Source organism: Manis javanica, chromosome 1, assembly GCF_040802235.1.
Source record: "Manis javanica isolate MJ-LG chromosome 1, MJ_LKY, whole genome shotgun sequence".
Lineage (NCBI taxonomy): Eukaryota > Metazoa > Chordata > Mammalia > Pholidota > Manidae > Manis > Manis javanica.
Window position 1 is genome coordinate 27505458 of NC_133156.1, and position 237397 is coordinate 27742854.

Here is a 237397-nt window from a genome sequence, read left to right on the forward strand (position 1 = left end):
GTATTCATTCTATGATGGTAAAAAGACCCAGGCCTTTTTAATACATCTGTCAAAGGTTAGTTGTGTGGTTGAAATAATGTAACACAGAGAAGGCACACAGCACAGAGTCTGCCTTGTGGTGGTTGATGAACGGTAGCTTTAAAAAGTGATCCTCATATACAAGTCATTCAAAAGGAAACAGGCAAAATATATCTACAAATTCATTTTTCCTGTAGCCAATTCAATGTCATGTTTATCTAAAATACTTAGGGAGGAACATACCACATAGAAACACCATTTTTTAGCTCTTTCTGGAGAATGTTTTCCTCTACAAGCTTACTTCTTTTTTTCTTGAAAGATTTACAAATTAAAATAGAAGCTCTTATAAAATTAGATTTAATTTCTAGGACTATCAAATGTGAAACAGTGTAAGATACTTCCAAGTATTTTGACACCATTTTTGGTGGAGTGTTTTTTACTTCTTTGGCCTACTTGTGAATAACATGTAAATCATGCAGTGTATTATTAATTGCCAAACTCAATTACTGAAATATATACATATATAATATGTAAATAATTTGACTTGTATATTTCCTTTCTGAAAGAAGGAGATTCTAAATTTTGTATACTGTCTGGCTATGGATATATTTTTATAAAAGCCCCATAAATCAGCATAAATTGAAGTATAGATGCTCAATTAGTCTTTATTTATTTATTTATTTTGTTATCATTAATCTGCAATTACCTGAAGAACATGTTTACTAGGGTTCACCCTTCACCAAGTCCCCCCCCCCACAAACCCCATTACAGTCACCGTCCATCAGCATAGTAAAATGTTGTAGAATCACTACTTGTCTTCTCTGTGTTACACAGCCCTCCCCATTCTGCCCCCCGACATTCTACATGCTAATCGTAATACCCCCTTTCTTCTTCCCCACCCTTATCCCTCCCTTCCCTCCCATTCTCCCCGGTCCCTTTCCCTTTGGTAACTGTTGGTAACTGTTGGTCCATTCTTGGGTTCTGTGATTCTGCTGCTGTTTTGTTCCTTCAGCTTTTCTTTGTTCTTATACTCCACATATGAGTGAAATCATTTGGTATTTGTTTTTCTCTGCCTGGCCTATTTCACTGAGCATAATACCCTCTAGCTCCATCCATGTTGTTGTAAATGGTAGGATTTGTTTTCTTCTTATGGCTGAATAATATTCCATTGTGTATATGTACCACATCTTTATCCATTCATCTACTGATGGACACTTAGGTTGCTTCCATTTCTTGGCTATTGTAAGTAGTGCTGCTATAAACGGGTGCATCTGTCTTTTTCAGACTGGGCTGCTGCATTCTTAGGGTAAATTCCTAGAAGTGGAATTCCTGGGTCAAATGGTAAGTCTATTTTGAGCATTTTGAGGAACCTCCATACTGCTTTCCACAATGGTTGAACTAATTTACATTCCCACCAGCAGTGTAGGAAGGTTCCCCTTTCTCCACAACCTCGCCAACTCAATTAGTCTTTCTTAAGTAAATTGATTAAGAGCAATTAGATTTTGGCAAAAACACGTAGGTGCTTACCAAACTCCATTTCCTTTTCCTCTAGGCACACATCTGGAAGTATGCTCGATGAAAAGTAACCTTTGCCATTCCCAGACGATGTCTGAAAAACATCTTACCCAATCCTGTTAGCTCTTTGCCCATCTGCCAGCTGGAAGCACAGGAGGAGGGTCCCTGGAAGATGGCAGCCACACAATGGAAGGAGCCTGGGGTCCTCTATCACTGCTTTCAGGAGAGCATTGTGACATGAGTTTTTGTTATAGTAAGCCACTGAGACCTAAGAATTTACAGCAGCTGATGTTGCTCTAATAACCAGATGGGGGAAAAAACAGTTTTGTTTATACTGAGTAATGCTGGTTTAAACAGGCTCTGGAGCCAGATTACCTGAATTGAAATAGTACCTCCCAGCTATGTTACTTAGCCTCTAATTGTCATAATGCCTCACCAACTAACCCTTCTCACTGCCTGTGGTATTTTGAATTCCCCCAGAAGGCTCAGAAGGTATAGCATCATGACAAATGAACTAAGGCAGTAACTGCCTGTGGGGCAGAGAGTGAGATGTGACAGATATTTTGGAAGCCAAGTCAGTGAGTAAGCCATTGTCACCTGGAATAAATGGAAATGAAAGAGGAGTTCAAGATAACCTCTCATCCCCGAAGTCTCTGGCCTCGTCAACTGGGTGGAAGGATGCTTTTTTCTGAAATAGAGAATTCTGGGGCAGGAGAATTAAACTGGAAAGTAGGGCAGGGAAATAGGATTCCAATATAGGATCTGATGAGTTTAAGTTAACTGTGAGACAGACCGGTGGAAATTCACAGCCCAAAAGGAATTGGCGCTTAGGAGAGATCAAGATTTGGGAGTTGGCAGGGAAGAGGTATTTGAAGCCCTGGATGTGGAGTGAAATCCTCCAGGATAGGGATAAAGAACTTTAGTTCTTAAAGTGGGTCAGAATAAGTTCCTAAAGTGGTCTAAGAAGTTGGTGAGGGAAAGACCACCCTTTGAAGAAAAGTAATAGGATGAGATCCCCCCTAAGATTAGAATATGTTACCCTTCCCAGAGAGCCTATAGTCTTTGTATTTCTCCTTAACATTTTATTATAAACATTTTCTAACATGCATAAAAGTTGAAAGAATTTTACTGTGACCAATTGTATATCCACTAACTGGATCTACAATGAACACTTTGCCATATTTACTTCATCACACATTTATCCATTCCTGTATATATCCACCAATCTATTATGCATTTCAGAGTAAACTGATGACATCAGTACATGTTACCTTTAAAACCCTTAAACATTTGTATACTTAGCTAAAGTTCAATATTATGAATTATCTAGGTAAAACTTACATAGATTGAAATGTACATATCTTGAGTATGTCATTCAAGAGTTTTCACAATATGTACATCTATGTGACCCAAACCACTGCCAACATATAGAACATCACCATCCCTCCAGAAAAATTTCCCCTGCTCTTCCCGGTCATACCCACCCCCAAACAATCTGAGGCAACTACGGTTCTGATTTTTTTCACCATAGATTAATTTTACTTATTCTAGAACTACATTATTATAAATGGAATTATGCAGTATGAACACTATGGTTGGCTTTTTTCCAATAGCATGATGTTTTGGAGAATCATCCACAATACTGTGTATAATTCCTTTTTTACTGTTGAATATGACCATTTAGGACTATACCATCACTTCTCTGTCAGCTTTTTACCATTATGAATTAAAGCTGCTAGGAATATCCTTGCACATTTTTTTGTAAATACACATTATTTCTCTTGAATAAATACTTTGTAGTGGAATTTCTGGATCATAGGGCAGGTGCATGTTTAGTGTTAAACTGTCAGGCCTTTTGCCTAAGTGGCTTTACCATTTTACATTCCCACTAAGAATGTGTGAGAGTTCCAGTTGCTCTACATCACCAAAATTTGGTGTAAATCTTTTGAATTTTAGCCATTCTAGTGGGTCTATCATAGCATTTCACTGTGGTTTTAATTTTCATTTCTGTTATGAACACGTTGAGCACCTTTTCAAGTACTTATTGATCATTTATGTATTTGTATTTGTTCAAATCTTTTGGCCATTGTTACTCAGTGTCTTTTTACTTACTAGCTATAGGAGTTTTAAAAAACTGTATCCTTAGATTTAGTCCCTTATCAGATATATTTTGCAAATATTTTCTCTGAGTCTGTGGCTTGCCTATTACCTTTTCTACTAATGTCTTTTGATGAACAGGTTTTTTTCTTTGGTTTTAAAACTCTTTATTTTGGAATAACTTTGGATGTACAGAAAAGTTGCAAGAATAGTATATAGAGTTTTATATCCTCTTCACCTAGCTTCCCCTAATATGAACATCTTACATAGCTATGGTATAGTTGTCAAAACTAAGAAATTAACATTGGTACAACACCATTAACTAAACTAAGTCTTTATTTCACCATTCCTTTCCTCTAATGTACTTTTCCAGAATCCAACCCAGGCTCCCATATGACATTTAGTTGTCATGTCTCCTTAGTGCCCTGCTCTGTAGCAATTTCTCAGCCTTTCCTTGTTTGTCATGACCTCGATAGGTTTAAAGAGGATTGGTCAGGTATTTTGTAGAATGTCTCTCTGTTTGTCTGATGTTTTTGTATGATTATACGGGGTTATGGATGTGGGGAAAATATCATAAGGGAAAGTTCCCTTCTTTACATCTTATTACATTTCATGTGAGTATCACTGATGATTTGAACCTTGATCTTTTGATTGAGGGTGGTGTCTTCCAGGTCTCTCCTTTGTAAAGTTACTATTTTTCCCTTTCCTATGCTGTTTGGAAGCAAGTGAGTAAGTCCAGTCTCTCATTAGTAGGAGGGCAATTATGCTCCACCTCCTGAAGGGGGAAGTTTCTACATACGTTAATTGGAAATCATCTATACGGAAGAAAGATTTGTATCTTTCCCACTACTTATTTATTCAATCATTTATTTACACCACTGTGGAGTCATGAATATTTATTGTGTCCTTTGAGTCATAATCTCCAATTCTCTGGACTTTTTTTACTGTCTTGATACACAAAAGTTTTCAATTTTGTGTTTTATATAGTGTTTCATAGCAGTTGAAAATAATGAATATTCTCTAATTTGTGGTACAAGATTCAACATTTTAATTTTATTCAAGCTTTCTATATCCTTATTCTATTTGCCTCAAGTCAGTAATCGAAAGAACTGTGTTAAATCATACACTGTAATTTTGGGTTTATCATTTTGTAAGGATTCTCATTGTCACAATAATTTTTTTGCCAGAAAGTCTACTTTATCTGATGTTAATATGGCTAGAACACATTTCATTGGGATCATATTTAATTGGTTTATTCTTTTCTGTTTATTTTATTTCTGTGTCATATTTTAAGGACTGCTGCTTGTGAACAGCATGGAGTTGGAATTACTTTTTACTCCATTTGTAAGTATCTTTAAACTGGTGAGACTTAACCATTTACATTTATTGTGGTAAGTGATATATTTAAATGTGTACCACTTTGTTTCATGTGCTTTAATTTGCTGCTTTTTCATTCTTCTTGCCTTCTTTTGAATTGATTTCTCTGCTCACCATTGCTTCTTAGATATTATATTTTTTCTCTGGATCCTCCTTAAAACATGTTCTTTTATTCTTTCAGGGGTTAGTAGGAAACTCTCTTAATATTTGCCTGAAAATTAATTTATTTTGCTTTCACTTCTTGAAGATATTTTTTCTGTTATCGCTCTTATTCTAAGTGTTCTTCTTTTATAGGTAATTTAACTTTTTTGTCTGGATGCTTTTGAAATTTCTTTGTGGCTTTAGAGTTCTACAGTTTCACTATGGTGGTTCTTAAGTGTGGATTTAATATTCTTTCTCATGGCAGGGTAAGGATTGTATGAATTTATATCTTTTATCATGTCTGGATAATCCCCAGTCATTTTCAAATTCCTTCTGAAACTCCCACTAGTACTATTGAACATTTCCATGTTATCCTCTGTGTCTTTTAATTTCTCTCTCATGTTTTCTGTCTCTTTACCTCTGATACATTATGGGCACTTTCAGTCAACTATTTCTTCCTTCAGGTACATCTGGTCTACTATTAATCTGACTTTTAGCTTTTTTAAAAGGAAGGTTGTTTTGCTATAATATAACATATATACAGAAAAAGTACACAAACAAATGTACAACTAAAATGAAATATTTAAAAGTAAATAAGTATATAATAATCACACATATCTAGACATAGAAACTGTCCAGCTTTCCCCAGAAGCATTTTATGTATCCTTTCACAATCACAAACCTTTGTTTCCTCTCAAAGTTTCTACCATCCTGGCATTTATATTAAACACTTCCTTGAGTCAATAAACATATTTTATATGTGCCTTCTTTTGCTTATCATTTTGTTTCTGAGATGCATTTGTACTGTTGCATGTAACTCCTTTCTTCATTGCTGCTATGTCTAATGTTGGGTTTCCCAATGTTTTAGCTATTCTTGGTCCTTTCCTTTCCACATCACTATATGATTTCATTTTTATAAAGAGCAAACCTAGGCAAAAGCACAGAATTCTATATGAATGTCTTGCTAGGCCTCCAAATTACATAAAAAATTAATGACCTGCTTTTGCAGGATCCAAATTTTACTTATTGTTGAATAAAGAAGCAAAACACATTTTAATTTGCTCGTTGATCCATTGATTATTTAGGAGCATGTTGTTAAGCCTCCATGTGTTTGTGGGCCTTTTTGCTTTCTTTGTACAATTTATTTCTAGTTTTATACCTTTGTGGTCTGAAAAGTTGGTTGGTAGGATTGCAATCTTTTGGAATTTACTGAGGCTCTTTTTGGGGCCTAGTATCTGGTCTATTCTGGAGAATGTTCCATGTGCACTTGAGAAGAATGTGCATCCTGTTGCTTTGGGATGTAGAGTTCTATAGATGTCTATTAGATCCATCTGTTCTAGTGTGTTGTTCAGTGCCTCTGTGTCCGTCCTTATTTTCTGTCTGATTGATCGGTACTTTGTAGTGAGTGGTGTGTTAAAGTCTCCCAAAATGAATGCATTGCATTCTATTTCCTCCTTTAATTCTGTTAGTATTTGTTTCACATATATTGATGCTCCTGTATTGGGTGCATATATGTTTATAATGGTTATATCTTCTTGTTGGACTGAACCTTTTATCATTATGTAGTGTCCTTCTTTATCTCTTGTTACTTTCTTTGTTTTGAAGTCTATTTTGTCTGATACTAGTATTGCAACACCTGCTTTTTTTTCCCTATTGTTTGCATGAAATATTTTTTTCCATCCCTTGACTTTTAATCTGTGCATGTCTTTGGGTTTGAGGTGAGTCTCTTGTAAGCAGCATATAGATGGGTCTTGCTTTTTTATCCATTCTATTACTCTGTGTCTTTTGATTGGTGCATTCAGTCCATTTACATTTAGGGTGACTATTGAAAGATATGTACTTATTGCCATTGCAGGCTTTAGATTTGTGGTTACCAAAGGTTCAAGGTTAGCTTCTTTACTACCTTACTGTCTAACATAACTCACTTACTGAGCTATTATAAATGCAGCCTGATGATTATTTCTCTCCCTTTTTATTCCTCCTCCTCCATTCTTCATATGTTGGGTGTTTTGTTCTGTGTTCTTTTTTAGGAGTGCTCCCATCTTAAGCAGTCACTCTAAAATACCGTGTAGAGGTGGTTTGTGGGAGGCAAATTCCCTCAACTTTTGCTTGTCTGGGAATTGTTTAATCCCTCCTTCATATTTAAATGATAGTTGTGCTGGATACAGTATTCTTGGTTCAAGGCCCTTCTGTTTCATTGCAGTAAATATATCATGCCATTCTCTTCTGGCCTGTAAGGTTTCTGTTGAGAAGTCTGATCATAGCTTGATGGGTTTTCCTTTGTAGGTGACCTTTTTTCTCTCTCTGGCTGCCTTTAATACTCTGTCCTGGTCCTTGATCTTTGCCATTTTAATTATTATGTGTCTTGGTGTTGTCCTCTTTGGGTCCTTTCTGTTGGGATTTCTGTGTGCTTCCGTAGTCTGCACAACTATTTCCTCCCCCAGTTTGGAGATGTTCTCAGCAATTATTTCTTCAAAGACACTTTCTATCCCTTTTTCTCTCTCTTCTTCTTCTGGTACCCCTTTAATGCAGATATTGTTCCTTTTGGATTGGTCACACAGTTCCCTTAATATTGTTTCATTCCTGAAGATCCTTTTATCTCTCTCTGCATCAGCTTTTATGCGTTCCTGTTCTCTGGTTTCTATTCCATCAATGGTCTCTTGCATCTTATCCATTCTGCTTATAAATGCTTCCAGAGATTGTTTCACTTCTGTAATCTCCCTCCGGACTCCATCCCTTAGCTCTTGTATATTTCTCTGCATCTCCATCAGCATGTTTATGATTTTTATTTTGAATTCTTTTTCAAGAAGACTGGTTAGGTCTGTCTCCTCTGGTGTTGACTCTGAGATTTTTGTCTCAGATTCTGCCTTTTCATGGCGATAGAGATAGTTTGCGGAGCTGGGGTGAGTGACGGCTGGGAGAACGTCCCTTCTTGTTGGTTTGTGGCCTTCCTCTCCTGGGAGAACAGCGACCTCTAGTGTCTTGTGCTGGGCAGCTGTGCACAGACGGGGCGTCTGATTCTTGCCCGGCCACTATGGAGTTTAGCTCTGCAGTTGCTGTGTGCGTGGCCTGCCTCGGGCTGCTTCTCCGATATGGTGGAGCCACGTCAGAGAGGAAACGGCCGGGAGGCTGTTTATCTCCGTGAGGGGCCTCCGAGATGCCCTGCTGCACAGGGGGTTAGGGTGCCCAGAGTTCCCCGGGATTCCCAGCTGCTAGGTTAAGTGTCCCAGGACACTTCCGTCCAGCTGTGGGGTCCCTGTCCCTTTAAGACTTTCAAAAAGAACTCGCTTTTCTTTGTCCCCAGGGCGCTGGCTGTCCTATTTCCCTAGTTTCCAGCTCCCAGTCTCCTCTGGCACCGCTGCCCCCTGCATGTGCTGCCACTCTCCCACTACTGAGCTGGTGTGTTGGGTTCCGGGCCAGTTGGGGGAACAACTGGCAGGCTGCTTAGTGCCATGAGGGGCTTCAGAGCTGCACTGCCACCCTGGGGGTTAGGGCACCTAAAGTTCCCCGGGATTCCCAGCTGCTGGCTAAGTGTGCTGGGACAACTTCGTCCAGCTGTGCGGTACCTGTCTCTTTAAGATTTGCAAAAAGCACTCGCTTTTCTTTTGTCTCAGGGGCACTGGTTGCAGGGACCTGCCCACAGGTTTTGCTTTTCCATTTCTCTAATATCCCACATCCTGTGCACCTTGTGTCTGCCCTCTGGGGCGGATTTCTAGAGCTGGTTGTTTAGCAGTCCTGGGTTTTCACTCCCTCCCTGTTCCAACTCCTTTCTTCCCACTGGGTTCTGGGGTGGGGGGCATTCACATCCCACCTGGATGTGGCTTGTATCTTACCCCCTTCATGTGATGTGGAGTTCTTGCAGATCTAGATGTATCCTAGCTGTTGTACTGTATCCACTGGTGTCTCTTTTAGGAATAGTTGTATTTATTGTATTTTCATAAATATATATGTTTTTGGGAGGAGATTTCCACTGACCTACTCATGCTGCCATCTTCCACTTCCCCTTTTTGAGCCTGGGTAGCCACATCTATAAAATGGGACAACAGTACTTTTCTCTGAGGGCTATATTGAAAGTTAGAAAGAGGATATGTGAAGAACCTACTACCAGCCCAAGCACTGAGCATCCAATAAAAGTAGCTGCTGTCATCATATCTTCATCATCACCTTCATCTTCATCACTTGAACTGAAAGGCATTCCTTTCTCTCTTTTCTCTAATGAGCCAGAGTAAAGCCCCAAACTAGTCCTGATAGGAATGAGGACACAATCTACCCCAGGTCCTGCTGTGAGTGGTGAGCAGAAGGAGATGGAAAGCAGTCCTTAACAGTGCCTCACATGGCACCTGCCCTGTAAGGACACCCCCATGCCTCCCTCCCTAGTTTGGGCCTTGTTTCCTGCAGGCTTCCTGACTTCCAGCCTTAGTCTGCTCCAATCTATGTTCCACATAACAACCAGTGAGACTCCTCACTCCCCAGCTCACAAGCCTCCCCTGTCTCCTAGTAAAGCCCACCCCCCTTGCTCAGTGACCCCTGTGACACAGTTCCCTCCCTGCTCCAGAGCCCTCTCCTTCCACCCATGCACAAGCCCATACCTTTGCATGTGCTGGGCCGCTGGCCAGGAATGTCCTCATCACACACCCTGTTCTCTCCATGGACTCTCCCTCCTCTTCTGAGGTCTCAAATTATCTGGGAAACTTCCTGGAAACCCACCCTATACCCAGGGGTAGAGAGTCCTTCCTCTGCCTCCTGGCACCTTGTTCCTCAGGTGCCAATTAGTATGTTTTAGGGAAAACCAAAATGGTATAGTGCTTTTCAAATCTGTCCTCCCTACTGCCTTCCTCCTCATGGCCAGGTCCTAGGGCTACTTACCACTTTCCCTGGGGCTGGCACAGTATCTAGCACACAGTCAGTGCTTAGTCAATGTTTAGGGTATGAATAGGTAAAGACCAACTTAATCTCAGTAAAAGAAAAACTTTCTAGTTAGCCAAATGATTCACAGGTAAATGTGAAGGTGGCTGCCAGTGAGCCCCTGTCATTGGGGGAGAGTGTAAGGTGGAGTAGGGAAGCACGGAGTAGGGGAAGCATAGATGTGAATTCATTGGGGTTTTGGATTCCTAGAGACATAAACCATGGACAAGTACAGGAATCATTTGGGAGTACTGGTTACTAAAAGATTCCCCAACTCAAGAGATTCTGATGCTGCAGTCTGGGGCAGGCCAGAAATCTGTATTAGAAACAACATCCTCAGGTAATTTTGAAACACACCACATGTGGGGTCTACCGAATTTTGTGACCTATGGTGTTATTTGGAATATGGTTTTGTGTGTGAAGACCCTTAAAAACTGTGAAGTTCTGTCCACAGTGTTTGTTCCAGATGGTACCCAAACTCTGAGACTGGGGAATTGAAGATTCAGGCTGGGCTACAGCTCCTCAGACTCCGGGAGGTTGCGGACCCAGCCCTGGGCCACTCTGTTGAAGCTGGGTCTCAGGCGAAGAAGTTCCAAAACACTGGTGAGCTCTGGGATGATGGGGGTGTCTGCCTTGGGAATGGTCTCCCCCACCACGGGTCCTCCAAAGGGCACTGGGGTCCTAGGGAAAGAAGAGGAGCAGGAGAGGTGGGCTGTTGGGGGAAAGATGGGAGAACACTGACATGCAGGGCAAATCCTTATGTGGTATACCTAAAATGAATATAGTGTTACACATCAATTATATTTCAATAAAACTGGAAAAAATGAAAGTTAAAAATGACTAAAAATATGACTAAATTAGGTGAGTCATCCCACAAATGCAAGCTTGTGTTAACATTTAAAAATCAATCAGTATAGAAGGATTAAAGATGGTGGCATGAGAGCTGAGACAAACAACTCCCAAAACCACATGTAATATGAAAATATAGTTAATACAACTAATCCTAAAAGAGCAACAGAAAGAAGGTTGCACCAGACTGCATACACCTGGAGAAAACGGAAGACTTCACAAAACATGGTAATGTGCAAAAGCCTTGATCCAGTGGGGACCCAAGCCCCCACTCAACTGGTGGGAGGAAGAGAAATGGAGCAGGGGTTGGGGGGTTGGACACCCAGCTCTGAACATCTGCTTTGAGACCACAAACCTACATTGCATGGTGCTCTGGAGATTAGTGGGGTTGGAAAGCTAAGACAGGTGGAATACTTGGAGAGACTGAGATTCCAGCCATTTGCGGAAAACAGGGATCCACATCCAGCTGCTCTGGGAGAAAAGAAAGGAGGGCAGTCTGAGAGACTTCCTAACAGCAAGAGGGCTGCTAAAGGGGCAAGGATTGCACAGAGTTTGCTGCTCAGGAGAAAGGATAAGTGGACAAAATTGGACACACTCTGCCTAGCAAGTTGGGAACTTTCAGGAGCTTCAAGTGCTCCATCCCCGTGGTTGCCTACTCAGCTCTGAGGCCCCGCAAAGGGATACACAGCCTGATGCACTTTCTTCCTGGCCTGCCAGCACTCGACTCACAAACCACTAGTCCCTGCCCTAGTGTCAGACCAGCCAGAGGGAGGCCCCACCTATAACAGCTACAAACACAAAGCACAGAGGCTTCCACCTGTGCACTTGGCCCACTGGTTCTGACAGTGGAGACAGGCACAGCAGCCTGGAAACAGAAAACAGCTTTTTCCTACCACCAGGCACCAGCGCCACTCCCCTGTGACCCCCATCATCACTCCAGGGGCTGAGCAACTCCAGAGAGTAGAGCTCCTGGACACTAGAGGGGACCACATACAAAAATGAAACATCAAATGAACCTGGTTCAGACCAAAAACTGACAAACACCAGAAAAAGTGCCAAATGTAACTGAACTCATCAATCTTCCTGAGAGTTTGAAATAAAAATCATAAACATGCTCATGGAGGTACAGAAAAATATTCAAGAACTCAGGGATGACTTTAGGATGTAGATTCAATTATTGAGAAATTCCCTATCTGAAATGAAACATACAATGGAGGGATTTTAAAATGGATTAGATGTAGTAGAAGAGATGGTAAATGGTATAGAAATTAGAGGAGAGGAATACAAAGAAGCTGAGGCACAGAGAGTAAAAAGAATCTCTAAGACTGAAAGAATATTGAGAGAATTGTGTGACTAATCCAAATGGAACAATATTTGCATTGTACAGATACCAGAAGAAAAAGAAGAGAGAAAAAGGGATAGAAAGTGTCATTGAGGAGGTAATTGCTGAAAACTTTCCCAATCTGGGAAAGGAGATAGTCTCTCAGCCCATGGAGGTGCACAGGTCTCCCAACACAAGGGACACAAGGAAGACAACATCAAGATATATAATAATTAAAATGGCAAAGATCAAGGATAAAGATGGACTTTCAAAAGCAGCTAGAGAGAGCAAAAAAATCACATGCATGGAAAACCCATCAGGCTATCATAAGACTTCTCAACAGAAACCTTAGGGGCCAGAAGGGAGTGCCATATATATTTAATGCAATGAAACAGAAGGGTTTCGAACCAAGAATACCCAACCTGGCAAGATTAATATTTAAATCTGAAGGAGGGGTTAAACAATTTCCAGATAAGCAAAAGCTGAGAGAATATACCTCTCACAAACCGTCTCTACAGTGTATTTTGGATGGATTGCTATAGATGGAAGTGTTCCTACGGCTAAATAGCTGTCACCAGAGGAAATAAAACCACAGTAAAGAAAGTAGAACAGTCTATTACTAAGCAGTTGCAAAATCAAATCAACTACTCCCAAAGTCAATCCAGGGATAGAAAAACAGTACAGTATATGATATGTAATATGTAAAGAATGGACCAGGAAGAAAAAGGAAAAAAAAAGAACCTTTAGATTATGTATGTAATAGCATACTAAGTGAGTTAAATTACAATGTTGGAAAGTAAGGTAATTACCCTTCAACCTTTGGTAACCATAAATCTAAAGCCTGCAATGGCAATAAACACATACCCATCAATAATCACCCTAAATGCAAAAGGTCTGAATGCACTAATCAAAAGACATAGAGTCACTGAATAGATAAAAAAACAAGACCCATCTATATGCTGCCTACAAGAGACTCACTTCAACCCAAAAGACATACACAGACTGAAAGTAAAGGGATGGAAAAAGATATTTCATTCAACTAATAGGGAGAAAAAAGCAGGAGCTGCAGTACTTGTATCAGACAAAATAGACTTCAAATCAAAGAAAGTCACAAGAGACAAAGAAGGACATTACATAATGATAAAGGGGTCAGTCCAACAAGAGAATATAACTATGTAAATATCTATTCACGCAACACAGGATCACCTACATATATGAAACAAATACTAACAGAATTAAAGGGGGAAATAGAATGCAATGCATTCATTTTAGGAGACTTCAACACACCATGCACTCCAAAGGACAGATCAACCAGACAGAAAATAAGTAAGGAGACAGAGGCACTAAATAACACATTAGAACAGATGGACCTAACAGATATCTACAGAACACTCCATCCAAAAACAACAAGATACACATTCTTCTCAAGTGCACATGGAACATTTTCAAGAATAGGTCATATACTAGGCCACAAAAAGAACCTCATTAAATTTAAAAAGATTGATATTGTACCAACCAGCTTCTCAGATCACAAAGGTATGAAACTAGAAAAAAATTACACAAACAAAACAAAAAAGCCCACAAACACATGGAGTCTTAATAACATGCTCCTAAATAATCAATGGATCAATGACCAAATAAAAACAGAGATCAAGCAATATATGGAGACAAATGACAACAATAATTCAACACTGCAAAATCTGTGGGATGCAGCAAAGGCTGTGCAAAGAGGGAAATATATTGCAATACAGTCCTACATCAGGAAAGAACAATTCCATATGAACAGTCTAAATGCACAATTAATGAAACTAGAAAAGGAAGAACAAAGGAGGCCCAAAGTCAGCAGAAGGAGGGACATAATAAAGATTAGAGCAGAAATAAATAAAATTGAGAAGAATAAAACAATAGAAAGAATCAATGAAAGGAAGAGCTGGTTCTTTGAGAAAATAAACAAAATAGATAAACCCCTAGCCACACTTACCAAGAAAAAAAGTGAGCCTACACACATAAACAGAATCAGAAATGAGAAAGGAAAATCACTATGGACAACACAGAAATACAAAGAATTATGAGAGAATGCTGTGAAAAATTATATGCTAACAAAATGGATAACCTATAAGAAATGGACAACTTTCTAGAAAAATACAACCTTCTGAGGCTGACCCAGGAAGAAACAGAAAATATGAATAGACCAATTGCCAGCAAGGAAATTGAACTGGTAATCAAATAACCCCATAAGAACAAAACCCCTGGACCAGAGCATTTCACTGCTGAAATTTTTCAAACATTTAGTGAAGGCCTAATACCCTTCCTCCTTAAAGTTTTCCAAAAAGTAGAAGAGGGAATACTCCCAAATTCATTCTATGAGGCCAGCATCACTAATACCAAACCACGCAAAGACACCACAAAAAAAAAGAAAATTACAGACCAATATCCCTGAAGAACATAGATGCAAAAAAACTCAACAAAGTATTAGCAAACCGAATTCAAAAATACATCAAAAAGATCATCCATCATGATCAAGTGGGATTCATCCCAGGGATGCAAGGATGGTACAACACTCAAAAATCTATCAACATCATCCACTACATCAACAAAAAGGACCAAAACCACATGATCATCTCCATAGATGCTGAAAAAGCATTCAACAAAATTCAACATCCATTCATGATAAAAACTCTCAACAAAATGGGTATAGAGGGCAAGTACCTCAAACATAATAAAGGCCATATATGATAAACCCACAGCCAACATCATACTGAATAGCGAGAAGCTGAAAGCTTTTCCTCTAAGATTGGAAACAAGACAGGGATGCCCCCTCTCCCCTCTGTTATTCAACATAGTACTGGAGGTCCTAACCACTGCAATTAGACAAAACAAAGAAATAAAAGGAATCCAGATTGGTAAAAAAGAAGTCAAACTGTCACTATTTGCAGATGACATGATATTGTACATATAAAACCCTAAAGACTCCACTCCAAAACTACTAGAACTGATATTGGAATTCAGCAAAGTTCCAGGATACAAAATTAACACACAGAAATCTGTGGCTTTCCTATACACTGACACTGAACTAATAGGAAGAGAAATCAGGAAAACAATTCCATTCACAACTGCATCAAAAAGAATAAAATACCCAGGAATAAACTTAACGAAAGAAGTGAAAGACCTATACCCTGAAAACTACAAGACACTCTTAAGAGAAATTAAAGAGGACACTAACAAATGGAAACTCATCCCATGCTACTGGCTAGGAAGAATTAATATAGTCAAAATGGCCATCCTGCCCAAAGCAATATACAGATTTGATGCAGTCCCTATCAAATTACCAGCAACATTCTTCAACGAACTGGAACAAATAGTTCAAAAATTCATATGGAAATACCAAAGACCCCGAATAGCCAAAGCAATCCTGAGAAAGAAGAATAAAGTAGGGGGGATCTCACTTCCCAACTTCAAGCTCTACTACAAAGCCATAGTAATCAAAACAATTTGTTACTGGCACAAGAACAGAGCCACAGATGAGTGGAACAGAATAGAGACTCCAAACATTAACCCAAACATATATGATCAATTAATATATGATAAAGGAGCCATGGACATACAATGGGGAGATGACAGTCTCTTCAACAGATGGTGCTGACAAAACTGGACAGCTACATATAAGAGAATGAAACTGGACCATTGTCTAACTCCATACACAAAAGTAAATTCAAAATGGATCAAATACCTGAATGTAAGTCATGAAACCATAAAACTCTTAGAAAAAAACAGTCTAAAATCTCTTGGACATAAACATGAGCAACTTCTTCATGAACATATCTCCCTGGGCAAGGGAAACAAAAGCAAAAATGAACAAGTGAGACTGTATCAAGCTGAAAAGCTTCTGTACAGCAAAAGACACCATCAATAGAACAAAAGGGTACCCTACAGTATTGGAGAATATATTTGTAAATGACAGATCCGATAAAGGCTTGACATCCAAAATATATAAAGAACTCACACAGCTCAACAAACAAAAAAAAGTAGAGCTGCTACTTTGAGAAAATAAACAAAAAAATTTTTTTATCTCTGGACAAACTTATTAAGAGAAAAAGAGAATCAACACTCATCAACAGAATCAGAAGTGAGAAAGGAAAAATCATGACGGACCCTAGAGAAATACAAAGAATTATTAGAGAATACTATGAAAACCTATACGCTAACAAGCTGGAAAACCTAGAAGAACTGGACAACTTCCTAGAAAAATACAACCTTCCAACACTGACCAAGGAAGAAACAGAAAATATAAACAGACCGATTACCAGCAATGAAATTGAAGCAGTAATCAAAAAATTAACCAAGAGCAAAACCCCTGGGCCAGATGGATTTACCTCAGAATTTTATCAGAGATACAGAGAAGACATATACCATTCTCCTTAAAGTTTTCCAAAAAATAGAAGAGGAGGGAATACTCCCAACCTCATTCTATGAAACCAGCATCACCCTAATAGCAAAACCAGGTAAAGGCCCTACCAAAAAAGAAAATTACAGACTAATATCCCTAATGAACATACATGCAAAAATACTAAACAAAATATTAGCAAACCGAATTCAAAAATACATCGAGAGGATCATCCATCATGAACAAGTAGGATTCATCTCAGGGATGCAAGGATGGTACAACACTCAAAAATCCATCAACATCATCCACCACATAAACAAAAAGGACAAAAACCACACGATCATTTCCATAGATGCTGAAAAAGCATTCAACAAAATTCAACATCCATTCATGATAAAAACTCTCAACAAAATGGGTATACAGGGCAAGTACCTCAATATAATATAGGTCATATATGATAAACCCACAGCCAACATCATACTGAATAGTGAGAAGCTGAAAGCTTTTCCTGTAAGATCAGGAACAAGACAGGGATGCCCACTCTCCCCACTGTTATTCAACATAGTACTGGAGGTCCAAGCAACTACAATTAGACAAAACAAAGAAATACAAGGAATCCAGATTGGTAAAGAAGAAGTCAAACTGTCACTATTTGCAGATGACATGATATTGTACATAAAAAACCCTAAAGACTCCACTCCGAAACTACTAGAACTGATATCGGAATTCAGCAAAGTTCCAGGATACAAAATTAACACACAGAAATCTGTGGCTTTCCTATACACTGACAATGAACTAATAGGAAGAGAAATCAGGAAAACAGTTCCATTCACAACTGCATCAAAAAGAATAAAATACCTAGGAATAAACCTAACAAAGGAAGTGAAAGACCTATACCCTGAAAACTACAAGACACTCTTAAGAGAAATTAAAGAGAACACTAACAAATGGAAACTCATCCCATGCTACTGGCTAGGAAGAATTAATATAGTCAAAATGGCCATCCTGCCCAAAGCAATCTACACATTCAATGCAATCCCTAACAAATTGCCAACAGCATTCTTCAATGAACTGGAACAAATACTTCAAAAATTCATATCGAAACACCAAAGACCCCACATAGCCAAAGCAATCCTGCGAAGGAAGAATAAAGTGGGGGGTATCTGGCTTCCCAACTTAAAGCTCTACTACAAAGCCACAGTAATCAAGACAATTTGGTACTGGCACAGGAACAGAGCCACAGACAAGTGGAACAGAATAGAGACTCCAGACATTAACCCAAACATATATGATCAATTAATATATGATAAAGGAGCCATGGACTTACAATGGGGAAATGACAGCCTCTTCAACAGTTGGTGTTGGCAAAACTAGACAGCTACATGTAAGAGAATAAAACTGGATCATTGTCTAACCCCATACACAAAAGTAAATTCGAAATGGATCAAAGACCTGAATGTAAGTCATGAAACCATAAAACTCTTAGAAAAAAACATAGGCAAAAATCTCTTGGACATAAACATGAGTGACTCCTTCATGAATGTATCTCCCTGGGCAAGGGAAACAAAGGCAAAAATGAACAAGTGAGACTGTATCAAGCTGAAAAGCTTCTGTACAGCAAAGGACACCATCAACAGAACAAAAAGGTACCCTACAATATAGGAGAATATATTCATAAATGACAGATCCAATAAAGGGTTGACATCCAAAATATATAAAGAGCTCATGCACCTCAACAAACAAAAGGCAAATAATCCAATTAAAATATGGGCAGAAGAGCTAAACAGACAGTTCTCCAAAGAAGAAATTCAGATGGCCAACAGACACATGAAAAGATGCTCCACATCGCTATTTATCAGAGAAATGCAAATTAAAACCACAATGAGATATCACCTCACACCAGTAAGGATTGCCACCATCCAAAAGACAAACAACAACAAATGTTGGCAAGGTTGTGGAGAAATGGGAACCATCCTACACTGCTGGTGGGAATGTAAATTAGTTCAACCATTGTGGAAAGCAATATGGAGGTTCCTCAAAAAGATCAAAATGGAAATCCCATTTGACCCAGGAATTCCACTTGTAGGAATTTACCCTAAGAATGCAGCAGCCTAGTTTGAAAAAGACAGATGCACCCCTATGTTTATCACAGCACTATTTGCAATAGCCAAGAAATGGAAGCAACCTAAGTGTCCATCAGTAGATGAATGGATAAAGAAGATGTTGTACATATACACAATGGAGGGGTCAGAGCCAAGATGGCAGCATGAGTAGAGCAGCAGAACTCTCCTCCCAAAACCACATATATTTTTGAAAATACAACAAAGACAACTCTTCCTAAAAGAGAGACCAGAAGACACAAGACAACATCCATACCACATCCACACCTGCGAGAACCCAGTGCCTTGTGAAGGGGTAAGATACAAGCCCCAGCCCGGTGGGACCCGAGCACCCCACACTCCAGCACCAGGCAGGAGGAGAGGAGTCTGAGAGGGAGAGGGAGCCCAAGACTGCTAAATAGCCAGCCCTAGCCATCCACACCAGAGTGCAGACACAGAGCATGCGTGGGGTCCTGGATACTAGGGAAATAGGACAGTAAAACCTGTGAGTGGGTCCCCACAGCCGGCGCCCTGGGGACAAAGAAAAGCGAGTGCTTTTTGAAAATCTTAAAGGGACAGGGACCCCAAAGCCGGATGGAAGCGTCCTGGGACACTTAGTCCAGCAGCAGGGAATCTGGGGAACTCTGGGCACTCAAACACCCTGGACAGCAGAGAGCACGGAGGCCCCTTATGGAGATAAATAGCCTCCCGGCCATTCCCCCTCCAACGCGGCTCCACCATATCGGAGCAGCAGCCCAAGGCAGGCCACACCCACAGAAACAGTGGAGATAAACTCCATAGTGGCTGGGCAAGAATCAGAAGCCCTCTCTGTGCCCAGCTGCCCAGCACAAGCCACTAGAGGTTGCTGTTCTCTCAGGAGAGGAAGGCCACAAACCAACAAGAAGGGATGTTCTCCCAGCCATCACTCGTGCCAGCTCTGCAAACTATCTCTATCGCCATGAAAAGGCAAAATTTCAGGCAGACCAAGATAACAGAGACAACACCTGAGAAGGATACAGACCTAACCAATGTTCCTGAAAAAAAATTCAAAATAAAAATCATAAACATGCTGATGGAGATGCAAAGAAATATACAAGAGCTAAGGGATGAAGTCTGGAGGGAGATTACAGGTGCCCAGAGGGAGATTACAGACGTCCAGAAGGAGATTACAGAAGTGATGCAAACTCTGGAAGGATTTATAAGCAGAATGGATAAGATGCAAGAGGCCATTGATGGAATAGAAACCAGAGAACAGGAATGCATAGAAGCTGACGCAGAGAGAGATAAAAGGATCTCCAGGAATGAAACAATATTAAGAGAACTCTGTGACCAATCCAAAAGGAACAATATCCGCATTATAGGGGTACCAGAAGAAGAAGAAGAAGAAGAAGAAGAGAGAAAAAGGGATAGAAAGTGTCTTTGAAGAAATAATTGCTGAGAACTTCCCCAAACTGGGGGAGGAAATAATCGAACAGACCACGGAAATACACAGAACTCCCAACAGAAAGACAGAACTCCCAAAGAGGACAACACCAAGACACATAATAATTAAAATGGCAAACATCAAGGACAAGGAAAGAGTTTTAAAGGCAGTTAGAGAGAAAAAGGTCACGTATAAAGGAAAACCCATCAGGCTATCATCAGACTTCTCAACAGAAATCTTACAGGCCAGAAGAGAATGACATGATATATTTAATGCAATGAAACAGAAGGGCCTTGAACCAAGGATACTGTATCCAGCAGATTATCATTTAAATATGAAGGAGGGATTAAACAATTCCCAGACAAGCAAAAGTTGAGGGAATTTGCCTCCCACAAACCACCTCTACAGGGTATTTTAGAGGGACTGTTCTAGACAGGAGCACTCCTAAGACTAAACAGATGTCACCAGAGAAAATAAAATCACAGCAAAGAAAGCAGACCAACCAAATACTAACTAAAGGCAAAAAATAAAATCAACTACCCACAAAAGCAGTTAAAGGAAGCACAAAAGAGCACAGACTAAAACAACCAACATATAAAGAATGGAGGAGGAGGAATAAAAAGGGAGAGAAATAATCATCAGGCTGTGTTTATAATAGCTCAATAAGTGAGTTAAGTTAGACAGTAAGATAGTAAAGAAGCTAACCTTGAACCTTTGGTAACCACGAATCTAAAGCCTGCAATGGCAATAAGTACATATCTTTCAATAGTCACCCTAAATGTAAATGGACTGAATGCACCAATCAAAAGACACAGAGTAATAGAATGGATAAAAAAGCAAGACCCATCTATATGCTGCTTACAAGAAACTCACCTCAAATGCAAAGACATGCACAGAGTAAAAGTCAAGGGATGGAAAAACTTATTTCAGGCAAACAACAGAGAGAAGAAAGCAGGGGTTGCAGTACTACTATCAGACAAAATAGACTTCAAAACGAAGAAAGTAGCAAGAGATAAAGAAGGACATTACATAATGATAAAGGGCTCAGTCCAACAAGAGGATATAACCATTCTAAATATATATGCACCCAACACAGGAGCACCAGCATATGTGAAACAAATACTAACAGAACTAAAGGGAGAAATAGAATGCAATGCATTCATTTTAGGAGACTTCTACACAATGGAATATTACTCAGCCATAAGAAGAAAACAAACCTACCATTTGCAACAATATGGATTGAGCTAGAGGTATTATGCTCAGTGAAATAAGCCAGGCAGAGAAAGACAAGTACCAAATTATTTCACTCATATGTGGATTATAAGAACAAAGAAAAAACTGAAGGAACAAAACAGTAGCAGAATCACAGAACCGAAGAATGGACTAACAGTTACCAAAGGGAAAGGGACTGGGGAGGATGGGTGGGAAGGGAGAGATAAGGGCGTGAAAAAGAAAGGGGGCATTATGATTAGCATATGTAATGTGGGGGAGGCACAGAGAAGACAAGTAGTGACTCTACAGCATCTTACTGTGCTCATGGATAGTGACTGTAATGGGGTTTGTGGGGGGCACTTGGTGAAGGGGACCCTAGTAAACATAATGTTCCTCATGTAATTGTAGATTAGTGATACCAAAAACAAAAAAAAGATGTATGCACCCCTATGTTTACTGCAGCACTATTTACAATAGCCAAGAAATGGAAGCAACCTAAGTGTCCATCAGTAGATGAATGGATAAAGAAGATGTGGTACATATACACAATGGAATACTATTCAGCCATAAGAAAGAAACAAATCCTACCATTTGCAACAACGTGGATGAAGCTGGAGGGTATTATGCTCAGTGAAATAAGCCTGGCGGAGAAAGACAAGTACCAAATGATTTCCCTCATTTGTGGAGTATAACGATGAAGCAAAACTGAAGGAACTAAGCAGCAGCAGACTTACAGACTCCAAGAAGGGCCTACTGGTTACCAAAGGGGAGGGGGGAGGGAGGATGGGTGGGGAGGGTGGGAGGAGGAGACTGAGGGGTATCATGATTCATGTACATGGTGTTAGGGGGATCATGGAGAAGACAGTGTAGCACAGAGAAGGCAAATAGTGACTCTTTGGCATCTTACTACACTGATGGACAGTGACTGCAATGAGGTATTAGGGGGGACTTGCTAATATGGGTAAATGTAGTAGCCACATTGTTTTTCATGAGAAATGTTCATAAGAGTGTATCAAATAATACCTTAATAAAAATAAATAAATAGAAATTTTAAAAAATCAATCAGTATAATTCACCACATTGACATAGTGAAAAGAGAAAACCATGTGATGCAGAAAAGGCACTGACAATTAAATACCAGTTTCTGTTGAAAGTCCTCAGAAAACTTGGAAAGTAACTTCTTCAGCATGATAAAAGGCAGCTACAAAAAAATCTATAGTTAATATCATGCATACTTAAAGGTAAAATACTGAATGCTAAGACTTGGTAACAAGACAAAGATGTCCACTCTCACCAGTTCCAATTAATATACTACTCAAGTCCTAGCCATTTCAGCAAGTTGAGGCATAAATATTGGAAATAAATAAATACAATAGTCTACTTGCAGATATTATTTACATAGGTCACCACAGGAAACTACAAAACAACTTACTAGAAGTAGTGGGCGAAGTTAGCAAGGTCACAGGGCACAAGTTTAATATACAAAAATCAATTGTATTTTTCATACATTAGCAACAATTACAAAATAAAATTCTTAAAAATTCCATTTACAAAGTGGAGAAAGACAAATACCAAATGATTTCACTTATTTGTAGAATTTAACAACAAAGCAAAACTGAAGGAACAAAACAGCAGCACTCACAGACTCCAAGAAGGGACTAGCAGTTACCAAGGGGAAAGGGTTGGGAGGGGGGGTGGAGGGAGAAGGGGATTAAAGGGCACTATAATTAGCCCTCACAATATAGGTAGGTCAGAGAGAAGGCAGTACAGCACAGAGAAGAGAAGGAGTGACTATAGCATCTTACTACGCTAATGGAAAGTGACTGCAATGCAGTGGTGGGGGGACTTTATAGTATGGGTGAATGTTCAAACCACAATGTTGTTCAAGTGAAACCTTCATTAAGACTGTATATCAATGATACCTTAATTAAAAAAGCAAATTAAAACAATGATGAGCAATAAAAAATTACATTTACAATAGCTACAAATTATGAAATTTTTAGTAATAAAGGCCTCATAAGACCTATACAATGAAAGTATAAAATACTGTCCCTGTGCCCATGGAGGCAGATAGAAGTGGTGATTGATAACAAAACAGGAACAACCCATATGTCCATTGGCAGAGAAATTGACAAGATGAATGTATATTTATAGGACCGAATACTGCACAGCAGCTTAAAAGGAATGTAAAGACCTATATGTATTAAGTAGGGTAGATTTCAAAAACATAATGCTGAGTGAAAAAAACAAGCAAGTTACAGCATGAAATACAAAGTACTAAAACCCAGTGTACACACAAAGCAATGCCTTATCTGCACAGCTATTTGCGTAGCTGCCAGTAGTAGAGGATGTTCTGCAAACATACTCACCAATGGGAGGATTCAAGATGGCGCCATGAAAGGTGACCCTTCCCCTACCCCAGCTCACCGACAGGAGGAAGAGAAGCAGGGCGGGGGAGGGGGTGAAGGCCTAAGACTGCTGAACACCCAGCCCAGGAGACCTGCTTTGTGAGAGAAACCTACATTGTGGGGTGCTCTGGAGGTTGAGGAGCTGAGACAGGTGGAGTGCTTGAGAGACTGAGATTCTGGCCATTTGTGGAGGACAGAGATCCACATCTGGCTGCTCTGGGACAAGGGAAAGGCAGGTGGTCTAAGAGGCTTCCTGGCAGCAAGAAGGCTGCTGAAGGGGTGGGGGTTGCATGGAGCTTGCTGGGTGGGAGAAGGGAGAGCTGGACAAGGATGTCTGGGCACACTCTGCCCAGCAGGTTGGGAACTTTGAGGTGCTTCAGGCACTCCATCCACCTGGTGGACTGCTCAGCTCCAAGGCCCCCTACTGTGACATGCAGCCTGCGCCTTCCTCCTAGCTGGCCGGCACCGGCTCGCAAACTGGCTGTCACTGCACTGGTGTCAGGTCAGCCAGAGGGAGGCCCTGCCCACAAAGGCAGGAAACACCAAGCACAGAGGCTTACACCTGTGTGCTTGGCCCACTGTCTGACACTAGAGACAGTCACTGCAGCCAGAAAGCAGGAAACAGCTCTTTCCTCTCCCTCTCCCCACCAGGCAAGAGTGACGCTCCCCTATGACCCCCAACCTCACTCTAAGAGCTGAGCAGCTCCAGAGACTGGAGTTTCGGGGCACCAGAGTGCACCACATAGAAATATGAAACATCAAAAGAACCTGGTTCAGACCAAAATCTCACAAACCCCAGAAAAAAGGCCAAATGAAAGTGAACTCACCAATCTTCCTGAAAGAGAGTTAAAATAAAAATCATAAACATGCTTATGGAGGTACAGAAAAATATTCAAGAACTCAGGAATAAATTTAAGATGGAGATTCAATCACTAAGAAATCCCATATCTGAAATGAAACATACAATGGAGGGATCGAAAAGCAGATTAGATGTAGTAGAAGAGATGGTAAATGGAATAGAAATTAGAGAAGAGAAATAGAAAGAAGCTGAAGCACAGAGAGAAAAAAGAATCTCTAAGAATGAAAGAATATTGAGAGAACTGTGTGACCAACCCAAATGGAACAATATTTGCATTATAGGGATACCAGAAGAAGAAGAGAGAGAAAAAGGGATAGAAAGTGTCATTGAGGAGGTAATTGCTGAAAACTTCCCCAGTCTGGGGAAGGAGATCGTCTCTCTAGCACATGGAGGTGCAAAGATCTCCCAACACAAGGGACCCAAAGAAAACAACATCAAGACATATAATAATTAAAATGGCAAAGATCAAGGATAATGACAGAATTTTAAAAGCAGCTACAGAGAAAAAAGATCACATACAAAGGAAAACCCATCAGGCTATCATCAGATTGCTCAACAGAAACCTTACAGGCCAGAAGGGAATGGCATGATATATTTAATGCAATGAAGCAGAAGGGCCTAGAAACAAGAATACTCTGCTAAGCAAGGTTATCATTTAAACTTGAAGGAAGGATTAAACAATTTTCAGATAAATAAAAGCAGAGAGACTTTACCTCCATAAACCACCTCAGCAGTGCATTTTGGAGGGACTGCTATAGATGGAAGTATTCCTAAGGCTAAATAGATGTCACCCAAGGGATAGACAAAGAGTACAGAATATGATTCATAACATACAAAGAATGGAGGAGGAAGAAAAAGGAGGGGAAAAAAAGAAGCTTTAGGTTGTGTTTGTAATAGCATACAAAGTGAGTTAAATTAGAGTATTAGATAGTAGGAATTACCCTTGAACCTTTGGTAACCACAAATCTAAAGCCTGCAATGGCAATAAGTACATACCTATCGATAATCACCCTAAATGTAAATGGTCTGAATGTACCAACCAAAAGGCATAGAGTCATTGAATAGATAAAAAAAACAAGACCCATCTATATGCTGCCTACAAGAGACTCACTTCAACCCAAAAGACATACACAGACTGAAAGTAAAGGGATGGAAAAAGATATTTCATTCAACTAATAGGGAGAAAAAAGCAGGAGCTGCAGTACTTGTATCAGACAAAATAGACTTCAAATCAAAGAAAGTCACAAGAGACAAAGAAGGACATTACATAATGATAAAGGGGTCAGTCCAACAAGAGAATATAACTATGTAAATATCTATTCACGCAACACAGGATCACCTACATATATGAAACAAATACTAACAGAATTAAAGGGGGAAATAGAATGCAATGCATTCATTTTAGGAGACTTCAACACACCATGCACTCCAAAGGACAGATCAACCAGACAGAAAATAAGTAAGGAGACAGAGGCACTAAATAACACATTAGAACAGATGGACCTAACAGATATCTACAGAACACTCCATCCAAAAACAACAAGATACACATTCTTCTCAAGTGCACATGGAACATTTTCAAGAATAGGTCATATACTAGGCCACAAAAAGAACCTCATTAAATTTAAAAAGATTGATATTGTACCAACCAGCTTCTCAGATCACAAAGGTATGAGACTAGAAATAAACTACACAAACAAAACAAAAAAGCCCACAAACACATGGAGTCTTAATAACATGCTCCTAAATAATCAATGGATCAATGACCAAATAAAAACAGAGATCAAGCAATATATGGAGACAAATGACAACAATAATTCAACACTGCAAAATCTGTGGGATGCAGCAAAGGCTGTGCAAAGAGGGAAATATATTGCAATACAGTCCTACATCAGGAAAGAACAATTCCATATGAACAGTCTAAATGCACAATTAATGAAACTAGAAAAGGAAGAACAAAGGAGGCCCAAAGTCAGCAGAAGGAGGGACATAATAAAGATTAGAGCAGAAATAAATAAAATTGAGAAGAATAAAACAATAGAAAGAATCAATGAAAGGAAGAGCTGGTTCTTTGAGAAAATAAACAAAATAGATAAACCCCTAGCCACACTTACCAAGAAAAAAAGTGAGCCTACACACATAAACAGAATCAGAAATGAGAAAGGAAAATCACTATGGACAACACAGAAATACAAAGAATTATGAGAGAATGCTGTGAAAAATTATATGCTAACAAAATGGATAACCTATAAGAAATGGACAACTTTCTAGAAAAATACAACCTTCTGAGGCTGACCCAGGAAGAAACAGAAAATATGAATAGACCAATTGCCAGCAAGGAAATTGAACTGGTAATCAAATAACCCCATAAGAACAAAACCCCTGGACCAGAGCATTTCACTGCTGAAATTTTTCAAACATTTAGTGAAGGCCTAATACCCTTCCTCCTTAAAGTTTTCCAAAAAGTAGAAGAGGGAATACTCCCAAATTCATTCTATGAGGCCAGCATCACTAATACCAAACCACGCAAAGACAACACAAAAAAAAAAGAAAATTACAGACCAATATCCCTGAAGAACATAGATGCAAAAAAACTCAACAAAGTATTAGCAAACCGAATTCAAAAATACATCAAAAAGATCATCCATCATGATCAAGTGGGATTCATCCCAGGGATGCAAGGATGGTACAACACTCAAAAATCTATCAACATCATCCACTACATCAACAAAAAGGACCAAAACCACATGATCATCTCCATAGATGCTGAAAAAGCATTCAACAAAATTCAACATCCATTCATGATAAAAACTCTCAACAAAATGGGTATAGAGGGCAAGTACCTCAAACATAATAAAGGCCATATATGATAAACCCACAGCCAACATCATACTGAATAGCGAGAAGCTGAAAGCTTTTCCTCTAAGATTGGAAACAAGACAGGGATGCCCCCTCTCCCCTCTGTTATTCAACATAGTACTGGAGGTCCTAACCACTGCAATTAGACAAAACAAAGAAATAAAAGGAATCCAGATTGGTAAAAAAGAAGTCAAACTGTCACTATTTGCAGATGACATGATATTGTACATATAAAACCCTAAAGACTCCACTCCGAAACTACTAGAACTGATATTGGAATTCAGCAAAGTTCCAGGATACAAAATTAACACACAGAAATCTGTGGCTTTCCTATACACTGACACTGAACTAATAGGAAGAGAAATCAGGAAAACAATTCCATTCACAACTGCATCAAAAAGAATAAAATACCCAGGAATAAACTTAACGAAAGAAGTGAAAGACCTATACCCTGAAAACTACAAGACACTCTTAAGAGAAATTAAAGAGGACACTAACAAATGGAAACTCATCCCATGCTACTGGCTAGGAAGAATTAATATAGTCAAAATGGCCATCCTGCCCAAAGCAATATACAGATTTGATGCAGTCCCTATCAAATTACCAGCAACATTCTTCAACGAACTGGAACAAATAGTTCAAAAATTCATATGGAAATACCAAAGACCCTGAATAGCCAAAGCAATCCTGAGAAAGAAGAATAAAGTAGGGGGGATCTCACTTCCCAACTTCAAGCTCTACTACAAAGCCATAGTAATCAAAACAATTTGTTACTGGCACAAGAACAGAGCCACAGATGAGTGGAACAGAATAGAGACTCCAAACATTAACCCAAACATATATGATCAATTAATATATGATAAAGGAGCCATGGACATACAATGGGGAGATGACAGTCTCTTCAACAGATGGTGCTGACAAAACTGGACAGCTACATATAAGAGAATGAAACTGGACCATTGTCTAACTCCATACACAAAAGTAAATTCAAAATGGATCAAATACCTGAATGTAAGTCATGAAACCATAAAACTCTTAGAAAAAAACAGTCTAAAATCTCTTGGACATAAACATGAGCAACTTCTTCATGAACATATCTCCCTGGGCAAGGGAAACAAAAGCAAAAATGAACAAGTGAGACTGTATCAAGCTGAAAAGCTTCTGTACAGCAAAAGACACCATCAATAGAACAAAAGGGTACCCTACAGTATTGGAGAATATATTTGTAAATGACAGATCCGATAAAGGCTTGACATCCAAAATATATAAAGAACTCACACAGCTCAACAAACAAAAAGCAAATAATCCTATTAAAAAATGGGCAGGAGAACTGAACAGACTGTTCTCCAAAAAAGAAATTCAGATGGCCAACAGACACATGAAAAGATGCTCCACATTGCTATTTATCAGAGAAATGCAAATTAAAACCACAATGAGATATCACCTCACACCAGTAAGGATGGCTGCCATCCAAAAGACAAACAACAACAAATGTTGTTGAGGTTGTGGAGAAAGGGGAACCCTCCTACACTGCTGGTAGGAATGTAAATTAGCTCAACCATTGTGGAAAGCAGTATGGAAGTTCCTCAAAATGCTCAAAATAGACTTACTATTTGACCCAGGAATTCCACTTCTAGAAATTTACCCTAAGAATGCAGCACTCCAGTTTGAAAAAGACAGATGCACCCGTTTATGGCAGCACTATTTACAATAGCCAAGAAATGGAAGCAACCTAAGTGGATAAAGAAGATGTGGTACATATACACAATAGACTATTATTCAGCCATAAGAAGAAAACAAATCCTACCATTTGCAACAACATGGATGGAGCTAGAGGGTATTATGCTTAGTGAAATAAGCCAAGTGGAGAAAGACAAGTACCAAATGATTTCACTCATCTGTAGAGTATAAGAACAAAGGAAGAACTGAAGGAACAAAACAGCAGTAGAATCACAGAACCCAAGAAGGGACTAACAGTTACCAAAGGGAAAGAGACTGGGGAGAATGGGAGGGTAGGCAGGGATAAGGGCAGGGAAGAAGAAAGGGGGTATTATGAGTAGCATATATAATGTGGGGGGTAGGGGAAAGGGGAGGGCTTTGCAACACAGAGAAGACAAGCAGTGATTCTACAACATTTTGCTATGCTGGACAGTGACTGTAATGGGGTTTGTCTGGGGGACTTGGTGTAGGGGAGAGCCTAGTAAACATAATATTCTTCATGTAATTGTAGATTAATGATAACAAAAAAAGGGGGGCGGATTACTCCCTGATAGGATAAAATTAACTGCAAATCAATGATTAATGCATGCTTTACATATCCTTAATTTTGATCCTTTAAAGGTTGTCAGATGATCAGCTATGGGAGTACATTTCTCTGATAATATTTCTTTCTCTTAAAAAAAATGCAGTTCCTGTGTGGTGGTCTCCAATAGGTTCTTCACAATGGTATAAAGGTCATATCAAAGTGTGGGCAAAGCGTTTGTTTGTGTTTATACAGAGAATCAAAGACTAATTTGGCTACCCAGAAAACGAATTAAGATATGACATGAAGAAGAACTTCCAACATTAACGTCCTCTGGAAGAGTGACTTCAGAAGATGATCATCAAAAAACTTCAACAAAGATCCTGACGCTGTTGCAGTTGTAGCTGTATTCATCCCACCAGTTCCTGGAGTTGCCATTGGAATGAAGGAGATATCTAAGCTGGCCTGTGCATACAGTAAAACAACAAATTTGACTGGATCTATATTGTCAGAACTCAACCAAGAATTAGGAGAAGTGCAAGTTTCAGTGCTCCAAAATCGGGCAACTATAGACTATCTACTGTTAAAAGAACATATGGGATGTGAACAGTTCCCAGGAATGTGTTGTTTTAATTTGTCTGATTTTTCTCAAACTATTCAAATTCAGTTAGACAATATCCATCATATTATTGATAAGTTTTCACAAATGCCTAGGGTACCTAACTGGTTTTCTTGGTTTCACTGGATATGGCTGGTAATTGTAAGTCTACTTTTGTTATGTATCTGTATTCCTATTCTGTTAATGTGTGTACACAATTTAATTAGTAGTTTGTTAAAACCTATACATGCTTATGTTACTCTACAAGAAGATATGTCAAAGAAATAATCAATCTTCCCATGTTTTCTTCCGTCTGCTACTTCTATAGCTTTTCTTCTTCCTTCCTAATTACAACCCTTAAATAGAATTCGTGCCTCATATCGAATTTACCGAGTATCATAATTCCTCCAGGTGGTAAAGATACCTCGAGACAAGTGCTGGGCATAGAAGCCACAGGGCATAAATCTGCAAAGAAGTAAAAAGCTAACCTTTGCAAACAATATGGCTTCTCTCTCACTTACCAACTTTACATTTCCCTGTATGGCCCCGGAAGATGACTGGTTAGCCAGAGACGGGTAAGATTCCTCAAGGGAGGAACAACCTAAGACAGGCACAGTCACAGGGGGGCCATCAGGTAAGAAATTGGGGATCAACAGATTTGAGGCTCAGAACCTCATCCCCCCTGCTTTGAGAGAAATCTTCTGCATCCATGGATGTTTTGTTACCCTTGTCTAGCTTGGATTAATACTTAGTCTATAGGCACACACCTGATCATCCTCATTTGCCCTCTTACAGCACTAAATTATGTTTTCTACCTTTATCTTGTATCTACCTACCACTTCAGCATTTTATTTAAAAAAATAAGGGAGAAATGTGGGATTCACATATAACTCAAGTATAAAAATCAAATGAATAATCATATCTGGCTTGATTGTTTATAGTTCATGATGAGTGATCAAAACCAAAAGTTTCTGTGATATGACTGCCCTTGCACTGTTCACCATGTAAGAACTTATTCACTATGTAAGAACTTGTTCATCATGTAAGAACTTGTTCATTATGCTTCAGAAGATTAGAAACTGTTGAGAATTAGGCTTGGTGTTGATTAATGATTGTGCATTATGTCCCCTATACAGAATTTTATTGTTGTTAACAACTATTTGATCAATAAATATGAGAGATGCCCTCTCAAAAAAAAAATTCATATGATACCACCAAAGACCCCAAATAGCCAAAGCAATCCTGAGAAGGAAGAATAAAGTGGGGGGTATCCAGCTTCCCAACTTCAAACTCTACTACAAAGCCACAGTAATCAAGACAATTTGGTACTGGCACAAGAACAGACCCACAGACCAGTGGAACAGACTAGAGCACCCAGATATAAACCCAAATATATATGGTCAATTAATATATGATAAAGGAACCATGGATATACAATGGGGAAATGACAGTCTCTGCAACAACTGGTGTTGGCAAAACTGCACAGCTTCATGTAAGAGAATGAAACTGGATTATTGTCTAACCCCATACACAAAAGTAAACTCGAAATGGATCAAAAACCTGAATGTAAGTCATGAAACTATAAAAGTCTTTGAAAAAAACATAGGCAAAAATCTCTTGACATAAATATGAGTAACTTCTTCATGAACATATCTCCCTGGGCAAGGGAAAGAAAAGCAAAAATGAACAAGTGGGACTATATCAAACTAAAAAGCTTCTGTACAGCAAAGGACACTCAGTAGAACAAAAAGACATCCTACAGAATGGGAGAATATATTCATAAATGACAGATCCAATAAAGGGTTGACATCCAAATTATATAAAGAGCTCTCACACCTCAACAAACAAAAAGCAAATAATCCAATTAAAAAATGGGCAGAAGAGCTGAACAGACACTCTCCAAATAAGATATTCAGATGACCAACAGGCACATGAAAAGTTGCTCCACATACCTCATCATAAGAGAAATGCAAATTAAAACCACAATGAGATATCACCTCACACCAGTTAGGATGGCCACCATCCAAAAGACAAATAACAGCAATTGTTGGTGAGGATGTGGAGAAAGGGGAACCCTCCTACACTGCTGGTGGGAATGTAAATTAGTTCAACCATTGTGGAAAGCAATATGGAGGTTCCTCAAAAAACTAAAAATAGAAATACCATTGGACCCAGGAATACCACTCCTAGGAATTTACCCTAGGAATGCAGCACTCCAGTTTGAAAAAGACAGATGCACCCCTATGTTTATCGCAGCACTATTTACAATAGCCAAGAAATGTAAGCAACCTAAGTGTCCATCAGTAGATAAAGATGTGGTACATATACACAATGGAATATTATTTAGCCATAAGAAGAAAACAAATCCTACCATTTGCAACAACGTGGATGGAGCTGGAGGGTATTATGCTCAATGAAATAAACCTGGCAGAGAAAGACAAGTACCAAATAATTTCACTCATATATGGAGTGTAAGAACAAAGGAAAAACTGAAGGAACAAAACAGCAGCAGACTCACAGAACCCAAGAATGGACTAACAGTTACCAAAGGAAAAGGGTCGGGGGAGGGTGAGTGGGAAGGGAGGGATAAGGGGGAAAAAGGGGCATTAAGATTAGCAGACATAATATAGGAGGCGGGGTCACGGGGAGGGCAGTATAGCACAAAGAAGACAAGTAATAATTCTATAGCATCTTAGTATGCTGATGGACAGTGACTGTGATGGGGTATGTGGGGGGGACTTGATAAAGGGGGGAGTCTAGTAACCATAATATTGTTCATGTAATTGTACATTAATGACAGCAAAAACAAACAAACAAACAAAAAAAACATGCCTACCAACCTGACAAGTGTTACCTTTGGGAAGGGAGCTGGGTTTGGAGGACGGTGAAGAAGGAAGGGCATCCTACTTTTATTTGTAGTTGCCTAGTTTTTTTTTTTTAATGTAAGTATATAAGTATGTGAATGTTAAACTATTTTTTAATTTTAAGAAAAATAAAAAGCATTGCTCATGTAGTGTTTTTCCTGCAGCCTCAGACCAGCAGGAAGAGGGGAATGCCTGCCTGGGGTGGAAAGGCAAACCTTGGGCTGGGGCCTGGGTTCCAGCCTGGACAGTGTTTCTGCCTGGACCACCCCAGCGGTGGTGGCAGCAGCCAGGCCGCACGGGAACAGGCTGGGCAGCTTCCAGTCTGAGCAGGCCTCGCAGCTGGGCCCTTGACTGGGAGCCCAGAGCCCTGCATCCTGAGCACAGCGTGGCCTCCAAGCACTGCTGTCCTTCCTCTTCCGACCTCGGTTGGTCTTTCTGTCCCAGAAGAGATCTGGGCTCAGGGCTCCTTGAGACCTTCCTTCAGCTGGTGGGAAGGTGCCTCAGCCTGGCATGCCTGAGGTGTGAGATGGATAGGGCTGTGACCTGAGCTGGCCAGCCTAGAAGCTGGCTGCCAGGCTGAGGGTTTTAAATAGCTGGGCATGCAGGGGCTGAGGGCGCCAGGAAGAGAGAGAGCACAGTCCGGTCTGGCAGGAAACCCCAGAATGTCTGCCAATGGCATGTGGCTCACACAGTGCCTGTTGGGCACAATTTTTCCCCTCAGGGCCTTCCTGCCTATCAGCTCTATGAGAGCAGTCCAGTCACATCCCTCCCAAGTGGTCTCTTCTCAAGGCCGACCACCCCCAGCTGTCAGACACTCTCCACGTGTGGTCTGAGCAGGTGCCAAAAGAGCTGGACTGTGGCCTCCTCTCTGTGGGTCCTCCTTTCTCACTTAATGCATCCCAAGCCAGAGGAGCATTTTTCAGAAAGAGCATCAGACTGAGGAAGCTCAAGGCCTTCCTCCAGTGCCAAGCCCCTGTCTTGACTCCTATGATTTCTTTTGGGACCCCCAAGGCAGAATGTTAAATTTATCCCTTTTCAGTTCTCCCCTATGAGCTTTTCCAGCCATCATTTCAGCCTGCAAATAACAAACACAACAACAATAATAATAGCTACTATTTACTGAGAGCTTTTTACTTGCCAGAAACTGCCTGTGGCATCTCATGCCATCCTCACAACAATCTTATGAAGTAAGTACTATTATAGTCTCACTTCACAGATGGGGAAATGGAGGCTCAGAGAGGTTAAGTTATTTGCCCAAGGTCACACAGCAAGGCGAAGAGTCTGCATTTAGGCCCATGTTGAGGCCCCATGCTCTAAACAACATGAGCCATACTCTTCTGTGGCTCTCACCTCGGATGTCCACTTTTGTACAGCTTCAAAGCCATTTTCTATGCCTCTTCCAGGCCACTGATAAAAGTGAAGAAAAGGTTGAACTGGTCTAGGACTGGGTCTCCCACCCAGGAAAGGACATACACCTCAACGTACATCAAAGAAGTGGCACACAACAGTGATGGAGAGCAAGAAATTAGGCCTGGAGTCAGACGCACCAGGTTTGGGTCCCAGACCTCCTGCTTTCCTTGCTTTGTGATGTTGGGCAGGTTGTCGATACTTCTGAGCAGGTCTCTGCACCGACAGAATAGGAAGAACTGGAGCTCCTGCCCCATCCTTTCTGGAGAGAATCCAACGAGATGTGTGGCACGTTTACCCAGTCAGTCCCTGTACGTTTATTGAGCACCTACTATATTTGCTGAGGCAAGAGTTCTAGCAAGAGCTCCATCACTGTGTATAAAGAGTTCAGGTAGAGCCTGGTGTGTAGAAAGTGCCGAGGCAGGGCAGCTTCTGCTGCGGTTATGACTCCCAACCCCCACCCCAAAGGGCACGTCCCGCCTTACTTGTTGAAATTCCGGTACTCCACCAGGCTCCTGATGTGACTTCGGCCATCGCCCTTGTAGTCCCTGCAGCTGATGAACTCCTGCCAAGGGCAGCGGTAGCCCTTGGGGATGGCCGTGTGGTTGAACTTCTCGCGCGGGACTTCCTTCAGTGGCTCAGCATAGCCTGGAGGTGGAGCAGGTCGCGTGGGAGGCGGGCAGGAACAGGGCCTGGGTTCCCCCTCCCTGGGCGCCCATTCTCCTGCCCACCCCAACATGGCTGAGGGAGGGAAGATCGGAGCTGAGGGAAGATTGTGGAGGGATTTGTCGCCAAATTCCAGCATAGGAGACCCTTCCTTATCCCTGGAAACAGGACTGGAGCAGGTTCCACTCTTGGCTGGGACTCTGGCTCGCTGTGTGACCTTTGGCGCGTTGCTGCCCCTCTCTGGGTATGTGTTAGGGTTTGGGGTGGGCGTCTCCCAGCCCCACCGTGGAGCGCCCCACCACGTCCCCGAGCCCTGCTCCCGCTACTGGCGGAGGCCACTCACCTGGTGCCAGGGCCCTGGGGCTCCGGGCGCACTCCGCCGGGGGAGCTGCCGCCCGGGCGTCCGCTGGACCCCCAGGCGAGGCAGAGAAGATGTGGAGCTCCGGGCGGTAGTTCTCCCCGTCAGGGCCTTTTGCAACCTGGGCACGGGGCCGGCGCTCAGAGGCGGCGACTGCTGCCCACGAGCTGCCCGGCCGCTTCCCCCAGCTTCCCTCCTGTGGGGGCTCCCTCCATACTCACCGTCCCGGGCTCCGCTGTTCCGGTCACCTTCCCCTTGTCGCCTCCGCCCGGGACCTGTGGGGTAAACAGACCGCAGGGAGGCTCAGCACAGCAAGGAGCCAGGGTTCTCCCCGCACCCAAAAAGGGGATGTTGGGGGGATGAGTTAATAGTTGTGCGCTAAACCCAGTGCCTGCGGCAGAGAAATGCTCTATATATGCTGGTTGCTATTATAATACTGACCCCTGGCAGATTCTTCACCTCCCTGAGCCTCAGTTTCCTTCTCTATGAAATGGGAGTGATGACCTCAAAGGGTTCTGTGAGTATTAAATGAGATGATGTATGTGAAGCATCAGCTAGCACTGCTAGGTACATTGCAAAGAGAGGTATATTGCCATCTATTATTCTGTCACATCGCTCCTTCTCAGTCACCTCCTGTCCAGTCCAGAAATTGAGAGGAATACGACTGAGTTCATTAGAAGTGCCTGAAACTGCCCACTGCCTTCGGAAGCCTCAGGATAAATGATTTTTGCCTCCCTTCTCTGTCATCAGACTGTCCCTGTGGCCTTTCCTTCTTCGGTGGGAAGAGAAAAAGACATTCTGTTTTCCATCTTAGACCAAGCTCAAGTCTAATGTAAATCCTGCTTGCTGCAAATTCAGCCCAAAGCACATGCCTACTTTTCATAAGTTTTTGTAGGAGCCGGAGCCCCTTTGTTCCACAGCTCATCTGGCTCAATCACTTTGTGGTTTGTATCTGGGAACAGAGAGCTTAAAAGAAGCACTTCTAGGATCACACAGCAAGGCAGGGGCTTGATCTGATGGGACGATGGGATGCCATAGCTCCCCGGCTGGAGCTTGAGGGACTCCCCAGGGAACAGAGGTCCTTATCTGGCTCACTGTTAGGCTTTAGACTAACCACTGGCCCTCTCTAGGCCTCAGTTTCCCTGTAAGCACAATGGGGGTTTACTTACCGCCTGCTGGCTGGCTGCAAACTCAAAGATGAATTTCTGCACCCGGCGCTGCCGCTTCTGGAAGAGGAGGGATCCCCGGTTGTTGCGTAATGATAGCTCCTCCATCATCAAGTCCTGGGGCACGCTCAGCTTCTTGCCCAGGTCCAGCAAAGGGACTGCAGGAGAGGCCAGATGAGCTCCTACTTCCATACCCTCAGGCACTCTGGGCTGCCGCTTCCCAGAGGACCTCCTCACAACACCACCTGTCATGTTTGGGAATGCTGGTTTCTCCCCACAGCTGCCAGCACTGGGAGTTGTCATCCTGTGGACTCTTTGCCCACCTGATGGGCAAAAATGACTCTTCAGAGTTTAATCTGAATATGTTTGACCCTCAGTGAATGGAGCAGCATTTCAGATGTTCTTTGGCCATTTGTATTTGTTCATGAGTTCCCTGCGCAGCTCCAAGCCCAGAGCTCTGGAAGCGGTGAGAAGTGATCAGATTCCGGATCTCCTTTAACGATAAGCCGCGGATGGGTAAGGGCCATGAGGGAGAGAGCGGTGGGGGCTGACGGTGGGGGCTAGCTGCGTATTTCTGACCGGAGCCCAGGAAGGGCTGGGCAGCCGCGGTGGGGAGGTGGCAGCAGGAGGAGAAGGAGTGCTTTAGATGTGTTCTTTCAATTTAAAAAGTCTTTTATTACTATACAAAACAGCATATAAGAAAGAAAATACCATTATAAGGGAAAAAGAAAAGAAAAATACCACTTCTATCACCTGGAGATAAGCACCTGGATAGTGTATATCCTTTCATACCTCCTCCAGTGACTACATATTCATGTCTGAGTTTTTAACCAAAATGAAATCATGGTATATGTGCTTTCTAACTTGCTTTTATCAATTAAAGATATCTACCTTTCCAAGTGAATACATTTTTGTCTTTTATGATGCCCATTCATATTCAAATTCTCCTCATTGCCTCCAAAATTGGGCATGTAAGGTTTGAAGAGCCTTGTAGCCATTCAAGTGAGATGCCAAGGACAGAGCTGGACAAGTGAGCCTAGTGTTCTCAGGAGAAAAGTGACGCAGAGATGAGAACTGGGGTATGATGAGCTTACAAATGGTATCTGTTGCTGTTCTCCAATGAAGGCAATTGCATTTATTTCTTTTCTCATAGTTGGGACTAGTTGTGATGTCCCTGCAGAGGGTTTGCTGGGCTGATGGCTATCCTTAGTAGTTTTGGGGCCTATCTGTGTTCTTTGTGCTTTCCTCACAGGCAAAATATAACGCTTACATTTGCCCAACAAGGGAAGCCTTTTGGAGGAATGAGTACCAGAATGTGAGGACATTGGTAGGAAAGGGCTGTGTGTGATCAGCACAGCCAGAGTTCTTCATCCCTAAAACCAGATACATTTAGGTTTATATTCCCATTCTGTAACTTGTGTTTTGAGCCAGGAGGCTGGATGAGGTCACCAAGGATATGAGAATGGATAAAGAGATCCAAAGACTGAGCCCAGGTCCTCCAACATTTAAACTGAGGAGATGAGGGGCCAGCTCTGGGGCCAGGGTCGGAGCACCGGGTTGTGCAGGAGGAAATCTAAAGAGTGTGGTGTCCGAAACCAAAGGATAAAGTGCTTTGGGGACGATGGCATGAGCGGCGGGGTGGAAGGCTGCTGACAGGCCAAGTAAGAGGAGGACTGAAAGTGGCCATTATATTTAGTGACATGAGGTCATTTTTGGTAAACTTCACAAAAGTAGTTTCTGTGGAGTATTTGGGTGCAAAAGTGTTCCTGGAAAGGGTTCAAGGGAAAATGGACGAAGGAACATTTTAACCACACCACGAAGAAGCAATGAGCCAGATCTAGAATGTGGGACATTGAGCAGGGCAACTGGCCTGGTTTCTTCAAAAGAATGAATGACATGGGGGGAAAGAAGGGGGTGGGGATGGGTGCTTTAGCTTAAAGGAGAGTTAAGAGGCATAGCTGCCAAATAAAACCAATGGCCCTTATTTGGACCTTCATTAAAATGAACTAGAAAATTGGAAAAAGTTGACTATGAGGCTAGTTATTAGATCGTATTAAATCAATATTACTAATTTTGCTCAGCATACTAAAATCTTCATGGCATGTAAGAAAATGTGCTTTTTAAATTTTTGATGCATGTTGAAACATTTGGGGGATGAAATTACATGCTCTTTGGAACTTGCTTTGGACTCTAGGAATAAACGTGGGGGTGAGAGTGGGGGTGGCCATGGGATTTTCTCTCTCTACTTTTGCGCATGTTTGGAAATTGACTTAACAGACTGTCAAAAAGAGATGAAGAGCTGTTCTGAGGGGTTGTGCTCTAAAGGACCAGGCTGGAGGCTCCTGAGGAACCAGGAGTTTATTTTTGAAGAGGGAGGACTAACAGCATGTTTGTGTGATGGGGAAATGTGGCAATGCATCAGAGAGAGGGGAGCATTACTAAAGGAATGTCCCTAGCAGGAGGGAGGGAAGGGGATCCAGTGTCCAACTAGAAGGGTAGGCTTCAGACAGGTAGGAGGATTGCCCATCTAGCACATCAGGAAGGGAAACTGAGAATCTGGGCACAGAGGCAAGCAAGCAGACAGATGTGGGGAGGGAGCTTGCAGAAGTGTTGTTTGGTTTCTTCACCTTACTTGGTGAAGAAAGAAACAAGGTCAGTAGCGGAGAATGAAAGTGAGGAAGAAGGTGTGGGGAGGGGGAAGGTTGGCGTTGTCTAAGAGAGTACTATGGGACAGAGCTGGACAGGGTTACCAGCAGCTCGGAGGGCTGTTCGGGTGCTGTGAGTCATTCCATTCAACAGAATCCTAAACAGCTCTTAAAAAGAGGTGGTCGATGTTGTTTTTCATTCTTTCAGCAAATACAGAGAGAGCATCTTTTGCATGTTAGGAACAGAAAGAAATCCCTTGTAGGTTAAAAGGGAAAAAAATTAAATTTCAGAAGAATCTATATTCCAAGACCCACTCATATATTAAAAAAATATGTGTTTATGCACACATTAAAAATCTGCTAGGAAAGAGGCCAAATAGTAGCAGGGCATAGAAAGGAGGAGGGCTAGAAATTGTTTGGAATGTTTTTTTTTTAACAAGAAAATAAAATGTACTGCATAATATAAAAATATGAAAGACTATTTATTTATACCTAATACATAATACAAAGTTCCCTGGCATTATATTCTCAAATACTATCCAGATGAACTGAGCTCACTACTAAGGGGAAAAAAAAACTATAGATAAAACCTATTTAACTAAGCAATGCTATTTCTAGTCATTCATTTTGGGGAAGAAAAGTTGAATAAACATGCCCGAAGATACACATACAAGGATGGCCACTACAGTGGGGTTTCAAATTGTGAAAACTGGGGACCGGTCTTGTAGTGGATGCTGCCCCCATGCCCTTTACCACTGGCTAACAGTTCACAACTGCCACCTTCTGCAGAGAGCTACCCAGGGGAACAGCCCCCTGGCTGGAGGTGGGATGGATACTGAGGAGCAGTTCAGGCTCTGGAGGCCCCCACGTGGTTCAGACCGAACTTGGGCTACAGCAGAGCCCACATCCTTGCTTAGCAGTTTCCCCTGCCCTGTCCTGCTCTGTCACTCCTCTTCTCCTGAGAGTGTGACCTCAGTAAGTCGCTTGCAGCAGAATCCTCAGGCTCTATTCCCACCCTGAGATGAGCTTTCATGGCCGCCATTAGAAGGTGTGTATGTCTCTATAAATAGATATACTGTATTATGTTTTGGGGGAGCAAGAGGAGAGGAGGTGGTGAGATAAATAATACCGGGATAGACAGAAGTCTGTGGTACGCTGCTAAGTGAAAAAAAAATTAAGCTAAAGAACCCAGTGTATAGAATTAAGCCCACGTATATATATGTTTATATAAATATGTTTGTACATGAACAGAAGGATTTACACAAACATGTTAACAATGGATATCTCCATTTGAAACTTTCACTTTCAAAGCCATTTATTGTTTTGTCTGAATATTTTATAAAATGGATGTATTATTTGTATAACCAGGTAGTAGCAGATCTGGAGTCAAATTGCAGCTCTACCACTGACTAGATATGTGCCCACCTCGCTCCTCTAAGCCTGTTTTCTCTTCTGCAAAATTGGGGATAATAATAATTTACTGAGTTGTTGTGTTATATAACATAAAGCATAAAAGCTCTTATCACCATAGCTGATACGGTAAGCACATAATGGTGTTTTTATTATTATTACTTTAGAATGGCTGCATTTTGGTGGTGAGACCATGAGATTTTTTTTTCTACTTTTCTTTAGTTTCAACTGCCTTTAATTAATACCCTGGCAGTAGTCAACAATTTATGTATTTCCACTCTGGCATAAATGATGTGTGTCAATATTTGGGGGTCTATAATTAATAACTTAGACAAGACAAAGGAGAAGGCATTGGCTGATTCTTCTAGTTAGAGCATCCGTAACTCATGAAGTTTGCATCTTTAAGCACACAAAATCATGGAATAAAAAAAAAAAATGAGACTTGAAACCAAAAAAGGATGCAAGAACACAACCCAATAGGCTAGAAGATGACTCACATATCAAGTCATACAACGTGATTAAAGGCCCGTTGGAGCTCTGAAGGGGGCACAGCTGCAGCAGTGCCCAGCAAGGGTTTATCAGGGCTTGGCTCACTGTCTGCACTGGAATCACCTGGGCACTTGCCTGCAGGGTGAAGGTATGGCCCTTCCCCAGGTCCACTGAGTCAGAATCCCTGAGGACAGATACTGGGAATCTGTATTTTGAACCAACAAAATTATGTCACTATGATTCACATTAAAGTTTGAGAGCCTTGACTTAGTTGAATTTGTTTTTTGAATATTTCATATGCTGTAAACCAGGACAAATTAACAGACTGCACAATTATACCAAGAGTTCCAAAAAGGCCTTATTATGTTGATAATTAACTAACCCTCCCTGCACCTGCTGTCTCTTGCCATGGGGGCCCAGTGAGGCCCACAGTTACAGTGAGCAGTAAGCAGGGTCCAGCGCTAGGGGAGACTGGGGCCCCAGTCAGGGCTGAACCTGGGAGCGGAACCCTGACAGCTCAGTTTGGGGCTGAGGTAAGACTTGGCTGGCCCAGGGTCCAATCTAGGACACTCAACCTCAACTCTTGGGTATGTGGACTCCAGGGCAAGGCCCCCCTCAAGATTTCAGGAAGCTTCCCAGTCCAGGTGGCAGATTTCACAGGCTGGCCTGGAACTCACACCTGTTTGCCCAGGCCTGGGTCCAGCAGGCTGGAGTGGCCACAGTCTGGGACCAAGAAAGGATGGGATCTGAGGAAGGCATAAGGGCTGGGTCTACCTTACCTGGTCCAGCAAGGTCCCCCATGGCAGCCATCACTGGCCCCTTCTGCTCCTTGGGGATCATCCTGTGGAAGAGAGACTCCCCAAAATGGATGAGGCTGCCTCCATTCCTCCCCAGACCTTCTCCCAGTCCCTGGTTCACCTAGCCCCAGCCATGGACAGCCTTGGCCCACTCCACGGTCTCCAGCAAGGGCTCTCTAAGCTGGAAAGGCCTTCAGGGTCTCTTTCAGAGGAGACCAAGGTCCAGGGAGGGCAAGGGAGATGCTAGAGGTCAAACAGATCTGCTTCCAAGTGGCTGGGGAAGCCCCCCCTTCAGGGGATGGTCCTGGGACATCGGGGCTCGGGGAGGTGGGAGTCTCAGACGACATCGTCTGGTGACTCAGGTGAGCTCTAATCAGAGACATTAAAGTTGGAGGTTTAAGTTGGGGGAAAAGTGGGGTGGATGGTCAGGTGGGGCTCCTGGGGTCAGCAAGGCTGGTCCCCCTCTCAGGCCTCTAGTACTTGATTCTGCGAGGCATGAGGGCACAGATGGGTCCAAGGAAGCTGAGACCCGGCACCCCTTCCCCATCCCCCAGCCCTCAGCTAACTAATATGGTGCTCTCGCCTCCTTCACCCCTGCTCTGCTGCCTCCTCCCAGTTTGCATCTCACAGCTCTTTCTGGGAATCTTGGAAGAGGTTTGCCAGTAAAACGAGGTTCAGAGCCCCAGAGAACCCTGCAGGCCCCAAGTCCATGCTCCCTGACTTGTCCCCAGGAGAGAAAGCAGAGCTCCCTGAGCCCCTGACAGACTGCCCACCCCCGTGCCCCTCTGCTCCACTTCCGGGCTTTCCTCCGCTCCTTTCTTTAGAAAACTGACCTGCCTCCCTCTGCACCCCCCACTTCCACCCAGCCCCAGGTCAGTGGGTTCTGAGCTGGGCAGCATGGAGTCTGATAAGTGACCCTGGCTTCCTCTGTAACTGTGAGTGAGTATCTCTCCAGCTCTGTGCCTCAATTCCCCCAAACCGAGGAGGTTAGGTTAGATCTTGGGACCCATGGATGGTCCTCACAGCAGCCACAACCCCCTAGAACTGTGTGCAAACGTAAGCATGTCTGTGGGCACTTTGAGTAAGGGTCATGAGATGGTTAAGAATGCTCCCACTGTGACCACTCAAGGCCCCACAGCCCATGGATCTGTTACTTGAAAAATACTCCCCTTATAGAAATTCACAGACATTGGGACAGGTCCCTCATTTTATAGACAGGGACCCTGCTTCCCTCTACTGCCTGAAAAGCTAGAGTCCTGAGCAGAGCCATTATCTATTGCCCACCTTGAATCCTAGTCACCCCTTCCCATTTAACCCACAAGAACACAGAGCTGAGCAACCCTCCCTTCCCCACCAGGATCCAGGCTTCTGTAAGGCCCCACACCCCTCAGACCCTCTGCAGGCCCTTCACCTGCTTGGTCTGGGGACTGGTTCATCTCCTTTGCCCACTCCCCACAGCAACTCGAGCTCCCCTAGGATCCTGATACCTGAGCAGGACCGGATGTCAGACCCTCAAGATTAACACCCCTGTTGGAAAGCAGAGTGGTCGGTGCCTGGGCAGACGGTCAGCAGTCAGCAAGCAAGGAGTGCCCTACAGCCAGCTCTGGCCTCAGCTGACAAGAATCGTTTCTGCCGTCTTGTGGCTCAGCCTTATTTCGGTCTGCAACAGGATCCAGGGACAGATGCTAAAAACACCGGGCCCCAGGGAAGACAGGTGCCCCGGCAGCAGGCCCTTGCAGACAGAGTGCTTGCACACACACGCACGCACGCACCCACACACATACATATGCACACACCAAAGTCACCTGGAAGTGCTGGGAGTCAGTTGCCAGTGACTTGAACTTGTTAATTGTATCCGTGGTGCCTAGAATGGAGCCCGATAGGAACTCAACAGATCTTTGTTGAATGAATGGATGATGGATTATCCTTCAATATCTCTGTTTGACTTATTTATCCCTTCTTTCCTCTTTTCTTCTGCCTCCCTCCTTCTTTCCTTCTTCTCTCCCTCCTTCCACCTTCTCACATTCTCTGAGCATCTCTCTATGGACTGAGAATAAATAAGGCGGGGCTCTGTCCTCAAGGAGCTCAGCCAGGCCCTCATCAGACCCATAAACAGACTCTGTGAAGCATCATGGGAAATGCTCAGGAGCACCCCGGGGAGAGTGCCACTCACTCGGCCTGGGGGTGGGGTGGGGAAGGCTTCTCTTAGGAGGAGACATTTGAGCTGGGCCTTGAAGGCTGAGTGGGAGTTCACTGGGCAGAGAGAAGGCCAGAGCATTGCAGGCAGAGGCCGCGTTTTGTGTAAGGATGTTAGGGGCTTGGCAAGTAGAGCGAGAATGGGGGATGGGGTGGAGCTGAGAGATGAGGCCAGACCGGTGGGCAAGGGCCAGTTAACAGCAGGCTCTTCAAAAGGAAAGTGTGCTTTATAAAGGGCTGTTGAAGAGTTTCAAGTGGTATAATTGTGTGGTCAGATTGGCATTTTCCAAAGATATCTCTGGCTACCATGTAGAAAATGTGTTGGAGGGGGCCAGACTCGACGTAGGAGGCTTTCTCTGTGATCAGGTGAGAGCTGGGGTTGGACTAAGGCAGTGACAGGGGCACGGAGAGAAGGAGAGGGGCTTGAGGGGTTTTGAGAGAATCACCAGACCCTGTTGAGAGACTGGATGAAGGAGGTGAGCTCTTGTGTCCAGCTTGAGTGACTGAGGAAGGTAACAGGGTGGGGTAGGGTGGGGCAGGGGCAGATGCGGAGTTCACTTTGGGATGAACTTGGTTTGAGGGGTCCAGGACTGGGCTCACAGGTAGGCAGGGGGATATTGCACTCAGGAGAAGTTCTGGCTGAAGATAAAGATTGGATCAGAGGCACACCAACCATTCCCAGGGACAGACAGGTGGGACCAGCAGGGATGCACTGGGTTCAGGATAGGGACCCCATGTATCTGTGTGCAGGGACAGACTGCCCAAGGGCATATTTCTGATCCTCTTAGAAGAAGAAGCTCTGCTTCCTGCCCCCCGGGCCCCTCTGCCCAGCCTCTGCTGGGCCTGAGTTTCTAGAGAGGAAGGTAAGGCATGTTCCTAGGGCAGGCTAGCCTCATCTGGTAGTAGAGCCACAATCCCCCTCTCTGGGCAAAGAATGCCCCTTCAGGACAGAAGCACTCCTGATGGTTTGAGTCTTGAGCTCACTAGGGTGGCCTAGACTCAGATGGAGCCCTGCCCTGCCATGAGGAAGCAGCCCGAGCTCTGGGCTCCGACCCAGCCTCGTCCTGCCCTTTCCAGTGACAGTGCCCTGTGGCTAGGGCTGAGCAATGCTACCCTAAGACCTCACCTAGCCTAGCTCACTCATTATACAGATAGGGAAGCTGAGGCCTGGGGAAGGAGTAGGCTTCCCCAGGGTCACCCAGTGAGCAGAAGATAGGACTAGGACTCCAACCCAGGGACATGGGCTGTGGCCCAGAGTTTTCCTATTGTTGGCCATCTCACCTCACAGTTACCACTTCCCCAGTTCCCATCTCAAGTGTATCAAACAATCTCATTCACCTAGAGTCCTGTGGATTGTTCCATGGCTGGGGACAGAGGAAGGGCTTTAGATGAGTTGAAAATGACACAGGAGGCAAAAGGGTGCAGGAAGCATTTATTGACGACAAAAGCTGAATTCTACAGGAGCAAGAGGCAGGAGTAAAGCAATCTCTAGTGGGTTAGAGGAAAGGATTGGGGAAGAAGGCAGTGAGAGGGAGACAACAGTCAGACAGAACTGCAGCTTTGAAAAGCTACCTCCTGCTGGCTCTTTGAGGAAATGCAGGGAGAAGTGGATTTTCTATGCCATTGCATGAGCCAGTGGCCTGAGGGTATCTCTTCTCTGAAAGAAGCCCTTAACCCCAGTCTCCCATGCTACAAGGGACCCTGAAGCAGATAGGGCCTTCAGTCAATTGGTCACTTATCACTGACTAGGCAAGAGCATCCTCTCATCTTCCTGCCAACGGGGCCTGTGTTCCCAGTCCTTAGGCCCTAGGGACCCTCTGGTATCACTTCTTTATTCCAAAGTGCCCACCCCCACCCTCTCTCCCATCCTGACCCCAGCTTTCCCTGGCATCACTTAGGGCTTCCAGGTGTAACACCACCCTGATGTTAGGCCGGTAAGTCTACCCCTAATCCAAAATTATACTTTGTTCCCTCACTGCTAACAACATCCTGATATCCTTTCACCCACATACCTTTGATCCTCAGCCAATTCCAACCCCCTAAACTCCACTCCGCTTAGCATACTGAAGCTGATACTCTGAACCTCTAGAGGGCACCAGCAGCCAACGCTGGAAGCTATATAGAACTCAGCCACGTTTGTCACCATGTCTCTCCTGGGGACTGGAATCAGAGCCACCAAGGTTTAAGGGACAGGCTAAGGACTGCAGCAAGGCTCCCCAAGGGCACTAGGGACTAGGCACTGGCTAGACCTGAGTGCAATGGGGAAGACAGGGGCAGAACTGTGCCCACTCACTTGGGCCTGATAGGGATGTTGCCCTGCAGCAACTGAAACTAAGGAGGGGGTACTTCGCAAGGAACTAGAAACACAGGCAGACTCTGGTCTAACCCCTCACTCACCCACCCAAACTCATCTGCCCTTGCGTTCTGCCCAGCCAATCCACTACTACTTTTCCTCCCTTCTTAATCCATAGGATGCATTTCAGGACCAAAAGAGCCCTCAGAAGTCATCTGACCCTCAGAAGTCATCTGAGCCAATCCATTCCCTACTAGAATCTCCTCTATGCATCCTGGCCACTGCTTGCATACCTCCCATAATGAGGCCTCCCTCTTTCCAAATGGGCAACCTCAACCTCAGGGCAATCAGGTAAAACCATAGACAACACATAGCTCCATATCAGCTCTTCTTTCCCCAGTTCAGCTTTGAGACTGGAACCTGCCATGAAAGGGCTCAGAAGAGAAGAAGGGTTGGAGGCAGTGATAACATTCCTGAAGGCCCAAGTACTGGGCCTGGGGTGGGAAACCACTGCCTTACAGCTCTCTTCTTTGGCTACAGATAGGACACCTTGGACACTCTGAGCTGGGGTGGAGAAGAGCATGAGAGGGATCTGGGAGGAGGAATCTTCCCACTTCTTTTCTCCACAGGGGCCAGCGGGCACCTTGAGGTGGCCTGGGAGACCTCTCTAAAGGTCACTGTGGTAAAAATAGAGCTTGTCTGGGAAGGGATGGAAAACAGCTGTTCCTGCCTGGGACTTGGTGCCAAGGAGGCGGATGGTCAAGCCAGCCTGGACGGGGAACTTAGGATCTTCTAAACACACCCCTGTTTGTCAGACTCCAGAGAGCTGAGCCAGGAAGGGAGGGAGGAGAAGTAGAGGAGTATGGAACTCTGGACTGCAGCAAATCTCAGGGTCCATATAGGCGACACCCTGCCTCTGCCACGGTGTGTGTGTGTGTGTGTGTGTGTGTGTGTGTGTGTGTGTGTTGATGGGAGCAGGAATTAAATAATTAAATGTCTGGAGATCTCCTTGGCCAAAGCCACGGTGTGTGTGTGTGTGTGTGTGTGTGTGTGTGTGTGTGTGTGTGTGTGTGTGTGTGTTGTGTGTGTGTGTGTGTGTGTGTGTGTGTGTGTGTGTGTGTGTGTGTGTTGATGGGAGCAGGAATTAAATAATTAAATGTCTGGAGATCTCCTTGGCCAAAGCCACGGTGTGTGTGTGTGTGTGTGTGTGTGTGTGTGTTGATGGGAGCAGGAATTAAATGTCTGGAGATCTCCTTGGGAGGAGGGGTCTTGGTCAGAGTCACACAGCACGGGGTGTGTGTGTGTGTGTGTGTGTGTGTGTGTGTGTGTGTGTGTGTCTGGAGATCTCCTTGGGAGGAGGGGTCTTGGTCAGAGTCACACAGCACGGGGTGTGTGTGTGTGTCAGCTGAATGATAAGAGTAAGAGCTAGAACCCACCGCAAGCCCAGACGCCCCTCCTCTGACCCTTTATCCCTGGGGCTGGTCACACAGCACGGGATGTGTGTGGTGCTGGGGTCTCCCGAACCCGCTGACTCCTCTTCCGGCTCTGCCCTCCGGGGGTGGGGATGGAATACGGGCGGGAGAGGCTTTAGGTGCAGGAGGCCTCGGCGGGGAGGCTGCCACGCTTGAGCCTCAGGCTGCCGTTCCACCCGCGGGGGCAGATGTTGTACCCAAGGATGCCGGGCGATTTAGCCCCGGAGTCCTCGGAGTCAAGGGACACGTCGGAGTCTGTAGGCGAGCGGCGGGAGGGGAAGGGCCGGGGCGGCGCAGGCAGCGGGCTCCGTGGGCTGGCGCAAGGCGAGGGCCCAGCCGGCAGCGGGCTCCGCGAGATCGGGGCAAACGAGGCCCCGGGAACCGCGGCCGGGCCGGGGCGGGCGGGCAGCGGCGAGCGCATGCGCGGTGGCGGCGGCGGCGGAGGGGCCGCGGTGGGCGGGGAGAAGGGCCGCCGGCTCTCGGCACCAGCCGGCCGCGGGGAGACGCCTTTGCGCCGGGCCGCGTTGATGATGTTTCGCGCCAGGAGCGCCTGCAGCTGGCGGCTGGGGGGCCGTGCCTCGGTCTCAGGCCTCAGCGGGGATACCGAACGTTCGCTCCACGAAGGGGACATGGGCGGCGGCGGCGGCGGCGGCGGCAGCGGCGGGGGGCTGCTCATGCTGCTCCCGCGGCCCGGCTCCCACGGCCCCAGGCTCACCCAGCCGTCCAGGCTGCTGGGGGGCCGGGACGCACCCGGCGTCCAGGGCGGGGAGGTGGGCAGGCTCTCCCGGCGGTCCTGGGGAGAGAGCAGAAAGGGTGGGAGCACGCATTAGTGTTACGGTCCTCGGTACCAGCTTCGGAAGGAGCCGAGTCTGACTTGTCCATCGTACAGAATCGGGCGGCCAGCGACAAAGTCGGGTAATGCCTGAGTAAGACGCAGGTGCCCTGACTCTCAGCCTGGATTCTTTGAAAAAGCCTAGGCCGCCAGCCCCATGCGCTTACCGGAAAGGCAGATGACTAGTGGTTAAGAATACTCGCTTTGGACCCCTTTACTAACTAAATGAACTTGAGCAACAGAAGCCTCTGGGCTACAGTTTCCTCCTCTGTAAAACGGTACTCCTATCAGCGTATGTATAAGGGTTTTTGTGAGGATCAAATGAGATAACTCATGTAAAAGAATATTGCAATGTACTGGAAAAGAGTAAGTGCTAATAGATCTAAGTTACACGCAGATGGAACTAACCAAAGTGGTTCCCTGTTAGGAAGTGGGGTGAACAGTTTAGGGCACACAGCCATTAGGGTAGGAATTAGCCTTTTAATGTTTACTTTCTATATAGTTTAGGTTTTGGAGCCATATGGATGTATTATGTATTGAAAAATTAAAAACACAAATGCTGATAATTATTATTAAGGTTGGACTTAGGGAGAGGCCCTTTACCATGTTGCCATGCTCATGTCCTAATATTTCCTTGGATTTCTTGGGCAGAGAGGAAGTGCCCACTCAGGTGGAAACACGAAAGGAAGTTGGATCATTCCTCCCCAGGCAGCATACTCCCTTCACTGGACTTCTTGACATCGTGGGATGGGGAGTGTGGATTCAATGAGGCCAAGTTGGTAAACGTCTTGGAAGTTATGAAGCACTGCTCTGCTATAAGCTACCATAGCTGTTCCCTAACTCTTCAGGGACTTCACAAGTTTCAGTCTCATCCTTTATTTCTCATTAGATCCTCACAACAGACTGGTGAGGTAGCTGGCATTATCACACCCATTTTACAATGATGAAAATTAAGTTCAGAGGTAACTGTCTGTGTTCTGCCCCACCAGGAAATGCGTGTGTGTGTGTGTGTGTGTGTGTGTGTGTCTATCTGCTGCTCAAAGGCCACAACATGCTTAAGCAGTTTAAACTAGTTTGAAAGTACAGGGCTTGGGAATCCATGCCCAGCATGTTATCTGCTAAACCATCCTGTTCGTCTGATCGGAGTCCAGCAAGAAACCAGGCCACCCAGTCTTCCATCCAATCCAAGTTCACCAGCAGCCATCCCTCAGAGTCCAGAATTGGTCAGTCTACTCAGTGTCTCCTACCCAGTCAAAATCTAGAACCACTCATCAGATCCATTTTCTCATCCAATCACCAATCAGTCATAGGCAAGCCTCTCATCCCACCAGAATCTAATTTCTCCCAATCAAAAGGAAGCAATAGACACAAAGTATATGCTTCTTTCAAACAATGCAGCAGCTGCTAAATGAGCCCTGCCACAGAAGTGGAACCCTTTAACCTAAAAAGTAGGGTTGTATAGCAGTCTGAACAGATTTTCCATGGGATGATGGAGTGACCCTTCAGGACCTTCTGGAGACATCCACAGCCCCAATCTTCAAGTAGGAAAGTTAAAGCCCAGTGTGGTGGGAGCCACCCCTTTGACTCCCAGGGTCAGAGTTGTGTGTATGTGAGCCAGAGGCACTGGACACTGCTCTGGGAGACATCTCAGGAAGCTTTCAGTCAGCCTGTCTGCAGAAAATGAGGCCAAGACTTCATGATCCAAGCCTGTCAACAGCACTCAGCCAGGAGGGGCTGTGCTAACTGAAATTGCTAAGGGTGTCTCTGCCTTTGGTGCCGCAAGAGGAAGGCAGGCTAGGGCCAGCAGGTGGAAGGAGTAGCACAATTTACTTCTGAAGCCTGGGTTGGATTGTTGTGGGCAGCTCCTCATCATTTGGAGGTGAGCCAAGAGCCTGACCTCATTGGAACTGCCATGTCTGGGTACTGAATCAGTGTGTGCAGGGAGGGGAGGTGGAGTGCACAATACTAAAAGGCTGCTGTCACTTTCTGACAAAGATCTCCTTGGAAATGCACATGGGTATAAATCCAGAAAGCAGCATCCCCTTAAGCCCCAGCACCTCTCAAAACAGGGCATGTGTGTGGGGTGAAGGCATGAGCACAGCAGAGTCAGACAAGAACTACCAGAGACCACTCTTAGACTGCCTTCTGCAAAAAGGGAAACTAAGGCCCAGAGGTGGGAAGGGGTTGTATGAGGTTACACACACAGTCAGGTGCAGATCTGGGACTAGAACCCAGTTCAGACTTTTGATAGCAAGTTGTTCCTCCCCACCAGTGGCAGAAACTCCGCGTTTTCAGGAGCCAGGCAGTAACGAATGTGGGAAACAGCCAGATTTAGATAATAAGCAGAGGGGAAGCAGGGAGCTCGGCTTGCCATTTCAGTTCCACTTTGAAGATCTCAAACAAGCATAGACCACAGGGGGCTATGGATCTCCACATGCTCTACAGCCTTTTTGGCCAAACTCGGAAGGAAGGAGAAAACAGAACTTGATTTCCACAGGATTCTGGCTCCCTACATGCTAACCAGGGAAGAGAGAAGGCAGCCCTCACTTCCACACGAGCACACGTCTGAACCCATGGCAGATTCAGAGACACAGCTGATCCAGGCAGCATGTGGAGACACAACAGCACATTCGCACCAGGAGCTGAGCAGTCTGGTCCCCTTCTCAGGCCAGAATCAGGGAGGGAGAGGGCCCTGACCAGCAGCCGGGGAGCGCGGAAGAAAGAAAGAAGCAAGACAGATTTGAGGCAGAGTGTATTGAGAACAGGAGAGAAAACAAAGTTGGGGGAAGAGCTCAGCCAGCCTGGCTGCAGGAGCCGCAGGATGGAGGGTAGGCTCTTCTGCTGCTGGCCCTCAGGGGTGGAAGGGAGCAGAGGTCTGGGCAGGGGCTTCACTCTGTCCTGGAGGCCCTGGCGTGAGGGAGCTGAGCTCACTCACTACTCCCCTGTGCATGCCTCTACATCCTGGGCATAATGAACTTACTAGGAAGGCACCCCCTGTTCCCATGGAGACGAGCCCAGAGCTCATGAAAACATCAGCCTCAGCCTAGCATGGGTACCGCCTCCACCACCCCTCGCCCACTGGGGAGCCCAGAAATAGGGCTGGGAAAGAGAAAGTGGGTGGTGTTTGGCCCTCAGCCCTTGGGAAGCTTCCATCCGAATTTTGCCTTTCGTGGCTGTGTTCTTTCACCCCCCACAAAGCCTGACTTGGGGAGACTACGTCACATCAAAGGTGTCAGATGTGGTGAGGATCTCAGACTTCCTTCAACAAATGGGAAAACAGACCCAAAAATATACATGGAATCAGTCTGTTAGAATCCAGATCTCTTAAGTCCCAGCCTTTTCCTCAGAACACTAAGGCCTGCTCTTTCCCACCCCACTGAGCCGCTGTGCACCTGCACCTGCCATGCTCCTACTTCTCATGGCAGTGCTTGTGAGGGCTCGGGCAATCCTGAGCCTGAGGCTGAGCCATCCCAGACTAGGCGTCTGATTCCCTGGCCCCCCACAGCAGCTCCTTCCAGTCACACCCTCCCCTGCACACATCTAATCTCCATCTCTTCTATGGAAACAGCACATTTCCTTCCCATCTCCTCCCAAGGGACTGGACTGTCTTATCACTTACAAGGCCTTTCTCTCAAAGCTCCAGCCTGTCCTTTCAGTCCTCACATCTAGATTGTCACAGCTGGAAGGGCCCTTATCATATAAATGAGAAGAGTGAGGCCCAGAAAGGGAAAGTGACTTGGCCAAAGTCACACAGCAAATGGGAGGCTGATATGGGACCAGAAGCCCCTTCTCATGCCTCTCTCCTTGTGGCCTGTCACCCAGGGATGACTGCTTTTAGGAGGGCAGATCTTGGCTGAGGTTGAAGCCTAATAGCCAATGGATACATTGCTAGGGGCATCTCTCCTGACTACATGCCCACATCTGCACATGCTTCTCCAGGGCTTTCCTCTCAGGGATCCCCTGGAATCAGCCCTTATCCCAGAACAGTGAGGGCGAGCCAGTGGAACCAGGACTGAGTTCTGGGGTGAACCACTTTAGATGTCCATAAGGTCCGAGCCAGATGTTTGGAGTGGACATGGAAGGGGCTGGGCAGAGGGGTAGGAAGAAAAGCGTCAGACAGCAGTGGTGGGCTAAGTTCTCGTCCAGCAGAAGAACTGAGAAGAGGAGAAAATGTGGAAGCCGAGGCAAAGCTCTCTGAAGCAGCGGAAGAGAACAGTGTCCAGAAGGCAGAGGTGGAAGAGAAACCTGTAGAGGTGAGAATCCGGCAATAGGCAGAGAAATGCCAGCGGTTGGGGCCACAGTAAGTGAGGCCCCCCTGGGGCAACTGAGGAGGCAGGGCCTTGGCTGGCAGGTTCCACAGGCAGTGGCAGGCTTTGTCGCTCCAGAAGCCCATCTGGCTTCACTTCTGAGCCATTCCCCAGCAAGACGCTCACAAAGGCCAGAGGAAGCCCCCAGCCTCATTGAGACCTGCCAAAGTTCTGTCTCCACGACCCTCCTCCCACCCGGCAGCAGATTTCAGATCCCTCAGACATGGAGTCCAATGCCCTCCTGGCAGAGAGGGGGCAGCTGCAGCTCAGAGAGGGAAGGTGACTTGCCCAGCATCACAAAGCTAGCTGGCGGCAGTGTTAGCCCTCGAGCCCCGAGTTCCCATACTCCTGACTCTCAGCCTTCCTGCCACATCTGCTCTCCAGCTGGCCCTTGGAGAGGGGGCCCTGACAGGCAGTGGGATCCCTGTAACAGCGTCTGTTACTTGAAGCAGAAGGAAGGCTTCCACACCTGGGCCTCGATCCCAGCATTACGGGTAGAGAAGGAGGGCCTGGGAGCCTGCTTGGCTCTGGGAGACCATGCCCTGGAGGGAGATACGGGGGAGACATCGCTGCGGTAGGGAGGGCTCACGGCACTGGGCTGTAGGCCATCCTGGCCAGGGCATGTGTAGAGGCCCCGAGAGGAGCGGGAGGGCCGAGGCAGGGCCGGAGATGGTGGGAGGGCCGTCTTGGGCAGGCTGGGGGCCAGGTCCAGGGAGCTCGGCTTGGCAGGTGAGGCGGCTCTTGGAGAGGCCTTGGCAGGTTCCTTTACAGGTGAGAGGACAAAGAGTGAGGGTCGCAGCTGGTATGGCTGCTGCTTGGTGGGCTCTGGGCGCAGGACCCCATTCTCAGGCAGGTAGCCATGGTAGAGGGAGGCAGGTGGGGTCCGAGCTGGGCTTCGGGATGCCACTCGGAAGCCTCCAGGGACATTTGTGGAGTATTTCCAAGATGAAGGCAGGGACATAGTGGGTGAAGGGCAGCGGGCCAGTTCGGTGTGGCCTGAAGACTCAATGACGTACTTCTCCATCCGGGACTGGCGGCGGGCATAGAGCTCAGCCCCCTTTCCAGAGGCTTCGGAGAGGTTCTGATTAGGCTTGGGCTTTGGCTTGGCCTGGATACGTGGTGACTTGAGGCATGAGGCCCACTCAGGGAGAATCTCTTCGGCCACCACAGGGCTGGCCCTGCCCCTGGGTGCTGGCTCCTGCTGGAAGTTGGAGGCCTCAGCCCCCAGAGCGAAGGGCTCCTCATCCACACCTGCCTCCCCATGGTCCCTCTGTCTCCGCTTCTCATCAGCCGTCTGCACTAGATCTAGCAGGTCTGGATTTGGGGTCACCTTGGGCTTCTCCACAAAGGTGAACATAGATTTCCTGCTGCCCCTGCGGGCCATCGACTCCTCTAAAATGCCCGTCTTGCTGGCAGAAACTGCCTGGCCCTTCAGATGAGATGGCTTGGGGTCACAGCTGGGGTACAGGGCAGAGTAAGATGGGGGAGACCTAACCCGGGAAGCTAGAGGTCCTGTGGACAAGGTCTCAGCATAGGTGGGGGGCGGGGTGAAGTTCCCCAAGGGGTGTCTTTCCGAGGCAGGGCTTCGCTGTGCCACAGGCCTCCTCTCCACCATGGGGCTGTGGGACATTGTGTGTCGCTGTGGCTGAGGACTCCTGTCTGCCATGCTGGGGGACTGGGAAGCTCGAGCCTTCTCCCCAAGATGCCGTCTTTCTACCATAGGGCTCCGTTCCATCTGGCTGGTGCTCCCTGGTGCCTGGGTCCCAAAGGGCCTGGCCGTCCTATTGACCACTGGTGGGGGCTTGGCCAGTGTGAGATGGACCTCGCTGTACAGCTTGGTAGGTGCGGTGGTGGCTGCCCACCCAGATGTCTCTTGTTCTTCTGACACCATGGGGGCTCCAGGCTGGACATCGATGAGCAGGGAGCTGGACATGAGTTCTGGGGCAGGGGGCCTGGAACTGGAGATGGGAGTAGCTTCTCTGGAGAAGGTGCTGGTGGTGGTAGGTGGAGCTGATACCTTATCAATCAGGAGTGTGCTGGATCTCGCCTCTGCAGCCAGCTCCTGGGGTTGCCCGCCAGCACACAGGGTGCTGGGTTTGGAATCTGGCACTGTGCCATTTGGCGGGTGCTGTGCCTCTGAAGAATTCTGTTGGATGCTGGAAAGCGGCAGGCTCTGGGGGGTGAGAGCTGCCGGTGGGTTCTGATTGACATCTGTGGCTGGCAGGTTGTGGCTACTGTTAGAAGCTGGTGTGATGCATGTGGCACTGGGTGATGAAAGGTTTTGGTTGACATCTGCAGCTGAGCTGTGGACCTCAGCCGCTGGTGACGGTGGTGTCTGCTGGGCTTCTCGGTTCTGGGACAGGTGCAGACCATTGGCTGTGAGCAGTGCTGCATTCTCCTTTAAGTACACCACCAGTGGTACCTCTTCTTCCTCGCTAGCCTCCTCCAGGTGCCGCAGCAAGCCAGCTTTCTCCGAGTGCCCCTCCATGCTGTGACCAGGGGCCACGATGTCAGGGCTCTGGCAGTTCAGGTTCCTTGAAAGTCCTGGCTCAGGAAGTGAGGGGATACTCAGGCTGAGTCCTGGAGTGTGGCCTGTGGGGCTGGCAGGGGGCACTCTAAGGGACTCCTGATGTGGCTTCTGTCCCCTCCGGTCGTGGCTTTTCAAGGTAAACTCGTTCACTCTCTGCCGGCGCCTGTTGAAGAGCTGGACGCCACGGGAGTTGGGGCTGGGAGGGGTGGTCAGCTGGGCTGCGATCTGCCGGCTCCGTGCCTTGACCTCTTTCAGATCCTTCTCAGTGAGGCTAGTGCTCCAGCCCAGTGCTGCACGGAGGAACAGAGCACCAGTTAGCAAATGGAATGCAGATCCACAGGGTATATACAGACAGACAGACGATCGCCCGTGCCCATCATACAGATGATCTTTTCCTCTGGAATTTGGTCTTTACTCACTGTTTCTTAGAATCCCCTCTCCTCAGAAAGATCCCTGGCCAAACGATCATGACCCAGCTCAAACGCCACCACCTGTGTAGAACCTTCCCTGATCACCCTTTCAGGAGCAAGTGTGACTCCTCATTTGTATTGCCCCAGTAGGTTTTTGATACACACTTCACCAAACTCAGCAAGACCACCTCAGCCTGGCTGGCAAGGCCCCACTACATACCTGACTCATTTCCTACCACTCTTCTCATCTCTCACCAGGCTTTGTCCTGCAGGCTTTCTTTCTGTTCCTTAAAAATGACAATTGTTTCTGCCCCAGGGCTTTTGCATGTCCTGTTCCCTCTGCTTAGAATGCTCTTTCCCTGGGGGTGTTCCACGTTGGCTCCTCCTTGCCATCAGGACTCACCTGAACGTCCCCTCACTGGAGGGGCCTTCCTCTTATACAGGCCTCCCCCCTCCTATCCCACCTCTTCATTTTATTTTCTTCATGGTACTCACCACACTTCAGAATTATCTTCTTTACACAATTCTTTATTATCTGTCTTCCCACTTAGAAAATAAGCTCTAAGGGGGCAATGACCTTGCTTGACTTATGACTCTAGCCATGGTCACTATATGGCATAAAATGGGCACTCAGTAGACATTACTGAATGCATAAGTGAACCCCCAGGACATTTTCTATGGGCCTTTCTTAGTGCTCTCTACACTCTTCCCTATTTTACATAAGTGAAAAATGAGGTCCAGAGACATGTAACTAACTCCCCAAAAATCACAGAGCAGAGTGGCAAAGCTGGAGTCAGAACCAGTTATCTTCAGGTCCACAGCCCATGCTCAAACTGCCTGCTTGTCCCAAAAGATCCCTTTGGGATGTCTGGAGTCAGAGTCAGTGGGAGTTGGGGTTCAGTTTGGGGCAGGAGTCTGAGGCCTGAGGTCAGGGGTCAGGCTGCGGTCAGGCTCCTACTCATCTAGTTCACAGTAGGCAACCATTTCTCTTTACATCCCCAGTACTCAGATGGCACACAGTCAGCGCTCAATTTATGCTTATCAAAAAATGAATGAACAAATGGACGGATGAATAGGACAGCCTGTGGCCAAGGGTTAGCAACTCAGTCAATAGCTGGGAAAATCCTCCCTTCATGCCCCACCCCTTCCCCACCACCAAACTGGCCTGACTTGCCCCTGTGGGAAGCTAATTAGTTCTTGAGGAATCTGACCTGCCCTCCCTCTTACCTTGCCCTCATTAGCACTGGCCATGACATGCTGAGTGGGTCTCCAGGGTTAGTCTTTCTGGGCATCCTGCCAGCTTTCATGGACTCCCAGAGCTGAAAGGGCTCTTACAGAGGAGCTATTTGACCACTACCCCCATTTCATAGATGAGGAAGCAGCCCAGAGAGTGGCATGGGGCAGGGCTCACACTACAGTCAGCAGAGAGGCCCACCCAAAGCAGAGTAGCTGCAGACAGCTTCACAGGACCAGGACCAGCAGCCTCAGGCTCCCTGGCCCTAACCTCCTTCCAGCAGGACCTGGCTCCCTGCCAGCACACACCTGTGCCCACCTGGCCAGAGCAGTGAGAACACACAGCCTGCCCCAAGTGCCCCAACACCTGCTCCTTCCTGGGCTCCTCTCCTGCCTGGATCACCCCACCTGTAAAAGACAAAGGTTTGGGCGTTTGGCCAGGCTGCCCTCCTTGGGGGAGCTTATCAGGGAGGGAAAGTTAGCCTCATAGGTGGGCCCTGAGAGGTTGCTCAGTGTGTGCAACATATATCACCTCTGCTCTGCTGAGAAGCCAGACCTCCTGGCCCAGGGCTGGGCTCTGCCATCCGCTGGCTGTGAGACCCTGGCAAGCTACTGCACATCTGGGAGCCAGTCTCCTCACCTGAGGAAAAGGGGATGAACACAGTAAGGATGCGAGAGCCCGGGGCCTTACTGTCATCAAGCCCAGGGGACAGCATGGTGGGCTTACGCTGCCCTGGAATGAGCAGGCAGCTGGTGACCCCATTCTGCTCCCTGGAAGGGGTCAGAGCTGCTTCTAGCAAAGAAGAGTTACTCCACAGACTGAAATCCTAGAAGGGGATGTGACCCTCTTCAGGACAGACAGCTGGGGATTCCAGAGTTATGGGGTAGCAGGGACTATGGCCCCAAGTTGCAGAATCTCAGAGATGGTTGTCACAGGGTCCAAGTCCCCACATAATTCCTGCATCCTTAAAAACCACATTCCTGAGTGTACACACTCAGCTGACAGGGAGCTCACTACCCTGAAGAGATGCCTTCCACCAATTAACATTCCTCAGCTATGAAGTTGCTCCTTACGTCAACTTCCACCCTTGACATGGTTGTATCCCCTTCAGCCACACAGATAAAAAGCTTTCTCTTTCCAGCCTGACAGCCCTGCAGAGAGTCACATACACAAAGCACAGACTTGTGTGGCACAGTCAGGATAAACACCCCTAGTCCCACCAGTGGGTCTTGTGACATAATCATGGCGATTGTTGTTAACATCAGCTGAGTTCTCACTATGTACCTAGCTATGTACTTCAAACACATTATCTTATTTAATTTCCACAACAACCCTATGAAGCACAAACTATTCTTATCCATTTTTTAGTGATGAGAAACACCAAGGTTCGGAGAGGTAAATACTACCCAAGGGTACCGAACCGAGAAGTAGTGGGCTTGCTCACCCGTGGCTCTGTGTGACTCCAGAGAGCACCTAGCGTCTGGACAGCAGCTTCCCCCAGCGCACAGCTCATAGAAAGTGTTTCTGTGTTTGTAAATACCCAAGCCTTCCAATGTCCCTGCCCTTTTGTTTTTCTCCTCACTTCTCTGCTTCAGTCCTATCCCCAGGCTGGTTCTAAAGGCCATGGGTTTAGAAAATGCTCAAATGTCAGAGTGTGAAGGGCTCTCAGGGTTAAGCTGGCCTGGGGGTGCTTAGAGGGACAGGGTCACAGAGGAGGCCGAAGGCCAGGATCTGGTCTGCTGACCCCAGACAGGCCTGGAATTTCCCCCACGCTGCTGTTCTGGGACAAGAGGAGCACAGCTGACAAGGCCAGGGGGTGAGACAGCCCTGGCTCTGAGGAAGCTCCCTTGCCCCCCCACCCCGGGCCACAGTGACTTCACAGAAAAGGAATTCGGCAGGAGGCTTGGACAAGACCCAACCGGCAATTCAGATGATTTTTGACACCCTGCACAAACAAAGTTGAGAGAAGGGGGGGTTGGGCCAACTACGGGCACCCTAGAGTCCTCCACCTCAGGACACCCAGGGAGGCAGTTCCATCCCAAATTCCCCAGACTAGGGATCTGCCACCCTGGCAATGCCCCAGCCAATCAAGTCCAAGCTTGTGCTCCCTGGTGTCAGAGAGACAGGAGGTGGCTAAGGGCCACGAGGGACAGGCATCTCACTGAGCCCCAAGTCTGCCTGGCTACAGTTCGCACCTGCACAAGTCATAACTCTCCCTCTTCAGACTTCTGCAGGGCCAGGGTGGGGTGCTGGCCCTTCCAAGACCTGTGCTGCTCAGTGGGTCAAGAGCTCTGAAGACAGGCCTTCTGGAAAAGAAGTGCTGAAGGCAGACCCAAGGAAGAGCTGCCGGGTCCGGGGACCTGCGGTCCAACAGAGTTAAATCCCTCCCCGGGGGCAGGGGACAGAAGCCTGGAATACAGCCTTCAAAGGAGGATTGCAATGGCTGCTGTGACCATTGGGCCGTCATTACAGACCAGGTGCTGAGCTATGCGCTTTATACTCATCATCTTGTTCAATCCTGCCAACAATCGCAAGAGATGAATACTGTTATTCTTCACAGTTTGCAGATGAGACCAGAGATAAGAGATATCTGCCCAGGGTCATACAACTTATAAGCAACAGAGCTGGGATTCAAAATTCAAAGTCTGGCTGCTGAGTCTCATTTCTTAACCACTCTGTCTTCTAGACCTTGACTCTGGAGGAAGGGGCAGCAATAGAGACTCAGTGCTCCTGATCAGTGGCCAGACCTCTTTCTCCTCATCTGGTGATCAGTGCCCCCAGCAGTGCCCTCACCCCTGCATATTCAGCTGCCTGGGACAACTCATGCTTTCCTTCCCTTCCTTGTCTCAGAAGAAGAGCTGATAAACTCATTCTCAGTAGGTAGAAAGGACTGCTAGGACATGAAAGACTAGCGGGGTGGAAAGAGCCTGGTGTTAGGAGTCAAAGACCTGAGTTCTGCTTGTGCTCAGGTAGGGATATGCCCTTTCTCTCACCCCTGTTACCTCTACAGGCAGCTGCTGGTTCTGCCCACCATCAGGCCTATCTGGACTGAGGATCTGAAGTCGGGAGGCGGACCAGGGGAAGGGAAGCCAGAGCAGAAGGTCAGGACAGGGAGAGAATTCAAGGAAATGCTTCTTCACACAACTGCCGTCAATGGGAGTGTCCAGGCCCTGGGTAGGGTGGGGCAGGACAGGGAGCCAGAGACAGGAGGAGAGACTGGCTGGAGGCAGCCTACTGTAGCTGCCTGGGAGTCTTGGCAATGGGACAGGTAGACAAGCTGGGTAAACTGCCCCCCTGATGGGGTCAGGAAGGAACCAATGGCTGGCTACCGCACGTCTGGCTCAGCTGGAGGCAGCAAGATGAACTGGGCCTGAGTAATAGCCTGGCTACCTTGCTTGCCCCAGCCCCATATCCTCCCCACTGAAAGGAGGAAATGACATAGGCTCCATTCCCTGGGGAATTCTCCATTCCCGCCAAAGTCCTATTGAGTGCAACCCGACTGAGGCCTGGCAAACTGCCAGCCCTCCTCTCAGGAAAAGAAGAATTCATACTAAGGTGGGAAGGACTGTCAGGACATGGGAGATGCATAGGAATGGGAGTGGGGAGCCCCAGACCTACCTCTAGCCTGGCCGCAAACATGCTAGCAGAAGTTACCATATGCTTCTTGATACCCAGAGGGGAACTGAGACCAAAGAGGGACGCTATATGCCCTAAATTACACACCCCAAACCACAAAGGCACCTCCAAGTGCTCATCTTACTCACTCCGGCTGCGTCCTCTCTGCCAGGGCCTAGGCTATGCCTGGATGCTGAGCCGGCCTGGGTTGTCAAAGCCTCCGGATAAGGCAGCCAATCGCCTCGCTGACAAAGAGGAAAATCCCACATCGACGGCAACAGAGAGGAGCTGGATGTGACTTCTCTCCTCCACAGATGACTCAGCCAAGCTCTTTATCAGGAAAACCAATTTTGCAACAGCCTTTTAAACGGCCTCTCCGCCCCCAGTCTCTCCCCCACCAATCTTCCCACCCCGCACTGCCGGATTCATCTTCCTCCGCCTGGCTCCACTTGTGCCTCTCTCCTGCCTCCCCAGGATGGTCCTCATCCTGGCATTCAGGGCCCCTGCCCAAGAGCTTGCTAACGTGCTGTCTGTACCCTCAGCGATAGCCAGAGAGTGTCCAATGGCTGGCGCTTCCCACACCAGCCCTGTGTGTTCCTGACTCTGCTATGGAGTATGCACAGACCCCCCCACCCCAAACCGTTCTCAGTCTGACAGCCCCTCTGTGTACCCAACTCCCCGGCCCTCTCACCTGACTCAAATGCCACCACCCACTCCAAGAAGCCTCCCCTGACCCACCAGTATCTCATGTGCACCACTTAATAACCTTATCACTTTGCATATTATTCATTTTAGTAAGCGTTACCCTTCAGGGCACACTTGCTATGTGCTAGGCAGTTATTTCATTCCCAGCAACCCAGCTGTAAGTTACTAAAACCAGCAGTACCCTCATCTCCATGTTAGAAAAGAAATGGGCTCAGAGAGGTAAGGTGATTTGCTTACGGTGGCACAGATGGTCAGGGCAGAGTTGGGATTCAAACCCAGGGTGGCCCAGCACCCAGTTTCAGCCAATCGTGTGGGCCATGCTGCTTCTTTCCAATGTCTTGCTTTGCAGTAATCAGGGTATGGAGGCAGGGTTCTACAGACTACAAGAGCCTCGAGGGCAGGGGACCCCACTGCCTCACTTCTGTATCCCACCCCTTGTCCCCCAGACCTTCCACAGGTGCTTGTAGAATAATGGTGAAGTCCATGAGGATGACAACAGCCAGCATGTAAGGAGCACCAGATACTGCCACGCTCAGGGTTTAGCATGTGTTCTCTCATTGAATTCTCACAGCAACTCATAAGGGAGGCTGCTTGACCTCCACTTAACAGATGAGGAAAACGAGAATTAGCAAACTCACTCCAGGTCTTAAAGCCAGCAAGGGGCAGGCAGAGTGGAGCTGGAACCAGGAGTCTGACTGATTCCAAACCTGGGCCCCTCCTTTTGTAGAACTCTCTTCACAAAGCACACTTTCCCACCCACTGCCACAGGCACAGCCTAACAGCCACTTCCTCCAGGGAGCCCTCACCAATTCATCCAAATTCCTAGATCAGTGCTCCTCCCCTGCTCAACCTGGCCCAGGGGCCTCAGAGCAGAAGGGAGACTTGGAGGAAAGAACAGGTTAAGATAGCTCAGGCATCAAGGTCTGAGGGGGAGGAAGCCAGGCTGGGCCCAGTTCCTGGTATCTCCCTGCTGGAAGTGGGTGGGAGTCAGGCAAGGTAAGAGGGTGGTTTGGGGGGAAACTGAGAAGAGGGCTCCGAAGTCGGTACAGGTCTTAGCTAGCACTATCCCTGCAGGCCACAGGCACTGCCCGCTGATGGCCAACCAGGGCCTTGCAATGGGGCCCTCCTCTGCCAAGGGCCAGGTGACACCACCGCCTCCTGCCCACTCTGCTGGCCTAAACACTGATCTACAATTCAACATTCAGGGACTTGGAGATGGTGACCCAGACTGAGGCAGGCTCAGCCCAGGTGCACAGCAAACTGGAAAGGACTGGTTCTCAGAGAGCCAGCTGCAGACCCAGGCTCCTGCTTCCCGGGGCTGCCCTGCCAAGCCCTCTCCTGATGCATCAGGCTGCAGCACCCCAGCTCTGGAAGCCTCAGGAACACAGAAAGGATAGCCTGTCCTCCCAGGGAAAACCCTTAATTCAGGAGACAAAAAGATGGCAAGCCAAGGTGGGGGCGAGGTGATTTCCCCTAAATGTTGTCTCTGCCAGGGCCTGGGCTGTGCAGGCTGGGCTGACTAGGTGAGGCCTGGGCCACCTCTGGGACCTTAGCACACCCAGACCAAGGTCTGGTACTCTCGGGGCCTTCCATAAAAGTGCAGCCCTCTCCTCTTTGCCCTGTGGCAGCCTGGGGCCAAAGCTGGTTTCTGTCCGGTCTAAAAACCCCCAGAGTCAGCAGAAGTCGTCACCCAGGAGGGGTGCAAAAAAAACTGAAGGGTGAGCCCTCCCATAATCCAAATACACCTTTACATTTTGTTCCAGCAGTCCCAGGAGACAAATTCTAGATTCATATAGACTCTAGATCAAATATCTAGAGGGTGGTTCCTAGAAGAAGGGGGTGGGGGGGAGGGAAGGAGCAAGTCTATGGGTGAAGAGGGAGGTAAACTTCAAATCACCATGTCAGACCAAAGAGGCAGAATATTCCATTAAATACCAGGAGAATATAGAGCTTGAGAGTGATGAATTAGGATGAAGCTGAGAAGGCTTCCTGAAGGAGGTGGCATACGCCTTAGGAATTGAAAGATAGAGATGTGGAGGCATTCCATGCAATGGGACAGCTCAGAAAAGGCTGGAAGGCTCAAGGCAATCCCCACCAGCACCCATGCCCCCAAATCAACACCGGCCGTGGAGGAGGGTCCCTTTGACAAGAGGACCACCTGCTGGGCTTGCCCAGAGGTTGAGGGTGAACCGGAGGGTCCAGGGAGAGTTCACAGGGGCTGCAGACATCACAAGGCTCATGCCCAGAGACCAGGAGGCCTGTGCGTTCCGCCCTGGGTGGGTTACGTAACCGCCCCGCTGCCCGGGCCGCAGACCCAGCCCGACCCGCCTCTGCCTCCGCCCCCTCGGCCATCCGTCTCGGCGGCTGAAAGGCCGCTGAGCAGCCGAAAGCGAAGGCCAGCGCCCTGTGGTAAATTCCCCACATTCCTTCCTCACAGAAAAATAAATAACTGCGGGGGGGAAATCGCAGGAGCGATGATGATGACGGCCGGCCGCAGCCCGCTGGGCCCTGCGCTCGGGAGCTCGGCGTCGGTACCCGGACCGCAGGCCCGACGGGCTGGGGCTGCGACGCCGCGGCTACTCGCCAGGCGGGGTCGTCACCGGCCGCGCGGCCGACCGGCCAGCCCCTCGCGGGCCCCCACCCCACCCCACCCCGGCGGAGCCGCTTCCAAGTCTCAGGCTCGCCTGCCTCTGCCAGCAAATGCTCTGGGAATCCCTCGGCCATGACAGGTGACCACGGAGGGCGAACTTGTCAGCGGTGGGGCGCACTTCATTGTATTACTCAGGTTGCTGTTTACTGAGCACTTCTTATGCTCAATGGTTAAGTATTGTCATTATTTTATTAGGTTCTTTTACTTTATCTTTGCCAGCTGTGAACTGGGAATACCATTGTACCCATCTTACAGGTGAGGAAACTGAGGCTTAAAAAGATTTTTGTGATTTGCCAAGGTTATTTGGTCAGTGAGTGTTAGACCTAAGAGGCGCCATATTCCCATTCCCACCTCTCACTCCCACATCCATTTAGTCGGCCTGGCTTCCCCAGGACAGACAGCCTTTCTTTGCCAAATCCAACTAGAGACTGGATTGGTTTGGAGCAGGCTGTTCCTCTCCCACATCCTGCTCAACAAGGAGTCCTGTGCAACGTGTGGGGCTGCCTTTGGTAAGTCACTTCAGGTCTCAAGTTCCTCTCATCAGTAAAACAGGGATGACAAAACCCACTTTGCACAGTCGCTGCTGAGCAAATGAGATGAATAAATGATTTCTATAGTATAAAGCACTGTGCACACCTGAGGGGGATTTAACTTTTGCACAAACCCACCTCTGCATAACTTTACCATGCTAGGGCTCCATCTGTCTCTCTCCTTCCTTCTCCAGCCCTCTCTGAGCCTGGTCTCATTCTTCTGCTCACAGCCCAACTTCCCCCTCACCCCCCCAGCATCCTTTCTGCAATTGGACCCCAGCACCACCTCAAGCTATGAGAACCAGGTTTGAATCCCAAGTCTGCTTCTTGCCAGATGAGAGCACCTAAGCCCCAGACTCCTGGGAGAGAAGGTGCCGCTGAGGCTGGCTCCTCCCACTCAGGATGCAGTCCTGCAGCCAGGAGGGCCCAGGGCCTGTGCTGAAGGCATCTGACCCTGCCATGCCCCCCATGCCGTGTTCACCACTAGCAGGCACTTCTGGCTCCCCTCTGGCAGGAGGAGTCTCCTGCCAGAGGAGAGGCTGAATCCCTCAATCATCCAGCCCCACCCTCCCGTTGTCCACCAAACTGCAGAAAGAAAGACTGGTGGCCAGGAGACTTGGCTCCAGAGTCTGTTCTGTCACAGTTTGGGTGAGACACTGGACTAGTTCTTGGCCCTATTTGGCTTCAGTGTGTCCATTTGTTTAAAGGGGAATTGGTCTGGACCAATGATTCCTAGAGTGTGGGGCCTTGACATCTATCGCAGGAGCAAAAGGGTTTAATGGTATCTTGATATTTTACATCTTAATAGTTATGTAAATTTCACCTTGGAAAAGGAGTATAATAAACACACCAGACCTTTGAAGGGCATATTACTGCTTAGGGAGAGGTAAAAAAGTTAGACAATTTAAAGGAAATAAGTAAGTATAGGTGGTACTTGCTTCCTTCATTCAACTGATATTTACTGCACACCAACTGAGGGCCAGGCATTGTTCACAGTCATGAAGAGAAAGAGACAAAAATCTCTGCTTGCAACCTACTAGGGGAGCAAGATAATAAATATATGGGTAACTATACAATTAAGTAAGATGGTAAATGTTATAGAGAAAAATAAAGCAGAGACAAGAGATATCCAGACTGCTCAGGGTAGGGAGTAGTTTACAAAGGTTAATATGGTCATCAAAGTTATTGAGAACTTGCATCTGTAAAAAAAGTGAAGCGAGGAAGGAGGGGTGTACATGTCCAGGAAAAGAGACGGGGCAGAAGGAACAGTTAGTACTAAGGTCCTGAGGCAGCTCGCACCTGGCTGGTTTGAGGATGGTGTACATAATGAGGAGATAGGACACAAATGAGGAAAGCAGGTTCTCTAATGGCCCTTCTATCTCTGTGCCCTGCGGTATTAGGGATCCTCTGGCACTGTAACCATTTGTGCACATAACCACACACACATACCCTGTATCACGCACATATTCACCATAGCTTCTTAATGCTGGCAAGAGCCTACCCAGCAGCAGGGTGCCCTCCTCTGCACACACACCTACACACAAAGGTGTTGTGTACTTCACACTTGCACCACATGAAGCCGAGTGTGCAGAGGCCTGCTTGTACGCCCACAGGGGCAGGGCTTTTGTGTGCACATGGAGACCTACAGGTATGCACACGGGGACACACAGATCCCTGGGTGGCCCAAGCGTCCCTCTCCCACCAGCCCACCTTGTCTCCAGGTGACTGAGTCACCACACAGCCCTTGCCCAGAGGGCATGTGCTACTGAAGATTGGTAAGTACACCAGTGGTGGTTTCAAATTCACTTCAGCATCTCTGCACCTCACATAGTTTCACTTGCAGGGGCACATTAAAATCTGCCACCTAATGCTCATGTGTCCCAGAGGATTGTTTTGCTGTGGAGAAGGTCCCCTTTGCTATACCTACTGTAATTAAACAGATAGGCCATGTAAACTGCCTGGCAGGGCACAGTAGATGTTACCAGCCACTACTAGCATTACCGCATAGCACAGTTACCCTCATCCTTGGCTTCGTCCCCGAGGTTGCTCAGGTGAGGGGTAAGGGAGCTGGAGGCCTGGGTTCAGTCTCAATCTGGCCTCCAGCTCCCTGTGAGGCCTCAAGCAAATCCTGTCCCCTCTCTGGCCCAGATCAGAAACCCACAGGTACTACAGAATCCCTCAGGGAGTATCCAAAATGAAGATTCCTGCGCTCCATCCCAGACCCGGGACACAGAATATGCACATTTACAGTATCCCTGAGGAATTCTGAACACAGCCAGGTTGGGGACCCACTGGGCTTTAGAGCCCATGACTTTATAAATGTATTCATAAGTGAATTAACAAAAAGGAACATGACTACTCCATAATGTTAAAAAAAGACAAATGTAACAAAATATATTTATACACATAATTTTACATTGTAATTCCATACTATCCCTTTCTAGTTTTCCAGAACTTTTCTAGAGACACTTTTCTAGTTTCTCCATCTTCAGATCCATCAGTGGCAGAGGCAGAGCAGGGACTGTCACACTATTTTGCAGACTAGGAAACATGCAGAGAAAGGCCAAGGGGCCTGGCCAGGATCTGCCGAGCACAGGTCTTTGGCTGGGCCGCCTTGAGACCTTACTGCCTCATCCCACACGGTTTTGACTTCCAACCCACAGGGTACCTGTCCTACTCCAGGTTTACAAAAATGCTGGACACACAAGATTTCTCCAATGACTCAGGTTTCACCAAGAATGGGACAACTTCAACCAGTTAATTTCCTTCCAGCCATAACATCCCTCTCACTGAGTCAGGCAGAGGGTTCCCAGAGCCCTAATGCCATGTGTTAGCAGTTGATCTGAAATGGCTTTTCTATACTAGCCAACCTGAGCTCAAACACCAGCTGAGCAGATCACTACCTTTCACAAGCCTTGTAGATGCTAAGCCTCAGTTTCCTCCTCTGTAAAAAGCTCTCCTAATGTCTCTCCAAGCAGGGTGTTTGTTGGGATTAGGTCTCGTGTGTTTGAAGTTACCCAGTATCTGGCCTGGTACAGAGGCTCCTGTGATGACAGAGCACCAGGTTAAAGCATGAGGCCCTAGAAGGATGAGGCCCTAGAAAGCAGGAAGCCCCTCACCCATCAGGGTACCCATACCTACTACATGTAATTTTTGCTTTACAAATATGTGCTGAGTGAATGCAGAAATGAAACTGTATCGCTAAAGCAAGTCTCTCCTAGTCCTAGCTCATTGTTGCATTTCATGACACATTTCCCAGCTCCAGGACTGGAGGCACTGAGCAGGGACAGTCAAGGCCAGAAGGGATGGGTTAAGGGTCCTGAGAAACACCCTCTCCTCAACCGTGGGAGTGACTGACGGGAGCCATCCAGGAGGGCAGAGTTCCCGGAGCCCTGGATGTAATCCTGTTGACTCAGAGGCATAAATAACGCACTAGCATGTTCTCACCTCACTACCCTGTCATGCTAAGAATAGCATCAGCTACCGTTTCACAGGAAAGAGAGCCTAACACCAAGTCAGGACAAGAAGAGATGTCACTAGGCTGTGGGCCGTCAAACACCCTCCTTCCAAGCCCACCTTTCCAAGCCCGGAAGACAGGGGGCCCTGGAGGTCAGCGCTGAAAGGGCCTTGGAGGCAGCTGGTTAGGAGTCCTCAAGGGATAAGGCAGAGGCCTGGGCAGACAGGCAGTAAGTAAAGTTGGTGCCTCGGCCCTCCCCACCCCCCATTCATGTGATGGATGAATACAGAGTGGGTGGTTCCCTTCTTACGTATTTCATATGTAAAACTCTGGAGAGAGAGGAAGATTCTATAGCTTTTAATTTAAAATGTTTTAAGTTTAAAAATGACCTAGAATAGTGCTTCTTATACTTAAATTAATTACACTTAACTAATTACTCAGGGATGTTGTTAAAATGCAGATTCTGGTTCAAGAGGTCTGGAGTGGGGCCCGACGGTATGCATTTCTAAGAAGCTCCCAGTGATGTGGGTATCACATCCATGGAAATATACTGAGTATAAAAACACTACAGTATTTTCCTATAAAACAGATGAAGAAACTTAGGCCCAGAGAGGTGAAGGGATGTGCTCAAGAGCTGGACCCAGAACACAGGCCTGACTCCTCCTAGGGCTTGGTCCTTAAGGACTCTGGGGTGGAGTGGAGGTACCTGGAGTGGGACAGGGAATAGGCAGTGGGAGTCAGTCCAGGGCAGGCCTTTCAAAAGCTGAACCTCCTGGAGTCCGCAGGCTCCCATAAAGAATAAAAGGAAATAAATCACCCAGAGGCACTTGGTGGGAGGGACTGCAGCCTGCTGCCTACCAACATGCCCTCGCCAGCCTGCATTTGAGGCCTGTTGGATGCCAGAACCCTCCTGGAAGGCAGATGCATCAGGTAGCCATTAAACTGCAAAGGAGACCCAGGGAGAGGAAGAGATGGCCTGAGGACTCTGCAGTCAGCCGCCAGATGAAGTGGCTTGGGGGAATGCGGAGGACCCTCTGGCAGGATGAGCATGGAGGGGGAAAAGAAAGACAGGAGGCAAGACCAGCCTCCCAGGTCAGCACTGGGAACTGTCCCTCCTTCTTACACTGGGCCTCAAACCCCACAGCAGACTCTAGCTCACATAACTAGTCCCCCTTCCCCTCTACCCCACGCTGCAACTCCCCTCCCACTGCTTCGCCCTCCCTGTACCCCAGCCACACCAGCCCTGCTTCAAGTGCTCAGACAGGGCCTGACCACCCTCACCTCAGGCCCTTTGCATTGACTGCTGCTGTTACCTTTTCTCCCCTCACCCCTCAGTGATCCCTTTCTGACTACACTTCTTATCCTCCAGGTCTGCTAACAGGTCTCAGGGAGGGCTTCGCTGTCCTGGGAGGTCACATTCCTCTGCCTCTTCTCCAAACTCTCAACAGATTTGTAATTCCATCATATTTGTTTTAGCATCAGTCTTCCCTGCCCAGTGGTAAGCAGCCCCCGTAGGGCAGGGACCTTGGCTGTCACATCTGTGCTGTGTCCCTGTCCCTGTACCTAGGCATGGCTGGGGCTCAATAAACACTCGTTGACTGGATGAGGGAACACATGAATAAAAACCCTGTTCATGTCACCGTTGCAAAGCTTTCCACCTCAGTGGTCCCAAGCGGTCTCCCTCACCCAAAGAAGTTTGACCAGGCCTGGGATACACAAGATTATGTGAGCATAGTCCTCTGCTCTGCTATGCCCCAGCTGACTGGCCTCCATACACCTCTCCCCATACTATGGGGTGGGGTCTCTATCACTATTTATTGGGCCTGAATGAGAGATGGAATCTGGAAAAGTCTTTGAAAGCTGTGAAGAGCTTTAATTGGTAGCATCACTCTGTACATGTCTGAGGCCCATAGAGGAAGGGGCCTCATGTAAGGCCACACAGCCAATGTATGGTGACACCAGACCTCCCCTGGCTGAGCTTCAAGTCTACCCAGGCTCAGTGAGGGCACCATCTGCCTGGAGGCTGGGCAGGGGTGGAGGAGGAGAGGAGCTGGGTGCTGGGAGCATGTAGCTTCAGGCCCAGAGCCAGGGTGGGGTGGGCGGGGCCCCCAGCAGGAGCCCTGAGTGGGTCCTGGCAGCTGGGCATGGGGGAGCCAACTGGCACAGCCTGGGTGGTGGCATGCTTGTTCTCCATGCGCGTGACAGTCTATTTTTTAATCAGCACCCTCCCCATCCCCCAACTCCACGTGCCGTCCCAATGGGCCCCATAGCAGGAATCATGTCCCAACTGATTCCAATCATCTCCCACCGTGGGGCTCAGTGGGAGGGTCCCCAAGTGCCATCTTCCCATGAAGCTTATAAGTACTAAGCAGCCCAGAAGGCAGGACAGGAGCCAGGGAGGAAGGCACCTGTGTGAACTTGGGCCAGCCCCTGGACACTCTGAACTCAGTTTCCCACCCCCCTACAGTGACGGGAGGCATGCCAGACTCCATGAGAGTTCATTACAGCTCTGGCCTTAGGATCCACTCAAACTGCGTGACACTAATGATGCCCACTTGTCAGGCCCTGGCAAAGCCTCCACGCCCACAGTGCTCCCAGGGCACACTTGATCCTCCTTGATCTACTCTCAGGGGAGGCGGGGGAAAGGAAAAAGCAGAGGTGGCTCAAGGGCTAAATTTAGAACCCCAGACCCCAGACCCAGTGAGGATTCTCCTTTCAGGACCTGAGGGACAGGAATGATGAGGCTCAAAGAGGAATGCTGTGTGCTCTTATGCAGGTGGCTTGGCCCCTCTGAGCCTCTGGCACTCCATCTGAAACAATAGAAATTATATTGTGCAGTAGATAAGCATTCAGACTTTGGGGCCAGACTGTCTGGGTTTCGATCTGGCCACTTTCCAGCTGTGTGACCTTGGAAAGCCCACTTAACCTCTCTGTGCCTCAGTTTCCCATCTGTTGATTAAACAGTATTTCCTTCATGAAGTTGTTGGCATGTAAAACATGTAGAACACGCCCTAGCATACAGTAAGTAACCATAAACATTAACTATTTTTTAAGAACTTTGGTTTTTATCCTTTGCACATTCTTAGTCCCCAGGAGATCTTATTCCAGAGGATTGGATGTTGAAGCCTCAGGTCAGCCCACTCTCCTGTCTGTGGGGCTCATCCAGCCAGACCCTGCCTGGCCCATTACCGTAATGGCCCCTCCCGCTGATCCCACATTTTCAGTGCCCTCTAAGCTCCTCCACACCTTGATACCTTACCCTTCCTGGCCTGTTTCATAACAGCTCAGAACTGATGCCTGAGCCCCAGAGGAAAGAAATGATTTGTCCAAGACCACCAGCCAGTCAGCTAAGACTGGAGGCTCAAGTACCCGCTCCTGAAGTGCAGGCCAGGCCCTTTCCACTGTGCTGTGCCCATCAAAACCTGCTCCTGGCCAAATGTCAAGAAGTAATTTATACTGAGATATGAGTCTTGAGTGAGAGTTCATCTCCTCAAAGGCTTGCTGTTGTAATGGAGACCAAAACATGATAATACTACTTAATAAGTAACAGGGTTTTTTTTTTAGCATTTATCATCATGTCATTTCATTTCTGAACAACAACACAAGGTAAAGTTTATTATTGTTTCTACTTTATAGATAAGGAAACAAAAGTCCAGAGAAGTTATATAATATGCTCAAGATCCCCCAGCTAGCCAGGATGAGAACCCAGGGATCCAACCACAGAATCTGTTTATCTTCCTCCCACACAGAATTTCGGTTCACTTGCAGCAGCCCTGGGAGGCTGGGCAGAGTACGGTAGGCACAGCATAGTACTCTGCCTCACCAAGTGGAAAAGATGGAGGCTAGGATGGTGGAATTTCAGGCAGTGGCCAGTTGGTAAAGATTTCATTCTGGAGAGAGGCTTTTGTAAGCCTCTGGAATTACAGGTCCCCAAACTGACTCCTCCTCTGGCCACACTGGGTAGCAACTGGGCCAGTTCACAAAGGACTCTGAGAACACACACACACACACACACACACACACACACACACACACACACACACACACACACACACACCACACAGGGACAGTTCACAAAGGACTCTGAGCACACACACATACACACACACACACACACACACACACTCACTCATTCACTCACTCACTCACTCACTCACTCACTCACTCAGCAGAGCCCAGCCATCCCTCTGACCAGATCACAGGCCCAGGCTCTTTGGGTCTGCAGCCTAAAACCCTGAGGGATAAATGCATTTTCATAACCTAAAGCCAATGGGTTATTTTCATCCCCACCCTTAGGTCTTAGTTTAGACCATTTGCTATCCTCTGAAACACTCTTCCTCCCAACTAAATGCCTCCCATTCTTCTAGACCCAAGTTCTGGACATGCCACCTCCATGTCAACCATGACTATGACTTCCAATAACATTCAGGTCTTCACTCTAGCGTCATCTCTGGAGAGAGGCCTTCCCTTCCCACAGCACAAAGTAGCCTGTCCAGTTGCTCTCCATCTTAGCAGCATGGCTTTTCAAAAAATATCCTTTTATTTATCTGTAAATATCTTGTTGATTTCTTTACTTGCCTCTTTCTTGTCTATTTCCTCAATTAAATGCAAGCTCCTTGAGGGAAGGAGCTTACTATCTGTCTTGTTCACTACTGTAACCCCAGTGCCTAAGAACCTACCTGTCCTACTGATGACCAGGGACACAGAGGTCCATAAAGAGCAAGGGATTTACCCAAGGTTACACAGCAAGTAAGTGTCAGAGGTTGGCCTAGCACCCAGGTCCCTGCACTGCAGCCCAGGGCACTTGGCCTGTCCCTACCCCTGCCCTGGTTAACCCTCTGTTGGCCTATCTCATCATTGCCTCCACGTCACAGTGGGGGCCAGAGCCCACAAAATCCTTGACTACAGCGCTCTTCTTCTTCCCCAGGGGCCCATGGTGCCCTGACCTGGGCAGCCCTGCCAGCTTCCCCCTCAGTCCCTCCCATCCTGGCATCAGCAGCTCTGATGAGCTCATGTCTGAAAGACTGGAAGCAGCCCTGCAGGAAAAGGTGCCTCCCAGGCCAGACCCCTAGGCCTAGAGGTGTGTTCGGCCTTCTAAGAGGGCAGCCCTGGCAGGTGGAAGAGTGTGCTGACCCCTGCCCAGCCTGCCTCCTGGAGCTGTGAAGTGGGCTCACAGGGAGACATGAGTCGGCCTCCACAGGGTGGGGAGGAGGTAGAAAAAAGGCTCCTGTGCTTTTCCCAGCTCTCCAGAGACCCCTCTGCCACTTGGCACCCCCCTGCCCCACTAATCAAGGACTGCTGTGTCCCAAGGAAAGGGGGATCTGCTGCCTTCTATCACAGAATCACCCTCCGCAAATATCTTCCCCTCCCCAGCCTCAGTCTCCTCAACTCTAAAACGGGGAGATCAGAGATAATGCTAACTGAAGAGGCTAGGAGATTAGCTGGGAACCAGGCACCTAAATGCCACAAGGGTGCCTGGTTTTTTTCACCTTAGGGGAAGAGCAACAGCTAGCAAGGGAGGAACAGAGTTAAAGGCCTTTAACCATGTAAATGCTGATTCCAACCACAGCATGGTTTAGGTGCTAGTTTGGAAGGTGAGGGGGAGCTAGGCCGTGGCCAGAGAAGTGGGGGCCAGTGTGAAAGGCAGCAACTGGGAGCCAGGGTGGCACAGCAGCTAACAGTTTACCTTTGGGAAGTTGTCTGAATATCAAACTAGAGTGATCCTAGTCCATCCTCCTTGTTGTGTGACTGGGGAAACTGGCGAGGAGAGAGGAGGGCCCGCTTGGAACCAAACACCTGGACACAGCAGCAGGGCGTTTCCAGCTGCAACTGGGGGGCCCAGTCCCCTGCATGAGCTGACACAGCAAGTCGTGGGTGGAGGTCATCAGTTTGTTTGTGACTCTGCCCCAAACACAGGATGTGGGCCAGGCCTGGGGCTGGTGATGGGCAGGCACCAGCAAGGCCTCCGGGCCCTCAGGCCATGTCTCCTAGTCCTCTCATCAGCATCCCATCTTACTGTGTGTCTTCCCACACATGTCACAGGGGTGGGGCACCCTCCAACAGCCCCCACAGCCACCACCAGAGGGGCTGTCTCCAATGCACTGTCCACTCAGGGGTCACCCTCCCTACCCTCTCACTGGGGGCCAGAGAGAGCAAGGGGCATGTCCCAAGATCTCACAGCAAGTTGGTTTATACCAGGGCCACCTGACACTTAGGAAAGGGTGGGGAGTGGGACTCGTACTTCCCTACTCACTCTTGTCCCCTGTGGACTACCCAGACATGCAACACAGAGGGTCCCTGTCCTGATCCAGAATGAGCCCGTGATTTGCAGAGGGAAGTGGGGTGGAAAGATCTTTTTCCCAGAGTTCTCAAAGAGGTGTTGTCAGGGCCCTGGGTGGAGCCCCTGATTCCAGTGTAGTGATTAGCAGGGAGCGGCACCCTCCACTCCCTTCACTTCCAGGGCCCCGTTCTCACCCTGACAAATGGGGCAATAGTAGGGATGTTGTGAGAATTTGATGCGGAGCCCTCAGGACAGCTTCCGCGCTCCCTCGTAGGCGCTCAGGAAAGGCCTCGATTTCCCCAGGTGGGGCTTGGACTTCGGCGTCCCGTCTGCCTCGACTAGCAGACCAGGCGCCGCCCGCCCCGCCCGCAGGAAAGGGGTGCGCGGGGCCAGCACACGCCGTTCCCGCTGCCCCACCGGCGCCCATATTGGTGAGCCCGTTAGAGCCCAGCCCGCAGGTTTCTGGAGCCGAGCGTTCCCACCTTCCCCGGAGCTGAGCTGCGGGGCTCGGATGTCCGGCCATTGCGCACCCGTGAGCCCAGGCCGCCCCGGCCCCTTGGTTTGCTTGCGGGCTGGGGCTCTAGCCCTGGAGCCCCCACGCAGCCCCGGAGAGTGCCTTCCCAGCGTCGGGGCATCCTCCAGCTCCTAGGCTGCTGGAGAGCTTCGGAATTCCTGGCACACACACACCGAGACTTCCCCCACCCCCTCCCACGGTACAGATGGGGAAACTAAGGCCCAGAACGTAGCAGCGACTTGGCCAAGGTCACCCTGCGTGGGAGGACCAGAGCCCAGATGTGCCATCACCGCCTGGGCGGCGCCGGGAACAGCACAGGTGGGACGGGGCGAGGATCGCTTGGCCCCGGTACCCCTTCCCGGCCGGCCCCTCACTCACCTCGAGCCCGACGGGGTCCGCGAGCTCACCCGCGCCGCCGCCGCGGCGGCGTACCTGGGCACGTCCGCCAGTGCGTCCCGCCCCGAGACCACCGCCGCCCCCTCCCCGCGCCCAGCGCCCGCTCCGCGCCGCTGCCAGGGCCACCGCCACGGCCACCTCCAGGGCCACCGCCTAGCGGGCTGCTCGGGGACCCGGAGCCGCGAGCCCGCGGGGCAGGCCGGCGAGCCAACCGCGCTCCTGCCGCGCGCTCCCCCGGGCCCTAGCGCCGCCGTGCCCGCCCGCCCCTCCCTCGGAGGTGCAACTCCCTCCCCACCGGCGCGGCTTCCAGTCTCCGGTGGGTCCTCTTTTCTCTCCCTCTTTTCTCCTTGTGCCTCACTGCTGCCTGGTTGTCTGGCTCTCCGTTTCCTCCTTATTGTTTGAGTCTCCAAGTTGGTACTCAGCTTCTTCATGCCTCCCCGTCTATCTCATACCCCCTATTTTAACATCCCTCCAACTAAATTTTCTCTATCCACCCTTTAAATGTCTTGTGGTTCTGTCCCCATAACCGACAACACCTCCCACCTCCCCATCCCGTTTCAGATCAGACCCAGATGCCTACCCTCTCAGGCTCATCTCCCCCTCTTCTCAGCCCCAGAGACTGTAATAACTGCCTACCTGGGTAGGACTTAGGCAAATGGGAACTGAGGTAAGCTGCCACCTCCCCACCAGCCTGGTGCCATCCCCTGACTTCGCTGGTGGGCCAGCAACAAGGCAGGGTGCTGTGTCTCAGTTCCCCATCTCCTTGGTGAAATAAATGCCATTCAGGTTGAGCTCAGCAGAGCCTCATGGCAGCAGTGTGCATCAGAATCACAGGAGAATGCTGGAAAGAGTCGAGATTCCCACTTTCTAGCACCTCTCCCAGTGGGGCAGGCGGTGAGCTTGGAAACAGGACTGATAACAAGCACCCTTCAAATTCCCAACGATTTTGAAACAAAACCGCACTCGGAAAAATGTTGGCCTGGGTTTTCACCAGTTTCCCTGGGTTCCAAGTACCCCACCCTTTCATCAAGAGTGGTTCCACTTTCATCTGTTTTTTATGTCAATGTTCTGTGTTTAGATTTCTGCTAAAGGAAGTCAGAAATGAGCTGATGTAAGCCCACCCCAGTCGAGGCTCTGTGAAACACAGAACTGCCGGTGGCCTGGGTTTGGAACATCCCCTGTCCCCAGGGGACACGCTCAGAGTGCAGGAGGTCAGGTGACAGAGGAGACAAACCCTCCCTGACTGCTCCTGTCCCTCTGGTTGGCCTCATGGGCTGTAGAGAATTCCTTTGCCCCTGAGGCTCTCTTGTGTTGGGCTATCACAGACAGGGACAGAGAGGGGCACGGGGGTTCTGGTGATTGGCACCAGGCGACTTTTTGCCTGCCCCATGAGTGCATGTGCTAGGAAAGTGGCCGCCTGCAGACAAACTGTGTGGGTGAGAGAGAAAGGGAAAGAGAGAGGCTAGGATTACTGTGTGGGTGGGTATGAAAAAGAAAGACATGAGGAAAAGCAAGGAGGACAGCAAGTGGTTCAGTCTGTACGTAGGTGTGTGAAGTGGGTGTGCAAGAGTGGATATGCCTGTAGGAGAGAATGTGTGCATGCAAAAGAAATTTTAAAGTGTAGGTATGTAAGTAAAAAAATATGTTTTTAACCTGTATCTAAGGGAAGGAATATATGTGCTTGTATGTTGCAGATGGGACTGTACTTGTGTATGCAAATCTGACATGTGTCCACATGTGAAAATTAGGTATGCATGGGTAAGCGGGGTCTGTGGGAGGGTGTGTGCCAGCATATACCCCATGCATGGATGTGTGGGTGTCTGAGGGCATGCATGTGTGTGCATGTGTGTGCAGATGTATGAGTATATGCATGTGAATATTTGGATAAGAACATCTATATACACCATGTGTGTGTACATGTGTGTTTGGGGGTGTGAATATGTGTAAACCCACATGTGTATATATGAGCCATACATGAACCTGTGACCCCTGCTCTCACACTGTCATCGTCCTCTGTACAGTCACTGTGGAGGGGGCGTGGGAGGGCATGAACAGCATTCTTCCCAGCCTCCTGCTCTGTCTGTCCTCTTCCCACAGGCCTGAAGACCAGAAGCCTTTTCCTTGGCCCGGTGACCACTGTCAGCTCCTACCATGGGCAGGGATTCCTCTGCCTCAGTAAGACAGACGTAGCCAGGGCAGTGCATCTGATACCTCAAATCCCCACCCACATCCCCACCCTTCAGGCTCAGAACAGTGTCCACTAGAGTGGGCCTCCAAGACCTCTAGATACCCCAGACCCCCAATAACCAATGATTCAGAGAGCGGGATGGTAGCTGTCTTAAAACCATGGGCAAAGGAGAAGCTAGATCAGCAGTGGGTCTCAGGTCTCCCTGAGTGTATTCAAGGGGAAGGGATTATGGCTTGGCAGAATCTACACCCCCCACACACACACCTGTGCCCTGCCATCCATAACCTTAAAAACCTTTTTCCAGCCTCAGGTGGGTGGAAGAACACAGACTTGTCCCTATGGAGACAAGGCAGCACAGAGGGTGGTTGAAAGCATGGGCCCAGACCTCCTGGGGTGCAAATCTCAGCTACTCCACTGGCAGGTCTGAGACTTTGACAAGTCAGTTAAACTCCTTATGCCTTAGTTTCCTCATTTATGAAACAGAAATAAGAAAAGTACGGACTTCATAGGGTTACTTAGAAGATGAAATGAAGTCCACCATACAAAGGGTTTAACACAGTGCCTGGCAGCTAAACTGGGAGACAGAAGCTCCAGGTTCTTATTCGAGCTTTGCCAGCAACTTACTGTGTGACCCTGGACAAGTCACTTGCCATCTCTGGGCTTCAGAGTCTCCACAAGGTTATCTATATCTTATCTACATCAGTTGGGTCCTGCCAGTTGTGAGAAGCTGAGACTTTGTGGAGAGCCCCACAGGACACTTTCTTTACCACATATATTCATCCAGGTTGGTAGCAGCTAATGGCAGGAAACTTGAGCTGCAGGCTTCTGCCCACCTCATCTCCCTGCACTCCTTGTTTCCCTAGCCTGCCAGCAACCCCATTCTGCCCTGCTTAGCTGGTACTCGGGCCTTAGAGAAATGGTACCTGTACCCATCCATCCCAAGTGGTGGGTGCCCAAGTCAGAAGATGTCACAAGCCATATATAGAACTGTCAGAGAGCACCCAAGAGAAGCAGTTATTATTGCGGAAGGACAGATTTAATTGTCTGAAGATGCTTATAATCCTCTGGTGGTAATGGGAGGAAGTTTTAAAAGGAAGCTCTAATCCACTAATAACCTGGCAGCTTCACAGGCCTCTTCCCTCCAGATCTCCAGGCAGAGAGGAGAGACTCCGACCACTCCCTTTCCCAAGGGAACAGAAAGGCCAGTGTGGGCTCTGACCCAAGACCTCCTAGACTTCTACTCTGCAAGACCCAGCTTCCTTCCTGCCTCCGCCTCCGAGAAGTCTTCCCTGCCTATTCCTTAAGCCTGAGGTCTCCTCTGCCCTAAAAGTGTCAGGACAGAACTGGATGACCATCTGGCTGGATGTTAATTAAAAAGAGGAATGAGCCAGACTGTGAGGCAAGAAGAGCATGATCACAGTCTCAGCTCTAATACTGACTGTGTGGCCTTGGGCAAGGTGCTTAGGTCTCTGTGCCTCAGTTACATCACCTGTAAAGTGGGGAGAACAAAACCTGCCTTGAAAGGTTCCAGTAAGATCCACGAGGATGAGATGCCATGAAATACCTGGCTCCGTGTGAAAAGACACTAGGACTCATTAGAGGTGGTCCCTTCTTCTCCCCTCTCCACACGTGGTATCTCCTACTCCAGAATGTCAGCATGTGACATTTTGCCTTTTATAAAGTATACAGAATACACTGGTGGCTAAGAGCAAAACTCCATGTTAAAAAAACTGATTGAATCATGGTGTAACAGCTTGCTAATCATGATTCTTGGACCAGTCACTTAATGTTCCTTGGGCCTCAATCTGTATAATGGAGGTAAGAGCAATATATCCCTCAGGGGGATTTTTATGAGATTAAATAAAATGATATGTGTAAAGATCTTAGCTTGTGGGCTTGGCCCATGAGGGCTTAACAAGTAATAGCTGTTGTATTATTAAATTGATGATCATCATTTTAATTATGACCACCATCCTTCAAGTGCTTATCTAGATTACTCTAAAATTTCCAAAAGACTGTTCCATCTAAGATCATTGCAACCACACAAGAGCTCTATGAGGTACTCAGGGCTCATATTTTTATTTGACTTTCAGGTCCTGGGCTCAGGTTCTTGGGGACCTGGATTTGGGCTGACTGGCGCGAGGGCCCACCTCTAAGCTCAAAGTTACTGAGCCTTCCTGGGGTACTCCTTCTTCTTGCCCCAGATGAGCCCCTCCTTGGTCCTGCCCAGCTTCCAGTGTGACCCAAGCATCAGGGGGATTGGTATTATGGGGGGTGGTCAGATCCTCGAATTATTTTAGAAAAGAGAGTGGATGGGATGGCTGGTGAGATGTCAGCCAGGACATCGGAGATGGCTGCAGAGAAATGAAGAGTCCCTTCAGTTTCCTGATGCACGAGTCTTCCCAGGCCTGTGTCCCCCGCGTGCCCTGAGCCCCCATGATCTGCTGGCAGCAGCTCCTGCATGAGTGAGCATGGCCTGGCTCACGTCCGTCCCATCTGGACCCACTTGAGCGTTTCCAGGGGCCTGGCGTTGGAGGTGATTCACCACCCTGCTCTGCCGACTCCTGCCGCCTGTGGGAAAATTACCATCCTTCCTTCCTTCCTTCTGTGCAGTGCACACCAAGCCCTCCCCTACACGCTATCATTGGGTCCCCACTGCAGCCCAGGTGACGTGGGCCCTTCCTCCATCATATTTAACAGATGGGAACCCAAGGCTCTGGTGGGAACTGTGGGCTCAGCTCAGCCCCTGACAGGCCAAGTGACCCAGAGCAGTCTGCTCCTCACTCTGGCCCTCAGTTTCCCCACAGGTAAAATAGGGAGCTCAGCCTAGCTCGAAGGCTTCAGTCTCTAACTCATAAGCTCTGCAAGGGCAGCAACCCATCCGATTTGCCCTGTGCCACATCCCCAGTGCCCTCAAGTAGCCAGCTCTCAGTATGTGCAATGAGGCCATCCTGTCCCATCAGCTGCTCTGGAGTCCATGGTCATTTGTTGCCAGAATGATTAAAGGGCAGATGAGAGAGAGAGAGATGAACTTCTTTTTAACCAAGCATGATAATATGACTTTCTCTCGTTGCCTTCCCATGTGCTCTTTGGCAGAGAAAAGAGTGGGCTTAGATGTGGTACAGCTGGAACTGCATGTAACTCACAGCCTCCCTGTCTCTCCACAGCTGTTAATCTGGGCATGCCTGTGGGACTCTGATGTACTCTTATGTGTCATGGAAAAACAGTCATGAGACCCTGTGTCAATAAGGTTGTGGGTCCCCCATGACTCTGGCAATCCAGGGGAAAAGGGGCATGAGCTTACCTGGTTTCTGGGCACCTCTGGGTCCAGCAGCGGGGCTGCAAATGGCCATCGTCACTTGCCGGGCCTTCACCACGTCCCAGTCCTGGCTGGCCCCGTTGTCATGCTGGGGCCCCACTCGGGCCTCCTTGGAGTGGCTGAGTGGCTGAATGCCCAGGGCTCTGGGCAGCTCTGGTGCCTCTTGGGTGGCTCCACAGGTGGAGTTGTGCCCCTGCCTGCTGGCCACTCCTTCTTCCTCCAAGTCTGCGAGGCTCTCCTCTCCTCCACTCTCCTCCGCCTCCAAGGCCAGACACCGGTAGCTCCCATCAGGGATCTGGAAGGTGCAGGGAGTAGGCCTGTCTTCGCAGCACCCAAGGGGTGGGGGTGGGAGGTGGGGGCCCAGCATGGTGCTGCCTCTCCTTAGCGGTGCAGGGAAGCTGGTGCCAGGGTGGCACAGGACTGGCCACCTGTGCGAATGCTGATCTCTGCTCCCCTCCGGGCCTCCTCTGGCTGTCTGCAGCCCTGCCTGCCTCAGTAGACTCAGAGCTGGGGCAAGGTCCAACTGGGGGCCTTCCTGGGCTGGGGAAGTGGTGGACCCCCAAGACCTCCCTATTAACCCGCCTCTGGTTTGTGAGACCTCCTCCTTCAAGATGATCTATCTGCACAGAGAAAAAAAAATAACACATGAGACAGTTTGCTGGGTGTTCCAGGATGAATTTCTGAGATCTGTCCACCTTAAGGTGGCCCTGAAAACTGGCTGGGGTTTGGGGAACAGATCCCACACATCCATGGGAAAGTTCAAGCATCAGTCATTTGACATCCCAAATTTTTGCCATACCCTTATGCCACCTGACACTATTTGCTTAATATTTTCCTATAAGTCAATTTTAAAAAACTTATTTTGATTACTTTAGATTTAAGTAATAGTTGCAGGAAAACCACAAGTATGTTTGCTAAGTGGTTTTGCTCCCTAAAACACATTAAATAAATACCCAGTTATTTAAAAATAGTTATCTGGGCACTGCTTAGAAAGAATTTTCTCACATGCCACCAAAAGTACATACACTGTAGGACCCATAGGAACAGTGGGGCAGAGTGTGCAAGACTGGTGCCAGGGGTACTGGTGGAGGCTGTGCACCAAGGGAGATGGTGCAGCAATATGCTTTCATGCCCAGGCGTTGAGCTAGAATCCCAGCTCTGCCACCTGTGTGACTGACAGCAAGTCACGTGACCTCTCTGAGCCACCTCAGCTTTCCTGTCTGTAAAATGGGAACATAATGTCTCCAATGCAGTGCTGCATGGAGGATTAAGCAAGAAAATGCATGCATAAGAGCGCAGTTTCTGAGACCTAACTTACTACATGTTGGCTATTCTTTCATTCCACAAAAATTTCTTGAGCTCCTCATTACACTACAGACACCATAAAAGGTACTTGGGATACGTTGGGGGTGCTGAAGATATGGTACTCTGGCTCCTAAAGCCTTAAAATCTGATGGGGGGAGCTGTGAATGATAACAAGAGCAATGATAATAACAGTATGATGATGTATAAAAGTTAACAGTGATGACAGTCTTGGAGAGAGGGGATGGAGGTTTCCTATTAGGGATGCAAAGAAGGGTTGGATGGGAGAGAAACTTGGGCGGAAAAATTGGCTTGGCTGGGAAGCAGATGGAGAGTGGGTGTGGAGGAATAGGGAGGGGTCTAGCATGCAGCCCAGTTTGTCACTCCAGTGACAGCATGATTTCGTTAATAGAGATGAGGATTGCATGGGAAGGAACAGGTGTCCGGGGAGCAGGGAGGTGAGTTTGATTTGGGACTTCCGGGGGACATGAGCATAGTCAGCAACCATGGGTCTGGAAAGCAGAGGAGAGAGAATTCCAGGCTGGAAACAAACATTTGAAAATCATCTAGGGAGGCACCGGGGGTGGAGGCGGACAAGACGCCCCAGGATGGGCAGATAGAGCTGTTATCTTTATACTTGGGAGGAAACCTTGGAATTTACAGATCTTGGTTTACAGATTTTGAAGTCCACTATTACTTAGCTGCATAAACTCTGGGTGAGTGTGAACTCTCTGAATCTCACTTATCCTTTTGCAAAATGGGGAGAGAAGTCCTCCCTGCCCATTCGTGTGCTGGCTGTCCCGTGGGCAGTGAGAAGCCTGAGAACTGTAGATGTCTGTGGACACTGGTGACCTCAAGACCTGCAGTGGCCTCAGCTGCAGTGGCACTTGACCTGGAGGCCACACCTCTGCCCCCAGGCAGGGTGAGGTATCCCCAACCCTAGCAGGCTGGGTCGAGGCCTTCGTTTCTAGTTGGAGCTCTGCCAGGAGGGTTGGTAGGCAAAAGGAAAGATAAGCACATTACCAGGCTGCAGGGTAAGCCAGCATCAACCAGGGAAATGCAAACAACCCAGGATCAGAAAGATCACAGCACCTGTTACAGCAGCCTCAGTGGCAGGGAAATCAGCACAAGGAAGCCAACTTCCTGCCTGAAGAAGACTGAGTACTCACAACAATGATTCTGTGCTGGGTTATTTACTTAGGTTATCAAAATAAATCCTCACAACAACCCTGTGAGAGGTACTGTTGTTACTGTCCCATTTCAGTGGTGAGGAAAGTGAGGCCACATATCTACTAGTGGAGATTCAGGGAATCTTAGAATCTCATGAAGGGAGGGCCACTAGAATTCTCAAGAGACCTAAGCAGCTATGTGACCTTGGTCAGGTGTCGTCTGCACTCCACAGTCACTTTGCTCAAAGGCCCAATAGTGGCTTGAGCCAGATGACACTGGAGGGTCCATCCAGCCCTGGCATTGCCAGATGCCAGGATTCTAAGCCCCGCCCCCACCCTCTGCACCACCTTGGAGGCAGATGGCAGCAGGCAGGAGACATGAGCATGGGGGCAGGGCTCCCTCTGACGCTCTGCAGGGGCCTTGCCTCACTCTATTCCTGCTTCTGTTTTGCTGTATTTGACAGTGGCCACAGTTTCCAGGAAAGAAGACAGAGGCGGAAAAGTTAACTTTCCGCCACCCACACAAATATTTTTGGCCAGAGTTGTCTTCACACTGCCAAGCCAGGAGGGAGGGGTTGGCAGGAGCACCCTGCGTCAAGTCTCCTTCCCCAGGAGGGAGGACTCCCCATGTGGGCCCAGCCCTGGAACACACCCTGCTCAGGAGAGGGGCAGCGGTGCAGGCGGAGGTGAGGATCCATAGCATAATGGCAGCTGCCACTTCCTGGGCGCCTGCCAATGCTGTGCCAAGCCTCTTACCAAACACTCCTGGGGGCAGGCCTGTGAGTGCTGTTTAAGGGAAACTGAGGCATGGAGAAGTGAATTCCACATCCCGGGTCACAAGGCAGTGAGCGGTCAAGCAGGAAGGAAATCAAGCTGCTGGGCCCTGTGCTATTATTACCCACTGCCCTCAGTGGCCGCAGACCCTGACTCCAGAGATCCCCCCAACAGCCCTTGAGGTTGAGCTCAGACACAGCACCCCCATCTGTGTGGGCAAGCTCCATGGTAGGTAGCAGGGAGCCCATTCCCCAGCCTCAGCAGAAATGGGAGGGTGGTCCTCTAATGCCCATTTCTCCCCATCTGGCCATAGACTCTAGGGCATTAAGCCTCTGCAGGGCTGATAGAGTCTCGCAAACTCACTGTCCTCGTCTCAAAAAGGGCACACTGAGCCCAAAGCAGGGAAGTGCTTGCTCAGGTTGTACAGCAAGTCAGACATGGCCCTGGCACGAGAACCCAGGTGCCCAGACACCCACCTCCAGCTCCTCCAATAAACCCAGCTCCTCCCCACCCACTGAGGGATCAGCCTCTCCTCCTTCCTTCCCGGACCTCCCATGAGTTTAAGGAGGCCTCCAGGACCAAGGGACTTGCTGAGCATCAGATGCTCTACGGTCCCTGTCAGGGCTGTTCTGGAGGCCTGCTGAGATCTCCTGGGGGCCTCTGTTGATGGTGAGCCCACAGAATGTGGCCTCAGGAGCCTCACGTCCTGCCTGTGCTCCCTATCTGGTGGGGGAAGGGCACTGGCCCTGGAATCAGCTCTGACTCCACCACCCAGTGGTTGTCGCACCTCTGGCATGTCTCCTCATCTTTCTGAGCTTTGGTTTCCCTATCTGTAAAATGGGTTATAACAGGACCTACTTCATGGGTTTGTTGTAGGGGATAAATTGAAAGATATAGGCTCATTTCATCTCTCGACTGGAAATGAGGGAACACTGCTGCGTGCTCCTCACCTGCTGGGCTCAGGGACGCTTGGCATGCAGGGTGGGTGAGTGTGAAGCACAGTCCTGCCTCCCCTTGATTCCCTGTTATCTGTGGTGCCCACAGCCTGACCCGTGGCTGCAGAGGAGGGTAAAAGGATGATGGGTGCTGAGGATCAGGGCTTAAGTAAGTCATTGCAGGGGTCAGGGAAGGGGGTCCTAGTTTCTACTCTTCCTCCAGACTTCCTGAGTCATTCTGGGGAAATCACAGAATCTGATTCTATCTATAGTGGGGTGACATAAATAGGCAGAGCAGAGAAGCAGCCCAGAAGACTGGCCCTTGTTCCTCCCAAGACTTTTTTGCCCCAGAAATCTTACTTATAGTCTCTCCCATCACCATCCTCTACAGGGTCTAGTCCATTCTTCTAAAGTGCAGCTCTGAATGTGTTGCTCACTTGCTCAAGAACCTTCAATGGCTCCCTATTCCCCATGGAATAAAGAAACCTCACAAACAAAGGAACTGCAGATTCAAAGACAGAGCTCATGATTCTTGGCTGAGGGGAAGGAAGGAGGGCTTCCTGGGGCTGATGCGCTTCAGTTGGATTTGAAGGAATTTGACAGGAAGTGCTCGGCATTCTGATAGATGGAAGGTACTCCATCTATCAAGGCCTAGTGAAGGCAAAAAGGCAGGAGCACATAAGCCTGGGAACGCTGAGGCAAGGGCATGTGTGGCAGGGCGAAGGGAAGCGAGGCTGGGAGAGAAAGAGGCTGAATTATGATAGGCTTTAGTTGCCTGGACTCTCTCTTGCTGCAGGGAGCCACTGCAAGGCCTGGCTCTGGGGAGCAGCTGGAGGTGAGAATCTGAAACAAGGGCTGGCATACAGGGATCCCTGTGAAAGGAGAATTTTGGAGCAACTTCCTCAGTACCTGGCACAGTGCCAGACACATAATAATAGTAACAATGATGATGTTTATGAAGTGTTTATTTACTGTGTCAGGTGCTATTCCAGATGCTTTGTGACATTAATTCATTGGCTCCTCATTACAGCCCTATAAGGAAGGTGCTATTATTATCCCCATTTTACAGATAAAGAACTTACATGACTTGCCAAGCCCACATAGCTAGTAAGTGGCAGAGGAAGGGTTCATCTCCTGATAGTCCAACTCCACATATCACTCTTATCCATAAAGCTGTACTGCCTCAGTAGTTTAAGTAGTGAATGAATGAATGAGAAGGAAAAAATGGGTGGATGGGAGAATGAAAGGATGGCAGGGAGAGAGGGAGGAGATTATCTTCAAGCCTGGGGTGTAGTGGTAACTCAATAAATATTTATCAAGTGGGATAATGAATGTGGGTGACTGGGGCATTAACTCTATGGAGTTACCCTAGGGAGAAGGGGTAACTCAGGATGGGTCCAGATGGCTCAGGGTACACCCACCCACCCACCCTGTCTGGCAGCCCCTGGGCATCAGAAGACGGTGGGGGTAGGTCTGGCCTGTCCAGAGCTGAGGTCTCCCTGCCACTAGGAGAAAGCTGCTGTTGTCCTCAAGAATCCGAGCTGAGAGGATGTCCCCTCCTTGGCTCATCTCTCCCAAGGAGGGGCTGAGAGCCAAGGTGGGGTGTTTCTTCCCCATGGCTCCAAAGAATCCCAAGCCCCTCCAGCTTCTGGCACTGGTGAGCCTGAGGAAGCCTGGCATCTGCCATTGCCATGCTAAGTGCCACTTCCTTGCAACGGGCCTCAGTTTCCCTGGCTGAATAAGGCCCTGGGCAGAGCAGTTGGTGGGAGCAGCAGCAGCTATCCCTGAGTCCTCCTTGGACTCACCCTGTTCTAGCATTTTCCGCAGGCAGAGTCGGTCCCACAGGGATGCGGCCCCAAGTTACTGACCCCCCCTCCAGTCCTGCAGTTCAGGCCAGCCACCCAGCCTGCTCTGGCCTCTCCTTTCTTCCTACTTCTCTCTTCTCCTCTGTTTCTGTCCACCTCATGGAGCAGGAGTCAGTGTTGGATGGGCATCACATGAAGCTGTGGGAAGCTTGGGAAATGTTGGGAAACTATCTCTTGGCAAGAAATAGCTGTGAGGCTCTAGGAAGAATTACCCGAGTTGGGTACACTGAGTGGTGTCCACAGAGAAGAGAGTCATCCAGGCCTCAGTTCAACCCTGTGGTAGTTGGGCAACTTTGGACCAGTCACATTATCTCACTGAATTTCAGTTGCCTTCCTGTTAGAATGGCAACGCAGCCGTCCATTCATTCACTCACTCACCCCACCCGCATTCACTGAAGGCTTGCTCTGTCCTATCTGCTAGTTTAAACGCTGGCAGGACACAGAGACAAAAGAGAAAGAAGCCCTACCCACAGGACCCACACATGTTAGTTGAGGTGGTGGAATAATAAACAAATAAGAAAGCATGTCAGATGGTGGTAAGTGTGGAAGAATAATTAAGCAGTAAAGGGGACTGAGGCGTGCTGTGTATCATGAGGACAGAGAAATCAGTGCGTTGGTATGAAAAACCTTGACAGATGCCATCCTGTGTTCTGTATGACATATGTACTTCAAGTTCACTTTTATGTTAAATTCTCATATGTAATTATAAATACATAAAATCAATATTAGGTGGCAAACTCAGGAACATAAGGCCTGCAAATCCCTAGGAGATATATTTCTTATGCTAATATTCTGATTATTCAATTGTCCACCATTTTAGAACCTTCATGTTCCACTATGAACATGTTTACCATTTAGGATTATTTTTTAGAATCATCTCTATAAAAATATGATTTCACATATCAGCATTACTTCTTTGAGAACGTTCTTTCCCAGGGTGTCTTCTCAGTGTAAAACACATGCTATATAACTTGGATAATAATAATGACAACATATAGTAGTTGTGAGGATTAAGGTAACATGTATAAGTGCTCAGTAAGATGCAGCTATCGTCATTATAACTATTTTTGTTAAAAGGTGATTGGGGATATAATCAGAACAAGAGCTACCGTTTATTGAACAATTACTGTGTGCTGGGCACTGTACTGGTACATTCTATCAATTATGATCTTGTTTATTTCCTACAATAATCTTAAAAAATAGGCACCTACTGCTATCCCCATTTAGTAGATGGAGGAATGGAGACTTAGGGAGGAATGGATGAGTCTGTCCATTGTCCCAGAGCGGGAAAATGACCAAGCTGGGACTTGATGGGTGCCTGGGACCTGGCGTGGTCACACAGGGGTTCTTGGAGGTTCCAGACGAGGCCGTTTGGCACAGTGCAAAGACCCCTTCAGTCTGGCTCTGGCTCTGCCATGCCCTCTGTACCTTTGCCACGTCCCCCACCCCTGGGTCTTGGTGACCCCCAACCACACAATTACAGGGCTGGGCCTGCGGTCTCCAAATACCTTGCCAGCTCTGGATTGCCCATGAATCCTGGCATCCAGGATGCTGGAGATTTGAGCCTATTCCAAATGAACTTGATGAATCCAGCCTGCTCACAAAATCAGCCAAATCCCCTTCACATCACATCTATTTCTGCCTTGCTGGGTTTATAAATATGTGGGCCAGGGAACCAGCTTTAGCAGAACTGGAGAGAGGAGAGTCTGAAGTCATAACTATAAATACAGGGCCAAGGCTGGCTGGGGTTGTGAGGGCGCACGGCAGGGCCCAGGCCAGCCTGGAAAACCACATCTCAGGAGTCCTGCATGTAATCCAGTCTCCTCCTGAGAATGCAAGAAAACGGAGGTCTGGAGGGGCAGGGACTTATGTAAGGCCACACAGGCAGTAAGGGTCAGAGCAGGCGTGGGGCACAGGCTCCTGGCTCTGTGTAGGCTGCTCCCGTGCCACCTACCACGCACTCACTAGTCCCCCTTCATCCCATGCTGAAGGATCAGACTGGGAGAGCCCAGTTTGAACAACAGCATGATGCTATGATAAAAGTTTATAAAAATAAGCTTCTACTATAACATACTGTGTTTTGTCTATTGACTATATTGGGGCTCTCAAAAATGTCATTTGAGAATGAGTTTTATGACGAAAATTTCAGGAAATTGCTAACTACATCTACCTCCCACTCAGCAGGAGCCCCTGTTTGCCATGCAGAGTGGTCCAGCTGTGTACTGGAGCCCCCCCCAACCCCACTGACCCAACAATCAATTATGGAAATCTCTTCCCAGCTCTACATTCAGTAACATTACTTTGATAGCTTGAAAATGGCCTTGCTGGGAAGCATTATACCATGGAAATGGGCAGATGCTACAAACCAGGTTTTTTAAAATCTCTCCAGAGAGCCAGGTGTTAAACATTTATCAGCACAACACTGATTAAGACCATGCCTAGTGAATCCCTGTTTCCTGGCTTTCTGAACTTGGGCCAGTTATTTTACATCTCTGAGCCTCCATTTTTCCATCTGTAAAGTGGGAACCATAACCACACCTACACCATAGCTACTATAAGGGCTAAATGAGCTTGCACCCCCAAGGGTTAGCCCAGCAATTGCCAAACCTGTCTCCATTTTACCGAGGATCTTTTACATGTTTCAAAGCCCTGGCCACACCCCAGACCCATTCAATCACACTGTCTGGAGGTAAGACCTGGACACCAGTATATTTTGAAATTTTCCAGCAGTTCCAATGTGCAGAACAGGTTTTGGTTCTTTGCTAGCACTCAGCAGCTGTCCAGGAACCATGGAGGGAGAGGAGGCAGTACAGACCCCTCCATTTAACTCATGGGGTTTCATGAAAACAATTCATGTTAAAAGAGTGGTAGGATTTATTTGTTTGTTCTGTTGGAAGCTCTGAGCTGCCTGAAGTGTGCAGGAGTGCTGCTTCCAAGGACCACAGAAGGGACCATTGCCTTCTCCCTTCCAGATGTGCTCCTGGAAACCCCTACACTCTCCAGAGCAGGTGGGCCACAGGCATATATACCCCAAGGAGGCCTCACTGCATGGTATTCAGCTGGCTGGCTGGGGAGGTGGAGAGGCCTCTGCCAGGCCCCTAAAGAGAGTCAGGTTGACTCTCCCTTACCCATAGGCCAAGGATCCATGGAGCTCAGTTTAGCCAGAGAGACCAAACTGCTGGCTTAGAGGACTCAGATTAAGAATAGAGACATCAGTGCTTATGCCAAGAGCTTCAAGCCTCAGCCCATTCTCTCCCTGCACCATTACCAACAATAATCAGTGATAAAAACAATTACAGTAGTGGTTGATATTTATTGGATTCTTCCTATGTAATCAGATATACCACCTAAGTACCTTCACAGGTAGTCTAGTATAGAATTGCTCTATTCAATATAGTAGCCACTAGCCACATGCACTACTGAGCACTTGAAAAGTGGCAAGTTCAAATTGAGGTGTGCTGTAAATAAAGAATACACACCAGATTTCAAAGACTTAGTGCCCAAAGAAGAATGTAAAACTTCTCAACTTTCTTTAAATTATTACATGTTAAAATGATGCTATTGGGGGCATAGAGGGCAAGTACCTCAACATAATAAAGGCCATTTTTGATAAACCCACAGCTAATATCATACTGAACAGCGAGAGGCATAAAGCTTTTCCTCTGAGATCGGGAACAAGACAGGGATGCCCACTCTCCCCACTGTTATTCAACATAGTACTGGAGGTCCTAGCCACGGCAATCAGACAAAACAAAGAAATACAAGGAATCCAGATTGGTAAAGAAGAAGTTAAACTGTCACTATTTGCAGATGACATGATATTGTACATAAAAAACCCTAAAGACTCCACTCCAAAACTACTAGAACTAATATCAGAATTCAGCAAAGTTGCAGGATACAAAATTAACACACAGAAATCTGTAGCTTTCCTATACACTAACAATGAATTAATAGAAAGAGAAATCAGAAAGACAATTCGGTTCATAATAGCATCAAAAAGAATAAAATACCTAGGAATAAACCTAACCAAGGAAGTGAAAGACCTATACCCTGAAAACTATAAGACATTCTTAAGAGAAATTAAAGAGGACACTAACAAATGGAAACTCATCCCATGCTACTGGCTAGGAAGAATTAATATAGTCAAAATGGCCATCCTGCCCAAAGCAATATACAGATTAGATGCAATCCCTATCAAATTACCAACAGCATTCTTCAATGAACTGGAACAAATAGTTCAAAAACTCATATGGAAACACCAAAGACCCCGAATAGCTAAAGCAATCCTGAGAAGGAAGAATAAACTTGGGGGGGATCTCACTCCCCAACTTCAAGCTCTACTACAAAGACACAGTAATCAAGACAATTTGGTACTGGCACAAGAACAGAGCCACAGACCAGTGGAACAGAATAGAGACTTCAAACATTAACCCAAACGTATATGGTCAACTAATATTCAATAAAGGGGCCATGGACATACAATGGGGAAATGACAGTCTCTTCAACAGTTGGTGCTGGCAAAACTGGACAGCTACATGTAAGAGAATGAAACTGGATCACTGTCTAACCCCATACACAAAAGTAAATTCAAAATGGATCAAAGACTTGAACATAAGTCATGAAACCATAAACCTCTTAGAAAAAAACATAGGCAAAAATCTCTTAGACATAAACATGAGTGACCTCTTCTTGAACATATCTCCCCGGGCAAGGGAAACAAAAGCAAAAATGAACAAGTGGGACTATATCAAGCTGAAAAGCTTCTGTACAGCAAAGGACACCATGAATAGAACAAAAGGGTATCCTACAGTATGGGAGAATATATTCATAAATGACAGATCCAATAAAGGGTTGACATCCAAAATACCTCACAAACAAACACCTCAATAAACAAAAAGCAGATAATCCAATTAAAAAATGGGCAGAGGAGCTGAATAGACAGTTCTCTAAAGAAGAAATTCAGATGGCCAACAGGCACATGAAAAGATGCTCTACATCGCTTGTCATCAGAGAAATGCAAATTAAAACCACAATGAGATATCACCTCACACCAGTAAGGATGGCTACCATCCAAAAGACAAACAACAACAAATGTTGGCAAGGTTGTGGAGAAAGGGGAACCCTCCTACACTGCTGGTGGGAATATAAATTAGTTCAACCACTGTGGAAAGCAGTATGGAGGTTCCTCAGAATGCTCAAAATAGAAATACCATTTGGCCCAGGAATTCCACTTCTAGGAATTTACCCCAAGAATGCAGCACTCCAGTTTGAAAAAGACAGATGCACCCCTATGTTTATTGCTGCACTATTTACAATAGCCAAGATATGGAAGCAACTTAAATGTCCATCAGTAGATCAATGGATAAAGAAGATGTGGCACATATAAGCAATGGAATATTACTCAGCTATAAGGAAAAAACAGATCCTACCATTTGCAACAACATGGATGGAGCTAGAGGGTATTTTGCTCAGCGAAATAAGCCAGGCAGAGAAAGACAAGTACCAAATGATTTCACTCATATGTGGAGTATAAGAACAAAGGAAAACTGAAGGAACAAAACAGCAGCAGAATCACAGAACCCAAGAATGGACTCACAGTTACCAAAGGGAAAGGGACTGGGGACGATGGGTGGGAAGGGAGGGATAAGGGCAGGAAAAAAGAAAGGGGGCATTACGATCAGGATGTATAGTTGGGGGGAGGGCACGGGGAGGGCTGTGCAACACAGAGAAGACAAGTAGTGATTTTACAGCATCTTACTACGTTGATGGACAGTGACTGTGAAGGGGTATGTGGGGGGGACTTGGTGAAGGGGGGAGCCTAGTAAACATAATGACCTTCATGTAATTGTAGATTAATGATACCAAAATTTAAAAAAATTTTTTTAAATGATGCTATTGGGACTTAAATAAATATATTATTAAAATAAATATCACAAGTTTCTTTTTTCCACCTTTTAAAAAACATTTTTGTGTGGCTACTAGAAAATTTAAATTACATATGTGCTCACATTGATTTTCATGGCCAGCACTGGCATAGAGGTCAGAGGGTATGCTCCTTGGTGCCACACTCAGGGCACCAAATTGCATTCTGTGTTTGTCATTTGCCAGCTACCAACCTTGGGCAAGTTATACAACTCTGGGCCTCAGTTTCCTGATCTGTCAAACTAGGATAATTATAGTCCCTCCCTCTCATGGCTTTGGTGTGGATTTAGCGTGCTCAGCACAGAGAAAGCATTCCGTAAAGATCAGCTATCGGGGCGCTTAGCAGCAGGCTCAGTGATTTCCTTGGATTATCTCATGCCTCAGTAGGTGCTCAGCTCCCTGTTGCTGGTGGTGAACAAGCACAGCCTCAGAAACTCATTGGCAGGCTGCTTTAGAGGGAGTCCAAAAATTGAATGGGTGGGGGAGGCATTGGATGAAATGGTTTTTGAAGATGGCTTGGCTCCTGGCATTGACACAATGTTATGCTGCTGTCTGTCCCTTCTTGGTGTTCTCCACTAATCCTCTCTTCCCCACCATATCCTTCTTTCCTTCCCCAAATTTTCATTCAACCCAACTAAATATGATAAACACTTAAAGGTGCCACAGGGGGCCAGTGTCATACAGGAGAGATGAAGGGGAGAGAACAAAGTGCAAGCAGGCGTGCCTCCTGCCTTCAAGGAGTCTAGGGTGGGCAGAAGGGCATGAGATGGTGTTAAGTATCTATAATACAAGGTGGGAGGTGACAAGGGCCAGGAGGAGCTGCTTGACCTGTCTGGGCCTCAAGTTGTCCACCTGCAAAACTGGGCCATTGATAGCACTGACTCCTAGGCATTGGTGTGAGGATGAGATGGGATGATTGGGAGACACAGTCAGCACCAAGCACACAGACAAGCTCAGGAAGTGTTGCTCATTAGTCCATTTCCATCGTGTCAGTTCTGTTCACCTTTCATTCACTCAGCAAGCAGCTTTTGAACACACACTGTGAGCCAGGACGGCTCTGGGAAGTGGGAGCACAGAGAAAACAAGCCACTCTCCTGGAAAATGCTGTAAATAGGGCATGGTGAGACAGGGAAGACAGAGAATGGGATAGTAGACAAATAAATAAACTAGGTGATTTCAGAACCCTGTAGGTGACAGTGGAAGGAGGTTCACCCCCTTCTCCAGAGCAACAGCTACTGCATCCCCAGGACCTAGTGCAAAGCCTGGCACCTCGTAGGTGCTCAGTAAATACATGTCGACCACATCTCAAGCGAGAGACATGATGAGGTGTAGAAGAGTAGGACTAATTCTGTCTGGAGACTTTCTCTGATTGGGGGAATCAGACTATAGTCCATTAATGACCTGGCAGGCAGGGAAGGCAGAAGCCTAAGCTAGAATTATGACCTGCTACCTTCTATGATCTATTGACTTCAGGAAAGCCCTTTCTCCAAAATTGCCTCTGTTTATCCCTTCATGAAGTGAAGGAGGTAGGCAAGGTCCTCACCAAGGGCTCCTCTGACTCTGATCAGTCTGCAGATCTCCCCTGTCTGAGACTGTGTCCTGGTCCTAATGGGCAGTGGGGTGGGGGTGGGAATTGAGGCCATACAGAGACCCAGGCCAGAGAAACATGCCCAGGCCTCTCTGGGGACCCATCATCTTCAGCACCACTGTGGGGGGAGCCAAGTCAGGAGATGCTGGCTCAGGGTGGCCAAATGCTGGGACTGGGAGGAAACTAAAGCCCCATCCAATTCTGAGATTCCCTTTCACTCAGGGCTCCCAACCTTGGCTTGTACGTCTTAGTTGCGCTTTCCCCAGCCGTAGCTCCTTCATTCCATCTTCAGTATCCCTTGTCTACAGAGGTGAAATCTCCCTCCTGGTAGCTCCCCCTACCAACCACACGGGTCTTAATCCCCTCATCTGAATATGTTCAGAGTAAGTTCAGCCTTCTTTCTACTCCCTCCCTCAAGGTAACCCTCAGTCCCTTCTACTATTCAATGCAGGAGTTTCCTGACCCCTTCCTGTCCTCTTTGCCCTCCTACACTGTCAGCCCAGTTTGTCAGATTCTCAGAAGTGACCTGTCCACAACATTCCAGGAAAACCACACCAGCACAGACTATGGCAAGATGATCACCTCCCTCGGTAGGCATTCAATCTTTATTAATGCAGCCCACCATCAGATTAGTTTTTCCCCCCTTTCTTTCAACAGCTATATTTCTGCTGGATTGTATTGCCCTTATGGCTCACAAAGACTTCACTATCCAATTGCTACTTTTGTGCCACATCTCCCACATCCTGTACTGGTGCAGTTGGCATTCTGAGCCCAGTGGAGGATTCGGATACATATTTTAGTTAGTTTGGCCCTTTACTGGAAAGGACTCTGAGTGAGTGGTAGAGACAAGATAAAAGAAAATAATAACACCATCACCTCCCCCACCCACATACACAGGGTGGAAAAAATATCTGAAGGGAAACATGTTTTGTCAACAGTTATCCAAAGCTATTATTAAGGAAACTCAGGACACACTTGTTGAGTCAATGGCTGATTGGATGAACAAGGTGGGGGTGTGAGATACTCAACACACGGGGTCTAGGGATAGAGGTGCAGTCTCAGAGCTATGGCAGAAGCTGCTGCAGGCGGAGCTTGGAGGCCACTGAGCCTAACTGCACAGAGGCTGTGGGTTGCCCTCCCCGACCCCTGGCCCCTCCTCCCCACTGAAGCCTGGGTTCAGCAACCACTGAGACCTCCTGCCCTGCTCCTCCCATTCTCTGGGACGCAGGCAGTTCACTTCCCTTCCCTGGACCTGAGAAAAGGGCAAGATCACGTTGCTGCATCTCACTGCATGGACAGTGGGGGTGAACGCGTGGGGTCCCTCAGAGACAGTGTGGGGCAGTGGTCAGCCAGCAGACTCCGTGCACGGGAGCCTGCTTTGCAGCGGCTTTGGACCAACTGAATACCCCTGGGTGAGTTATTTCATCTCCCTGAGCCTCTTCCCATCTGCAAATCAGGGCTAGTTATGGGCGCCCGCCCCTTAAGGTTGTGGTGAGGATTAAACAAGTTCATGTAAGTAAAGGGCTTAGAGCTCAACTGTAAGGGCCTGGGAGGTGTGACTGCGATTGCAGCAAGAGGTGAGCTGGTGTGTGCCCGGAGCCAGAACAGAGCGCTGAGCTGTTACAAGGAGCTCCGGACACCCTCCATCTCAGCACCTGCCCTCCAGCTTGGAGCTTCTGTGCTGTGTGCCTGTGAGTGTCTTGTATGTATACATATGTGTGTGTGTGTGTGTGTGTGCAGGTGGTCTGTGTGTGACTATGTGAATGTGTGTATCTATGTGTGTATGTGAGCAGGTTTGTGCCTGTGCCTGTGTGTGTGTGTGCATATGTGTGCATGTGTGCACACATGCTTGGGGCAAGGGCTGCTAGAGTCTGAATTCAGAGCTGCTGGGAGTGGCCCAGCCCAGGAGGTGGCTCAGCCAAACCAAACAATCCCTGCATTTCGAGCTCCAGGCTTTTCTCTGACTGTTTGCTTTCTTTCTCTCCTTTCCGGTTCCCCTTTAACTGGTTCCTGCTTCCAGTGAGCACAGCTGGGAGGGAGGCCCTGGCAGGGTAGGTACAGGGCCCTTCCCTTCCCTCTCTCCACAGGGTTTCGCACCCTCTGGCCTCCACCCCTTTGGTCCCAGCCTCACTGCCAGGGCCACAGAGGCCCCTTCCCTCTCTGAGCCTGTTTCCTGGTTCCCGCTCCCTCGGGTAGGAGACCATCCCACTATGCCCACCCACCTGACCCAGGGACTGGGGCACAGCATTACTCCAGGTGTTTTTGCTAGTGCTTATGGCACGATCTGAAGGCAGTTTATGGGGAGAAGCTCCCCTGGGGGCCTCTCTGGCTGCCTGGCCTTACTACCTACAAAGGCTTGGACTCGACTGGGGAGTAGAGGGACTATGTTAGGGGAGCATTTTGAGGGGCAAGCGTCCCTGGGGTCAGCCTCAGGCCTACAGGTCCCCATTCAGCTAGTGTAATGTTTGTTGAGCTCCTAGCACGTGCCAGGAGCTTTAGCCTGGCTCATGTGTCTTCCACAAATGCTCTATGAGGTAGGTCTTCTCCCAGTCCCAGTTTTACAGGGGAAGAAACTGAGGCTTAGAGCAGGTAAGCAACCTGCTCTTCAAGTTACAGAGCCAGTGGGGCCAGGGCTGGTCCTGGAACTCAGGCCTGGGGAGGAGCTGGGGTTCTTCCCTAGGGCACGTCACTCAGTGTCCTGTCCCCCCAGGGTAAAGTGGCGGTGACACTCTCTCCTTAAGTCAGCAAGTGATTGACAGGCCTGGCACCTTTGAGCTACTATTTACCAGGTGCCAGATGCAACGTGTGCCGGGACTTCTGTACCAATCTCTCATGAATCTTCACAACAACCCCTTTTACAGATTAGGAAAGTAGAGTTGAGGGAGCTGCTGCAGCCTGGCAAGGTCCCAAAGCCAGAGCAGGAGCAGAGTGAAGGTCCACCTGACCTCTTTTCTTCCTTTTCTTTTCCTCTAACCCAATAGCAAACTTCAGTTTGCCTTTGCCTGAAGTCAATAATGTCACAAACTGACCTGGGTGTGGCTCTATAGGTAAACTGCTTTGTCCCCGCCCCACACTCTGCCTCCAGCAAACCCAGGGAAAAGAAACCAAGGTAAAATCTAAGCCCAAGGTGTCACTGTGGGTCGGTGAGCTCAGTTTAACTGGAATCCTCTCCCTCCATCTGAACCCACTGCTTAGCCCAGCAGGAGTGACGTATTTAATTGGGCCATGGTCATATGAGCAGTCTCATTTTCCAAATGAGAATGATCATTTAGGAAGAGGCAGCTCTCCACTAAGAGGGGCCACCCCCCACTCCCTGCTCAGGCAGGTCTCTCTACAGTGACGCCCAGAGGGCTGTGCAGTGCACCCTAAAGCACGGCTCTTCCTGCCCTTGGCCGTGGGGGTGGCTGCCAGTAGTTCTGCAGGACCCACAAGGCCACTGAAGAGCAGTTAGAATACGGAAAGTTCTGCCAGCAGGGGCTGTGCCCTTGATCCTGGCCAGCTGCTTCCCCAGGAGTTGATGCAGCTGGTTCAGGCACCAAGGGAACCTGGACTCAGGAGTGTGGATGATCCGTGTAGGATATCCCTGCTCTCCGGAGCCCCACAGCAAACCCACGCGGTTCTGCCCCCACTGAGAAGGTACCCTTCAAGAGGAACAAGAAACCCCTAGAAGCAGGTGGGTGTTGCTCCATTCCTAGGACAGAGCTGGAGAATTACTTTGGCCTCACTAAGCACAATGCCTCCTGGGGTTGGTGGGTCACTGAGGCCCCAAGAGGGCAAGAAGCTTGCCCTGAGCTCCCTCCTTGGCACCTGCTGCCTCCCCAGTAAGGGGTCATGAATTCACCCCCACCCATGGCTACAGTCCTCATACGTGAGCCGAAGTGTGGTGCCCTCTGCTTGTAGCAGGACAAGAAAGAAAGGACAGTCGGGGAAGCTGCACCTTCTGCAGCAGGACAGGACAGGGTCGCACTGGCCTGGATAGTCAGGGATGAAACAAGTCACCAGTGACAATCATGGATAAACCATCATCGCCACGAGTAACAATAACAGCAACAGCAAGCCATTCAGTAAGGAGGGGGCAGGAGGGGACACCTCAGTGACACCAGCTCTACCCAGTCCAGCCTGGAGAAGTGACAGAGGGTTCTGCCGAGGGACTCCCCTCACCCCCACTCACCTCATTGACACTGAAAACAGCCAGTGGCTGGGGAGCCAGGGCTGAATGGCAGGAAAGGCTGAAGCCAGGGTGGACCCTGCCTGCTCACCCAATGTGGTGATTCAAAGCAAGGCTGAAGCTTAACAAAGTGCTTGAAAATGTCAGTCAAAGAACAATCTCTTTCCCAAGTCCCTGCCTTTGACCTTGGGCACCAGCCCCAACCTTGGAATGGGCTGTGATCTTTTTTCCAGCTCTGCCCATTCCATGCCCAGCCCCTTCCCACACAGCACACGCATGCTCACACACACACACAGTGTGAAAACTGGGCTTTTAATTCTTATCATGGAATTTTAGGATTGCTAATTGCTAATTTGTGGGTACCAAAAGATGGTCTACACAGCAGGACACATCTCTGGGTGCTAGACAGCCAGAACTAACACTCTTATGAGCATTTAAAATGGGACAAGCATGAAGAAAGCCTGTTGCCAAAATGCACAGGACCCTAGAGATCTAGCGGTCCTCAGTCTTCATTCATTTGGGTACTTCACTAAATACACTCGCTGGTTTGATTTGCTTTTATGTATTTTCCCCTAATGTAGATGAAAATAACATGCAATCCTTGTTAAAATGAAAACTGGCCGTTCATGTGGCACCATCTCTGGCTATGTGGCCAGAGCAGCATACACCAAACTGGGAAATCCTGTATTTGCCCAGCCTTGTCAATGTAGGGTTGGGAAACTGAGGCCTGGAGAAGAGAAGAGACCTGTCCAACATTCATAGCAAGGCGGTGGCGGGCACCCCCGGAACCCAGAGTCTGGCTCCCTGCAAGTCTTTCTCCTTAGGAAGAGAAGACCCAAGACTCAGGTTGCCCGGGCCCCCAAGAGCCCCCATTTGCCACAGCATCTTGTACAGGCCCAGCCTATGTCCTCGGACCCCTCCAGTATCTGGGTAGTCCCTACCACTGTCTCCCTGATACTGTGGAAAAGCTGCCCCCAGTCTTGGGCTTGGTTTTCTCACCTTCCAGGGCTACAGTGAAGACGCCATGCTTCTGGAGGTGAGCACCCTGAAAAAGATGCAAACAAACGTGGGGGAAGAGACTGTTAGGGCCCCTCGCTCTGTGCCTCAGCCTTTCTCTCTGGGAAACAGGGAGAGGCTGTGCAGGTTGGACGGAGAGGAAAGAAGGAGGGTGGGGCCCGCTGGGAGTCCCAGCACAGAAGGACTGCCATCAGCTCAGCTGGGGGGTCTCCTCGCCCCAGAGGGCCCTTCCAGGAGGCGGCCAGCAGGCCCCCCGGCTGTGGGTGGTGGACTGCAGCTGGTCCGGGGCTTAGGCCCTGGAGGCCAAGAGGGTGGACACTCCACTGACCTGCCGGCACACTTATCCCCCACCACACACACACTCATCCATGCAGCATGCACACACACACAGCTCAGACCTGCACTCACTCCTTGGCACACTCCCACTTGTACAGATGCGAGTGACCCCGATCCTTCCCACCACAGGGCACACAGTGGGGGTGACACCAATCCTCCCCACCGCAGGGCACACAGTGGGGCCAGCCTGTACCTTTCCTCCCCCAAGTCCCAAGCCCCAGGCTTGGCGGCATCTCTGTCCCGCTGCCTAAGAGACACATGTGCTTTCAGTTAGCAGTAGAGCGGGCATTTCCTTCCCAGACAGCCAGGCCCTGCCAGGGCCCCGGTTCCGCAGGCGTCCTTAGGAAGGGGCACCTCACCCCCCACTCCCCCGCTGGCATCCTGGGGACCCCAAAAGCCCCTCTCTCCTTTGGAAGACCCTGGTCCTCTCCTCTACCGAGGTCCCCCTCTCACCTGGAGCCAGAATCCGCACCCACTCATGCAGGGACTGGCTGTGCCCTCGCCTCCGGACCCTGACGGCTGCCCGCCTGCCTCCCCACTCTCCTTCTGACTGGAGCAGGCTGGGCGGGATGGGAGGAGGGCAGGGTGTCAGGGGGGCGGGAGGGAGGGGAAGGGGCGTGTGGAAATGAAACTTTAATAACAGAGCCCCTTTTGTTTCCGAGCATATGGGATATTTCATACATGCTGAAGACATTAGCCATCTATATTTTTAAGGGCTCCAGCTAAAGGATGAATAAATACAGCCCATATTCTACTCAGCAAACATGCATACAGAGAGCTGACTTCTGGAGCATTTCAAAACCCAAGGAGAAAGCTCCCAGTGACACCAGACACTTAAAAATAAATATATTTCTAAAACCTGAGGCTTGCCTTGCGCTCTCTTGGAACCGCCTGGAGGCCTTGAGCTCCTTTTCTGCCCCCACCCCCGCTTCATCCCCCCCATCTCCCACTCTACAGCAGTAAAAGCAACCTCCTGGGCTCCAGCTCCTGTCCTGATTCTCTTTCCCAGGACTCCCAACTCCCAGCAGGATCCCAGTGCCTCCAAGTTCCAAAAAAGCTTGGCAATCTTTGCCTTCCTTATTTCAGAGATACCATCAAGGCCCAGAAAGGGGCAGAGACTTGCCTGAGGTCACACAGCAAATCAGGATCCTGAGCCAAGGGGCAGTGCCTTCCTCTTTCAACAGGAGTTATCTCCCCCACTTCCCCACCTCGGGTTGGGGGTGGGGAGACCCCAGGTTCCCAGAGGGAGGGCCAAGTCGTGGGCTGGGAGAGTGCCTGCCTGCCTTTCCCACCAGAGTGCTGCTCTGGGCACCCTGCCCCGCCCCCTCTTCCCACCGCCCCCCCCCACTGCGCTGCAATCCTGGGCACCCATCCAGGGACGATGTCAGCAGGGCTGGGAACTGGGCCGGCCCCAGGAAGTCCCCTTCAGGCTGGCAGATCCCAACAGGCCTGGAGGCTCAGGTGAGAGAAACTCCCTCCCAGACAGCTCAGCTCCTAGTCCCTTGTGCTCTCAATCTGTCCTCTGGAGGAAAACAGTCTTAGAGAGGGTGGGCCTCACCCAAAGTTGCAGCAACAGGATCGTAGAGTGGAACAGAACGGTGACCCCAGTGCCTGCAGGCACGCTTTGCTGGCAAGTTATTCCCCAGCTCCCCCCAGCAGGGGACCCTTCTTCTGGGTGTGCTGGTATGCCATCCTCTCCACTGATGTGTGCTCACCCCCAAGCAGTGGCCTCAGCTTCCCACTCCTGTTTGAGTTCAGTCCCTTCTCACCAATTGTCTAACCATCCATTAGGTTGAGTAATTAACACAATGCTTGACACATAGTAAGTGCCCATAATAAATGTGAACAATTTATTATGATGATATTCACTGAGCTTCTACCATACATCAAGCCCTGTGCCAGGCACAGGGGCAGTCATAGTTACCATGAGATAAGTTCCACACTCCCAGGATCATGGAAGAGAAAGAGCCTCCCTCTGGGGAGACATCTCCCCATTTGGGAGAAACTGAGGCTCAGAGACATTCAGATGCTTCCCCAGGCCACACTGATGGAAAATGATGGGTCAGGGCCTCCAGCCAGGACTTCCTGACTCCAGAGTCCGTGCTGGTAACCCTCTAGGGCTCACTCATCACCGTGTCCTCAGGACAGCCCAGTGCTATGTTATTATTGAATGTCTTTACATTTAATAAGAGTAAGCATGCAGAATATCCCAACCCTCCATGAAAAAGGGGAATTGATGCAAGAGCTGGAGACCTGGGTTCTTGATCTTGCCCTGCCACTAATAGCTGTGTGAGGTCCCTTCTCTAAGGACACAATTTTTCTCCTCTGTGAAGTGGAGATTAGTGTTTCACTGAGTTATGAAGACATAAATGATGTGAGGGGGCTTCGCCAAGTACATTGTGATTTCTGCATCTGGAATTTCACCTTGTGGATGGATTCTGGCATTAAATCCTGTCTGGGTTCCAACAGGCCCTGACTAGCCTCCTTGCCAGTGGATGCCCCTTGCTGTAACGTGCATCTGTGCCCAGAGTCAGCTTCCTGAAGAAGCCTGGGCATCTCATCACCCCCACAGGGACCCCACAGCAGCTCCCCTTGGTCCCAGAGCAGCCAGTGAGTTAGAAGGACATTCAAGACCCCTAGGACCCTGGTCCCACCTAAGCCTTCCCCAGCATTCCCAACCCAGACCCACAATGCATGTCAGCCTGACGTCATCAGGCCTCCAGGAAGCCTTCCTGCTCCCAAGTGATCTGAGCTGTCCCCACCCTCACCTGCCCATCTTTATCATCAGTTTACTGATGAAGAAGGTCCCTAGACTTCAGTGCACACACTTGACAGTCTTTTTTGGTGACAGCTCAGAGGCATTTCCAGAAAGGGGCTTCATATGAGTTCTTGTCTGTGCTCTGGAAAGTAGGAAGATTTCCAGGTAAATGAGAGGTTGCTGTCTTGTTGCGAATTCTTTCATAAGATAATAAGAAAACAGCCATTGGTGAAGCACTTACTCTGTGTCAGGCACTTTCACATGCATTGCCTGATCTGTTCTTGACGACCTGACAACTGAATGAGGCTGGTAGGGAGGCTGAATCATTTTCCTGAAGCCCAGCCCGTATCAGCAGAGCCAGTATTCAAGCACGGCCTGCCTGGCTCTGCCCGCACTCTTGACGGGCTTTTTGGTTTTCTATCTGCACTGACAGTGTGAGCTCCTGGAGGAGTGAAATCTGACCTCAGAATTTTCATTCTCTCCCCAGCATTGCTTTGTTCCTAATGACCTTAGTGACTATTTGCTGGACTGAACACTAGAGTGGTCCTGCTAAGATTCTCCGATGCAGGGAGGCGGTGTGAGTGTGTGTGTGTGTGTGCACCACAGCACCCAGCACTGCCTTCCCAGGCTGGCAAGCTCTGCCTAGTCTTCACGGAGCCCATGACCCACAGCACATCAGTTCGAGGCAAGCGGGCACTCCCGGGCATCGTCCTGCTGCTGGCGAACGTGACGGTTTTGACTCACTCTGTTTCCAGCCTGGGCTGCTCCACCTCTCCTCTGACAACTCCACTCCAGGAGGTCACTATACTAATGGGAACAACACACTGTAGCCCAGAACTCCTGGGCCCAGGGGCCCTGCATGAGGCTTAGGGAGGCTTCGTATCTAGGGCAAAAGTTCTGGAGCAAAGAGCTCAGAATAAGGGGTAGCAAATGCAGATATGAAGAAACAGGAAAGCCCAAAGCCCACTGCCCCCCACTTGCAACTTAGTGGAAGCCACGGGAAGACAGCAGGGATGGTATCTTGATTTCCTGAGGAGGGCATACCATTACAGCCCTCAGCTCCCAAACCTTCGCTTCGCTGCCTCACAAGTAAGCAGCATCATTTACCATTCAGGCTCCCCTCAAGGGGTCAGATTGTGAAGAGAAGCCATGAGGGTTTGCTACCCTAACAGGCTCCTTGGCTGGGCATGTGGCCATGCCAATTGGTGTAAAATTCATACACCATCTTCCTTCACCCTCCAGGCTCTATGTGCTGATTCGGGGCTTGAGTGAATGGGGGCCCTGAGACAGAGTTGGACGTGGCAGCCCCTTCACAGTCCCCTCCGGCCTGCTCAGCAGGTCGCTGATCACTAAGCTGCTTCCTGGGGCTCAGGAAGGCCTCCTGGCCTGCGAGAGGGGAGGACTACGGGCCCAGAAACTCTCATCTCTGCCAGAGCGACCCTCACCGGGGCCCCCTCTGACACATGAGCCGCCCTGATCAGATCACTGGTAATTGAGTTGCTTTGGGGGGTAAATTCCATCCAGATGTGGGGGGCGGGGTAGACTTCCCGAGCAGAGCAGGGGTGGGGGGCTGATACATGGGGGCCATTCGGCCAACTTGCCAAGCACCCAGGAGGCCTAGGATAGAACATCATCTTCAGAAAAAGCCAGAAATAGAATTTCAGGGCCAGGACATCTGAACCCAACCTTCCTTAGTGGGTAGATGGGGAAACTGAGGCCTGGAGAGCCTAGAGAGCAAAGGGATTGCCCCAACAGAGATCAGTGGGTCCCGGATCTCCCGTCTGGCCCGACCTCTTAGGTCTGGGGGTTTTTAGGTTGAACTAGGCAGAGTAGTCTCTTCCCCAGAGATTCCCATCAGGCTTCGGACTAGGACGTCAGGAGTGGGGGTCAAGGAGTAGGGAATCTGTGGATGGGGAAGCTCTAATCCCCTCCAGTTTAAACCCCCAAAACCAGAGAGAGTTCTGCATTCCATTTCCAGGCATGGGGATGGGGGAGAAGGCTCTAGGCAGAAGCCCACAGACAACATGTGCCCCACTCTGTCCCATGCCTGAGCCCTGGGGGGAAAGCCCGTGGCCCAGGCCCCTAGTCCCAGGGGAGGCCCCTCCACATTTCTCCCTTTTGACCTCCTGGGGCCACATACCTCCCTGGCTCCTCCAGGCTGACTTACTGGAAGGCAGGAAGAGGCCAGCCAGCCTTAGGCTGGGGAAGGAAGGGGCATGAGAACTCGGAGAGAATGAGAGGAAACGAGGGGGGAGTGGGCCGGGGTGGGGGGAGATTAAGAAGGGAATTTTTTTCCTTCTGCCTCATGTTTTGGCTGCCTTAGTGTGAGCATGTCTAGGCGCCTTATCGCAAAGTCCAGCCTAGTCTGCAGCAGGAAGAAAACAGTGTCTGTAGCGGGAGAAATCACATTGGATGGAACATCCCTTCGGAAGGCACTGTGGGGCTCTCACCAGCAGGCAGCCGGACGCCGCACACCTCCCGTCTGACCGTCCCCAGATCCCTAGTCTTTCTCTCTTCACCCTCCCCTGGTCCCCTGCCTTGCTGCCTCTCCAGAGAGTGTCCTGTGCCAAACCCGTTGGAGAAGGTTGGACCATCTATCCAAGCCCAAGTTCTAGTCCTGTCTCTGACTCTGTGTGACCTGGGCCAAATTCCTTCCTCTCTCGGAGCCTCCGTTTCCCTTAAGTAAAGGGCAGGGAGGGAGATTTGACCCAAAGGGTTCTACAGATGGACCAGAGGCTTCTAAAGATCCTTCCATCATTTACACCTTGTGACACTGCCATTATACTTAGGGGTTCTGTGGACTGTGAAAATGTTCAACTTCTACCCAAACGCTACCCCATGTTAAATGTCTGATAAAAACATGCACACCTCCTTCATTCCCATTAAACACATGAAACTCTTGCCAAAACCTCAGGTAAAGCCTCCCAATCTGCAGCTTGTGCAGCTGAGAAGGGGGGCCCCAGCTCCCACCTGCCAAGTCCTGGAAGAGCACAAGGCTTTCAGGGGTTTTTTGGCACAAATATTTTTTCCTCAAAATACTTCCTATATAGAAAGCTATATGGAAAACAGGCAAGTGAAGCAACTGTGCCCACTCTGAGCCATCCCCCTCACCCCCCATGCTCTGGGGGCGTTCAAACCACTATGTAGTGGACAGCAGTCTGGACATGGCCTTGGGAGCCTGGGTTCAGCCACCACCTCACTGTGTGAACTTGGAAGGCCCTTCCCCTCCCTGAGCCTCAGTTTTGACATCTGAAAAACATTGGAGGGCTAGTGCTCATCATGGCATCTCTAGGCTGACCCTCTTCAGATTATTGAAAGATAAGTCAGGTGGGAAATAGGAAGGGACTCTATAAACTGTAAGAGCTTTATTATTACTCTTTCATAATGTGTTATCATAAGAATTATATAATGATTATGTGATTGTATGTCATACAATGTCATATAACTATATAAATGTATATTGTTCTTTTTGTGTGTTATATGTTGTCATTATTATGGAAAACTTGGAGTCTGGAAATGTGAGACCTGGAAGGGCTTTTAAAGACCATCTATCCAAGCCCTTCTTCAAAGAGCTGGGGAACCTGAGGCCGGAGAGATGGGAAGGAACTTGACTCTCAGTGAGATAACAGCAGAAACAGGGACAAAAAGATAGAGCTGGGGAGGTGATAGGACACCCTTCTGTGACTGTCTTCAAAAGTAAGATGCCATGTGTGAGGAGGCCTGTCTGAGGCTTACTGATCTTTAGAGATTCTGCCCCACTTGGAGAGTCAGTCTGAACCCCCTGAGATATTCTGAGTCTGGCTTTCCCCCCTGCCAGCCTCCCAGCCCTGAAGGGCAGGAAGAGGGAGAAAGCACCCTTTGTGTATCAGCCAAGTTCAGCTCTGACCCACGTTTCTGTTTCCTAAAGACCTTCCCCCGGTGAAGGAGCCCCATCTGCATTGCCCCCGGCCAGCCTCCCCTTCCACACCACCCTCAAGCCATCATCTCGGCCTGTTCCCAGGATCCCATAGAGCACGTCTGTGCCCCAGCTGTCTGGGTGGCACGGCATGAGCTAACACACGTGTGAGTGTCTGCAGGCTAGAGAAACAGGGCCGACACGGCCACACAGAGTACCTGCCTCCTCCCAGTGGGGACGGCTTCACCTCTTTTCTGACTTCTCTGACCACCTCATTCTACTCTGCTTTGTCAGTCCAGGGCCATGCCCTGCTGGAGCTGGCAGCCCCCTCAGAGCCATGACCAGCACATAGGCAGCCCCTGGGCCATACGCTGCCTGTTTCCCCAGTGAGCCTGACACTGCCTCAGACCCCTTCTCATCACAGAACTCTAGACAGCCCAGCACAGTCAATCAGAACAGGCCCAGATGGTTTCACCTAGATGAATAGGCAAAGTGGCTCAAAGAGCATAAAGCAGAGTAAGGCCCAGAGAGGAGAGGGGACTTGCCTGAAGCCACACAGCACATTAGGGACTGAGCTGGGACCAGAGCCCAGGTCTCCAGGGCTCTTCCTGCAATTCCTGCAAGCTGAGCATCTGCAAGAAAGGAACTTCCCTCCCTGTCCTGGTTCTGTCCTCACCGTGGCTGCCAGGGCTCCCCACAGGCAACCTCTGCTCTGCTCCCTGTGTGAAGCTGGCACGGTGTCCCCTGTCCCAGGTCTGACGCCTGTTTCCCTGCAAACGAGGAAGCCAGAAACCAAGATGTAAGAGGTACAGTTCAAAGAACTGGGTCTTTTCAGCCTGTACGGGACTATCATCATGACTGACAAGTGTTTGAAGGACTGTCCCAGGGGGGAAAGGGCCAATGTGAATCTACAGAGACTCTATAAGGAGGCAGATTTCTGTTCATTCTAAGGAAGGGCTTTTTCACAGTCAACACTGCCCAGTGATGGGAAGAGATGCCTTGGAAGGTAGTGAGAATCCTATCAATGGAGAAATGCAAGCAAGTTTCAGATTCCTTTACGGGGTGGGCAGGGGCTAGGGGAGGTGTTAGAAGAGATGCCCTCAAAAGCCCTTCTGTTTCTGAGAGGGTGTGATTTGAGCAAACACACACAGTCACTCATGCTCATAAGCCACAGTTACCCAAACACAAGCCCCTCTGTCCGTTGAGAGCAGGGTCAAGGCTTTAGCCCTGAGGAGTGTGTCTGTGCCTCAGGCCCTGGGGCTGAAGCAGGAAGGGGTGCTCAGAACTCCAAGATTGCTGTGCTCTTGGCCTGTACTCTCCGGTCCACAGGGTTCAGTCCCCAGCCTCCCTCTGCTCTGCAGAGCCTTCCAGAACTTTCCCTAACTGCAGTGCTCTTCCCTACCTCCAAATTCCCATACCAGAGTGTTTCGTTGCTCTACTTCTACCTTGAATCAGAGCAGTCTTTCTCAAGACTAGTTTTGGTAGCACAAGGGCATTGCATGGAAACACCTAATCTCCAAGCAGTGAGAAAGTTATTCCTTTAGAAACTGTCATTTCCCAAGGAGAGGTCTGCCAGATTTAGCACATAAAAACACAGGATGCCCACTTAAATTCACATTTCAGATGAACAACAAATAAATATTTTTCAGTATAAGTTAAGTGTGGCCTACACAATAGTTTGGACATACTTATACTAAAAATATTGTTCATTGTTTATCTGAAATTTAAATTTGAATCTTGTGTTTTATCTAGCAGCTCTAATTAAAGAGAAAATCTTAGTTGGGTGCTAGCCTGTCTCACACTTGCTAATCTTTTTTTTAATCAAAGAGAGAGCAAGTCTCAGGCTCTAGGTAGAATTTAACAACATAGTTTTGTTTTTATAGTATTTATGTATCTTTGTATCATGAGTGATAGAAGTCCTCCATCTACAGTAGCAATATAAAGTTCTTTTTTAAAGAAATGTATTCAAGTTTTTAAAAGTGAGTCAATTTAAATAAAAATGTTACATACGTAAAGTCACAGGTTAAACACAGATGAGAGAAAGCCAGGGAGAGCCCAAGGGACAAGTCTTGGGGCTACCTGGGAAGGCACCTCCCACCCCAACAGGTGAGCTCCTTGGGCCAGGGTCCGTCCTTCCTGGGTCTAGGGCCCTTCTGTCTCTGCAGAGGCAAGACGACAGGAATTCCCCAGCCCCCAGGCCAGGCCCTCTGGAAATGCAGAGGCTTACTGCTGCATATGTTGCAATTCCGGGGGCGCAATTTCAGCCTGTCCTCCATCACTAGGTCCCCTGAGCTCCTTTATACAAAATAGCCTCCCCTTCTCTGGGATCAACTTCAGAGAGGCTGTTTCTGAGGAGGCAGCCACCAGGGACTTCTCAACGTGTTTCCAAGTCAAATCCAAACCTTTTCAGCTTTGCCAGGAAACCAATCCCCTTTCGCACTCGGGCTGCCTCCTGGAGTCAGGACTGCAGGGCCACATCCTCCCAGATGCCCCTCCACTGCCCCCCAGGCCTCCTGGCCCAGACCCACTCAGTGCCCCCACCCCATGCCTGGCACCCTCTTTTTATTTGTTCCCCACACCCTCTGGCTAAGCATCAGAAGAGAGCCTTGGAATTAGGTGGGAGTTGGGAGAGGAGCAGAGAAGGATCTAATTCCGTGGATTGTGGTGCTGGCCTCAGCCTGCCTGCAGAGCACGAATGGATGGGGAAGGGAGCTGCACTACCAAGGCTGCTTGTACCGGTCCCCCTCCTAAGAAACCCCTTGGCCCCTGCACTTCTATCAGCTTCACCAACAACAGCAATAATATGAGCTTTTCTTTTTGAGTCTCTGTTTCAGGCACTGTGCTAAGTACTTTCAGGAATCCTCCCATTTCCTCCCACAAGGCCCCTCTGAGGTGGGAATTATCATCACCCTATTTTACAGAGGAGAAAGTTGAGCTTCAAACATGTTAAGTAACTTGAGCAAGGTCACACACTAGAAGGAACAGAGCCCAGGTTTTGAACCTAGATAGGGTGACTATAGACACCCACACTGAACCTCCTACCTCAGCTGCAGGGTGTCAGGACCAGAAGGGCTCTAGGAAGCGAGGTGGGAAACTGAGAGACCAGAACCAAAGGCTGCCAGGCTCCCTTTGACCCCAGCAGAAATCCCCTCCACTGCCCCCTCCAGCGTGTGCTCACTGCCTGAGAAAAGCGTGTCACCAGTGTGCTGAGGCCTGGGGCAGCCCCTTGCCCTCTCTGGCCCTCTGCGTCCCCTTCTGAGCTCCATCCCAGGGACCCTGAACAGGCTGCGTGTATCCCGCCACCCCTTCCAGGGGCCTGCGTTCCCAGAGGAGCGGAGCCAGGGGAGCACATGGGGCGGGGAGGCCTGGGGGCCATCTCGGCTTGACTTCCCTCTTGAGCCTCAGCAAAGATGCTTCCCTCCAAGGCAGAGGCAGACTTCCCCCGGACATCAAAGGGCCTGCGGCTGGCGCTTTGATGGGAGCCTCATAAAGTAACAGGAAGCATGAGGATGACACTGCCCCGGCCCCACAGCTCTGAGAAATGAAAAGAAGAAACCCTTGGCAGCCCTCTGAACGGGTTTTGGCTGAGCTCGAGCCCCTCACAGCTGCTGGCAGCCTGTCCTCCCCTCACTAAGCTGTTTGCAGTCACCCCCACTCCCACGCCCCCCGGGGGTCCTGCGCATGGCTTCAGGGCTGGCAGTCTCTCCCCACAGCAAAGGAATGTGTCCCCTGGGGCCCCATTCTCCCAGCCTCTAGAAAGCACACAGGGAGCACTGGGGCTGGTCCTCCCAGGGGCTCGGAGGAAACCCCCACCTGGAGATCCTTTAGCCCACCTCAGACCTCAGGACCTGTGGCTCATGATCAAATGCCCTGCTCTTCCTACCCCGGCCAAATGCAGCAGGAGCAACCGACCAGATCTTGGAGGCCTGTCTATTCTGCTGCTTAGACTCTTCAAGGGGGCAGTCTGGTGGTGTCTGAATGTGCCTGTGCCCTTTGGCCCAGTAATACCACTGCCTGAAGTTTACCCGTGTACCAGCCCAAGTGCTCAAAGGTGGGTGCATTACAGGATTGTTTGTGGAAGCAAAAGAATGGAAAAAATGTCACTGTAGGAATTGGGTAATAAAGTGCAGAGTGTCCACACTGCAGGACGGCATGTGGCAGTGAAATCCATGCTAAGAAATGATCTGCAAAACACACATCACAACAGAATGGCAGGTCAGATAGGCTTCCATTGTGTAAAATGGAGGAATGGCTACACTGAGTAAATACAGCTAAATATAGACTCTCTCTTCAAGGATATAAGGACTTGGCAGTGGGGATTACTTTTAGGGAGGGAACTTGGGGGAGGGGGAGGGGAAATTTATTTTTCACCAAGCATTCAGTTGTACTCTTTTTCTTTTTTTACAATGAGCTTGCAACATGAATTATTTTAGTGTCAAAATAAAAAAATGTGAAAACCATTTTAAAAAAGGGTTCCCCACTCTAGAGGATAAAGTCCAAAGGCCTCAGCCTGATTTTATAGCCCAGGAGAGCTGGTGTAACTGCTGCCCCAGCCTCCTCTTCTCTCCTTTGCCCCCTTCCTGCACCACACCCCGCACCTGTGCCATGGGTGTGGGCTGTCCCCTCTTCATGTCTCTCTGTCTTGTACACACATACAGAAAGAAAGAATTCCCCTCCTCGTCTGACTCCTACAGTCCTGTGTCTGGAGCCTCTGAGTACACTTAAGAACTGCTTTCTTCCAGGGACCCCATGAAGGCTCCTTCCTCTCCTACATGTAGAGCCCTTCCACCAGGGGTCTTGGACAGGCAGCCCAGGGCCAATGCTAGGAATTCTTCCTACTAAACACACAGTCTTCCAGCTTTGAGGGCTGGGTTTTTGCAGGAGTCCAGGTGGGTGAGGAAGTTCCAGAAACTCTCTGAGGGGCCCTTCCACAACCTGCAGCCCCCGCGAGGCCCACCTAAGAGTGGAAAATCACGCACTGAGATACAGCTGATGGCCAGGCTGGCTCAAGAGGGAGACGGAGGCTGGTCCTCCCACTCCAGACCTGGGGCCTCACCCGGCCCCCACCCCAGATGCCTGGCACCCAGCCTGACAGCTCTTCTGGGCTTTGGTAAAGGTGTGGGGAGAGTATCCGTACCCAGGCCTGACAGAGCCCAGTGAGGCTGGCCTTCCCAAGAAAGCAAGGAAAACCCTAGATTTTCCAAATTTTTATTTTAAGGAGAAAACAGAGATCCAGTGACTTTCCCAGGTCACACAGAAAACACAGAAGGGACAGGACTGGAACAAGGGATTTTGAAACCTCTCCCAGAGGCTGTTTTGCTCAATGGCTAGAAAATGGCTTTGGGGAATGGCTTTGGGGTCACCTAATTTGCCATGTGATCTTGGACAAATCTACTTCAACTTTTGGAGTCTGTCTGTTCATCTCTTATAAGAGGGAGATGATTGTAGTTGTCCCTTCTAATTATGATGCTAAGCTGTTTTATTCTAACAATATAGTAACATTTTTTTAAGTATTTAACTTTAGCAATCTGGTTTCATGATTATCACTATCCTTACAGTCTAACATTCCAAAAATTCCACCCATCCATCCTTTCACATCTGTCCCTCTCTGGCCCTCTACCCGCATCACATCTGTCCATCTACCCACCCATTCATCTACCTACCCATCCATCCAGCACCCATTCATCCACATATCCTTTCACTCCATCATCTGCCAATCCTCCCACATATTCATCCTTTTGCTCATGTATCCACCATCCATCCCTACATGCATTCATACATATATGTACATCTATCCATCTACCTGCCCATTTGTTCAACAAATATCAGTTCTGCTTTACTCTATGCCAGGGCCTGAGGGACACATCTCCTGCCCTCTCAGAGCTGGTAGCTAGAAGGGGTGCAATAGCAATCAGATAATCCCACAAATAAGAGTGCAGGCCGACCTCCGAGATACTGCAGGTTCTGTTCCCGACTGCTGCAATAGAGTGAGTACCACAATAAAGTGAGTCAAGTGAGTTTTTTGGTTCCCCAGCACATATAAAACTTATATTTGTACCACACTGTAGTCTAGTAAGTGTGCAATAGCATTATGTCAGAAAAATTGTCCATACTTTAACCAATACTTGATTGCTAAACAATGTGAAGAATCATCTGAGCTCTCAGCAAGTCATAATCACTGATCATAGATCCCCCCAACAAATACAATGATATTAACAAAGCTGAAAATATCATGAGGATTACCAGAATGTGACAGAGACACAAAGTGAGCAAATGCTTTTGGAAAAACGGTGCTGATAGACTTGCCCAATGCAGGGTTGCCACAAACCTTCAATTTGTAAAAAATGCCTTATCTGTGAAGCTCAATAAAGGGAAGCACAACAAAATGAGATATGCCTATATAATTACAAACTATGCTAGGAGATGCCCCAGTTCTGTAAGCGCTATTCCAGAGGAGTTGGGTTGCACCTCCAGTGGGCTTCCTGGAGGAGGGCTCAGGGCTCAGTTGGACTGGAGAGGAGGGGTTAACTAGGAGGTAGGAAATCAAGGTGGAATGCAAACCTGCAGGCTGTGGTTTAGGAGGTTCTTGACCTAATCATTCACAGTATGATTGATTCTAACCTCTGTAATTTGGGGATTTGACTGAGTACATGACAGCTGCCCCACCCTCGACAGGGACAACTGGCAGAGGCGAGCCTCCCCTTCCCCCTTGTCCATCTTCTAGCTTCTGCCTGGCACTCACCTCTGCCAGCCTGGCTTACCAGCCTGCAGTTGCCCCATATGCCAGGGAGCTTGATGCCGATGTGTCCGGAGGCCCTTCAGAGCTGGCACCTGTGCTTGTCCTGTCAGTGTCCCTCTCTGGGGGTGGCACAGTCACTAGGGCCTCTTGACTGCTCCTTCTGTGGGGCCTGGTTAGTACCGCCTGGGAGAACTTTGCCCTGCTCAGGGCGTCCTATGGCTCCTCTGGGGCCAATGCTGGCAGAGTCCCCAGGTGCACCCCAGACCAAGGTACCAGGTCAAGGCACACCTGCTGGCTCCTCCTTCCAGAAGGACTCTGAGGGATGCCAAGAGCTCACATGGCTCCATAGCCACGAGCCTCCCCTCAGACCGGCCTGTCCCCTTGCCGGTACTGGGGCTCACAGGCACATTCCAGCCTCCATAACTGGCTCAAGTGGTGCCGACTTCCTACAATGCTTCCTTCTCCCCTTCCATCCTTTTTGCCCACCCTTTTAAAAGCCTGCTTAAATCCAGCTTTGCAAAGCCTCCCCTTTTGGGTGTCCCAGTCTCTCAACCAAGGCAGTGCATCTGGAGAAACAGAGCCAGGGTGGGTCCTGACTAGCCATGAGCCTTGGTTTCCTTATCTGTAAAATGGGGTAATAACAGTCTCTACCTTACTGGGTTACTGGGAGGAGTGAATAAGAGAAGGCTTCTTGTCGCCCTTCAGAGCTCCAGTCAGTGCTAGAGCCGCTCTGAGCCCCTGCAGAGTCCCCTGTCTGAGCCACGACTACTGGACACAGCGCAAGCCTGAGCTCTCCCCGGACCCGTGCTCGTGCTCCCAGAGAAAAGCCCCAGCCTGGGCGTGAGGAATCTAGCTATCAGGCCTGGCTCTGCCACTCCCTCCTTGGGTGACCTGGAGCAAGTCTGTCCTCTGGGCCTCTAATGACTCCCTGAGCTGAGGTTCCTCTAGGGTGGGAACCGGGGCTATCCTCCCACTATAGCCCAGTGTTGACCTCAGTGCCAGGCCCACAGTAAGTAGATACTCGCGGTTGGCTTCACAGGACACAGGAGGAATGAAGAGGGGAGAGGACAGAAGGAGGAGGCAGGGGAAAGAGGGGAGGGCCAAGGATTGAGGGACACGGGGGTAGGGATGGTGCTGCTCCCTTCTAATTCAGAAGTGCAGGTCTGGAAAAAACTCTGGGTCTCCAAGAGCCAAGAAGGTGGTTTACAGCCTGGATTTACTGTGTCTCCAGCTGCCTGAGTCTGGACAAGCCTGGTCTGTTCAACTGTGTACCCAGGGCTGGGTGAGGCACGGCGGGGTTTATGTGGTGAGCGTTCAGCCACGCAGGCTGGGCCAGAGTGGGCCTGGTCAGGGAGAGGGGCCCTGCGTGCTGAGAGCAGGACTCCTCTACTTCCTGCCTCTGTGACCTGAGGCCAGTGACTTTACCTCACCCATGCCATGGAGCTAACGGTAGTGCAGACTACTGGGAGGATTAAACAATGTGGTGGAGTGCCTGGTACATAGTAAATGCTCAGTAAACATGTTACTACATTTATCATTATTCTATGCTTATTATTGTGTATCTGAGTGTGATAAAGTCTGCATGAGGCAGTGTAGCTTCAGTGTGTGTGTGAAGGGAGGAGAAGAGGATGCTGGTGGCCGGGACGCAGCCGGGAGTAGTTGACGTGAAGGTGTGTGTGTGTGAAGTTGAATGAGAGTGTGCACATGAATGTCATGAAAGGTGCCATTCCAGGTGGTGCCTTGGCTTCCAGGAACCCTTGAGAAGTGAACTCCGAGGCCATGCCCCTCTTCCAAGGTTTCTCTGAGTGGTCACAGATTCTCATGCCGCATTCACACATTGTCTCATTGTCACATTCACACACCCTTCTCCCAAGGACCCAGGGGGCAGGCCCCCTAAGGCTCTTGGGCTGCGGTCTTTGAGCATCTGCCTGCAGCCAGCAGGCCCGTCCCTGCATAGACCTGTGCCTGTGTAAGTGCTCGGCAAATGGCGTCTGCACTCATTGCACTCATGCCCGCCACATCCCCATGTGAGTTGCAGAAGCCCCTGCTTGGGGGGTGGTGAGCCCCATATGACATACTCTTGGGCTCACTGATTTTACTTCTTGGGATTTATCCTAAGGAAAGAATGCACATGTGTGAAAGGTGTAAGTACAGAGAGTCAGGGCCATGTTATCCATTTCAGGGAAATTCTGAAAGTCACTAAGAGCCAGCAGCCTGCCGCTGGCAGATGTTCACACGTGCTGTGGTGAAGAGGAAGGCAGGTTACAAAGTCTAACATATATGATGAGCCCACCTTTTGGAATAACATGCATACATAAACATACACAAAGAGTATAAATAACACAAGACTTATGCCAACATGTTAGCAGTCAATCACTCTACATGGTGAATCTCAGGGCAATGTTCAGTTCTCTTTTTTTCTGTTGCTCCTTATATGTATACAGAGCTTTTTTTCTGTTTTCTTCTATTATGTGTTTAATACTAAAATCATTAGAAGGCCGAAATACAACTCCTGGCTACCATATCCTGGTGTTTGAGAGGAGCATCTGAGGCAATAAGCCTTGGGTGGATCCTAGCGCCTGCTGGTGGGGCATCACCTTCTTGCCTAGACCCACTCCCCAAATCACAAATCCGGGGTTTCACCTGGATCTCCCCACCCCATGGAGGGCTCAGGTCCCAGTCACACTTCTCTCTGTGGCTCTGGCCACATTAACACTAGAGCCTTGGACAAGTGGGACGTGTTCCTCTTTGCAGTTTAAAGCCCTCTTCTGGGCACCTAGGTGCCCCTCTAGCAGGACAGCGTGGGTAAGAGCCACCATTCCCAATTCTGAAAAGATTCAAGGCTCAGGAAGACAGCCACCAGCCAAAGGTCAACAGCAGAACCAAAGTCACCTGAGGCCAGCTGATGAGGAGGAGAAAGAGGCTCAGCATCTGGGTGACTGCCCTCTGGCCCACTGCCGGCCTTCCCTGCCCCCATCCTGGCCCCCCAGAGACTGGGAACATCTGGCTGCCGGCCTCACTCCAGGAGGGGTGAGCAGCAGAGGGGCCTCCTTCCGCCAGGCCCCCGAGGGAGGCCGCTGCTGTGGGGCAGGCACATCCATCAGTCTGCAGGACTGGCTGTGCGGGAGAAGGGGCGGCTCTTTCCCCACCCCTTCTCCAGACATTCCTGCGTAATGGAGTCTCCTTTCCTGTCCATTTATTACCAACCCACAGAGCTCTGCCAAGCCCAGGCTGCAGGTTCAAACCCCACCAGCCCTACCTTTTCCTGGGGAAAGAGGTTCCCCATGGGAGGCACCTGGGAGGGGCACCAGACCCTCACCTTTACTATCATGTCCCACTCTGCTCCCCCACTCTGTCTGTGGGTCTGCTCAGGGCCAGACCTGAGCTAAGCACTTCATATAATGGATTTTGTATGTCCATACCTGTGAAATGGTCACTCTCTCATTATCCTCATATTAACAGATGAAGAAACTCAGACTCAGAGAAGTTACACACTTGCTCAAAGTCACACAGCAATCAATGACAGTCTGCCTGATTCCAAAACCCAAGCTTTCTCCTTGCTCTTCTCTTTTTGCCGAAAATACCATTGTTTCCCCATTGAATGGTCTTGGCACCCATGTTGAAAATCAGTTGGCCCCAGAAGTATAGATTTACTTCTCGACTCTCAGTTCCATTCCATTGCTCTAAACGTCTACCTTTGTGATGGTACCACACTGTCTTGATTACTGTTGCTCTGTAGTAAGTTTTGAAATTGAAAAGTGTGAGTCCTCCTATATTATTCTTATTTTTCAGGGTTGTTTGGCTATTCTGGATCCTTGAAATTCCATATGAACTTTAGAATCAGCTTGTCAGTTGTACAAAGCCATCTAGGCTTTTGATAGGGATTGCATCGAATCTATAGATCAGTCTGAGAAGTACTGCAATCTTAATAATGTCGGTGGGGTCTTCCAGTCCATGCACATATGATCTTTTCCATTTATTTAGATCTTCTTTATTTCAACAATGTTTGTAGTTCTCAGAGAAGAGTTTTGCACTTTGTTAAGTTTATTCCTATGTATTTAATTCTTTCTGATGCTTTTGTGGATGGAATTGTGTTCTTAATTTCATTTTTGGATTGCTCATTGAAAATATATAGAAACAGTTGATTTTTGTATATTGATATTGTATCTGGCAGCCTTACTGAACTAATTTATTAGGTCTCATAGTTTTTAGTGGATTCCTTGGGATTTTCTACATATAAGATCATGTAATCTGCAAATAAAGATTAGTTTTACTTCTTCTTTCCAATATGGATGCCTTTTATTTCTCTTTCAAGTAACTTGTTCCTAGGAGATATTAGGAGAGAGCTATTCGGTACAATGTCACTTCACTGAGTTAGAGCGCATGCACAGAGAACCGCCTTCTGGGCCAGGTTTGAAGGTCAGTTCTAATATCCCTTAGGAACAAGTTACTTGAAAGAGGCATCCTGCACTACCTCCTTTTACTCAGTTGAAGTGAATACCCATCTGTCCTGCTTCCATTGTTGTGCTGAAAGCAACTTGCTCTGCATCTTCCCCTGAAGCTGGTCAAAAGGCCTTTCCGCAGCACACTCATCTCATGGAGCTGAAATGCATACATGTAGAACAGCCTTCTAGAGCAATGTTTAGGAACTGTTCTCCATGTCTCTTGGAAGCAAGTTCTCAGTCCACACTAGCTAAGGCTCCACTCTTGACAATAGCCATCTGCCTGCCCCCTTTGCCTCAGCCGCCCACCCCTAAGGAAAAGGCTGAGCTTCTGCAACTGCCTATTCTGTGTGACTCAGACACCCACGGCGCCTGGCCACAGCACTGCCCTGTAAGGAGTGGCAGGCCTCTTCTGGGTTTGGGGTTGGAAAGCCTGGGCAGGGAACAGGGGGTAGAGCCCAGGGACCCCTGGCTCCAGGGAGCTCCTCTTCTTACTGTAAGAGACACCCAGCCAGCACCAGGCACCCCCAAAATGTCTCTCCAGCCTCAGGCTGGGCAAGGCCTGAGATGCCCAATAGAATGTGCATTCCTTGGGAAACCAGGGTACCTTCTGAGACACCAGGCCCCTGAAGGGCCCCAGGTCAGCCAAGCCTGTGGTCAGTGCTGGCTGTAGCCTGACCCACCCACTCCTTCCTGTGGGGGCCTCAGTGCAGGAGAGATGGCCCTGTGAACAATGCCCCACTCTGTTCTTGGCCTGGGAGGGGGTGGCTAATTCAACTGTACTCCACATGGGCTCCCCTGCTCACCCCCACTAATTGGCACCTTCAGGCCTCAGAGGAAACCCAGATACCCCATGCTTAGCACCCCACCAACTCCCAGACAGGCTGTAGCTTGGAGGTCAGGAGTGAGGACCAAAAGGACTTTGGGGGCACTGGGATGGCACCTCAGCAGGGCCATCCATGAGCCCCCAAGTCCCAGCCCAGCCGGGGTGGCCCCATCTTTGCTCAGGACTTCTAACGAGGCCTCAGCCTCATCTGATGAATGAGAATGGCTCGGAAAGCTGGGTGGCCCGTCTCTGGTCACAATGCCAGGAAACAGCAGACGTAGAACTCAGACCCAGGTCTGTGAGCTCCAGAGCCCACAGTCTTAACCACTGCACAAAACTAGCTTTTGAAAACCCTTAGGTGACCACCCCAGGGCACAGAGTATGCCCACACAGATGTCAGCACACCTGCACATGTACACACACACTATCACACACAGGCACACCTTCCTTAGTAGCCAAACCCTGCCAAGGACGGCCTTGGAAAGAGTCCCGAGGTGCCCCAGGCCCAGTTTCCCCCGTCACCCAAAGGGGCCTCTCTGCCTCCCAGGTTCCCAGCTGGGCCCAGAAGTCAGGGTCCCAGCTCAGGATTCTCCTGGTATGTGTGCGAGCTGGGGAGGTCGGTCCTGCCCTGGAGCTCCCTCCGGTCCAGCAGGCCTGTGGGTCAGCTGGAAGCCCCCCCTCCCAGGGCCTTCCAGGGCCCACAGGCCGCAGGCCAGGCCTGGCTTCCGGAGCCGCCGCCACCTTGGCCGACTGCACCGCACGTGGTTTCCATCAGCAGCCTGCTTGGACGCACAGTGCCTTGTGAAAGCGTGAAAGCGCCACAGGGCTCACCTCCACACAGGATGGGCCAGGTGGGCAGCCTCGGGGCTGGAGGAGGGGGCATCTGGTGGGGGCTGGGCTGCGGGGCGGGACGGCACAGCAGTTAGGGTACAGGGCCTGCTACCTCTAGTACAGCAGGAGAGCTGCAGCCAGAACAGTAATAACTGATGTTTATTGAGCACTTTGGGGGCCGCTCTCTGTGCATTACTTGCTTGACCTCATTTAATCTTCTGCCTCCTTGTATTGATGTTTCCATTTTACACATAACACAACTATGACTCAGAAAGGGCAAGCAACCAGGCTGCAGCCACACAGGTGGGGAGAGGCACAGCTGGGGTGCCCAGGCTCTTGCCTCTGCAGCACCTGCTGAATGGGTGGCCAGCCCAGGGCAGCCAGTCTGAGGGACCCAAGAGCTCTTTCTCTGCGGGTCTCCAGGGGACGAGGCTTCTGGGGCCAGCCCTGCCTGGCGTTCTGGCTCAGCCACCTTTCCCACCCACAGAGCTTCCCAAAAACCAGTCCAGAAGGCCCAAGCACCCATGTCCTCTGCCCCACCTCGCTCCCAGCACTAAGCCCAGGCAGGCAGAGAAAGGGCTTCTGAGCGGCTGTGGACAGCAGGGAGGGAGAGGGAGTGCCATGCTCTGTATTGGATCAGAGGGGTGGTCCCGTCCCCATCCCCACCCCTTGGATGATGCCCCAAGGACCCTGCCAGTCTCCGACTTCCTTACCCCTCCTCACTTACCCCTGGCCCAACCTCCTCTCCAGGCTGAGGCCTTCTGGTTCACGGCAGCCCCTGCCTCTTGTGCCGCATCTCTAGGCTTTGCTCATGACTTCACTTACCTGGGACCCTGCCCTTCACCCTGGCTAACTGGTGCTCCAAAACTCAGCCACACACCCCATGCAGCAGGACAGCCATGTGCCCCATTGGGCTCCAGAACGTCTTTCTGAGTGTGGCTCAGAGCAGATTCTTAAGGCGCCCCGGATCTTTCTTTGGGACTTGCCCCAAATCCAGAATCTTTCTCTGGTGGAAAGGGATGCTTCCTCTCCCCTGTTGGAGACAGCACCCCAACTGTTCAGACTGGTTTCCTCTTGCTCGTCTTCCCACTCGACCATCCATGGACGGAAGGAGGCTGTACTCAGTCGCCAAGTAGGTCCTTTCTAGCTCCTGGACCCCTGGTGGGCCTCTGAGCCCCTGAGAGACCACCTCTGGAGGATGGTTCCAACAAGCTGTCCCTGCCACCTTCTACATAGATTAGGTTGTCTCCCTCAAGGTGAGCTTGCTCAGCCAAGAGCTGGCTGCACACATCTCACTGGGTGGCCCCCAGTCACCCTTTGCCCTTTGGTGCGGTGGGTCAATAAGGGCCACTAGAAAAGAAGCCCTGTGGAAATTACTATGGACATTCTCAAGGGTTAAGCCAAAAAACTGCTCATTCAGCGTGGCTTTGTTTACAATATTGAAAACCTAAAATAACCCACATATTCAATTATTAAAGTGTGGTACATTATAAACTGAACTCATAAAGAATATGTAATGAGAGAAGATGGCCACAATTTATCTCTAAGAGAAAAATAAGCACATTATAAAATGTTATGTAGGAAGAGGAAAACCTCCAGGCAGACATGTTAACAGAAACAGGGACAAAGCGTAGAAGTGCAGACTCAGAAGCTGGAGCACCTGGGCCCGCGGGGTGACTCTGCCCCCCTGGAGCCAGGATGCAACGCTTGACAAGCCACCAAACCTAAAAGCTAGAGTCGCATCACCTGTGGAATGGAGGGCAGTGGGGAAGACGCTGCCCCACTGATGCATGCCAGGCCCTCGGCACAGTGTGACATGGACAGACCAAGCACCCAGCAAAAATTAGCCTTTACGATGACACACACCAGAGTGTGGATAGTGCCTATCACTGGATTATCAGTGATTTCAATTTTCTTACGTTTGCTTATGTGTATTTTTTAACATTTCTGCTATGAATATGAATTACTTGTATTACTTTTAAAAATTAAAACATAAGCAGCCCAGTGGAACTCATTCCTAAGTTTCCTGCCAGCAAGCTGCTGAGGATGTGGCTCATCACAATGCGCTGAGATTTTCTGGAAGAAACCGATCTGCTCTTGGTAACAGGAGGTTTCCCTGATCACACTGGCTGCCTGTGGGCCGTAAGCCACAGCAGGGTACTTAACCTTAATGTCCACAGCAAGGGGACATTGTAAATGTACTATGACCCAGTTTATACAATGTGCGTAAGAGAGCACGTGAAGGAGTCCCACCAAAGAATTAGAGGTGTTACCCCAAGAAATGGGGCAAAAGGGACTCGTATGCTTTAGATTTTGTACTCTTCACTGCCGATTGCAATACTTTCACAATCTTGTATCACAATAAAGTTGGAAATTACTAATTTGATGTAGTAGAAAATATTTAATAATACATGAAGGTGCTGACAATTTATTATGATTCAAAAGAGGTTTGCAAACTAGAATGCTGGTATATCATCATTTCTACAAAAACAACTTAATACACCAGACAGAAAGGAGAAGTCCTAAAATATGAACAGTGGTTATGCCAGAATTGTGGGATACAGACATTTTTATTTTCTTCACTTTTGTCTGTATGTTGTCAACTTTCCACAATGGACATCTGTAACTTTTGTGATAAGAAAATATACTTTCTTAAGAGGAAATATCTGACCTGCAGTAAGTGTCTAAGACACAGCAGCCTGCATTTTTAGCCTTTTTCTTGCCTCCACTTTCTCCCCACCCCGATGGGCCTGTTTTCTCACCTGCTTTTAATTGGCGCCATCTTGCTGTCCTTCCTGTGTCCTTCAAAAAGCCTTGAAATTCTTGTTGGAATGAGGCAAAGCAGAAGCCAGGGCGCAGGCCCAGCCCTCTGCTCCCCGCCCAGTGGCCCCTACCATCCCACACTGCCTCCTGGAGTACTGTTCTCATTAGTGGGGACACAAAGCAGACCCAAAGGCGGAACTATAAACACCAGAGGCAAAGACCCACAAACAGCTGGGTAACTGACTCCAGCTGTGCAAATGGCCCCAGCCTCGTTCATGCAAGGGCAGGGGCTGGATGGGGGCGTTGGTGGGCCGCTGAGGACTTGCCTCTGCCTCCCCTCCTGAGACCACAAGCTGCTCTGTGCCAGGTAGTTAGAGAACTGGTGGGCCAATCCTGGGTGGGCCTACATCCAAGGGGGCAGGGAGTATGGAGACAAAGTCACCTGAGCCCCATTGCCTATGCCTCTGGGCCTTAACTTACCTATCTGTAAAATGCGGGGAAGAGGAACTTAAAGACTAGATGGGCTTCTCGGCCCTATCACATCATGCTTAATTCATACATATAAACACTGGAACTAAATGCCTATAATATACTCTGTAATATAATAAAAATATATACTATGTAATAATGTAAACATATGCTATCAAGTTTTCTGTAATATAACCCATACATTGTATTATATATTACTGTATCATACTCTTTAATAGTATATTTTTTACTATCTGCAGATATCTCTGATTACAGAGTATGTAGAGGCAAGCCAGGAAGACTTCCTATAGGAAGAGAGATTTAAGGGCTATGAATTTGACAGGCAGAGAAAATTAGCCTCCAAAAATGTCATAATGGAGGGGAAGGAAGAGAGCTGAAGGACCAGGGCATTTACAGGGGCTGCTTGATGGGTCATTCAGGGTAGGGACCCAGGTCTGTCTTCCACTCTCGAGACACACAGCCCGCCATTGCAGAGGACAAGCAGAAAGCACACTGGGTTGAAATGACCAAGACGTGCAAGCCCCAGAGGATCCCAAACCTGGCTATACAGCACAAGCTCTAAGGAACCTGGTAAAACAGATTCCTGGGCTCTTCCCAGAGTTCTCGAATCAGAACCCAGAGCAGCAGGACTAGGTATGGAATTTTGGAAATTGCCTAGTTGATTCTGAGGCCAGAAGCGTCCATGTCTGGCCCAGGTGGGTGTCTGGGAACCTTTGGCCCAGAGTTCCCAGGGGGTGTGGATAGAATGTGAGGTCGGGGAGTCACTCATGATTCTCACATTCTGCCCTGCGCCCAAACACCCACACAGTAGAGCCCAGGGAGCTTCAGGCTGTGGAGTCCCACACACCAAGGACTCCCAGCTATGTGATCCTGGCGGAGTTACTTAACCTCTCTGAACCTCAGATTCCTCATCTAGATACTGGGGATGACGACAATACCTCCTTCAGAAAGTTGTTACAAGGATTAAGAGAGAGAGCACTTGACAAGCAGAGGGCCTGTCCCTGACACAGAGCAAGAAATACTACTTCTTAGTCATAGTATTTAATTTATTGATATTTTATTTGAAATGTTACCCCACCACCATTAACCACCAGCCCAGTCGTTTGTGGAGAGGCTCCCCCTGACTCTAACCATGAGAAGCTGGTATGATAGTGCCCCCTGGTGGACATGGTCTAGACTGCACCAGGTAAGTCTGACCCACTGGTGTCAAAATCAGTTCCATTTCTTCCCTTTTACCCATAAATAGTTCTGCGTGAGCTTAAGAACAATGATATATCCTTACACAATAGTACAGTAATTAAAATTAGAAAATTTGACATTGACATAATGCTATTATCCAATCCCCACAATCCATATTCACATATTGCCAGTGTGGTGTCCTCTACAGCTGTCTCCTGGTCCTGGACTCCTCCAGGCGTCACACGAGACATCCAATTGCCAGATGTCTTTTTTATCCTTTCATTCTGAACCATTTCTCAACCCTTCTTTATCTTTCATGACTGTGACATTTTTAGAGTTCAGTCTAGTTATTTTGCAATACATCCTTCAATATGTACGTGTCCGCTGCTTCCTCTTGGCTAGATTCATGTTACACGTTTTTGTCAGGAATTTCACAAGCTGTGTCCTGGCACCATGTCAGTTTGTCCCAATACCAGTGATGTGAACTCCAACTCCCCCATCTATGATCATGTGGGAGCTGAGCTCTGAGGGCCAGAGAGGAGCTGAGACACAGCAAGTCAGGATACTCAGCTCAGGGTCTTAACAAGTGCTCAGGATAGCTCTGGCTAGGCAAGAACTTCCCTCCATTGCCTGGGGCCTCTTCAGGCCCTGAACTCTGATGGGAGCCTATGGGCTGGCAGAAGGACTAAGGATACCAGTGTTTCTGTCATGGTCTGCAGGGAAGACCATCACACCAGTCAAAGTGCCTGGAGCTCCCCTTTCTGCTTCCCCTATTTCTAGTTAAATCTTATTAAGACTTTTTCATTCCACAAATGATACATGCATTTTTTTAAATGTTTTAGCCAAACTGAAGTCCCCTTTGAAAATGCCCCCTTCCAAGGTTACTCTCCTCTTCTAGAAGTAACCACCTCCAGTATGGTGTAAGATATCTATACTCCCAGGGAAAATACACACTATGTGACATTCTCTCCACAAATGGCCACACTACAGGTCATTCTTACTGAAATTTCCCTGGCAGGACTTGGGAGACTGAGCTGATTGTTTTCAACTGCATCATCATGTTCTAGCATGTGGCTGCACTAGAGGCTATTTAGTGGATCCCCTATGGATGGCCATCTAGGTTGTTTCCAGCATTTTGCTATTATGAAACATACTGCCCTACTACACAATCCAGGGCTTCTCAGAGGAAAATGCCCCCTCTGGGAACCTGGACTGTTCCTGGGGTACCAGATTCCCTGAGTGGCTCCTCACTTAGGGGATAAGGAGAATCTAATTGCCTTTATTTACTTAACCAATTAGAACTGTCAGGACTCTTGAGACCTGAGAGCAACTGGGCTGGGTTTTCATGATGTGTTCTCTCAAGGTTCTAAGGTATTATGGGGGACAGGGAGCAGGAGTTGGCTGGTCAGAGTCCAAGCCCTCACCCCACCTCCAACCAGAGCACCCTGCCTGTAGGAGTACCTGGTTGTCAGTGAAGTCTCTTTTAAAAAAGATTGTTGATGGGTGGGAAGGGAGGGAGGGGAAAGAAAGGGGGCATTATGATTAGAATGTATAATGTGGGGGAGTGCATGGGGAGGGCTGTACAACACAGAGAAGACAAGTAGTGACTCTATAGCACCTTACTATGCTGAATGACAGTGACTGTAATGGGCTTTGTGGGGGGGACTTGGTGAAGGGGGAAGCCTAGTAAACATAATGTTCTTCATGTAATTGTAGATTAATGATACAAAAAAAAATACATACAAATGCAATTTAAAAATTAAAGGAGTTGCTATGAACAAGAGCTTCAATCATCCACAAGTTTTGTGACCTCATAGTTCCTTGAATAATTAGACACATGTTGGAATGTTTGTTTTAAGGAGAATGAGAACTGAGTATGATGTGAATCTATTTTTCTAGTTTCTTCACCTTTAGACACTATCAGCCATTTTATTCTTCCTTTATTTCTTAAAACGTTTTTGTTGAAATATGGATGATTAAAAACATGATGATATTGGTTTCAGATGAACAACAAAATGATCCATCAATTGTTTATGGTACCAAAGCCTCACCATCGTAAGTGTAGTTATCATGTCACCGTAAATATATTGCAATATTGTTGGCTCTATTGCCTGTGCTGTACTTACATCCCTGTGACTAAATTATTTAATAAATTGAAGTTTGCAACTCTTAAAAAAAAAAAAGATTGTTGGCTGTTCTAAAAGTTAAAACTGATGCAGCCCAGCTCCTCATGTGACACAGGCATCCCCTCGGCATCATGCTTCCTGAACTGCTCCCATTAATACAGCCTCCGGCCATGTGCTGGTGATCATGACTTGTACGAAGCTCCCCAGCTGATAAACCCCAAAGATGTTTCCGCAGTGCTGACCTTGTGCTGGCACACTTCGTGGCCTGAGTCCGTGTTCCCAAACCTTCCTGCGTATCAGAAACTCGTTCAAATGCACATCCCACTTCTGACTGTGTGGATTTGGGAAAGCCCAAAATGTACGGTTTTTTCGGAGGGAGCAGGTCCAGATACCTGCAGCGAGTTGGCCAGGGCCTCCTGACTCCCAGGCTCTGCTCATCTCCTGCAAGTCTCAAGCCTGGCCCTCAGTCAGGCTGGGAGGATGAGAAGTCAGTTGTTTTACCCAGTTTTAGTCCCTTGGACAGTGGGATTCTGAATTAGTAAGAACTGGCCAGGCCCATGGGTGCGAGCCAGGCTTTCCTCAAGTGGGGTGCCTCTGCACACTAGACAGGTGCTAAAGTGCGGACGCCTGGGCCCCGTCCCCGACCTGCTGCAGATGAATCTCTGGAAGTGCGGCCTGGTAACGTGCATTTTAACAAGTTCTCCAGAACAGCCACTGAGTCCAACTCCCTCCAGACCCCTAAAAGATGAGATAAACTGAGGATCAAAAAGTAAAAGTGACTTATCCCCAGTCACAGCACTCATCTGTAGCAGAACTAGTTTTAGATGCTGCGTCTCCTCTCCCTGCATGGCTCAAATCCCCAGCCCTTCTCAATGATCTAGCCATCTGTGTCTGAAGGCTCTTTGTCATCTGAGACACCCCATGTGGCTGCCCTGTTAAAAAGCTTCAGTTTCCAACCCCATGGAAATGGTCTTTGATTTGGCCAAGTCACCATGGGGGTGGGACGGCAGGCTGGCGGTGCATGCAAACATCCCTATCTCCATCCTCTCTTGCAGGCCTTGCGAAAGGGCAGACAGACAGACAGACATGACCAATGTGTACAAACAGAACCCCACTTTATTAGCAGTTAGTTCGAGATTGTACATTAACGGAGGAAGGTTTCCACTTTTAACACAACCCAAAATGGCTGGTTCGAGAGAGCCCTGATCCAGTGAGCTGGGTAGCATCCCCTCTCCACCCCTCTCCCCACTCCAAAGGAGGGAAACCTCCGCCTGCTCCCCTAATGTGCCCCCACCCTCCCCCATCAGCCCCCTCCTCTCCCCAGGAAATGACATGAATTTCATGCACAAATTACAAAAGGAGCCCTCTTGCTGATACTAACAGCTACAGTCATAGAAAACCCTTTCTCCCTCCTCCTCCTTGAGGACCAGAGAAAGGAGAGAGGAGGGATGAATTTACTAGGACAAAACACAGCCGGGATCTCCCCCAGGCCCTTGACACTGACCCCGTACAAAGCCCAGGCCCATCCCTCATGGGGGGCGCTGCAAACCTCTGGCTCTCTGAGCTGGTGACGGCAAGCCCCAGGGGGCTGCCAGCCCAGGGTCAGTCCACGGAGAACCCAGCTCACCTCAGGGCAGGGAAGGGCCCGGGCCCTCTATCCTTACTTCAACTACAGAAGACCCACTTCCTTTTTTGACGGCTGAAAACCCCTGCTGTAGCCTTGTCAGCTTCTATAAATGGGGAAAACTCAGGCCCTGCGGGGGAACTGTCAGGGAGCTACTAAATGCACCCAGTTGAAACCAAATTTCATGTTCCTGCCTCCAGCCCAGTGCTCTTGGCCTCCCACCACAGTGCGGGGGAGGCAGTTCCCCAGCTAGGTCCTTCTCTGGTGCACCCCAGGGGCCTGGCTCTGTTCCCCTGCACATTGCCCATGAGACTCCAGGAAGTGAGAACCTGGAGCCCACAGGAGAGAGAGAGAGGGCTCTTTGACACCCTGCGGGCCATCATCAGGATCAAAGGTGGTAGCACAGGCTCTTCGGAGCTGAGATGGCTCATTCCCACCAACAGCACTGCTTGAGCCAGCCTCCTCTTTCTAGAGTGACCCCAGGCCCTCCCAGGCCCTCCCTGGAGCTCCCGAAGCTCCAGCCCGCCCCTCTGCTGGTTTGGCACTTGGTACAGGGGATGGTAGAAGGACAACTTTGGCTGGAGTGAAGTAATCAAGTCAGCACAAACGGCAAAAACCCACATAGCTTAAGTTACCCTTGACAATACAGGGGCTGGAGGAACTTGTTCTATGACACCATGAAAAAACCACCAGACAAATCCAGAATGTGGGACTTCTACAAGACAGCAGGCCTGCTAGCCTCAGAAAAAAATGTCATTTAAAGAATCAAAGTGAGTAGAGAGGGCACTAGTCAGCATTCAAGAGATTTTTTTAAAAACATAGTTAGAAGAGGTAACGTGTGCACCTTGATTGGATCTTGATTCCAAACCCAGGTTTAAGTTACTGGGGGAAATCTGAATACAGATTGGACAGCAGATGTTGTTAAGAAATTATTGTTGTCTTGAGTGTGACACAGTCAGTATGTAGGAGAATGTCCTACCTCTCAGGAGATGCAGGCTGAAGCATACCGGGGCAAAGTCTCATATTTGCAACTTACTTTTATACTAGCTCAGAAAAAAAATACATAGAGAAACAAATGTGGCAAAATGTTCATTTTAAACCTACCTGGTGGGTAGTGGGTATTCATAATAAAAATTCTGGGAAAACATTTGTTTGTTTACTTGCTCTTTCCACTAACAAACCTGTGGGGTCAGCTCCACATTGGAACCACCAACCTCTGTGGGTCAGCCTAGCAGTTTCCCTCTTCTTGAACCTTCTTCAGCCAGGCCCAGAAGCACGGGCTGCTCTTACTTAAGGGCTCAGAAGCAGCCCGCCTCTAAACTGGAGACACGTCCTCCAAACCAAGATGCCTGCCCCAGGGAACAGTGCTAGAGCTGCTAGTGAGTGAGGCGGCCACAGGCGACACATCCCACCTGCACCCACCTTGGGGCAAAGGTTTGTGGCAGGGTGGGCAGGATGGATGATGGAGTCATCTACACAATTTAAGCTACTTCCTTCTCTTCTTTCTTTTAGCCAAATGCTTACAGCGAATTAGAGAATGCCACACTCATGCTGCCACACCCACAGACCTCTGGTTTTCTCATGACGGCTGGGTCTGTGTGCTCAGTTGCTGAGTCTTCCCCTCTCCAATAGCTACAGGCCCTGGCAGTGGGGACTCAAGAAAAATTCACTAATGGAAAGGGAAGTAGCAGTAGGCACACAGACTTAAAACACGTGGCAGGTCAAGTCCCCACCCTTCCAGAAGGGCCTGGGCAAAAGTTCCCAATATGTCCTCTGCTCCCCCAAGTTTTCACACCTGCCTGCTCCTTCCTCAGGCCAGAGGCAGAAAGAAGTAGAGCTGCCTTCCCACCAGGCATTCCAAGCTCCAAAAGAGGGCATCCAGGCCCAGAGGGTAGATGTCAGAAGGTGGGCTGTAAGGTCCTCACAGGGAATGGGGCCTGAGGCCACCACTGGAAGATGGGAGGCAAGGCCCGGGATTCATACTATGGAAGGCGCTGCCCCATTTGGGACTCTGATTCCACAGCACAGGCAATGGGCGTACAAGCAGGCGTGCCACCCTGTCCTCAGACACTGCTCCTCATCCCCTGGGGTGCAGGCAAGGCCCCGAGATCCCAGGCTCCAAGGCCACAGTGAAAAGCGCGACGGCAACGTTTCTCCCAGGAGCCGATGAGCCATACGCAGCTGGTCATGTTCAGTATCCAGCTCTGCTCCATCCCAGTAGAGAACGTGAGAAACAGGAACTGGTTCAGAGCCCAGACAGACCCAGGCCCCAAAGGCCGGGACCTTCCCAGGTAAGTAGAGCAAGACAGATGCAAACGCAGGGCTGGAGTGGAGAGGGCCCAAAGGCCCTGGCTGGGAAAGGGCGGTTTGTCCCGTATCCTGGAATGACCAAGGGTGTGACTGGGGCAGGGAACTGGCTGGCACAGAGCAGGGTCCTGAGGGTGAGCTCAGAGGCAGTGTGGCACTGGACTCAGAACTGGGAGCCTCAAGTTCAGTTAGCGGCCCTGCTCTCAACCAGCTCCTGACCTTGGCCAGGAAGGCCACCTCCCTTTCTGGACCTGTTTCCGTACTTGTTGAATGACCCTTCCAGACCCAAGATGTTAGTCTTCCGAGCAAGACAAGTCTCCAGAAGGATTCCCTCAGTGTCAGTTTGAAACTGAACTCGCAGTGGGAGGGGAGGGGAGAGGAACCCTGGCCTTAATCACATCACATTGTTAAAGAGGGGCAGGAGCAGGCCACAGCCGGAGAAGAGCTCGGAGAGCCTGTGGTCTGCAGAGGGCCTGGGGACAGTCCTGTGGGTCCCAGCGGGCACCCCAGCTCCTAGGGCAGCTCCCAACCTAGCACCATGTGAAGGGGGGAGGAGGTCAGCCTTTGGCTGCAGGTCTCCCACCTCAGCCCAGCTGTTTCTTTTGGCCTGAATTCCCCCAGGTCACTGCTTCATAAAGCCAGGTTTCCTGGTGGAGGAGGTCTTACCTGTGCATCTCCCCGCCTCTGCTCACAGGGGTAGCCAGGACAGCCATAGCGCTTGGAGAGGGAATGAGACCTCTCCCGGGGCGCCACCACAGCGTTCCTGAGGCCTGGGGCACGTGAAGACATGCCCCCCACTTCCTTCTCATTCTCTAGCACTGAGATAGGACACCTCTTGGGGATGGGGCTTGCCACTGTTTCATACAACTGAATTAAAAACAAACCCAACCAAAAAATATAAAATATATATATATACACATTATATATATATATGTAACACAGTGCGACCCCAGCACCCAGGGTATAAACTCTGGCACCAGAAAAAAAACAAAATATCAAAATACTTTAGCTTCTTAGTTATTTGGGAGGTTAAAGGGGGTCTCTGGGGACCCTCGGCCACAGCTAGCTGGGCTGTGGCCATGGATGGCGGCCTTACCAGCTCTGCCCAGTGCTGCCAGGGTCCAGGGCTGGGTGGGCATGGGGACAAGGTTTGTACACTGGAACATGTATACGGGCAGACTCCCGAACCGCCTCAGTCTGGTACCACAGCAAACACCACACATATGATCCCAGGGTGAAGAATGGGGAGGAGGCGGCCTGGCCTGGGTCTCTGGGTCCTAACAGCATGGCAGGGCCCCAGGGCTGACGGAGGCCTTGAGGACTGGGTGGATACTGTAGGAACCAGTGCTTCTTTCTCCAAAAACGGAAGGTGAGATGAAGGCATTAACCAGAATGTGTGTGGAGGTTCAGAGTTCTCTCGGGGTGGCCGCCCTCCTGTCCAGCCTGCCTCTGAGTACCCCGCTGACCCTCTGAAAGGCCTCCGGGAAATGGCGAGTCCTTCTCCCTGGTCTGGCAAAAGGCCCAGCTGGGCTCCTGTCCCTTACTGTCTGAAGGACAGGGAAAATATGGCAGCTAACACTGAGGTGACACCCTGCTGCGGCAGGGAGGGATGGGACGGAGGAGATGGGGTGGTTGGCAGGACACAGTGTGGGACAGGAGAGTCTCGTGAATGCCCTCCCTCCCAGGAAGCAGCCTTCCACCAACAGAAAGCGGCCTCTTCATGAAGGCTGTGAACGGAATGGACCCCTGGTAGCGAGGGAGGTCCTAGTGGCCACAGACCCCGCAGTGGATGCTCTGAGGTGCTCGTGGCCCGGCCTGGGCTCTTCTCCTGGCCCTGCCTGGGCCTTGGCAGAATATTGCTCATAAGTGCTTGGCCAGCCCGAGCCTAGCTCCCCACTGTGCAGGTCAGTCTGGCTCAGCGTGCGGGGGGACATCCCTGCCGTCACGAACATTCGGTCTGGCTGTGGTGGCCATGGCTACCTGGTGTTCTGGAGGTCCTCCCGCAGCCAGGTGGGCAGCGTCTGGCCCATCTTGTACAGCAGCTTGGAAAGCTCAATGCTGTGGTCCCGGTAATAGTCCTTCAGGAAGGCGCGGGACTGTAACAGGGAGGAGAGTTCAGATCTTGGTGATGTGCTGACTCAAGAGTGGCCCCTCCTCTTTACCGCCACCATTCTGCTGGCATCGGCCCATACACCTATTATTCATGCACAATCTTCCTCAACACGGTAGCCTCCAAAAGAGCACTCCTATGTAGGAGGAGCACCAAAATACAGCACACAAGGTCAAAATTCTTGTGAGAGGGACAAAGAGAGAGAATCAATCAGAACCAGGGGCAAACAAGCAGGGGAAACAAGAGGTCCCAGGGTGTGACCTTTCCCTGCATCCTTTGCCGCATCATTCTCCCGTGCAGCCACAGGTCCAAACGCTGCCGCCTCCTTCCAGGCCTAGCTCCAGAGCCCCATCTCCTCCTTCGAGAAGCCTCCTTCACCCCTCCCAGCTCCTGGCATCCCCTTGCTCTGAAATCCCATAGCATTTGTGTGCACCTCTTACTGCAAGAAGTACTTCCTGCCTTGTATTCTGTTTAGTGGTGTGTGTTGACCATTCCCCTCCTAGAAAAGGGTTCCTTGAAGACAACATGTTTGATTCATCCTCTAAGCCCCACAGCAGTCAGCCCTTAGTAGAAGGTAATAAATACTCATTTGACCAAATCAATTCTAACCCACCACATCCTAGCCCATATTTCCTCCTCTTAAGACGCCATCCAAAAAATGCCAAGGCCATTAACATGCTGAGTATAGGGTAAATGGGAGAAAAGTCCCCCCAATATAGGCACCCCATTCATTCATCTGGCTGCCATAGGCAGAGTCTACCACTTACATCTGAGTCCATCTCTGGGTATTTCCGGCCCTTGCTTTTGCCCAAACACTTGGTTTTTCCTCCTTCAAGCAGTTGGCACCAAAATCCTTTCTTTGGGTCAAACCTGTGGAGGTGGGGAAAGCCTGTGGATGGGACACCTGGTCCAGTCCACCCTCCTCCCACCTGAAGGCAATGTTCACAGTAGCACAGCCTAGAAGATCACAGAATCCACTCCCCTCTGCACTTCCTGGAACCCACAGGTTGTGTGGGGCCCATATTGTTGGCTCAAGCTTTGATCCTTGGCTACACCATACACGCCTACCATTTCTTCCCAGCAGAGGGCAGCTCACATGCTCTGAGCCTTCTCTTCCGGCTGGGCGCCAGAGCTCATCAGCAATCCCTAATAGGAACACTTCCCATCCTTTCTGATTCTGGGAAACCACTTCTGAGCATTCTCCAACTCGGGGGGGAGCAGCATTCTTTAATCCACGAATCCAATAGGAGGAAAACATTTAGTGGAAAATCTTCAGTTTTGTAGTAAACTGTGCTTTTCTCAAGAAACGCAACATTTGTAGTTACACTTAAACATGTTCATCACTGGAAAGTTTTGCTTTTTGGCACAAATTTCAGAAATGACAGAGCAAGATTGATTTTGGGGCTCAAAGTCACACTTGGTTTGAGAGAGGAGACCTGAAGCTGTCACAGGGAGGGAGGCATACTGGCATCAGAATTCAACCCCAGATCAGGAACCATTAAGAGATTCTTGGGCATGAGGACAGCAAGAAAACAGAATTCACATCTGGCAGATGAGGTAGATGGGGATTTCTGAATGCGTCACCAGATAGGCACAGGTGATGACGACGATGCGAGCAGCGGCTGTTCCCTGGGCATTAGTGCATGCCATGCACAGAGCTAGGAGCTCCATATGCTCGCTCTCATTCAGTACAATGACCCTCAGGGTTTAAGAATTGTCACCTTTATTCTCAACCTACATATGAGGAAAAGTGAGGCTTGAATGAGCTAAGACCCTTGTCCAAGATCACACAGCCAAAGAAGTAATGGATCTGGGTTTTAGCCTGGGCCCCTCTGATGCCACGGCCCACACACCCTTAGCTGCTGCTCCTTTCCGCCTCAAGGTGGAGGATGACCCTTCTCCACCTTCAACTTCCAAGACAGTGGGAAGTGGATGTGCTTGCTGTAAGACTTTCCCAAGAAGGTAGCCAGGTGACTTTATTCTCCTTCTCTTCAGGCCCCTCATCCAACTGAGTGTGTCCCTTGTCTGATGCAGTACTAGGAGGCAGCCTCTTCTCAGCCCTAGGCTTCTGCAACACTGGTTACTTACTCCTGTAAGACTGCACTTACTCATTTTGGGAGTATATTCCCAGTGCATTTGCACCAGGCTCTGAGTGAATGGGATTATTAGCCATTGACAATATTTATAGCTCCTTCTTCCAGAAATTATATTTTTAAGTTATAAGCTAATGTTAAGAAACCCTTGTGGGAATTGGGGCTGCTCACTGTGGGTCTAGCTTACTTAGACAAAACACTCTAAAAATGTTCAGCCTAGATTGAGAAGAACACCCCAGAGGTGGGACTGACCACAGTAGAACAGATTCATCACCTCCCTCTTTCTCACATTGATACCTTTACCAATATAACTCAAGTCATATTAACTTTAGCTTTTCTGCTAAACTGTTATCAGGGACATACATACTTTCTCACTTGCTGACCCTAATTAATCTGCACCTCTGCCACAATCATTCAAGTCTTTAGCTTTCTGGCTCAGGGGCCTGCTCAGGAAATCACCCTGTTGAAAGGCCAAGGCAGCAATACTCACGCCAAGGTTTTGTGGTAGTCAATGGTATTGGTCACCCCAAGGAATTTTTGTACTGTGTCCATCACTTTGGAAGGTTCTGTTCGCAACAGTTTGCCATCCAATACCAGAATCTGGAAAAAAGAAAAGGGGAGAGGTGATCTGAAACTGTTTTCACTCCAGTAGCAAACAGGCCCCTCGTCTTCTGGTTCAGCAACCATGGTTACAAACTGGGGACCCTGCCCTCTGCAGCCTCTGCTTCCTCCTCCACCTCTGAACGGCAGGTGACCCCATGCCTCAATTCTTTGTGGCCCGACTGCCTGCTCTCTGCAGCTTCCTCACCTAGACCCCTACCACATCCCGCTCTGCCTCTTTCCAAGCTTCCAGCCCTCCCGAAACCCTCCAAGGGATTTCCTAGGATGCCACATGAGATCTGGCTCTCCCTACCTTTCCAACCAGGTTCTCCCTCCAGGCGGGGCAATCGCAACCCCCTGCAACCCCGCCCAATCCCAGGTCTCGCAGGGCTTTCTGAGTCCCCTTAGGGATGTGGAGCCTGTTGTAATGGCACAAGGGCTTAGGGAATTCTCACACAGCAACCTTGAGATAAATAAGACTAAAACCTTTGAAGACCCCACAGGTCTAACTCGCCTGAGATGGCATTTCTGGCCCCGTGACTGCTGAAAGCAACTTTGCAGCTCTCTGCTCATGGCCACCAGCCAGTACCATGACTGCCCTCCCACAGGTTAGGGCCAGGCAGATACCTGGTTGGCATGAAAGGCACTGAGCCAGCGCTCGATGTGGGCGGCGTACCAGCCAGGGACCAGGCAGCGGCTCTGTAGGGCACGTAGCTTCAAGGATGCATCAGGCCCAGCCGTGACCACCTCATGGAAGGTGTACTTCAGGGCCACTGGGTCATCATGGGCTCGCTGGTGCTGCAGGCAAGGGGAGAGACACAGCCTGTCATGTGCAGGCATAAAGGAAGAGCTTTTGTGGGGCAGCAGCCCTGAGGTGGCCAGAGGACTCTGGGCTGGAACCAGAAGCCCTGTGTTCAAATTCTGGCTCTGCCTCTCGTTGCCCTTTGACCTAGAGGAAGTCATGGCTCCTTGGACCCTAATGTTCCCATCTTTGCAAGACAGGGGTTAGACTTGTTCAGAGTTTTCAAATGCTGATCATCTGCTCACCAGCCTGCGATTTCTGCCACATCCCAGAACCACCTTTATTTGTCAATGTCAATACACTTCTTAATGTTGACTCATCTTTCTTTTTCATATAGATGTATTCCAAAATGAAACTCACTACTGCCTCCATAAATGGAAAACCAAAATCAGTTGTCATAGGTGGAAGGTAATCATTCATAAACACAAAAATGAAGCAACGTTCTCAAACGCCAGCTAGATACAAACGTCTGCTTATGGGCCTTGAACCCTCTTGCATGTGCTTTGTTGAAAACAGAAATTAGCAGTGTTCAAAAAGACTTAGGAGCCATACTGCACCAAATTGAGAATTTCTCCTTCATAGAAAACAGAAAGTATCCTGGACAGAATGCTCATGTCTCCTCCTCAACAGCCCATGTTGAAGCCTTAACCCCCAGTGCGACTGTTTAGGGATGGGGCCTTTGGGAGGTGATCAGGTTTAAAGGCGGTCATGAGGGTGGAACCCCCATGATGGAATTAATGCCCAAGAAAAGACACCAGAGGTCACTCTCTCTCCACAACGTGAGGGCACAGTGAGAAGGAGGCCATCTAAAAGCCGGGGAGGGTTCACGCCAGGGACAGAAGCAGCTGGCACCTTGATCCTGGATTTCTGGCCCCCAGAACTGTGAAAAAAATTTCTATTGTTTAAGCTACTCAAACTATGGTATTTATTATGGCAGCCCAAGCAGACTAAGACAGAAAAACTGGGAAAGAATTGAAAAGGGGAAAATGCCAGGTTTGAACCACCTAAAATAAGGCCATGGGCCATTGGCATCTGCAGAATTCCCCAAGGCCAGTATCAGGAACCTGTCCACAGGGGTCACCCTCACTAGTCCCCAGACTTCCACTGAGGATCACATGCTTCAGGGTAGGGAATGAGAGGAAGTGGAGAGGTCTGTGGGGCCAGAGAGAAAGAGGGTCAGTACCAGGGTCCCTGCCAGCCCCGGGGACACAATGGGATCCCCAAGATGACCTTCTGAAGTCCCCAGGCGAGCAGGCTCAGAGGGTGGCAGGTAGCTGCAGGAAGTGGTCAGGCGTGAGGAGGCCTTCCTGGACCAGCTGGTAGACCAGGTACCCTCTGACACCCTGGCACTGGGGCAGAATCCCAGGCAGATTGGTGAACAGGAGGAACCCTACAAGGCCCCAGTCTGAACTTTCTGTCCAGTGGAATGGTGCTCAGAAGAAATTGAGTCAGCTCATTGAAATTAAACAATTTCTAAATCTGGTTCTTACAAAATATTACATGATATAAACATAAATGTCTTATACATATTCTTATAGTCAAGTAGGGACTAGGAGTCATAGCTACTCCAGACTATAGTCCAGGGAACTTCCTTACCTGATCAGGCATTTGCATCCTTCACTAAGAATGGGGTGTCCTGTGTCCTGCTCTTCTCCAAGTCCTCACCCCCACCCCACCCAGTGCCCAGGGAGAGGCCAGTTAGCATGATCACTGTCCACCAAATCTCTGTTTCATCAGCATGGAACCAGCCTCCCCCTCTTGGTGTCAGAATCAGAGGCAGGACCCCCACAAAGCTAGGAGAGTGGGTAGGTAACTGCTGGCTAGGAGGCAACAGTTTTCTGGGTTTTCTAGGATTTCCTCCTGTGTCTTTTGCCAGGCTAGGAGCTCCACAGAGGTGGGACTTACCCACCACCCATTCCAGGAGCCTAGCGTAGGGTTGGCAACAGTAGGTACTTAGTATTTACTGAACGAGTGAGTAAATACTTACTGTGCCCCCGCAACCAGAGCCCTGCCCCAGGCCCAGCTCACCTGGTACCAGGAATAGGCCCGGTCTGCTGGGTTGATGAGGATGGTCAGGACCTTGGCCTTGGGCAACAGTGCCGCTGCCCGCCGGGGTGCCACTTCTGAATCAAAGTAGTTGGCACTTTTCTCAAAGTAGAAGTCGGAGGTGGTGTTGGAGGGGATAGGGAAGAACTCCATGTACCTGCAGCAAGCCCAGAGAGGGGGTTCACAGGCAAACTCATGAGGGAGAGGCCTGCAGAATGCGGCACGAGGTGAGGCTCAATGGGGCTAGAGCCTCAGAAAGCAAGCAGGCTGCATCGCTCCCAACAGAAAAAGGACTTGCTTGTGGCAGGGGTTCCGGATGGAACAGCCACTTGGCAGTCTCCCTTTTCTGAACTGATTCTTTTCAGAAGAGCCCTCGGGGTCAGGGGGATCTGGAGATATGGGTGGTGGGGCATGGGAAGGGGTGTGTCTTTCCATTCAAAACAAGGTGCTCCCAGAATGAAACTGACAGGCCCTAATTCTCACTGCCTAAGGGGCAAGCTGGGATGCCACTGACCATCCCGACTCTCCCGAGGGCCTGCACAGACCAGGGGGATGCCTTCTGCTGATGCCAGATTGCAGGGTTTCCTTGCTGACCTGGATGGTACTTTCTAGGCTGTCACTGTGGACCAGGAGACAAAGCAGGGGAGGGTGTGAAACAGGGTTTCTCCTGGGACCCCCTTTATTAGAACCACCTGGGGGCTTGTCGGATTTCTGTATTCCACCCTACACCTACATACAGAACCAACGTCTTGGGAAGGAGGCTGAGGAATTGCTAGCTCTCTCATCTTTCTCAATTCCCTTTATAAAATAGCATTTGTATGTCCACAATCCATTATTTATAATACCTAAATCGAGAAACTTTGAAAACAGAAGCCTTTTTCCCCGGTTTGTAGCAAAACCATCTGGCAGCAAAACCTGACTTACTATTAATCTTAATGTAAATATTCACATATCTGCTGAAGACATAATAATGTATTTGCTGATGGGCTGCTGCCCCAGACTCAGCTGCAGGTGTTGCTAAGTATATGGTGTCAGAGCGTGTTAACTCTCTAAAATCCCAAAAAAGGGTGACTGTCAATAATACCTCTGCGTACAATAGGTTTTAGATAAGAGACTGTGAACCTATTAAGAGATAGACAGATAAACAGGTAGGTGCGTAAGTAGGCAGGTAGACAGACAAAACAGAGCAGCAGAGAAATACTGAAAACCAAGCAGAAGAATGTCCATGACCTCTCCACCCAGGTAAATCACTGACATAAAAATAATAAAGGTAATAAATGTATATGGTCATAAAAGGCAAAGAGTAGAGAAAGATTCAAGTTTTAAAAACTCAGAGCATGAAGTCATCCCCACGCAGCCCCCATATCCTGAGGTGACCCCTGGTGACAGTTTCCTGTGGGGAGCTGCAGTTTCAACCACCTCTCCAGGCAACTCCCTGGAGGCTAGCAAGCTGCCTCTGAAGGGCTTGCCACACCTCCCGCTCCACGGTCAACCCCAAGCAGTTGGAAAGGCCAGCTCTCAGGCCGGAACACGTGGACTTTAGCCTCTGTTCTGTCCCCAGCTCTTGGGACCTCAGGAGAGTCCCTCCTCTCCCCTAGGCCTCGGGATGCTGCTGTGCAAGCAAGGAGGGGCTGGCTCCGCCTTCCAGCGGGCTCTGACCCCGGGAGATAACGCAAAGGGGAAAAGGGCTCCCTCATCAAGTGTCCCATCTGTGACAAGTTTCCGACATTGTGACTCAAGGGTCACTGCACTTTGTCCCTGTTTACAGGAACTTCAGCTGTGTGTGAGCAAGTGCCAGCTGCTACCTGCTGTAGCCACAGCAGGCCTCCCCGTGGGCAAGCTCATGACGGCCTTCCCATCCTGCCGCAGACACAAAGGCCCACTCACCAGTCGATGCCTTTGTGATAGTTGTGGCCATTAAAAAACTGGATCTCTTCAAAGGTCTCTGAGCTGGGGTAGTTGCTGCTGAGGTCTGGATGCATGCCCAGGAACAGATAGAGGGCCGTGGTGCCTGAGGGGGCAGAAGGCAGCTGAGACCAGGGCCCAGCCCCCTGTCACAAAGATGGAGTCTGAAATCCTGGGTTCTGGTCCTAGCTCTTCACTACTCACTAGAAGAGCCTGGGAAAGTCCCTTCCCTTCTCTGGGGCTTAGTTTCCTCATCTATACAATACAGAAATTGTACTAGACCCTGGCCAAATGCATGAAGTGCATGTGGGCACCCCAACTCCTCCACCCACTGTAGACATCATCACCCATCACAGCATTCATCCCTAAATAAGAACTTGGCCTAGACTCATCACCACTGAACTCCAACAGCCACATGCAATCAGTGTCTCCTCATAATCCCAGAGCTAGATGGTTTCCAATGGTCCCTTCCAGCTCTGGGCCTCAGTCTCTCTGGCACTTGGGAGGAGCTCAGAGAAAAGGGTGCTCCAGACCCTCTAGACTGTTGACAGGAAATTCTTGAAGGGCTAAGAAATCTGGCTCAGAGGCCTCTTCCTCTGGGTGCCCTTCCCTTACTCACGCCCCCTTCCCTTCTTGACAGCACAGGACCTCCCCCCTCCTTTAGAGAGCTCATTCCTGTCCTGTGTGTGTGTCTGGTTCAGATGCCACAATGAGAAGTCCCAAGAGAGAAGGAGACAGTTGAGTTTGGTGATTAAGAGCATCAGCTCCAGGGTCACAGAGATCAGGGTTTGAGAGCAGGATCTGCCACTCCCTAAATGAACATGTTAGGGGGTCACTTAACTTCCCTGAGCCTCAAGTTTTTTACCCATAAAATGGGAGTACTCATGCATGCCTTAGAAGGTGTGTGGGTGGCAAACACTTAGCAACTGTGTCACATCTTCTTCCTCCTGCACCTCTGGCAGACAGGATTAATTGATCCCTGTCCTCTTTGCACTGACAGGTTTTACCTGGCCCTGCTCAAACTTGCCACACAACTGATCTGGGCTTCTCTGCTTAGACTAGGAGACTCACAGGAGGACACGGAGGTGTGGTTCAGGATAGACAGGGTAATTCCATACCCACCCTCCACTCCCATCCCACCTCCATACTCACAGGCAACTCAGGTTCACCCCAACTGCACCCCTACTTCCTGGGAAAGAGGGGGCAGATTACCAGGGAGTGGTTCCCAGAATCAGGTGGCTGAGACAGCAGGCAAGGGGGGAGGTGGAAGGACCTGCCTGTTTTCTGGGGGCCAATGATAAGGAGCTTTGGGAAGCGGTCACAGGTCTTCTCCTTAGACCAGATATCTTTGTGCCGTTTGTCCTCACAGGGGTCCTAGAACAACAATGGAAGGGATATCAGTGGGGCCTGAGAACACAGTGAACATGGACGTGTGGCTCTCACAGTGCTGACTTTGTGTGGTCTTGGCACAACCCCCACAGGACACCGGTGCTGCTGGCAGGCAGGGACCACTCCTGGTTGGTCCTGGCAAAATGCCCAGCACAGTTCTTGGCGCTTGCAGGAGCTCAGGAGCACTGGCTTGATTTAAGGAGATGAGCTGTGCCTGGACCAGGGGTCAGCAAACCTTTTTATGAAGTTTAGTAAATCTTTTGGCAAATATTTGGTAAATAGTTTAGGTTTGGGTACTATCTGGTCTCTGTTGCAGCTACTCAGCCCTGGTGCTGCAGCATGAAAACAGCCATAAATGGTACACACCAGAACAACCATGGCTGGGTTCCAATAAAACTTTATTTACAAAAACATTCTGCAGGCCAGATTTGGCTTGTGGACCCCTGGTCTGAACTATGAGACCTCCAATTCCAGTTTCTGCTTCCATTTTGACAGCCCCTGAGGACACCGGTGCTGCTGGCAGGCGGGGACCACTCCTGGTTGGTCCTGGCAACTTCCCCAAGAGCTGTCCCCCAAAACCTTCCCATCAATCCCCTTTCCCAGGGCTCAGAGCAAAGGCAGTCCAGGCAGGCCAGACATGTGCTTTCTACACTTCACCTGCCCCACGTTCACTTCTAATCCTGCAGTGCTGTTTTCTCAGGGACTGTGAACAAGCGGGCATGCACATAGCTCGGTGTGGGAGGTATGTACAAACATGTGTACAAGAACAAGCAAGTGTGCCCATGCTGGTGAGCAAGTGTGCACTTGAGTATCACCTTGAGAAAGAGTATGAGGCTGTGAGGGTCAAGCCCTTGCACCCATGTCTGGAGCCCATGCCTGTGAGTGGTAGGCATCCTATCCCTGGGCCAAGGAACGCAGGCAGCCGCCCCTCACCCACCTGCCAGAGCGGGTCCTTCTCCTCGGAGAAGATCTGGAAGTACTTCTGTGCTAACTGCACGGGAGGCAGCGTCTGTAACTGGAGGTTGGTCCAGGAGTGCAGGAAGTGCACCAGGTGCTTGAAGGTGTACAGGCCCAGTCGGTCATTCCCATAGTTGGACAGGTGTGTCATGAAGATGCTGATCTGCTCCAGGGGAGGAGAGGTGGGAGGCAGGGTTGGTCAGCATCTGAGCTACCTCCAGCCCACTGACCCTTCTGATCTTGCTGCTGCTCCAGAGGTGCTTGATGACCGGTCCAAGGTTCACTGGGACCGTCAACAAACTCTCTGTGCAACCTTGGGCTAGGCACAGCCAGGTGAATCCAGATCTAACTGCCACTAACTGGTTCAACTCTGAAATGGGAAGCTGGCCCACAGTACTTGGGTGTTCTTTTGTGTTGTTTTGGCAGGGGGTGCGTAGAAGATGAGTAGTACTCAGTTATCTCATACAGCTGAACACCACCACCGACTTGATATCTATTTAATATGATTAAAACATGGATGATTATTTCCACTTTACAGATAAGGGCAGAGAGGCCCAGAAAGTTCAAGTGAATAGGCTAAGTGTATATATATTATATTTTAATATATAACATTTACATATCTATATACACACAGAGATTGGAAAGAGAATACAAACAAAAATGCTAACACTATTATATTGAAGTTCAAGACTATGGAAAGAAAAAAAAAGACAGCTCGGATTCTCCACCCAAGGTCATGCAGCAGAGCAGGGACAGAGCCAGGGCTGGAGAGTGGGTTCCCAACTCCCAGCCCTCACATCTGCTTCTACCCCCTCCATGCCAGGCCCAGGAAGGCCTGCGTGGCTGCAGACAAGCTGTCTGGCAGCCCCTCTTCCCACCAGCCAGGGGCTGTGGGACACTCACAGGGTTGAGGAGCACGGTGAGGAAGAGTTCACCCCCGTTGATGATCTTGTCCAGCTCGCTGGAGCCACCAGGGTACTCACTGTAGAAGATGGTGTGGGTGAAGAGGCCACAGGTCTGCCGAGGGAGGACCTGGGGATGGGGTGGGAGAGAGGAGCCGTGGCATCTCCGGGCACGGACAGTGATGGGAGAGTACTTCTTCAGAAGAGCCAACAGGGTGTCTCCTCAGAAAGGCAGTCTCTTCTGTGACCACACAGCCCCCACTCTGGGGGGCCAAAGATTTATCACAGCCCGTGACGTTCTCCCATTGAGCCTACAGGCCGTGGCCATTTCGCGTACTTCACTGCTATTCTCTGTACCAAATGAGCAGACCCAAAAGTAACAGAGACAGGCAAGTGAGAATATTTCTAGAAACATGGACTGTTTGCCCCATGAGGGTCCCTGGTCCTCTTTAAAGCAGCTCTTCCAGGCACACTCTGCAACCCCTGCTCAACAGGAGGACCTGCCTGGAAACACTCTGGGTCACTAACTGGGTTAACCATTGTTATGTCTCCTCTCATGAAACCGTGGGCCCCAGGAGAGCAGGGAACTCACCTGTCCGGTCGCCTCATCCCCAGAGAAAGTACAAATGCTGGTATCAAGAAGGTTAGTGGATGGATGGACGGATAGATGGAAGAACAGACAGACAAAGGCACAAATCTGGCCTTCCCACAGCTACCCCATCTGGCTGGTGACAACTAATCTTCCCAAGGGCACTGGCCAGAAACCGTGGAATCATTCTTGACTCATCTCTCCCTCCCACACCCTATAGCCAGCTCCTCGGCAGAACTTCTACATTAAGTCCAGAATCTGATCACATCCCAACACTGCATTTCCATCTCTCCAACCCACTGCCATCTCTCGTCTGGAAGCCTGCAGTGGCCTCCTAATTGGTCTTCTGACTTCTCACTTTGTCTCCCTACAGTCTCTGCAACTTTAAAATAGTCAGATCAAAACAGTGCTCCATTCGAAATCTTCCCATCTCAGACTAAAAGCTGAGGTCCATCCAATGGCATTGCATGGTCCTACACAACTTGGCCCATACCCCCTCTGCCCTCATCCCCAACTGCCTCCGCTTGACTTGTTCCCCTCCAGCCACACTGGCCTCCTGGTTGGTCCTCAAATACACCCAGCACGAGCCTGCCCCAGGGCCTCGTCACATGCTGTTTTCTCTGCCTTAAGGGCTCTTCCTCACACAGCGGCATGGCTCATCCCCAGGATAGACCTCTCTCACCGTCTTATTTAAAATAGCTTCTCCTCTCTGCACTCCCTATCTCCCTTCCCTGCTTGATTTTTCTCCAGGGTACCTATCACCATCTGACCATCATATACACAACCATTTATGAGCACACTGTCTCTTGCCACCAGGATGTAGGGTCTACATGGGCAGGAGCCTTTGTTGACTCTGTGCACTTCTGTATCCCCAGTACCCAGAAAAGGGGCAGACACCCAGTAAAATCTCATGAAAAATTTGTAAATGAGCAAATGAATGAGACAGAGGCCCCTCTGGAGAATGTTCATCCCTCTGACCCCCGTCTTGGAAGCTAAGAAGTAGCTCAGGAAAGGGCACTGTGGCAGCCCACCTTCCCTGTGGTAGAGAGCCTCAGGTGCCGGAGGGAACTGCAGAAACTGGCCTGAAACCCCTGACCAGCTCACCAAAGCCACGCTTCGCAGGGCAGCACATGCACTCCCGCCCCCGAGGCTGCCAGGGGCCCACTCACCATGATCCCGTTGTGGATGAAGCCACGGCGGTAGCGGGCTGGCTTCAAGTGAGGGTACTCCTCCGTGCTGGTCACACGGATGCCCCACACCTGCTTCCAGGCCTCGTACAGCTGCACGTGGACAGGGTACACGCCCGAGTGGTGGGGCGCCACTGCGTACCCCATGTCCGTGGGAATGCCATGCTCCTGGGGAGAGGAGGGCCGGGAAGGGTGAGCGTGGGGCTCCTTCCCCACTGGGCCTTATTTCCCTTTGTAGAACAGGAGAGGGAAATCAGAGGCTAGAACGGCAGGGCGTAGGTCCAAGCCTCCATGGTGCAAACGGGAAGCTGAGGCCCAGGAAGGAAAAAGGATGTGCCCAGAGTCTCAGAGAGAGGGACTGGCTCAGTTGGGACTCTACTCTCGGCCCAGTGCTCATGTCCACCAGCACCCAGGAGAGAGGAACAAGGACGGGAGCCTTTCCTGCCGCTCTTGACCTCTACCTGGCTGGTGGGCTTCAGGCCCTGCTGGCTGGCCACCCCCTCCAGCTGCCTGCAGCCTCCTGTTCTAGCCGGACTATGAGAAGAGCTTGAGCTCCGGCAGCAAACAGGCCTGGGGTTTAGTCCTGGCTAGGCCTCTTATTAGCTGGTGTGGCCTGAGCTTTGATTTCTTGTCTAGAAGTCAGGCTATCAACACTTGCCTCTTGAGAGCTCTGTGAGGCTTCAGTGAGACTGTGGCTATAAAGGTGTTATTAAAAAGCTGTCAGACTGAACTGCAAAAGTAGCGAGAGGCCGGCAGTCCAGTCCCCCAGCCCAGCCCCTAGAGTCCACCCAGCTCTGCCCTGTAGGGAATCTTACTCACGACAGCGAACTTCTTATTCAGGGCCATCTGCTCGGCCAGCACAGACTGGTTGTGGAAAAGGTGGGGCTGCATGTGGCTCCACATGTGAGGAAACCACCAGAACTCCTTTACATATGACAGCAGCAGGTCGTCCCCGGCGTCTTCAGCATCAGTACCTGCAGCCCGAGCACAGGCAGCTCAGTCCAGCCCACCTGCCATGAAGCCCTCCAGCCTGAGCCAGTGCCCAGGGTTGGGTGTGCAAGGCCACCCCAACCTAAGAGCTGCTCGGAAGTTACCTGGCCTACAGCATGGGAGCAGACAGGGCCCTACTGCAGGGCCCTGGATTCCTGTCTAGAGTGGAGCCTTGACTCAGTGGGTGACTTTGGTCAAGTCCTGCTCTTCTCTGGGCTCTTGGGCCCCATCTGTACGATGCACAGCTCAGAGGCTAAGGGTTTCTTCCAACACTGACATCTCTGCTCTGATCTTACTATTTTTTTCTTTTGGGCTACCTGTCTTTTACTTCTTGATTTGTAAAAGCTCCTTGTACATATACAGGATGTTTAATCCTGACTCGGTATATTACCACAACTACTTCTGATACATCATGGGTTGAGACTATGAATGCACAGAGACAAGCGAATGTTCCTCTTATTTGGCTTTCAGGCTATATTGCACCCCTTTACGCCAGAATTGCAGATTGATAGGGTCTTGCCCAGAGTTCATTAGGCTGACCTCACTGTGGCCCAAGCAGAAGGCGGCTAGAGCGAATGCTCAGGGCAGTGATTGTTCATGGGTTATGCCCTCTTTCCCAGTTACCAAAGGGCAGCATGTGAGGGGCTTGGGGGAGCCCAAGAGAGGAGGGAGCCTACAGCCCTCAACCTTCAGCCCTAACACTTGAGAATAAACTCAGGACAGTCCATTTCCAGGAATGTACAATCATAGGGCATTTTCACTTTCTTTGCTATCTATTTCTGTAATGTTCTTAAAGTTCAACCAATTATTTTTTTAAGCCGAAGCAGACTGTAATAAAAGTTGGGGAGGGGGAGACAAAAATGGAGAAGCTGACTGGGAGATCACAGCCTCCAGGCCAGAGAGGGGTGAGTGGAGGCCACTGTCGTGTTGGGGCTGTCCCCACACACCCTCCTCCTGGAGCTCCGACTGTGCTGTGGGCTCTCTGATCAAACGTGGCCCGACTGTGGGCCTGTCAACCTACCTGCTGCCCCCGTGGCACAGCACTCCAGAGGCCTGGACATGGAGGGCCTCTGGAGGTCGCTAGCCAGGGCAGAAGCAGGCCCACTCACCTGTGTGGAAGAATTTCCCTGAGTAGCCCAGGTTGAAGGTGAAGTTTGGGATGTGTGTGCGCAGCTCGTTCTGTGTATCAAACAGGGCCTAGAATGGGCAGAGGAGGAGGACAGGGGTGAGGAGGAGTCCAGGAGCACCCTGCTCTTGCCACTGAGGGACCACACTTACAAAGTTTGCGGAACCTAGTAAAAAACTAAAATGTGGGACTCCTGCTCAAAAATTATTAAAACTGTCAAGAAGGCAAGAGTAGAGCACTAGACCCTGTGGGGGGCCCCTTCTGAGCGGGGGGCCCTGTGAGACTGCACAAGTTCCAGACCCTGTGGCACTGGGCCTCTGGCAAGAAAAGACTTAGACCCCAGCCTGGCTCTGCCTTGTATCCTTGGGAAAGCTTTGTAACTTCTCTAGGCCTCAGTTTCACCAAGTGTGAAATGAAGATAATAATACCTCCCTCATGGGGCTCGTAGGAGGATTAAATGAGATACTACATGTAAAACTGCTGGGTATTTGGTAAGTGGTGGTATTGCTATGTCTGCGATCACTGCCACTGTGAGCCTTAGGTCTTTATCTGTCAAATGTGGAAGATTTTTCCTCACTGGCAAATGCAAGGCTGATATGGAAGAGCATAATTTTTCCAAAGATGTACTGTGCACCCAGCAGTGCCATGTTCCCATGCATGGCCCCCACAATACTCTGCAAGTCAATGAAGGGATGCTGACACTATGAAACAAACATACAGTTGTACTCTGGGGTCAGAATTCAAAAAAATCCCTATCCTGCATCATGTACAGACTGTTAAGAAATCTGTAAGACTCAATTATCAGAACACTTCGCAAACCAAAAGTCCTGGCCCTCCTGGGGCTACCCTGACATTTTACCAAGGCCATCACTACCTGGTGGATATATCTGTTTTAGCTGTGTGGCCTTCGGCAGGTTACCTTACCTCTCTGAGCCTCAGTGCCCTTTGTAAAATGGGACTTACAGCAATACCCACAGGGCTGCTGTGAGGATCAGACAAGGCAATGCACAGAAAGGGCTAAGCACAGAGCCTGGCACTCACTGAGCCCTGAATTAGCAGCTGCTCTGGGTATTATTTAAATCACACTGTACAGCCAGTACTGTACATGTTAACGAAGCAACATTCATGTCTCTGAAAGAAAGGCTTAGTTGTAGCCTGTACTTGGATTAAAGAAAAAAAAAAAAACTCTGCCCTTCCTGATTCACAAGGATGTTTAAGGCAATTAGAACCCTGGCTGGCAAAGCACTTTGCAGCCTGCACTGAGCTAAGTGCACAGAGGAGGGTCTCTCTTAGTATTCCTCTACAGAAACGGCTCCAAACTGCTGCCATCCCTCTCACCCTGAAAAGAACCGAGAAGGGCAACCCCAGGGCTCACAGGGGACACAGGGGGCCTGGCAGCCTGCTTTCCTCATGAGGCCAACCCTAGACCAGTCTCAAGGCCTCACCATGACAGGCAGCAGAGACCTAGGCTACAGCAGGAGAGAGCACAGGCGGGCCACCAGGAGACTGTCTTAAGTAGAAAACAGCAACCTGCTTTTTGAGAGGGTAGGTCATGGTAACGCTGAAGCTGAGGAGCTAGAAGGCTCGAGAGGAATCATTTTAAAACTTTCTTTCAACAGGACCCCTTAAAGAAGTGAAATCTCAGGACCAAATACCCTGTGTAAAGCAGATCAAAGCAACACACTCACCTGTCCCAGGAAGCAGAATCCTGAAGGGTGCAGAGCCTGGTCTGTCTGTATGTACCCCTCTCTGCAGCTCTCTGGGCCCCTCTGTGAAACCCCTGGGGTGCCAGGGAACAGCCAGAAAACCTCCCATCCTCCCCGTCTTGCCATTTCACCCCTGAGGCTCAGACATGGGGAGGGACTTGCCCATGTCACCCAGTCAGTTAGGGTCAAATGGGAATTGAACCCAGGTCTTTACTCTCCCAGACAGTGCCTATTTCCCAACGCCATCTGTTCTTCTGTTCTCTGGGGGTGTGAGGAATTGAGGAGAGTTCACTCCTGACAGAGGTGGGAGGAAGAGCCCCTTCTGGGCCTGAGGGCCAATGCCAACAGTGATCTCAAGACCAAGACCTCAGCACTTGCTGAGTCACTCAGGGAGGAAAGCATTCCTCTTGAAAGTCTCAGTCAATCCTCCTCCTAACATCAAAAAGAAGTATTGGTTTGGTGCTAATGTTTCTAACGCTCGCTAGTCTCAGACAAAAGGACAGGCTGTCAGCAGACAGCAGTATCTCTAGACTTTAATCCCCCCATTTGTTTTCACTGGCTCTGTTGCGGTTGCCCTCTATTTATGGCAACTGATACTGAATTCTTCGTTTACACTAGTGAACTCAGTTCCTTCGCAAGAAAGTAAGTAAAACAGTGAGTAGATGAAAACTGTATTTTAATGACTGCTTAATGGTCTTGGTTTGCAAGCTTCTCTTTAGTGGTGATACATGTGTCTAAAATTTCATGGTATGCAAATGTCTTGCATACAGTTTAGTGTGGTTAGTATTTTTTGAACTAAACACATGCATTCCACCACCTATACAGACCTCAGTTAAAATATGCCTTGTGTACAGTTCAAGCTCTAATTCTTGTTTTAAGAGTGTTGTAGGGGCTCTGGTACTAATATAAACATTTTTGAGAGTGAAAAATTGTATCTGGATTAAAAGACAGATAAACAACCCTCAATACCTCCCACCTCTGGGTTTCAGTGAGTGGGTCTCTCCCTCCACAGATACATTCTTGAGCTCCACACTCCAGACACAAAATTCCTCTATATTCAATACTTCAATATAATTTTAAATGACATTTGTTTCTAATACAACAATTAACCAAACCAACTGACTGAGGGAGGGGACTCGGAGCACGGAGGAGATGCAGACAGCAAAGTCATTATGGGACACACCAAGCTCTGACTGGGGTCAAGACCCTGCCCCACCCCACCAGCCATACCTTCACGTCCTCCACCTTCATGCGTGTGCCCTCCTTGCCCACAAAAATGTCATCGATGTCCACCAGGATGTAACGATCCAAAGGCAGCGAGAGGCGCTTGCCTGTAAGGAAGGCCACAGCATCAACGAAGATGAGCTTGTGCAGCCAGAAGTTGAGGTTGTTGCCAAACAGCACGCGCTGGATGCCATCGTGCAGGCCCAGGTCCTGGACCACAGTGGCGTGGAGCGCGGCGTGCAGGCTGGTGTCCACGCCCAGGTGCGGGATGGACTCGGAGGAGCGCGTCTTGGCCAGCAGCACGGGCTCATAGGTGGAGTGGTTCGACTGGAACACAGTCCAGTCCTCGCCGGGCAGCACGCCCTTTTCTACCTCGCTGGGCCGGGTCACATAGAGCAGCGGGGACTTGGGGTTGATGCTGCAGTCCTTCAGGCCCAGGTTTGAATGCAGGAACAGGGGGAAGCCTTTGAGCTGCGCACTCAGGAGGCTGTTCTCGTTGGCCTGCAGCCAGGGTAGGGCAGGGAGGGGAATGGAGCCATCAGCTGCAGAACTCCGAGGGCCCACAGAATCTCAGTTGTGGGCCCATAACAGCAACATCAACAGTATTCAGTAACATTCGTGGAGGACTTACATCCCTGGCCCTGTGCTAACCTAGCCAGGCCAACCCAGTGCCACCTGTCATGGTAACATACTAGCAACATGCATGAGGTGCTTATTAAAGCCAGGGACTGATTCATAAATGTTGCATGCAAGGATGCTGTTAATCCTTGCAACGACCCCATGATGCAGGTGTCACTATCACTCCCATTTTACAGATGAGATGAAGGTCCAGAGAGGCTTTGTAATTTGCCAAAATCACAGGAAAGTTGAGCAGTTAAGAGCGTGGACTCTGCCATCAAACTGCCTGGTGTTGGGCAGGTTATGCAGCCTCTATGTGCCTCAATTTCCTCTGCTGTAAAATGTGGCTAAGGATAGCGAACACTGCACAGGGTGGTGGAAGATGGAGTGTTAATCCTGGCAGAGTGCTTAGAACGGGGCCAGCGGCATCACCCATGGCTCATTCAGTCCTCACACCAGTCGCAGGAGGTAGGCTCCTCTGCATCCACTCCACAGGTGAGGAAGCTGAGGCTGGACAGCGAGCTGCCTCGGGAGCAAAGTGTTCAAGAGGGGCCACAGTGCAAGCCCTGAAGGTCTGGCCCTGGAGCCCACACACCTGACCCCACTGCCTGGGATTTCCAAACTGTTCGACACAGGTTTCCTTTGTTCAGTCCACAGCTACTAACAGGGCCAGGCACTATTGTAAGACAGATACAGTGAGAAAAAACAGACATGGCTCTTGCCCTCGTGAACCTTAAAGTCAAGCAGAGACAAGAGACAGCAATCAAAACTGCAGAAATAAACAAAAAACTTCCATGTGGCACCTGCTACCAGAGGAGGTTCATAGCACTAGAAGAGCAGGTAAGTGGGCAGTCCGCTGGCTCAGGACAGGCTTCTCAGGAGAAGACTGTTGAACTGAGACTGAAAGAATGAGTAAGCATCAACTAGGGGAGAGGAAGGGGCCAAGTGCAAACACCAGCAAGTGCAAAGTCCCTGGGGAAGCAGAGGCCTCAGCACAGTCAAGGAATAGCAAGAGGACAGCAGAGTGATCAAGAGGGAGAGGAGGAGATGAGGCATCGGAGGAGATGAGGCAGCAAGGGCCAGCAGACTCCAGACCTGCAGGTCCCCTGGAGGCCTGAAGTGGCAGTGGGGAGTCATCAAGGACTCCATCAAAGGGTTTTCAACAGAGGAATGACAGGTTCTAATTTGCATTTTAAAAAGATCCATCTGGCCACTGTGAGGAGAATGAGCAGGGTGGGACAAAGCAAGAGAGGACAAAGGGCTCCAAAGTAGGGAGGGAGACAGGGGGCCGGGGTGGTGCACAGAGCCATCCTGGAGAGCCGGTGTGGTGAGCACAGTTCCAGAACACTCAGCTGAGTGCTGAGCCCAGAGCTGCATCTGCCCAGAAGGGTGACTTTTACTAATATTCTGCACATAGAGAGGTGTTTTGTTTTGTATTTTTTTTAATTCTCACAAATGCTACACAGGGTCCTGGCCTTGTAAATCCCAGTAAGGGGCCTACATTCAATTCTCCACACACCAGGAGCACCTCCCAAGCCCCATTCCACCCAGTTCTCAGCCAGCCTCAGGCTGTGAGACCCAATGCAGAGCCCCCTCCAGAGGACACCTCAACAGCCCCAGGCTCCCCACAACCGCTAAGCCAGCACTGGCCAAGGACGGGAATGGCTTGGGCTGCATGGGGGCAAAGGCAGTGGAGCCAGTGACATTTCAGGCTGTCCATCACCTGCTGTGGCCTGGGAGGCCACACGACCACAGGCACTGGGGATCCTGTTTCAAAGCCCCGATCCTGAGCTAACTGCCAGACACTGGCGGGCCCAAGCGGCTGCGCAGCTGGGAGATGTCAGGAAGGGAGAAAGGCAAGCTGTGGTGGCCCCCTGCGGTCAGCAGTGACAGGAAGCAGCTGGGGAAGGGAGTGGGGAGGCGGAGGGCCACAGCGGGCCTCACTCCACGGGATGGGAGTGCCCCACGTCCCTCAGCACCAAGGACCCACTCCAGAGACGCTAAGTCTCCCAGTGGGATCATGCAGGCAGAGGAAGGAAGAGCCAGGACCCAGGGCTGGGAGGCCTGGCAGGGACTCAGAGTAACCAACTGGATGACCTTGGGAACTGCTCCTCACTGCGCTTAGGCCCCCCACTACTGGGGTAAATCCTGACATGCCCACCTGCGGCTGGGCTAGGAGGCACTGGGCTAGGAGGCTTGAGTGCCGTTGTAGGATCTTGCCTCTGGCTTACTAGCTGTGTCACTCTAGACAGCCATTTAACTTTTCCAGCCTCAGTTTCTTACCTGAAAATAAAGTGCCTGCTTCACAGGGTAGTTGTGAAAAGTCACAACGTAAGGCCTGCAAAGCAATGAGCTCAAAATCTGGCACATAGTAAATGCATAATAAAGAAGTCAGGAGCCCTTATCAGCCTTCTGCCAGATGTGCGCAGCCCCAGGCCACCTGGAGTTACAATGCCAGGAACCCAGCCTACCCATGAAGCTCTGCTCCCACCCTCAAGGACCTCAAAGGGGCACATGTTGGTCAGAGCCACAGGACCAAGTGCTCCTGCCAGCTGTGTCCACTGACCATGGAGAGGACAAAGCACAGTACCTGCCCATTTTCAGAGGGGCTCTGGGTCCCAGGCACTGTACTAGTGCTTCCCACCTACTGTCTGGTTTTAGCTTCAACATGGCCCAGCAAGGCAAGTGCTGTGATCAGCCCAGTTCACAAATGCACCAAGTATCCTGCCCAAAGTCATCTGTTTATAAGAGTGGCAGAAAGATCTTAACAAGGGCCTGGACTTTGCAGCCCCTGCTTTCACACTGACCTGGAAATCCAGCACCAGGGTGAATTGGAAAGTAAGAATCTCCAGCCCCCTGGAGTCCACAACCCCTCTGGATTTGGCAAGCCCAACGCACAGCCTGAAGCAAGCCTTGCAAAAGAGTCGAAAGATGAAACTTGACCACCAGGGGGCTCCCATTTGAGCAGAAAGTCACAGGCCTCTGCACAAAACCCAGGAGTCGTCTTACCTTTAGCAATAAGGTAGGAAGAGCAGGACCTGGAATTGCCACTCTGAACACATCCCTGCCTCTCCCTGCATCTTGTGTTCACCTTCTGTAGAGCAAGGAACTGGGGCCAGGTGTGATCTAAGCTCTGTTGAACCAACTGTGCCCAATGACCCAATGACTACTGCAGCTCACAGCTTGGTCCCTGGAGACTGGGGGAGCTCTGTGTGCTGGATATGGCCCCTGATGCAAATTCTCCTGAATAAACAATATTTGAGGCTCCTGGACTCCTCATACAGTGGTTAAGACTAAAGCCTCTGCAGCCAGACTACCTGGATTCAAATCCTAGGTCTGTACTTGTTAGAGGTGTGACTTCACTCCTCTTTGCCTCAGTTTCCTTCTCTCTAAAGTCAGGATGATATCCACCTGCCATGGAGGATGGTTTATGAGTGTTAAATGAGTTCATGTGCATACGGCAGAGGACAGTGCATAGCACTCGGTGAGCACTCAATAAATGTCAGCCATTGTGATGCTTCTCAGACTTCTCAGACCTGGGGCTCTGAGTCAAACTTAATGAAGTTCATGGCAGGAAATGGAACTGAGTCCGGGATAAAAGAAAAGCCAGACAATGAAGACCATCTGACGTTATGCCACTGGAAAGCCATAAACCAGGCCAGCCTTTCTCAGAGGTGCTCTGAAAAAAGGGCTTTGTGATCAAGCAAGTTGGGAAGCAAATCTCCGCAGGGTGCTCTGCAGCGGGACGTCTGAGGGCCTTCAGTACCTCGGCGAAGCCTTTCTCGGTGACAGAGCACCCTGCTGTGCCAGTGCATGAAGGAACAAGCTGTGGGAGCCCTCAGCTAGACCAGGCTCCCACCGGCACACAGCACAGGGCCCAGCGCACAGCAATCCTGGGGATGCCTGCACACCTGTCAGTGGACATGGGCCACTTCTTACCCCACTCCTCCTCTCCCTACTCATGCCAAGCAAAATCCTGCTTCAGGACCTGCGTGCTGACCTTCCCCTCTCCCTGGAAGGCCCTGCACACAGACAGCCACGCGGTACTTCTCTCACTTCCTTCCAGTCATTTTATCAAAGATGACTTCCCTGGCTGTTCTATCAAAAACTGCATCAACCACCCATACCCATCACCCCGTGCCCATCCCCTGCTTTATTTCTTTTTGTACTTACCACCACCTGCCACGTGGTGTGTTTGTTTGCTCACTATCTTTCACCCACCCCACCCTGCTGCACTGAAATGGCAGCTCCATGACAGCAGGAACTTTGTACACTCTGATCACCACTATGTCCCCAGTGTCTAGCAAAGGACCTGGAACATAGTAAGTGCTCAGTAAATATTTACTGAATGAAGGAACAGATGCCCCCAAGCACCCAACTAGAGTCCTAACCACCCATTGTGCAGGTCAGAGTTCTCTGGCCAGTCTCTGGGTCGCCCATCCAGCTGTTTCCAACCTCCTCCCCAAGAACAGCTTTTCCATGCCACTTTAAGCAAGGACTCTGATCCCAGGCATCATTCTAGGAGCCCCACAGAGACCAGAATAGTTCACCTACCCACTGGGACTTCTTTCTCCTCTCTTCCAGTGCAAAATGGCTCTGGCCCAGGAGGTGCATAAACTCCACATCCCACCACAGCCAAAAGGAAAGAACCCAGTATCCAGAGCCCAATCTAAGTCTTGAGTTCAAATTCTGCTCTCCCACTTAGAGGCTGCATTAGCCTCAGACAGATAACCTTCCTGAGCCATGGTTTGCCCATCTGCAAAATGGAGACACACCTATCCCTTGAGCGGACTGCCATGAGAGGTTTTTAGGGACCTAGCAGGGCATATCCTCTCCTAACTTGCACCTATCCCTGGAGTCTCCTCTAGGTAAGTGCCTGCTGTGCGCCAGGACCCATGTCTGGCCAGCAGACCTAAAAAAAGCTAACACTTGAAAAGCACTTACTATGCACCAGGCACTGTGCACTCCTGTGCTTTACATATACTTACCCATTAACTTTGTGACAACCCCAGGAGGTAGGCACTGCCATGGCATCCACTTTATGAGGAAAGTCAGGCAATCAAGCTAACAAGGGTAGAGATGGCATTCAAACTCAGCTGGAAGCCTTAATTGCTGGTGGACCCCACTCCCCGCATACCTTGAAGAAGCCAATGATGCCCACGCCATAGGCCACACAGTACTTGTCCAGCAGCTCCCGGTTCCAGGCGTCCAGGTTGACGTACTTGAGGATGTTCTCATAGATGATGAGGGCAAAGCGGCCACGGCCCTTATCAGTGAGCGTAGGCATATCACCTTTGCCTGGTGCAATCTCTGTACGGTACTTGAAGCGGCTAGACTCGAGGATGGCCACCACCTCCTGGCCCAGCTGTGAGTAGAGGCTCTCCACAAACACCAGCACCAATGGGTCTGTGCGGGAAGGGATGGCCGCTTGCATGGGCTTGAGCGGCAGCAGGCGGCTGGGGGCCACAGGGGGTGGGTCCCCACAGTCAGGCTCGGGGGCATCCGCTGAGGGCTCCAGGCCCCGCTTCCAGCCATATAGGTAGTAGGCCGAGACAAAAACGCTGAACAGGCAGAAAATGAACAGCAGGAAAAGGACAGCCTGTGGGGACACGTGCCGACACAGCCTGCGGAGGCGCGCCAGGGCGGGCATGCTGGCCCCCGAGACCTCAGCCACCGGAGGCCCGGCCTGCCCTGGCCACCCCAAGGCCCCACGCAGGAGGAGACACTACAGCTGTCACTGACCAACAGATTCACAGAGATTTAACAAGCGAGGCCCTTGGTGGGCAGCAGGAGTGGGGATCCGGGCCCCTGGCCCTTCCTCCCAGCCAGGGGCACAGTCCACAGACTGGTTGCGCTCCTTCCTTCCTCTGTGCCCCTTTATGTCACCATGGCAAACCCCAACGTGGTCCTGTGCACAGCAGAAGTGCCCCCAGGGCGTCAGGGCCTCCTGGGAGGGCTGGGCAGTGGGTCGAAGGACACCAGGCAGGTGTGAGAGTGCCGCATGCCGCTCATTCGGTGGGGTCTCTGGGGCCAAGGCTGTGGAGAACAGGAGCGTCAGAAGGTAGAAAGTCAGAGTGTGATACCTGGGGGCCTGCTGACTGTGGGCACATAGGACCTGACCTAGGTGGGCCCGGGTTTAAGCCCTGTTGCCCAGCCTGGTCACATGACTTGGGGCAAGCTCCTTGCCTCTCTGAGCCTCAGCTGCCCCATCTGTGAAACAAGGCTGCCAATAATACCCACCTCATGCAAGCAACACTGGGGGAGCAAGCCCAATATGTGTATAAATCACTTAGCATAGTATCTACCTAGCATATGGTTGTCTACAATAGTAGTTGCTATTTATTATAATTATCAGAGACCAAGACCAGACCAAGAAAAACTTCGGAAGCAGGAAGGCGGAAGTGGTACAATACACATGGGCAAGGCCTGGGAGCTAGAGGTGGAATTCTAAATCATGACCAAACATCACATCCTCACGGCCCCCTCTGACTTACCTGCAGGGCATCCACAACCATTTCTCCTTCTGAATGGGCCCAGCAGCCCCACCCAACAGAGAAAGGTGTGAGGCTCCGGCAGCGCAGCCAGGCCAGGACTCCAACCCAGGGCTGTGACCCATCAGTGGCTTGGCTGTGCCAGAACTGAGGAGAAGAGAGAGGGAGATGCCCCTCTCCAGCAGCAGTGACCTCATCTGTGGATTGTAACTGAGTAAACGTGCTCAAGGAGCTCAGCAGAGCAACACTTCACCAGCAGCTGTTACTATTTGCCCCTAATGCAACAGGACCTCTCCTCCTCCAGGTCCGTGCCCACAGCCGCTCGTGCCAGCCGGGACAGCTGGTGATGAAACTCCCTACTCTGAGGATTCTGAGCTTACTGAGGCACCAGCAGGAAACCACGTCCCTCACTGGATCTGTCCACCCAGGCAGCTGGAGGCTGGGCTCCCGCTTCCCCCTCAGCCTGACGCCCCCAGGACATGCTGCCTGCAATGGTGTCACTGGACAGTTAATGAGGACCACACCTACACCCTTGAAACAAAGGCCCCCATTATTTCCTCACCCCAAACATCACCCCCTACCAAAGCCCGCCAGTCTCCCTCCAACAGGAGGGGAGGCAGATGCTGGAAGCCAGCAGGAGGTGGGCTTTCCTGGGCCGTGCGGCCAGGGTGGGAATGTAAGCCCAAGACCCAGCCTTGGGGATGAAGATCAGATCCCTCCCAGCCCCAGGGCTATATGGTGCGCCGGCTTGGGCAGAGCACAGGAGACCCAACTGCACTTCCAGGAACTGAGCCTAGAGGTGGTGACTGCAGAAGTGTGTAGAGAGCCCCCACTGAGAATTTCAATCCCAGTGCTGTTTATAATAGCAAATGCTCAACAACAGGGCATTATCTTCGGTAATTATTATGCAAACATGTGCTAGAATCTCAGGCAGCCATTCACAATACGTGGAAGAAGGACATTCACTGAAACAGAAACAGAATTACCATATATATTGTTACAGTGTAAAACACTTATAAAACAATATAGGCATAGCCATATTTCTGTTAAAAATTTTTATGCATAGGCCAGAAACTGGTGCTAAACCAAAAAAATAACCACTAACAAAGATTATCTCTGAGTGATTTTACTTTCCTTTTTTGTTTTCTAAAATTTCCACAATAATCATTATTTTTGTGAAAATAAGAGAAAAGTTTTTAAAAGATGTGCTCAGAAGCAAGAGGCAGGGGTGTGAAATGAGGACATACCTTGGACCCCACCCACGTCTGCTCCCAGTTCTGCCCTGACATGCTGTTGTACCCAGGGCACACTCTGCCCCTCTCTCGGCTTGCAGCCCATTAAAGAGGGGCTTGGATCAGATGATCTTCTGATATTCTGTAATTCAGTCCCTACTTCGTGCCAGCACCAATGGAGAACCCCAAGGCAGTTATGAAAACAGGCATTTACAATTCAGTGGGAACGTGACAGGGGGAGAGGGAGGGTATCCGAGAGCATGAGGGGCACTTAACTCCCCTGGGGGTGGGGTGGGGGGGCAGGGGCGCGGAAGGCTTCCCGGAGGAAGTGGGAAACACCACCTGAACTAACCAGAAGAACTAGGAAGAGTTGACCAGGGGTAGGAAGAGGGAGGAGCACATACCACATTTTGGAGATAAGGGAGTGTCTAGAACTTTCCAGCGACTCTGCAATCCCAGTTGAGAGCAGGGCAAGAAGGGGCAGGTTTCCTGGGTGGAGGCAGGAAGGCTGGGGTCATTGGTTCTGTTTATTCCCCGGTTGCCACCATGACCCATTACCACTAATAAGGGCAGCCCTCTGCCCTGGGCCACAGGGATCTCTACCCCTCAGTTGAGGACAGGAGCACAGTGAGTGGGGAGGTAAATCTGCTTGGGGGCACCTGCCCACTCTGGCCACCCAACCCACTTCCCCCACAGGCCTGGGCACTGTGGTCACTGGTCCTCAGTCAACTGTATGTATTAATGACGCAACCAGCAGCGTATCAGGTGTCTGGAGGTCATGGACCCCTATAGGAATCTGACATTTTCCCATAAAAAATAGGCATCTATGCTGGAAACTGTTGTGACAATTTCAAGGAGTCCAGACCCCACGCCATCAAGCCCATCCATGGACCCAAAGCCCTAGGTTAATAGAGCCTAAAGGTTACACGTGCAGACTGTGGCTTGCAGGGGTTACACAGTGGCTCCATTCAAACCCAAACCCCACCACCCAGTAGTTATGTAATCTTCAGCAATTTAATTTCTCGGTGCCCCCAGTTTCTTAATCTATAAAACAAGAAAACTTGACATACTTCCCAAAGTGGTGAATATTACATGGTTGACACGTATGAAGTGCTCAGAACCATGCCTGGCATACAGCACTGAATACAGTCAGCAGTATTATCACGCACTCTTGTTTCTTATGTAACATACTCGCCATGTGGGTAACAACTGGGCCCACAATGCACTGGCAAGTCAGCTCAGTTCTTTGTCTCTCTTAAGTCCCTGCCAACCTTTGGAATCCCAAACCCTCAGGTTTTAGGGGCTGCGGCCTTTCCCAGGGGCTGGGTGACTGGGCAGGGACCAGATGGTCAGAGGCCAGGAGGCCAAGGCCATGGCAAAGCCCGGGCCAGAGGAGGGATTAAGGGAGGAGACAGCGAACCAACTAGCCTATGTCCCCAGAGAAGGCCAAATACCTGAGGGTGGGCATACACGCATGGGGGGCAGTTGCTTTGTAAACAAAGTGCTAGCTACAAGCATGCTGGCAAGGGGGCCTCCAGCACTGACCCCACGGCAACCCCCTCAAAGGCCTGGTGCCACCCACTCAGGACTCTCCACACCCTCCATGCCCACCTGCATTCCAGAGCCCCTGTGGCTCAAGAGATGGAGAACTGCAGGGCTTCTACTCACAGGAGCTACCCAGGTCTCAAAGACAGCTGGTGGCCGAGGCCTCAGAGCATTCCTACCACCCTGGGCCTGTCTGGGCCTTGCCCACATCACCAGCCATTTTCCTCAACTCCAGCCTCACCCAACCAGTCACCAATCTTGGTCATGCATTTAGGCCTTTGCTAATCAAGTTCCCATTGCCTGGAATGCCTCCCCTGCCCCTTGGGACGCTTACTCATGCTTCAAGACCCCAGCTCCAATGTCATCACCTCTCTGAAGTCTTCTCCCCCCACTCCACCCCCTTCCTGCCCCACATCCCATTCCTCACGCTCCCACCTTATCCCCACTCCATGGTGGGAGGATGAAAACCAGGACCCTCAGGCCAAGAGAGGGCACAGATGTGTGTCCTTTGGCTTGCACAGCATTTTCTCTTTAATTTGACATTAGTTACCAACATTCTAAAATCAGGAGATTTCACGTGAAAGTTAGAACATCTAACTTTTCTATAAAAAGAGCCTTGAAGACAGCACTGGGCATACATGCCCACTGGCCCTCAGCTTAGGCACTTACAGCACAGGCCTCACACGGGCCAGCCAGGTGCTTTTCCACTAACACAGCCCACAGCCAACTTATTTCCCTCCTTGGCTTCCTGCACAGCCCCTGGGTGCACATGAGCACATGGTCCGTGCGAAGCAGGCTCAGAGGCTTCCACCTGCAGCTTTGCACTCTGTGGCCTGCAGATGCTGGAGCAGGAGCAGGACCAGGACCCACTGACCCCACCGTGCCTGGAGCCTGGCACACAGTGGCCCTCCACAAATATCAATTTTCTTCCTTTCCCGTTTCCACATGTCTGGGGGCCTCAAAGGGCAGGGACAAGCCTGATTCATCATGGAAGCTCCCACCACTTTCCCCAGGCATAGGTCCTGACTGAGGACTCAGAGTATGAATGAATGAGCTGCTGTTACTAGTCCTGATTATAGGCATGGAGGCTAAGGTTACAAGGTGAAGTGACCTGCCACAGTGACATAGGAAACTGTTAAATCTTGGCTCAACCAGGTTTCCTTTCTGACTTCAAATTTGGCCTTTAATTCCTCCATGAAACTCAGGGATTTCTGTAAAAAAATAACAACATAATACCATTACAATTATCATTTTATTTTCCCCGCTACCATGTATTGAGCATTTACCATGAGCCTGGCACTGTGCTATGCACTTTTATATACCTTATCTTATCTAATCCTTACAACTAATACTGTCATTATTCACATTTACAATTGAGGAAAATCAGGTTTAGAGAGGTTAAGTCACTCGGACAAAGTCACACAGCTAGTCAGTGGCAGAGCTGAAATCTGACCCTGGACCCCCATAAGGATGAGATGGCTCCAAAGTTGCAGAGGAACCTTGGCTGAGATGGGGGAGCGCATGAGGAGGGGTCAGCCACTGAGGCCTCCAGCCCTCAGCCAGGCTCTCTCTGTGCTCTCCCAGCCCCAAGCCCAGCTCTCCCTGCCAAGGTGCAGGAGATAAGAATGAGATGCTCTGGTAGTCAAGGAGACACCATGACAACACCACACTTTCAGAAACGCCACAGTAACGGTGGCCTCTGCTCTGGAGTCATAAGTCACTCTCTACCCTGCCCTTTACCACAGAACGTTCTGGTTTCCCCACAATCCTCTCTAGGCCCCAGAGGTACAAGGGCCTTCTCAAGACCAAGCTGTCTGGAGATTAGAGCTGGAGAAGGGGTCCAGGATGAATAGGTGGGCTAGAGAGGCGAAACCAAGAGTTTCCAGAGGCCGAGCTTCCTGTGCCTTCCACAGCAACATGCACTGAGTGACCCAACTCCCATGTACTTGTTCCCAACTATGTGCAGCAGGCCTCCCGTGAAGGGCTGGACGCACCACCCTGCTTCATCCCAACAACCTGGCAGGTAGCAGTGCAGGGGCTGCTAGTACCACATTAAGGATCAGGTGGGGGCCAGCCTACCTATTTAAATCTTGCTTCCATTATTTACTAGTCTTGTAACCTTTGAGCAAATCTCTCAACCTGAGCCTCGGTTTCCCCAAGTGTAAAGAAATGGTTTATCTATCTTGCAGAACTGTTGCCAAGACCAAGAGAGAACATGTGTGTGAAACAGTTCAGTGCCTGGCACACAGTGATATAGGCTAATAAAATAATTATCCATTTAACAGATTTGGAAACTGAGGCTTAGGAAGGAACTGGCCCAAGGTCACATAACAAATTAATAGTAAATCCAGAAAGAGGAAGCGAGGTCAGGTTTGGGAGCACACTGGAAGTCAGGGGCAGGCAGATGATCCATTCCCTGTCCTCTCAGTCTGTACTTACCGAGCACCACCATATCCAGCATGGCGCCAGGCAGGGATAAGGCAGGCCATGGCCCCAAGGTTTTACAACTCCAGTGTGCTGCTCTGCAGGTGAATGTCCCATAGTCCCACATGGTCCCCCAGCCCAGACTGTATTTCCTGCCTAGGTCATTCCTGACTGTGCCTCCTAAGTTCCCCACATTCCCATGCACATAAACACCCAGGCAAATGCACATAGTGTTGACATGTTCAATGGTGTCATCCCAGGTATGTGGGCCACAGGCATAGGCATGGGATGGGAGGCTAAGAGGAGGTGCAGGCAGGCTCCAAAGTCTCTGAATGGGTGCCCAAGTTTGGGAGAGGAGAGGTGGCTGCAGCCCCAGCCATGGTAGCTTCCCTGAGATGCCAAGGGCACTCCCACAGCTGACCCAGCTCCTTGCAGCTTGTCACCCCCACAACACAGTCATACCACCACCCACTATCCAGCCACACCCCATAGCCTCCACCAGGCACCCTGCCCCAGCCTGCCCCACCCACCATGCACAGTGTAGCAGAGAAAATCCTCCACAGTTGCTTCCCAGCTGTGCAGGTATGTCTCCAGTGCAATTACACCCCTAGGAGGCTGAGACCAGAAGCAAATCCTCCTCTGCTGGAATTCTCTGCACACCCCATCCCCCACAGCCCAGCAGTGTTGCCTGGCTGGGAGCCAAGCTGCTGCCCGTCACCAGCTGAGAGCCCAGGGCCACCACCAAGGGACTGTCGGCTGTCTGGCTCAGGCCTCAGGGTCACAGCATGTGCAGTCCACCCTGCAGAGAGCACATGGGGACACTGAGGCCCAGAGAGAGAAAAGGACCCCCTGGGTTGTACCAGCCAGGCCTACCCAACCCCGACCTACATTAGAACCATTTTCCTGTCCACTGAAATCCTGCCCATCCTCCCCCCCCAAGGCCAGCCTCAGCCGGGTGTGGGTATCCAAGTCCTAGGTAAGTTCCCCTCTGCAACCCACCACACACACAGTGCCAGATTTACACTGCCAGACACCAGCTGCTCTGGGGCACAGTCTCAGATGTCACGTCTAGGACATTAGTCTCCCAACTTCACCGAACGCTTTCGAAGGAAAAGCAGCCTCCTACCGTGGGAGATGCTCAAGAGCAATGTGCCCTTGTCATTTATCTTCCCTCTTTTGAATCTCCTATGAAGACTCTCCAAACTAAATATACTAATCATATGACCGTTCATGTATTAGACACGACATGCCTGTACTACAACACCAGTATTTAACCCTTACACAGCACCATGACCTACATACATTCCCCTCATTTTACAGATGAGGAAACTGAGGTCCAGAGGGAACCCATGCCTTGCTCCAGCCCACAAGCTAATGAGTGGGCATCAGGATCCAGCACAGAGCCGCTGGGCTTGACAGCCTGGGCTCATCATCCCGCAGCCACATGGGCCCTCTGTGCCCACTGGGGACGGCTAGCACACCCCACATCCCCTTCTTGGCTACCTCTGAATGGTACTCTTTCTGTTTTTGTTTTCATCCATTTTATGTGTATGTAAACATCAAAGCAGCTCCTAATGATCCTTCTAAGAAGCAGACCCACAAATCATCAAGCAAAGCAGAAAGCGCTGGTTCGGTCCAGGTTCTCACCCTGGCTTTGCTCTGGGTTCCCAGGCAGGGAATTCTCTACAAAAAGCCTCAGGAACTTAGACCCCGTTGGCTGAGAATTTGTCTTTCTTCCAACAAGGCCTGAGTTAAGAGGTAACCTTTGTACCAGCTCTGAAGAAAGAGTTTAACCGAGCAAACAAACGAGACAGTTTGCAGAGAGGGGCAGAATGGGGAGCATGACAGGTCAGGACCAGCTGCCCTCCTGTCCCAGGGACAAAGTGCTCTACAGTCCCACAGAAGCTCCTAACGCAGACAAGGTGGGCAGGCCCCTCACAAGGTATGCTCTCTGTTAGCCCATGAGCTTCCCCAACTCCAAATCCATTTACAACAGTCAAATCCATTCCTATTTTTTTTAGGCTTATATCATAGACACTCAAAAGATCTTATTTCCTTGCAAATATCACATAACCTCCCTTGCTGACAGCAGCCAGCAGTGACTGAGCACCTGTTAACACACCAGGCCATAAGGGCTGCACTGAGAAGGGTCCCTGATTTGCCACCTCCAGTCCTCGCACCTTGACAAGTGGTATCAATGATATATGCATTTTTACAGATGAGGAAACCTAAGCTCAGAGGGTAAGCAACAGACTTAAGATCACACAGATGGGCAAAGGTGGAGCTAGATTGCCCCAAACCAGCCCACCTTGGAGCCCCTGCTTGTAACCTCTATAGAGTCCTGCTGCCCAGCATTCCACACCGTCCAGAGCACACCCAGAGAGGCTTGCTACAGGTGATCAGATCCTACTGGATCAGATCCGACTGCCTAACTGCAGGCTGGCCCAGCTTCTCCAGCAACGCAAAAGCCTCCACCGGCAGAGAGGGGTACCACAGGTCCCCAGAAAGGCAGGACCTCAGCCAGAGGGTCCTCATCTTCCCCTGCCCTGGGAGCTTCTGTCATGCCATACAGGCAGGGACCCCCATGAGAAAGAGGGGCTATCTCCATGCTCCAGACAGAGGCTTCATGCTAAGAAAGAGGAGAGGCTGGAGTGGGGGTCCAGAGCAGGAGATCTCCGCTAACAGGGACAAAGCGAAGGACAGTGGCGACTGGCATGCCTGACATGTCTGCTCATGACTTCATTGATTGGTCATTTCCTTCCAATAAGGTAGAAACAAGTTTATCATGCCTTGAACTTCTCCCAAGTACAAGCATTGCAGAGAAGCCAGGGAATACTGGTCAGCCCCAGCCCCTGACCTCCTGCATGCCCACCCCAGGTTGTCAGATGCCTCCCAAAAGGTTCTGAGAAGGAGGTGTACTTGGAGGGTCTCCATCTCATGGATGCAGAAGGCAAAATCCATGTAGCCTGGAGTCATATCAGCAATCCCAGTGCCTCCACTTGCTCCCTGGGTGCCTCTGGGGGAGACCCTTCCCTTCTCTGAGCCTCCTTCCTCAGTCGGCCAGTGCAGGTGTAGACTAGATCTGAAGACCACCTGGGTTATGGAACCCTTTGGGAACCTAATGAAGGCTGGTAGTGGACTCTCCCCAGACAGTTACCACATTCCACGCAAATTCAGGGTGGCTGTGACCAGCCCCCACTGAAAGCAAGACCATGGAAACTCTCTAGGGGTCCCTCTGGCTTTGATAAGCTGTGGACAGGACAGAGGCCATGAATGTCTAAACATCTGGACCTCACCACTTCAGCTCCCTCCATGGCCATGTGGTAAACCTACTCTCCGACCCATTGGCTTCAGTAAGTTTGCAGGCTTGCCGAGCTATCAGGAGAAGCTACATAAGAGGCTGAACCCTTCCTTCCCATCACTCAGCTGCTGTTGCCTTCTCCCTGGAGCAGCCCTGGGAGCTGGGACACTTGACAAACCTGCAGATAAGACCCAGTGTCAGGCACTAGCCTGTCTCAACCCCTGCACTCCTGGGCCCCTCCTGCCTGGGAGAGAAATGCTCACACTGCAGGTACACATAGATCCAGGTACACATAGATCCAGGTACACATAGATCCAGACAGACCTGGGAAGACTAGACAGGAGGAAGGGGATTAGGGAATATGGTCAGAGGATACAGGGAGGCCAGGGAGAGAAGGACAAGATCCACCAAAGCTCCAGGCAGCAGCCCCTCGGCTCCACTTCACTTCGCCGTGGCCTCTTACTGGCTCTACGCTCCTCACTTAACACTTGTGCTTGTTCACCTAATCCCAGAGGCAGGACAAATGGCATTACTGTCAGCCCAGTCTCCTGAGAGGGAGGGAGAAGGTGGCCCTAAGGCTCCCTGAGCCACTAACCACACTCCTGGAAGCCTCCAGCCCCCTCCCCACGCCACACACACACACACACACACACACACACACACTGTCCCTTGCCAAAGGACACCACACACACACACACACACACACACACACACACACACTGTCCCTTGCCAAAGGACACCACACACACACACACACACACACACACACACACACTGTCCCTTGCCAAAGGCCACCAGCCCCTACCTCCTATAGGATGTCCTGTCCGATTCTGCCCCACATCCAAGGACCCTGCAGCAGAGGATGCCTCCCACCTGGAAGTGCCTTCTAGAGAAGAGGGGAAAGCACGTCCCCAACCCTCATGCCAACAGGCCTCCTGGTTCCTCCCAAGAAAGGTGGCAGCCAGCAATGGAGGAGTCTCCCGGGCAGCAAGGACACCTGGGCTCTAGCTGCAGCTCTGCTTGACTTCCTATGTGACCCAAGCAAGGCCCTTCCAACCTCCAGAGCTGGTTCCCCACCTGTCCTGAGAAGAAGAGGAAGAAGGCCAGCTGGTGGTCACAGTGTCTGTGATGCTGGCTTCTGGCCATCGCCTCCACCCCCGCTCAGCTGCCAGGCCCTGCCACACCCTGCAGAGGAGTAAGAGCAGTGCGCACCCTGTGCTGGAGAGTCAAGGTGCTGGGAAAAGGCTTTTGGAAGCCCAGAGAGGAGAAGCACCTTGGCAATGGTCACACAGGCAGCTGGAGAAGGGCCAGGCTAGCCTAGATTTGCTCTTCAGCAGCAAACGCATAAGAGTGCTCACCTGCAAAAAAAATGCCTATTTAAAGGACACTAAGGAAAGAGCATGGGAGACTTGCTAATGGCAGGATTTCAGGCCCCTAGAACAGCAGTAGAAAAAAAGAAGGATGGTATGTTTACACATGTGGAGCTTGGGGATAGAGACTGGCTGACTGTCCAAGGTCCCCTCCTGTCACACCTTAAGGGTGGTCAAGGATCCGGCCAGTCCCAGGTAAACCCTAGGAATCCCTGTGGGAATCAGCGGCCTGGGCCACCTCTTAACAAGTTATCTGCAGCCCAGCTGCCAGGCCCTGCAGTGGTGATCAGGAGGGTAGCCCAGATGGCCGCCCCGAGACCAGGCTGCCCACAAGACACAAAAGCCTTGGGGAAGTTGAAAAGCCTCCAGGCCTTGTGACCTCAAGGGAAGCCAGGGGCACGGGGGGCAACAAAGGGGAAGGGAAAGCTCTGAGGCACTAGGAGCAGAAGCTCTCTGATCTCCTGGAGACTGGTGGGCATGACATGGGGCCTGCTGAGACCAGGCAGGCTTACTCAGGGCACACATGAAAGTGGTCTCATCCCTCCCGACTAGCTGGGCTTGTCACCACGACAGGAGCCGCTGCCAACATGCCTCGGGTGTGAGGGGCTCAGCATGCTTATGTGGTGGCACAGCTGGCAGGGGAAGGGGCTGGAGGTGGGGGAGGCAGAGGGGAATGCCTCGCCGCCTCTGGCACACAGACAGCTAGAGAGCAGAAACAAGAGTGAAGAGCGCCAGGTGACCTACTTACACAGGAGCCCAAGAGGCCGCAGTGAGACTCCAGAAGGAGCTCACAGAGGACCCTGCTCCCCCAGGCTCAGAGACGGGAGCACTAGTCCCAGACCAGGGCAGGGCGGGGTGAGTGCTGCACAAGCGCCAGTCTCAGCACTGCTGGGCACCTGCCTCACAGAGTAGGTGCTGTGCCCCGCGGCCCCAGGGAGGGAGTGCTGCCTGACGTCTGCCTCTGAGGGCCTCACCTAGGCCCAGCCTTGCACTAACCTGCCAGTGACCCAGTCAAACCACTCCCCTCCACTGCTCCTTCACCTCACCCATTTTCTGGGCCTTGTTTTGTTTACCAGTAAAATGGAGTAGCACCAGACGATGCCACAGCCCATCCCCAGGAATGGGCACCACGGCTCCCACTCACTGACATCCATCAACCCATCAGTTACCATTCTTCAGGCAGAAAACACATTATACAATGAGTCGACATAAATGTGTGCCAGACCCTTTGCTAAATGCTTGACCTCCACTTCATCAGGGCCTCATCTTACCAATGAGGAAACTGAGGCTCATGGTAGTTAAGCAACTTGCTAAGGCTTCCAGTTGGTAAGTGCTTAGCTGAGATTTGAACCAGTGTCTGGCTTTAATCCTACATTCCATGGCATCAGCCCAGATAACCTAAAACCCACTAGGGCCTGGAAGACGCCATCAGGTCTTTGCACCTCCCACATCTTCGGGTGCACAATGCTGAAGCTGACATGAACGGCAGACTGGTGGAGGCCAAGAGCAGGTGGGCAGGGATGGAAAGCCACATGGGTGCTGAGCATCTGCAGGCCAACCAGCCTCCAGCCCAGCCAGCTGTCCACCACTGTGGCTATAATGTCCTCATCACCATCAGTACACCAGAGCCGTGGCTGTGCCAGCTTTTAATCATTATGCAGAAGCAAACCCTTTTCACAGACATCACTTTGGTCATGTGACAACCCTGTAAGAACATAGCAGGGATTTCTTCTGCTTTTCACAAATGAGGAAAGTGGGGTTCCCAGAGGAGCAGTGACTTCCCAGAAAGCACACAGGGAGGCAGTGTTTAAGAGTGAACTTAGCACTCCCATTGACTGCCTCCCAGGCCAGAGTTTTGTCTACTCCTTCATGCCCTTGACTTCTCAGTTCAACCGGCGCTGATGGGCCTTTCGGGCAATACCAATTCTCACAGCTCACCCTGCAGGCATTACAGCAGCACCTCACGTGTCATCTCACTTCACCATTATGACATCCTCGAAAATTAAGTGCTTCTACCATTTACATTTCACAGATGGAGCCACTGAGGCTCAGAAACGTGGAATACCTTGCCCAGGTCAAGGGCTAACAAGCGGCAGAGCTGAAATGCAAACAAGTCAGTCTGGCTGTCTGGCCCCAGATCAGAACCTCCATGCTGCACTGCTCTGTCTGGCACTAGAGGGTACAAAGACCAGACCCACCCAAATAGTGAGTGTGCCTGGCAGGTTATGGCAAGATTATGATAATAGGAGGACAAACAAAGCTCCTGGAGAGCCCACACGACAGAGGTTGTTACAAATGTCTGGGCAGGAGGCCAAACGTCTGAGCAAGGGACACGGAACAGAAGGAGGTGACAGATAGGAGGGAGGCAGCCTTATGAGACCTTGGTCAAGTGCCTTGCGCTCTTACCCAGCTATTAGGAAAGTCCCTGGACTATCTCCAGAGCTCCCTCCATCCCTTAAAACCCTCAGACCCTGGGAAAACAAGCAATGCCTGGTGACAGCCTGGCTGTGAGCCCTAGGGAACTCGGAAATGTCCTTGGCTGTCCTGGCATGCTCAAATGCTGGGAAATAGGCCTGCAAAAGCACAGGGCTTGGTTGGCATGCCTGGGCACCACTGGAGTGTAGGTCCTGAGAGGGCCACATTCTGTCTGTTGTCGACCTCTCCATGGCTCCACAGGAATAAGCACCTCCCAGCCTGAACCCAGACCAGGAACCGGCATCAAGTCCAAGTGCCCAGTGGAATGCCACTCCAGGCTCGCCCTGCCCCAGCTGGCCCTTTCCAGAGCCCTATATGCAACTCAAGTCCCCTCAACATCACCCACCCCTCAAAGCCCCATACTCACATTCCCTAAGGTGAGCCTCTGGGATGTAGAGACAAGGGATCCCGCAGGACACCTGAGGGAAAATGACCGCCCCCATCCCCAAGGGACCTGTGCAAAGTGGAGGCTACCCACCCACACCAAGTCAGTGAAGACCCTCAGCTGCGGACAGGCAGGAGGGTCCATGAGGGCCAGCCCTTGGTTCTCACTCTGGCAAGTGGAAGGGGCTGAGGGACTTGCCAAGAGGACTCAGGCTAAGTCTCCAAATCACAGCAGCTCCCTTCAAACCATACGTGTAATACGCTCCTTACTCAATACCTCCCTCCACGGCTCCCACCGCCCACCAGGCAAAACCCCTTAGCCTGATCAGTGACCCAGGTCCCTGGTACTAATTGCTCCTGTCACTGCATGTGGGATATGCCTGGGCATTTGCCAAGCACCTAGTGTTCATTGCTCACTTAAGCCTCATAGCAACATGGTAATTGCACGGAGGTTGAACCATGGTTGGCCTATTTTCACAGATGAGACTAGTGAAGTTCGGAGGGGTTACTGCACCAGCCCAGTCTCACAGCCAAGCAGCCGAGCAACGCTTTGCACCCAAGCCTGGACTCCCAGCCTGGGTTCTTAGTCACTGTGCCATGGGGCCCCCTCAAGTGCTCCCTTGCCACCCTCAGGACCCTGGGGTCAGCTCAACACTCTATGTATGTTTAGGGAAACCAAGGCACAGAGGGAAAGCTCATTCTGTTGGTAGCAGAGCCAGTGCAAGGCCTGAGGCCTCCAATCCCCCTTCCAGGGCTCTCCCTGCCCACACCCCAGAAGGAGCTCCTCCCCAAGAGGCATGCCAGGAGGAAAGGCTGGGACCACCACCATGATACTGAGTCCTTAGAATCAGCCTTTTCCCCTCTGTCCAGAAGGAAGGAAAAAGCAGGAGGCTTGGGAAGAAAGAGAAGATCATGAAGGGCTCGGGAAATATCTGTTCTCATGTAGTAGGTCCTCAGAGTTGGGGGAGATCCTACAGGGCACCTCTCGCACCCCCTGTGGGAAGCATCCCTTAACAACAGACACACGCAGGCCCAGGACCGATCTCTACCCATGGTTCCCCACCCCAGCGTATGCTCCAAGTTAACATGCCTGACCTGAAATCTCCATCTCTCTCCCCAAGCCTGCTTGGCCTGCAGGTTCCCTGTCTACTGAGACAGGCAACAGTGTCCTTCCAACCTCTCAGGCCAGAAGCCTTGCCGTCAACATCCCCCTCCTCTCATATCCCATATCTGACCTGTCAGCTCATCCTGCAAAGTCAGTCCAATCCAACCACTGGTTGCCTCCCCGACCATCCTTGCATTGAGCCATCTTCCCTCACCTGGGTGACTGTAACAGCCTCCTGACCAGACACCTGGCTTCCACCCTCCCATCTCTCCACCAGGTAGCCCCCTCCATCTCTTGTAAATGTACCTTGAAACAATTCAGACCTTGGCCCCAACTCCTCAGCAGTTTCCTCTTTTAACTCAGATGAAACATGAAGTCCTCTCAATGGGCCAGGAGGTCCTACATGATCTGCCCTCCACACTCCCTCTGGCCCCCACCCCCTACCAGGATCACTCTTATTCTTTCTGCCCCAGCCACACCCACCTCCTTGCTGCCCCTCAGACGCACCCCGCACCCTCCTGTCTCAAAGCATTTGTGTTGCTGTGCACTCTGCCTGGAATGCTCTTCCCCAGACACCTCGTGGTTTCCCCTCCATACCAGAGGCTGCTGTCTTCTCACCAAAGACTTTCCAGGACCACCCAACACAGCAGAGCCACTCGCATAAGTCCCACTTTCTACCCCCAACCCAGCTTTACTTCTCTTCCAGGCATTTCTTGCCCCCTGGCAAATAGCTGGCATTGAACTGTGTTCCTTGGTCTGCTGATATAGCCCATCACTAGAATGTCAGCCCAAAGTCCAAAACAAGGACACAGACTGTTTCTTCACTGCTGTAAGCCCAAGGCCTGGAACAAAGTAGATGATTAAAAAATGTTGAATGAGGGGACTACTGTCTCCCTCCCCTGAACACACCTTTTGTTTTCTGCAGCCTGGAGGCTGATCTGATACTCCACCTGTGGCAGCCGCAACCCTGAGAGTGGGTGCATGAAGAGCGTCAGTCAAACCCAGCCCTGTCCCATGACTAGTGACCACTTGGACCAGAACAGAGTGTACCCTGGTCCCTGTCTGACACCTCTGCCCACCCTTCTGGCCACTGAGGGAGACGTTCTGGGTCTGACTGCCGGCCCAGAGTGGGGCTGCAGCTGCGAGCAGGAACACGGACAGGGCGCTGCTTCTCTCCCTACCAGTGCGGCTGGGGTCCAGAGCTGACAAAGGCTCCCCGGTGCCCCCAGCAGGAGGAGGTGGTGGAGGGAGGCCTGGTGCCATGCCTGCCCTTTTCCTGTTGTCAGCAGGAGGACCATCAGAAGGAAGCTTTGTTCTCGAAGTAAAGAACATGAAGCCCAGTGCCAGGCAGAAACAGGCACAGAGGCAGCTGGACCATCAGAGACAGTTTAAGGAAAAACAAAAAAACGGGATGGAGGACGTTTGAGGGATAATCTGCACACCCAACCGGTTTCATGCCTCCAGGGTGGCTATGACGCTGGTAGCTTCACTTTCCCAGGCCCTAAACTCAAGGATGTCACAGACAATGAGACGATGGTCCCAGCTGGGTGATCAGGCACTGACCCTGCAGAGGGAGGTGGGGACAGAAGAGTGCGGCGTGGCCTGGGAGTCTGAAAACCTAGGGTCCAGGCCTGGCTTTTCATGGAAGAGTGTGACACTGGGAGAGTCCCTCCCTCTACGCACCTCAGTTTACTAATCTGTAAATGGTTTGTCCATGCCTACACTTGAAGCCTTAGCCTGCTGGCCACAATAGGATGCCCCACAGCCTGTGGCCAGGTTGCTGGGCTGCCAACGTTAGTCCTCCAACCTCTCTGGGCTCAGGGCTTAAATCCACAGGTACAGCCGCTGCTCACTCTGATTTGTACTTCCAGTTCGCCTCCTCTCCTGACAGCAGGGCTACAACCTGAAGAATGAGACACTGGCACCTGCCCCAACACCCTCTTGTCATCCTCTCCAAGACACTTTCAGCAACAACCACCAGAAGGAGTCCAGCATGTTAGTGCTCAGAGGGCAAAAGAGAAACTCAAAGAGGGAAGGGGATGTGGTGATGTCACACAGCACAACTGCCACCCAAGGGTCTTCCCCACCAGCCTTGTACTCCATGGGTTAAGACAGGGTCCTCCAAGCATGTCTACAGACCCCTGTCTGAATCTGCTGGATGGTGGGAGGCTGTACCCTAAACTGAAGGACTCAAAGGTGGGGAACAGAAATCTGCATGTATTGTTAACAAGCTACCCAGGTTTTTCTTGCACCCGGATCAATTGTGACCTCTCAACTAAGACCTCTTCCAGAAGGAGACATCTCAGCCTGGCCTGGAGAGACAGTTAAGATTTCAATTAAAAGAGCAAAATAAACCTTGGACAGACAGACAGCTGGACAAAGGAACCAATGGATGAAGCAGTTACTCTAGGAAGAGAATACACAGAGAGAGGCTCGAAGGAGGGCAAGCCCAGTGCAGTGAACACCTGCACTGACCGCCTCTCCCCGCTCCCCAGGATACAGAGGTCTGGGCTTGACGCCCTCTGAAGGCTGCACACCCCAGCCACCCGCTCCCACAAAACTCCTCCAAGCTCCCTGGGAGAGTGAAATGCGGGGGCCTTCACAGGTGAGATGTCGCTCTTCTGGGTCACACTGCAGCATGGACACAGCACCTTCCATGACTTTACCCGCAGCCTAAGAAGCTGCCTGGGCCAGTGGCTGAGCAGCCACAGCTTATCTGGAAGGGGGATTCGGGACCATGGCACAGGCCGATCCAGAGGCCTCCATCAAATGGACCCTTCACAGCTGGCAGGGACACACAGCCACACCTAATTCATGGAGGAAGCACTTCTAATGCACTTGTCGTGTACACAGTCCTAAGCCAGAGCCAACACTTGGAGGGACACAGAGATGCGCCAGCCCCACCCTCCATCACCCTCAAAGTGCCCACGGAGCAGCCAGATGAGGCACTACAGTGACGAGAGAGAGCAAGCCCGTATCTTCAGGACAGACAGGGTTGCAAATCCAGGTGCCAGAAAGATGGGCAAGTATGCAAAGTGGCTAGTCACGGATGAGGCGAAGGGATGTGCCTCACCTCCAGTAGCAGCCGCTGGAGAACAGTTTTCTGATCTTCCCATTTGGGAAGTAAAGTCAGAAATTAGGATTTTTACATAAAATCTCCTATTGACAACTAGCTCAATTTTTGGCATGAGTGAAGCAAAATCTGCCCATGGGGCAGATGCGGCCTGTCAGTCTGTGGCCTCTGTTACCTTTAAAACGACAGAGAACACACTGTCGAGCTCAGTGGAGGCTGCCTTCCCTGCAGCCAAATGCCTTGGAAAGAGTATTCCTGGGGAGGGAATCATGGGCAGGGGGTGGCATGCCCCTTGGAACCACAGGGGCCAGAGGTCAAGGGCCCCCCAGCCTATGGCCCATTTTTTCCCCCTAAAAGGAGTTCCCATTCACAAAGCAGGCAGAGAGGCATCAGCTCTGTCTGACCCCAGGTGGCAAAAGGAGGGGCCACCTGCCCAGCAAACCTCCAGACTAAATCAATCCGTGGCAGAACAGCACGGGTTTGATTTCATCCCTGGAGCTTGAAGAACAGCTCAGTTAATGCAACAGCTCCACTGGGGGAGGGGGAGGAAGAGACAGTGGGAACAAAACGAGGTTGGGAATTGTGTCCTGCCTGGCCAGGCCCACCGGTTACATAACCCTGCCTCAAGACAAAACCATGTTCAAGGAACCACGGAGGGCCTCGGCTAGAGTGTCTCTGAACGCAGAGAGGGATGCTCCTCCCTCCCCTGGTGACTCCTCTTTCCAGCATTGCCCTGCAGCTCCTGGAAAGCCCAACAAAGAGTGCAAAGCTAGAGGTGGAGACTTAAGAAGACCCCCAAGACCAGGCACTTACTGGGACTGTACAGGAAATTAGCAGCATAGCTGGAACTAATAATAATAGCAAATTTAACCGATTACTTTGCACCAGGCACTGAGATAAGTCCTTTACACACATTTTGTTATGTAAAGTCTGTAACACCATGAGAAAACTTTTCTTCTTATTCCCATTTTGCAGATAGGGAAACTGAAGCAGAGTATCTTAGCTAAGGTCACCCAGCTCATATTTTAAGGAATTCGCTCAAAAACCCAACAGTATCCTCTGAAACCACACTCTGAACTATGATACTACACTGCCACCAGGCTACTTTGTACTAGAACCACATTGCCTCTTCAGCAAACCTGCTCTTAAGCCTGCAGAGCATGCATGAGGCAGAACCCCTGCCCTCTTGTCAGCACTTCCCAGGACACCGAGTCCTCTGACAGCCTGATGAAACCTACAGATTCTCTCTGCAGAAAAAGAATGCATAGAAGGGCCTACACAATGTTGCACATGATTTCAGGGGCTCACAGACTCCTGCACTGGTGAGAATGGTCAGGTCAAGACCATAAATACATACTAAGATCAAAAGATAGGAGGTGGCAGAGGCAGGGACTCCTCCAAGCCCTCTGCATCCCATCATATCTGCAAACTCATAGCCCAAATTCACAGCCACTTAAGTTCACAGGCATGGGCAGGAATCAGGGCTCAGGGCCTAGCCATCCCTTCAGGACTGGGAGAACAGAATGAATCACCATGCACAATAATCCTCATCTCTGCACCCGCTGGGTGTGACTCACAGCTCTCAGCTGCTGGGCAGATGGCACACAGCTGGGCCCCAGCATCTGGACGGGGGTGGCATCACCAGGCGCAGCACCTCAGCCTTCTCCCCACCATGCACGTCACCACCCAGGAGGCCCACCTTACTGAAGGCCAGACCTGGCTTTGCCCCCACCTCACAGCTGAGTGTTTCAAGGACACCTCCACAGCCCCTGCCCAGCCTCCATGCCAGCAGGGCTCTGGGGTAGTAGGCCTAGACTACAACCCCTCACAAGGACTGGAGACCCAAGCTTTGGGGACAAGTCTTCTGCTGCCCCACTGCAAGACCTCGCACAGCCTGGTCCCAAATGTAAAATGGGGAGACAACCCCATCAAGTCCTTCCCTGCCCCAGGGCCGTGGGTCTATAAACAACAGCCCCTGTCAAGCTTCACTGGAGCCCTGGGGTCCTGCTTTCAGGAAGTTACATAAACATCCTTCAGAGAAACAAAAGTCAAACCTAAAGATGACTTTTTTTAAGGCTTTCAAGAAGCCCTTTTTATAGTCAACTTCCCCCATCATCCTTCTATTGTTCCAAATATCCTTTCAGAACCTAGAAAATACACTTGGTTTCCGCCTGGGGCGTGGGCTTCTGGGTGTTCTTCCTCTCAGAAGTCGCCCCACCCCCCCCTTGGCAGCGCTCTCCCCCCAGAACACACCCACCTCTGACCCCAGCATTGCTCTGGGCCCCCCTGAGGGCTGTGGCTGCCCAAAGATGGGCGTGGGGGCAGGGGCAGTTTTATGAAACAAACCCTTCCCTGGTCAGAACACAGATAGCTCTGGTTGGGGTCCCAATCTTGACTGCATGGCCCTGTGCGGGTGAGTCCGGCTCCCCTCTGGGTCTCGGTTTTCCACTGAGAAATGAAGGGTCCCCACACTGTCGGGAAAGCCCCTGGGCTCCTGAGCAGTACACTGGAGATACTGAGGCAGGGAAGAACAGCAGATGGACAGCAGGTTCTGACCTTGACCTCTCCCCACCCCTCCGGTTAAACCAGAAGAGGCCCACTTTCCTCTCTCTGATTTCATTTCCTGTCCTAGCTGTGGGACCTTGAACTCAGCACTCAGTCTCTTCCCCTCAAATGGCCAATCCATGAGACAGGAGACGGCAGTGGCGGCTTGAGCCCTAACCACCCTCCCAAAGTCTGATTCACTCATTTCATACACTTTCGCTTCTTTAAAAAACCAGTCTAAGTTGTGTCTGTTACATAAACACTCCAAGACAATCCCCCACTGCCTTCCTTCCAATGACATCGTGCTTCTAAGCACCCCTATAAAATTCCTAGATCTACCTACCACCTTATGGCTACATGGCCTCGGTATTTTCATCTATAAAATGGGGACAATAATAGTACCTGTCTTAAGAGAATTATTCTGGGAATCTCTCCAGATAAGATCACCTGGAAGTGCTTATAGCAAGCATGGATAAGCTCTCAGTAAATATGAACAACAATTATGTGATCATCAAAATTATCGAGATGCTTAAAACCACTGGATTGCTAATAGCTAAGACCCCTCACCCCTCTCAGACCACATCTGGCCACTGCACTCACACCCCCTTCTCTGGAATAGGACCTATATTCTCTTCCTGGCCACAGCCCCAGAACACAGCCCAGTTCCTGGCACCAATCTTTGCCACCCACAAAACTCCCCAAACCTTCAAGTGCCCCCAGTCCTGCCTTCCTCAAGTGGCCTGAGCACTGCCTCCTATAATCATGCTGGGGTTCTGTTGAACCCCATCATTACATCACAGGACTGTTTCCTGGGGACAGGAAGCTGTTAGAAGATGGTGGCTCCTTGAAGACAAGATAGAAAGAAACTGGGCTTTCTTCTGGGTCCCCCATATTTGCTGGTGTCTGAAAATGCTGAAAGTCCAAGAGGGGAAGCATCATTTTTTAAAATTACTTAGTCACGTGTTTCTTTAACTTTAGCATACATTGGAATCACCTGGAAGGCTTCTTCAGACTGCTACTTCCCACTTCTCCCCAACCCTGGGTTTCTGACACAGTAGATCTTGGGTGGGGCTAGATAATTTGCATTTCTAACAAGTTTCCAGATAATGCCTGTGCTACTGGTAGAGAGACCAGCTGTGAGAACCACTACCTTAAGTGCCAGGTGAATCAGGAAGAGCTTCCGTGAACAGGTAATGCTAACACTCCTCTAAAAGCAGAAACAGGAGCCAGGTATAAACATTCCTGGAGAAAGGGAATCTAGGCAGAGGTGCAGCAGGAGTGAAGGCCCTGCGATGACAACATTCATTTCCTCTCACCTGGCCTCTGCCTGGACAGGTAGCATAAACTCGAGGTGGCCGCTGCTGCACAATGACTACAGCAAGCCCTCGCCGACTGCCACCCTGGACCTGCCCAGACAGGCCAATCTTTAGCCGGCCTGGGGGTGATGAGAATCCACGTGACGTCAGGTCTAGACGAGGCCACCACGTGAGCACCAGGATCCTGCCCCACACCTCCAGACACAGCCCCTTCCATCCTGGCTTGCTCTGATTGGGTGTCCACATTTCTGCTGCCTCATGGAACAAGTCGGTTTCATGTGGCCAGAGTAGGGCCTCAGAAACCAGTAGACCCTGTGGGTAATCCCCTGAGTCTGACCTCCCTGGGCTGAGACGCCATCTCCTGGGCCTTAGCTGCTATATCTGCTAAAAGGGTGTTAATAGTGTCTACTTCCTACTGTTGTCGGGAGGACTAAATGAGTTCCTCGGTCCAGTAACATTATCAGCTACAAAAACTACCATAACTAACATGGACTGACCTTATAGTTAAACACCTCCCCTTTTATCCATCCCCATTATCAAATGCTGTGAGATGGGGACAATTATTACCCCCTTTGTACAGATGAAGAAAATAAACAACTTACCCAAGGTCCCACAAGCAGGAAGTGACCCAGAGGGATCTGAACCCAGACCTTCTGGCTCCAGAGCCTAGCTCCCAACCTCTGCTCTGTGTCCTAGTCACCTGCCCCAAGACCTAGCCCAGGTCCCCTCAGCCTGCCATCATCCTCTCCAGCCTCCCAGACACAGGGAGGCTGGGCAGGCTGCCCCTGGAGACTCTGGCACATAGTGTACAATCTGGAGTATGGGTCCCTGGCCTTGAGGGCGGCCAAAGGGCTGCCAGCCAGACCAACGTATCTGGCATAAGTTTCAGATACTGCTCAGCATGGGCACCAGGGAGGAAGCTGGGTCTGCAGAACCTGAACACCTTAACCTTGATGAAAGGAGAGAAGAAAAACAGGTGTAACAAGGAGAGGAAATCCTGTCAGGTTTCCTGGATGAGACTGCAAGCTTCCATACCACCGGCAAATTTGCCCTATCTCTCTGGGCCTCAGTCCTCATCTGAACAAGCCTTCCAGGCCATTAGACAGAAAGTTCAGAAATTCAAATTCTGGGAATTCTTCCCTCCACCTCTGAAAGGACTGATCACCTCCCAGGTATAAATAATGGTAAAAGCCATTGTTATCTTTGAAGAACTCCCACTTACTGGGCTTTTACTATGGGTCAGACACTGATTTGCTCAACTTCCCTAACAAGACTATCACTATCTTCATTTTGTGGGAAATTGGGGCCCAGAGAAATTTATGTTAATTTGCTCTACATCCCACTGCTAATGGTGGCAGAACTGGGATTGGAACTTTTGACTCTACTTGGCAACGCTGCTCCCTGCCACCACTAGTGCAGAAATGGGCCACAGTGCAGCCCCTGCCTCCACAGCACAGAGCCTAGAGGAGATGAGACGCATCTTTAAGGAACCAGAAGTCAAGGGCAGGTGTGTAAGGGTACCCGAAAGGGCGCCGGATAACAGGCCGTGCACATGTAAAACAGGGAGCTGGTGAGGCCAGCTCTGCAGACTCAGAAATGACTACATGGAGGAGGTAGCACTGGCAGGGAGGACCTGTGGGGGGTGGGTGAGGGCAAGTGACTGAGGTGCAGCATCCTCGCTATGAGCAAAGATGTAGAGGCAGCAAGAGACGGAGCACACACAGGGAGGGAAAAGAGACAGATTCTGCTTGATGGTTGAGGGGGAATGACAGATGGGGGCACTGGGGTGACATAGCGGGCCACATCCACACCTTGCCTTCAAATAAATAACTGCTCATTTGCAATGCACATTTTAGAATTAGATCGATCTAGTATGTATCAACAGGTAAGAATCAAAAGGCCCGGAGGCATCTTACCAAACTCTTGGTTCTAGCTCTGAGGCCACACGGTCCAAGCCATCCACGTCCACCTCTTCCACCAAGCTCTAAACCTCCAAGCTCATACTGAAGGGCAGATATAACAGCCCCACAGGCAAGAGAGAGCCCCCCCACCCGAGACCATGAGATGCTGCTGTAACTTCTCCTGTGGGGAGGGAGAGGGACAGCCCTGCCCCCCCGCTCCCCCCTCCCCGCTCCTCACTTCGGTGCTCTGCAGCCCTTTCCCTAGCCCCTACGGATTCCCTCTGACCCATGGTTCCGCCATATCTCCTCATTTCTGAGGCAAGAGAACCGGAACCCATTTCACAGACTAGAAGTGGAAGCAGAAGGTTCTAGGCTCTGGAACCACAACAGCAGCTCAGGCTCTGGCTCCTGATCCAGACATCCCCACGGGTCCCTGAAGGTCAGCCGGGCTGAGTGTCTTCCACAGGGTAAGGATTCTCCCGGGTGGTACACCACAGGCAGGGCACACAGGGGGAACTTCCCAAGGAGCACAGGAAGGGGCAGCTGTGAAAAGCTATGAGAAAAACAGCAGATGGCAATGGACCAGACACCACCCTAAATGCTCAGATTCTAGGGTGAAAGGGGACTGAAAGAGGTCACCCAGGCCTGACCCTCCTGGTATATGCCTCTGCACCCTCTCCAACACTCCAACCTCTTTGCATATCTTTAGTGATGGGGACCTCACCTCCTCTACAGGTAGCTTGTTCCCGTTAGCTCTCCTGTCACCCACAGTACTGGCTCTGCCCTTGGGAGCCAGAGTACAAGACTATGCCCTGTACCCACAGAGTCCTGCAGGGACTTGAACACCATGACACTGCCACTTCCCCAAACCTCAGACCAACTGTGATGATCCCCAGCCCCAACGCGACTACAAAGTCCTGCAGCCTCCCATCCTCCCCTCTTAGTCCCAGGCCTCAATCAGACTTTGGTCAGCTACCAGCTGGACTATGATTAGCATGTCTCTGAGCTGGTAACCCTGCCAGTCTTTCACCATCTTTGACCCCTGAGACGGCAGCACAACAGGGCAGAAACCATTTGGCCTGCATTCAAATATAGCTAAGTGCCTTAATCCCTCGAGCCTCCACTTCCCCATCTGAAAATGGGCTGGAGTGGGGGTTAGCAACAGCCACTTCACAGGGGTATATGAAATTTCAAGAGGATGCATGTAAGGAGCCTGGCACAACACACAACAGGTATCAACTCAACGAGCTGCTTACAACTCTGTCCTCTCCACTACAGCACGAATCCAAGCTCCTGAGCAGGATCCTGCAATCTTCCCTGTGGTCCGATCTTGTCTCCCACTGCCCCCCTTCCCAGAGCCTGCATCCTCACAAACACTTCCTCCTCCAGGAAGCCCTGACGACACTGACAACCAGAACAGCTTTTCCCCTCCACTGACTTTCCAAAGCCCATCTATCACTGATCACACCCTGCCTCTTCGCTACCACTCAATCCTCATCTTCCCTCTCCCAACAGATTGGCAGCCTCTCAGTCAGAAACCAGCAGCACCTCACCTCATCCCCACCACCTCATCCACAGACAGTTTCCATACATGTTTAATAAATTACCCTAACATTCCATTTTAAGTAAAGAATGTCCCAAGCCCTCCAAACAGTCCAGATTTCAAGCCATACCCAAAACCAAATTCCAAGGCAACAGAAGTCTCTAGGGACTTGTAGGCCTGGCTTTGGTCCCAAAGTAGGGAAGATGGATCAAGCACGTCCCAAGCCCAGGGCAGAGACAACTCTGGGCTGCGGAGGCCAAAGCCCTAAGTTTCTCAGATACAGAGTTTCTCAGTTGGCCCCCAGACCAACCCCCAGCCTGATACCATATTTCTGACCACATTCTCAACTTGTAATTATAAAACTGTTCCTTGTATACCCTTTGTGACAGGAGGATCACTATCCATCTTTTTTGCTTCTTGGCTTCCTCCCTTCACCTGTTGATTCTCCCAGAGTCCTCTCCTCCTGCTCTGACAGGTATGGCAAGGAGAATCCAACCATATGCCAAGCGTCATCCCCAACCCTCAGTACTCTTTTCAGCCTCCCAGCCCTCCACTCATTCCCCTGCATGTCTGAGACCCCTCAAAGTCCAGCTAATAGTGGAATTTCCATTCTTGTTCCTACAAGCTGACAGTGAACTGTCAGCCCAGAAGGGTACCCTATCCCCAGCAAAAGCCTACAGGCCCTGCAAATCCCAGATTCAGTGCTGGAACAGCCATTAGAGCACTTAGAACAGTGACACACAAACTTTCATGTCCCCAAAATTTATTTCATTACCTACTCCTACTCCATTGTTTAAAAATGTCATTTATTAACTACCAATTGGTTTCCATTTTTAAGCAGATTCCTCAAGGCGCCCAATCAGAGCCTGATCAGCAGTCATGAGATGGCACCCACACCAAAAGATGGGCCAGCACACTAAAGCCAATGGAAGTCTGGGCCACCCCACACATTCACTCATGTGGTATTTATGAGGGTTTATGGTGTGCTCTAGGCTCAGAAACATACAAATGCACATACAAATGCATTTTCAATTAAGATTTTGCAATGCTGACGGCTCAAAGTCCACCCCCACTCCCCCATTACTATCCTCAAAGACTTGAGGCTGGGGGACCTAGAGCAGCCCATCAGTTTAGCAATGAGGACCCTGGCAGGAGGATCACTATCCATCCTTTTTGCTTGCTGGCTTCTTCCAGCCGGACACCTGGGATATAAATCCTGCGGCCTTATGTCTCTCATGGCCCCAGGGGCTCCCATTCTTGGCCCTACGTCGGCACCCTGCTGATCTGAAAGTGACCTGGTCTGAATAGAGATGAAAGGCTCTGCCGTCCCCTGGGTGCTGGGGAGGGGCCTGTTGACAAAGCCACCAGCTGTCCCCAGTAGGAGCCAGGGAGACGGGCTCCTCCCTGCACCACCCGCAGTGGGAGAACGTTCCTGCCACAGACCCAGCCAGCAACAGAACTTTAACCATCATGGAGCTCCAAGCTCAGGCTCCAATGGACTTTCCCTCTGCTCCAGCTGCCCACAGTACAAGAGCTCAGCCTGCACCAGTACCAGGCAGAACAAGCATCACTCGGGGGTAAGGGTAATGGGGAGAGGGGGCAGGTGTCCTCATAACTGCAACTGAAAATGACACCAAGAACTCAGTCACAACAGGACTTCTTAGAGCCCTGTAGCTGAGACTAAGGCAGGAGGGGAGTCAAATCCAAGCTCCACCTACTTCCCACCTGTCTGATTTTTAACATTCCGTGCCTCAGTTTCCCCCTCAGTAAAATGTGGTTAACAATAACCTGAGAGAATTACATGAAATAATGTATGTAAAGCAATTAGCCCAATGCCTAGCACACATAGTAAACATGCATTAAATACTTGTTGAATGTAAACATGCCATCATTTACTGAGGCACCACAAGTTCTCATTTCATCCTTGAGCCGGAAGATACTGTATTTTTCCCATTTTACAGGTGAGAAAACAGACTAGAAGGTAAGGATCTGGCCCACGGTTACAGAGCTGATAAGCGGCAGACACCCAGGTCAGTGTGAACCTCAGACCAAGAGGCAATGCTGCCCTGGGCCGTTCTGAATGCTTGGGGTGGGGGCCGGGAGCGGGGCCAGTTCTGTTATCCCCTGGGCCTGGCACAGCTCCTGGCTGGGCCGGTGCTCAATCTTGGGAAGGGGCTAGGAGGCCGGTGCCCCAGATTCCCAGCCTGTCCCATAGCCCATGCGTCCCCGAGCTCCCCTTCTTCCTCGTCCCAGAGTGTTAAAGAGGGGCGTTCAAAGCAGGGGCTTGAGGCTCCCAGAAACCTGAGGGAGGAAGGGGGTTGAGACCAGGCCGCTCACAGCACGGCGAAAACCGGTCCGGCCGCCTTACGCTTCCCGAAGCGGGGGCCCAGACTCTAACCCCCTCCTTCGCTAGACAAAAGTTTCCCCTGTTCGGGAGCAGGGGGGGAGGGGGCATTCCTCGTGAGTGACATTATCCGTGACCTAGAGCTGCCGCTCTGCCCTCGCCGCACCCTGGCCTGCCCCCGGCCCCGGTGCGGTCCCGCACCCCTTTGTCTTCCCATCCCTCGCGCGGGGCCCGGCAGGCTCTACTCGCCCGCCCGGCGCCCGCCCGCACTAAACTTGCGCGAGCGGCCTTTTGGGCCCCGCGCGGCCTGCACGCCGAGCTCGGGCCCCGCCGGCTCGGTGACAGAGGACTGACCGGTCGGCCCTCCCGGCCTCTTAGCTAACACGGCTGGAGTGCTACCGAGGAATGGGGCGCTCCCGGGGAGCCGCCGGACGCCTGGGCCCCCGGCGGGGTGTGCGCCTCCGGGCGCCGGCTCCGGCCAGGGCTAACCCCTTCCCGGCCGCCTCCCGCCGCTCCCACACCTCCGCTCCACGCCGCAGCCACCGCCGCCCCTCTCGCCGCCTCCCGCTCGCTCTCGTCCCCCATCCCCCTCGCTCCCCGCGCCCAGCCCCCAGTCCCGGCCTGGGCACTGCGCTGGGGCAGCTCGAAGCCTGTCCCCTCATCCTGCGGCGGGGACGTAAGCAGACTCTCCCAGAAACTGGAAGTTGGGGCGCAATACCTCGGGCCCCGCGAGGCGGCGGAGCGCAGAGGAGCGACCCCGCGCGCTGAGGGCCCCCTCCCGTCTCCCCTAAGACCCTCCGGCCCCTGCGCCTACCTCCCCGAGTCGCGGCCGTGGGAGCGGGGTTCGATCCTGTGATGGGGCGTGGGTGCCGACCGGAGATCGGCTCCCGGGGCCCGTGCAGCCGGCCAGCGTGCGGCGAGCGCCCCGGGGCGGAGGCCGGGGCGGGCCCAGGCGCTGCTATCGGGGCTGGATTTCTCGGCTTCCACCCGGATTCTCCCTCGGCTCTCCCGGCCGATTCGGTGCTGCTCGGCGACCACGTGACGCGGATTGCCTTTGACCCCTGTCTCCACGCGGGTAGGGGGCGGGGGCCGGGGGGTGGGCGCTGTCAGACGCAGGACCCACGAGGGCCCGGGGAGGCTGCCGGGCGTCCCAGAGGCGGTGACCGCGGGGAAACAAAGCCCGGGGGAAGCCAACAAGTTATTCGGGGTCAATGAGGGAACAGCGCTGGGGGTAGGAGAGGCTGCAGAGAAAACGAGGAGACAAAGACCCGCGCCCTCCGCGCCTCCAGGGGCCCTGGGCGGCCCGAGGGGCCCTGCCGGCTCCGCCGCCGCTGGGTTTATGACCACCCAACAGGGCCTCTTCCGTAGGCTCCCCAACAACCAGGTCTCTAGTGGAGTGACCCCCTCCTAAGCAGGCATTCCTGTCCCCCACTCCCCACCAGTTCCTTTGCCCTAACTCTCCAAAACCCCATTATTTCCTTTTTGTAATTATCTGGTTCATTTACTGGCTTCATTGTTTCCTAGAATGTCATCTCCCCCAAGTTGTTCCCAGCTGAATCCCCAGGGCCTGAACACAAAACAGGAAGATGAAGAGGTGGATGACCTTGTGCAAATCTCTTCTCCCGCTGAGCCGCAGTTGACCAACCCCAGTGTTAGTTATTTCAACCATCTCAACAACCTTGCAAGTTAGGCAAGATTATAGTAGTCACCCTCATTAAACAGATGGGGACAACCAGGCCCAGACAGATGAGCTGATTTCTGTGAGTCTAATAGGTAGCTGAGGGCCAGAACCTACACTCAGGTCTGACTGCTCCATGTGGGAGCGTATTGCCATCCATGAGCCATCCTGTAAAATGAGGGATGGAGGTGAGGTGTGATAGTGAGCCTTAAGGAGCTTGCCAGATTGCAGGGCCCCTCCCCTGAATTCAGCTCTGTGGGCCCTGGGAGAGGCTGGGCAAATTTGGAAAGCAGTAGGTTGGTGATTTCCTAAGTATCTTCAGAAGTTCAAGGTTATCTACTTACTGTAGAAACAAAGCTCAAAAAAAGTGGGCAATCAGAGCAGAACCAAGGGAGGTAGAGAAGCCAAGTTTGACGTATAAGAATAGGATAAATTCATTAAGATTCCCCTAAAGGGTAACCTCTCACTGGGCGGAAAGAGGTTTCAACCAGCCTGCTCATGGCTCAGAGGGAGAAAGATGCTGAGGCCTGCACAAGGAGAAATGCTGGGAGATGGGACAAGGCTCCTAACTCCCAGATATGCCCAGGTGACAACTTTGGATGGTGTGTAGTCAGACAGAACTGAGCCTAATGGTGTTAGCCATCGGCCCAAACTGCAGACCATGTTCAAAGATAGGCTTGTGACTTCCTAGTGCATACTCCAGCCATGCCACTAGTTTGCATCCACCAGAAAATTCCTCTTTATAATATATGTTCCTGTGGTCAATGATCTGAAGTCCTTGAACATCGTCTGGGTCTTGGGCAGGCAAAATAAACCCCTAGAATCTTACTCAAGTTAATCTCTGCTTTAGAAGACCATTTCCAACCACATGAGGTCCTGTGAACATCTCTGTGCCAGGTGTTGTGCTCCTGTTACAGACAATGCAGGGTTGGAAGAGACATGGGTCTATACTCTCAAGAAGTGTCCACGCATGCTTAGAGATGATCTACATGTCGCTCCCTATGTCCAGAGGCTGGCTGAGCTGAGGGCCTGCTGGGGAGGCCCAAGGCATGCACTATGGCTCACAGTGAGAGGGGAGATGAATAAGAGAGCCTTTGAGAGAGGCAGCCTCTGAGCAGGATCTGGAGGAATGGGTGAGATTGGGAGAGGAGAGGGACATTCTCAGCACAAAGAACACCCAGCACAAAGACCACATGGAAAGCACTCAGGAAAAGCCGAGGGTTGCATGGCTGGGAGACAGGGGCCAGAGGGCAAACGGTGGAGGAAGCAGGAAGAAAAGAACAAGCAAGAAAACTGGAGAGGTGGGTCAGGAGCAGCTTATGGATGACCTTGCATAAGGGCTCCATGGATTGGACATTATTCTGAGGGCCTGGTGGAATGAGAAGGCTGTAAGCAAGTGAAGGAGGTGATAAGGGCTCTGCTGTGGGAGGGGCAAAGGAAGGGAGGTCAGTCAGGCCATGCAACCGTCTTACTGCCCAAGCTGAGTGAGAGCTAGCATCTCACCACCAATGGAGCAGCAGATTCAAAGCATTTTGGGGGGCAACTGTGAGCTGTGCTCCTGATCACTGATAGCTTTTCCTACTCATTTCAAGTCTTCAGAGTTGCTATTCACCAAACTAGGCCCAAAGCTTCCCAGCTCACTGTCACTCAGAAAGCTTGTAAGGACGCAAGGCCCAGACCCACCACCCCAGGAACTGACCTCCATGGGTCTAGGTGACACTGTGCACTTTCATTTCTAATTACACCCAGGGAGGTTCTGAGGAAGACGATGCCCTGCACCTCCATCTCCACAGGACCCACCCACATCTCCAGGGGGTTGGGGACCTTCTCTGTGCTGACAACTCCTCCTGCTGTGATCCCCTTCTCAGCCCTGTGTGGCCTTACCACTGCCCACTCAATGGGTCCTTTGGCTGAACCAAGGTCACCTTTATCTACCTCCACAAGTCAAAGCCTAAACTCATTATCTTCCATCCAAGCCCACTGCTCTCCCTCCTCCTAGTGCCCAGTTCACATATCCAGTTCAGAAATCTGACAGCAGCCCCTTGTCCCCACATCCCATCCACAAGGCAGTCCCATTGGTTCTGCCTCCATTTTTCCCTCTAACCCAGCACCATTTCTTCTTCTTTATCACTGCTACCCTAGTCCAAGCCACTGTCTTGTCTCTGCAATGGCCCTTGCTTACAGCCTGTTAATTGCTCTCCCTCCCTCCCACTTTGCCCCATCTAATGCAACCTCCTTGTGCCCATTTCTGACTTAAAACCACCAATGGCTTCCCATTGCTCTCAGGATGAAGACCCTGCCTTGTCCAGCCCCATCTCTTGTCCTAAATGGCGTGCCCTATCTTCCCCTTTATCTAACAAATTCCTCATTGAGAGTGTGGACTTGAGGCAGACTGCCCAGGTTTGAATGCTGGCTCTACCACTTACAAGCTGTGTGAACTTAGGTCAGTTTTTCAACTTTTCTGTGCTCAGTTTTCTCATCTCTAAAGTGGGGATAGTAATAGTATGCACTTCACAGGGTTGTTGTGAGAATTAAGTGAGTTAAATATTTGAAGTCCACGATGCAGTGTCTGTCACATGCTAAGCACTATGTAAGTGCTAGCTAAGTGATTAATTGTGATCCTTTAGGTCTCAGGGTCAATTTAATTTCCTCCTGGGGCTTCCCTATGCCCCTAATCCAGACCCAGCTTCCTGGTCGACAAGTCACATCCTCATCTTCAACATATAGATTCTGGCCAGCTGCCTGTCTCTCCCTCTGGAGTATAAGCTCTGTGAGGGCATGTCCTCATTCATCTCAGACACTGCTATGCCCCAGTGCCCCACACACTGCCAGGCACAGGGTAGGCAACCAGCCCATATTTGCTGACTAAACAGATGAAATGAAAGTCAGCTGATTCATCTCCAAACAGAAAATTTCTCCACTTACAAAATGCTCATTAATGGTACTTCATTCACTATTCATTTGACATTATGAGTACCCCTCCCAATAGTCTTCCTCGTACTGCCGGTGGAGGAGGGCAAGTAAAGGAACATAGAGATGAACAAGACAGATGTGGCCCCTATTCTGGAGGAACGAATAGTCTCCTACAGAGACAGACATGTAAATGCATCAGAAGATACAGGGTCATGTAACCACGTTGTTGGCCCTGACCTGCAATGCTTTTGGTCCCAGGATGTCTTTGGAATAATGAAAATGAAAAGGAACAGATACTGTTGCAGACTTCAGCTGACACCTGCAGGTCCTAGCCCAGGTGTCTTTAGAGCAGAAAAGGTAGGTTCTGTCCCAAGTACATTCAATTCATCCCCTCTTTCTCTACCTGGAGACTGCCTGTTCAACCTTCAAGGCCCCATGTAAGCAGCACCTCCTCCAGGAAGTCTTCCTGTTTCCACCAGGACTCTGTATATACTCCAGTCATGGCTCTAGTGATTTTCTGGAACTATAGTGGGACTTCTCAAGGACAACCCAAATTTCATGTCATTAGCTTCTTTAAAAAAATAAAAGGAGATTCAAAAAATGTGTAACTACATGTGATTTCATGTTTAGACTTCAGTGGAGGCAGAAAATATCCTCTGTCAGCCCATGTGACCTGATCTGTGGTTTGGAGAACATAGTCATCATAATTACAGCACTGACCACATGGTATAACAGTTTCCTCTCCCTTCCTCCTTCTCCCTCTCTCTGTTACACACACACACAGTGAGTTCTTCAAGGACAGGGACTATGTGCTTCCTGGTAGTCCTTGATATCTGTTAAGCAAATGAAGGAGAAAAATCTGTGAAATGGGAAGGTTATCCATGCTTCAGATGGAAAATGGATATAAAATATTCAGAAAACCAAAGACTCTGTGAGATGGGGGTTAATTAACGGCAATTAATTACTTACTCTGGTGCATACCACCTGCTTTCCGTTTGTTACTCAGCAACCCAGAGATCATGAGGCTCAGATAGGTGAGGCCACTTCCTGAAGGTCACCAGACAGGAGTGGCAAAGGAGTTTCAAATCCAGGCCCACCTAACTAAAAGACTGAGTTCTAGTCACTAGTTATCCCACCTTCCAGATACCCAGGGGCCAAGAGCACCCCCCAAAACTGTCCAAGACCACCTGGGTTCTCTCTGCCTCTCCCCTTGCCTCTGGGGGCTCCCTTCCCACCACTCCCTATTGTGTTCCTACTCTGACCCATGCTGCTACTGCTTGAAAAGCACTTGCAGGGGGTTTCCAAAGCAGTCCCATCTCTGGGGCCAGGTTTCCTATTTCAGAAGAACCTAAGGCCATGCGTCATGCCTTCCCCAGACCACCCCTTACCCCCAGGATCTGCCACTGTGCCCAAGACTCAACTAGCCTAGGCCCCTTCATGTGCAGTGTGTTTCCTGTTTTTATAAAGCACTTTCCCATTCTGTAAACCAATTCTCAGGGATCCCACAGCAGTCCTGAGAGGCAGACACTGTGGAAACTTTTCACCCCCATCATACAGATGAGAATAAGGTTTGGCAAAAAGCTGAGCTGTGTCTAAATCTGATTTCAGACCACCTTTCCACAGTCTTCCAAGTCCCTGGAGGGTTCAACTTGACCAAGAAAACAGAGAGAAAGGGTGAAAGATATTCAGGATCTTCACACAGAGAAGATAACGGCTTCTGAAAACAAATATAAATCAATTAATTTCCCTTTTTACTGTGTTCCTGGTGATGCACCGATTACAATCGAGCAAAAGAAAAACACTTACACGCAACTGTGGCCTCTAAACGACATTACTGCTATGGGCTCCAAGTGGCCTGGCCCTGGCCCAGCTGAGGCCAGGCAGGCAGAGTGGAAGGCTCAGCTGCAAGCAGAGCAGCAAGTGCCCTGGACAGTGGTAAGGCTCTTCCTTCCCAAACCCCTCGACTGTGGCCAGGGCTCTGCTCTGGCCTTGCTTGCACCCCCAGGCCATTTCACCCACTCCTCCACTATCCCATCTCCTCATTCTTCAGTTTTTTTCAAGTGTTCACCTGGAGCTAAATATTTTTAACATCACTCAAGTCAAAAGATTACATTAATCATGGAGAATATAGTCAATGATTCTGTAACATCTTCCTATGTTGACAGATAGTAACCACACCAGTGGGGGTGACGATTTAATAATATGGGTAACTGTAAAACCACTGTGTTGTATATTTGAAACCAATATAAGATTGAATGTCAACAGTACTTCAATTAAAAAAAAGGATGAAAAGATTACATTAATCAAAAAAGGGGGCAGGCATTTCTCCAAAAGATTCCCATTGATTATTCTAGTTCATTCTCACTGCTCGCATGGGGTGGGGGTAGGCATTACAACTCCCATGTCTAGTTAAAGAGGCTGAGGCCCAGGGTCCCTTGCACCCCTCCCTCCCAAATGAAGCAGGGAGGGATGACCCAAGTCACCTGGGCTGGGGGTGGCTCCATTCTCCCGAGCCCCCACCACTCCATACACACACCCAGCCCACTTTGTTCACTTGCATCATTCCTGGGCCCCCTTGGTATCATAGTTTATGATTCCTGAACTAATTCAATCTGCTTCCTTACAGAAATGGAGAAACTGAGTCCCAGGGAGGAGCAGGGCTTACCCTATCAGCAGTGATGGACATCAGGGCAGAGCAAGAACAACCTGGGGAGGCGCCTGCCTGTCAGCTGTCCCCCTTGCCCCACTGGGTGTGCATGAAAAGCTGAGAAAGCTCAGAAAAGCACAGGTATGCAAGGACTCCCAGGGTCAGTCCAGATACCATTACTGGGCCCTTGGAGATGTGTCAGTATGGGGAGGAGTCAGTGTTGACTCTGGTGGGCCTGTGGCTCTGGGACTGGCATAGTGGCCAGACTCTTGTCTGGGGCTATCTGCTCTGACAGGCACGGACATTCTTATCATTCCTCATTTGGCCTGCTCCTCACACCCCCCTGTCAGAGTCAGTTCTGTCCTGAGATGGAGTGGGGCTGAGGGAGGGAAGAGTGGAGAACACGGCAGGGATACGCTCCCACATGCAGCGCAGCACACAGTCCCACTCATGCCCCCAGACTGCACCCACGCAGGCCCCAGCCACCTCCTTTCTCCCCCAGCCTGCCCTCCATCCAGTGCATAAGAGCTTTGGAGCCAGACTGTCCGATGATGGAGTCCAAAGCCAGCCTCCACTTACTGTCACTTAACTCAGCTTCAATTGTTTATTCATAGACTGCGGATAATAGCACTTACCTTATAGGGTTATTGAGAAGATTAAATGAGATATTAGGAAGCCACTTAGTACCATGCCCTGCCTATAGTAGCAATCGTTACTGTTACTTTATCCAGCACTCCTCTATAGTTGCCACCTCTTCTGTACCCACGGCCCCTCCCAGAGGCCAACTCACAGGCTTTCCTCAGGCAGCTCACCCATCCGCACAGCCTACCACACACACTCTGACCCCTCTACTCCAGGCAGCCTAGGAGTCCTAAGGCCCAGGCACAGCCATGTGTCCCCACCTTCCCTTCTGCCCAAAATGCTCTCACCACCACTTCTTCGCAACCCCCAACTCACTCCTTCCTTCATGCCCCAACTCCAGGCCCACCTCTTCCAGGAAGACTTCCCTGGAGACCTCTGGCCCACCTCCTCTGAGCTGCTGAGGCTCTCTGAGTGGGTCATGGCCACTCAGCACTGCTGTGGGATTCCTGACCGTCCGTGACACAGCCTCTTCCTTCTTCCTCCCCAGAGTCTCTTCAAATTGAAAAAAGCACTTATAAGGCTTTTGGGGCACCCTGAATCAACCTCCTTGTTCCTGTGCTACCCGACTCCCTGTGCCTGTAGTGACCCATCACTCACCTTCCTGGAGATGGGAACAGGGTAAGTCCTGCAGACCATGAAGTGTGGGCCAGTTACCCAGATGGACAGACAGAATCATCTGTAAGTTGGGAGAGGCAGGAAGAACCCTCACTCCATTTTGCGGTGTTCCAGGAATAGTTCTGTTGAGGGATGAGGAAGCAGAGAGGATGGGTCATCTGGAGCTGAGGGTCCCTGCTGGGGGTGGGGGCGGAGAGCTCCTGAAGCCCATCTGTAGGAGCAGATGTTGAGGTAGGGCCTAAAGCCTGTAGGACAGCAGCCTGGAAGTAGGAGGATCAGGACCCAAACTCCTGACTTTCGTACTACAACCTATGGCAAGGGGAGGAGGATGCAGACTTGTTCTGAAAAGCCCTGGAAGGTGCTTTGGGACCCAACTGTGAGAGCGGAAGATGCTGTGCGTAGCATATCCCATTCAACCTGGGGAAACTAACCACTCAAAGAGCCAAGCAGACTTGGCTGCAGTTAGCTCTCCACTAGGTGAAGGGAGGGGGTAGGCAGAGGCTGGTCAGCGTTGGTCAAGGTCGCCTAGAAGGATCCTTACTTTGTGTGGAAGAGGGACCAGGATTCTTCCCAGATTCTTCCAGAATCTGATAGTCAATGTCTAATATTCAAAGTAGGTGATATAAAAACTTGGAAGCCTGGTTCTAAAATTCTGTTACTTTCAGGTGCTGAAATGCTACAATTTCATGATTCTGAGATTTAAACATATTGTGATTCTTAGGTTCTGGAACAGCTCTGTCCCTTAAAAGTGTAATGCAAGCCACACACCAAATGTTAAATTTTATAGCAGCCACATTAAAAAAAATAAAAACAAATAAGTGAACTTAATTTTAGTAATACATTGTATTTACCCCAACATACCCCAAATTAGCATTTTGACATGTAATTAATGTAAAGAAACTATTAATGAGATGTTTAAGTTCTTTCTTTATTACTGTCTTTAAAATTCATTGTTCATTTTATGCTTATAGCACATCTCAATTCCCTCTAGTCACATTTTAAGTGCTCAGTAGCCATGTGCGGCTAGTGGCTACCGTGTTGGACAGCACAGTTTAGGAACCTGAAATCTATGACTCACTTTTCTAAAATTCTAGGATGGTGTGTCCCTGAGATTCTAGAATTCTGCAGCGTACTAAGGTTCTATGATGTTACAACTGTGATTCCACCAGATTAAAATGTTTTCCACAAGTCTGCTCATGGATAAGGCTTCTCCCACATGTCTTTTGCATGGAAAGAAATCCAGGCCCTTGCTGAGCCCCTGGACTACCCCTGCCATCTGGCTGTGGCAGAGGGGGTGGACATGCCCATGAACCCAGGGTGCTGGCCTCTCCACATGAAGCCACTTCGCCCACCATCCCTCCAGGTTGTCATCTTTCCATCCATGTGCACAAGCCTGGAACTGAGCCTCCTGGGGGGAGGGAGTGTGCCTCTGATGCCTGGCTTAGCTGCTGTCCATCCTGGAGAGCATCTGGGGGCTGCTGCAGCAGATGGAGCTGGGAAGTGTGGCTAAAACCTCAGATGGAATCCCCGGAGGGTGAAACTGGCCTCCTTTTGCTCAAGGCTGGAGCCTGGAGGCCTGGAAAGGGCAGATATCAAGAGACCAACCATCTGGCCTGGGGAAAGCCAGAAGGGCTCTCTGAGATCATGTGATATATGCCTTGAATGGTGCAGATGGGGAAACTGAGGGCCAAGAGAGTGGGGTTTCCAACTAGGCATAAGGGGAATGTTGAGCTCAGCTAGAAGATGCTTCCTGATTATCCAGGGGTCTCCTTTTCCTGCTCCCAAGCTTCCTCTGCTACCTCTACCTGTGGGCAAAGTCAGGGCACAAATCTGGCATGGCAGCATGTCAGGGAGGATGTGGGAAGGCCCCACAGGTGTTTTATCTAGATGAGGGACTCCATGGCCAGGTCCAGCCTTGCCGCAGGCCTACAGAAAGAGTCTAGGGGATGGGGGTTTGAGCACAGGCAATAGTCTGGGTGAGGTAGAAGCTTCTGCATCTGCTGCAGAACAGATTCATCTCTGTGTTGCATTTCAAAGTCTTTTGTAGCCACAGTCCCATTTTATTCTGTATAGACAGAAAGGTGGGCAGGAGGACCTGCCATCAGCATATTAATTCCCAGTGCAGATGCCACACAAAGGGCCTGGTGCTGGAGCATTGTTGCTGTTCCACTTCTTACAGGGGAAAAACTGAGGCCCAGAGTGGAGATATGAGCAGTCTCAAGCAACAGAATCAGAGGGAGGCCAGGTCTAGGCCCTGGGGAATCATGGGTTCAGTACCCATCCAGAGAGCCTCCCCACCTTGCTCCACTCCCAGGCACCCAAACACTCTGCAGCCAGGGACACAAACATCAGGTGTCACCTGCAGCCACATTTTCCATGGGCTGCTTCCAGGCTGGATTTCCCCTCTGGGGAAAGCCCCAGGGTTGTTCCGCATAGTCAGGAGAACCAGGGAGGAAATGACAATGGTTCTGCTACAGAGGGCAACAGGAAACAGTCTGACCTTTGACTTCTAGGGAGCGGACTCTGCCAAAGTAGGGGCAGGGAGTGAGTGTTGGGGGCAGCAGAAGGAGGGTAGATCTGGAATACAGATTTGGAAAAGCACAGACTTTATAGTGAGGTGGACCTGGTTGGAGTCCCAGCACTGCTTCTTCATACCTGTGTGATCTTGTGTCCTTGACTTCACCTGGGCTCCCTCATCTGTTAGCTGGCTTCCCCAGTGCACTGGGCATCTGAGGGTACATAAACCAAGCCCATAGTTAGTGTTGAATAAATGTTATTCTCACCCATGGCCTTCCAGCAACCAATCAGTCCTTGGGCAAACCCCCCTCCCCCACATACAATCTGCCACCCTTTGTGCAGTATGCTCTGTAAATATTTATTGAATAAACAAATGAATGAATCATCGTTGCCAGCCAAAAACACAGCAAAGTACAGGGGAAGACTTTGAACTGATCTATCAGGAGATCTGACAGACTGTCACAACTCGTTGGGTGGCTCCATTTTTTAAAGAACATAATAACTAACCTTTCTAAAGCACTCAGCATACCAGACTTTGCTAAGAACCTCAGAGCACTTAGCTCTCCAAGCAGCACTCTGAGAAGGTGTGACTATTGTCCCTATATTCTAGATGGAGAAATTGAGGCACAGAGATGCTACCTAGCCAAGAGGTGACATTGCTCGCTGGCCTAGCTCACGGTCTTCACTCAGGGATGGCTGAGGCCCTCCAGCTCTCCCTGCCAGCTTCCCTTTGCTGGGATTCCTCCGGGACAGGGCATGCCTTTCCCAGACTGGTGCTGGCACTACCCACAGATTCCCATGAGTTTTGGAGGCCCCTACAAGTCAGCTTTTGGGGGTGTATGTGGCAGATGAAGTTGGGGCTCTGCCCACTCCAAGACTGCCATTAGGGCCTTTGTCGGGGACTGATTCTCACAGCCTTCCAGCTGTTTCCTGACCAGAGGGAGGCAGGAAGCAAGGCCATGGGGGATCTTGGTCCCAGCTCCCTTGTCCTCCTTTGGCTCGTCCTCCCCTTTCCCTGCTCCAGCTCCAGGACCTTCCTCTTCCTAGCCCAACTGCAGACCTTGAACTTGAGCTTCACTCCCAGGCAGAGCTTCGAGTGTGAGGGCAGTAACTCTGGGCTGGGAAGTCAGAGACTGGATTCTATGTGCTGCCAGCACCCTAGGGGTGCTTTTCTCTCTGGACTGGCAGATCTGGAGAAAACCTGTCCCCAAATGTCAGAGATGGCAGTTGGGAATGTGCCAACAGTTTACATGGGCATGTCATTTTACCAAGTTCCATGGTGACCAAGTGGGATCATCCTGACCACCCTGTTAGAGACGGGTTAGATTGTTATCACCCTGATTTAACAGAAGAGGAAACCGAGGCCCAGGAGGATTAAAGTCATGATTATGCAGACATTTAGAGGCAGAAACAAATGTTTACCCAAGTCTCCAGAGATTATATGATAGCAAACTGTTACTACTGCAAATATTTACTCAGTTTTGCCTCTGCTAAGAGCTTTCCTCTCATCACTCATTTAATCCTCTCAGTAATTCCCCATTCTCCAGGTGAGGAAACTGAAGCTCAGAGAAGCACATCATTGCCCAAAGTCTGGTTCTTCACATCTGTGAGCCAGAGAGCATCAAAGTCTGGCACCAAAATCTCAGGTCTTACAGGTAAGACAGAGCCACCTCCACCTAGGATGGAGAGGATTCCTGTTCCTCAAAGCTGAGCGTAGGACTGACCTGGCCTCACTCCTGTTCATGGTGCTGCTTTAGACCTGGTGCAAGCAGCTCCTGGGAGCCACCCAGGCAACAGGCCCTGGGAATGTAACAGGTGCTGCAGAACTTTGGGGCATGTTGGGGCCACGTTTGTGTGTGAGCCCCCTACACACAGCAGCAGCCCCTGGTCTAGGCTAATGTGGCCCTATGAACTGCACAGATGAGCTCACATATGTTGCACACAGATTCTTTTTTTCCTTCCTTACTTAATTCATTCTTCAAACACTAGCCAAGCAGCCCTCATATTTCTCCTCATAGACATTCACTTCATTTGCCAGCCTCCCCAACCAGGGATAACTATGTAACTTATGGGGCCCAATGCAAAATGAATATGCAGAACCCATTATTCAACAGTTAAGAATTTCAACACACTGACAGCAGAGCATTCAACCAAGTATAGCGTTCAGTGTGCATGCACAGGGGGCAAGCCCATGAACCAGCCCTGTCCCAGCTCGTCTCTGTGCCATGCCACCTGAACCCTTGTCCCTCTAGCTCTCCTGTCCTGCCACCTAGCCTCCTTTGAAATCCTTGTGCATAACCAGGCTTTCTTCCATCTCAGGGCTTTTACAAAGGCTGTTCTTCCTGCTGTGAGCCCTTTCCCCAATCTTCTCTCAAAACTAGGTCCTTCTCTTCATTCAAGTCTCAGCCTAATGCCACCTCCCCAAGGAGGCCTCCCAGGTTCCCAGTCTACAGTGCCCCCCATCCACACATACACACACAGCTCTGTTCCGACAGCTCTCCATCATATCTGCTGCTTACGCCTTCCTGGTGTGCATCAAGATTTGTGATCTCACATGTACTTGTCAGTTCACTGTTTATTGTCCCTTTTCCCTGCCTTGAAGGTTGGCCCCCAAAGACAGAACCCTTGTCTGTCCTGTTCAGCACTGAATCCCTGAGGTCCAACCCAGTGCTTGGCACATAGTAAGTGCTCAGTAACTTTATAAATCACTGAATGAATGAATGAATGAATGAATGAATGAATGAATGAATGAATGGACACAGACACCCTACCCCCCGGTCTCCTCCCACCCTTCCTCTGAAACCCGCACAAGCACAGGGGTGCTCCCTGAGTATCCTGGTGCCCCAGACATGCCACTACAGAGAGCAGATGAGACCCAGAGGGGCAGGTGGATCCTGAAGCCTTGGAACAAGGGCAGATGGAAGTGGCCAGGCCTGGAGGAAACGGGAAAGAGAAAGCAGCAAGGAGGGAGAGAGGACAGCAAAAGAGGACAGCAGAAAGGAAGAGAGAAGAGGTAGGCAAAGAGGGAAGAACAGGTTGGGCTTGGTGATAATCCCGTTTCTTCTCTTTATTAGCGAAACTAATAATTACTATTAATGCCTGGCCCCTCCTTGACCCTTTCATCCCATTTAGTGGGGAAGTTTTGAAGATGAAAGTCTGGGGTGGGGTGGGAGGGGGCCTCTCAGATGCAGGTTCCAGGGCTTCACAACCACTAATTAAACTTGGCAGCCTTCCAATTACCCCCCACGCGGGATGCGTGCCACCTGATTTGATGCCTTCCCAGGTGGGAACACTGCGGCTCACTGCTCTCCGGGCTGGGCCCTCCTCCCAGTTATGCTGAGTAGCCGCAGCTGGGGAGGTGGGGCTGTCGGCAGAGATAGCCATGAGGGAGGTGCGGGGAAGAGGAACTTCACACCAGGCTGCACTGCAACTCAGGAGCCCTGCCCCCAGCTGAGATTACAGCCCTGTCCCTGAGACTGTTCCCCCACCCCCACCCGGGCTCTGTGTCTCTGGGCCCTGCCAGATGCAAAGGAGGATCTAGTCAAAGAGAGAGTCAGCATGTCCATCTCCTCCTCAGAGCCCCAGGGCCAGCCACAGTCCTGGTCTCTGGCATCCCCATTCATTCCACCTCCCTCAAAGAGGGCACCCCTTTCTAGTAACCATAAATGATCTCAGCCAGGATTTCCTGCACACCTGCTGTGATGGTGAGGTAGAATAGGGACAAGGGATGAGTGTCATGATTAATTTTTCCTGCCTATGATGAAAAATGCTGAGATATGAATAGTATAGTAAAAGCAAGAGGGACTCCATCTTAAGACTAAGAGTCCATTTCAAAAACCAGGGAGTTAGGAGGTAAGACTCCTAACATTTTATGGTAATTAGACAGTAACTGATCCTATCTTAAGGTAGGGCAGGCAGTCCTAAATGATACGTCCCCACTATTTGAGGGTAACCAGTATCTTGGAGAAGAACAGGATCCAGAAATTCCTTGTGTTAGGTTTATCTGACAGACTATCTAGAGGAATATGGATAATGACATAATGTCTCTCACTGGAGGTAGACATCATGAGACCACATGTCAAACCTACACTCACCCCCACCACCCCCTACCACCCTTTGCCTAATTCTTGAAATCTTAAAAGACAGAATCCTAAGCCCTTAAGCACGCCTCCTCTCTGAGGCCCACACTCACCTTTCTTCAAGTGTGTATTTTGCCTTAAACAAAGCCTTCTCACTGCTCAACTTACTGCATTTTGTCTCTGCACTCGTTCAGTAGTTAAGTGTCTTTGTTACTTTGCTGTTTCATTAGATTTTTCTAGACTTAAGCATTAGTCTTCTCTCTCTCAGTCCTAGTCCAAGTAGGGAAGGGCTACTGAGATCTCTGACTTGGGCTTGAAAGCTCCTGTCACCTGGGTGACCAGGACAGGACGGCAGCTGGGCGATCATGCTGTCTAGTAGCCTGCCTGAAATCTCTTTGCTTTGGGAAGCTCTCAGCACATCATCTCACTCCATCCAGTGCTCTGTGGCTCCCCCAGGTCCTGGGGTGGTAGGGACTTAGTTCCCATGCTGTGCAGATTCAAGTGGACATTTGGATGCCAGGTGATCCTGGCTTCAGGAGTTAGGAATGGATCTGCCCTGTGCTGAGCAGGAGTTCAGTGAGCTTCCCTTTCCTCCCGTGGCTCTTCCTTGCTCTCTGCTGCGTGCATGGCTGCTGCCATTCACTGCTACTCTCACTTTAAAGAATTCCTTCTTTACCTGTACTGTGCAACCAGTTCAAGAATTCTTTCTCTATCAGAGTTAAGAACCCTCCCCAGTCCAGGCTGAGGTTTCACCTAGTGAGCAGGGTGAGACCTCCCCAGTTGCAGCTGCCCAGCAACAATGGTGCCCTCACTACCTCCCCTTGTTGACTGAGGACTGGACTGGGGCTGCATGAGTTCATCCAAACCCTTGACATTACGTACAATCTAGAGGCTCCTAAAGTTACATCAGCAGCCCTAAACTTCCCAGTGAGCCCCAACTACCTACAGCCACACACACTCTCCCCCAATCTTTCTAGTAGGACATCACACTGATGGCTTTAAAAATAAGACTGCCTGAGCTTCCCTCCCTCCACCCAAGTCATGAGCTCCCCCAGGCTCTCCCATCTTGAAAAATGGTCCCACCTTCCACCCATTGCTCAATCCTAGAATCTGGCATTATCCTCACTCCTGCATCCAATCCTTCTGAAAATCCTTCAGATTCTACTTGCAAAATATCTCTCAAATCTGGATATTGTCTTCCGTCTTCATAGCTACCCTCATGCTCTGAGCCACCATCATCTTTCACCTGCATGACCATCTTCACCTGATCCTCCAAAGCCAGAGTGGAGTTTGACACCCTTCTTAAAGCTCTTTACTGCCCTTCCACAGCACACCCCCACTAGGGCCCCCCGCGCTCTGGCTTCTGGACAATTTCACCTCTTTCCCTTGCTTGCCTGCCCCCTTTCTTCAAGCAGTCTCTTGGGCTGTTTTCTGCCCAGGCAGCTTCTGTGCCAGGTACTCCCTCTGCCCTGACGCTGTTTCTCCAGCCCTCTGCATGGCTGTGCCTTCTCTCCCTTCAGGTCTCTCCCTCAGAGTCGGTCCCCACCCCCTCCCAGGGAGTGAGCCCACCAGCATAACCTTGGGCCTGCCTGTTTCCATCACAGCACTTAACTGCACTCTGCAATAATAAACCTGTCAGCTGGTTTACTTGTGTAACAGCTGGCTAGCTCCTCCACTAGATAGTACCTTCATGTCTATGCCATCCCTTGCTTAATTACTCACCAATGCCTAGCACAGTGGCTGGTACATAGTAAGTGCTCAACAAATGTGCTGAATGGATAACTAACTCAGAATCCATATCCTGGCACCACTAACCCATTGAGGCCTGCTCCACCTTTCAGGGTGACTCAGAGCAGATCCTTCCCAAGTCAGTCCTGCTGTGTAGCAAAGTGCACAGAGGCCTGGAGCTGGATCTAGGAGGCCTGTTGGCAATCTCTGCCTACTTACTCCACTAGGAACCAGCTGAGTGACCTTGGGCAGGTCCCTGACCTTCCCCTGCCTCAGCATCACAGTCTGGACAATGAGGATAATAATCTGAGCTCCTGGGTGTGGTCCAAGGCACAATGGGAGAATGGTCACCAAGGCCACATCACAACCATGTCCGAGGTGGACCTCCTGACTGAAGTGCAGACACACACACTCACACACTCCACAACCACCTTCTGGGCTCTGGAACCACAAGCCCCTCCCCAGCAGAACCCCAGCTTTCCGCCGCCAGCCTCCACCAAGGCCTGTCAGTCCCCCAGTGTGGAGATCAGACACCATCTAGTGGGGTACCTAGGTGACAGCAGGCATTCAGCCCCTTGTTCGGCTCAGGGTGGTGAGGCAGCTCCCTGGGAAGCCAACGGCCTGGCAGGACAGAGCTGGGCCTAGGAGCAAGCAGAGGGCTGCTCGTTCTGGTGCTCTCACCCCTTCAGCTTCGAACTCACCTCCCACCATTCCCTCTCCTCCAGCCACACAGAACTTCTCCACAAATGGTCCGAGTTTTCCTTTGGCTTAAGAACTGTTTTCTCAGATTGGGAATTCTCCCTCACCGGCTTCTCCCTGACCTGGATGAATCCTACTTTCCACTCTAGGCCTTTATTGAAATAGCACCTGCCCAGAAGTTGCAACCAAGCTAGAGCTGCTACCTGGAGCCCACAGAGCTTCCCACCCCCTTTGTTAACCTGCTCTCTAGTCTCCATGTTTCTTGCCTGTATTCCTCGCTGGGCAAGGACTTGACTCTGCTGAGGCTCTGGGATGCTCCCCTGTAGGTGCTGAGAGGGTCTGAGGTCCACTCACTAGGCCCTCAGGTGAATCCTGTGTGGGGCGCAGCCTGTGAAGTGCAGAAACCGGGGATTTCCAGGAAAGATGCAGTGCGCTGCTTCAGGCTGGGCCCCACCTCCAAGCCCAGTGCCTGGTGGGCTACAGGTCATTCCTGATTGTTGGCTGACCTTCCCCCTCTGAGCCATGGCTTCTCCCCAGTCTCCCAGTGCCCCCATTTTCAGAACTTCCCTTCAAGGGAAACAGAGGATGGAGCTCACAGGCAAACTGAAGTTTGAACTTTTGCTAAAGGGAAATTTGGGGCCTTCCAGACTGGGCTTAAGAGTCCAAGAAAGGGCTTGATTTCATGTTTCTTAAGGCCAATTCCCTGCTTTTCATTCATCCACTCAACGGACACTTAGAAACCACTTGCATCTGAGATTTCGGACATTGGGGCTCTGGAGTCAGAGTGCCTGGGCTCAGGTCCTCGCACCACCACCTGTGGCTGTTGACCACTTGTTTCCTCAGCAGTAAATGAGGAGAAAAAAAATGTCTAGCTCATAGTATTGAGAGGAGTCAATGAACTGGTCTCTGCAACTTGCTTTGTCTCCGGTCTGGCGTGTTGTAAGGGTCAGGACTGTTGTGGCTACTGTAATTCATGGAGCAGGGACAGTGCCCAGTCACTCATCCCGTTTCCCTTCTTACCTTCATCCACCGCCCACCCCTCAGGGCCTCCTTTGTCTTTGGCACTCAGATCCCTATGGGGCCAGGGCAGCCCTTCCTCAGCTCCTCCCTCGGGTTTCTCCTCGACTCCGACTCCTCAGAGCCTTTGCTTCCCTTGGGAACCCCAAACATCTGCAGGGAGCCTCGCCATCCCAGTATCTCCTCTGAGCATGCCCACCCTGTCCTAGCAAGCTTGGTGTTCCCCGGCAGAGGCTGCGTGTCCCTGCGGGCCTCCCAGGGATGTCCCCTTTTTCCACCACAGCCTGTAGAAGTGAGAGGAGGGAGGGAGACTCCAGCAGGTGAGCGTGCTCATTGCTCCTCACGGTCACCTTCAGGCCATGCTCCCCCTCTCCTCCCTAAAGGACATTCATTATCTCACCTCAGCGCAGACATCTGTCAACCCTGGGGTCACACCCTTCCATCCTGCAGGGATGTACCCTGGACTCAATGTCACTCTCAACAGTTCCTTCCTGCTTTGGTTGTGGGTCATCTCAATAGTCACATAGACAGTGCTGCCGTCCCCTTGGCCTCTGGTCCCCTTGACCTGCTCTCCTCTACTGATCTTGTCCCCCAGCCCATCTTGGCCACTCATTTTCATGGTCATTACCAATCCCTGCTGCCCCTTCCTAAACCAACATCTCAATCTCATGCTCCCCCCATCCCTGACCAGCAGCACGAAGTATCAGCCCCTACCTGGACTTGAGCCACCCCTTCCCCTCCAGGGACCCCTGACCCACGGCTCCCATCACCTCTATGCAGCCCCTCAGCCCCTTGCACCTTTCTCATTTCCACGGTGCAGCAGCTTCAGTGGTATGCTCCATCGCGGTAAGAGGACCCCTAGTGTGCCGACACGGCCGCTCACTCCCTTCTCCTCCTTCCCTCGGCTTCCTGGACTGCCCGCCTTGGTGTTCAGACATCTCCCTGCTCCCTGCTTCTTCTCTGCTGGCTGTCCCCTTCTCCCATCCCCAGGCTTTGATGCTCAGTCCACAATCTCTTCTCAATATATACTCAGCCCATCCATGGTCCTACATAGTCTCATGATTTTAAATACCATCTCAATGCCAAAGAGTCCCAAATGTATACCTCCAGCCCAGATCTCTCCTAAATTCCAGGCTCATTTTTCTAAGAACCTCAATACCTCCACTTGGATATGTAATAAACATCTCAAACTCAGGCCTAAGGCTGACTATCTAATCATGACCCCAAAGCCTTCCACCCTCAGCCTTCTCCATTCCAGCTAATGGCAACTCTGTCCTTTCAGCCATAAATGCTGGAATCATCTTTGACGATCCTTTCTCTCATGACCAATGTCTAATCTATCAGGAAATCCCCTTGGATCTACTTCCAAAATACAATCAAATTTTGACGTTTTCTGCCCCCACTGATGCCACCACCTTGGTCTCAGCTGCCAGTGTTTTTCAGCACTTTGATCCCTGCTTCCACATCAGCCCCTTGCTTGCACCCCCACTGAGAGTCTGTTCTCCAAAGAGCATCTGCAGTGATCCTATTAACCCGTAAGTCGGATTCTATCACTCCTCTGATCAAAACCTTCCAGCGGCTCCTCTCAGAGTAAAAGCCAAAGTCCTCACAATGACCCAAAGGCCCACATTACCCCTGATCATTACGTTCCCTCGCCGCCCCCGTTTCCCCTTGCTCACTCCACTCTGGCCACACCAGCCTCCTCGCTGTTCCCTGAATATGCCTGTGACTCTCCCACCTGTGGCCTTCGCATGCTGTGCTCCCTCTGTAATAATCATCCCAGAGCTATCAGCAATACCTGTTCCCTTTCCTCCCTCACACCTCTTTCAACAAGTCTAAACTGTCCTCTCTATTTAATTCTGCCACTTGCTCCCTGTCTTTTCTCGGGCCCCCAATGCCCTTTACCCTGCTTAACTTTTTCTTCTTTCCATAGTACTGATCACCTTCTAATGTACTAGAAAACTTGCTTAGATATTGTCTGCCCTTCCTGTCAGAATGTAAACTGCAAGAGAGTAGAGATCATTGTGTGGTCACTGATGTATCTCAAGTACCTAGAACAGTGCCAGACACATGCTAGGTGCTCAGTAAGTATCTATTGATCGAGTGAATGCACTATTAGAGATGATGGTAAACACATTCCCTGTGTGCACAGTGTGGACTCTGCATTGGGTGGGGTGGATGGGATGGTGAAAACAGACAAAGTAACAGGGAGGTAAGACCCTGCAGAAAATAGCTCCTGCCATTCCTCCAGCCTGATTTCCCTTCCCTCTTCCTCCCAATTCCCACAATATCCCAGCCTTACTGGCTGTGTTTTTAATTCCCTGGGCTCTCCAAGCACCTTCCCACCTCAGGACTTCTGCATAAACTGTTCTCTCTGCCCAGACCATTCTTCCCACCCTCACTTAGCTAATTCCTACTCTGTTTTTTAGGTCTTAGTTTAAATGACATTTTTATTGAATCTCAGACCTGGCACAGAGTAAGTACCCATTACAGATTTCTGTTCCAATATACGTTTAAAAAAATACTATTATTTCCTCATTTTACAGGTGAGAAAACTAAAGCCCTGAGAGGCTGCAATTTTTGCCCAAAGACCTAACGCTTATAACTATTTGTAGAAATAATAAACATACTGATAAAATAATCAAAGTTGAGTTTGAAAGCACTGGGATGAAGATAAGACTTCCTATGGAAAATTTTATTCTGAGGTGATCAGGGGTACTGCCTTCAGCCATAAAATCAATCTGTTCTCCCTTCACTAACTTTCCCCTTATGATGTTGAGAGGTCTGTTTAATACAACTCTTATCCAAAGTAAGAAGTCACTCCACAGCACTTCAGTCTCAGCTATACCTCCTCTACTGGGGAACTCACTACTCAAGAATAAAAAGCTCTCCCTATCAAAGGATATAAACTGACAATTCTTAGAAGAGATGTAAATGCTCAAGACAATCCACAAAAAGATGTCTGACCTTACTAATAATGGAAGAAATACAACACAAAAAGGAGATGTGTTTAGTTTATCTGTTTAGCAGAAGTGAAAATTGGTAAGAATTTTCTGGAGGCAGTTCAATAACATACACCAAAATTTAAAATACATACTCCTTTTGACTTCTGGCAATTTACCCTGAGCAAAGAATAGCACATGTGTGTTCTTGACAGTTTTGTTTGCAAATTCTGGAAATAACCTAAATGTCCAACAATAGGGAACTGGTTAAATAAATAATGGTACACATATGCAAAGGAATATCATGTAGTAGTTAAAAATGATGCAATACCGGTATTCCTAGTTGCTTGCAAAGAAGAGGACTGGGTTGCTGGGAACTGAGTGAGAGAAAGAGAGCTTTCTCTTTTTATTTTATTTTATTTTGGTATCATTAATGTACAATTACGTGAGCAACATTATGGTTACTAGACTCCCCCCATTATCAAGTCCCCACCACAAACCCCATTACAGTCACTGTCCGTCAGCAGTGTAAGATTATATAGAATCACTACTTGTCTTTTCTGTGTTATATTGCCTTCCCCGTGCCCCCCTACATTATGTGTGCTAATCGTAATGCCCCTTCCCCCCCTTATCCCTCCCTTCCCAGCCAACCTCCCCAGTCCCTTTCCTTTTGGTAATTGTTAGCCCGTTCTTGGGTTCTGTGATTCTGCTGCTGTTTTGTTCCTTCAGTTTTTCTTTGCTCTTATACTCCACAGATGAGTGAAATCATTTGATATTTGTCTTTCTCTGCCTGGCTTATTTCACTGAGCATAATACCCTCTAGCTCCATCCATGTTGTTGCAAATGATAGGATTTGTTTTCTTCTTATGGCTGAATAATATTCCATTGTGTATATGTACCACATCTTCTTTATCCATTCATCTACTGATGGGCACTTAGGTTGGAAGAGAGCTTTTTCTTGCATCATTTTTGGTAACTTTTATTTTTTATTTTTATGAATGAATTTAATATTCAAAATAATAAACAAGATTTAAAATATTTGTTTAAAAAATGCTGTGGATCTCTATGAGTTGTTATGGGAAGATGTACACAACAGTGAGTGGAAAAAAAAATTACCAAATGGCATATAGCATACAATTTCATTTACATAAGACTGTATATTATAAAGATACAGGTGGATACAGAAGGTTATTTCTGGAATAATGCTCCAATTTGATAATGGTAGTATCTCTAGAAGAAAGAATTCAGAGATGATTTTTACTTTTTTCTACATTTCTATATTATGCAGATTGTTTATAATGAGCATGGATTTTTTTGTAACCATCAAGGAAAAATATTGTAAGGTTATTTTCTTTTCTTAAAAAAAGAAGCTTTTCTTCTGCATGTATAGGAAAGATAATGTTTGAGAAAGACATACACCAAGGTAATAGTGGTATGGCTGCCATTTCTTTTTTCTTTTGGTTTTCCTTTCTGCATGTTTCTAGTTTATGAGTTTTCTGTAGATAATTACCTTTGTGAAGGTAAAAGGGGGCATTGCATTTTTTTAAAGGAAATTTTTCCCTAAATTTAACTGAAATTGTTCCAGCGCACAAAGGGCTATATACTACTCTACATAATTATTCATCTATTCAAAAAAATTTATATATATATACGCACTATACATATTCCATTACATGGGCTTTATTATATATGTATGTGTGTGTATACACCTACACACATTCATATACATACATATATACAAGCATATATATGACCTAGTTCTTGGCCCTTCCCCATGTCTCCATCTATACATTCTCCCAATCCTTCAAGGTCCTTCAATATTGGTAGTAGAGGGACATATGAAAGTTACTATTAACATACAGGCTTTGAAGTCAAAATTCCAAATCAGCCACCAATGTGTGATCTCAGTTAACATCCCTTATCTGCAAAAGGGAAGTCCCGCAGTATCTAAGTATCTACTTGATAATGTTGTGAGGATTAAGTCAAGCAATGCATAAGATCGCTTAGCGCAGGCTGGTATATAATAAATACTGAATGAGTCATCCTTTTTTATTTAGTCCAGGACGTAGACCGAAGTGTGTGATAACCACGGTGGTGGTGGTATTCCCCTCCGCGCCACGAGGTGCCACTTGCGAGCTGACCAGACCCGGGGACCGGAGGGCAGAAGTCCGTCTAGCACGCGACCGCCGCCATCTTAGAACACAGGTCCTCCTCACCCAGCCGATATAGCTGCTTCGTGTAGTGTAAGAGGCCGACCTGCTAGCAACGATACCCAGCGCCTCGCCTCCCTGGCGCTCCCTGAAGTAAACTGTCTTTCCGAGGCGAGTCCTAATCTTGGAAACGCTAAAGGCGGCGCCCTACGGGAGCCGGGCTCCGTGACATCAGGCGTACACTTCCGGAGCACGGAGGTGACCCGTTGCCCCGCCTTCTTCCACCCTCTCTTTCCGGTGCCGAGTTTGGAGAAGACACGGAGGTAGGAGTTCTGACGAAGACCATCGGGTGACATCCTGCGGCTGGGGGGCCACATGGAGCCGGGGGCGCGGGGACCGGAGTCTTTCTGAGGAAGCCGAGCCGGGCCAGAGGGCCGCGGCCGGCCGACCCAGACTCCAGTTCGCGCTGTTCCTCGGAAGGCGGCGGTCTTGCTTCTGGGAGGAGCCTGTGAGTGGAGCGATGCGGGGACCGGCCTGAAGGCCCCGGCTCCCGCGACGACCACCGCTACGTTTAAGCGGCCGCGCGGCGTTGTTGGGAAGGAGCACGGAATCAGGCCTAGTTTGATGTGGGCTCCCGCCTCTGCTCCGTCAGCCACAGGCCAGGTGCCTCATCTCCAGTGCGTCTGCTCCACTGGGAAACAGGAGCAATTGTCTCACCTGTCCCATGCGGTTGTAGGAAGGATTCGGGGACGGATGCCGGAAAAACGTCCTTGTGTTGGGTGATTGCTAAGGCGGGCGCCTCCTCGCAAGTTCTGGGCGCCCAGACAGGCTCCTCAAAGCCAGAACTTGGGGGTAGGGACGGCGTATCAGTGTTTGCTGAGCACTTCCCACGCGTTTGTACACTCCCGGATGACGGGGTAGGGAAAAGGCACGTTGGCATTTGTTGTGGCCACCGTTTTGGGACTTAAATTCATGCTTCCTTAGTTGAAATATGCTGGGGTCCTGGGCTTCTCCAGGCAGAACTTAAAGCTGCTCTCCTATGAATTTTCTTGGCACATTCCTTGTAATTCTTACCTCATTGGATCTAATTTGAGGATAGGAACTGGTAACTTTGTACACCCACGTCCTACACTTTTTGGTGCCTACTGTGGTCAGACACGGATTAAATATTGTAAAAAGAAGGCACTGGGGAGACCCAGGAATATGTAAGACATGGCTTTTTAAGTCCTGGGGTGGTGGTGGTTTATGGAATAGAGGCATCTTGGCATAGGGTAGAGTGCTGGGCTGGGAGCCAGGGCACTTCAGTTTTAGGTATGGTTTTGACACTGAAATTAAAGTGATGCCCTCTTTTCTTTGCTTTCTCTATCTGGAAGGATACAGCCCAATTTCATCTGAGCCCTTCTTAGTCTAGTGTATTCTGAAAGTGTTAAGAAATTCTTCTGAATTTTGAGTCTCAGAAGGGTTAGAAGGCCTGCGGCTTTAGGCAGAAAGCAGTTCTTGCCTAGCCTTTCACATTCTCATCCTCACCTACTTTCCTCCTGACTTGTCTCCCTCCCTATAGGCCCACTGACAGTGTGATTGCATTTAGGTTAAATGCTAGAGTTACTTGGTTTCACAAACACTGAATTTCTTCTAGGATGGGTCTTTTCCATTTCCCTTTGAGAGAACGTGTTTTAGTGCCTTTAATACTTGGTTCTTGTAAAAATTTAAGGATTTCGTTTTGATCAGTTGTGGAAGGATGTCAGGAGATGAATTGCCAGAGGTTGGGAGATAGTGTTTAAACTGGTTTTTTGAGAGGGATGGTGGAGCACGGGAAACTAGAGGAGTATGTTGGTTTGGGAGCCTTGAATTCTAATCTGCAGAGTTGGACACAATTCAGCAGGTAGTGGGGTTCCTCCCCACCCCCATAGAGGGTCTTCACCTCTTCCCAGTACATGGGTAGATTATTAGCTTTGGTCTTACACTAGTTTTTTTAATGTGGTCTTTCAGGCTTTTTTGAGCCTAACCTGTAAGTGGTGCTTAGGGGCCAGGAAACCCCAACACTTTCAGCATTGGAAGTACTGTGAGGTGTCGACTATGATCCTCTAACTTTGTTCTGACCTCTGCTCTGCAACTGATTATCTGTGTCACCCTGACCAAATCAAAATTTTCTCAGCTTATTTTTATTAAGGTATCATTGATAAATAATCTTAATGAAGGTTTCACATGAGCAGTATTGTGGCTATTACATTCACCCATATTATCAAGTACTCCCCACATACCCCATTATAGTCATTGTCCATCAGCATAGCAAGATTCTTAGCTTATGTTTTGAGGACAATAAGGCCCAGGGAGAATTGATTTAACCAGGTTTGCAGAGCTGTAGTTGAACATGGAGGTTTCCAGAGACCAAAGCCAGTGTGTTTCTGAGACTCACTAGTAGACATCGGAGAGGTGCTTGTGGTCTGCTGCTGGAACCTTAAGCTTCTATAGGTGCTCTAAGCTGTGCTTTTGGTAGGTTCAGAAGGGCTGCCTTTAAGGTACTTTGCTTTTTAGCCACCAGTTGAAACCCTAAGTGCAGGGAGAAATGAGTTTTAATGGGGCAGAGATTAGACAACAGTACAGTCATGGGTGGAGGAAGACAGGGACATATACTAAAACTAGGGGTTTCTTTTAGTAGCCAGGAAGAGGGTTCTGGAAATCTCTTACCTGTTCTTAACATTGGAGTTCTTTTCCTTCTTTTCAGAAATGGCACCTCGCAAGGGGAAGGAAAAGAAGGAAGAACAGGTCATCAGCCTTGGACCTCAGGTAGCTGAAGGAGAAAATGTATTTGGTGTCTGCCACATTTTTGCATCCTTCAATGACACTTTCGTCCATGTCACCGATCTTTCTGGCAAGTGAGTACCTAGGTATAGAGGTGTGAGACCAAACTGGTAAGGAGGTGGGGAATGGGGAACTGGGTGGCAATTAAAGGGGTTCTCTTGACAGAATTGAAAAGAATGGTTAGATGAGAAATGTACTTAGTTGTTTAGTCCACGTATACTGTTGGTTTTTCAGGCACTGGAGTTTTGAGGAAAGAGGTACATACTGTGCCCTTCGGCCTTGCAGTGTGGTGATCACTGAATCTTTAATCTCTTGGTACTTTGTAGGGCAATAGTGGGCTGCAAGTCAGCCCTGGGTTCTGGCTGCTGGTAGTAAGTTTTTGTGACTTAGGTGAAGTCACTGAAATTTTAAGTTTTGATTTCCTTGAATGTAAAAGGCTAATAGTGCCTACCTCATTAAGTAATTGAGGAATAAATGTGAAAGTAAATATGAAATGTTAATATAGGGCTTAGCTATTTTGAGTCTTTAGACTCCATGAAAGCAGAGACCATGACAGTCTTGTCAGAAAGGATGTGTGGTCAAGTTGACCATCACCCTCTGCCATACTTGAGCTGTGGTGCTCTTCACTCATTAGGATTTGATAAGCACTGAGAATCTTGTTGAATGAGAGAGAAGTGACCGTGTGCTTTTGTTCTCAGAGAAACTATCTGCCGTGTGACTGGTGGGATGAAGGTGAAGGCTGATCGAGATGAGTCCTCTCCATATGCTGCCATGTTGGCTGCCCAGGATGTAGCCCAGAGGTGCAAGGAGCTGGGCATCACTGCCCTCCACATCAAACTCCGGGCTACAGGAGGAAATAGGTGCAGAAGGCGGGGGCTGGGTGGGGAGGTCACCGGGCTTGGGCACCAGACCACCTGGATTTAAGGCTTGGTTTTTCTTTTGTGACTTTACAGAAGACATCTTAGATGTATACTTATTTAATAATTGGCTCCTGTTCTGCTGCTGCCTCCCCTCTCCAAATTTATTGAGCACTCACTGTATACCAGGTGCTATGTTCTAGGTACTAGAAAAGAATGATGGAAAAAAGTTTATGTAGCTTCTACCCTCCTGTGTGGTACGTAGGCTGATGGAAGAGTCAGACTTTAAACAAAATGAGCAGGAGAGCAACTGATTGCATTTTTGGCAAGTGCTAGAAAGCAAATGTGTGGTGTCAGAGATGGAGTTAGTGCTAAAGTATAATTTAAACTGAGATCTAAGTATTTGCCAGGAGTTAGTCCAGTGAAGGAAGGACAAGGGTAGAGTATTCCCGTCAGAGACAGCTACAGGGAAAAAGTCTTGTGGAATTGAACTTGGCACATCTTCAGGAAGGAGTAACATGAGGGGTGGTCAGAGAGATAAAGGAGCAAGGTCCTGCTCTGTCTTGAAGGTGCAGTAAGGACTTGGACTACAGTCAGAGGGAGTGCATAAGAGCTTAAAACTTCCCAGAGTAATGACCTGTTGAAATTGGGGTTTTTTATAGGTGACTGCTATGTAGGGAACAAACCAAGTAACTGTTGAAGTGGTCCACTAGAGAGACAGTAGTATCTTGGTCTTGGGTGGGTGGGTGGAGCAGTTATAAATGACAGATCACCAAAAAAAGACGTAGAATCACAGCATGTGGCAGGAAGGAATGGTGCCTTACGTGGGCTGCAGGCACGGCAGGTTACAAACTGATCCATGGGCCAGAAAGCATGCAACAAAAACTGTTAAGTGGACTGTTAAGTCGTCTGGTACTCTTAAAATATTTACTGTCTGGCCTTTCATGGAATGTTTACAGATCTCTAAACTAGATGGTTGTGGGATCTTAGAACCCCAAATGACTTGGCTAAAGACTTTCCTTAGGGTAAACTTCATATTCTAGGACCAAGACCCCTGGACCTGGGGCCCAGTCAGCCCTGAGAGCCCTTGCCCGCTCAGGAATGAAGATAGGACGGATTGGTAAGTGCTCCCCTCTGGCTAGCACTTGGGTTTTCTTTTGAAGCATGAATCCCAGAAAGCATGTGATGTGCCCACTGGATACAGGGCCTGGTCTGAGGACTGTAGGCAGTTAGGGTTTTAATGGAGGCTGCAAGAGGTCCTATGTGACATAAAATCTCTCCTGAACACTCATGTCACTTTGATGTGAACAGTGACCTTCTCTTCTGCATTGGGACAGCACAGTTTTCATTTCTGAATCTGCCCCACACTTCCTGGTGCAGTGGTTGATGAATGATGGAAGATGAATTGTCCTCCCTTTCCACTGTTTTTCAGAGAAGTTACTGTTGGCAATTTGTGTGGCCTGTCTGCTGCATTGTAGGACCTTAAGTATCCTTGGTCCTTGCCTGCTCAGTTTGAGTAGGGCATGCCAATCACTGTGACAACCAAAAATGAATCGAGGGAGTAGGAACTTGGTTGAGAATCATAGTAGTCTGAATAAGTCTACATTTGTGTAGCATCTGTATCTTCATGCCTGTGATCTCCTGGCTCCTTGCAGCTCCTAGGAAGGAGGTGTTAGCCCTTCCCTGTTATTTCTGTGCACGGATTGGCAACATGTACTGATCCCTCAGTTTAATGGTCTAGCTCCAACCCTCTTACGAGTTTTTTTCGGAGTGTTTTTCAACCTATTGAAAGGAGATAGTCTTCACTTGCCCTGTTTTGGAGGGGTTTTCCACCTGAGAGTCAGTGGACAAGGCTTCAGAAACCTACCTGGGCATGTTGCCTGCCTCTGACTTCCAATGCAAGGTGTGTATCTTGGCTGAGCCTCACTTTTCTCATCGGAAAAGGGAGTTCAGAGGACATCAGAAATGTTGAGGAAGCAGATAGGGCAGTTCTGCCTATCCTGAGGACCCATTTGGGGAGCAGGGCAACCCAGTGTCGATTTGTTAGACCACTGGCCTAGGGAGGCCTGGACTCCTTCCAATCCAGCTGTAATCAATGATGATTTTTCTTCCTCCCCACAGAGGATGTCACCCCCATCCCCTCTGATAGTACCCGCAGGAAGGGGGGTCGCCGTGGTCGCCGTCTGTGAACAGGAGTCCTCAGATTACTTTCTGTTAATAAATTGTCTTTGTGTGAGCTATTTCGACTCCAGTTGTGTCTCTCATGTAGGGATCGTGCCTCAGGGATATTTGACTCCTTCCTCCCAGCTGCATTCATGGGACTCACAGGTGCAGTGATAAACCAGCAGGCATTTAATAGATTGCTTCAGAGAATGTAGATAAACTGCTGAACAGGAACACCAGAGGGATTGATTCAGCCCCTGACGTGGACAGGGTGAGCGAGCCTGTCTTCTGTGAAATGACTTTCCAGGAGGAGGAACCTAAGGAGAGGTGAGATGGTGGTGGTCAAGTGGGGTTTTTCCATGCTGCTCTTTGTGGCGTTAAGTTACCTCAGTCATCTAAAACAGAACAAGGTCTTGAAGACCTTATTTTGAAAATGGAGTTATTAGTTCCAAACATGGACCAAATCAAGGAGCCAGAGCGGAGTGGAAACTTTGGCCACGTATAGCCTGAGCAGAAGAGGAGCCTTCCAGACTTCAGCCTTTTATAAACACATGTGGGTGTATATTCGCCCCCCACACCTTCTGTGCAAAATTGGTAATGCACTTTATTGCATATTTTTCTCACTTGGCAGATCCTGGGAGATTGTTCCACATCAGTACATGAAGTACATAAAGATTCAGTCATCCATAAATATATATCAAGCCCTATTTTCATCAGCAATTAAAAAAAGGTTTTTGTTTTCCGGACGCCTGCATTCAGCTCCAAGGACCCAATGGCACCAGATGGTACAAGTTCTGCTAGAAATAGCAGGGCCCTGTGATAGTAACTGCTGCATGGATGGATGGTTAGGGAGAGACGAGGCTGGTGGGTGAGCAACTTTACCCAGGTCCTGTGGAGAGGAGAGGACCTTAAGTGTCTTGGGCTGTATTGAGAATACAAAGAAGTGAAGGATTCTAAAGGGAAAAATCACAGACAAGAAGGTAAAGTTTGTAGGAATGCTGTTACCTAGGGCAAATGTCTAATGGCAGATTTTGAGCAGAAACTGGCAAAGAAGCTGTGTTCTGGGCAGAGGGAATGAGCAAACTGGTCCTGAGGATTGTATTGGTGGGTTACTGTGATGCAGCAGCTTTGGTCAACTCCCTAGACCCAGCCAAGTTACTTTAATCACCCTGTTGAATCTTACGCCCGATGGGAAGGTGCCACTCATCCCCATAACACGTAACGACACTACAAAAAGCTTACCGGAGGGCACAGCTTAGAAGGAAAAGCGTGACTATTGAGCTCTATTTTGATAACAGCTTTATTGAGCTACAATTCATGCACCATACAATTCACCTATTCCACATGTACAGTCCAATAAGTTTTAGTATATTCAGAGTTACACAGGCACTGCAATTTTAGAATACTTTCTCCCCCTCCCCAAGCCATTAACACTAACTGTTCCCTGCCCTAGACAACCACTAATTTACTTTGTCTAGTTTTGCCTATTCTGAACATTTCATAGAAATGGAATCCACGATACATCATCTTTTGTGTGTAGATTCTTTAAGTTAGCATAGTGTTTTCAGGGTTTGTGTAGCAGGTGTCAGTGCTTAAAGTGTTTTGTTCTTGTTTTTTTTTTCGCTAAATAATCCATAGTCTGGATATACGGATCACGGTCTTCACAACTTTTTCTTTGGAGGAATACTGAAGATCCGGGTTAGTCAGGGCCCCCATCTACTTACCCTGTGGTGTTAGTTAAACTTTGTTAAATCTCCTGTTGCTTTATCAACCCAGAATATAGAATGAGTCCATGCTGATATAAGTGATTTCAGTAAGTAAATGAAGAAGGTACAAGTTTTCCTTTAAAAGAACTCCAAATATAAATACATACTCCCCCTTCCAGTACGTGGAATCTTAATTTCCCCTCGCTTGAGTGTGGGCTGGGCTTGGTGACTCACATTCCAAAGAATAGAAAGTGGAAGAGGGAAAATGCTAACTGCTCTGGAGAAACCTGTCATAACGCTACTTCAACTAAATTTCTGAGGTTGATACCATGTACTTTGATTTGAGATCAGGAGAGTACTTAACCTCTGATAGCTTTCTAAAAACCCGTTAGAGGACATTCTACAAAATACCAGTACTTAGATGATGAAAAGTCATGAGAAACAGGGATAGAAGACCAGTGGAGATTAAGGAGACATAACTAAATGCAGTGTTCGATCCTGGACCAGAAAGGGCATTAGTGTAAAAACCAGTCCAATCTGAATAAAGCCTGGAGTGCAGTTGGTAATGTACTGATGTTAGTTTCTTGAGTTTTGGCAAGTATGCTAATATGTTAACAGGGAAAACTGAGTGAATGGTATACAGGAAAGTCATAATCTGCAACTTTATGGTAAATTTAAAATTATTCCAAAATAAAATTAGGAAAACAATGGGGGTGCTTTCCTACTATTAGCCTGGTTTCCAAGGTAGGAAGGTGGTGCACAGATCTGGATGAAAATCCTAGGGGGGAGCATCAGACTATGTAACTTAAGGCAAATTAACTGCTCAGCCATTAGTGAAAGTTCCTGTGATAATGGCTACCTCAGAAGGTAATGCAAGAAGTAAGATTAAAGCATTGAGCACAGTTCTGCCGCTAAAGAAGCTGCTATAATCTTAGGCCTGTTCAGTGCTTATGCCAAGCAGCACGTATGACAACTGGCAGGGATCCTGGTGGAAAAATGGTGATGGTTGCTAGAGAATTCTTTTTACTTCTTGTGATGGACTTGCCCTGGTGTTCCCTGGTAACCAGGGGTACAATCGGCCAGGTCTTTGAAAGCAGTTCTTACAGGGTTTTGTTAGCAAGGTGCTATACAAGGAAAGCCAATTTGTGCAGCTCAGGTTGGACTATAGCAGTCTTGGCTACCAAGGTGTGCAGAGCAGGACTAGATGAGCTGTTGCCCACCTGAGACTACAGGCCTTGGAAGGTGAGCCTGCAGCTGCCGGTTGTAACTGCAGGCCTACCCAGGATCCTGGGGATGGTCCCTTCTCTCCTGGCTTCTTTCTCTTATCTGAGCTCCTTCAACAGTCTCTTCTAACAAGTCTCCCTGTCTTTCCACTGGCCCCTGCCTATTCCTAGACCACACTGCAGCTGTGAGACCTATAACTAATTGGGTTATGTCACTCTGGCCATTTTATCACTGCCTCACCCTGTTGCCTTCAGTCAAGAACCCAGTTTCCTCCATGAATCTCCTTGCCATATATCCTTAACCCTCTCACTCTGCCCAAGCCAAACCTAGTTCTTTTCACTTCGCCATTTCTCCATGCCTTCAGTGTTTTGCTTATGTGTCCCCCTTCCCTGCTTGGCTCCTTAAGCGTCAGTTCTCCCCCACTAGGCCTTACACCTTATGCTCATCTGTTTGGATCAGTTATTATCACTAAATTATCTTCCTGGATGCTCCGTGAGGCACTCCACTGAATTTCCATAGCACCCACCCCCCGTCCCTCTGTGGTACCACTGGTCACCCTCTATTCTAATTGTCTATTTTCCCCATTAATTGTGAGCTCTGAGAGGGCAGAGAGTATATCTTGTTTAATGTCTGCTGCCCCAGTCAGACTGCAAAAGTAGGGGCTCAATTAAGATTTGTTTGATGAATCACTGAAAGAGTAGATGAATGGGCTTCTATCTTCCATAGTTCTGCCAACTAGGTACCGTGAAGGGCCTTTCTATATCCTGTATAAATTAAATGTGCGTCACTCTGTGGCCAAAAGATGTAAAGTCCCCAAGGGTGCTACAGAAGTGAGAAAGAAAAAGGGTATCAGGATGAAATGGATTAGGGAGCAGAGAGCTGTAGGCAAAAAAGTTGGGGTAGCCCTCAAGGCAAATACTGGAGTCAGTGGCAGGAGGTTTTCCTGCTATCCCAAGATGAGAGAGCTGAACTTGACCTTCACATTAAGCCATAAATCCCCTGGGCTAATGTCCCAGGTAGCAGTGTCCCTGGGCTTTTGGCTGAAGCAAAAGCAAATCCTTTCTGGAGAAATCCATCCATAGCTGGGGCCCTTGGGTTACACAGAGATTAAGTTCAACCAAATATGACTAAAAAAAAAAAAAACATGAAAAAAAGCCATCCAAGTGAGAGCAGAAACAACAGCATTTATATATCCCAAAGACTTAAGATCATAATAAAATTGTCAGGATATAAAATAACTACATATGAAATGTTTAAAGAAATACACAATGGAACAAAGAGTAGGCCAAAAGTATAAAAGTCAGAAGTTTGAAAAGGAACCAAAGAAAATTGGAAATAAAATACATATGATCATCAAAATTATATACTCCATGGATAGATTTGATGGCAGATTAGTCAACGGAAGAATTACTGAACTGCAAAATAAATCTGAAGAAATTACAAAATAAGATTCCAAGAAGATCGAAGCTGAGTACATTCCTGCATGGCTTCCTCCGCATTCTGCCTGAGGTAGAGCGCTAGCCTTGGCAGCTGTTGCTGCTTCCAGTTAGCCTTCATTAACCTGGGTGGGGATGTGGCTCCCTGCCACCCAGGACGGTGCTGTCAAGGCCATTCTCAGTCTCTAATGCAGGATCAGGAAAATCCTTTGCAAAGAACTGACTTCAGAGGAGCATTATTGACTTAGGTGGGTTAAATAACTTGGCCAGTAGGTAGAAGTTGTAGAGAGATAGACTTGAGTATCGAAGGAGTTTTCTAAAAGAACTGCTCCAGAGGGAATAAAATTGCTTTGTGAAATAGTGATCTCCCCATCTTGGAGGCATACAGGTATAAACTAGACCCTCAAAGGCTTGGTATGGCTGAGGCAGTTTTTCCCCAATATGCTTTTTCTTCATCTTCTATTGTAAATAAGAGTCTCAGTTTTTAGCTGGATGCATGGTTGATCAGCATAAAGACTACAGTTCCCAGCCTCCCCCACATAGCTAGGTGTGGCCACATGAGTAAGCTGTGGCCAGTGAGATGTAGCAGAAGTTGTATATGCAATTTACAGGAAGTGTCTTTTGAAATTCTTTTTTAATTAACCTTGGTTACTAACATGCTGTATATTACATCTCCAGGACACATATGTCTTAAAAATACAGGAAGTGTCTTGAATGGGTAAAGGCATGCCGTTTTCCCCTTTCCTCTAGATAATTGTTTTCAGATCTCTCTGGAACTTGTTCCCTTATCAGATAGGCCCTCCGTGACCACCACATCAATTTAGCATCCCCCAGCCCCTACCACCACTGCCACCTCTGGCCATTATTCTCAAGCTATTTACCTGTCTATCCTGCCATACCCATAGCACTTAACCCCACCTGATGTGTACATCTATGTCTCCAAGTCCAGTGGTTCTCAACCTTGAGCATGATTCACATTCAGTAGGTCTCCACCCCAGACCCACACTCAGGTCTGGGGTGGAGACCTGAGGATATACATTTCTAACAAGTTCCCAGGTGGTGTTGATGTCAGTGGTCTCAGACCATCTTCTAAGAGCCACTGGACTAGTCCTCTTAGACTACTGTTGTGTCGTGGCAAACGGGAACAGTACATAAGTTGTGGTGCTCTGTAGATGTTTGTTGATTCAAATTATTGATATTATCTCATTCAATCACTTTGACTTAAGTTCTGTTATTAGCCATATTTTACAATTGGGGACAAACTGAGGGCCAGAGAAGTGACCTGTCCAGGTGCATGTAGAACGGGGCAAAGCCAGGATTCAAACCTGTGCTTGTCTTCTGTAACCAATTTTGCCTTTAACTACTACCCTGTCACCCCCCGGCAGGCTGGGACTTAGCGCAGTGGGACTGGCCAGGAAGTTGAGAAGGATCCTCCCTGTCCCAGCCTCTGCAGATGGTTGGGAAATAGATGGCAGCAGAGTCTGCTTCCGAGGGAGCCCAGCAGCTGCGGAGCTTGCAGTAGTCATATATAGATGACCACCAGGTGGCGACATCATTCCAACACACAGCTGCCTGTTGGGACTGGGAGGTGTCTTAAGTTCTGATTTGGGTTCTGCCACCGTTAGTTCTGGGGCCCTGGGCATACCCCAGTTCTTATGGGCCTCAGTTTCCCAATCTTTACAGACTGGAGATTGGATCTCAGTAATCTCCAAAGAGCCCTTGCAGCTGAAAAACAATCTATAACAAGGCAGGTGCAGCTACTAAAATTCAAATGCCCCCAAAACCCAATGTGCTGTTTTCTTCTCTACCCCACTGAAAAAAAAACCACTGCCACCACACACCCCCCCCCCCAGTATAATAGCACTGTCCAAAATAAATATGATATACAAGCCACAAAACAGCCATTCAAATTTTCTAGTAGTCATATTAATAAGTGCATGACAAAATATGGCATTAATGGTAACATTTTATTTAACTCAATATATCCAAAATACTCTCATTTCAAGATAATTATCAATATAAAAATTATCAAGGTATTTCACGTTCTTTTCTGTGCCAAGTCTTTGAAATCCAGTGTGTATTTTACACTTAGAGCACATCTCAATTTGGACTGGCCATGTTTCAAGGCTTTGGCTGCCACATGCAGCCAGTAGCTGCCCTGTTAGACAGCATAGCTCTGGAATATTAATGGCAAATGTTTATTGATGTAGGCGCTGTGCTGAGTGTTTTACATGCATGATCTCGATTCTCACAAACCCCATGAAGTAGGCAAGATTGTTACCAGACTCATTTTATAGATGACGGAACAGGGAGACTGTTTTGGCCAAGATCACACATGGCAAGGAGCGGAAGAATCTAGAATTGAACTTGACAATGTTTGGCTCCAGGGTCTGGGCTCTTTGTCAATAATTCTACCCTGATCGTAGATGTTTAGGATATGCAGTCAAAACAGAGCCCACTGATGGGGGATTCCAAATTCTGGGAATGCAAAAGTCTAGCAGCCAATACACAGGCCAGTGAGGGTAGGAGGCAAGACCTTAAACTACCGTCTCCCACCCCAGTTTTATATTTGTCAAGGTCAAGCCGGGCAAACAACCTGTGATTCTGTCAAGAAGAAATCATGATCTTGGGAAAATCATGTTTGTGTGATGAATAAGCTTGCAAAAAAAATAAACTGGTGTGAGAATGTGAAAACTGAGAATTGCAGAACAGCAGGTGAGTGCAGAAAGGGGTAGAATTCCCAGGCATTGGGCTTCGTCTAAGGTGTGCAGGTTACCTGGAGGCAAGTAGTGGCTCTGCCTCAAGAAAATGATGATGCTGATGCTGTTAATAGCTCAGATTTGTTATGCACTTACCAAACAATGTGACTGTAGCATCTTATTTAATCCTCATAATCACACTAGGAAGTAGATACTACTGTCATTACCATTTTACAGATGAGGAAACTGAGGTATGGGATGCTAGTAGGTAGCAGAGACTCAACCAAAGTGAGAAAGCACATGGGACTAATTTACACTCAAACAGGTGAGAGAGAGCTCCACCAAGAGGGAATGAAAGTCAGGAGCTAAGACCTTAGTGTAATTTGGGAAGTTTCACTATTTTTCAGACCCAGTGGATGGTGCTGTTGGTGGCAGTGTTTGGGAAATGAGCTGCTAGACTGAGGCAGGAAGTCTGGGGAGCAGGAAAAAAGAGGGGTCAGGGCGCTGGTTTGGCTGCCTTGGAAGAGAGGCACTAGGGAGGCCTCTTTGTCCTGGCTCCACCCTGCCTGGGCAGGAGGCGGGACATCAGAGCGACCTCGCTGCGGAGGGTCAGCTTCCTGCAGAAGCACCGTGGCGTTTGCTGTGCCGGAGATAGGCAGGACCCCGCCTCAGCGTCATCAGTCCTCTACCTGCTTGCTTCTTTTTTGTGTGTGTTAAATTTTTTATTAAGGTATGATTGATACACACTCATATGAAGGTTTCACATGAAAAAACAATATGGTTACTACATTCACCCATATTATCAAGTCCCCACCCATACCCCTGCAGTCACTGTCCATCAGTTAGTAAGATGCCACAGATCCACTATGTGCTTTAGCTGTGCTCCACTGTGCTCCCCATGACCTCTCACACCATGTGTACTAAACATAATACTCTTCCATCCCCCTCTTCCTCCCTCCCCACCCGCCCTCCCCCAGTCCTCCCCTTTGGTAACCACTATTTCCTTCTTGGAGTCTTGGAGTCTGCTGCTGTTTTGTTCCTTCAGTTTTGCTTCATTGTTATACTCCACAAATGAAGGAAATCATTTGGCACTTGTCTTTCTCCACCTGGCTTATTTCACTGAGCATAATGCCCTCTAGCTCCATCCATGTTGTTGCAAATGGTAGGATTTGTTTCTTTCTTATGGCTGAATAGTATTCCATTGTGTATATGTACCACATCTTCTTTATCCATTCATCTACTGATGGATACTTAGGTTGCTTCCATATCTTGGCTATTGTAAATAGTGCTCTGATAAACATAGGGGTGCATATGTCTTTTTGAATCTGAGAACTTGTATTCTTTGGGCAAATTCCAAGGACTGGTATTCCCAGGTCAAATGGTATTTCTATTTTGAGTTTTTTGAGGAACCTCCATATTGCTTTCCACAATGGTTGAACTAGCTTACATTCCCACCAGCAGTGTAGGAGGGCTCCCCTTTCTCTGCATCTTTGCCAGCATTTGTTGTTATTAGTCTTTTTCATGCTGGCCATTCTTACTGGTGTGAAGTGATATCTCATTGTGGTTTTAATTTGCATTTCCCTGATGATTAGTGATGTGGAGAATCTTTTCATGTGCCTGTTGGCCATCTGAATTTTTTCTTTGGAGAATTGTCTCTTCATATCCTCCACCCATTTTTTAATTGGGTTATTTGCTTTTTGGGTGTTGAGGCGTCTGAGTTCTTTATATATTTAGGGTGTTAACCCTTTGTTGGATATGTCATTTACAAATATATTCTCCCATACTGTAGGATGGATGCCTTTTTGTTCTGTTGATGTTGTCCTTTGCTGTACAGAATCTTTTTATGTAGTCCCTTGTGTTCAATTTTGCTTTTATTTCCCTTGCTCGAGGAGGTGCGTTCAGAAGAAGTTGCTCATGTTTACATTCAGGAAATTTTTGCCTATGTTGTCTTCTAAGAGTTTTATGGTTTCATGACTTACATTCAGGTCTTTGATCCATTTGAGTTTACTTTTATGTATGGGCTTAAACAATAATCCAGTTTCATTCTCTTGCATGTAGCTGTCCAGTTTTGCCAACACCAGCTGTTGAAGAGGCTGTCATTTCCCCATTGTCTGTCCATGGCTCCTTTATTGTATATTAATTGACCATATATGGTTGGGTTTATATCTGGGCTCTCTAGTCTGTTCCATTGGTCTATTGTTCTGTTCTTGTGCCAATACCAAATTGTCTTGATTACTGTGGCTTTGTAGTAGAGCTTGAAGTTGAGGAGCATAATCCCCCCAGCTTTATTCTTCCCTCTCAAGATTCTTTGGGTATTAGGGATCTTTTGTGGTTCCATATGAATTTTAGAATGATTTCCTGTAGTTCATTGAAGAATGCTGTTGGTATTTTGATAGTAATTGCATTGAATCTATAGATTGCTTTAGGAAGGATGACCATTTTGATAATATTAATTCTTCCTACCCATGAGCATGGGATGTGTTTCCATTTATCGGTATGTTCTTTAATTTCTCTCATGAGTGTCTTGTAGTTTTCAAAGTATAGGTCTTTCACTTCCTTGGTTAGGTTTATTCCTAGGTATTTTATTCTTTTTGATGCAATTGTGAATGGAATTGTTTTTCTGATTTCTCCCTCTGCTAGTTCATCATTAGCGTAATAGAATGCAACAGATTTCTGTGTATTAATTTTGTATCCTGCAACTTTGCTGAATTCAGATATTAGATCTAGTAGTTTTAGATTGGAGTCCTTAGGGTTTTTTATGTACAATATCATGTCATCTGTAAACAGTGAAAGTTTAACTTCTTCCTTACCAATCTGGATGCCCTCTATTTCTTTGTGTTGTCTAATTGCTGTGGCAAGGACCTCCAGAACTGTGTTGAATTAAAGTGGAGAGAGTGGGCATCCTTGTCTTGTTCCCAGTCTTAAAGGAAAGGCTTTCAGCTTCTTGCTGTTAAGTATAATGTTGGCTGTGTGTTTATCATATATGGCCTTTATTATGTTGAGGTACTTGCCCTCTATACCCATTTTGTTGAGAGTTTTTATCATGAATGAATGTTGAAATTTGTCAAATGCTGTTTTGGCATCTATGGAAATGATCATGTGGTTTTTGTCCTTCTTTTTGTTGATGTTGTAGATGATGTTAATGGATTTTTTTGTATCATTCATCTACAATTACATGAGGAACATTATGTTTATTAGACTCCCCCCTTCACCAAGTCCCCCCCACATACCCCATTAGTCACTGTCCATCAGCATAGTAAGATGCTGTAAAATCACTACTTGTCTTCTCTGTGTTGCACAGCCCTCCCCGTGCCCCCACACACACATTATACATGCTAATTGTAAGGCCCCCTTTCTTCTTCCCCCTCTTCTCCCTCCCATCCCACCCATCCTCCCCAGTCCCTTTCCCTTTGGTAACTGTTAGTCCATTATTGGGTTCTGTGATTCTGCTGCTGTTTTGTTCCTTCAGTTTTTCTTTTGTTCTTATATTCCACATATGAGTGAAATCATTTGGTACTTGTTTTTCTCCGCCTGGCTTATTTCACTGAGCATAATACCCTCTAGCTCCATCCATGTTGTTGCAAATGGTAGGATTTGTTTTCTTCTTATGGCTGAATAATATTCCATTGTGTATATGTACCACATCTTCTTTAATGTTGATGGATTTTTGAATGTTGTACCATCCTTGCATGGCTGGAATAAATCGTACTTGATCATGGTGGATGATTTTTTTTTATATATTTTTGAATTCGGTTTGCTAATATTTTGTTGAGTATCTTTGCATCTATGTTCATCAGGGATATTGGTCTGTAATTTTCTTTTTTTTGTGGAGTCTTTGCATGGTTTTGATATTAGAGTGATACTGGCCTCGTAGAATGAGTTTGGAAGTATTCCTTCCTCTTCTACTTTTTGGAAAACTTTAAGGAGAGTGGGTAATAGGTCTTCACTAAATGTTAGATAAAATTCAGCAGTGAAACCATCTGGTCCAGCGATTTTGTTCTTAGGTAGTTTTTTTGATTACCAGTTCAATTTCATTGCTGGTAATTGGTCTGTTCAGACTTTCTTTTTCTTCCTGGGTCAGCCTTGGAAAGTTGTATTTTTCTAGAAAGTTGTCCATTTCTTCTAAGTTACCCAGTTTGTCACCATATAATTTTTCATAGTATTTTCTCATAATTCTTTGTATTCCTGTGGTGTCCATAGTGATTTTTCCTTTCTCATTTCTGATTCTGTTTATGTGTGTAGACTCTTTTTTTCTTGATAAACCTGGCTAGGGGTTTGTCTATTTTGTTTATTTTTCTCAAAGAACCAGTTCTTGCTTTCATTGATTCTTTCTATTGTTTTATTCTTCTCGATTTTATTTATTTATGCTCTAATCTTTATTATGTCCCTCCTTCTACTGACATTGGGCCTCATTTGTTCTTCATTTTCTAGTTTCGTTAACTATGAGTTTAGACTGTTCATATGGGATTGTTCTTCTTTCCTGAGGTAGGCCAGTCCTCTTCCTTCTTTCCTCCAAAGTCATTCCTGTCTGCAGACAGACTTGCTTGAACACCACCCCTGTGGCCTCTTCTAGCTGCTGCCCTACCCCTCTGCTCCCCCTACCATGCTGGCACCAATTTTTTTCCTCCTAGCCACCTCTCAACCCAGTGTGCAGACCTGCTCTTGTCTAGGTCTCTCATGGCCTCCATGCTACTGACCAAGTCCAATGGGCATTTCTCAGTCCTCATCTGACTTGTCCTGTCCATGGTATTTGACCAATTAACACTCCCTTTTTCACTCCTTTATTGGGATGTGGGGTCAAGAACAATGGGAAGATGGCAGAAGGTGTCAGGCAGGGAGGGGTGCTGGGTCTGGTTCATGTTTTTAAATGATGTGTGAGGAGGATTTAAAACTATACTACAAAGCTGCAGTATTCAAAACTGTGTCGTACTGGCACAAATATAGACATATCGATCAATGGAACAGGTTAGAGAGCCTAGAAATAGACCCAAGTTTGTAGGTCAGTAAACATATGACAAAGGAGACAAGTATATGCAATGCAGAAGGTGATTCCCATCACCTTCAATAACTGGTGATGGGAAAACTGTACAACTACCTGCAAAAGAATGAAACTGGATCACTGCCCTACAGTGCACACAAAAACAAACTTAAAATTGATTTGAGACCTAAACATAAGACCTGAAACCGTAAAACTTATAGAAGAAAACATAGGCAATGAACTCTTGAACACTGGCATTAGTAATTTTTTCTGGATACGTATCCCCAGGCAAGGGAAACAAAAGCAAAAACAGACAAGTGGTACTACATCAAACTAAAAGGCTCATGCACAGCAAAGGACACCATCAACAAAATGAAAAGGCAACCTGCTGTATGGGAGAAGGTATTTGCAAATGACATATCCAATAAGGGGTTCATAGCCAAAATCTATAAGGAACTCATAAAACTAAAAAACAAAGATAAAACAAATAATCCAATTAAAAAATGGTCAGAGGACCTGAATACACATTTTTTTCCCAAAAAGACATACAACTAGCCAACAGACAGATGAAAAGATGCTCAACATCGCAAATCATCAGGGAAATGAAAATCAATACCCAAGCAGATCTTACCCAAGCAGCAGCAAGGCCTGTATGATGCAGCCTGACCTGCCCTTCAACAACATCCAAAACCACTATCTGCCCTGCTCACTATGCTCAGATGTACTGCCCTCCTTTCTGTTCCTCAAATGTGGCAAGGACTTCCTGTTTCTATGAATGACATCATCATCTGCATCACCAAGTGGGAAAGCTTGATGGCATCTTGGTCCTACCTATCTCCATATCCAGTCTGGCCCAAATCCTATGGGCTTTCCTTGTAACATTTACACTGTGTCCTCTGTCCTCCGTGCTCCCAGCACAGCCTCTCTTCAGGCCTTGCCTCTCCAGCTTGACTTTTTGTCATAGCCTCCTGATTGGTCTCCCTCCCTTTAGCCTCATGCTGTGAGCCACAGACCCTTAAGTCCTAACCCTTAAGCTTAACCCCAGCAATTGGTAGTCTGGTCTCTGGTAGATAGCTGACTCCTACACCACCAGAGAATGGGTCTCAGCCATCGCCAGGTATTTCTAAATGCCCCTGTATCCTAGTACCTGGCATAGAACTGGTGCACAGATCCTATTTGTTGGATGAATGAATCATAGAGGAAAAGTCAGTCAGTCCTGTTTGCTGTGCTAGTTGAGATCACATGTCCAAAGGCCATGCTATTTATCAACCTGCCCATGGCACATGGAAGAAGAGTCCAGGAGTTCCAGATCCTGAATTGGTTGTAGAACATCTGACCTTGGCCAAATCAGATCCTCTCCTTGGTCAGTTACCCCTTCAATAAGATGAGGAACAGAGCACCTGGTCTCTTTTTCCCAGAAACTGTACTATATTCACAGCCTTTTGTTACAAAGTATATCCCCACCCATGTTCTCCTTGGACCTTCCTAGTAGTTCCATGAGGCAGTGGGGATTATCTGCCCCATAGTACAGATTCGCAATGTAACAGACCAAGCCACCCTTTTAAAACTCAGTTGGAAAGCAGCACTCCTCTGCGTAGAGCCTTCCCAGGGCTCCCAGTCTCACTCAGAGTAAAAGCCCAAATTGTGACAATGGCTGCAAAATCTGGCCCCATGCCTCTGACCTCATGTCTGATCACTCTCCACCTCAGTGGCTCTTCTCCAGCCACACTGGCTGCCTGGCTTTTCCTCAGCCATATCAGGCACATCCAAGAAGGGACCTCTGCTGCTGCTGTTCTTCTGCCCAGAACACCCTTCCCCGAGACTTGGGCTCGGTAAACTACCTAGCCTTCTTCAAGCCTGTGCTCAAATCTCACCTTGTCATCGATGTTTATCCCCATAACCTATAACCTGCCTCCGTCCTGCCAGCCCAGCAGCACCTTTCCTTCCTCCCATCTCACTCACTGCTCTCTAACACACAAGGTACTTTCCTACAGTGTAAGCTCCATGAGGGCAGGAATACCTACCTGTCTGCTTTGTTCATCAGGGTAGGCTGGTCACCTAGGATGAGGCCTTGCTCAAAGCAGATGTGCAGTAAATAATTGTCAAATGAATGGATGACTAAATGAAAAAAGTAAAGTAAGTACCTGGGGCAGGTACAACAGATATAGAACTGGAGCCCAGCCCTGTTCCTTCTCCACAAAGAAGTCCCTTTCCAGCCCTGTGTTCACAGCCGAAATTTACTAGGGTCCATGGAGGCCACGTGCAGAAAAGATGGCTGGGCCATGTCGGGTGGTGGACAGGGTTGGCAGGGGTGCTTCTTCCCTTTTAGGGGCTTGGGGACTAAGGACAAGAAAAAGTTGGACTGAGGTCCCAGGAGACTCCACCTCCTGGCTCAGCCTATTGAACACAGAAACTCACACCTCTGGGGCCTGGAGTGCTTAGGGAGGGCAGATATCTCAACCTAGACTATCTCAAGGGGGACGTCACAGGAGGAGACTCCAGGAAAGGTCCAGAGTGGGAGGATAAACATGCTTGAACAAACATGCTTGCAGCTCCTTTCTGTTGAACACGTCCAAATCTCCACACACACAGGCAGGATCCCTAATTCAGATTTAACAAGTTTGCAAAAAAGAATTATGTCACTGAACTACCCAACATTTATTGCACAGTTAGTCTCTATATCAGGCATGAGTGCATTAATTCATCCAATTCTCCCAAGAACTCAATGAGGTAGATTCTATTAGTATGCTTATTTTACAGGTGAGGAAACTGAGGCACATAGGAGTTAAGTAATTTGCTAAAAATCACACATCTAGCAAGTGGTGGAGCTGGACTTCTGATAGTTATTGAGAAAGTTCAACAAAAATTATAACACAGAATATGTGCCTAAGCTGTGAAAGAGCCCGTGGTCCCCACAAGTGTCAGTGTGACACTGATGGGAATATGTTACCTTAGCAGGTAGCCCAATTCTTGTATAGGAGAAAGCTGGATTGCCTTTAATTTTTTTCTGACCACTTATTATGAAAAATTTCAAATATACATAAAGTTGATCATTCATGTACTACCATCTAGATTTAACTATTGTTAATTTTATCTACCATCTATCTTTTCTTCTGAATCATATGAAAATAAGTTGCAAACATCGTGTCATACTGCCTCAAAGTACTTTAGTCAGCCTTCAACTCCTAAAAAGAAAAACGTATAGACTCAAATTCCATGATCACACCTAAGAAAAGCAATAATAATTCATAAATATTATCTCATATTCAGGCCATATTCAAATTTCCTCAGCTTCTTAAAAATATCTTTTATAGTTCTTTTTCAAACCAGAATCTTATCAAGATTTACAAATGGCATTGGGTTATTACATTTCTTTAACATTTTTTAATATAGAACCCTTTCCACACACACACATTTTGTTCATGTCATTGACTCTTTGATGAATAATAGTCATTGTCTTGAGGACTGTCCTGGATTTGTCTGTTTTCTCATGGTGTTATTTAACTTGTTCTTCTACTCCTGTGTTTGCTATAAACTGGAATTTAGTTCTAAAGGCAGATTCAGGTTAATTATTTTTTAGCAAAGATACTTCCCAGCTGACGCTGAGTATTATACCCCATTAGCAAACACATGACGTCATGGTGTCCCACTCCTGGTGATGCTAACACTTGGTGATGGCAGAACCACACCACTGTCAAGTGCTTTTCCCTTTGCAACCAGCAAGGACCTTTAGGGTGATACCCTGGTGTGCAGATATCCTATTCTCTTTCAACCTTTCATCTCATGGGCCGGGCATCCATTGGTGGTCCTTGCCTGAATCAATAATTACACTCAGGTTACAAAAAGGTGATTTTCTAACTCTATCTTTTATTCTATTTTAATTAGCTAGTATTCTTCTATAAAGAAGAGTTTTTCCTTGTCACCTGGGATTGAACTATAGTTCCTTCTAAAGAGGCAGGGTAAATTATTCTAACTGATGATGGAGTTGTTCCATATTTGGATGGCAGGTGCCCCTTCAAGTTGGTTCCTGGGTCCTTCTGACAAACCTCAGTAGTCTCTGAGCACTTCTTGCTTTCTGGAAAAAAAAGATGTCCCTGAATCACCTGTATTTTCCCTTCCTCAGCCTGGCCATCTGACATTTTGGAGCTGGAACGTAAATACAGGAAGTCTGCCCCAGTGCTTTTGTTCGACACTCATGTCATACTGCAGGGGCCAGTCCCAGCTCTGTATGACCTTTCTGCATATACTCGAGCCAGTTCCTCTCCCGTCTCTGAGCCAGATTCTTCATATGAACAGTGGGGGAGCTGAAACCTGCCTTAGCCCTGTGTCACTTACGGGTGTGTCAGACACCAGGCTTTCGGGCTTCCTGGCCTCTGCCTCCTCTCCCATACTGGGAGCGCAGGTAGGACAGGGCTCCTCCGCAGGCAGTGGGACTTGTGTGACCACTGGGGCCTCTTACTTACCTCTTACTCAGTGAGGAGAGATGGAGGGAACCCTCAGGCAGCCCACCCTTAGAAACTCAATCTTGGCACCCACCTGCCAGGCTGGAATTAGTCTCTAGTCTCCTGGGGGCAAGGACAGGATGACCTCTGGGGTCATGTCAGCCTTGACCTAAAGTTACTTCATAAGGAAAAGCCTTTGGACTGCCATTTTATTATCACAGTCAGTTTAGAATTGTCTTTGAGACATTTTTTTCTTCACTTTAAATTTAGCCTAACTTTGTATCAAAAGTTATAAATCTGCATATTAAAAGGATCAAATACTTGTATAAGGCTTGATATGAAAAATAGCAGTTCCTTGCCTTCCTCTTCACACTGTTAACTGACAGACACTAGCACAGGGTTCTTGGTCCTTGTCTTCTTTGCTTATTAAAAGAATTGAACACTGAGACTTAGGAGTATGCAAGCAAGCAGTGCACTTTATTAGAGAATGGAGAAACAGAAACACCTTGATAGAGCAAGGTGGGCTGCTCAAGAAAGAGTAAGCCCTGAGAAGAATTAGGGTGGCTCCTACTATGAGAAGCAAAAATGTATATTCATTAGTTATTAGGTTACCTAGCATGAGTTGGGAGGGTTTCAATTAGCACATGCGCAGCTGGATTACATATATATGTGTATGTTGTAATGTCATCTCATGTAGCATTAGCATATAAAATTTCCACCCAGAGATGGGAAATTTAGTGTTATAATGAGGAAAAGGCAGCTATCAGACACCAGATTTTCCTTATGTGCACATCACACGTTGTTTGTATCTTGGTCCATTGATTATCTGACCAGGGGGTCTCTAAACTCTAAACATGGTGGCTATAAAACTTGTTAAAACAATAGATTGACATGAAAAACAAGAAGTGTTGGAGCCTTGCAGAGCCAGTGGTCCTAGTCACAGGGCATTTCGTAAGGACAAAGGTTGGACTGGCCTTTCTATTTTTTTCTAACTATCTCAACACAATTTTCAAACATTTTTAGTTTGAAATTCTTTTGGTATGTATCTCCATATCTCTGAGCTGCTTCTAGGATTATTTCCTGACCTTTCCATTTTAAACATTGTCGGGTTGATTGGCTTTTCACTAAGGAAGATGACTTGAGTGGAATTATTTTCATCCTCTCTCCCTCCCTGTCACTCTTCCCATCCTTCCATCTTCCTGTATGCCTCTGTTGTATGGTTGGTTAGATCAATATTCAGTGTTTCCCATATTATGACAGTGTAAATGCCATTCGTAGCTGAGCTACCAAGTGTACTAACTAGGATTACTATTCACTTCCTATATAATTTGTTTTCCTCAGAGTTAATAGTTGTCTTGGTTTTTTATTTGCTTAATTTTCTATGAAATAATCATAATCCAACTTCATACTCTCCAAAAATGATCTGAACTGTCTTTCAGTACATCCAGGTATACCAGGTATCTATCGATTTCATCTCATTGACGGAATGTCTTTCAGAGCCTTCGGTCGTGGTCCAGTGTGGATCTGCCGTTTCACCTCTGGGATCTCTCTGTGCTGCCATCCTGAGGATCCCCATTCCTTCTCATGAATTGAATTCCACTTTCCTGTGTTCCCTGTTCCTTTATGTTTAGTGGGCTCCTTCAGTTTGGTGGAGCATACTTTCCTGAAGCTTTCTGAGTAGAGACAGTTTTTGAGATACTGAATGTCTGAAAATATGTTAATGGCATTCTCACCTATATGATAATTTGGCTCAGTAAAGATTCTAGAGTGGAAATCATTTTCCCATAGAATTTTGAAAGCATTGCTTTATTATCTTCTGATTTCCAGGGTTGCTTTTAAGAATCCAAAGTAATTCTGATTTCTGGTCCTTTTTATCTGTTTTTTGTTTTCTCCTTTCTGGAAATTTGTGGAATCTTCTCTGTCTTTATTTTTCTGAAACTTCACGATGATATGACTTGAGTGGAATTATTTTCATCCTCTGTCCTCAGTACTTACTGGACCCTTTCAGTTTGGAAATTTATACTGAGTTCTGGAAACTGTAGTGAATTATTTCAGTGATGATTTTTTTCCCCTTGATTTTCTCCATTTTCTATTTCTGGAACTCTGGCATTTGGTTTTGGACCTCCTGGACTGGTCTTTAATTCTCTTTTCTGATTTTTTTCTTTTTATCTTTTAGTCTACTTTCTGGGAGATTAAAAACAAAACCAAAGAGCTTGTATCTTCAACCTACTGATTATTTAATATGTGCCCTCAGACTCTAAATCTTCAATAGCTATTTTTTTAAATTATAACAAATATACTCTTTATCTCCTTCGCCTATTTTTCCCACTCCCTTATTTCCCTTTCCTATGGCAACTACTGGTCTGTTCTCTGTGCTTATGAATCTATTTCTAGTTTTTTTGTTCATTTGTTCATTCATTTTGTTTTTTATATTTCACATGTAAGTGAAATCATATGGTATTTGTCTTTCTCTGCCTGGCTTAGTTCACTTAGCATAATACCCTCTCGGTCCACCCATGCTGTCTCAAGTGGCAAGACTTCATTATTTTTTATGGCTGAGTAATATTCCATTGTATATATGTACTATGTCTTCATTATCCATTCATCTATTGGTGGATGCTTAGGTTGCTTCCCTATCTTGGCTACTGTATGTAATGGTCCAGTAAACATAAGAGTGCATATATCTTTTTGAATTAGTGATTTTTGTTTTCTTCAGGTAAATTCCCTGAAGTGGAATTACTGGGTTGTATATTTCTATTTTTAGTTGTTTGAGAAAACTCCATACCACTTTCCATAGTGGCTGCACCAATCTGCAATCCCACAAGCAGTTTACAAGTGTTCCTTTTTCTCCACATCCTCACCAACACTTGTTATTTTTTGTCTTTTTGATGCTAGCATTCTGACCAGCATGTGGTGATATTTCATTGTGGTATTGATTTTCATTTTCCTGATGATTAGCAATGTTGAGCATCTTTTCATCTGTCTCTTGGCCATCTGCATGTCTTTGGAAAAAAATGTCTATTTAGGACCTCTGCCCATTTTTTAATCAGATTATTTGAGTTTTTTTGTTTGTTTGAGTTTTATGAGTTCCTTATACATTTTGGATATTAGCCCCTTATTAGGTGTGTCATTTGCAAATATCTTCTCCCATACAGCAGGTTGCCTTTTCATTAATGGTTTCCTTTGCTGTACAGGAGCCTTTTAGTTTGATGTGGTCCCATTTGTTTATTTTTGCTTTTGTTTCCCTTGCCTGGGAAGACATATCCAGACAAAATTACTAATGTCATTGTTCAAGAGTTCACCGCCTATGTTTTCCTCTAGAAGTTTATGGTTTCAGGTCTTATATTTAGGTCTCAAATCCATTTCAAGTTTATTTTGTGTGCTGTGTAGGGCAGTGATGCAGTCTCATTCTTTTGCAGGTAGTTGGGCAGTTTTCCCATCACCGGTTATTGAGGGGACTGTCTTTTCTCCATTGTATATTCTTGTCTCCTTTGTCATATGTTATCTGACCTACAAATGTGGGTTTATTTCTAGGTTCTCTATCCTGTTTCTTTGATCTGTGTGTCTATTTTGGTGCCAACATCATACTGTTTTGGTTACTACAGTTTTCTAGGAAATTTGAAATCAGGGGGGATGATACCTCCAGCTTTGTTATTCCTTCCCAAGATTGCTTAGGTCTTCTGCGGTTCCATACAAATATTAGGATTACTTGCTCTAGTTCTGTGGAAAATGCCACTGGTATTTTAATAGGGATTTCATTGAATCTGTATAGTTCTTGGGCATTATGGCCATTTTAACAATATTCATTCTTCATATCCATGAGCATGGAATGGTTTTCCATTTATTTGTGTCATTTTCAATTTCTTTAGTGTCTTACAGTTTGCAGAGTAAGTATAAGTCTTTCACTTCCTTGGTTAGGTATATCCCTAGGTATTGTATTCTTTTTGATGCAGTTGTAAATGGGATTGTTTTCTTGATTTCTCTTTCTGCTACTTTGTTATTTGTATATAGAAACACAATGGATTTCTGTATATTGATTTTGTATCCTGCAACTTTACTGAATTCATTTATTAATTCTAGTAGTTATTTAGTGGAGTCTTTAGGGCTTTCTTCAGTAGCTGTGTTTTTGTGCTTTTAATGGTATTTATACCTGTATAGCATCCTATTCTTGTTTCATGGGTCAACATCATCCTTTATCTCCCTAAGGCTATTAACAACCATTTGTTTCCTTCATGGTGCTTTTTGGGGTTTGGTTATTTGTTGTGTTCATTCTCTTTTATGTTAGAGACTTTCTTCAGATGTCCTCTGGTCCTTGATTCTCAAAAAAACTCAGTGGAAGCTGTGACCCATGAATCAGACTTATCCACTGAGGACTTCCCTATAGGGTTACAAGGCTGGGTTGTTTCACTAGGGAACCCTCAGTGTGAGTCTTTAGGTCATTTCTCCTAGGATGGTCATGCTTCCTAGAGAATGATCCTCCTATTTATTACCTGGAGGGAGAAGGCCTGATTTCTGGCATTCTGGGAACTGGGAAGGGGAGAAGATGGGCCTCTCAGCTTCAGTACCAGGCCCGTGCCCTGCACTGTGCCTGGGGATAACTTCTAGTCTTCTCTCAGGGAGGGAGAGAGTACTTGGGGAGAGAGAAAAGCTGGGAATCCAACTGTTCCATAATCAACTTCCAACCAGTCCTCCTCTTTTTAGCCCCACATTTACTCCCACCCACCCAGGTGCCTAATACCCTAATTCCTGAGCCTATTCTGCTATATAAATAGGTGGCTTTTCGGTTTTTCTAACTGTAGGTTTAGGATTCATATTTCTGGAGCCTGCTGAGGGAGATTTCTGGTGTACTTGCTTTCCAGCTTCCCAAATTTTGCTGCTGTTTTCTCTCCTGTTGTCTTTGTCCTTATAGAATTATACTTAAGCATACACACACACACACACACACACACACACACACACACACACACACACACACACACACACACACTTCTTTGTCATTTAGTGACATAAGCAAAGTGAGAGGAAGCAAAGGTATATGTGTGTTCTAGCCATCATTATCAATAAATATTTTTTGAAAGTTAAGCTAGAATTCATGTACCATAATATTCAAGCTTTTAAGCAGTATAATTAAGTGTTTTTTTGTATTCACAAAGTAGTGTAACTGTCATCGTCTGATTCCAGAATATTTCATCACCTTATAAGGAAATCCCATACCCGTTAGCAATCATTCTTCATTTCTTTACCCCCCAGCTTCTTCCAACCACTAATCCACTTTCTGCGCTATGGGTTTGCCTATTCTAGACATCTCACATAAATGCAATATCCTTTTGTGTCTGCCTTATTTCATTTAGTATAATATCTTCAAAATTCATCCATTTTGTGGCATGAATGTACTTCATTCCTTAAAAAAATAACCATTTCATTGATATATTAATTACTCCTTATGGCTAAATAATATTCCATTGTATGGATATACCACTTGTGTTTACCCACTTATCAGCTGATGAATATTTGGCTTGTTTTCATTTTTGGGCTATTATAAATAATGGTGCTATGAACATTTGTGTACAAGTTTTTGTGTAGAGGTATGTTTTCATTTCTCTTGGATAGATAACTAGGTGTGGAATACTGGGTCACATAACTCTGTTGTTTAACTTTTTGAAGAATTGCCAAATTGTTTTCCAAAGCAGCTGTACTATTTTACAATCCTATCAACAATATATGAGGGTTCCACATCCTTGTCAACACTTGCTATTGTCTATCTATTTTATTGTAGACAAATCTACAGATTAAAGACTTAGTGGGTATGAAGTAGTACCTCATTGTGGCTCTGATTTGCATTTACTTAATGAGTAATGATGTGGAGCATCTTTTCATGTGCTTATTGGCCATTTGCTTATCTTCTCTGAAGAAAAATCTATTCATATTCTTTGCCCGCTTGAAATTGGGTTGTATTTTTGTTATTGAGCTGTAATAACTCTTTATATATTGTAGACATTAGACCTCTATCAGATATATAATTTGTAAATATTTTCTCCTTTTTAGTGGGTTTCATTCTCTTGATAGTGTCCTCTGAAGCACAACTTAGTATGTTTCTTTGTGGCTTGTGGTTTTTTTTGCTTATTTTCTCATGTTTTTTTACTTTTTATTTTTTATTTTGTTATCATTAATCTACAATTACATGAAGAACATTATGTTTACTAGGCTCTCCCCTACCCCAAGTCTCCCCCACAAACCCCGTTATAGTCACTGTCCATCAGCATAGTAAGATGTTGTAGAATCACTACTTGTCTTCTCTGTGTTGCAAAGCCCTCCCCTTTCCCCCACCCCCCACATTATACATGCTAATCATAATACCCCCTTTCTTCTTCTTTACCCTTATCCCTTCCTACCCTCCCATTCTCCCCAGTCTCTTTCCCTTTGGTAACTGTTAGCCCATTCTTGGGTTCTGTGATTCTGCTGCTGTTTTGTTCCTTCAGTTTTTCTTTTGTTCTTATATTCCACAGATGAGTGAAATCATTTGGTATTTGTCTTTCTCCACTTGGCTTATTTCACTGAGCATAATACCCTCTAGCTCCCTCCATGTTGTTGCAAATAGTAGGATTTGTTTTCTTCTTATGGCTGAATAATATTCCATTGTGCATATGTACCACATCTTTATCCATTCATCTACTGATGGACACTTAGGTTGCTTCCATTTCTTGGCTATTGTAAATAGTGCTGCGATAAACATAGGGGTGCATCTGTCTTTTTCAAACTGGAGTGCTGCATTCTTAGGGTAAATTCCTAGAAGTGGAATTCCTGGGTCAAATGGTAAGTCTATTTTGAGCATTTTGAGGGACCTCCATATTGCTTTCCACAATGGTTGAACTAATTTACATTCCCACCTGCAGTGTAAGAGGGTTCCCCTTTCTCCACAACCTTGCCAACATTTGTTGTTGTTTGTCTTTTGGATGGTAGCCGTTCTTACTGGTGTGAGGTGATATCTCATTGTGGTTTTAATTTGCATTTCTCTGATAACTAGCGATGTGGAGCATCTTTTCATGTGTCTGTTGGCCATCTTGTTGCTTGTGTTTTAAGAAATATTTTAAGACATCTTGTTGAGGCGTAATTGACACATAATAATCTTTACATATTATAATTTGGTAAGCTTTGACATATGCATGAATTTTGAAAACAGCCGCACAATCAAGATAATGAGCATTACTATAACACCCAGAAGTTTCTGTGTGCCCCTTTGTCATCCTTTCCTTTTGTCCCTTCCTGCACCATACCTCTCAATCCTCAGGCAACTACTCATTGGTTTCTATCACTGTAAATTAGTTTGCATTTCCTAGAATTTTACCTAAATGGAATCATACAGTATATTATTTTGCTCTGGCTTTTTTCATACAGCATAATTATTTTGAGATTCATTCAGGTTGTGTGGGTATCAATAATTCACTCCTTTTAATTACTGAGTAATATTTTATTGTATAGATGAACCACATTTTGTTTATCCAATCACCTTTTGATGGACATTTGGGGTTCTTTCCAGTCTCTGGCTGTTACACATAAGGCTGCTGTGAACATTGGTGCTCAAGTGTATGAGCATATATGATTTCATTTGTCTTGATTATCCAGAAAATATCTTACTAGTAAATATTTGAATAATCAGTTTCATTTCCTGAGCTTTTCCTATTATACCAGGCTCTGTGCTAAATGCTTATTTAATCTAACAACTCTTCAAGTTTAGTATTATTGCCCTTACTTTACAAAAGAGAAAACCAGTTCCGAAGGGTTGAGAGACTGGTTCATGTCATACAGCTAGGATATTTCCAGTTTGGGATTTGAACTCAGGTTTGGCTGCTTCAAAGGCTATGTCTGCTGTTCTCTCTCCCCATAAAATTAATATACTAATCTTCCCTGACTGACTCTTGAAATCTTAGAACCACAAAGTCTTTAAATTTCTAAAAAATTTATTAATGCAAATTTAAACACACACAAAAGACATAAAGATTAACAATACAATCTACAGATAATAAGAAATAAAACCTTGCCCACACAGTTAAATCTCCTCTGGTAATTCTTTCCCAGGCC

At 48.7% G+C, this 237397-nt stretch overlaps 4 protein-coding genes and 2 long non-coding RNA genes across 23 annotated transcripts; 3 read left to right on the forward strand and 3 right to left on the reverse strand.

Moving 5' to 3' along the window:
- Positions 1–10356: 10356 nt before the first annotated feature.
- On the reverse strand, positions 10357–44164 carry MYOZ3 (myozenin 3). Of its 6 annotated transcripts, XM_073230587.1 has the most exons (9): positions 43915–44162; positions 43597–43769; positions 42092–42153; positions 36772–36926; positions 35824–35877; positions 35588–35723; positions 35064–35226; positions 34719–34840; positions 34293–34578 (listed from the first exon to the last, which is right to left on the reverse strand). In XM_073230587.1, exons 3-9 carry the CDS (start codon positions 42150–42152, stop codon positions 34547–34549), a joined length of 723 nt encoding a protein of 240 aa, XP_073086688.1. In that variant the 5' UTR covers position 42153; positions 43597–43769; positions 43915–44162; the 3' UTR covers positions 34293–34546. The 6 variants fall into 6 exon arrangements, with proteins under 6 accessions (XP_036849906.1, XP_036849900.1, XP_036849901.1 ...); XM_036994011.2 differs by lacking the exons at positions 34293–34578; positions 34719–34840 and adding an exon at positions 10357–10734 and having other exon boundaries at positions 43915–44157; XM_036994005.2 differs by having other exon boundaries at positions 34291–34840; positions 43915–44163.
- Positions 44165–45718: 1554 nt separating this feature from the next.
- On the reverse strand, positions 45719–81404 carry SYNPO (synaptopodin). Of its 5 annotated transcripts, XM_073230600.1 has the most exons (4): positions 61148–61349; positions 57915–58022; positions 53679–56029; positions 45719–48863 (listed from the first exon to the last, which is right to left on the reverse strand). In XM_073230600.1, the coding sequence occupies exons 2-4, from the start codon at positions 58000–58002 to the stop codon at positions 48186–48188; spliced, it is 3117 nt and encodes a 1038-aa protein (XP_073086701.1). In that variant the 5' UTR covers positions 58003–58022; positions 61148–61349; the 3' UTR covers positions 45719–48185. The 5 variants fall into 5 exon arrangements, with proteins under 5 accessions (XP_073086701.1, XP_073086694.1, XP_073086710.1 ...); XM_073230593.1 differs by lacking the exons at positions 57915–58022; positions 61148–61349 and adding an exon at positions 81023–81404; XM_073230609.1 differs by lacking the exons at positions 57915–58022; positions 61148–61349 and adding an exon at positions 76167–76281.
- Positions 72489–79597, forward strand: LOC108406147 (uncharacterized). Of its 3 annotated transcripts, XR_012128874.1 has the most exons (5): positions 72489–75452; positions 76092–76197; positions 77225–77278; positions 77628–77705; positions 78864–79597. It is a non-coding gene; the product is annotated as an uncharacterized lncRNA (long non-coding RNA). The 3 variants fall into 3 exon arrangements; XR_005054734.2 differs by having other exon boundaries at positions 77628–79597; XR_005054736.2 differs by lacking the exon at positions 76092–76197 and having other exon boundaries at positions 77628–79597.
- Positions 81405–81521: 117 nt separating the features above from the next.
- Positions 81522–184385, reverse strand: NDST1 (N-deacetylase and N-sulfotransferase 1). Of its 6 annotated transcripts, XM_017674687.3 has the most exons (17): positions 184199–184385; positions 158464–158548; positions 155474–156372; positions 149725–150219; positions 146772–146859; positions 145492–145646; positions 144655–144840; positions 142898–143026; positions 141975–142157; positions 140926–141022; positions 139631–139754; positions 137726–137900; positions 135523–135693; positions 134786–134895; positions 132970–133072; positions 132073–132188; positions 121986–126899 (listed from the first exon to the last, which is right to left on the reverse strand). In XM_017674687.3, exons 3-17 carry the CDS (start codon positions 155984–155986, stop codon positions 126659–126661), a joined length of 2886 nt encoding a protein of 961 aa, XP_017530176.2. In that variant the 5' UTR covers positions 155987–156372; positions 158464–158548; positions 184199–184385; the 3' UTR covers positions 121986–126658. The 6 variants fall into 6 exon arrangements, with proteins under 6 accessions (XP_036850016.1, XP_017530176.2, XP_017530175.2 ...); XM_036994121.2 differs by lacking the exons at positions 121986–126899; positions 158464–158548 and adding an exon at positions 81522–81657 and having other exon boundaries at positions 184199–184383; XM_017674686.3 differs by lacking the exon at positions 158464–158548.
- Positions 184386–184536: 151 nt separating this feature from the next.
- Positions 184537–192634, forward strand: LOC108406144 (uncharacterized). The gene is made up of 4 exons (XR_012128878.1): positions 184537–188332; positions 189584–189910; positions 190602–190763; positions 191752–192634. It is a non-coding gene; the product is annotated as an uncharacterized lncRNA (long non-coding RNA).
- Positions 192635–207124: 14490 nt separating this feature from the next.
- On the forward strand, positions 207125–212910 carry RPS14 (ribosomal protein S14). 2 transcript variants are annotated; one of them, XM_017674690.2, is made up of 5 exons: positions 207125–207334; positions 209737–209887; positions 210512–210673; positions 211714–211790; positions 212792–212910. In XM_017674690.2, exons 2-5 carry the CDS (start codon positions 209739–209741, stop codon positions 212857–212859), a joined length of 456 nt encoding a protein of 151 aa, XP_017530179.1. In that variant the 5' UTR covers positions 207125–207334; positions 209737–209738; the 3' UTR covers positions 212860–212910. The 2 variants fall into 2 exon arrangements, with proteins under 2 accessions (XP_017530179.1, XP_017530180.1); XM_017674691.2 differs by lacking the exon at positions 207125–207334 and adding an exon at positions 207337–207519.
- The last annotated feature ends 24487 nt before the right edge of the window (positions 212911–237397 follow it).

Coding starts and splice junctions, on each gene's coding strand:
- MYOZ3 (XM_036994006.2), bottom strand. CDS start 42,152: ATGATCCCCAAGGAGCAGAAGGGGCCAGTGATGGCTGCCATGGGGGAC. Junction 35,724..35,823: donor GAACAGCGGAGCCCGGGACG/GTGAGTATGGAG, acceptor CCCCGTGCCCAG/GTTGCAAAAGGCCCTGACGG. Junction 34,841..35,063: donor GAGTACCGGAATTTCAACAA/GTAAGGCGGGAC, acceptor GATTCTCTCCAG/AAAGGATGGGGCAGGAGCTC.
- SYNPO (XM_073230593.1), bottom strand. CDS start 81,404: ATGCTGGGCCCCCACCTCCCACCCCCACCCCTTGGGTGCTGCGAAGAC. Junction 56,030..81,022: donor CAGAGGTGCCCAGAAACCAG/GTAAGCTCATGC, acceptor TCCTCCGTGCAG/CACTGGGCTGGAGCACTAGC. Junction 48,864..53,678: donor ATGCTGGGATCGAGGCCCAG/GTGTGGAAGCCT, acceptor CTCTCTCCCCAG/GACCGCCGGGAGAGCCTGCC.
- RPS14 (XM_017674690.2), top strand. CDS start 209,739: ATGGCACCTCGCAAGGGGAAGGAAAAGAAGGAAGAACAGGTCATCAGC. Junction 210,674..211,713: donor CGGGCTACAGGAGGAAATAG/GTGCAGAAGGCG, acceptor TTCATATTCTAG/GACCAAGACCCCTGGACCTG. Junction 211,791..212,791: donor AATGAAGATAGGACGGATTG/GTAAGTGCTCCC, acceptor TCCTCCCCACAG/AGGATGTCACCCCCATCCCC.
- NDST1 (XM_017674686.3), bottom strand. CDS start 155,986: ATGCCCGCCCTGGCGCGCCTCCGCAGGCTGTGTCGGCACGTGTCCCCA. Junction 143,027..144,654: donor TCATCCACAACGGGATCATG/GTGAGTGGGCCC, acceptor CCCCATCCCCAG/GTCCTCCCTCGGCAGACCTG. Junction 142,158..142,897: donor TCACCGTGCTCCTCAACCCT/GTGAGTGTCCCA, acceptor CCCCTGGAGCAG/ATCAGCATCTTCATGACACA.